Source organism: Hypanus sabinus, chromosome 5, assembly GCF_030144855.1.
Source record: "Hypanus sabinus isolate sHypSab1 chromosome 5, sHypSab1.hap1, whole genome shotgun sequence".
Taxonomy (NCBI): domain Eukaryota; kingdom Metazoa; phylum Chordata; class Chondrichthyes; order Myliobatiformes; family Dasyatidae; genus Hypanus; species Hypanus sabinus.
The window spans coordinates 76,342,269-76,630,626 of NC_082710.1; the positions used below are offsets into that span (position 1 = coordinate 76,342,269).

Sequence of the window (288,358 nt, forward strand, 5' to 3'; positions counted from 1 at the left end):
TTGTACCGATTTGTGCTTGCCCTCTTCTTTACGAATGAGCAGTTCCCGCATCTTCTTCCTAGAGATTACTGCCGTTGCCGCTTTCTCCTGTTCTTCAACGCCGGAGACAAAGTGTGACTCCTCGAAAGGAGATCCAACCTGAGCACGAGGTTCCATCGTAGTAATAGGCCCTTTTTTCTTTCCATCTTGCTGTTGCGTCAAAGCAGTAGTTTTCTTCTGTTTCTGCTTATAAGACATATCTTAAAATAATCGTGACTAGTTTATAAATAGTTTTCAAAAATATTTATTAACTTTTCTTCATTTAAATGACACTGTACTGATTTTTTACGGGAGAGCTGGATTTCCACGTCTCGATCCTACGTCATTACGTGACATCCCCCCACCTTTTCACGTCTTAGGATGTGCCAGACATGACTTTACACTAATTGGGGCGCCGGAAAAAATATTGTGTGTCTGTGGGCCTTGGCAATTATGATGGTGCTTTAGGGGGCGTTAATAAGTATGCCAGCGCTTTACGGGTGATTGGGTTGGTAAAAAAAAATGCGAAAACCTGACTTAGTTAAGACCATACAAACATGAATATTAGGAACAGATGTCGGACATATGGCCCATAGAGCCTGATCCGCTCTTTAGTAAGATTATGGCTGATCAGACAACGGACTCCTCTCCACCTACAATAATCCCAATAATCATGCAAATGCCTTTCTGAATTAATATATTAACCTTGGAAAGGGACAGGATATATGCTCCGCTTAGGTTTCAGTGATGCCCGGAAATATGGAAACACTACGATTTAACATGTTAACAAGGAATGGATTTTCACATAAATGATGGTGAATATATGAAACCAAATGCCAGTATAGGTAGAGATAAGCAAAATTTCAATGATTAACAAACATTTGGACAGTTACATAATGTTAGCTGGAAGTGGCTGACAAGCAGGCATGAGATGAGCACAGATAGGAGTCTTGGCGGAAAAGACCCGTTGGGCGAAAGTGTTTATGATAGTCTTGATAAACCCATGAATATTTGATTCAAGTGGCAGACCTGCCAAACGCACTAATATTTCACAACATTTGTTTCCAATTTCTGCCAACGTGCAATAGGAGTCGCGCGTTATCTGCAACCAGAAAACTGAGTGTAAACATATACTTCATTCCATTCTTCAGCTCTTCTCTGAACTTTCCCTACATTAGTCCAAAGATACAAATGTTGGTTGACATACTCATCATTTGCAACATACCAGCAGCTGTTTGGTAGATGCCAGATGAAAAAAATACTAACTACGGTTGTTGAAATTGGCTGATAGAGCGAAGGACATAATCGTTATAACCACAGTGGCTGTTCTCTTGGTGCAGTATCGTTCCCGCACGGGTTGTCAAAAATAACTGCGATAGAGCAATTGAAAGTGAAATCCGCTATTAGTCAAACGACACTGTCTCTATTTGGATGCTAAGCGTAAACATGAGTAATCAGCAATAAATTAGTATAACACCCTGGAAAGGGTTCACTGCTAATGTAATGGTCTTTCTGTAAAAACATTGTTAGCATTATGGTTAGAGATAACGGGTGACTTGGAATGTGAGACGCCCAAGGACGAGATGTTGTTTTCGTGCCGTATGCTCGGCAGGATATAAAGAGAGAAGACGCCGAAACGGAGCCATGATCCAATGAAACCCGTGGAGATCGAAGAAGGATCGGCGAAGGGGAAAACGTGAGCTCCAATTTGGGCACGTTAAACAGTTTCATTAAAATGGTCCTTTTCTTGTTTTTTTTTGTTTCTCCTCATTAACCGCGTAGTCAAATTAAGAATTATAAAAGTAAATAATTTAATTGCATGCGCTGTACTCTTTTCATGGTATTGATTTGTAACAAATCACGCAGCATCCTCACAATCAGGGGTTTTCGGGGTGGAGTCGCATCTCAATCTCACCCGCTTGGCAGGGACAGAGATCGTCTTCCCTTGACTTAGGAGACCAACATAACCTAATGGTTACCATTGTGGGGGGCTCGTCCGCGATTGAGTTCAGTGGATGCTGTCTGATGCTGCATTGAACCAATGGGTTTATTTCTGTGCTAAGCTATTGTCAAGTAAAATGATTACGATACTTGGGTATCGATGCAGCCGGGGTTGAGCGGTAGTATGAATCCACGGGGTTAATGACAATGAATGCGTGCGTAGTTAGTGGGAAAGATGAATGAGTGGGATAGAGTGGATTTTGATGAATTGTTAATTCGACCTTTAAGTACAGTTAAAGCTGTAGTGAAAGTTACGATTGTGGGGTGGAAATCTGATAAAATAATAGGTAAAGACTTAGTTTTAGTTCAGACCAGTGCTGACATAACGACAGTGGAAATGCCTGGTTATATTGGGCCCCAGGAGAGGAGGCGGGGGCCATGGACTGTCTACACTTTCTGCAGAAATTAGATTGTCGGGGAGCGGGACGAATTGCAAGTCCAGTCTCCAAAGACAGGGTTCTCTTGTGTCTGCATAGCGAAGCGAAGGGGTAGTATGAATTGAAAAGTCTTATTACCCCCGCCCCCCCCCCCCACCTCCAGCGAGGAGTGCGTTGGGTTAACTCGCCGGTAAATAAATGAAAAAATGCCCAGGTTCAAGATCCCAGTTCAGGTTGGCTCCGTCTGCTCTCAGGAACGAAGCCCACCGCTAAAGGGGAAGAGGAGTATAAGACTTGTGCGCGGCAGACCTCTCAGTTGTCAGATGAGTGGCAGTGCTATAATAACTTGAAACGACAGGGATTGGTTGACATTTTGAGCGAGCGGGCGGGCTGCCGACCAAGTGAGAGCTGTAAAACTCACAATCCCACTGCCACTTCTGCGTCCTAAATGCAAGCACTAGAAAAGGTGTTTGTTGCAACGGAAAGCCCAGTGGAGCCATGGCCAGGTTTTGGAGCCTGTGTCAGGAGCAGGTGGAGAAGCTTTCTGCCTACATTTTTTTCGGCTGGAGAGGTAGCTAAATTGCCTGCGGCGTAGAGCGGCCATTTAGTTGGCTGATTTGGATCAGCTGAGCATGGACCAAAGCACCAGGCTTCCAGTCCCAGAACGTGATCCCTTGTGGGTCTCCGATTGTCTCGGAAGACGCGCCATACTCCCTTGTTTGTTGAACTGATCAGAGAAGTTCGAGAGGAAGAGAATGCATGGAGGCGCCTCTGTCAGTAGGGTAAAGTAATCGCTAGTGGTGCCCTTCGTTAATTTGACCTGCGATAGTATGGCGACGGGCGTGATAGAGCAGATTGTTGCAGAGTTGTTGAGAACTAAGATGTGCCGGTTGTTATCAGTGGGTGTGCCTCTCCCTCCCCCCCCCCATGATGAAGATGATAGGGAGACGGATCCTCTAAGGGGACAGATTATGCAGAGGGCTGCTAGTAGCCAGAGTCCCGCAAAAAAGGGAGCGGCCAGTATCGTCTGTTGTAACTGTGGTGAAGAAAGATACTTCAGGTGGGAGTTTGAACGACGGGAAACGCCTCAGAGAGAGAGAGAGAGAGAGAGAGAGAGAGAGAGAGAGAGAGAGAGAGAGAGAGAGAGAGCAGCCGGGTCCCTAAGCAGAATAAGATATTGAGAAAACTCCGAAGAGACCCATTGAGGGGACGGCCTGGAATATCGGGTGGAGCACATTCCCAGCAATTTATTAAAAAAAAACATATTCCAGTGTATCGCTACAGATAGATGGTATTTTTGCCAGGGTCATACTTGACACGGTGTTGCAGGTCACTTCGCTGCACCGTTGATGTCTTGTTTTTGCCCTAATGAATTATCTCTTGCATTGCTGTACTTAACTGGATGGCAACTGCGCCTCTTCATTTTACTGTATCATCGCCTGAATATATTTCGATATCAAAGTACCTGATCTTGTAAGATTTTCCCTTTATGTTAACGGGAATATACAGATTTTCTACTCGTTGTTTTTCACTTTTGTAAACCTCCTACTGAACAAGCATCCCTTTGACAGGAAACCGCCTTCTCCAGTCCACACATAGCAGAACCCTTCTGAATCCAGGAAAGTTTGCCTTACGTCATAACCTTCGCATAATTATCTTTACGCTAATGGAGTTATGATCGCTTAATCCATCGTGTTTCCCTAAATACGCTTCAGTCACCTGCCCTGTCACTTTCGTTAAGAGCCGTGACGGTATTGTACTCTCTCTGGGTGGGACCTGGATATGTTGGCAAAAGAAATTATCTTGAACACACACGATAAACTATCTCATCAAATCCCTCTACATTATAGGACTTTCAGACAATACTTGGACAGTTAATAATCATATGTTATTTATTTATTGAAACCGCCTGCTGTCTGTCTACATTTTTTTTCTAAATTAGTTGTTTTTCAGAGCTTTGCTTGTAGCCTTGACATCTCTGTCCCTTAACGCCGCTCTAATCGCTAAATTGTTATTCTCATTCCTACCCACATGCATTACGTGTTTAAACTCCCAGTCAGAGCAGCATTGGTAAACGTCTCCCTACATAATTTTCGCCTCTAGTTCAGGTTCAAACATTTCTGTTTGTACAGATCCTAGCCCTTCCTGGAGGACAGACCAGTGCATCATCTATTTAGAGAGACATGTTAAACCGCACGTTCTCCTTTTTCCACTAGCACGAGACACCGGTAATATCCCTGAGATCACTAATCGGGGAGTCCTGTTGTTTAACTTTTGATCTAATTCCCTGATCTCGCTTTGCATGACTTCGTCACCCTTCCTCCCTTTGTCATTGATCAATGCAGACCACAACTTTTGACGTCACATGCTTTTCCTTAAGACGAAGTTTTGAGCTGGATGTAGGAAAACATGATGATATCTTGTAGAAACATTCCAAACAAGACCGTTCTTGTGGAAAACGGAACACCTCTCAGGAATCATGGGGGTAATTTATGCTTGGAGCCAAAAGATGCAGGTGAGTTACGGAAGAAACACTATTCTAAACTTATTTATTATTTATAATGAATGACATAGCGGATGCAGAGAACATCGTCAGGAATGTGAATATGTTGACATGAAGGAAGTGGTGTTAACACAGGGTAGAAATGTCAAATACCAGGGGATTTTACTTAAATGTCAGTTTTGTTTTACACAGAGTGGCAGGTATCGTCAAATACCTCCCACGTGTGGTGATGGAAGAACATATGACAGCGGCTTTTATTAGGCATTTAGACGGGTTTGTAAATCTGTCGAGAATGGATCATGTGCAAGCATTTCTGAGTAGTCCTATGTTTCATTGACATCATTGTGTTTCATCTAACACAATGTAGTTTACGGAGACCGGATCTGAGAAACTCCATTTTCCGGGATACTCAATGCCCATCAAAATAAAAGTAGGAAGACAAGGATGTCTGTATTTTTCATATGGTGGCGATGGGGCATATATTTGCACCCAGCAACACTATCTCAGTAGCTATCTCAATTTTTGTACGAGTTAATTGACATTTTGTTATCAAAACGAATCGTAATTTATAGCTTTTTTCACTATGTATTGCAATGTACTGTTGCCACAGAACAACAAATTTGACAACGTATGTCTCTGATATTAAACTTGATTTTGAAAGGTAGGCACAGTGATGGAAAATTATGCTGTGTGGAAATAATGTACAGCAGGGGAAAAGAAGAAATGGATCGGAGTGATTTCCAGTTCCCCCGGGATCTGTGTCACAGAACCTTTCCAAGAACAGGCCGTGTTTCTATGCAATGAAGTAGAATTATTAAAAGGCCTTGTGTTGAAAGACTCCTACGTAAGAAGTGATCATAAAATGGAGAGGACATGGAACAGTTTGGAGATGAACACCCAGTCTAGAATCAATTTCCTCAACATAAATAGGGGCAATTTCAAAGGAATGATTATGTAGTTATATGAGGTAGACGTGGTAAATAGGCTTAAGAGCGGTCTAAAATGCCCTGTTCTTAGATAGTATTATAGTATCTGCAAAATGTTATTCAGAGATGTATTATTTCCCAAATTACCTTTTTACCCGTAATATGCAAACAGGGTGTTCTGGGAATCGCCTCTACCTGATTTGTTAATATGACCGAATGTCATTTTTCCACTTTGCTACAACTCGTACTTTTCTCGTGGAATTCACTTGCTCCCAACTGCTTACAACTGACACATCATCTCCTTTTTCCTGACCAAAGCCTTAGTATATCTCATCAACCAGGATTCCCTAATTCTACCAGCGTTCCTTCACAGTAACAGGAGTATACTCTCCTCTGATCTCTCACATTCTTATTTTTCGAAGACTCCCATTTGTCAGACACCCCTTTACCTGCGGACACCCTCTCTAAGTCCTTTGGACCATGGAAGTGCCATTGAATGTGAGGGAAGTGAAATCACCTACAATCGCAAACCTAACATTTAAATCTATGTGCAGTCTCACTGAGTATTTGCTCCTCTAGTTCCCACTGTAATTAATTTCTATCAAAGTGATCATCACCATATTTGGCCTGCTTTCCATCCATACAGACTTACTGGACGAGCCTTCAAGAATATCCTCTCGGAGCACCACCATGATATTCTCCCTATTTAACACTCAACTATTCCTTCACTTTTACCTCCACCTCTATCCTGCCTGTAACTTCTTATGCTGGAACATTGAGCTGCCAGACCGGCTGCGTTCTCAAGCATATTTATGTTATGAATTTCTCAGACCCATCAATAAATCCATTCTCTGAGTTCATCTGTCTTACCTGTCCAGCTTGTTACATTATATTCGATATAGCTCCCACACTGTATACGTTCTTAAGTATGTTATTTCACCGTGTTGCGAGATTCTGTTTAACGCTGAGCTGTAATTAATAAAGAGCAACAAGGCGCATGTATTGCTGTCATTAATGGTCCAGTGAAGTTCGAAGGAATTGAATCTGTTTTATTTCGTAAAGAGAGGATTTGTTGAATGCCGACCAGATGGCTTTTAGACCAGCTTGTACTTGAGCCTACTGAGAATGTACGTTGTGCAATAGCCCAGATAGTATTCGGGAGCTTAAGGGAAAGGAATCCTCAAGAATCATTGATCATAATATGATTGAATCCAATCTGCAATTTGAGAGATGGAAGTATAATTATATGATCCAGTACCACAATGTGATTAATAGAAATAGAGAAGATTGAGAGGGGAGCTTGTCGAAGTGGATTGGAAGGGAATATTGCCGAGGATGATGATAGAGCTGAGATCGATGAAATTTATGGAACAGCTCACAAGACGCAGTATAGCTATGTCCCGTGAGGAGGAAGATCTCAAATGGCAACGGTAGGAAACCATGGCTGAAAAAAGAAGTGAATGACTTCATAGAGGCCAAGGAAAGAGCATACAGTGGCATACAAAAGATTGGACAACATTGGTCAAAATTTCTGTTACCGTGAGTACCTAAGCGTGTAAAAGATGACCTGATTACCACAAGGCTTAAAGTTAAAGAAGACAAATTACGTTAATATTTTAATCAAAATTACTTTTTTATTATTTCCATATTTTAAAGTTTTCAAATAACAAAAAAAGGAAAAAGGCCCGAAGCAAATGTTTGGGCACCCTGCATGGTCAGTACTTAGTAAAACCCCCTTTGGTAGGTATCGCAATTTGTAAACGCATTCTGTAGCCAGCTGAGCGTGCTTCAATTCTTGTTTGGGGGATGGATTTTCGCTCATTCTTCCATGCAAAAGTCTTCTAGTTTTGTGAAATTCTTGGACCGTCTTGCATGCACTGCTCTTTTGAGGTTGATCCACCGATTTTCGATGATGCTTACGTCGGGGGACTGTGAGGGCCATGGCAAAGACTTCAACTTGCGCCTCCTGAGGTAGTCCATTCTGGATTTTGAGGTGTGTTTAGGATCATTGTCCTGTTGTAGAAGCCATCCTCTTTTCATCTTCAGTTTTCTTTTTACAGACGGTGTGATGTTTACTTCCAGACATTTCTGGTATTTAATTGAATTAATTCTTCCTTCTACCAGTGAAATGTTTCACGTACCACTGGCTGCGAGACAAGCTGAAAGCACGATAGATCCATTCCGGTGCTTAGCAGTTGGAGTGGTATCCTTTTCATGAAATTCTGCGTTTTTTTTTCTCCATAAATGCCTTGAAGTATTGCGGCAAAAAGTCCTGTTCTAACTTCATCAGTACACAGGACTTGTTCCCAAAATGCAGCAGGGTTGTTTAGAAGTTCCTTTGCAAATTTCTGACGCTAGGTTTTGTGGTGTGGACCCAGGAAAAGGTTTCTTCTGTTAAGTCTTCCATGAAGGTCATATTTGCTAAAGTATCGCTGTATGGTAGAACATGCACCACCACTCTCGCGTCTGCTAAATCTTCCTGAAGGTCTTTTGCATTCAAACGGCGGTTTTGATATGCCTTTCTAGCAGTCCTACGAGAATGATTCTGGCAAAGATTTCTTGATCTTCCAGGCCTCAACTTGACCTATACCGTTGTATAGGCTACTGATATGCCCTTGGGCATCCTTTCCAACTGGAAAAATACAAGGGGTCATATAAATGCTGTCTTCTCTTTGACGGTCTCACTCACGCGGATCTGGTAATGTCCATTCCTCAAGACCAGCACACTGAACCACTTCGCACTAATCAGGTAGGCCAGCGCGTCTTTGACCCTCGGGTCCATATACTGGTCAGGGATGCTGCGCCTGTTCAGATTCCTATTGTCCACATAAATCCATATCTTCCCATTTTTCCTTCAGGTCACTACTATTGTGGGCACATAGGAGCTTCTAGACACGAAGCTGATTGTAGCTTTCTTCAACTTACATAAATATTTCTGAACGTCCTCCACCTCTGCAAGAGCCAGTCTCCGCGACCGATCTCTAAACAGAGTGTCCTCGGTCACCGGGATAGTGCAACGTGTGCTCTTGGAGCAACCCACATCAAACTCGTCAGTGGAAAAGACACCTTCCAGCTTGAACATCTTCTCTACCAACCACCTCTAGCAAACTGCAGGAACGGGGAGTCCACGAAGCTGATCGACTCAGCGTTCAACTTTCCCCCTGTTTCCTGTAGGTTCTCCTCGGCTTGTCTCACATGGACACTATACATTACTGCCACCGTGAGCAGATGCGCCAGGGACATCTGCCGCTTAAAGATAACCTCCCCTTAGTAGTATTCCTGACAATCACTACCACCGTGCTCCCCTGTACAGCCGAGAGCTTCTGCAATTCGGATCTCTCCAGTACCGCAGCAGGAAGCCCCAACTCCCCATCGTGGTCTTCCGAAGAGCCCACTAAAAAGGCTTCGCCCTCAGCCACTCCGGGGAATTTGGGAGTCCCCATCATTCTCGCAGCTTCCCCGGGCAGAACAACCACCGGCTTCGACTAGGTGAACTACAAAGTCCCTCGTCTAAATTCCGTATCCGGTCCAATGCAACTACGCACTTCTTCAAGAGCAGGCCAAACTACCGGGTGCATGGACAATATTCCCAGAAAGCTCTCCTTGAAAGCCCCCGTGAGCCTCCTCACAAGAGGGTTGAATCTCACACCAGAATTGAATCTCCGCCCTTCTCAACAGGGTCCGGACAAACCAATGCCAATGTATCAAGGACATCAGACACTCCCACATCTGGCTCCCGAGAACTGCAACAAATAACCGTCGTACGTATATTCTCTAGTACTAAGCCCCCAGATCTCCAGTGCCCTGAACGGGGTGAATGGTAAATGCTTCTGATACCGTGTGTGAAACGAACGGTACAACAACCTGACACAATTGTTAATCCCAGCGGAGGAATTGTTGTGGAATGAGCTTCCTGTAGTGTGGAATGAACTTCCTGTAGAAGTAGTAGAGGCCAGTTCAGTTGTGTCATTTAAGGTAAAATTGGATAGGTATATGGACAGGAAAGGAGTGGAGGGTTATGGGCTAAGTGCGGGTAGATGGGACTAGGTAAGATTAAGAGTTTGGCACGGACTAGGAGGGCCGAGATGGCCTGTTTCCGTGCTGTGATTGTTATATGGTTATATGGTATTTGAGGAAAGGGTTTGCAGTGCTTTAATGTCGCGAGTTCCGCTTCACAAGGTGAACTGCTGGTTCAGCACTGATGGTACTCCGACATTCATTCAATCATAAGGACAGGATTGGAAAGTTAATGGGACATCAGGATTGAATGTACTGAATCCCAGTTATGGGTGAAAACGTCGTTTATTTATTTAAATAAAAGCTTGACAACTGGGATGAATTTCTGTCTGAACAATTAAACACGTTCACTAGCGAAATTTCGGGAACCAGGTACAAGATGGGATAAAGCATTAGCAGCAGCGAGACAACAACTGGGAGGGTCAGAGAGAATGAAGGAAATAAATAAAGGTGGAGTAAACGAGAAAGATGAAAAACAGGGAATGAGCAAAAGATAATGAGGTAACTTGTTATGAATAAGGGAAATATGCAGAATGGAGCCACATACAGACACAGACGGACACAGACATGCACAGAGAGAGGCATATACAGAAATAGACATGTACAGACACAGACATGCACACACAGAACATTGTACAACATGTACAGCAGTACAATTCATAATACTCTCGGTAGAATAGCCCAGCAGAAGCATGCTAGGTCCTTAACCTGTGGTCCATCGATCGAAAACATCTTGTGCTACATTTTCTTTTGACGGCAGCGTTTATTCATCCTTGTGTTTTAGAACACATGTGCACTACATTATGCATCTATAAAAGGAAATCGCATTTCAATTCAAATCGATCATTTATTCATAATTCTTTATATTTTTTTGTCTCTGTGGCGCAATTAGTGCCACAGAGTGTTAACCGAAAGAGTTGGCGGTTCAGGCCCACACAGGGCTGCCATTATTCCAGCAGTTTTTTTCTTTATCAGCCTCATACAAGAAGAAATGTATATTAGCATCTATGGAATAAAGTATACGGCCGAAACCCTTCTGCATGATCATGATGCCGCCTGCCCTGCTGAATTTCTAACCATTTTGTGTGTGTTGCCTGGATTTCCAGCATCTGCATACTTTCTCGTTTGTGATTCGACTCCTGCACTGTGAAGTCTCTTCCATGGATGCCACTCTGAAGAAGTTTGAATCTTCCCTTTAACGGAAATTCAGATAAACCCTCTTTCACTGCCTCCCCTCTGTGATCTTAGCTTTTGTTACTGCTGGGTTTCAATGCCAGCTGGGAAACTCTGCGCTGTCCAGAGGCCGGCGCTCCCTACTCCTTCCGCAATAAGCTCAGTGGTTATTGAATCAGTTCGAAGTGTTTCAGTCACATATACCGAACAACATTAAAACGCTTCAATTTCTCACTATTCATAGAGATCGAATCATTACAAAATGATTTGGGAGAGAACAAGGTGCAGCAATAACAAAATGCAAAAATAAAGTGTAACAGTGGCTTAGAAAGCATGGCACAGGTAAATAATAAGGTGCAGCTTCATACCGAGGTAGCTTGTAAGGTCAAACATCCATCCTATCGTACCAGGAAACCTTTGAATAGACATAACAGCAGGATTAAAACTATCTATGATACTGTGATACGTGCTTTCAGGCTTTTGTACCTTCTGCCCGATGGAGAGGGGGAAGAGAGAATATGCGGAGTGTGTTGTGCATTTGGTCAGGAATTTGTATTTTCAATTTGACCAGAAAGTGTGTGTTTCCTCGAGCGGAGTCCTTGGAACGAACGGACCCAGGCTCTAATGCTGTGCTTTTCATTAAATATGGGATCCGCGATCATCCAGTTGGTTCCATCTTACATGAGGGACCATCACCATCTTACAAGATGGACCTATCTGATCATTTAAAGTGAATGATAATCAATAAAAACGCTGACACTAACAGCAAATTGTCGACAAATTAGCGTTAGTCGACGACTTGGCTCCACGTGTTCTGTGTTCATAGTATTCTGTAATATATGAGGTAATATGTGAAGTGTGAAGTTCTACCAAATAGAACATACAGGGTAAATGGTAGGGTATTGAGGAATGCAGTGGAACAAAGAGATCTAGGAATAACAGTGCATAGTGCCCTGAAGGTGGAGTCTCATGTAGATAGGGTGGTGAAGAAGGCTTTTGGAACGCTGGCCTTTATAAATCAGAGCGTTGAGTACAGAAGTTGGAATGTAATGTTAAAATTGTATAAGGCATTGGTAAGGTTAAATTTGGAATATTGTGTACAGTTCTGGTCACCGAACTATAGGAAAGATATCAATAAATTAGAGAGAGTGCAGAACGATTTACTAAGCTGTTACCTGGGTTTCAGCACTTAAGTTACAGAGAGAGGTTGAACAAGTTAGGTCTTTATTCATTGGAGCGTAAAAGGTTGAGGGGAGATTTGATCGAGGTATTTAAAATTTTGAGAGGGATAGATAGAATAGGCTGTTTCAATTGAGAGTAGGGGAGATTGAAACGAGAGGACATGATTTGAAAGTTAGGGGGCAAAAGTTTAAGGGAAACACGAGGGGGTATTTCTTTACTCAGAGAGTGATAACTGTGTGGAATGAGCTTCTTGTAGAAGTAGTAGAGGCCAGTTCAGTTGTGTCATTTAGGGTAAAATTGGATAGGTATATGGACAGGAAAGGAGTGGAGGGTTATGGGCTGAGTGCGGGTAGGTGGGACTAGGTGAGATTAAGAGTTCGGCACGGACTAGGAGGGCCGAGATGGCCTGTTTCCGTGCTGTGATTGTTATATGGTTATATGTTATCCTTTATAGTCTAAAAATGTATAGGCTATGATGACAGCGAATCGAACCTTGGTCAATTGCTTGGGAAGCAGCTATACTGACCACTATACAACCATCGCCCAACGACGTTAATGAGATTCGGTTACTGCTGCTCTAAGACTAAAAAACTAGATTATTGATTCCCGAGCTTCCTGACGTATGCCTCACTCCATTACAATAACTACATAATTATTCCGACCAGTGGATGGCGGAACGTTCCGTCTGACAGGAGAAACACAACACTCTGGGTTCGGACGTCAGGGAGAATCGACCCTAGAGAGTCGGAGCTGCACATGGTTTCCTGGCTCACGTATCAGCAAAAGAGAAAGTCAATCCTGATTATAAATGTTCCTTCAAACAACACGGTTAGAATTTAATGGGATCCCTTCCTTTGGCCAGTTCTTAAACACAGTAAGTGACTGAATTGCTAAAAAATCCTGAGACCTCTCCAGTCACACATTGAGAAGAAGATGAGTAAAGGGTTCCAGCCCTACACTCAACAATCTATATTAGAATGACTCTAGAGATCCGCTAGACCCTGACATCCGTGTGACAGATTCCATACTCCTGTTTATTCCTTGTTTGTATAGTGGTTAGTATCCCCACCTATCACGCGGACAATTGGGGTTTGATTCCCCGTTGGAGAAACCGTCTTCTGCTTCAAATCAGGACATCGAAGATAATTTTTGAAGAAAGCAAAATTGATTGAACTTGCCTATAGAATATGGGACAAACTAGTATGCAAATAGCCCGGGACTAGAGAGTTTCCCGAGAACAAGGACGTTGTGTTCGGCGTCTGCATCTGAACGTCGTTCAGTGTTACACTTGGTGACCGAACCCAATACTCAGAAAACACTAGACCCGGGCTGTTGCTGTGAAATATAAACTCCCCCGCACATTCCCAACACACATGCCGACTCTCTCAGTTTGCCTAGGTGACCGTGAGGGGGAAAACAGGCAAAGGAACAGCTGAAACACTTTGGAGAGAACCATACATAGGCACGTGCTTAACGCCGGGTTTGAAGCCACCCTGCCCCTCCGCAGCCCTGGACCCTCAGAAAGTTAACTTGGGGGAAAGTATGATAAAGATCTGTGACACCATTGCAGCAGGTGAGTATACGGCTCCGTCCTGGACCTGATTGACAGCAGAACACATGAAAGGGGTTCTAGTTGCTAACTGGCTCTGAAGCAGTAGCGGTTGGTGGCACCGGCTGTGAAAGTGCGAGGATGATGGGAAATAATGTAGGGACGGGGACGGGGGCGTGGTGTGGTGTCTGGAAAAGTAACTGGAAATGAAGGGTTCCGGTGAGTGCGATAGGAGATTGGAATTCAGTTGAACCTAGATCTGGAAAACGGATAAAGTTACATAATATGGAATGAATTCAAGTGCTGGAGAGGAAGGGCTAGATATTATGAAAAAAAAGAAATACTACTTCAAGATATTGTTTAAATTTGACCAGGAACAGCCTTCTACCATCAATCCCATTAAATTAACTACAGCAACACACAAAATACTGAAGGAACTCAACTGCCAGGCAGCATCTATGGAAAAGAGTTCAGTAGACATTTCGGGATGACAGCATTCATGAATACTGACTTCCTCCGGCAATTTATCTTGTTTAAATTAACTACAGAGTTGAAATCTGTTTTATGGAATATAGATTGTGCTCGAACCTTAAGAGGAGGTGATGTGCTAATCGTGAGTCAGGATAAGAAACTTTGAGAAGGCATGACATTTGAAGACTTTATTTCGTAAAAAGATTTATGTTTTATGATCTATGTTTCCCGATGAAAATAGAGGCATTTCTGGTGTTCGAACAGGTGTTCCGGTGGAGCTTTCGATAGCAGAGTTTAAATCTCATTTATTGGGAGGTAAGTTTAAGAATGCAAGATATTACAAGTAGTCAGAAATGGAGAAAAGATGGATATTTTATCTGTCGATATATTTTGATGAGGTGAAGCATCCTGATAAAGTTAGCTTGGAGGTATGTTAATTATAATGTACGTGCTTATATTCCTCATCTGCTTAGCTGTTACAAATGTCAGAGATTTGGGGATGATGTGGCAGAATGTCCTGGGAAATTAAGGTGTAGTTAGTGCGGTGGGAAACATAGCTATGAAGATTTTGAAGGTGTAAAGTTTAATTGTTGGAATTGCGAGGAGAATATAGTGAAGTCCATAAGGATGTGAAATGCTTAAGAAGAGAGCTGAAGTTCAACAGGTTAAAATACAGTTAGGTGTACCTTAAGCAGAGGCCTTGCAAAAAACCTAAACTGAATGTCGATCATGTATTACCAGTCAGAAAACAGCATGTTAAGTCAGTGGCAGGTCCATTAGTAAAGATACTTTACTGGTTGTTAAAATGAAGTTTGCGATGTTCCTGTGACCACGACAGCTTCAGACACATCCCAAGGACATGCCAGATGAATGGTTAATTACAATTAACCCTGTGAAGGTCTGGGAGGGTGTGTGAATCAAATGGGAGTTAATGGGTCAATAAGGGAGAACACGTTTCAGGTAAACGTGACGGAATGGGGTTGACGAGAATGTCTCAGAACTAACATGGACTTTAATGGACCGAATAGTCACGTTAATGTCATAAAGGAATACAACACAGCAATACAGTAAACTAATCTTCACCTTTCGTTCGACGGGAAGAGTCACACAGCGTTCAGAACCACATCACACTTCAGTTTGCTAAACTACATCAGGTTATCAATGAGAAAGAGCAGAACTTACTCAGGGATCTCAGGGAAGAAGAGAATTCTATACCATATGGAGAAAAATCTTCCAGAGATTCAAGCGAATATAGGGATTATTCAGGAAGGAATGACTAAGTTAAAGGAACGAATGGATCAAAAAGACAGTGCGATATTTCTCAAGGTGTGGGATTATACAGAATCTCAATTTGTTTCTGTGACAGGGCACTAAATGAACAGTGGTAAATTGGAAATATACACAGCACAACAGCCAATTCTAACAAATCAATTGTCGCTGCTGGCGACTTTGCACAGATTGTTATACTTGCATGACGCGCCATCCAATCTCTCGAATAATGACACTTCAATAATGACTTCCAAAAATGTCGAAGATATGTATTCGATCCTTTACCAGCAAGATACAATCTGGATCAAAGAAACTTAGGGGTAATTAATCATAATTAATAGCAATGAAGCGATTAACAAAGGTATTACATCTGCCTGTCCCCAGCTCAAGTCTGCCCAGAACAAAGAACAAATACGTAACATTTTCTCTTCGCCTTAACCACACCCCCACTCACGTGACTAGTTACCGTAATGAACACGCAACACAGAATACAATGCAGACAGAAATCAGATGCGTTGCTCCTACACACAACATTTACAAATGGCAGTAAACTATTTTCACCAGATAATTGATGCAACTATTCAGGGATTTTTTTTCCCAGAACTGGGCTTGCACAATTTCCTTACATCACAGGGCAGAATGCAATATTTTCTGAAATGATTTACTGAGATCATAACACAGAGCTGCTGGTTCTGTCCTTAACTACCACGTCAAATATCCTCTAACACTCACATTAACACCCAATTCTAGTCACAGGCCGTGAGCGTCTGGTGCGGTGGGTTTGAGTGACTCTCTGTCAATCACTGAGAGCAAAGAATGTGACACACACATCAAAACTACCCTCTCCATACGGTTTCCATCAGATTAGGGAAACTTTCACTGTTCCTTTATTTTTTCAGATAAGTTTCACACGGAATTATATCTCATTCTCCATCAGAACCAGACCATCCGGTCATGTTCACCCTGCAATTTCCCTACTTCACAAGCCTCCCCTTCACCTACTCACCACACCCAGCAGCATTGCCCCAAATTCCATAGCTCCTTGTGTTTATCCTGTTTCCCCATTACATTCAGCCTCTGCTGTTCCGCTTCAAACACTCCTGTGGCAGTGAATTCCACATCCTCTTCACTAAATTTCTTATGGAATTTATTAAAATCCAACTGGAATTTCATCTATCCATTAATAGAGATACTTTCTCTACTATCACACAATCAAATTCATCACCGATCTTAAATTCCTCAATCATATCACCCTGATGTCATATCCAGGTAAATATGCACAAGAGGTCCTGTCAATCCTGTAAGTTTCATCTTCTCAGGAATGGCCTAACTTTCAGAAACATTCCTTGTAAGTTTCCCAGTGGTTCTGCATTATTTGTGTGTGTTTGTGACTACGGGGGTGGGAATTTTCAAAAACTTTAAATGATTTGGATGAAATTCAGAATGTGAACAGTAAGTCCAAATCGAATCAGATTTGTGTTTTTATTTCAGGTGGAAGCACGTTCGAAGAGAAGGTAGGACATGCTCTTTACTGAAACTCTGTATGGATTTATAAAATAGGTTCAAAATTGCAGTTTATAACAGTATTTTAATACTTACAGGATTAAAAGCGATGTCTAGAAATTGACAATGACAGATGAGGCCCAACCGTTTGGAAAATTTGATCACCCCTATTTGCTGAACACAGTGCTGAGAGAAATGCTTGATGTCATTAATCGAGATAAAACGCACAAAAATCCATTTCTTCCTGTTCATGAGACTCAATTTAGCTTCAATTTAAGGCAAAGATTGGCTGTAATACTGGACTGAAGGGGAACTGAAGTTTACTCCACATCAACCCCACTGACTGGGAGGCATCAGTTTCACATGGTCAGCTGGAGATGTCAAACCCCTGAACACACCAGCACAGGGTCACAATACAACCAGTACACGGGACAGGCAGATGAACCACTGTGTTCTGATCCCAGCCACATTGCACTAACACACCAAGGCATGAATTTGAATCCTGCCAGAGAAGCTGGGAAATTAATATTGACTTGATGATATTGTAGGGAATAAAATCGGGTATCAGTATGGTTACCAGGATTGTCAGTAAAATACACAAGTCCTACGTGTGCATGTGAGTGCAGACTCTGATTGATGTACGCCTTCTCCCCTTCTCGATCAGAAACGATCGCTGTTGTTAGAGGCAGAAGAGGGTAGTGGTAGTGATGGGGGACTAAATCATCAAGGAAACAGGCAGGGGAGTCTGTGGACGTGAAGCGGAAACACGAATGGTATGTTGCCTCTCGGTGCCAGGCTCAGGAACACCAGGAGTCATGTCCACAGCATTTTGGAGAGGGAGAAAAAAAAGAGCCGGATATCTTGATATATTTATTAACCGATGACATTGGGCTTAAAAACAAAGAGGTCCTGAAAATAGATTTTGGAGAGCATGGAGCAGTACCTCCAGGGTTGTAACTTCTGGATTGCTGCCTGTGCCACGTGCTGGTGAGGGTAGAAAGCGGACAATTTGGCAGACTAAAGATGGTTGAAAAGATGGTGCAGGTGGCAGGGGTTTAGTTATTTAGATCATTGGGATCTCTTCTGGTGGAGTTATGACCTGCTCAAAATGGATGTGTTGCACTTCGACCTGAGGGAGAAAAATATTCTCACAGAGAGGTTTGATAGAGCTGTTGGGAAGGGTTTAAACTAATTTGATGGGGGAGGGTGTTGGGAACTGGTGTGAAGGGATAGGACTGATGGTAAAAATGCAAAGGCAGCGTGCAGTCAGATTGTCAAATAGGGCGGACAGATGAGAAGACAAAATTGCAGCCAACAGGATGAGTATAATTGCATTAGGGATGCCGAATAAAAATTTTGCAAAAGTATTAAATCTCAATGCATGGAGTATAAGAAACAAAGTGGATGATCTTCATACTCGATTGAAGATTGTCAGCTATGATGTTGTGGCCATCATTGAATCGTGGCTGAAGGATAGTTGTAGTTGGGAGCTGAATTTTCATGTTACAGTGTATCGGTGGTAGGCAGAGGGGTTGGCAGAGGGGTGACGTGGCTCTGTTGGTAAATCAGTAGAAAAATGTGATGTACGATTGGAAGATATTGAATCCTATGTGGGTTGAGTTAAGGAACTGCAAAAGTAAAAATGACACTGATGGCACTCATATACATGTATCTCAACATAGGTGCAAAGTGGACCACAGATTACAAGTGGAAATAGAAAAGGCCGACGAAAGGTCATAACAGTCCTGGGAAAGTTCAACAGGCTGGTAACCTGGGAAAATTATGTTGGTAATGGATCTCAAGAGAGTGAATTTGTTTAATGCTACGTGATGGCTTTATTGAGCAGTTTGTTGTTGAGCCTACTAGGAGAACAGCTCCGCCGGATTGGGTGTTATGTATTGAACCAGATGTGATTAGGGAACTTAATGTTAAATAATCCTTAGGAGGCAGTGCTCACATCATGACTGAGTTCCACTTGAAATTTGATAAGAAGACAGTAAAGTCTGACGTTGTAGTATTTCAGCAGAGTCAAGGAAAGTACAGTGGTCTAAGAAAGGAGTTGGCCAAAGGAAGTCAGAGGAAGATGCTGGCAAGGATGACAGCAGAACAGAAATTGTGACCGTTTTTGGGAAAACGAGGAAGGTGAAGGATAGACGTATTCCAAAAAAAACCCTCAAATGACAAAATAGTACAACCGTGGCTGACAAGCTAACTTAAAAGCAAAAGAGAGGGCAACAAAGCAGAAATTGGCAGGAAGACAGAGGATTGGGAAGCTTTTAATTACTTACAGAGAGCAAATAAAAGAATTGGGAGGGAAAAATATGATATTGAATTGAATTGACTTTCTTACTTCCATCCTTCATATACATAAGGAGTAAAAATCTTTACGTTACGTCTTCATCTAAATGTGCAATTTATAGACATTTATGATCAATAATATGTATAACATTCTAGTCAATATAACATAGAAATACAGTTGTCTCAGCACGAGCTAAGCAGTCTGATGGACTGGTTGAAGAAGCTGTCCCGGAGCCTGTTGGTCCTGGCTTTTATGCTGTGGTACCGTTTCCCAGATGGTAGCAACTGGTACAGTTTGTGGGTTGGGTGACTCGTGTCTCCCATAATCCTTCAGTTCATTTTTATACACCTGTCTTTGCAAAACAAGCTAGCAAACAGTATCAAATTGTTTTTCAAGTATTGTGAAAAAATGTAAAATAGAGATGAGAGTGGATATTGGACCGCTAGAAAATAAGGTCGGACATATAATAATGGGGGGGGGGGGGAAGAGATTGCAAATGAACTAATTGAGTAATTTTCATCAGTCTTCACTTTGGAAGACACTAGCATTATGTAAAATGTTTGAGGGTGTGGGGGAAGAGAACTGAGTGCAGTTACTTTTACAAGGGAGAAGGTGCTCAAAAAGCTGAAAGACCTAAAGGTACATGTCACCAGGACCAGATGTACTGCACTCTAGTGTTCTGAAAGAGGTAGCGTTAGACATTATGGGAGCATTAGTGATGATCTTTCAAAAATCACTGGACGTTGGCATGGTGCCAGAGGACTGGATAATTGCAAATGTCACTCTACCCTTTCAGTAATGAGGAAGGCAACAGAAAAGATACTATAGACCAGTTCACCTCACCTCTGTGGTTCGGAAGAAGTCAATGTCAATTGTTAAGTACGAGGTTCTGGAATACTTGGTGACGCTGGATAAGATAGGACCAGTCAGCATGACTTCCTTAAGTGAATATCTTGCCTGAAAAACCTGTTGGAATTCTTTGAGGAGATTACAAGTAGGACAGATAACGGGAATTTAGTCGATGTTGTATACTTGGACTTCCAGAAGGCCTTTGACAAGGGTCCACACATGAAGGTGGTTACCAAGGGAAGAACTCATGTTATTACAGAAAAGTTATTGGCATAGTTAGAACATTAGCTGATTGACAGGAAACAGTGAATGGAAGTAAAGGGATCAATTTCTGTTTGGCTGCCAGTGACGAGTGGTGTTTCTCAGGGGTCAGGGTTGGGACAGCATCTTTTTATGCTGTATATCAAGATTTAGCGGACAGAATAGATAGCTTTTTTGCTATGTTTGCAGATGATACAAAGATTGGTGGAGAGGCCGGTAGCGTTTAGGAAATAGGTAAGCTGCACTAGGAATTGGATGAGGAGAATGGGCAAGAAAATGGCAAATGATACGCAATGCTGGGAACTTCATGGTCATGCACTTTGGTAGTAGAAATAACGTGCAGATTTTTTTAAATGGGAATAAATTCAAAAGTCTGAGATGCAAATGGGCTTGGAAGTTGTTCTGCAGAACACCTGAAAAGTTAACCTTACAGTCGGTGACGAGGAAAGCAAATGCAATGTTAGCATTGAATTTAAGAGGGTTAGAATACAACAACAGTGATGTGATGCTGAGGCTTTATAAGGCACTGGTGATGTCTCACCTTGAGTGTTGTGGGCTCCTCATCTAAGAAATGGTGTGCTGGCATCGGAAAGTCTCCGACCTCCCCCCACCCCCCACCGCCCACCAGGGCCGCGCTGCGCGAGTCTCCCCCCGGTCTCGGTGCCGCGCTGCCCGAGATTCCACCCGATCCCCGGGACCGCGCTGCCCGTGTCTCCCCGCAATGCCGGGGCCGCGTTGCCCGAAGTGGAAAGCGACTTGGGTGTCCTTGTGCAAGATTCCCTAATGGTTAACTTGCAGTTTGAGTCAGTGGTAAGATCGGCAAACTCAATGTCTGCTTTTATTTCGAGAGGATTAGAATACAGGAGCAGGAATATAATTCTCAAGTTTTAAGGCATTTATCAGACCACACTTGGAGTATTTTGAGCAGTTATGGGTGCAGTATATCGGAAAAGATGTGCTGGCATCAGGGAGAGTCCAGGAGGTTCACAACAATGATTCTGGGTATGAAAGAGTTAACATATGAGGAGTGTTTGATGGTTCTGAGCCTGTCCTCACGGGGGTTCAGAAGAATAGCTGATTTATTATCCCTCTCAACCCTATTCTCCCCTATCCTCCCCATAACTTTTGACGCCCTGACATCAAGAAGTTTACCTATCAAATCCTGCTTTAAAAATCAAACACGAGAAAATCTGCTGATGCTGGTAAACCAAACAACACAGGTGCTGATGAAGGGTCTCCGCCTGATCTCTCTGAAATCTATCTGGAGAGAGTTGATGTTGGGAGGTTGTTTCCTATAGTTGGTGGGTCGAGAACAGAATGCACAGCCTCCGACTGGAGAATGTCCATTCAGAACAAAGTTGAGGAGGAATTCCTTTAGCCACAGGCAGTGAATCTCCCACAGGCAGCTGTGAAGGCCAAATAACTGATGATGTTTAAAGCAGAGGAAAACACACAAAATGCTGGTGGAATTCAGCAGGTCAGGAAACATCTATGGAAAAGAGTTGATAGTTCGGGCTGAGACCCTTCATCAGGAACTGTGTTACTTACGAGTCCCTGCAAATTCATCCCCTACCCTCATGAGGGGTTGCGGTTGATGGGGTTGTGGGAAATGGGACAAAGGGAGCCACATCTCCCATCTTTGCCCCCTCCAGCTTCTCATTACGTCTACGCACACAGTTCACCCACAGGCTTTCCACGCCTCCAACACCTGGTTCTGGTTCAATCCGCTATTCGTCTCTCCCCTACTGGTTCCTTTTATCAACTCCTTTAATATCCCAAATCTTCACACTTCACACTCACAAATGAATGTTAACATTGAATGAAGAGCCGTGCTGTACTGTTCTATGTTCTCTGTTCCCTGTTCAGAAGAATGAGAGAAGATCTCAGAGAAACACGAAATTCTTTCGGGGGTCAACAGGCAGGATGCAGGGAGGATGTTTCCCCTTTCTGAGGAGTCAAGGGTCAGGGGTCACTGTCTTTGGGATTCTCAGCACCCATGGGGAGGGGGCTCAGGGGTTTGGGGGCTCTTAGCCATTTAGTTCACAGAGCCATCGCGGTACAGCATAGGAATGTCCCCATCGACCCATCACCTGTGTGCTGACCTATTTACCCATCTACATTCATCCCATTGGCCGGCATCAGTCCAGTCTCCTTCTGTGTTTTGCCCAGTGAAGTGGCTGTCCAAGTGTCTCTTAAACACAGAGGACTAGAAGCCTGTGATCTGCAGAGGTCGGTGCTGGGGCCGCGTCTGTTTGACATTCAGATTAATGATTTGTATGAGAATGTAGGTGACAAAGTTAGAAGGTTTGTGGGTGACACTGAAATTCATGGAATGGTGGACAGTGAAGAGGGTTATCTAAGTTTACAAAGGGCCGTTAATCAACTGTATCGTTAGGTACAGTGATAATGTTTTAAAATACGTCTTGGCTGGTACGTGGATAAGAAAGGGGGAAAGGAATAATGGGCAAGTGGGACTAGCCCGTTAAAGCAAGTTGGTCGGCACAAACAAGTTGAGCCGAAGAAACTCTGTGACCTCCTGTTTAAATCCATTCACCCACCCCCTTCCCATCTTAATTTACCCCTTTCCTGCACTTGTTTCTGTTGTCTGTCTCCCCTATTTATTTGTGATCTTGTGGGAAGATGTTGACCTGAAACATATACTGTCCACCTCTCTCCACACATGCTGCCTGACCCACTCGGTTCCTCCAGCATTTTGTATCTGTTTGATCTGGATATCTCTGCTATCCGGAAAATATCTTGGGAATACATTAATTATCCATCCGCTTTCATTGGGTCAAAAAACGGGAAATGTTCGTGTCGGCCACCCGACTGCGCCTGAGGCCAAACGGCTTTTCCACCGGACCCGGAGCCATGCTATCCGAGTCTTTCCCCCACCCCCCCTCCGGTCCCTGGGGCCAAGCTGCCTGTGATCCCCCTGTTTCTAGGGGCTGCGCTGCCCGATTTACATCCATCCCCCACCAGGAGCTCCGGGGTTCACTAATTCTCTGCTCCTTCCTCCAGTCTCTGTCACCCTGGATGTGGAAATAGCGAATCCGTGGCTCGAGGTGTCTGAGGATCGGAAGAGTGAGAGATGGACCAGGACTCGAAAGGATCGCCCTGACACCGGAAAGAGATTCACAAATTGGGCTGGTGTGATGTGATCCGAGAGATTCACATAGGGGAGACCTTACTGGGAGGTGGAGGTGGCAGGTAATCGTTGCTGGTGTCTGGGAGTCGCCGCAGAGACTGTGCAGAGGAAGGGATAGATCAGACTGAGACCGGAAACCGGTATCTGGGTCAGAGGGCGGGATTATTACGTATTACATCGGAATTATGACGTGTTCAGTGTTCGCAGCTGATTCTGTCTCGCTGCCGTTCCCACCCCCGGGAGGGTGGGAGTTTATCTCAGTTACGAGTCTGGGACAGATACATTTTACAACGCAGAGACCAAGTCCCATCTCCACACCTTCACTGGAAACAAATTTACGGGGCAACTTCTGGATTTGGGATGAACACCTGTGGCTGAAAATCTGTTCCGAATCTGTAAACAGGTCGGGTCCCTGGTCCGCGTCAGGAGTAAAGTCCCTGTAAACATAAATGTACGGAGAATGATATAAACAGGAGATGGGAATTATCGATCCGTTAATTTTAGCTCGTTCAGCGCATCCGTCAACAGAACAGAAACACTGCGGATTCGTCAGCTGCCGAGGGCGGCGGGTCCTGAGTTCCCCCGGGTCCTAAAGGCCACGCACACGGAGACTGGTTAAATGGGACAAATGGGGAATTTGTTGACTGAAAGAGTGGGGTCAACGTGAATCTTGGTAAGACCATAACACATAGAATTAGAATTAGGCCATTCAGCCCATCGACTCTGCTCCGGCATGCCATCATAGCTGACTCACGATTCCACTGAACCCCATACACCTCCCTTCTGCCATATGCTTTGATGGCCTATCGATCAGGAAATGATTAACTTCCACCTTAAATATACCAACAGACTTGGCCTCCACCGCATTCTGTGGCAAAGTATTCCACAGGTTCACTACCCTCTGGATAAAAATATTCCTCCTTAACTCTGTTCAAAACGATCTCTCCTCAATTTTCAGGATACCCCACCAAATGAAACAACCTCTCAACATCCACCCTATAGAGTCCTTTCAACACTCGGTAAGTTTCAATGTTATATTCTTTTCTATTATATGGGACCGAAAACCTTTACAAAACTCCAATTACAGCCTGATTTGTGTCTTAGAAAGTCTCTGCATTATATCCTTGCTTAAATATTCTATTCCTCATCAAAGAAAAGCCAATGTTGCATTGCACTTCTTTACACAGACTCAACCTGTGAAATAACATTCTGGGACTCTTGCATGAGAACCCCGAAGTCCGCCTGCACCTCTGATGTTTGATTGTTCTCCCATATTAAATAATAGTCCGTACTATTATTCTTTTGACCAAAATGCATGATCATACATTTCCCAACTCTGCATTCAATCTGCCACTTTTTTAAAGCATTTTTTCCAATTTGTCTAAGTCCTGCTGCAATCACATTGCTTCGGCAGCACGACCTACCCCTCCACCTATCGTTGTATCATCCACAAACTTTGCCACAAAGCAATCAATTTCATTATCTAAATCGTTGGCAAACAACGTGAAAAATAGTCTTCCCAATACTGATCCCTCTGGAACACGACTAGTCACTGGCAGCCAAACAGAAAAGACCCTCCTTACTCCCACTCGCTGCCTCCTACCTGTCAACCATTCCTCTGTCCATGCCAGTACCCTACCTGTAATGCCATAGGATTTTATCTCGTTTGGCAGCTTCGTATGTGGTACCTTATCAAAGGCCTTCTGAAAATCCAAGTAAATAAAATCCACTGCCTCTCATTTGTCCACCCTCCTTTTCACTTCCTCAAAGACCTCCAACAGATTTGTCAGGCAAGATTTCCTTTTACAGAAACCATGCTGACATTGTTTTACTTTATCATTCCCATAACTTAATAAAGTTTTTTTTTTAATCTGAACACCATCTACCCCCAAAGATTGTACTGAAGCCTGCATTTGATTTCTTTCAGCTTTATATGCTTCACACTGAAATGGTATGTGTTTAACAGTTTCATAATGACAAAATGTACATGACACAGAATGAAGTTTACCAATTCGATCGTACAATTAAGCATCATGTGGGCAATTCTAAGTCGTGTTAATATCATTCCTTCTCTTTTTGTTTTAGCCCCTTCTTCTATAATCCCAACAGGTTTATGTATTCTGTAAAGGTGTCTGTCTTTACGTCCATTATCCTACAAGTCTTTCCCTAAACCCCTAATTCTGAACCCCTTAGCTTCGGATTTGCGAAGTGGAAGGTCTATATTCACAGTTGAACTTTTAACAGTTTTTGTTTGCTGAACAGTCCACCCCATTATTTTCCTCAATGGTGCGAAGTGCAGGGCCCAAAAGGTGCAGACATAAAAACCGAACATCCAAATGAAATACTGCTTGATGGATTTCCAACAGACAATCTGATCCACTACTCAATGACCTGTTTTAAGGCTCATCGAAACCAAGAAGGATTCTGAACAAATGTCAAATTTCCAAGGACGAATTTCCTCTACACACTGTAAGCCTAAAATGATGGCAGTGAATTCTGCTTCATATACTGATAAATGACTGACAAGTCATTTCTTCGTCACTACCTGTAATTCAGAAACAAAGAAAGAAAACAGCCAAACCAGCATTCCCAGTTAAATTATCTTTTGATTCTGTAAAAGTGGTTAACATATGATAATAACTTTGATTGATATACTGATGAGCCAACAGACTGTCAGGCAGAACAGAATCCTATTGTGTAACCTAAAATGAACTAATGTAATTGGAAAAAAAGCAAGGCGGGCTACCGAGAAAGCTACATTGGGACATATTGTATCATCAAATATACCCATGTTCACAGCGTGATATGGACCCAGTCAGCTAAAACAAAAAAAAAACAAAAAAATTCTTCTTGTGATGTTCCCAACTGTCCTCTAGCACAGGATAATCATTTATTTGTCCCCTCAAACTAACCAGTATGTTAACATCAACTTCAACCTCTGTCATTGTAAGGGCAATTGTCCCATTTCAACCTGTAAAGCTGAAAGAGGAGACGATCTTACTGCACCACTGCACAATTTGAAAACCTGTACTTGTTTCACGTCCAAGCATTTTCAAGTTGAAGATGAAGCTGATCCGTAAGCCACACAGCCAGATTCAAGAACAAATCGAATTAAATATATATAAACGATCAACAAAGATTTTCGCGTTGCACCCCAGAATACCAATAGATGCCTAGAGAGATTTAAAGCTCCATTACATTCATCAATTACTATACTGATGTGGTACTTCCATGTCAGCTTATTATCCATCCATGTGCCTGGAAATCTTACCACTGACACTTCCTCAAGAGTTGAATCATATCATTTCAAATCAAGTGCGGGTCTATTAATCTGGCTTGTAAAATACATAATGTGTATTAGTGACTGAGAGCTTGAAATCTTTATTTGTTTGCCCACTTTTTGATCTAGTAATTGTAAATTGCATACTATTTACAGTAAAATTGAAATACTACCTCTCATCTATAAACCTACATTATATCGGGATTACATCGGGATTAACCCACTAGAGTACCTATCTCAGACAAAATATCATTAATCATAATATTAAATAATAATGCAATAATATTAATATACATAATATTAAATAATAATACAAATACTGCCTCGTGGGGTCCTATTCTCCATCTTATAGAAATACAAACAGCATTCACACCCGTACCTGCACAGACCATCCAATTAAAAAACTCAGACAAATTATACAATCTCCCCATTCCTTATTTCCAAATTTAATCAAGTCCTTTCTTCCATCACATATCATATGCATTTGCAATATTAAAAAATACTGCTATTACAACATCGTTATTTAACTGAGCTTTCCTGTAATCATTTTCCAAGCCTAAAATTGAATCCAATGTCATTCTACCCTTCCGAAATCTACTGTAATAAAACACTATATCACCGCTCTTTACAAAGTATAACTCAAGCGCTCGATTACCAGATATTCCAGTAGTTTACATAAATGAAACATTAACGATATAAGCCCATAACTAGAAGGGTGAGACGGGGATCTGCTGGGGTTCAGAAAAGGCACTACTGCTGCCATTTTCCATGTGGAAAGTAGATGGCCTGACCTTCAAACATTCAAAAATTTAACATTATCTCGTGAGAATTACATACAATTACAAATACATATATCGCCCTTTCCTGGGGACGCCTGAATTGCATAAATAATAAGCTTCTTAAATTCCTACAAAAACAAACTTTACAGCAGTGATACTATCATTGCCACAGCTGATTTCCAACAGATCAGGGTATTCTCCAAGAAACCTATCCCTATATTGTTCAACTTCTTCACTTAAGTTAACTTGATTATGAATATCAGCAAATGACCCAGCCTGTAACACAACCTTCCCTGTTTCATTAACAATAATTTTGCCCTTTTTAATCAACGCTGGAATTTTATGATCCCTACAAATCCCCGTTTTCTAAATCATACCCCATACATTTCCAAGTTTAATATCCCTTCAAATATTATGTCAATATGAGCTCCAGTAAATCACCGCCTTCCACACCACGGCCTTTTATTTCTAATAATTTCACTCATGCACAGATGCACCAGCACATAAAAACTTACATTCCTCCCAATTTGCTTTACCAGATAGTCCGCTTCCTACATGCGGCCGACTGTCCCCGATATAAATCCAAACTCAAGCTCATAAAGACAGGAAGTTGACTGACATTAATATTAACTAATCACAAAGTGCACTGCAGATGCTGTGGTCAAAGCAAAACGTACAAAAAGCTGACAGAACTCAAGTCGGACAGCATCCGTGGAAACGAGTGATCAATGTTTCGGGCCGAGTCCCTTCGTCAGGACAGAAGAGGAAAGGGGCAGGGACCCTATAAAGAGGGTGGGGGAGGGTGGGAAGCTGAAGGCTGAAAGGTGCCAGGTGAAAAACTAATCAGAGGAAAGATCAAGGGGTGGAGTGGGGAAGCAGAGGGGGGATAGGCAGGAAATTTGAAGAAGGCGGGATTCGACGCAGGTTGAGGGACCGCTTCGTTGAACACCTCCGCTCCATCAGCCACAACAGACAGGATTTCCCGCTTGCCACCCACTTCAATTCTGCTTCACATTCCCATTCGGATATGTTTATACATGGCCTCCTCTACCGCCATGATGAGGCCAAACTCAGTTTGGAGGAGCAACACCTCATAAACCGTCTTAGTAGTGTTACAAATCAGCAAAAATGAATATATAATTGAGGCAGGTTTTTTATAACAAATAAAATATTTATTAAACACAGTAAAAACCCACAAGTAAACAAACGACTAACGCAACCAGAAGTCAGCTGCGATACGGCTGCTCGAACAGTTCTTAAAGCGGTAATGCGAAAACAGTTCTTAATGTAGTAATGCGAAAGTCCAAAATGATTTACTGTCCGTTAAAGGAGAAGTTTTCGTTGATAATAAATTCGCTTCCGTGGCGTTACGGCGTAGCCCAGTCGAAGTATGCTTCGATCAAAGAATTTACGTTGAAGAAAAATGAAACGGCTTAAAGGCACTGACCTTTCTTTGGCGAAACTTTACTCAACCCTCTATTCTTCTGGAAGAACAGGGGTTATCATGGGCATAGCTTCCGAATGGGGATCAAACAAGTTCGAACCTGCTTTACCGTCGAAATCAACTTTCCTCGATCTTTAACTTCCCGAATTTCAAATCTTCACTCTCCAATAACTGGACTGGCAGTAATATGACAAAACTGCCGGCAATAACCTTTAAGACTTAAAACAAAAAGTAAAACTCCACTCTAAAATGAAACTGCGTCATAACATCGGAATATGCAGCAGCGTGGAGTCAGTAGCGAATTCAGCCACGAACTGCCCATGTCGCAGGGTGGGGTTCTCCTTTTATACCCGGTTGGGGGAGAAACTATCACGTGTCCTCTCTCTGGCGGGAAAATGACTTCACTCCCCCATCACAAGACCATGACCTCATGTCCAGCATAACTTCAATTACATCGTGGTCACGTGACAAGTACAACAAACCCACGGGTACGTAACAGTAGTCTCCAGCCTTTGGTATGAACATCGAATTCAACTTCCGGTAATTCCCCCTCTCTCACTTCGCCTTTCTCACTTTCACTCTGCCTCCTCCTCCTCCAGCTACCTATAAACTTTCTCATGATTCTGCCTTCTTCTACTATACAGTGTTTTCCCCTTACATTCCTTCTTTACCTTTCCTGCTTATTCCCTCTCTGCTTCCCCCCTCCACCCCTTGATCGTTCCTCTGATTGGTTTTTCACCTGGCACCTTCCAGTTTTCTCCTTCCCACCCTCTCCCCAACTTTATAGGGTCCCTACCCCCTTGCTCTTCAGTCCTCATGAAGGGTCTCGGCCCGAAACGCTGACTGCTTGTTTCCATGGATGCTGTCCGACCTGCTGAGTTAGACAACAGACAATAGATTATAGGTGCAGAAGTAGACCATTCGGCCCCTCGAGTCTGCACCGCCATTCTGAGATCATGGCTGGTCATTCACTATCAATACCCAGTCCCTGCCTTGTACCCATATCCCTTGATTCCCCTATCCATCAGATATCTATCCAGCTCCTTCTTGAAAGCATAAAGAGAATTGGCCTCCACCGTCTTCCGAGGCAGTGCAGCTTGTAAACGTTAACTAATCACCGTCTGTGTTCTCATTTGACCGACAGGCACTGCAGCCAATCACAGCAGGGGAGATATGCGCGTCTGAGTAACGATAGTTTGGTGGAAATAAACCCCATGTTCAGCCCCTCTTCTTCCGCAATATCGCCATGGCGGAGTTCAGCCACTCGCTGCTGTCGGTGGTCGGCAGCCTCGGCGCCCATAAGGACGGGAGTGTTTCACCTTCGTGCCTCTGTGAGTCTGTTTCGGCGATGTTTGTGGTGGCTGAGAAAAACTGTTTTTACAGGGAGCGAGCAAGGTGGGAGGCCAAATGACTACAACTCCCAGAAGGCCCCGCTGATGACAAATTTAGGTGTGTTGTGGAGAGTCTGGAGAGTTTTTAGTGATTACTGCGGGAAATAGAATGCAGAACTAGGCTCTGAAGTTGTAGATGGAGTTCAACCCAGATACGTGTGAAGTGGTTCATTTCGACAGGTCAATTTTGAACACAGAATATAACATTAATGGTGAGACTCTTGGCAGCGTGGAGGGTCAGAGAGATCTTGGGGTCCGTGTCCATACGAACTCAAAGCTGCTGCGCAAGTTGGCAGTGTTGTTAAGAAGGAGTTTGGTGTGAAGGCATTCATCAACCGTGGGACTCAGTTCAAGAGCTGTGAGGTGATGTTACAGCTATATTAGGCCATAGTTAGTCCCCACTTGCAGTACCGTGTACAATTCTGGTCACCTCACTACAAGAAGAATGTGGATACGAAAGAAGGTGTGTAATGACGAACACGAGCAGATATAGTTTGAAAGTGCTTGGAAGTAGTTATAAGGGTGTGTCGGGGTAATTATTTTCAAACAGAGAGTGGATGGTGTGTGGGGATGCACTGTCAGTGACAGTAGTAGACGCAGATACAAAAGGATATTGTAAGAGACAGCTTGGTACATGGAGCTTAGAAACATAGAGGGCTATACGATAGAGAAATCCTAGGCAGTTTCTAGAGTAGGTTACATGGTCGGTGCAACATTGTGGGCTACAGGGCCTGTAATTTGCTGTAGATTTTAATGTTGTATGTCAAAGGCAGGCAGAGGGATTAGTTTAAATGGACACCAGGACAGCATGAAAAAGGTGGGCCGAAGAACCTGTGTCAGTGCCGTGAGGGAGGGTTTCTGTCCCAAACATCGACTCTGTTCCCCTCAATAGATGCTGGCTGACTTGCCAAAGTTCTTGAAAAGTGGCATTCAGTTCTGCTTAGCATTCTGGACAAAGGATGTTTTGTGCTGGAAGAATACAGAGGAAATTCAACATGATTGAGGGGGCTTGTGTCCATAAGACCATAAGTAATAGGAGCAGAATTGGGCCATTCAGCCCATTGAGTCTGCTGCCTTTCTGTCATGGCTGATCCCGGATCGCACTCAATTCCATACACCTGATCTCTTGCCAAATCCTTTGCTGTCCTGACTGATCAGGAAACGATCAACTTCCGTCTTAAATATACCCGCAGACTTGGCCTCTACTGCAGTCTGTGGCAGAGCATTCCACAGAACTAATACTCCGTGGCTAATAAAAAAATAAACACGGGGTACCGCGGGGGCTTAACATGGAAGGGACATGTGTACCGGGAGCTGCGCCTACCTTTACCTTTTACCTCACCCAAATAGCAGTTAATTCTATTTTTTAAGTGACCGAAGTGAGCTGTAATGTACTGAGCGAAATGCCGAGACCAGGTAAAGGGAAGAAACAAGAAAAGGGCGCAGGGGAAGAAGATTCTGGCGAGGGCTCCGCGAAGCTAGCGGGCCCAAAAGAAGCTAAAGACAAAGCTGCTAGGGCCCCGGTCTCAGCTACCATAGAAGGTCCTTGAGGCGGTAAACAAATTGTACAGTTTGGTAGACAGGAGTCATGAGGTCAGTAAGCGAGTTTCTGTAATGGAGGATGCCGCCGAATCGAAGAGTTGGAGAGGCGGCTTGAAAGTCTATATCCTAAAAAACGCAGCTACAGGCTAAGGTGGATGATATGGCTGATGCTTTGTCCTGACGGGCTCATGAGGGACTGGTCAGGGACGAGGAATGGGAGAACGTTCCTGTCCCGGGGGAGAATACAGCGTGTCAGTTTGCCATCACCGTGAAGGTACAGGAAAACTCGGAGCAGGAACGAGCGGTGGATCAATTGCGGGCTTTTGATGACGTTTATTGTAACCTGACTTCTGTGAAGACAGATCGGTTTCCGGAATTGAGTTCTGAGGAAGTGGCTGCGTCTCGACGAGATGATCCGGGCATTGACACTATTTGGGCGGCGGTCAAAAACGGAGACATGGCTCAGGCGGAGAGAACAAAACACGCGTCAGTGCCTCCATTACTTCGAAAATGGCCTCGGTTGGAGTTGAAGAACCAGATCTTATAGCAGGTCCCGTAACCACCTGACGGACCCTTGCGTTGCCAGCTGGCTCTGCCCTAGAAGTATCGGAGGATGGCGTTGAAATCACTTCCTAATGATTTTGGACATTTGGGGCTGGAAAAGATCTATGGATTGCTCAGGGACCGGTTTTACTGGCCCCGAATGAAGTAGGAGATCAAAGAAGACAGCAAGTCATGCATTTGATGGATACGGCATAAGAAACTGCCTATGGGGGCAACTCCCTTGACCCACCTTCAAAGTGCGGGGCCTCTGGACTTGGTGTGTATGGATTTCCTGTCAATAGAACCCGATGCCAGCTCTATATGCGCTGCTTGTGCTCCCTACCGAGCCGTCCTAACACCCCTTCAACATCAGGGAAATTGCCGGAGTCCCTGTAGGCATTGGTTGATCAGGGCTCGCACACGGCCTGTGCACGTGAGCATCATAGAGTACCACGGATCCGTCATTTTCCATCTGACCGGCTCACTCAACACCCTCTGATTGTGGGTTACCCCTTCCACTCCACACACGACCCTCACTTCGCTTGGTCATCGACTTTGCTGCTGACTTGTTGACTCACGTGACGGACCACCAGCCTGCAACCTCTGTTGTCTTCATCCAGTAAACCCCTGGAGACGAATGAAATCCTCGACGCCAGCGAGCTCCCACATGAATAGCGCGTCTTAGCTGCTGCCTTCAGTAAATGGAAATCCATCACCTTGTCTCCTTTCGAACAACTCGCAGCGCAATGGACCTCCTTGCGGGCATTGCCTCTCCCCGAGGTCGCTTGCTCGACCTCACTCCTCACCAGACCCAAACCATGAATGACTGCTCAGTCAACGGGCTGCAGTACTGTTGTATTCGTCAATTCCAGTCCCTAGCCGGCGCCGGAGCGGATGTAAAACAGTCAAATGCTCCGCCCTTCACTAGTCCGGATCTACAGCGTGCGTACAATGGATCTGCATCTACCAGGTGATGAGCAGAATACGGCGAATATAACGCCCACTGGTCAGTACATGCACCTGGATGTGCATTTCCGATTTTCCAACAGTCCAGCTGTATTCCAGGCTTTTATGAACGAGATGATTCTCACCTCAGTCAGATTCTCCTTTTGTTATAATCCATCGGTCAGTCAGTAGGAGCAAATCAGCAGGTGTACAAGCTTGTGCGCAGTCATGCGAACTCTAAATCTTCAACATTGACTATTAACTTTCTCTAGGCCTGGGTAGATCACTACTTAAATACCTCCTCTGCAACGGGTATGTCACCCTTTGCAATCTCCTTGGTTACCAATCCCCGGCATTCATTGCAGAAGAGTCTTCGGTGCAAGACACGTTGGTAAAGACCCTGGTGCTCCACTTCCGAAGAAGGACACGGAGGGCACTCCTGGCTGCCAGCGGCACCTACTGCCGCCGTGATAAAGGCCTTCGGCACCCAGCCAGACTACTCAAGACTGGAGAGTCTATCTGGATGTCCACGAGCTGAATATTGTACATTGATGAGCATTTCAAAATATCGATGCCTTAGGAATATATTTCAGCGAAAGGCGAGTTGATGCTGGAACATCGTCACTTTGATTAGGTTTTGCAGCAGAAGCAACAGCATTTTCAGTAGGGTGAAGGAAAGTCAGTAAGATTAGTAATGACGCTGTCAGACTGGCCAGCAGTGATGCTTTCATTTCAGCTCAGAGATGGTTCAAGGGAAACAGTAGTAACATCATCGTCGTCAGTGACCTGTTAGGAAAGCGCAGGCCATTCTGCTTATGTTAAATACCGCGTGGCTATCTTGTGACTGTCTTATGACCATGATGTAATTAAGTATCTTGTGAGCATGATGTAATTGTCTTGTGATGGTGGGTTGATGTAATTTTCTCGCAAGTGTGAGGTCACATGATGTAATTTTCCCGCTGGTGTGAGGTCACGTGATGGAATACTCACACTGTGTATAAAGGGCACCCCTATTGTGACGCAGCTAGATCGTTGGTTTTGCTGCGTATTCGTCTCATGACGCAGTTTCCTTTAAATTGGAGTTTTACTTTCTGTTTTAAAGTGCAAAGGTTATTGCTGGCAATTTCGCCAATCGCTGCCGGTTTTTGTTTGTTGCACCTTGGTTAACACTACAGTCTAGTATTGGAGAGTGAAGAGCTTACCGAAGTACGGGAACCCGAAGGATTGAGTCAAGTTGGTGTCGTTCGGCGGTTTTATAAAGGTAAGACCTTATTGAATCTTCGTTCAGTAATAGTAACCTGCAACCCCCGCAAGATCAAGAATCAGGAAGGTTCACCCTCCAGGAAAAAGGTCAGTTGCTTTAAGCCGTTTTATTTCCTTCATCGTGAATCCTTTGGACAAGGCATCTGTCCGCTGGGATAAGCAGAAATGTCGATACTTCGAAGAAATCAGTTGGCAGGGAAGCCTCTCTTTACTGACTGTATAAATTACCTGGACTTTCTAATTTACCACTTTAAGGCTGGGTTCGAATTTACCATTTCAGGAATTATTGCAGAGTATGGCTGTTTGTTAAATTGCCATATAGCAGTTAACTTCCGGTTAAGTTAGTCGTTTGTTTACTTTTCACTTTTGTTGAGTACAGTTTAATAAATGGTTATATTTGTTTAAAAGAACTGACTCAATTCTATCTTCGTTGTTGCCCACCACGTACCACTTACAGAACGGATGTTTCTCTATGAACTAGTAACCAGGCCCGTAATCATTCTGACTTTTCAGGGTTACAGTCAATGAGTCTGCTTCATATATGCTGTCATCCAATCCAAATCTAGGTATCGGCTCTCCAGTAACTCAAACAGATGGCCGTGAGTGTGCCTAGTGGTGAGATTCTGCACATTCATCCTGTTGTGATTCACATTACCGCAATCTGCAGACTGCTTTATTGTGTTCCCTGCGATGTTTTATCTCAATCGAGCAATATTTACAAATTATTTCAAAAGTATTTAATGAAAAAAGATGTCTTATTTTGTTTTACACAAACATATATCTGAGCGTATCCTGTAGTTCTGCAAGTGCCGAAATATAACGGGTTTACTGCATCTCATCTTGACAGTAATTAATCTGATTCGTGATGTGCAATAATACCCCCTTGTAGTTATCACACAGTCCGAATGAAAAAGAAAACACTCACATTTATTCGCAGCATTTAGCACAGTTTTCTTCAATAGTTAAGTATGTTAAACGTATGTTTACGTGTACACAGGGGATTTTAACAATTATATATACTGTTTTATTTCTGGTATCAAACATCAGAGTAAAACACATCGGTTGTGTGTGATGAAGGCTTGGCATTCATATGTTCCCCGGTGGTTTCCATTGTCTGAACCTACGGAGCACAAGCTGAATCTATTTTCCCCATTGAGGTTCTTTATTCGGAAACCCATGGAACAATGTCTGGATTTATTTTCGTGAGATTGGCTGAATAAAAGAGTGTAACAGGACATACAAATAAATATAATTTAGATCTACGAAAATAAAAATGTGCTGGAGCCTCAAAATATAAACACGGCCCAATATGGTAATAAAAATGTGTTAATATCCCTCCTTAAACACCGGGTCAGTATGAAATCAACAATAATAGCTGAAGTTGCATGCGTTTCTGTTTCGCTGTTTCGTTCACTCATTGATACATCGTCCGATAATCTACGACTTTCTCTCCTGCATGCTTTTCACCAACCACAGACCACCTCATATTTGCACGTGCTCAATTCCATCTACCATTTCTCAACCCGTTTCCCAGACAGTGAAGATCATGCTCAACCTTCCTGGCTCTGGAGAACGCTCTCAATTCAGGAGCCGTCCGCAATTTTCTAGTCCAGCTGTTGGATCCAAATCAGCAGCTTTGGATATTCAGCACACAATTTCACTCTGAATAAATGCTTGGCATTTTATAGTATTTAATTCGGTTTCCGTGGCAAATAATTGACCAGCCTAGAACTTGATAGACCACAGGTTTTAAATTCTACTTCTGTTCAAACCGAATATGGATGAGGAAATGGTGGTAGTACTGTTGCAGCTTTGGCTATTGTCTTTAAAATTAAATAGACTGCACCGCACGTCACGGGTATGGGATAAAGTGATCAACTCTTTCACTAGGAGAGGATTAGCTCCTTACACGGAACGGCCCATGTGTGCGTGCAAGAAAAGAACTTTAACAATCGGTCCACAAACCGCAGCAAATTATCGTTTGGGCTCGTAACTTTTTATTATGAAAGGTCCCTGGAATATTGCTTTCGGTCTCTTTTACATGTTCAGAAGTACATGCGCAAAACGTGTTTTATTGTGGTACATGTCATCAGCTTTTACAGTGACTTTCGTGATTCAAATGATTCGCAATAACCAGAACGAGCGAAAAAATATAATCATATTTCCCCCTTCAATAAAGTGTACTCCATTTCACCTGCCGAACTTATGTCTCACTCTCAATGTCGGAAGCGAAATGCCTGTCCTCATGTGACAAATAAGCCTGTCCATGTTGATTGTGCAGGATGATTGCCTATGTTAGAAACAACACTGATCAGAAAAAGTTCCACTTCAACATTTGAAGCCAGGTGTCTTGGAGATTAGATTAGGAATGTTCATATTATCATTTGTTTAAAATAAATCACTTGTACCATCCCTTGGGGAGACGAATTTCCTGACAAAGTGAGAAAAACACTTTAATGTCAGTGTTTGTGCAGCTGGTTGTCCTATGTGTGACTGTGTGATTGACGTGGTAACCACAACAATTGCCTCAGTGGAATTATTCTGAATTGCATATAACTCTGTAAAACCGATCACCGGTCCAAATGAGCAGTTGGAACTTTTCATACAACTGAACGCTGCTTCTGAAGGAATATGGGATATCCAGCGAATTACTGCATCGTGTCCATTTTTTACCCTGCAATTGTTGCGATCGGTTTTTCTGGTAAGATGCTGGAGCTGCTCACTCTGTGTATGGTGCTGACGTCTTGCTTGCTCTTGCATGCTGTTGTTCCGCTGCGCGGTTTGGAATTTTACTGAGCACAGATGCTACCTTCGTCTGAAATTTGTTTCCAGAATGGAAAATTCAAGCATCTGATAGCTTTGATATTCATTTTCCATTGTTTTATTTTCTATGTGATACTCAGGTCCGTTCTTTCATAAGCTACTAAATTATAACTTCTGCTTTAAATCTTTTGATTTCACTACACGTAATCCATTCAGGTATTTCATCTCTAGTAATGGAAATAGTGATATTCAATGGAGCGATCGATTGTTCACGGATACGTGAGTTGCAGAAATCAAATGCCTCGTACCAAACTGTCGGAAATTCGCCAACCCACTGCCTCTCCAGTCCATTGTTGTCCACCAGTTGGAGTGCACTGTCGGAGTCCGCACACAGTGGATTTCTGCTTTCCACTTCCAAAAAAATATATACCCTGCACAGCATTGGACAAATGGTGGGGATTCAGGCAGTTGCATCTAACAATGCTTCTGTTATTTCATCAATCCCCTCCCCATAAATTTCTTGCAGTTAATTTAACGGCGATTGTGATCCTATCTCGGGGAAAATGCGGACTCTCCAAATGCGTCAGCTGTTACCTGGTTGGCATGGCAAAAGCGGTGGTGTTATCGTTGTTGCTTTAGTGGAACAGGCCAGCAATATCTACATTTATTCCAGATCCCTGCTCATCACTCCTGTATGCGCTATGACACTTATATTTAGGGTCGTAACGATGGATTGTTCTGTTTGGTTTACGATCAGTTTTACCTTCGATCGTTTCATCTCAAGATGTTGTCGAAAGCTGCGGGAACAATACTGCACTGAGAAAAAAGCAACGGTGATCATAGTGACCGTCGTTATAGTGAGCTGCGGCAGAAGCGTCCCGTTTTACTTTGTTGATGAACCTTACGTCATCATTGGCAACATACCGTGGCATTCTACCGTCACATCTGAATACTCTACTTCACCCATGTGGAAAGGATTCGAATTACTGGATAGCATTTTATCACCGTTACTACCAGTCGGATTAATTCTACTGTTTAATGGGTTAACAGTAAGGCATATCATTGCCGCAAATAGAGTCCGCAGAGGGCTTCGCAACAGCAGTGATAATCAGAAAGAAACCAAATTGGAAAAAACCAGAAAAACTATGATTTTTTTTGTTTGCTATATCAGCTAATTTCATATTCTTGTGGATGCCCTGAGTAGCTCATTCCCTGAAATGGCAACCGCAGAACTATTTTTATCTGAACAGATATTTGAGTTTCCCGGTAAATATACTACAACAATTTGCGTACATGTTGCAGATTCAGTATATGTACCAATACTTGTATCTATACACTGACACAGAGGAAATTCAGAAAAGAGCTAAAGAATGGACTGAGATATGTGTTTACTTTAAATGGCCATCTCTGTATGTAACGCACATGTCCAAATTCAATTCAGCGGAATTTTCGATTAAAAGATGTTTACAAATGAGTAGATTCGGCAAATATGTAATAATTTCTAAATCTGCTCCGCCGGGCCATCCTTAAATTGGAAAATCCACAGATGATTGCCCATTTCATAGAGTTAAGGTAGAAAACTGGGCAAAGATTATAACATAGGTTGAATTACTCCGCACCATCACAGAGACTTGACAATCACAAGGGCAAATATGGCCTTTGGACACTTCCGGTTACAGATGTTTCAAACTTAGAAGAGGACATGAGAAGCCTTCGCAGAGTCGCGTTAAAGGTACGTGAAAAAAGAGGTGTGACGAGAGAAAAGGTGGGACAGATCAGAAATAAAATAATCTGTAGCGCAATGAGGCAGAGAAGGTCCTTAATGAATCTTTGCTTCACTAGTGAGCAGGACCTTGATGAATGTGGATGCAGGGTAAACAAGGCGAATATGCTGGGACATGCCAAGGATAACAATAATGCACTGGAAACTTGTAAGTCACCAAAATAAATTATCCTCCGTTGATGGAAGGGGTATACCTTGGTGAAAGCAGACGAAGATATTGTTGCGCTTTTGGACGTGATACTTGCGTCTACACTGGCCACAGTAGTAGCAGAGGATGAGAGGATAACAAATGTATTTGCCTTTTGTACAAAAAATGTCAAAGGAATACTCTTGAGACTGACAGAACAGTGAGACTTCCGTCAGTAATGGGCAAGCTATTGGAGATTATTCGTAGAGAAGGAATTTCTGAGTATTTGGAGAAACGTATTCTGGTTGGCGATAGTCAACATGGTTTTGTAAGGGACAGGTCGTCCCTTATGAGCCTGACTAAATGGTTTGATAAGTGAAATAGATATATATAGATGATGTAAGAATATTCGATGTGAGATGTTTTAATTTCGTTAAGTGTTTGACCGGGTTATTCACTATAGACAAATTCAGAAAGTTAGACAGCAGTGCGTCTTGGGAAACCTGACGATGTGGACTTATTAACAAAATGCAGATTAGGTAGTAGATAGAGGGAATTCAGTGCCCAGTGATGTTGCGCAAGCAAGATTTAAACCATAGTACACTTTACAGCTATATCTCCAATTTGCTGTTGCAGTGTTCTAAAAGGCAGACTTTAATTTGACCATCCTGTAGTACTTGGACAATTTATTGAATTAGGGCTGACGACGTATGCAAAATGCTGAATTTCAAAATGGAACTGCATGCTACATAATCTGATCTATTTCCACATTATGGGGCAGATTCTGCAATGATATCGAAATGATATATTTTTTAATGGTACACTCAAAATCAGCATTTCAAAGTCTTTTGCAGTATCTTCTGGTGCTTCCCCAATGAAACAACTTCCAAAAATTAAAATTTCAAATTCCAAATTAAAGTACACACGAATCTGTCCTAATGACAATTTATCTTTGCCTAGCCTGCTGTGTTCTACCAGCATTTTGTGTGTGTTGTTGTTTGAATTTCCAGCATCTGCAGATTTCCTCGTGTTTTATCTTTGAAAAGTAAGTTTTTGTTATCCGGACTAGGTGCACTCATAACTCTATCCGTTTAATGGTGATTCCACCTGGCTGGGGTGAAATCCGCATCTAGCTCTGAAACCAATACCATAGAAGACAAATAAGTCAACATCAGCTAAATACGCAGGTAAAATAAAACAAAATCCAAGCTTACACTTTTCTACGTTCAAAACCGTTGCAGACAACTGGCATAGAAAATAAACAATTAAATGCTCGAGTGAAAATCCTTATCAAATATTCGAAAGTGCAAAGGGGAAGATAGTGAGGGTGGGTGCGGCCCACATACACTAACAATTCATGTAATTTCGGAAAGAAACCGACATTCTGAAATCTACATCATTTCCTGGAAATTTAATTTGTTGAACTAAACAGACATTTCCAGAGAGTCATATCCTGTTATGAAACAGCAGATTCCATTCATTGAAGTATGAATTAACTCAAAAAGTGGTTTTTGAGTTGTACCAACATATACCTCAAAATATTCTAAAGCTAACACAAGACATAACAATTCCTTCTCTATTGTCGAATAGTTTCTTTGATGCTTATTAAAATTTCTTAGAAAAGTAAGCTGCTCGATGATCAACCTCATCACCCTCATTCCTTTGCATGAATACTGCTCCTGCAGCCTCATCACTAGCATCCACAGCTAATGAAAAAGGTTTTTCAAAGTCAGGTGCCTTGAGCACAGGTTGTTGACATATCATTGTTTTCAATTTCTCAAATGCTTCTTGACAAGGCACTGTCCACACAAACTTCACGTTCTTCTGCAAAAGGTTAGTTAATGGAAGGGCAACATTAGCAAAATTCTTACAAAATTTTCGATAATATCCTACCATTCCCAAGAATCTTTTGAAAGTTGTTTTTCCCCCTTGGAGTGGGAATCTCTAAAATTGCCCGAACTTTTGCCTGAACAGGAGCTACCTTACCTTGACCCACAACATAACCAAAGTAAGTCACAGTGGCATGTCCAAATTCACTCTTAGCTAAATTAATAGATAAGTTAGCTTTTGAAAGCCTTTCAAACAATTTCTCCACCGCAATAATGTGTGCCTCCCAAGTATCATTTCCTGAAACTAAATCATCAATATAAGCATCATTATCTTTCAATCCCTGAATCACAGATTTAATCATCCTCTGGAAAGTACCTGGGGCATTCTTCATCCCAAATGGAAGAACATTATATTCATATAGCCCAGATGGAGTTACAAATGCAGAAATCTCTCTACCTCTGTCCGTTAATGGAACACACCAATACACTTTCAATAAATCAATCTTTGTAAAGAACTTTGCTTTTCCAACATCATCTACACAATCATCTACTCTAGGAATTGGATATGCATCTGATTTCGTTACAGCATTCACCTTCCTATAGTCCGTACAAAATCTAATACTACCATCTGGTTTTGACACCATAACACAGGGTGAACTCGAATTCGAGTTAGAAGGTTTAATAATATTATTCTCTAACATATATTTAATTTCTTTCTCAGAAACTTTTCATTTTTCTATGTTCATCCTATATGGGTGTTGTTTAATAGGTTTGGCATCTCCAACATCTACATCATGTGAAGCTATAGTAGTCCTTCTCGGGACATCTGGAAACAAATCCTTATATTTAAAAATTAATTCCTTCATCTGCTGTTTCTGCTCTAGCTGTAAATGTGCTAATTTCTCATCAATATTTTCCAGAATGTTTGAATTTGGTAACCTAACAGAAACAATGTTGGATTTAGAATGAAATTCAGATGAATCATCTATCATGTTCCTAGATAAATCAAACTCATTATCATTAACCACAACAGTCAGAGTTTCAGATTGTTTCTCAAAATATGGTTTAATCATATTTATATGGCAAAGTTGTGTTGACCTTCTACGATCTGGAGTTCTTATCACGTAATCCAAATAATTGATTTTAGACACAATTTCATAAGGACCATGAAATCTAGCTTGTAAAGGATTCGTGTGCACTGGGAAAAAAACCAACACCTTATCTCCAGGCTTAAACATCCTCATTTTAGCTTCTTTATCATACCAAATTTTCATTTTCTCCTGAGCCAAATTTAAATTTCCCTTGGCTAAGCTACAAGCTTTATGTAACCTGTCCTTAAATTTCAAAACATAGTCCAACAAATTAGTGTGAATTTCCTTACTAATCCACTGTTCTTTTAATGAAGCTAAAGGTCCTCTAATTCTATGCCCAAATACAAGTTCAAATGGACTGAAACCTAAAGATCCTTGTACCAATTCCCTTACTGCAAATAAAAGTAAGTTTATACCCTCATCCCAATCACTTTCATTTTCCACACAATGTGCCCTAATCATATTCTTGAGTGTAGAATGAAACCTCTCCAAAGCACCTTGCGATTATGGATGGTATGCAGACGAAGTGATTTGCTTAGCTCCCAATTTATAAACTGTCTTTTGAAACAATCCAGACATAAACTTACTGCCTTGATCAGTTTGTATTTCCTTAGGTAATCCAAAATAAGTAAAGAATTTTATAAGTGCCTTTGTCACAGTTTTAGCTGTTATATTCCTATGTGGTACTGCCTCTGGAAGCCTAGACGAAGTACACATGATAGTCAACAAGTACTGATGACCAGTTTTTGTCTTTGGAAATGGACCAACACAATTTATAATAACTTTAGAAAACGGTTCAACAAATGCTGGAATAGATTGTAATGGAGCTACTGGTGTAACTTGATTTGGTTTACCTACAATTTGACAAGTATGGCACTGTGCTGTCTTTACGACAGTTATTTAGTTTATAATATTTTCACAGTAATTCATTCGATAGTGTTTTCTAGTTAGAATTAGAAGTGTTTAAAGTATATTCATTGCATGTCAAATATAGCAGCATGCGATGACGTCACATCCGGTTTCGCCGCGTCTTGTGGGAAAGTACCGGTTTGAAATTAACGCGAGGGTGGGGGCTCACCACGAGGCACACCTGAGCAGAAGTTGTTTTGCAGGCATTAGAAATCACAGTGAGAGCAACGCTGTAAGTTAATAGATAATCGATATATTGAACTAAGATGTTAATGCCGATCCTGTTAAAAGTAACGACGGTCGATAATGTTTATGCTTTCGTTAGTTAAAGAGTTGCGGATAGTTTGCATTGAAGTGTATTTAAAGTAGTCAATAGAGCAGGTAAACTCTGCCTGTATACTGCACCTTAGTGTAATGTAGTTATAGTCACCTTTGCAAGTATTTACAATTGAAATGTGATATTAAGGAAGGAACAAATACTGTATCAATCTTGTATTGTTTTATCAACAGTTTTCACCATATGTTAATGTGAAGAGTGAACAGTAAATGGTTATTCTTATTGCGATCTGGTCTCATTGACTGTGGTTTATCTCGACGTTGAATTCGGCGTTATTAGTACACGCGAAGGAGAACGTTACAGGCACGTTTTACAAAACGTCGCCACATCTTTTCTTAGACCAGGCCAGTAAAAATGTTTTAAAATCTTGTCCACAGTTTTCCTTACCCCTTGATGTCCATCTAAAGGCACATTATGAGCTAAAGTCAAAATCTCATTTCGATAAACTTTAGGGACAACTACCTGGTAAACAATATTCCATTCTTCACTTGCAGGAATTGTAGGTGATCTCCACTTCCTCATCAACACTCCTTTTTCCAAGTAATATCCTACTGACACCTTCTCAATTTCACTATCTAGTAGAGCTTGTTCTCTTAATTTTATAATCTCAGGGTTTCCATTCTGCTCTGCTATCATCTCCTTCCGAGACAGAGATAAATCTTCATAGTCAGACTTACTCCAAGAATCTTGTTCAAACAATGAAGGTCAGAAAGTCTCTGACAGATCCTCAAAACTCGAATCCTGAGTTGAACAGTCATGATTAACAACCTTATTCTGCTCATCAATCTTTTTAGCCATAGCTCCAGTCACAACACAGGAAAAATCTGTGTTAGAATTCATCTCTGGTTCCTCTGACTCCATTGTCAAATGCACTTCAGGAAAAACTTGTCCACCTGCCAAGTCATTACCTAACAATAAAGAAATATCCTTCACAGGTAAGCTAGGCTGTAATCCTACTTTAACCAATCCTGTAACTAACCCTGACTTTAAATTTACTTTGTGTAAATGTACAGGCATAAAATCACTTCCAACACCTCTTATATAATTTACCTCACCAGTATCAGACTCTTCATTAAACTTCAATACACTGTCTAACATCAGTGATTGAGAAGCTCCAGTATCCCTACGGATTTTTATTGGCACCAGAGTAGATCCTTCTTTCAAGGATACAAACCCTTCAGTTATAAAATGATCATATCCCATTTTAACTTGGTCAGACTCTAACAAAACCTCAGTTATGTTTATCGAACCCTGCAATTTTACAGGTGCTTCAGTATGTTGCACAAAAGCATCTGCAACTGCTTCCTTCGCTTTCTTTTTCAATCTGAAATAGTTAGCTATTACATGGCAAGGTTTCTTATAATAGTTACAAATAAGACCAAACTGTCTTTCCTTCACAGGTTTTCCTTCCTCCTTACCTTTCTCATTAACTTCTGATTTAATTTCTGATTTACCTTTATCACTATCCTTCTCATTTAAGTAGGTCTTTACTTCAACAGGGATGCTTATTTTAAATTCCTCCATTAAAATTAGCTCTTTCAATTTATCATAGTCCCCATTTACATTTTTAGAAGAAACCCATATCTCAAAAGACACAGCTTTATCATAGGCAAATTCCACATAAGTTTTTCCCACAGACTTCTTCAAACACCAGAATCTTTCTCTTTACACTTCTGGGACCAATTCATATGCTTTTAAAATATGCTTTTTCACAATATCATAATCAAGTGCTTGCACAGCAGTTAAACCTGTATAAACTTGTTGTGCTTTGCCTTTAATTACACCGACCATTTATCTTCCGGCCACTCTGAAATCTGAACAATCGTTTCAAAATGTTGGAAATATCTTTCCACTTCTGTTTCACTAAATTGTGGGACCAATTTAATTTCTTGACGAGCGACAAACGGTTTTCTATAACCAGAAGATTGATTCCCAGACCTTAATTCCGTCATCGCATATTCAACTTCCTTTTTTTTTCTGATCAGCTTCTAACCTACAACGCTCCAATTCTGCTTTACTTTGTTCCAACTTCATTTGTTCGATTTGCAACTGCATCTCTATATTACTTATTGGAAACGACTCTAAAATCGATTCATCAAAATCACCCGAACCCACATATTGTGACGCGACTTTTCTCTGTATTAGAGCCTTTGATGTAGTCTTCAAAATACCTTTAAGTTGCAATCTACTAGCTATCTCAGGCACACAGTTTTTTTCGCCTTCACTAACAACTCCGCGTCTGGCGAAGCCAGAAACTCATCAATATTCATTGTTGCCGAATACCACTCACAAGCCAATCAAACAAAAGAATCGAGTATTCCCCTTTTCCAAAACACCGACTCAAAATTTAACAAGCATTTAAACTCAAATAATTCAACTCGGACGCAGCCCCCATGTTTATGTTACGGACTCAGTAAAAATAAATATATGAGTGAGGCAGGGTTTTGATAACAAACAAAACGTTTATTGAACACTGAAAAACAAACCCCCCAAATGTAAACAAATCACTCACGTAACCGGAAATCAGCTGCTGTGCGGCAGCTTAAACAGTTCTTAAAGCAAGGAAGCTTAAACAGTTCTTAATGCGATGTTGCAAAAACAGTTCTTCAAAGTAGTATTGCAAAAGTACAAAGTGCTTACAATCCATTTAAGGGAGAGACTTTTTGAGACGACTTAAATTCTCTTTCACGTCGTGTTGTTGCAGTTCCCAGTCGAACTACTTTTCCCACGAAGAATTTTACGAAGATAGACAAATGAAACGGCTTAAAAAGGCATTGACCTTTCCTTTACAAAACTGTTCCCAATCCTTTCTGCTATTCACAGGTATTAACACGGGCACAGTCAACGAATTTCTTCCGAATGAGGATCAAACAAGGTCGAACCTGTTTCACCGTCGAAATCGACTTTCCTCCATCTTTTAACTCCCGAACTCCAATCTTCACTCTCCACTGAATCACAACTAGCAGTATTATAAATAAACTGTTGGCAATGACCTTTTAAACTTTAGGCATTAAGTAAAACTCCATTTTTCAACTAAAGTGTGTCATAACATTAAATCACGCAGTGGCATGAAGGCAACATGGCAAATCCAGCCACGAATTGCCCCTCCTCACAGGGAGGGGTCCTCCTTTTATACCTTGTAAAAAAAACCCTGTCACATGACCTCTACTGGTGGGAGAATAACGTCACTCCACCATCACAAGACCATTACCTCAAGTCCAGTACAGCTTCAACACCTCTCACGTGACAAGTACGTAACAATAGCGAAATTGCCTTTGGTATAATTTGTAATATTGAGCTTTGATTGGATCATTTTCCTCGCCATTTAAATTCTGTTATAAGATTTCCCTTTTTCGCAGCAACATCGATATTGTTTTCTTATTTGCTTGTTGATATCCCAAATGTCAATATGTTTCATATTTATCCAAGGGTTGTATTGTAGCCTAATGCTCTACTTTGAATACTATTAGCTCCATTGCAATTTTCTCGATGCTTAATGTTCTGTGCCTATGTAGTCAAAATGTCATGTCTTTTACTTTTTGAAAATAGTTCAATTTGAATTAAATTATTTACATTGGCTGATGAAGGAACGTATAATTACAAATCGTCCGTGTATAGCTGATGTATCACGATGTACTTTGTTGGTTTGTTTCTCCTTTGACAGTCTATAACTTGCAAAAACAACAATTCCACTGCATCCATAATCTGAAAGCAGCCGGCATATTGGAAGGAGCCAATGGTACCTTGATAAATTCGCTAAACTGACACAAGACACTGGATTGACCTGGTGAAGGTTTTACCCTTAACCCGATTCCAAATGAGAATCACACAATCAAGTAAGACAGTGCTATTGCCTGCAGAAATTATCTATGGGAGACCTATGAATACCCCATGGGGACCCGACCTTGTGCGCCGCTCCTCCCTGAAACCTTACCTGCTAACCTAGATATGTATACCTCCGGGGAGGAAATGGGAAGGTACTTACGTAATCTAACCAAAACTGTCCAAGCCTTGCATTCACAGGTACACAGACCTACCGAGAGGACGAAACTCAGTCTGCAGGTGACTACCCCATGATGGAGCTTGGAGATTTTTTCCTGATTAAATACTGGAATCGCAAGAAGTTGGAAACCGAGGTAGAAAGGATTATACCAAGTGCTACTGACAACACACACTGCGGTGGAAGTAGATGGGCAGCTCCGTTGGATACATTGAATGAACTGTAAACGTGTGGAGAAAGGAACCGATAAGAACTAAGCAGAGGAAGATGTATCGGTTTATATTGATTGTTGTTACGCTGAGGGCGGGGAGCTATTGCGGTATCACGAGGCCCCCAAGTAAATACCTTTTTATCCCTGTGCCATTACTATGGTAAGCAGGTCATACGAGGGGCGTGTTGGGCATGCGCTGAAGTCCCACCGCACGGTAAAACCATGATCCCTGTGTCAGTGGTCCTCCTCTCCTCGGATGAACGAACAACCCTTACCCGTCTCTACGAAAAGAGGAATGGGAATGCTGTGAATTGTACGGAAACCCATCAACGGAAGAACTGTTCTTCCTGCTGCTTTCATGGGTGTACCCTGATCCCCTCTCCGAGATCCATCCAAATTGTGGCCCGGGATTAGTATAGATCCTCCTCCTAGACCGATCAATACCCGATGTTATTGTAATGAAAATTCCAGTGCCCCATACCAGTTAGGAAACAGCTTCTGTACCCAGTACACAGATATCTACAATCCCCCGCGACCTGTCAATGGAACCCATTGGGTATGTGGAATTCGAAACTACCCATGTTTACCCCGGAGGAGCCGGATCCTAGAGGGATAGGAAGGACAGGAAATCGGAAGGAGAACAAAGGGTGGAGTGGGTGTTGTTATTTAGCATATCTGGTGCCCCATTTGGGAGTTATGGATCATCCTAAGCAACACCCACATTGGAATAGGCATCGAAGGGGTATAACGGAATCTGGGAGATTTTGGATGATCACCTTCCCCTCCTTTGGGACAGCTAGAACTTACAGGGAAGTAATTAACTTATCAGCAGCCCTAGAGGAGTTAGCCATTTATACGGCCGGGGCACTAACTGATACTCAAGCGCAGGTGATTGAAATATCCACCGAAATGATTGCAATCCGTTCAAGAGTCCTACAGAACCGGATGATCCTGGCACTTTAATACATTTGGGGACTTCTGGGGGGTGTGGGTGGTTTTGCAATTCGGAAGTCTGATTGTAATAATTTTCTTTATTATCTGTAGCCTACGGTGCCTTTGGCCATATTTTGTATCATGTTGTAGATGCGACAATCTGTTGTGAAAGGTAATGTAATGATAAAAAAAGAGGGAAGAATGAGGTTTAAGTGTGTTGTGCAGGTAGGGAATGCTTCTTAGAAATTTGCACTTTGTCTGCATGAATTGTATAATAACAGTCCCGCGTGACTGCCTGATTGATTTATACCCGCCCAGCGTGTCTACCGAATTGACAAAGACAGCTGACTTCTGCAAAACTCTCAAACCACAGAGAAGACCCTTCTGCTTGCACAGGTTCTGCAATGATTAACAAATCATTGTCTGGTATAAAAGCCAATACTGTACTAACTAAGTTAGAAGTTCGGCACGAACCAACAGTAGGGAGAGGAAATCTGTCCCGCTGGTACATAAGAACATAAGAACATAAGAGATACGAGCAGGACTAGGCCAATCGGCCCCTCAAGCCTGCTCCGCCATTCAACAAGATCATGGCAGATCCAATCTTAACTCTAGTTTTCACCGAATCCCACAAGGCAACAGTGCCAACCAACAGGACACCATGCCGCCCATCTTATTTTATTATTCATCCCGCCCAAACCCATGTGATTACCCCGGGAAAGAAAGAAAAAAACGATTTGACAATTGAGGAGAAAAAATCTGGAAAATTCCTCTCCGACCCATCCAGGCTATCGAAAACTGGTCCAGGAGATCACATGGCTGATCTAAACCTAGCCTCATGTCCACTTACCTGCTCGCTCACCGTATCCCCTAATGCCATTTTTATCCAGGAAAATGTCTATCTCCGTTTTGAATTTATTGAGTGTAGCAGCTTCCACAGCTCTCTGGGGCAGTAAATTCCATAGCCCCACTACCCTCTGAGTGAAGAAATTTCTCCTCATCTCAGTCCTGGAAAGGCATCCACTTATTTTAAGATTATGCCCCCCAGTACTAGTTTCACCCATCATTGCAAACATTCTCCCCGCATACACCCAATCAAGCCCCTTTACAATCTTATATGTTTCAATAAGATCGCCTCTCATTCTTCGGAACTCCAATGAGTAGAGTCCCAATCTACTCAACCTCTCATCATACATCAACCCACCCATCCCCGAAATTAACCTAGTGAACCTTCTCTGCACTGCCTCGAGAGCCAGTATGTCCTTTCTTAAATATGGACACCAGAACTGCACGCTTTACTCCAGGTATGGTCTCACCAATACCCGGTATAACTGCAGTAAGACCTCCCTGTTCTTATACTCCATCCCCCTAGCAATAAAAGTCAGCATTCCATTGGCCTTCTTGACCACCTGCTGCACTTGCATACTAACTTTTTGTGTTTCCTGCACCAAGACCCCCAGATCCCTTTGCACAGCACTTTCCAGTTTCTCCCCATTTAGATAATAACTTGCTCTATTATTTTTCGTGCCAAAGTGCAAGACCTCACACTTGTCAGTATTATATTTCATCTGCCAAATGTCTGCCCAATCACTCAGCCTATCTATGTCCCCCTGCAGGGTTTCAATGTCCTCCGCACTCATTACACTCCCTCCCATATTTGTGTCATCAGCAAACTTCGATACGTTGCACTTAGTCCCTTTCTCCAAATCATTAATATAGATTGTAAAGAGTTGGGGTCCCAACACCGACCCCCTGCGGAACACCACTAGTCAACAACTGCCAGTCTGAGAATAAACCATTTATCCCAACTCTCTGATTTCTGTTAGAAAGCCAATCCTCCACCCATGCCAGAATATTATCCCCAATCCCATGATTTTTTACTTTAAGTAATAATCTTTGGTGTGGCACCTTGTCAAATGCCTTTTGGAAGTCCAAATACACCACATCCACTGGTTCCCCTTTATCTACCCTATATGTTATGTCCTCAAAGAACTCCAACAAATTTGTCAAACATGACTCCTATTAAGCTATGTTAATCCAAATGCCCTGTTACTGTTTCCTTAATTATCGATTCCAACATTTTGCCAACCACAGATGTTAGGCTAACTGGCCTATAATTCCCAGCCTTCTGTCCATTGCCCTTTTTAAATAAAGGAGTTACATTAGAATTTTTCCAATCTGCCGGCTCCATTGCCGAGTCCAGCGAGTTTTGAAAAATTATCACTAATGCACCCACAATCCCGACCGCCACTTCCCTTCAGACCCTAGGGTGCAACTCATCCGGTCCAGGGGATTTATCCACCTTCAGTCCCATTAATTTATCAAGTACCATTTCCATTTGAATCATAGTTATTTTCTGTCCCCCTAGAGCCCCCTGTTTATCCAGTGTTGGGATATTTTGAGTGTCCTCTACTGTAATAACTGATACAAAATATTTGTTCAGCGTTTCCGCCATCTCCATGTCCCCTACCCTTAGTTTCCCGGTCTCATCTTCTAGGGGACCACCATTTACTTTAGCCACCCTTTTTCTTTTTATGTAACTATAAAAACTCTTACTATCTGCTTTTATGTTTTTCGCCAGTTTACTTTCATAATCTATCTTCCCCTTCTTAATCTATCTTTTTGTTATTTGCTGCTGATCTTTAAAAGCTTCTCGATCTTCAATCTTCCCACTGGATTTAGCTACCTTATATAACTTTCTTTTTAGTCGTATACTTTGCTTTATTTCTTTACTTAGCCGTGGATAACTATTTTTTCTTTTACACCCTTTTTTCTTCAGTGGAATATATTTTTCTTGATAGTTGTAAAATAACTCCTTAAATATACACCACTGATCAAGTACCGATCTACCCTTTAATCTATTTTCCCAATCCATCTTAAGCAATTCCGCTCTCATACCATCATAGTCTCCTTTATTTAAGCTCAGTACGCTTGTTTGAGATTCAACCCTCTCATCCTCTAATTAAATATGGAATTCGACCATGTTATGGTCACTCATTCCAAGGGGATCCTTTACTAGGACATTTTTTTATTAATCCTGTCTCATTACACAGGACCACATCTAAGACTGCTTGCCCCCTTGTCGGCTCAGTAACGTATTGTTCAAGGAACTCATCCCGAATACACTCAATAAACTCTTCTTCAAGGCTGCTGTGTCCGACTTGATTAGTCCAGTCAACATGAAAGTTTAAATCCCCCATAATTATAGCTGTTCCATTATTACAAGTCCCAACTATTTCCTGATTTATGCTCCGACCAACTGAGTTACAGCTGTTTGGAGGCCTATAGACTACTCCCACCACTGTTTTTTTCCCTTTTCTATTTCTTATTTCTACCCAAATTGTTTCGTTATCCTGATCCTTTGAGCCAATATCATTTCGCTTTATTGCAGTGATTTCTTTCTTTATTAACATAGCCACCCCACCTCCTTTTCCTTCTTGCCTCTCTCCTAATTGTCGAATACCCTTGTATGTTTAATTCCCAGTCCTGGTCACCCTGCAGCCATGTTTCCGTAATTGCCACGATATCATAACCATACGTAATTATTTGTACCATCAACTCATCAATTTTATTCCTAATACTACGTGCATTCAAATAAAGGACTTTCAAATATGTTTGACACTTATTTACTACCTTTTCCTTTTATACAACTTTACGCTTATCTCCGTACATTCTTTCCCCTCCTGACACACTCTGTCTTTTTATTCCTCCACTTTTACCTACATCCATTACCTTCTCCATTGTCTTTTTAATTATTTGCTCTCTAGAATCATCACCCCCCCCCCCCACTAGTTAGTTTAAAGACCTCTCTGCTGCCCTAGCTATATGATTCGCCAGGACACTAACCCCAGCCCGGTTCAGGTGAAGCCCGTCCCTCCGGAACAGTTCTCTCCTGCCCCAGTACTGGTCCAGTGTCCCAAGAAGCAAAACCCAGTTCTCCCACACCAGTCTTTGAGCCATGCGTTTAACTCCCTAATTTTATTTAACCTAGCCAAATTTGCTCGTGGCTCAGGTAATAATCCAGAGATTATTACCCTTGAGGTTCTGTTTTTTAATTTGACCTCTACCTGCTCATATTCCTGTAACAGAACTTTCTTCCTTGTCCTATCTATGTCATTAGTACCGACGTGTACTAAGACAACTGGATCCTTGCCCTCCCACTGCAAGTTTCTATCCAGCCCAGAAGAGATGTCCTTAACCCTGGCACCAGGCAGGCAACATAGCCTTCGGGACTCTGACTCTCGGTTGCAGAGAACCCTATCTATCCCCCTGACGATACTGTCCCCTATTACTACAACATTTCTATTGACTCCCCCCTCTGGAATGGCCCCCACTCCATGGTGCTATGGGCACGCTGCTCATCCTCCCCACAGTCCCCGCTCCTGCACTCACAGGGAATTAAAGCCTCGAATCAGTTGGACAAGAGCAAGGCCTGCATCTCCTCCAGCCCTCCCTCCTGGATTCCCCTAATTTCCTCACTCATAGCCACACCATCCTGTGCTTAACTGCAATCTACATTAGTTAATCTATTAGGTATTTGGCTCGGACCTTCTCGCCGGCTGAGTTAGAAAAAATAAACTGGTGAAAAAGATAAAGTAAAGAACTGTTGTGGTGTGGTTGTTGGACCGGCGAATTAGAGTTTACACTTACAGCTTCCCAATCACAGCTCGGCACTCACAACTACACTGTGGTGAGGATGATCAGATGCCTTGCAGTTTAGAACTGTGCCACCATCAGTTAAAGGGCTGTCGTCGCTGGAACCACAGCGTCACAGCTCGTCATTTCACCAAAGTCACAGACTGCCAACCTACCAGAAATTAATTAATCCTACTGCCTTTTCTGTGCTCATTCACCATGACTCAGCTTTTACCTCACCAAAATCTCCAGCTTGATGTATTGTCTGATACGGACCTTTGAGTGGGATGAAGACTGTTTCAGAGGGCTCTGACAGCGACGTGTATACCTATATTCAAAACAGATACGGGAGGATGTGTGTGAGAGATAGACAAAGAGAGAGAGAGAGAGAGAGAGAGAGAGAGAGAGAGAGAGAGAGAGAGAGAGAGAGAGAGAGAGAGAGAGAGAGAGAGAGAGAGAGAGAGAGAGAGGGAGAGAGAGAGAGAGAGAGAGAGAGAGAGAGAGAGAGAGAGAGAGAGAGGGAGAGAGAGAGAGAGAGAGAGAGAGAGAGAGAGAGAGAGAGGGAGAGAGAGAGAGAGAGAGAGAGAGAGAGAGAGAAGAGAGCATATATGATATGGTAAGAGGCTGGAGGAAGAGTGGCAAAGAGAAGAGAGGTAATTGAGAGGTAATATTAAGTGTGGAAGTGTGTGCATTAGACAGATAAAACAAAGCATGAAACCGAGAGAGAGAAGGGGAAATATCAATAACTGTAGTGGAATAATTTGACTCTGTTATCTTGAGAGTAATGTCTTACTGCAGAGACGCTGAGTGGTCCACGTTGCTTTTGTGTTGTCTGGCTGTTCTAAGTGTGTGCTTGTCCAGAGCCTGTACATACCGAAAAATTACACGGGATATTGACATCTGCAACAGCCAATGCTTGAGAAGAAAAGCAACTCATAATTTTAATGACACCAAACGCTAGTGTTGCATCATCTAATGTATCACCTTGTGCATAGAGATGTTCATTATTTCACCAGAAAACACGGGTTCAGCAACATCAACACGAGTGGATCCAGAAAGTAGCTGAAGCCACCTCCTACTTTGCCTACTGGGAGAACAGTTTCAGAAGCAGCTCGACATTCTGCAAAAAGTTTCCAAGTCAACATGAATCACATATGGAAATGCGAGAAGACATCTGCTAGCTCGGTGGTTTGGTCACCATCGTACTTATGAGGTTACTCAGAGTTGCACCTAGATTGCTCATAACAAAATGGCCCTCAGTATGTGTTTCCATGAGACCATAAGACCACAAGGCAGAGAAGCAGAAATAGTCCATCCAGCCCATCTAATCTACTCTAACAATCCATCACATCTGATCCCGGATCCTACCCAACCCTATGCAATTATCTTCTCTCCATTACCTTTGATGACCTGTCGAATCAGAAAATTATAATTTCTGTCTTTAAATATTTTCATGGTCAGCCTGCTCTTCTGTATTTGGCAGAGCATTCCACAGGTTCTCCACTCTATGGCGAAACAAAACCATCCTTACCTTTGTTTTAAAATGTTGCTTATCAAATTTGTGTCATGGTCCGGTCCGTGAAGTCCGCATTCCGTTCTCGGTCCGGTCAGTGGTCTCTGAACTCCTTGTCTTCCAGCTTTCCCTTGTTTCAGCTGGAGTTAATCTTAGGCACCTGATGCTCGTCTTGCGGTTGGGAATAGAAGTGGCCCTGGGTTCGAGTGTGGGTGCTGGTTCGTCTCTTCAGTATCCTGTCCTCGCCTCCAAGGGGTAAGTCTTTGCCGTTACTCTGAGGCTGGACTGATCCTTTCCCTTCCCGACCCCTTCATTCAGAAGCCTTTGCCTGAAGCTTTGCCTGTTTCGCCGTCAAGTTCTATCGCTGGAGCAAGACCAGAGCCTTGCTGTGTCAAGATAAGAAACCGTCTATCATTGTTTGGAACTGTTTGCTTGTGTCTACGCCTTCGCTAAGTTGATCCGGCCGTTTGATGCTATCTGTGTTAGCAACCGTTTTGTCGTGTTCAGCATTCTCTCTATGAGTCCCGGCCCTACGTCCTGTTCCCTAGGAGGGGTCCTAGCTCTGTGTTCCATGTTCCTGTCTCTCAAGTCCAATGTTCCGTTTTCCCATGCTCTACATCAAGGCTATGAGCGTCCAGATCTCGTCCAAAGTTCCGAGTGTCATGTCCTCGTCCAAGGCTCTGAGGTTCCTGTCTCCTAAGACCATGTCATGTCTTCGCCTAGTTCGGGAGTCCGAGTCCGAGTCAAGATTCAGGTTCTGGGTCCTTGCCCAGTGTCTGGCTCGGAGTCCAAGCCCAGGCTCCTAGCTCCCAGTTCCTTGTCTTGGTCCTGCTTTCCTAGCCAACGTCCAACCTCTAGTCTGTGTTCCTGTCCCAGCTCCTAGTCTGTGTCCTGTCCCGTCCCTAAACCCAGTCCAGTCCAGTTCCTAGTACTTCAGTGCCTGTGTCTTGCATCTGAGTCTGCTCCCAGCGCTCCCTTTATGACAAATTGATGTTGGGCCCTGTCGTTCTGGAGACTCTTATCATATGAAACATCGTCTGCACATCCTCCTAAGCTCGTCCTTTCACCGTTCGGCAAACTCCAATTTGATCTACCCGCTATCTTTTAAATTACAGTGAGTGTAGGCACAGAGCTGCCGAACGCTCTCACATGTTAACCATTCGACCTGGAATCATTCTCGTGTTCCTTCTCTGGACTCTCCCGAATGCAAACACGTCATTTCTGATATACGGGGCCTAAAACTGTTGACAATACCCCAAGTGCAGAGTGACCAGTGTCCTATAAATCCTTAGCAATATCTCCTGTTTTGTTGCTCTGTTCCCTTCGAGATGAATACCAACATTGCATTTACCTTCTTTACCACAAACTCAAACTGTAACTTAACTTTACAGTATTTTTGCAAGAGGATTCTTAAGACTCTGTGCACCAATAATGTTTGAATTTTCATCCCACTTTGATAACAGCCTGCACTTTTGTTCCTTTTACCAAAATGCATTTTCACACATTTCCCAACACTGTATTCCACCTGTCACTTTTCTTGCCCATTGTTCCATTCTGTAGAAGTCGTTGGAACATAAAACCATAAGGCACAGGGATGGAAATCCTCCATTCAACACATTGGGTCCACCTGCCTTTTTATCCTGGATGATCCCCGATCCGTTTCAAACCCATCCACCTGCCCTTACCATATTCCTTGATACCCCAATTTCCTTCTGCAATCTCATTGGTTCCTACCTCTCCACGTATCTTCATACCATCCGTAAATGTTACAAAATTGGCATCAATTCCATTATCCAAACAATTAACAAAAGTATGAGAAGTAGCATCCTAATAATGACCCCATATTTATTGGCAGCCAGTATCTTTTTCTGTAATGGCATGTGATTTTATCTTGTTAAACAGCTTCATGTATGGCACTATATCAAAACCCTTCTGAAAATCCATGTGAAGGACACCCACTGACTCGCCTATGGCCATCCTGCTTTTTACGTCCTTGAACAACCATAACAGATTTGACAGGCAATATTTCTATTGACCGAAATCATACTGACTTTGACATATTTTATCATACTTCTCCAAACACCAAAAGCACCATCGTTTATATTGGACAACAACATTTTCCCAACTATTGAGGTTACGCTAACTGTCCTATAATTTCCTTCTACTTTTCCCTTCCTCCCTTCTTAAAGAGTGAAGTGCTATCTGTAATTTTTCACTCCTTCTGACATTCCAGGATCAAGTGAATCTTGAAAGACCTTAGTCAATGCCACTACTTTCTCTTCGCCAACCTCTTTCAGAACTCTGGGTTGTAATCCATATAGTCCAAGTGACCTACCCATCTTAAGACCTTTCAGTTTGCCCGGGACCTTTTCCCTTCTCATAGCAAAGCAACTCGCTCAAGCTCCCTGAAACTCACGGAGCTCAGGCACACTGCGTGTGTTTTCCCAAACGAAATCTAATGTAAAGTGCTCGTTCGGTACTTCTACCATTTCTTTGTCACTCATTACTATTTCACCAGCATCATTTTCCAGTGGTCCAACACCAACTCTCATGTCAGTTATACACTGGCCAGCTGGTGGTGCAACGGCATCAGCGCCGGACTCCATAGCTAAGGTTCCCGAGTTCAAATCCAAGTTGGGCCAACCCCCGAGCACGCTTTCCATCCGTGCCGGGTTGAGCGTCGAGCTACCCACTTGGCCTCATAAAAAAAATCTACGCGCCAGACAACAATGGCTGACTGTCTCGTGCAACACGATAAAAAATAAAGTTATACACATAAAAGACTTTCAATTCACCACTTTATTTTATTAGCCACTTACTTATTCTTATTTAATCTTTTAACTTCTTTTGTTTTTTTTTCTTCGTTGCCTTATGTTGGATTTTAAAAACATCGCAATCAACCAATTCCCATCCAGAACACCTAACTTCCCTCTATATAAGTTATCCAAGCGGGATTAGTCTGGGATGGAACTCGTACATCAGCCCCTATTGCGGAACTGTGCGCTCGTTCAGAGTCACTGCGACAAAAGCTTCGGCGTCTATCTCACGCGAGATGGCATCTTGCGCTCAATATCCATTTCAAAAATTTTCAGGGCGACTCTCTAAGCAGAGTATGGTTTTGCCGAATTTTAAACCAGCCCCCTAAATTAATGAATCGGAAGTATACAGAGTGTCAAAGGAGGAACAAACCAACAAAATATATTGTGACACATCAGTTGTACACGGACGACTTGAAATTATACATCAGCCAATGTAAATAAGTTAATTCAAATTGTAGAACTATTTTTGAAAGATAAAAGACATGACATTTTGAACACTTAGGCTCAGAACATTAAAATCAAGAAAGTTGCAATAGAGGTAATAGAATTCAGAGTAGAGCATGAGGGTACAATGCAACACTTGGATAAATATGAAACATATGAGCATTTGGGAAATCAATAAGCAAATAAGAAAAAAATATATATATATCGTGCTGCGAGAAAGGGAAATCTTACTACAGAATTTACATGAAGGAGAGGAAAATAATCCATCAAAGCTCAAAATTACAAAATATACCAAACGCAATTTCGCTATCCCATATTAACGTATTACATTGGCATGGCATATAGGTTCAAAACCGAACTGGACAATGTGAAGAAAATAAGAACTGAAATGATAAATTTTAGACAACACTGTGTGCCTGCAAACGCAGATCGATTAACTTTACCTCAGACAGAAGGAGGAAGAGTTATAACCGATATATTAAAAAACTCAACAGTAATATAAAACTTCAGAGGAGATATTTTCATCAGGGAAAGCTGGATGCCGCAATCCATGCGAGGATATGCAAGCTTGATAAGCGCCACTAAACCTAAAAGAACAACCCAGAAATGTGCGGCAATCGCCACTGTAGAAGAAAATCCTTAGCAGTGGAAAAATAAGGGAAAGACAGGGAAGACATCACCGTGATCTGGGAAGATTAGCTGTCGACACAGAATCGAAGAACGCTTGGCTGAGAGTGGGAGCACTCTTCCCAGAGACCTTGTGGCAACAGAGTACCAGGTGGTTAACACAAACAATATAATAAAAAGACAAGCTGAAGATCATAAATCCAGAAATTGCCAAGAGAATCCAGAAATTCAACACATCACATTATCCGGCTGCAATTTAACTTAATCTGATAACATATAGCACAATTAAGTGGCAATCATCAATCGTTAAAATCATGTTTTAACATTCAAAGTCATAGCAATAAAACGCCCTGGTTAATATGTTAATATGGAACTTAACACAATATTCCAAGTATATTCTCACTCAGGTCAGGCAGAAACTAGTGGAAGTGTGAAACATTCTAGTTGAAGAGGTGCAGAAGCAGGTAAAATACCAAACTTTAAAATGCACTTCAAAATTTACATAGATAAGGACGGGCTAAAAGGCGATGGGCCGAATATGGAGGAATAGGCCTAATGAGCCAAACGGTGGACTCGTTATTCTGATCTATAAATGCTCCCTGAGCTGTTCAGTTCCCCCAGCACATTATCTGACAGTGAAATGGGTTACATCAGATAGAACGGTTGGGTTGCATGAGATCCGAGTCCAGGTTCCGACTCCGAGCCCACGAAGTCCAAGAAGTCCAGATTCCGTGTCCGAGTCCAGGATTTCCAAGAAGTCCAAACTCCGTGTCCAAGTCCAGGAGTTCCAAGAAGTAAAGACTCTGTCCGAGTCCAGGAGTTCCAAGAAGTCCAGACACCGTGTCCAAGTCCATGTCGAAGTGCAGGCTCCTGGACCAAGCTCCGTGTCCAGGCCCCTCCTGTTTGTTGTCCAATGTTCACGTCCCCTTAAGCATCCAACCCGGACTCCGTGTCGGTGTCTTGCACTTGGGTCCTTGATTCCAACAGAAAGGTCCTGTCAAACAGGACCCAGCGAACACAAACACTGTCTTACAAGCTTTCGGTACCCAGAGTCCTCTACTGGAATCCCGCTAAGAGATCAACTTGTAGGTTTGAAGAGCTTCCAGGTATCGAAAGAGAAAATTGTGCAATTACAACGACAATTAAAAATGTCAATATGTCGATACGAGCTGCATTATAATTCTGAGATAGGATGAAAGGACTGTCACCATTGACAAGAAAATTCTACAAATGGTCTGAAATAGTCTTGACGAAGAAAATTGTGTCTGTGTTGCCGAACATGAAGTCACCGCACTGGTTGGAACCAAATCAAAGTCAGGGTCTGGACTTCATACACATATTCCTTGTTGTTCCCTCCTGTCAAACCCCCTCCACCTGCCCATGTCGTTGACAATCCGGGCAGGAGTCGCCTGGAGGCTCCCACTGAGGTCGGGGAAGGGTGGTACTATCACGGTCCAGTCCGTTGTCTCCTCATTTCCCCTTTCCCCGCGTTCTGCCTGATTAAGGCACCCGATTAAGGCACCCGATTTTCATCCAAACAGGCAGCATAAAAGCTGGGCTTACATCTACTTGGGGCTGGACCGTCGCCTTAGCCAGTGCGGCAATGCACGTTCCGGGCTGCCGAGAACAGTCGACTCTAAGTTGCCTTGGAGCCTAGGGTTGCATTGGGAATTCTGTCGTTTTCTTGTCGCTGAGTTTTGCCGGCCGTTTGCCACTACTCCGAAGCAAGATACGAATTCTATTCTAAGTCTGAGCCCTGGTTCCATGTCCATGTCCAAGTCCTAGCCCAGGCTCCGTGTCTGTATCCAAGTCAAGTCCCGGCTCCGTGTCCAAGTCCAAATCACGGGTCCAGGCTTCGTGTAACGTTTTCTCCTGTTTGTGTTCAACGTTCACGTCCGTGAAAGCATCTAATCCAATCTCCGTGCCAGTGTCCTGCACCTTGGTCCGTTTCTCGTCGTCCATTGCAACAGCCCTGGATCTCCTTCCCAGTAATCACCCGGAGATGCCGCTCTGTTATTAAACTGAATTACTCATACCTGTCATATCGTGAAATCTACCAGTCCTGCATCTCAGTTCCAGCTAGAAGTGCGTCTTCATAGACCTGTCATTCCGTTCTTAAGTCAATTATTTTACCAAACTTCCAGATTGACTGACTCCACGTTTCCAGTGACAACAGTACATGGTTGCTACTTTGTAAACCATAACCATCGAGTAACATGTTGCAAACAACTTTGCATTATGTATTTAGTTGATTGTATAATTTGCGCAGGAGGAGGCACAGTCATTTTTATACAACATATAAATTGTCTAATTAGGTGTTAACAACGTGTTGCCCTTTCCAACCAAGGCACTGAAGTGGCCTTCCTCCGAGTACAACCCTCATCTATCGACACATCGCTCTGGTTCTCTCCCTGCTCTGGATGTTTTGATATCGAATTCCCAAAGCGACATGAAGCAGCATGCCTCATTCCTCCTCATATCTTACCTACTCTGAACTCCGTTCCCTCTCCGACAATCCAAGGTTTACCATCAAACTAGCAGACAAAAGATGTGCTGTTGTCAAGTTTTGGACTGAACTTCTGGAGTCCAACACCGCCTTATCCCTAACCTCGGAAAATTATCTCCGACACCATCAACTGCTTCAGCTTTAATGGTGAATGGCTTTTCATTTCAAAACGTCCAGAAAGATGTGTTAAGTTATATACCGTTTGATGGTTCCTAATCTGAAACCCGAGTTTCGTCGGATTCAGTAGATTACAGAGCGTGTTTGAAAACAGTCAAAGCCCTAGTAGTTTAAAGTGCCCCCCTGCAAAATGCTTTGGTTTAATTTGAAATGCATGGGGAACCTGCTTCACCATGCTCTGGTGTGGACGAACTTGTTGTGGTTATTCCTTATCGTGACCCTACATGAGAGCACAGTTCTGCAGTAGGGATTGCTGTACGGAGAGAGTTTACCTGAGGTCAGTCTCAGGATCTGATGCCACTGGCTTTGACCTGTGGGTTGACAGTTGTATCCCAGACTCACGCTACCCCGATAACACATAATGAGTTGGATAACGTGGACAACAGAAGAGATGCAGTTCCGGGTAACCGCAGGAATGCGATACGATATGATACAGATGTCTTCACTCATTTGCATGAGTGTTTCAGGTTGATTTGGAGAACAGTGAGTTGTCTCAGATACTGTCACCGCTGTAGGCAAAGTATGTGGCAGTGAAGCGCGGAAGAGTTAAAAGGTCAGAAATCCTGATTCGGGTTTAATTTGGAGAAGGAAGTCTGAGAATCAGAACCGGAGTGCTGCAGGACCCATTTTGATTTTTTCTTCTCATCAGGGTTCAGAGAAGCGGGACTGCGCAGGCGTGTGAAGTCGGGCAGTGAAGAGCTGAAGATAATTTTACTTTACTTTATTGTCACCAAACAATTGATACTACAGCATACAATCATCACAGTGATATTTGTTTCTGCGCTTCGCACTCCCTGAAGTACAAATCGAAGTAAATATAATAGAAATTCAAATTATAGATCATAATTAGAAAATAGTAAAGGGTATGTATGGTAGTACAAGTCAGGCCCAGATATTTGGAAGGTACAGCCCAGATCCGGGTCAGGATCTGATCAGCAGTCTTATCACAGTTGGAAAGAAGCTGTTCCCAAATCTGGCCTTACCAGCCTTCATGCTCCTGTACCTTCTCCCAGAGGGAAGTGGGATAAAAAGTCTGTTGGCTGGGTAAGACTTGTCCTTGATTATCCTGGCAGCACTGTTCCGACAGCGTGTGGTGAAAAGTGAGTCCCAGGATGGAAGATTGGTTTGTGTGATGTGCTGGGCTCTGTTCACTATCTTCTTCAGCTTCTTCCTGTCTTGGACAGGAGAACTTCCATACCAAGTTGTGATGCAGCCCAGAAGAATGCTTTAAACGGAACACAGCCTTGGAGAGCGGGCAGCATCGTTTGCGAGCAGAAGAGTGAGCAGGGAGCAGAGTGAAGGCTTAAGAGCTTTGGCTCAACGGGCTTAGGCGGAAACGGGCGAGGCAAGTTAGGTTTCGTTTTCAATTTTTCCTGTTATTTGAGGAAAGGGGGAATTTTGAGTGTGAGAGCAGTTTGTTGTTCTCAGCATCGGATGTGGGAGGTCCTAGAGTCTCCTGGCCTCCCGGATGTCCATATCTGCGCCAGGTACGCCGAGTTGCAGCTCTTAAGTGATCGTGTGTTATGGAACTGGAGCTGCAGCTCGATGACCTTCGTCTGGTCAGGGAGTTGATAGAGAGGAGACACAGACAGGCGGTCATGCCGGGGCCACGGGAGGCAGACAAGTGGTTCACGGTTAATAGTGGGAAAGGGAAAAGTCGGGTACTAGAAAGTATCCCAATGGCTGAACCACTTGAAAATAAGTACTCTTGTTTGAGTATTGCTGGGGTGCAGCCTGCCTAGGGGAAGCAACAGTGGCCGTGCTTCCGGCACAGATTCCGGCCCTGTAGTTCAGAAGGGTAGGGAAAGGAAGACAAAGGCAGTAATACTAGGGAACTCGACAGTTAGGGGGTCAGACAGAGGATTCTGTGGACACAGTCAGGAGACCCGGATGACAGTTTGCCTCCCTGGTGCCAGGGTCCGGGATGTTTCTGATCTTGTGCAAGATACCCTGAAGTGGGAGGGTGAGAAGCCAGAGGTCGTGGTACTTATCGGTACCAATGACATAGGTAGAAAAAGGGAAGAGATCCTGAAAGGAGAATATAGGGAGTTAGGAAGGGAGTTGAGAAGACGGACCGCAATGATAGTAATCTCGGGATTACTCCCGGTGCCACGTGACAGTGAGAGTAGGAATGGAATGAGGTGGAGGATAAATGCATGACTGAGGGTTTGGAGCAGGGGGCATGGATTCAAGATTCTGGATCACTGGGACCACTTTTGGGGCAGGTGTGACCTGTACACAAAGGACGTGTTGCACTTGAATCCTAGGGGGATCAATATCCTGACGGAGAGATTTTCCAAGGCTACTGGGGAGACTTTAAACTAGAATGCTTGGGGGGTGGGAATCAAATTGAAGAGACTAGGAGGGAGGAGGTTAGTTCACATATAGAGACAGCTTGTAGGCAGTTTCTGAGGGAGGATCGGCAGGTGATAGGGAAGGTGATAAAGAAGCTCATACCAAAGATGTAAGGGAGAAGGAAGAAAAAGAAGAAAGTAAAGTTGTTTGCACCATTAGGGATAAAGGAGAGTAAGAGTTGGAGAATTTCTTAAATGCATTTGTTTTGGTGCTGAGAACATTGGAAGAAAGGTGCATGAGCTCAGATCATGGATTGATACCTGGAAATATGATGTTGTAGCTATTTGTGAAACATAGTTGCAGGAGGGGTGTTATTGGCAACTAATTGTTCCTGGATTTTGTTGTTTCAGGTGTGACAGAATCGGATGGGCAAGAGGGGGAGGTGTTGCATTGCTTGTCAGTGAAAATATTACAGTTGTGCTCTGGCAGGATAGATTAGAAGGCTCTTCTAGGGAGACTATTTGGGTGGAATTGAGGAATGGGAAAGGTGTAACAAAACTTATAGGGGTGTATTATAGACCACCTAATGGGGAGCAAGAATTGGAGGAGCAAGGTTGTAAGGAGATAACAGATTGTGGGAGATTTTTATTTTAATTTTAATTTTCCACACATGGACTGGGAAGCCTATTCTATAAAAGAGCAGGATGGTTTGGAGTTTGTGAAATGCGTGCAGGATAGTTTTTGCAGCAATACATAGAGGTACCAACGAGAGAAGGGGCAATGTTGTATCTTCTGGTAGGGAATGAAATAGGTCAGGTGACTGAGGTATGTGTTGGGGAGCACTTTTGGTCCAGTGATCACAATGCCATTAGTTTCAATATTATTATGTAGAAGGATAAGTCTGGAAGCAGGGTTCAGATCTTTCATTGGAGAAAGTCTAACCTTGAGAAGATATGAAAGGATTTAGAAAGAGTGGATCAGCAAAATTTGTTTTATGAGAAGGATGTAAAAGAGAAATAGAGGTCATTTAAAGGTGAAATTTTGAGGGTACAGAATCTTTATGTTCCTGTTAGTTTGAAAAGGAAAAACAGTTTGAGAACGCGATTGTTTTAAGAATTTTGGAAACTTAGTTCAAAAAAGAGAGATATCTACAATAAATATAGGCAACATGGAGTAAATATAGGCATAATATAGGCAACATGGATATTCCTGGCAGGAAAGACAATGGATCAGCTTTGGCAGATATTCTTGGGGATAATACAAAAGATGCAAAAGCAGTTCATTCCAATGAGAAGGAAGGATTCAAAGAGGGGGAAGGGGCCACAATGGTTGACAAAGGAAGTTAGAGAATGTATAGCATTAAAGAAAAAGAAGTATGACAGGGCTAAGATGAGTGGGAATACAGATGATTGGGAAAGTTTTAAGGAACAGCAGATCTTAACTAAAAAAGCAATACGGAGAGAAAAAATCAGGTATGATCAGTTTAGCCAGGAATATAAAAGGGGATAGCAAAAGCTTTTTTAGCTTTGTGAAGAGAAGGAAGATAGTTAAGAACAATGTTGGACCCTTGGAGAATGAATTGGGAGAAATTGTTATGGGAAACAGGGAAATGGCAACAGAATTTAATGCTTACTTTAGATCTGTCTTCAGCAGGGAGGACACAAGCAATCTCCCAGATGTGTGGATGGGCCAGGATCATAAGATATCAGAGGAATTGAACCAGATTGACTTTAGGAAAGAAACTGTGATGAGTAGACTGATAGGACTGAAGGCTAATAAATCCCCGGGTCCAGATGGTCTGCATCCGAGGGTTCTAAAAGAGGTGGCTCAGGAAATTGCGGATGCATTGCTAATCATTTTCCAATGTTCCTTAGATTCAGGATCCGTTCCTGAAGATTGGAGAGTGGCTAATGTTATCCCACTTTTCAAGAAGGGAAGGAAGGAGAAAACGGAGAACTATCGCCCTGTTAGCCTAATGTCGGTCGTGGGGAAGATGCTTGAGTCCATTATTAAGGACGAAATAGTGGCATATCTTGATGGCAGTAATAGGATTAGGCCGAGCCAGCATGGATTTACCAAGGGCAAATCATGCTTGACTAATCTGTTGGAGTTTTTTGAGGGTGTAACAAGGTTGTTAGACAAGGGTAAGCCAGTGGATGTAGTGTACCTAAATTTTCAGAAGGCATTCGATAAGGTGCTACATAGGAGATTGGTGAGTAAAATCAGAGCTCATGGCATTGGGGGCAGGGTTTCAACATGGATAGAAAACTGGTTGGCAGATAGAAAGCAAAGGGTAGCAGTGTTTGGGTGTTTCTCGGACTGGATGGAGGTGACTAGTGGGGTACCACAGGGCTCTGTATTGGGACCACAGCTCTTTACGATTTATGTCAACGATTTAGTTGAGGGCATTGAAAACTATATCAGCAAGTTTGCTGACGATACTAAACTGGGTGGCAGTGTGACATGCAAAGAGGACGTTAGGAGAATACAGGGAGACTTGGATAGGCTGGGTGAGTGGGCAGATACTTGGCAGATGTCATTCAATGTGAATAAATGTAAAGTTATCCACTTTGGAAGCAGGAACAAGAGGACAGAGTATTGTCTGAACGGTGTAGAGTTAGGTAAGGGAGAAATGCAAAGAGACCTAGGAGTCCTAGTTCATCAGTCAATGAAGGTGAATGAGCAAGTGTAACAGGCAGTGAAGAGGGCAAATGGAATGTTGGCCTTTATTACAAGTGGAATTGAGTACAAGAGCAAGGATGTCCTTTTGCATTTGTACAGGGCCCTGGTGAGACCACACCTGGAATATTGTGTACAGTTTTGGTCTCCAGGTTTAAGGAAGGACATTCTGGCAATTGAGGAAGTGCAGCGTAGATTCACTAGGTTGATTCCTGGGATGGCCGGGCTGACTTACGCAGAGAGATTGGGCTTGTACACACTGGAATTGAGGAGATTGAGAGGGGATCTGATTGAAACGTTTAAGATAATTAAAGGATTTGTTAGGATTGAGGCAGGAAATATGTTCCAGATGTTGGGAGAGTCCAGTACCAGAGGGCATGGATTGAGAATAAGAGGTCAGTTATTTAAAACAGAGTTGAGGAAAAACTTCTTCTCCCAGAGAGTTGTGGAGGTGTGGAATGCACTGCCTCGGAAGACGGTGGAGGCCAATTCTCTGGATGCTTTCAAGAAGGAGCTAGATAGATATCTGATGGATATGGGAATCAAGGGATATGGGGACAAGGCAGGGACTGGGTATTGATAGTGAATGATCAGCCATGATCACAGAATGGCGGTGCAGACTCGAGGGGCCGAATGGTCTACTTCTGCACCTATTGTCTATTGTCTATTGTCTAAATGAGGTTCTTGAGGAATATAAAGAATTTAAGAAAAATCTTAAGAAAGAAATTAGAAAAGCTAAAAGAAGATATGAGGTTGCTTTGGCAAGTAAGATGAAAATAAATCCAAAGGGTTTCAACAGTTATATTAATAGCAAAATGATAGTGCAGGACAAAATTGGTCCCTTAGAGAATCAGAGTGGACAGCTATGTGTAGAGCCAAAAGAGATGGGGTGATTTTGAACAATTTCTTTTCTTCAGTATTCACTATGGAAAAGGATATTGAATTGTGTAAGGTAAAGAAAAAAGTTAGGGTAGTTATGGAAACTATGATAATTAAAGAAGAGCTTTTAAAGAATATAAAAGTGCACAAGTCTCCGGATCCTGACAGGATATTCCCTAGTATTTTGAGGGAAGTTAGTGCAGAAATAGCAGGGGCTCTGACAGAGATGCTTTGAACAAGTTAGGTCTTTATTCTTTAGAGCATAGGAGGTTGAGGGGGGACTTTATAGGGGTTTTTAAAATTGTGATGGGGATAGTTAGATTTGATGTGATAGGCTTTTTCCATTGAGAGTAGGGAAGATTCAAACAACAGGACATGAGTTAGGGCACTAAAGTTTAGGGGACAAGTTTACTGGAACAAGTTTCCAGTAGAATTGGTAGAGGCAGGTTCGATTTTGTTATTTAAAAAGGAAAGGATAGGTATATGGACAGGAAAGGAATGGAGTGTTATGGGCTGAGTTCAGGTCAGTGGGACGAGGTGAGAGTATGGATTTGGCAGTGACTAGAAGGGCTGAGATGACCTGTTTCTGTGCTGCAATTGTTATATGGTTAATTGGGTTCAGATGCTGTCTGGATCCACTCATGCCTGTGATATTGAATTGGTGTCCTAGTTAGTTAATGAACTTTGGTTTGCACAAGATGATGCAACCCTTGTGGTTGGTGAACTTAAAATAATGGGTTGTTTCTCTTCTCCTACTTTGGCTGTTTTGCATAGCAACAGCCTGTGAAATCTCTCCGTATATAGAGGTTGTGGTCAAGCGCAGATCCAGTACAGCAAGTCCACACACAGAGGAAAGCCTTAGCACTTAGCGTCTCAGCAGTGGACCTATAGTCACTGGATGATAGAGACAAGGAATTATGCTGTACCTCTCTCTCTCTCTTCCCCCCCACCCCCGCCACCCCGACTCACGCCGTTTCCCACCTCTCTAACTCTGTTACGGCTCCTTTCTCTCCCACTTCCTCCCAGCATCCATCTTACAATTTCATCTCTCTTTCTGTCTGTCAGTCTCTCTCGGCCATTCTTTCCTCCATCTCTGTCTGCAATAGGCAATATCCCGCCTCAGCCCATCATTTCTACTTGAATATATGTATACACCATGATCTGTACCTTCCCATATCGTCTTCATCCCATCCAAAGAAACATAGAAAGATAGAAAACCAATAATACAATATAGGTCTTTCGGCTAACAAAGCTGTGCCAAACATATCCCTACCTTGCAAATTACTAGGCTTACCTATAGCCCTCTGTTCTTCTCCATGTACCTATCCAAAAGTCTCTTAAAAGACCCTATCGTATCCGCGTCCACCACCATTTCTGGCAGCCCATTCCACGCACTCACCACTCTGTGAGTAAAAAACTTATCCCAACATCTCCTCTGTACCTACTCCACAGCACTTTAAACCTGTGTCCTCTTGTGGCGACCATTTCAGCCCTGGGAAAAAAACCTCTGACTATCCACATGATCAAAGCCTTTCATCTTACACAACTCAATCAGATCACCTCTCATCCTCCGTCGTTCCAGGGGGAAAAGGCCGGGTTCGCTCAAACTATTCTCATAAGGCATGCTCCCCAATCCAGGCAACATCCTTGTAAATCTGCTCTGCATCCTTTTTATGGCTCCACATCCTTCCTGTAGCGAGGCGACCAGAACTGAGCATAGTACTCCAAATGGAGTCTGACCAGGGTCCTATAGAGCTGCAACATTAGCTCTCGGCTACTAAGTTGAATTCCACGATTGATGAAGGCCAATACACCGTATACAGCCTGTTTAGATGAAAATCAGGTGCCTTAATCAAGGAGCCAGGTAGAATGCGGGAAGAAGGAAAATGAGGAGCCAACGGACTGGACCGTGATAGTACCACCCTTCCCCGACCTCAGTGGGAGCCTCCAGGCGACTCTTGCCCGGATTATCAATGACACGGGCGAGTGGAGGGGGTTTGGCAGGAGGGAACAACAAGGAATATGTGTATGAAGTCCAGACCCTGAACTTGATTTGGTTCCAACCAGTGCGGTGACTTCATGTTCAGCAACAGACACAATTTTCTTCGTCAAGACTATTTTTGGACCATTTGTAGAATTTTCTTATCAATGGCGACGGTCCTTTAATCCTAGCTCAGAATTATAATGCAGTTTGTAATGACATATTGACATTTTTAATTGTTGTTATAATTGCACAATTTTCTCATTTGATACCTGGAAGCTCTGAGTCACACTCTTCAAACCTACAAGTTGATCTCTTAGTGGGATTCCAGTAGAGGACTCTGGTTACTGAAAGTTTGTAATACAGTGTTTGTGTTCACTGGGTCCCTGTTTGACTGGACCTTTCTGTTGGAATCGATGGCTGGAAGTGGACCCAAGTGCAAGACACTGACACGGAGCCCAGGTTGGATGCTTAAGTGGACGTGAACGTTTGACAACAAACAAGAGGGGCCTGGACACAGAGATGGTCATGGAGCCTGCACTTTGACACGAGTGTCTGGACTTCTTGGAACTCCTGGACTCGGACACTGAGTCTCAACTCCTTGGACTTCGTGGGCTCAGAGTCAGATCCTGGACTCGGATCTCATGCAACCCAACCAAGTTCTATCTGATGCAACCCATTTCACTGTCAGATAATGTGCTGGGGGAACTGAGCAGCTCAGGAAGCATTTATAGATCAGAATAACGAGTCCACCCTTTGGCTCGTTAGGCCTATTCCTCCATATTCGGCCCATCACGTTTCAGCCCCTCCTTATCTATGTAAATTTCGAAGTGTATTTTAAAGTTAGGTATTTTACCTGCTTCTGTACATCTTCAACTAGATTGTTTCACACTTCCATTAGTTTCTGCCTGACCCGAGTGATATGATACTTAGCATAATGTGTTAAGTTCCATATTAACATATTAACCAGGGTGTTTTATTTCTCTGACTTTGAATGTTAAAATATGATTTTAACGATTGATGATTGCCACTTAATTGTGCTATATGTTATCAGATTAAGCTAAATTGCAGCCAGATCATGTGATGTGTTGAATTTCTGGATTCTCTTGGCAATTTTCTGTATTTATGATCTTCAACTTGTCTTTTTATTATATTGTTTGTGTTAACCACCTGGTACAAGGGAGAGCCAGTGGATGTAGTGTACCTGGACTTCCAGAAAGCTTTTGATAAAGTCCCACATAGGAGATTAGTGGGCAAAATTAGGGCACATGGAGGCAGAGTACTGACATGGATTGAAAATTGGCTGGCTGACAGGAAACAAAGATTAGTGATTAACGGGTCCCTTTCGGAATGGCAGGCTGTGACCAGTTGGGTACCGCAAGGTTCAGTGCTGGGACTGCAGCTGTTTACAATATACATTAATGATTTAGATGAAGAGATTAAAAGTAACATTAGCAAATTTGCAGATGACACAAAGCTGAGTGGCAGTGTGAAATGTCAGGAGGGTGTTATGAGAATGCAGAGTGACTTGGACAGGTTGGATGAGTGGACAAATGTATGGCAGATGCAGTTTAATGTGGATAAATGTGAGGTTATCCACTTTGTTGGCAAGAACAAGAAGGCAGATTACTACCTAAATGGAGTCAAGTTAGGAAAAGGGGAAGTACAACGAGATCTAGGTGTTTTTGTACATCAGTCAATGAAAGCAAGCATGCAGGTATAGCAGGCAGTGAAGAAAGCTAATGGCATGCTGGCCTTTATAACAAGGGGAATTGAGTATAGGAGGAAAGAGGTCCTTCTGCAGCTGTAAAGGGCCCTGGTGAGACCCCACCAGGAGTATTGTGTGCAGTTTTGGTCTCCAAATTTGAGGAAGGACATTCTTGCTACTGAGGGAGTGCAGCGTAGGTTCACAAGGTTAATTCCCAGAATGGCGGGACTGTCATATCTTGAAAGATTGGAGTGACTGGGCTTGTATACACTGGAATTTAGAAGGATGAGAGGGGATCTGATTGAAACATGTAAGATTATTAAGGGATTGGCGACGCTGGAGGCAGTAAGCATATTCCCGCTGATGGGTGAGTCCAGAACTAGAGGCCACAGTTTAAGAATAAGGGGTAGGCCATTTAGAACAGAGATGTGGAAAAACTTTTTCACCCAGAGAGTGGTGGATATGTGGAATGCTCTGCCCCAGAAGACAGTGGAGGCCAAGTCTCTGGATTCATTCAAGACAGAGTTAGATAGAGCTCTTATAGATAGATGGGTCAAGGGATATAGGGAGAGGGCAGGGACGGGGTACTGATTGTGTATGATCAGCCATGATCACAGTGAATGGCGGTGCTAAATAGGAGGGCCGAATGGCCTACTCCTGCACCTACTGTCTATTGTCTATTACTCTGGTGCCACAAGGTTTCTGGGAAGAGTGCTCCCATTCCCAGCCAAGCATTCCTCGATTCCATGTTGACAGCTAATCTTCACAGATCAAGCTGATGCTTTCGTTGTCTTTCCCTTATTTATCCACTGCTAAGCATTTTCTTCTACAGTGGTGATTGCTGCACATTTCTGGGTTGTTCTTTTAGGTTTAGTGGCGCTTATAAAGCTTGCATATCCTCGCATGGATTGCGGCATCCAGCTTTCCCTGATGGAAATATCTCCGAAGTTTTATATTACTGTTGAGTTTTTTTTTTAAATATATCGGTTATTCCTCTTCCTCCTTCCATCTGAGGTAAAGTTAAACAAACTGTGTTTGCAGGCACACAGTGTTGTCTAAAATTTATCATTTTAGTTCTTATTTTCTTCACATTGTGCAGTTAGGTTTTGGACCTATATACCATGCCAATGTAATACGTTAATATGGGATAGCGAAATTGCCTTTGGTATATTTTGTAATTTTGAGCTTTGATGGATTATTTTCCTCACCTTCATGTAAATTCTGTTGTAAGATTTCCCTTTCTCGCAGCACTATATATAGTTTTTTTCTTATTTGCTTGTTGATTTCCCAAATGCTAATATGTTTCATATTAATCCAAGGGTTGTATTGTAGCCTCATGTTCTACTTTGAATTCTATTACTTCTATTGCAACTTTCTTGATTTTAATGTTCTGCACCTAAGTAGTCGAAATGTCATGTCTTTTATCTTCCAAAAATAGTTCTACAATTTGAATTAACTTATTTACATTGGCTGATGTATAATTTCAAATCGTCTGTGTACAGCTGATGTGTCACGATATACTTTGTTGGTTTGTTTCTCCTTTGATACTCTGTATACTTCCGATTCATTAATTTAGAGGGATAAATTATTAATTAATTCATTAATTAAATCTGCTCAGATAACTTATATAGAGGGAAGTTAGGTGTTCTGGATGGGAATTGGTTGATTGGGATGTTTTTAAAATCCAACATAAGGCAAAGACAAAAACAAACAAAAGAAGCTAAAAGATTAAATAAGAATAAATAGGTGGCTAATAAAATAAAGTGGTGAATTGAAAGACTTTTATGTGTATAACTTTATTTTTATCGTGTCACATGAGAAGTCAGCCATTCTTGTCTGGTGCTTAGATTTTTTTTATCAGGCCAAGTGGCACGGATGAAAAGCATGCTCGGGGGTTGGCCCGACTTGGATTTGAACTCAGGAACCTTAGCTACGGAGTCCGGCACTGATCCTGTTGCACCACCAGCCGGCCAGTGTATAACTGAGATGAGAGTTGGTTTTGGATCACTGGAAAATGATACTGGTGAAATAGTAATGAGGAACAAAGAAATGGTAAAAGTACCAAAAGAGCACTTTCCATTAGATTTTGTTGGGAAAACACACGCATTGTGCCTGAGCTCTCTGGGTTTCAGCCTGAGCAAGTTGCTATGCTATGAGAAGGGAACAGGTCGCAGGCAAACTGAAAGGTCTTAAGCTGGATAAGTCACTTAGACTGTACAGATTACAACCCAGAGTTCTGAAAGAGGTTGGCGAAGAAAAAGTAGATGCATTGACTAAGGTCATTTTGGTAAAAGGAACAACAGTACAGGCTATTATCAAATTGGGATGAAAATTCAAACATTAGTGGTGCAAACAGTCTTAAGAATCCTCTTGCAAAAATACTGTAAAGTTAAGTTACAGTTTGAGTTTGTGGTAAAGAAGGCAAATGCAATGTTGGTATTCATTTCGAAGGGAACAGAGCAACAAAACAGGAGATATTGCTAAGGATTTATAGGACACTGGTCAGTCTGCACTTGGGATATTGTCAACAGTTTTAGGCCCTGTGTATCAGAAATGATGTGTTTGCATACGGGAGAGTCCAGAGAAGGATCACGAGAATGATTCCGGGTCGAATGGTTAACATGTGAGAGCGTTCGGCAGCTCTGTGCCTACACTCACTGTAATTTAAAAGATAGCGGGTAGATCAAATTGGAGTTTGCCGAACGGTGAAAGGACGAGCTTAGGAGGATGTGCAGACGATGTTTCATATGATAAGAGTCTCCAGAACGACAGGGCCCAACATCAATTTGTCATAAAGGGAGCGCTGGGAGCAGACTCAGATGCAAGACACAGGCACTGAAGTACTAGGAACTGGACTGGACTGGGTTTAGGGACGGGATAGGACACAGACTAGGAGCTGGGACAGGAACACAGACTAGAGCTTGGACATTGGCTAGGAAAGTGGGACTAGGACAAGGAACTGGGAGCTAGGAGCCTGGGCTTGGACTCCGAGCCAGACACTGGGCAAGGACCCATGACCTGAATCTTGACTCGGGCTCGGACTCCCGAACTAGGCAAAGACATGACATGGTCTTGGGAGTCAGGAACCTAGGAAGCTTGGACGAGAACTGGACACTCGTAGCCTTGGTGTAGAGCATGGGAACACGGAACCTTGGACTTGAGAGACAGGAACATGGAACACAGAGCCGGGACCCCTCCTAGGGAACAGGACATAGGGCTGGGAATCATACACAGAACACAGAGCCGGGAATTCTCCAAGGGAACAGGACATAGGGTCAGGACTCAAACACAGAACACAGAGCCAGGAACCCTGCTTGGGAACAGGAAGTAGAGCTGTGACTCAGATAGAGAATGCTGATCATGATGAAACGGTTGCTAACACAGATAGCATCAAACGGCCGGATCAACTTAGTGAAGGCATGGACACAAGCAAACAGTTCCAAACAATGATAGATGGTTTCTTATCTTGACACAGCAAGGCTCTGGTCTTGCTCCAGCAATAGAACTTGATGGCGAAACAGGCAAAGCTTCAGGCAAAGGCTTCTGAATGAAGGGGTAGGGAAGGGAAAGGATCAGTCCAGCCTCAGGGTAATGGCAAAGACTTACCCCTTGGAGGCGAGGACAGGATACTGACGAGACGAACCAGCACCCACACTCGAACCCAGGGCCACTTCTATTCCCAACCGCAAGACGAGCATCAGATGCCAAAGATTAAGTCCAGCTGAAACAAGGGAAAGCCAGAAGACAAGGACTCCGGAGACCACTGACCGGACCGAGAATAAAACGTGGACTTCACGGACTGGACCGTGACACAGGTTTGATAAGCAACACTTTAAAACAAAGGTAAGGATGGTTTTGTTTCGCCATAGAGTGGAGAACCTGTGGAATGCTCTGCCACATACAGAAGTGCAAGCTGACCGTGAATATAATTAAAGAAAGAAATGCTAATTTTCTGATTCGACAGGTCATCAAATGTAATGGAGAGAAGATAGTTGCATTCGTTTGGGTAGGATCCGGGATCAGATGTGATGGATTGGTGGAGTAGATTAGATGGGCTGAATGGACTAATTCTGCTTCTCTGCCTTGTGGTCTTATGGTCTCATGGCAACACATACTGAGGACCATTTTGTTATGAGCAATGTAGGTGCAACTCTGAGTAACCTCATAAGTACGATGGTGACCAAACCACCGAGCTAGCAGATGTCTTCTCACATTTCCATATGTGATTCATGTTGACTTGGAAGCTCTTTGCAGAACGTCGAGCTGCTTCTGAAACTGTTCTCCCAGTAGGCCAAGTAGGAGGTGGCTTCAGCTACTTTCCGGATCCACTCGTGTTGATGTTGCTGAACCCGTGTTTTCTGGTGAAATAATGAACATCTCTATGCACAAGGTGATACATTAGATGATGCAACACTTGCGGTTGGAGTCATTAAAATTATGAGATACTTTTCTTCTCAATCATTGGCTGCTGTGGATGTCAATATCCCGTGTAATTTATCGGTATGTACAGGGTCTGGACAAGCACACACTTAGTACAGCCAGTCAACACAGAGGCAACGCGGACCACTCATCATCTCTGCAGTAAGACATTACTCTCAAGATAACAGAGTCAAATTATTCCACTACATTTATTGTTATTTCCCCTTCTCTCTCTCTCTCTCTCTCTCTCTCTCTCTCTCTCTCTCTCTCTCTCTCTCTCTCTCTCTCTCTCTTTCTATCTATCTCTCACACACATCCGCCCATATCTGTCTTGAATGTCGGTATACACGTCACTGTCAGAGCCCTCCAAAATAGTCTTCATCCCACTCAAAGGTCCGTATCAGACAATACACCAAGCTGGAGATTTTGGTGAGGTAAAAGCTAAGACATGGTGAATGAGCACAGAAATGGCAGTGGGATTATTTAATTTCTGGTAGTTTGGCAGTCTGTGGCTTTGGTGAAATAACGAGCTGTGATGGTCTGTTTCCAGTGACGACAGCTCTTTAACTGATGGTGGCAAATTATAAACCACGGGGCATCTGACCATCCTCACCACAGTGTAGCTGTGAGTGCCTAGCAGTGCTTGGGAAGTTATAAGTGTAAACTCTAATTTGCTGGATCAACAACCACACCACAACAGTTCTTTACTTTATCTTTTTCACCAGTTTTATTTTTTTGAATTCAGCTGGTGAGAAGGTCAGAGCCAAATACCAGCGGGACAGATATCTAATCTGTTCAGGCATTTTAAATTTTGGAATGTTTCTATGAGATCTCCCCTCATTCTCCTGAACTCAAGGGAATACAGCCCAAGAGCTGCCAGATGTTCCTCATATGGTAAACATTTTATTCCTGGAATCATTCTCGTGAATCTTTTTTGAATCTTCTCCAATTAGATATGGCAAAGTTATTTCCCATGGTAGGGGATTCTAGGACAAGAGGGCACTTCAGAATTGAAGGACGTTCATTTAGAACTGAGATGTGGAGAAATTACTTTCATCAGTGGGTGGTAAATCTGTGAAATTTTTTGCCAGAAGCGGCTGTGGAGGCCAAGTCATTGGGTGTACTTAAGGCAGAGATAGATAAGTTCTTGATTAGCCAGCACTTCAAAGTGTATGGGGTGAAGGCAGGGCAGTTGGGCTGACTGAAAAAATTGGATCAGCCCATGATTGAATGGCAGAGCAACTCAATGGGCCGAATGGCCTACTTCTGCTTCAATATTTTATGGTCTTATGGTCTAATCCACTGTTTCAACCTGCCAAAGTGCAGCTAATATTTCTGGGTATATGACCCATTCATATGAGAATTTAGCATTATTTTATTTTTCTGAGCTTCTCATAAATGTGTACAGTTTAGCTAAGCTTTACTCCAGAATTTCCACACAATTAAAAGAGTTTATATATTTTTTAAAAAAATTATTTTTGCACTACTTAAATAATTTAACTATTTAATATGTATATTATTATAATTCATAGTTGCTAAACTCTATTGTTCGGAATTAGGTTAACCTGCTGCTGCAGAGACAATGAATTTCATGACATAAGCCGGAGCTATTAAACCTGATTCTGATATTGATATGGGAGACCCATCCCCGGTCCCCACATCCCAGTACCCGCAGATCGTAATGTGAGATGGAAGCCTTTTCCATTTATTTGCATTCCTCAGAAATGACAACAGTTGAGTTTCCTTCTGTGGTTCCAAAGCAGAAGCTCAGTCTGTCTAATATTGCCACACAATTAAAAGGGGGAATTTGTTTATTTTTATCACGTACTGAGCTACAGTGAATATCTTGCCTGATGTAATATCCACACAGATCACTACATTACAACAGTACTTTGAGCTGATATACAACAAAACAATAACTATGACAAAGAATTATGGCTGCAGAGAAAGTGCAGTGCAGATGGACATATGGTGCAGGGTCACGTCGAGTTACATTATGAGATCAAGTCCATTTTATTGGACTGGAGACCACCCAATTGGCTTATAACTGCAGACAGGAAGCCGTCCTTAAGCCTGGTGGTACACGCTTTAAGCTTTTTTTTTATCTCTCCCCCGATGGGAGCCGGGTTTGCAGCAAGAATATCCCAGGTTGTGAGGATCTTTGTGTACATGCCCTGCTTTTCCAAGGCAGGGGAAGTGTAGGAAGATTCCATAGAGGGGAGGCTTGTTTCTCTGATGTTCTCTGCTCTCCAAAGTTCTCTACAGTTCCCTGCAGTCATGGGCAGAACAGCAGACATACAAAGGTGTAAGTATCGACAAGAAGCTCAGAGACCTCGGCCTTCACCCTGCCTTGTGTAGCTGGATCCTGGACTTCCTGTCAGATTGCTGGCAGGTGGTAAGAGTGGGCTTGCTCACCTCTGTCTCTTTGACCCTCAGCACACATACCCCTCAGGGTTGTCTCCTTGGCCCCGCCTTTACTCTCTGTGCACAGATGACTTGTGTTGCCACCCACAGCTCCAATCTGCTAATTAAATTTGCTGACGACACTGCATTGATCGGCCTAATCTCAAATAAAAACGAGGCAGCCTACAGAGAAGTCATCACCCTGACACAGTGGTGTCAAGAAAAAAACCTCTTTCCTTATTGTGACAAAAACAAAGGAGCTGGTTGTGCATTACAGGAGGAATGGAGACAGAGACAAAATTCAACACTTCTAAGTCTGATATTGCACATTTTAATATTGATCATGACACAATGTATTTTATATATTGTTAATGACAGAAAACATATTTATAGATTGTTACTGACAGAGAATCGTATAATTTGTCTATGGTCTGACAGCAGACTAGCGAGTGAATCCTGGTTGGAGCAAAGTCAGAAAACAGAGTTGCCAGCATGAATCAGGGGTTTGGGGCTCCAGAAAGAGATGGGGCCGAGTTTATAAGGAGGAGGAAGAAGAGGAATCAGACTAGCAGGATGTGGCTACAAAGGAAAGATCAGAAACATTTTGAAACTGGTTGATCGAAAAAGAAGTGATTAATTTCTGCAAAATACTGGAGGAAATCAACAGATCAGGAAGCAAATGTGGAAAGGAATAAATAGACACCATTTAGACCAAGCCCCTTCAGCACGCCGAGACCGTGTACTCCTCTGCTTAGCTGCTGCCTGAACTGCAGAATTTCTCCAGCATTTTGTGCGTATGTATCTACATTTCCAGCAATAGCAGAATCTCTTGTGTTTTATATCTGCATTTGGCACTAAACACGCGGAAAGTTTGCTGATATTAATTGTATTGTTTATGAGAGCTGCTGAGTTTTCTACACAAAAAAAATTGTGGTGTGGACGCGGAACTGGTGCTTGCAGAAACTTTTAACAGCACCGTGATACCAAAAACCCCTAAGTTAAAAAAAAACCGCCGTCGCTGAAGCACCGATTGAATGCGCAGGCGTCAGGGATGTGGATGTTCCCGAATATTGCGCATGCGCATTTTACAATGTGCGTCGGAAACCCGGCTGCAGGTAAGAGTGATTCTTTGGGCAAGGGTTATAACACCGACTGCGGGACAGTTGCTGTGAGTCCGGTTACCATGGCCCTCAATCCCGGCCTAGTCCTGCTCTCGTCCCCCTCTCTCAGCACCACGATCCGTACACGGGTTCCGGCGAGCTTCCGGCTGATGAGGGAATGGGAACCGATCTATCTCTCAGACGGAGCTGAGCTCCAGCTATCTAAATGCAAGGATTAGGAACTCGGAGAAAGGGCACAGAATCTTTTACATCAGCTGTTAAGAAAATCACCTTTGTTCTACCTCCCATCACAAACAAAAGAATACCTGCAGATGTTGAAAATCCAAGCAACACACACAAATTGCTGGAGGAACTCAGCATTAGTACTCTTTTCCATAGATGCTGCCTGGCCTGCTGAGTTCCTCCAGCATTTTGTGTGTGTTGCTTGTTCCACCTCCTCTTGTTCTGGACTTTTCTGTCTGTGAGGGCATGTTTTGACCCATTCTGTCTGAGTACATAATGATAATAAATACATTTGCTCTGGGCAATAAGTAGCTTTCATATCACAAATTTGCCAGTCTCCAATGAGGCAGACTTCGCTTCATTTTCATTGGCGTTACCATCAATGAGTTTACCACTATCAGTCACCTGGGGGAGGGTTCAGGGGAAATATTTATGTACAATACAGAAACTGGGGTCACCTGTATCTATTGTGGTGATGCAAAAGTTGCTGGAGAATTTACAAGTGTGAAGAAGTGGAGTGATATTTGGAAATCTGACTTTTTAAAGCATAATTTAGCAAGCAAACCACATATGAACAAAGTACAAAAGCTCTGGTTAGAAAATCCTTCATTACCTGCTACAGGCCTACTACAGAGGTTGTGTGAGAGTGCAGATGAACTCGATCGAACCCAGAGGAGATCAAAGTTCTTATCAAAACTGATTTCCTAGCTGTTAAAATGAATACCTCTCTATATAAAATTCACTGTGCACATGTTGTCACTGGGTAAAAGAAATGCACAGTACAAGATCTATTTGCACACTAGTCATTACAAATCAGAGGGGATATTGGTGGGGAGACCTCCAGTGTCCCTGATTCCCTCACCTACAAGATGTGCATCCAGCTGCAGCTTGTAACCCTACACTTTAAGGAGCTGAAGCTGGAAATGAATGAATTCAGGATCATCCAAGAGTTGTACTGGGTGATAGATATGACATGAAGACAGGTGGGTTACACCCAAGGTGCAGGACATAGGAAATTGGATGATGAGAGTCAGGTAGGGGAATGAGGTTACTGTTGTGGGGGATTACCTGGCAGAGGTAATTCAAAGGGTTGACAGAGGATTCATTAGTTAGGGGAACAAAACAAGAGGGGACTAATATCCTGGTGGTAAGGCTTACTAGTGCTAGTGTAGAGGGACGATGATGTGTTTAAAATAAGTTGTAGGGGGAATGGGAGCCAGAATGACAGAACAGATAGTGGAGAGGGTGAATTGAATTGAATTGATTTTATTACATACATCCTTCATATACATGAGGAATAGAAATCTTTATGTTACATCTCCATCTATACTATCTATATATCCATTATAATTTATTGTCACCAAACAATTGATACTAGAGCATACAATCATATAACCATATAATAATTACTGCATGGAAACAGGCCATCTCGGCCCTTCTAGTCCGTGCCGAATGCTTACTCTCACCTAGTCCCACTGACCCGCACTCAGCCCATAACTCTCCATTCCTTTCCTGTCCATATACCTATAATTACAGCAATATTTAATTCTGCGCTTTGTGCTTCCTGGAGTACAAATTGAAGTAAATATAATAAAAAAATAAATTAAAAATCATAATTAGAAAATAGAAAATGGAAAGTAAGGTAGTGCAAAAAAACCCGAGAGACAAGTCTGTATATTTGGAAGGTACAACCCAGATCTGGGTCAGGATCCATTCAGCAGTCTTATCACAGTTGGAAAGAAGCAGTTCCCAAATCTGGCCGTACGAGTCGTCATGCTCCTGTACCTTCTCCCGGAGGGGAGAGGGACAAAAAGTGTGTTGGCTGGGTGGGTCGTGTCCTTGATTATCCTGGCAGCACTGCTCCAACAGCGTGCGGTGTAAAGTGAGTCCAAGGGTGGAGGATTGGTTTGAGTGATGTGCTGAGGTGTGTTCACAATCTTCTGCAGCTTCTTCCAGTCTTGGACAGGACAACTTCGAAATATGTGATGTGTAATTTATAATAAATAGTTTGTACTTAGGACAGTCAAAGTAACATAGAAGTCAATTAATCAGTCTGATGGCCTGGTGGAGGATGATGTCCCAGAGCCTGCTGGTCCTTTTGCTGTGGTACAGTTTCCTGGTTGGTAGCAGCAGGAACAGTTTGTGGTTGTGGTGAATTGGGTCCCAATATCCATTGGGCCTTTTTTCCTCGGTTCAGCTGTTCACCCTCTCAACAGCAGATCAAGTGATTTCAAAGGTGTTTACCCTATCTCCATTCCATCTGTAGTCTACAACCAGCTCCTTTGTTTTTGCGACATTGAGGGAGAGTTTGTTTTCTTGACATCAGACAGATGTTGTTCAGAACTCAGACAAAGTCAACAATCAAAAAGTTGAGCATGTTGCGCTCACTGACCTAAGCTGTGTATATCACAATGCAAGAATCATCGTAGGAGAGCCAGATGAGCCCAGGGCATGGAATTATGATATTGTAGCCATTACTAGGAGTTGGTTGCACCCAACAGTCTGAGCGATTTAGAGGAGGAATTTTGTAGAAAGATCGCAGACAATGCCAAGAAACAAAGGTTGAGATTGTAAGCAATTTTAAATTTCAATATATTGACTAGGACTCCTATACTGTATAAGGACTAGATGGGGTAGAGTTTGTCAAATGTGCCCTTAATCAGTATGTAGAATTTCCAATGTAGGAGTGTGCAATAAGCTATTAGGAAATGATCCAAGGCTAGTGAGAAATTCGTATATGGGGACGTTTTGTATCTAGTGATGATAATGCCATGAGATAACAAGTAAATATAGAATAAGAGAGGCCTGGACGATGGTTTGAGATTCTAAATTAAAGAAAGGTCAATTTTGATGTTATCAGAAAGGATAGACAATAGACAGTGGGTGAAGGAGTAGGCAATTCAGCCCTTTGAGCCAGCACCGCCATTCAATGTGATCATGGCTGATCATCCACAATCAGTACCCCATTCCTGCTTTTTCCCCATATCCCTTGACTCCTCTATCTTTAAGAGCTCTATCTAATTCTTTCTTGAAAGCATCCAGAGAATTGACCTCCACTGCTTTCTGAGGCAGAGCATTCCATACATCCACAACTCTCTGGGTGAAAAAGTTTTCCTGAACTCTGTTCTGAATGGCCTACCCCTTATTCTTAAACTGTGGCCTCTGGTTCTGGACTCCCCCAACATCCAGAACATATTTCCTGCCTCTAGCGTGTCCAATCCCTTAATAATCTTATCTGTTTCAATTAGATCCCCTCTCGTCTTTCTAAATTCCAGTGTATACAAGCCCAGTTGCTTCAATCTTTCAACACATGACAGTGCCGCCATCCCGGGAATTAACCTCGTGAACCTACGCTGTACTCCCTCAATAGCAAGAATGTCCTTCCTCAAATTTGGAGACCAAAACTGAACACAATACTCCAGGTGGGGTCTCACCAGGGCCCTGTACAACTGCAGAAGGACCTCTTTGCTCCTATACTCAACTCCCCTTGTTATGAAGGCCAACATGCCATTAGGTTTCTTCACTGCCTGCTGTACCTGCGTGCTTACTTTCAGTGACTGATGTACAAGAACACCTAGATCTCGTTGTACTTCCCCTTTTCCTAACTTGACACCATTCAGATAGTAATCTACCTTCCTGTTCTTGCCACCAAAGTGGATAACCTCATATTTATCCACATTAAACTGCATCTGCCATGCATCTGTCCACTCACGCAACCTGTCCAGGTCACCCTGCATTCTCCTAACATCGTCCTCATATTTCACATTGCCACCCAACTTTGTGTCATCTGCAAATTTGCTAATGTTACTTTTAATCTCTTCATCTAAATCATTAATGTATATTGTAAATAGCTGCGGTCCAGGCACCGAGCCTTGCGGTACCCCACTAGTCACTGCCTGCCATTCTGAAAAGGACTCGTTAATCCCTACTCTATGTTTCCTGTTTGCCAACCAATTTTCTATCCATGTTAGTACCCTTGTACCCATGTGCTCTAATTTTGCCCACTAATCTCCTATGTGGGACCTTACCAAAGGCTTTCTGAAAGTCCAGCTACACTACATCTACCGGCTCGCCCTTGTCCATTTTCATAGTTACATCCTCAAAAAATTCCAGAAGATTAGTCAAGCATGATTTCCCCTTCTTAAATACATGCTGACTCAGACCGATCCTGTTACTGCTATCCAAATGTGCCGCTGTTTCCTCTTTTATAATTGACTCCAGCACTGATGTCAGGTTAACTAGTCTATAATTCCCTGTTTTCTCTCTCCGTCCTTTCCTAAAAAGTGGGATAACATTAGCTACCTTCCAATCATCAGGAACTGATCCTGTACCTATAGAACATTGGAAAATGATTACCAATGTGTCCATGATTTCTAGAGCCACCTCCTTAAGCCACCTCCTGCATCCTGGGATGCAGACCATCAGGCCCTGGGGATTTATCAGCTTTCAGTCCCATCAGTCTACCCAACAACATTTTCTGCCTAATGTGAATTTCCTTCAGTTCCTCTGTTACCCTAGGTCCTCTGGCCACTATTACATCTGGGAGATTGTCTGTGTCTTCCCTAGTGAAGACAGATCCAAAGTACCTGTTCAATTCGTCTGCCATTTCCTTGTTCCCCATGATGAATTCACCTGTTTCTGCCTTCAAGGGCCCAACTAATTTTTTAACTAATTTTTTCCTCTTCATATACCTAAAGAAGCTTTTACTATCCTCTTTTATATTCTTGGCTAGCTTACCTTCATATCTCATCTCTTCTCCCCGTATTGCCTTTTTAGTTATTTTCTGTTGCTCTTTAAAAGTTTCCTAATCCTCAGGCTTCCTGCACATCTTTGCTATGTTATAGAGCAAACACGAGGAAATCTGCAGATGCTGGAAATTCAAACAACACACACAAAATGCTGGTGGAACACAGCAGGCCAGGCAGCATCTATAGGGAGTAGCACTGTCGACGTTTTGGGCCGAGACCCTTGGTCAGGACTAACTGAAAGGAAAGAAACTAAGAGATTTGAAAGTAGGAGCCAGTTATACAGAGCTGGAGAATGGAAAGGATCATGGGATGGGAGGCCTAGGGAGAAAGAAAGGGGGAGGGGAGCACCAGAGGGAGATGGAGAACAGGCAGAGTGATGGGCAGAGAGAGAATAAAAACAAACAACTAAATATGTCAGGGATGGGGTAAGAAGAGGAGGAGGGGCATTAACGGAAGTTAGAGAAGTCAATGTTTATGCCATCAGGTTGGAGGCTACCCAGCCGGTATATAAGGTGTTGTTCCTCCAACCTGAGTGTGGCTTCATCTTGACAGTAGAGGAGGCCATGGATAGACATATCAGAATGGGAATGGGATGTGGAATTAAAATGTGTGGCCACTGGGAGATCCTGCTTTCTCTGGCGGACAGAGCGTAGGTGTTCAGCGAAGCGGTCTCCCAGTCTGCGTCGGGTCTCACCAATATATAAAAGGCCACACCGGGAGCAGCGGACACAGTATACCACACCAGACGACTCACAGGTGAAGTGTTGCCTCACCTGGAAGGACTGTCTGGGGCCCTGAATGGTGGTGAGGGAGGAAGTGTAAGGGCAGGTGTAGCACTTGTTCCACTTACAAGGATAAGTGCCGGGAGGGAGATCGGTGGGAAGGGATGGGGGTGGACGAGTGGACAAAGGAGTTGCATAGGGAGCGATCCCTGTGGAAAGCAGAAAGAGTGGGGGAGGGAAAGATGTGCTTGGTAGTGTGATCCCGTTGAATGTGGCGGAATTTATGGAGAATTATATGGACCTGGAGGCTGGTGGGGTGGTAGGTGAGGACCAGGGGAACCCTATCCTGAGTGGGATAGCGGGTGGATGGGATGAGGGCAGATGTGCGGGAAATGGGAGAGATGCGTTTGAGAGCAGAGTTGATGGTGGAAGAAGGGAAGCCCTTTTGTTTTAAAAAAGGAAGTTATCTCCTTCGTCCTGGAATGAAAAGCCTCATTCTGAGAGCAGATGCGGCGGAGACAGAGGAATTGTGAGAAGGGGATAGCATTTTTGCAAGAGACAGGGTGGGAAGAGTGGCCACACATTTTAATTCCACATCCCATTCCCATTCTGATATGTCTATCCATGGCCTCCTCTACTGTCAAGAAGAAGCCACACTCGGGTTAGAGGAACAACGCCTTATATACCAGCTGGGTAGCCTCCAACCTGATGGCATGAACATTGACTTCTCTAACTTCCGTTAATGCCCCTCCTCCCCTTCTTACCCCATCCCTGACATATTTAGTTGTTTGTTTTTTCTCTCTCTCTCTCTGCCCATCATTCCGCCTGTTCTCCATCTCCCTCTAGTGCTCCCCTCCCCCTTTCTTTCTCCCTAGGTCTCCTGTCCCACGATCCTTTCCCTTCTCCAGCTCTGTATCACTTTTGCCAATCACCTACCCAGCTCTTAGCTTCATCCCACCTGCTCTGGTCTTCTCCTATCATTTTGCATTTCCCCCTCCCCCTCCTACTTTCAAATCTCTTAGTATCTTTCCTTTCAGTTAGTCCTGACGAAGCGTATCGGCCCGAAACATTGACAGTGCTTCTCCCTATAGATGCTACCTGGCCTGCAGTGTTCCACCAGCATTTTGTGTGTGTTGTTTGCTATGTTATACTGCTTTTTTATTTTTAAACTGTCCTTGACTGCCCTTGTCAGCCATGGTTGCCCCCTACTTCTCTTAGAATCTTTCTTCCACTTTGGAATGAACTGATCCTGCACCTTCTGTATTATTTCCAGAAATACTTGTCGGTGTTGTTCCACTGTCATCCGTGCTAGGGTATCCTTCCAGTCAACTTTGGCTAGTTCCTCCCTCATGGCTCCATAGTCCCCTTTGTTTAACTATAATACTGACTGACACTTCTGATTTTCCCTTCTCCCTCTCAAATTGTAGATTAAAACTTATCATATTATGGTCTCTACCACCTAATATCTCCTTTACCTGGAGTTCCCTTATCAAATCTGGTTCATTACACAGCACTAGATCCAAAATTGCCTTCTCCCTGGTAGGCTCCAGTACAAGCTGCTCTATGAATCCATTTCCGAGGCACTCCACAAATTCCCTTTCTTTGGGTCCAGTACCAACTTGATTTTCCCAGTCTACCTGCATGTTGAAATCCCCCATTACAACCGTAGCATTACCTTTGCGACATGCTAATTTTAGCTCTTGATTCAACTTGCACCCTATATCCAGTCTACCATTTGAGGGCCTGTAGATAACACCCATTAGGGTATTTTTGCCCTTACAATTTCTCAGTTCTATCCATACTGACTCTACATCTCCTGATTCTATGTTACCCCTCGCAAGGGACTGAATTTCATTCCTCACCAACAGAGCCACCCCACTGTCCACCTGTCTGTCCTTTTGATAGGATGTATACCCTTGAATATTCATTTCCTAACCCTGGTCCTCTTGCAGCCATATCTCTGTTATTCCTACAATATCATACTTGCCAATTTCCAACTGACCCTCAACCTCATCCACTTTATTTCTTAAGACTTTGTGCATTCATATATAATACTTTTAATCCATTACTCCCTGCGCTTCTCACATCGATCCCTATTGCACTTGGCCATACTCTCCGATCCTTTCCTGAGCTTTCTGCCCCTTTAATTCTGTTGTCTTTCTTAACTTTTCTTATTCTCTCTTTCCCTCTACCTCCATCCTTATATTTCCAGTTCGTCTCCTCCCCCCCACTTATTAGTTTAACCACACCCGTGTAGCAGTGGCAAACCTGCCTGCCAGAATGCTGGTCCCCTGCCTGTTAAGCTGCATCCCGTCTCCTTTGTACAATTCATCCTTGCCCCAAAACAGATCCCAGTGTGATCCCAGGATCTGACAGGTGTGGTTTGGGACAGGCTGTTTTCTGGCAAAGGAGTACTTGTAAGTGGGAGGCCTTCAGAGGTGAAATTTGAGGGTGTAGAGTTTGTATGTGCCTGCCAAAATAAAGGTGCAGGGTACCTGGGTGGGTTTTTAAGAGATATTGAGGCCCTGGATATGTTGTTCCTCTAAATGCCTCAGGCTGTTGGGTGCAATCAAGACTCATTAATGACTACAATATCATCATTCCATGTCGTGTCCTCACCCGACATTTTTTAGTCATCTTCTGTTAGTTTTTAAAAGCTTCACAATATTTTTTGCTCATTAATGTTGGTTTTGGCTTTTATGTTGGTTTTGGCTTCTCATTTCAGCCATGTTTGTGTCCTCCTGCCTTTCTAATGCTTCATTGGGATGTATCTATCATGCATCTCCCGAATTGCTCCCTGAAACTCCAGCCATTGCTGCTCCGTTGTCACTCCTACCAGTTTCCCCTTCCAAGCAAGTTAGTCCAGCTTCTTTGTCATAGAAACTTGGAGAAGTTCAGTGCAGAAACAGACCACATGTCCCATCTGGACAATGCTGAAAACATTTAAGCTGTCTAATGCAATGACCTGCACTGGGACCATAGCCCTCCATACCGCTACCATCCAGGTGCCTATCCAAACTTCTCTTAAATGGTGAACTCGAGCTCACGTGCACCACTATGCTGGCATCTCATTCCACACTTTCACAATCAGTTCAGTGGAGGTTTTGTTAAATGGAGAAGCCACTTACCCATGACCTCTGGTTGTCATCCCACCCAATCTCAGTGGAAAAGCTGTTTACATTTACCCTATCTGTACCCTCATAATTTTGCATACTTCCAACAAATCCTCAAAGCAATGTATAATTTCCTTGTTTATGCTTAGAGCCCTTTTTAGATGTATAAGATGATGAGGGTCATTGATTGTGTGGATAGCCAGAGGCTTTTCCCAGGGCTGAAATGGCTAATACGAGGGGCATAGTTTTAAGGTCCTTGGAAATAGGTATCGAGGGGATATCAGGGGCAAGTTTGTACACAGAGAGTAGTGGGTGCATGGAATGCACTGCAAGCAGCGGTGGTTGAGGCAGATACAACAGGGTCTTTTAAGAGCCTTTTAGATAGGTACATGCAGCTTAGAAAAACAGAGGGCTATGAGCTAGGGAAATTCTTGGCAGTTTCTAGAGTAAGTTGCATGGTTGGCACAATATTGTGGGCTGAATGGCCTGGGATGTGCTGTAGATTTCTGTGTTCTATGTTGAACAGCGAAATAACCTTAGCTATACAATCCTCTGATAAACCCCCCCCCCCCCTTCACTAAGGATGATTTAGTTGTTTTTGCTAGGGGCCCGACAATTTCTGCACTTGCCTCCTGTTGGGTCCCAGGGAGCACCATGTCATGCCCTTTTCCACACTCCTATAGACCCTGTGTCCATCTCTTGAGTCAATAGAGATGAAAAAAATATTTCAACTCTCCCCCATCTGCATTGTTTCCACACATGGATTGCCATTCCGGTCTTCCAGACGACCAGCTTTGTACTTTGCAATCCTTTTGCTCTTAATCTATCTCTAGAATCCCTGAGGATTATCCTTCATCTTTTCTGCGAGAACAACCTCATGCCTTCTTTTAGCCGTCCTGATTTATTTCTTATGTGTTCTGTTGCCTTTCTTATACTCCATAAGAACCTGCCTGCCTATCCCTGTTATGCAACTCCATCTTGTGCTTTGCCGGGGTCTCAATATCTCTTGAAATCCAAGGTTCGCTACAGTTTCTATCTGTACCTTTTGTTCTGAGAAGCATACACCCGCTTTGTACTTTAAAAATTTCTCTTTGGAGGCCTCCCACTTACCAAGCACACCTTTGCTATAAAGCAGCCTGTCCCAGTCCACAGCTGTCAGATCCTAGTGTCATAATTCCAGGTGTTGTTCCATGCCCTGAACACATCTGACTTTACTCCAATTCTCCTTGTATTGAAATATACAGGGCTCAGCATATTCACTGCATCAATGTTTTTCATTCCTGACTTTGTCTATGGTCTGAACAACATCTGTCTCCATAATCACTCCACTGTCTGTTCTGTTTTTCTGGCTCCCATTCCCCCTGAAACTTTAGTTTAACCCCCCTACCCCCACCTCCCACCATGCAGCTCTATCATTCCTTTGGCTTTCATCTCCCAGGTCAATAAAAAGATGGTATATAGCAGGTACAGGCAGATAGGAACGAATGGGGTACTTATGAAGTGCAGGAAATTCAAGTGAATACTTATGAAAGAAATAAAAGAAGGCATGAGGTTGCCCCAGCAGACAAGGTGAAGGAGAATCCTCAGGGATTCTGCAGATATGTTCAGAGCAAAAAGATTGCAAGGGAAAAAATTAATCCTCTGGAAGATCAGAATGGTAATCCATATGAGGAGACAAAGTAGATGGAAGAGATTTTTTTTTGCATCCATATTTACTCAGGCGATGGACAGAGAGTCTATAGAAGTGAGGCAAAGCAACATCAACATCATGTACAGGTTGCAGAGGTGGAGGTGTTTGCTGTCTTAAGGCAAATTACCATGGATAAATCCTCAGGGCATGACAAGCTGTTCCCTAGGACCCTGCGGAAGACAAGTGCAGAAATTGTTGGGGGCCAAGCACAGATATTTACATCATCTTTAGTGACAGGTGAGGTACTGGAGGATTGAGGACAGCCAATGTTGTTCCGCTGCTCAAGAAAGGCTCTAAAAATTAACTAGGAAATTGTACGTTGGTGAGCTTGACATCAGTAGTGGGAAAGTTATTGGAACATGTGTGCAGGAACCAGATATATAAGTATTTGGATAGATGTGGATTGATTAAGTGTAGACAGCATGGCTTGTGTATGGTAGGTCATGCCTAACCAATCTTATAGAGTCTCTTAAGAAAGTTATCAGGAAAGGTGATGAAGGCAAGACAGTGGATGTTGTCTACATGGACATTAGCAAGGCACTTGATAAAGTCTCATATGGGAGGTTGGTCAAGAAGGTTCAGTCACTCACCATTCAGGAGGAAATAGTAAATTGGATTAGACACTGGCTTTGGGAGAAGCCAGAGTGTGGTAGCAGATGGTTGCCTTTCTGACTGGAGGCCTGTGACTAGTGTTGTGCCGCAGGGATCAGTGCTAGATCTGTTGTTGTTTGTCATCTATATCAGTAATCTGAATGTTAACATGGTTAGCTGGATCAGCAGATTTGTGGATGACACCAAGATTGGTGGTGTATTGGATTGCGAGGAAGACTATCATGGCTTGCTGTGCAATCTGGACCAGCTGGGAAAATGGTTTGAGAAACGGAAAATGGAATTTAATGCAGACAAGTGTGAGGTGTTGCAAGGTAGGTCTTTCACCTTGACTGGTAGGGCACTGAGGAGTGTTGTAGAAGAAAAGGATCTACAAATGCAAATCCTTAATTCACTGAACGTTGTGTCACTGTTAGATAGGGATGGAAAGGATGATTTTGACCCTTTGGCCTTCATGAACCAAAGACAGATGGATGTTATGGTGACTTGTGCAAGACATTGGTGAGGCCTAATTTGGAGTATTGTGTGCAGTTTTGGTCACCTACCTACAGGAAAAATGTAAAAGAGGTTGAAAGAGTTCAGAGAAAATTCACAAGGATGTTACCAGGTATGGAGGTCTTGGGTTATAAGGAGACATTGAACAGGTCTGGGCTTTATTCCTTGGAATGTAGGAGATTGAGGGGAGATTTGATTGTGATAGAGGGGCATAGATAGGCTAAATGCAAGCTGACTTTCTCCACTGTGATTAGGTGAGACTACAACCAGAGACCATGGGTTAAATGTGAAATGTTAAGGGGAACATGAGGGGTATCTTCTTCACACAGGTGGTCATCAGCGCTAGTGGTGCATGCAAGCTCGTTTTCAACATTGAAGAGGTTTGTGTAGGTACCTGGATGGTAGGGGTTGTATCCAGAGATACCGGCCGTGTTATAGACACACTGCCACCTGGCTAGTCGGAGGACACACCACATGCCAATCAACATTTGGTCCCTCCCAACTAATCAATGCACACCTAAATTATTGGTCACCTTAACTGAATTATCACGCCCAGCCCCATGCTATAAAAGGTGAGACTTGTGCCTGGCTCAGTCTCTCTTCCAGACCACCTCATTGAAGGTAAGTGCATTGATTTATGTCTGGGAAGGTCTATCGTTTGTCCTGGTAAGGGAGCCGCAGCTATCCAAGGTCAAGGGGGACAGCTGTCATAGTGCTTTTCCCTTGTTCTTTGTTTGTGTAACCGTACCGTCCCCACACAGCTTCCTGTGTATTGTAGTTGCTTGTGTTGACCCGACTTCCCCTTGTAAATAAATTCCTTATTATAAAAACTGTGTGTGTCCAGGCCTCTCCTGTTGAGACTCAAAGAACCAGTTATTTTCCATCACAACAGGGGTACATGAGTAGACAGTTTAAATGGTTCAACACAAACTAGATGGCCCCAAAGGGTATGTTTATGTGTTGTAATTTTCTATGACTGTGATGAGAACCTGAAATAATACAAAGATTCACTTTAAGTCCTTTTAACAGCTGTGCTGACCAACCATTCATCTCAGCAGGAATTTTCTACATGGCATTAAAACTGTGGCACTTTAAGTTAATAATGCATAAAAGAAAATCCCAGCTGCACGTCAAGAAAGACTATTTCCGTGAGACTGTTTCATTTACGGTGGGGTCAGGTGGGAACTGCAGCTCAGTGGGAACAGGGAATAATACCAACGCAGAGAGTCAAACTGAGCCAGGTCACAGGTTGGAGAGGGCAGAAATGCAGACAGGAAAAGCATCAGAGAATTTGATGGTCATTCCAGATACAAGCACTGTGCCCAGTTAGAAGATGATTTCTCACTCCAACTTGGGTTGAACTTAATTGCAACAGTGTGATGCCAGATCACACCTTGACAACTCAAGTGATCTCATCTGAAATGTTGTCCTGCACCCACTGATGGATTTTTAAATCTTTTTACAGGTTAAAAATGACAAAGAATTTGTCTACGCGAATTCAAACACAAAACACCAGTTTTGCTGTCTCTGTCCAGATATTATAAGAAGTGGAGCAAGGGATTCACTCGATCATCCTTCCTGCTCAGACTGTGGGCAGAGATTCACTTGGTCTTCTGACCGTCTGGCACGCCTGTCATTTTACACAGAGGAAAGGCCATTCACTTTCTCAGACTGTGGGAATGGATTCACTCGGTCATCTCAACTGAAGGTACATCAGCAAGTCCATTCATCTGTTCTGTGTGTGAAAAGGGATTCAGTCGGACATCCCAGCTGTGGACACACTGTTCACACTGGACAGAGGCTGGTGATCTGATGAATTTGTGGGGAAGGATTCACTCGGTCATCTGAACTAATGGCAAATCAGCAAGTTCACACTGGGGAGCAGCCAGTCACCTGCTCAATCTGTGGGAAGAGATTCACTGAACTATCCAACCTACAGAGACACCAGCGAGTTCACACCGGGGAGCAGCCGTTCACCTGCTCAGTCTGTGGGAAGAGATTCACTGAGCTATCCAACCTACAGAGACACCAGCGAATTCACACTGGGGAGAAGCCGTTTACTTGCTCAGAATGTGGGAAGGGATTCACTGAGTCATCCAACCTACAGAGACACCAGTCAGTTCACACTGGAGAGAAGCCATTCACCTGCTCAGTCTGTGGGAAGAGATTCACTGAGTCATCCAACCTACAGAGACACCAATCAGTTCACACTGGAGAGAAGCCATTCACCTGCTCAGTCTGTGGGAAGAGATTCACTCAGTTATCCAACCTACAGAGACACCAGTCAGTTCACACTGGAGAGAAGCCGTTCACCTGCTCAGACTGTGGGAAGGGATTCACTCAGTCATCCAACCTACAGAGTCATCAGCGAGTTCACACTGGCGAGAAGCCGTTCACCTGCTCAGAATGTGGGAAGGGATTCACTCAGTCATCCACCCTACAGGGTCACCAGCGAGTTCACACTGGGGAGAGGCCATTCACCTGCTCAGAATGTGGGAAGGGATTCACTCGATCATCCCAACTACTGGCACACCAGTCAGTTCACACCGGGGAGAGGCCATTCACCTGCTCAGAATGTGGGAAGGGATTCACTCGGTCATCCCATCTACTGGCACACCAGTCAGTTCACACTGGGGAGAGGCCATTCACCTGCTCATTCTGTGAGAAGAGATTCACTCATTCATCCCACCTACAGAGTCATCAGCGAGTTCACACTGGGGAGAAGCCATTCACCTGCTCAGACTGTGGAAAGGGATTCACTGAGTCATCCAACCTGCAGAGACACCAGCGAATTCACACTGGGGAGAAGCCGTTCACCTGCTCAGAATGTGGGAAGGGATTCACTCAGTTATCCACCCTACAGGATCACCAGCGTGTTCACACTGGAGAGAGGCCATTCACCTGCTCAGAATGTGGGAAGGGATTCACTCGGTCATCCCATCTACTGGTACACCAATCAGTCCACACTGGAGAGAAGCCGTTCATCTGCTCAGTGTGTGGGAAAGGATTCACTCGGTCATCCCACCTACGGGTACACCAGTCAGTCCACACTGAGGAGAAACCGTTCAGCTGCTCAGAATGTGATAAAGGATTCAATCAGTCATCCCACCTACTGGCACGCCAGTCAGTTCACACAGGGGAGAGGCCGTTCACCTGCTCAGTCTGTGAGAAGAGATTCACTCACTCTTTCACCCTACAGAAACACCAGCGAGTCCACACTGGGGAGAAGCTGTTCACCTGCTCAGAATGTGGGAAAGGATTCATTCAGTCATCCCAACTACTGGCACACCAGTCAGTTCACAACGGGGAGTGGTCGTTGTTATGAATCCCCAGGTTTTGTTTGCTGTGGACTGTCATTTTAAGGGAGAGAGTGTGATTAAGAAGGCGAATCAGTCTGACTTGCATCTTGTATACATCGCTCACAGCCTGTTTAGTTTTAACTGAGGACACAGAGAGTCAGACGGAGACAAAGGAGGAAAAATGGAAGGATCAAAACCGGGGAACTTGTGGCTGAGGGTCACTGTTTAGAACTTTCCTATGCCCACAAGGGTGGGTTAATTATCGATTCAGCGTACATCGAATGTGTGGTTGTCACCTCGTTTCATCCACAGGAGTGGATCGGATTTGGGGTATCCTGTGGAGACCACTTATGTGTTAACCCTTGCCTGCGTGTGGTATGGTAATTCACTTGAAGACGATACCCCTTGTGACAAGTCACTTTCGGTGATAATTCGTATGTGGATTTGGAACGATGATGGATAAAATCTATAGCAACTGTTCTCTCGTTTTACCACTGTGGAACCTGTGGAATTCGACATAATTGCCTTCTCTCGACATTTACCCTGGATTACAAATATCTTTCTCTCATCACCTATTCCATGGATAAACTGAATTTCATACTTACCATCTCAAGACTCTGAGCCTTGTTTCCCCCGAGCTCGATAGTTTGGGAGTTATATTTACACACATATATACACATAACACTGTTAACTTTTGTTTATCTTGCTTAAGTTACTATGTTATAAGTAGATAGTAATGAAGATAATGGTTTTGACATGAAAACCAGACTCCAGGAGTAGTCTTTTGCTGCTGGTTTGTTTCTAAAGCATTACGGCTTGTAACAAAATTGAGGCCTGCGTCCGGAATATGAACAAATTTGGGGTCATATTGATTGATTAATTATCGATTTCATTGGGGAAATCCCTTTTCATTTATTTGTGTGTGGAAAATCAGCAGCAATGGATGTTGATAGATTTCTGGAAGCACCAACCTCTGAGGCATTAGAGGATGCCAGAAGGATTGAGTTGTTGTGTATTGCTAAAAGGTTACAACTAGCTAAGGTAAAATCAACAATGAGGAGGGCACAGATGCAGAGGATAATAGCTGTGCATTACGTATCTGAGGGTGGGTTTAAAGAGGAGTTGGAGGTGTTTCCTGAAAGTAAACCTTGTGAGCTTGTTCCCATACAAGTTAGAAAAATTAAAGATGGAGGCTGCAGAAAGGCAGAGGTAGTTTGAGGCTAGAGAGGCAGAAAAACAGAGGGAGGAAGCAGAAAGATGGAGGCTGTTCGAGCTGGAAAAGATAGAGAGATTGCAGCAAAGGGGTCTAGCATTAGACTCTGGTGATAAGTTTGAGGCCAGTCGGGAAGTTAAATTGGTACCTCCATTTGACGAGGCAGAGGTTGATAAATACTTTCAGCATTTTGAGAAGATTGCTCAGAGTTTAAAGTGGCCAAAAGAGGGCTGGCCTATTCTCTTATAAAGTGTAATTAAGGGGAAGGCTCAGCAAGCCTATTCTACTTTGACAGTTGATGAAGCAGCTGATTATGACATAGTGAAGCAGGCAGTGCTCAAAGCTTACGAGCTGGTCTTACTTGTTACTATTGTAATAAAGCTGGTCATATGATGGCTAACTGTTCCGTCCTGAAGAAGAAAAAGGAAAAAGAGGCAGTCCTAAATGTCTGTGTTCAGTATGTTGAAGTATCTATAAACCCACAGTGTTCTGAACATTCTCTTGAGGCTCAGTTAAGGACAGAGAAATTTGACTGAGTTAAGAAGGGATTTGATCATTTTATGTCAGATGTATTAGTATTGTATTAGTATTATTGTATTAGTATTGTATTGTATTAGTAAAGGAAGGGTCAACCCCAGTACCAGAGAAAATTCTTTGAGATACTGGGGCTTCTCAGTCACTTATATTAGACAGTGTTCTAAAGTTTGGTGATGAGACTAACACTGGTGAGGTAAATCTTATTAAAGGTATTGGGGGTGGCATGGTTTTTGTGCTGTTGCACAAGGTAACTTTACAGTCAGGGTTGGTTTTGAGATCTGTTAAGATCAGATTATGCTCCAGTTTACCAGTGGAAGTTGCTACTTTGCTGTTAAGGAATGACGTGGCAGATGGTGAAGTTGTTCCTGCAATGCAGCTGACAACTAAGCCAACCGCTGACGACCCACAGATGGATTTTAACACTTATCGTTCCTGTGCAGTAAGTCAAAGTATGGCTAAAAAGTCTGCCGGTGCAGACGGTTCTGTGCAGCATGATTCTGATACACTTGATAGCCAAAATCGGTATTCAGGCTATGATGGCTCGTCAGGGACTGCCTTCATTGTTTCAACAGGATTCAGGTAGTAAGTCTGATGAGAAAGATTTATCCCTGTCTAGGAAGGATTTTATAGCAGAACAGAACCGAGACCCTGAGATTGAAGCTTCAGAAGAAACAGCTCTCTCTGATGATGATAGTAGGGTATTATCTCAAGGATGGAGTGTTAATGAGGAAGTGGAGACTACCTGCTATACCTATGAGTGAGGAATAGGCAATTGTTCACCAGGTTGTAGTTTCTAAAGTTTATAGGACTGAAGTTTTAACTTTGGCCCACAGTATGCCCTTAGGTGGCCATTTTGGAGTGAATAAAACTGTAAACAGGATTATGAAAGAATTTTAATGGCCTAATTTGAGGAAAGATTTTGTGACCTTTTGCAGACCCTGTCACACTTGTCAAGTTGTGGGTAAACCTAATCAGGTCACCCCAGTGGACCCACTCTGGTCTATACCTGCATTCCGTGAACCTTTTTCCAAAGTTACAGTGGATTGTGTTGGTCCATTGCCAAAGACTAAAGCTGCCCATCAGTATCTGCTAATTATTATGTGTACTGCATCCAGATTCCCACAGGCAATACCTCTCAGGAATATTAAAGTTAAAACTGTGGCAAAGGCTTTTACCAAATTTTTTACTTTATTTGGTTTGCCTACAGAAATCCAGTCTGAGCAAGGAAGTAATTTTACATCTGGATATTCCAGCAGGTAGTTTATGAACTGGAAGCTAAACAAATTGCATCGTCTGCATACCATCCGGAATCACAAAGGACTTTAGAAAGATTTCATTCTACCTTCAAAACAATGATTAAGACATACTGTGTTGAAAGTGGAAAAGACTGGGATGAAGGAATATATTTGCTTTTGTTCGCAGTAAGAGAGTCGGTACAGGGATCACTGGGCTTTAGTCCATTTGAACGTGTGTGGTCACTGAGTGAGGGGACCTCTGACCTTGTTAAAGGAACAGTGGATTGATGGGGATGTACATTTTAACTTGTTAGACAATGTTTTGAAGTTCAGAAATAAACTACACCAAGCTTATAGTCTAGCGAGACAAAACTTAAAGATTTCACAAAACGAAATGAAGTGTTGGTTTGATAAGCGGGCTTACAAAAGTAAATACCAGGTGGGTTATAAGGTGATTGCCTTATCTCCAATGTTGATGAATCCACTTCAGGTGAAATTCAATGGACCGTATGAAATAGTCTCTCAAGTTAACGATGTGAATTATGCTATTAAAACACCCGACCAACTTAAACTAACACAGGTGGTACACATCAATATGATAAAGCCTGATGTTGACAAGCAGGAACCATCTGTGAGAGTTATTGTCAAAACATATGAATCTAACAACCCTGAGAATGAATCAATTGACTCGACTGAGACTTTTCACAAGCCAAACATGGTCCCAGCTAGGCTAATGAACTTGGTTGCTCTAGAAAACATTGATAACAAGTTGGCTCATCTGCAGCCAAAGCAACAACAATAGCTGAAGGAATTAATTCTGAAGTTTAAAGATTTATTTCCCGATATTCCTAAGCAAACCACGGTCGCAGTACATGACGTAGATATTGGTCTAGCCAAACCGATTAAACAACACCCATATCACATGAACATAGAAAAGTGTAAATTGGCTGAGCAAAAAATTGAATATCTCCTGAAAATGGTATTATTAGGCTTTCAACATAAGATTGGAGCTCACCCTGCATTATTGTGCCCAAACCTGTTGGTAGTGTCAGATTATAGGAAGGTAAATGTAGTAACAAAAACAGATGCCTATCCTATTCCTAGGGTGGATGATTGCATCAATAAGGTTGGAAAAGCTATATTTCTTACAAAGATTGATCTGCTCAAAGGGTATTGGTGTGTTCCATTGATGGACAGTGGTAGAGAAATTTCTGCATTTGTGACACCATTTGGGTTGTATGTATACAATGTTCTGCTGTTTGGAATGAAAAACGCTCCAGGAACGTCCCAGAGAATAATTGATTCTGTAATTCAAGGATTGGAACATACAGTTGCCTATACCGATGACTTAGTCACAGGGAGTGACACTTGGTAAGAGTGTATCTCTGCAGTGGAAAAGCTTTTTGACAGGCTTTCCCAGGCCAACCTTACAGTTAACGTAGCTAAGAGTGAATCTGGCCATGCCACTGTGACCTGTGTTGGCTAAGTTGTAGGTCAAGGCAAGTTGGCTCCTGTTCAGGCAAAAGTCCAGGCAATTACTGGTTCCTATTCCGGCTGGTTAAAAAGGCTCTCAGAAGGTTTCTGGAAATGATTGGATATTATCGTAAGTTCTGTAAGAACTTTGCTGGTATTGCTCTTCCTCTGACTAATCTTCTGAAAAAGGGTGAAAAGTTTGTTTGGACCGAGCCTTGTCAGGAAGCATTTGATCAATTGAAAGTAATTATTTGAGATTAGGCCAGTCAATGTCAGCAAATTTAATTAGCAGATTGGAGCTGTGGGTGGCAACACAAGTCATGGATGCACAGTGAAAAGGAGGGGCCAAGGAGACAACCCTGAGGGGTATGTGCGCTGAGGGTCAGAGTGACAGAGGTGAGGGAGCCCACTCTTACCACCTGCTGGCGATCTGACAGGAAGTCCAGGATCCAGCTACACAAGGCAGGGTGAAGGCCGAGGTCTCTGAGCTTCTTGTCGATACTTCACGCCTTTGTATGGCTACTACTCTGCCCATGACTGCAGGGAACTTTAGAGAACTTTGGAGAGCAGAGAACATCAGAGAAACAAGCCTCCCCTCCATGGACTCTTCCTACACTTTACCTGGCTTGGAAAAGCAGGCCATGTACTCAAAGATCTTCACAACCTGGACATTCTTGCTGCAAACCTGCTTCCCCATCGGGAAAGAGATACAAAAGCCTTAACTCGTGCACCACCAGGCTCAAGGACGGCTTCCTGTCTGCGGTTATGAGCCAAATGAATGATAAAATGGACTCAACAATGTAACTCAACGTGATCCTGCACCATATGTCTATCTGCACTGCACTCTCTCTGCAGCCGTAATGCTTATTTACATTAGACAGACTGAGCTGCTTTGGAAGCACAGAAGGAAATTTAACTCTTGTCATTTCTGAGGAATGCAAATAAATGGAAAAGGCTTCAGTCTCGCATTACAATCTGCGGTAACTGGGATCAGGTGACTGGTGGTGGGTCTCCCATATCTATATCAGAATCAGGTTTAATAGCACCGATATGAAATTCGTTGTCTCTGTGGCAGCAGTCGAACCTAATTCATAACAACAGATTTTAACAGTTGTGATTTAAAATAAAAATACACATATTAAATAGTTAAATTATATAAGTAGTACAAAATAAAAAAAGTAATAAACTATTTTAATTGTTTGGAATTATTTGGGTTGTTGCTTAACTAAACCGTACACATTTATGAGAAGCTCAGATAAATACAAATGGCTTAAATTTTTACAGAAATGGGTCATACATGCAGAAACATTGGCTGCACCAGCCAGTAAAAACAGTGGAATGAAATGTGCTGAAAATATTGCAGAAAAAAACATTGTCCACCCACAATGAGAGGATGTGAAAGATCTGGATCTTACTGCCATATCTGAACGGGCAGAAGATGAAGCTACACGTACATATAGAGCAGTGACCTGCAGATCTGCAAGAAAACATGAACAGAAAACAGGATCAGGTGACGGGTGGAGGGTCTCCCACCTGAACCTGTGACTCTGCTCCTCACCCCTCACACGCTGCCTGACCCATCCGCCACATTTCCCCATATTCCATATTTACACTAGCTACGTTTTTCCCTCCATATCTTCTCTGTCCCTTTCCCTCCACCCGCAGGTCAGAGAGTCATGGGCTCGATTCCCATCCTGGTCCAACACACAATTCAGACCCAAACAGGAAATGTGCAGGATTCATTATATCAGTCTATGCTTATAAACAGTAATTTTTATTCACATTCCTCCGGCCTCACTGGACAGGAGCACTGAAACAGCAGGAGGTGGCCATTCAGCCCCTCTAACCATCAACAAGATGGCGGCTGCTCTCCCATCTCAGCCACGTTTCTGCCTGACCCTCACTTCCTCGATCCCTTCCATCTCCACACATCTGCTGACCTCTGTTTTATGTGAGGATGATCCCTGAGTATCCACTGCCCTTTGGTGGGGATTTACAGACATTCACCACCCTCGGAGTGGAGATATTTCCCCTCATCTCAGTCCCGGACAGTCCACCCCCTTTTTCAGAGACTGGGATCCCTGGTTCAACTGGTAATGATGTTGTGCATTTCAGTGTGTTCACCTCTCAGTCTTCAATTCTCTAAGTGAAAGGGTTATCACATTTGATCTTTCTTCATATGATGACCCCACCACTCCAGGGATCAGTCTGGTGAATCTTCATTGCTCTCTGTATAACAAATACTCTCTAACCTCTCTGTTAATCCTCTATGGAATTAATTTCCATCTTCCACAGCCCTGTGTTGCCCCAACCACTCACCTCCCACTCTGTCACTATTTCCACCTTCCCACCTCCACTTCACCTGGATCCACCTCACATTCCCCAGCTCTTGCCCCATCTTCACCCCTCACCTCTTTTCTCTGACTATTTCCCGTCTACTGTCAGTCCGGAGGGAGGGTCTCGCCCGAAATGTTGACAGTCCATTTCCCTCCACAGATGCTGCCCAACCCTCTGTGTTCTTCCGGCATTTTGTTCTTTGATCTGTATAACCTGTGTTAGTATGGGGAGTGAGATTTTACACCATATTCCAGTTACAATCTCAACAAAGCCAAATAATTGTCACTTTGCCGGGACCATTGGCCCCGCTTGCAGGTCAACAGTCGGCTGGTGTTTGCCCCCCAATGTGGTGAATCCCTCTGCTCACCACCACAGTGGGCTCAGACATTTCCACAGATGAGCCCCTCCAGTCCCCACCTGGACAAACATCCTGTCCGCCCCCTCTCACACCATCTTCATCCTTTCAATAAAATACCCCCTTCCCTCCCACCCCGGGGAACCGGCATCAAACCTACGAGCTGAGCGGTCTCCTCCTACCTCAGCGATACATCAGACACCGGCCGCAGGTGAAGCTTCACAAACGCCCCAAACTTCCCTCGGAGGGAAATGGAAATAAATCAAAAAGCGGAATATTTACTCCGCTTTGACAGGGAGAGCGGGTGGCAGCGGGTGTAACACCCTTTCGGCTTGTTCGCTTCCGTCATTGGGCGTAACCAGTGATTGACATCGTTTCGCACCAATGGGAACAGCTCAGCTCCTGACTCCTCTGTTGTCAGTGGGGGAGGGGGTGGTCACGCGATTTGTAGCTCGGCCGTTAAACCGATAAAGCTTGAGCACAGCAGCACGTGGGTGATGTAAGACACTGCGCACATGAGGGCAAATCCCGGTGTGGGGAGCCCATGTGTGACGTCAGGCACGTGGGGGGGGGGTGGCTGTGTGATGTCACATGTGGGAGAGCGCTCATATTTAAAAGAACCTTTATGAATGTTTCTGATGATTTCGGTGGGACAACAATATTAATCACGGATTTCATCACTGAATCCAGTGTTGTGTGATGTAAAGTCTCCTGTTATGTGTCCGGCTGAGCTGTGTTGTTGGTGGAATGGGCAGCATGGTGTTTGTCTCGATTCGAGTGACAACACCAGAATTGCCAGCGGGGTTCACACAGTGTATTAGTCAACAGAAAACCTCTCGTCCTTGCAGTCTTTGTCTCCTGGTAAACTCAACACCCTGACAATGTGGATTGTAAATACCCCCTCAAATTCAAGGGATTATTCAGACAGCTGATCGCTGAGAGGAATTATATTTATTGGTCATTAAAGTCTGGCCAGATTTGTTTGGACAAATTTGATGTGGAGTTTGGGGTGTCATAGTGAAAGGGCCAGTCGGCCGAACTCTCTCCGTTGTCCAAACATCCTTCCAGGCGAGGCGACACTTCACCTGTCAATCTTCCAGGGTCGTCCGTTGTGTCCGCTGCTCCCGATGTGGCCGCCTCTACACTGGTGACACCAACTCCTCCGCAGTTGTGCGGGGTAAGGTTGGTATTTTTATCAGGGGTCGATGTCATTGTGCCCTTTTGTGCGGGAGGGGCGGATTTTAGGGGTTAATGATTGGATGCCGTTATTTTTTATGCGGGGGATGAGGTGGGAGTTTGATTTTTCTCTCCGAACAACTCTCATACTCTTTCTTTGTTTTGTGGTTCTCTGGAGAAGAAGCAAAAAAACTCGAGTTGTTTATGGATACCTGCTTTGATTATAAATTAACCTTTGAACTATCCGCTCCAAGCGTGACTTCCCAGTGTCCAATCATTTTCATTCTGATTCCCATGACTGTTCTGACGTGTCAACCCATTGCCTCCTCTTGTGCCAAGATGAGGCCACCCTCAGGTCCAGGATCAGTACCTTATATCCCTCCCAACCTGATAGTATGAATATCCATTTCCCCTTCCAGTGAAAAATTTTCCCCTCAGCCCTCCCTCCCACTCCCTCCCTCTCTTCCTCTCTGAATTTTCACATTCCCCTCATCTGCTTATCACTCCTCTCTGGGTCCACTGCTCCATCCCTTTCTCCTATTCTTCACTCTGCTCTATTAGTTTCTATTTCCTTCTGCTCTTGAGCTTTCCCACCTACCTGGCTTCGCCTATCACCTTCCAGCTGGACTTTTATTCACCCGCCCCGATTTTATTCAGATATTTCTCCCATTCCTTCTCAGTCCTGAAGGAGGGTTCAACTGGAAACGTCGACTGTTGACTTGATAGATGCTGCCCGGCCTGCTAAGTTCCGCCAGCATTTTATTTGTGTTGCTCAAGATTGCCAGTATCTGCAGTCGCATTTGCAACTTACCTCTCCGTTGTCCCTCCGGCCTCCGGCTACTGGTGGCGATGTGCAGACCTCCGGCCACTTGTATCACTGTACGGACCTCCAGCCACTTGTGTCACTGTTCGGACCTCCGGCCACAGGTGGCGCTGCCTAAAACCTCCTGCTAAACGCATGCGCGGTGCAGACCGCAGCTGTCGCTGGTGTTCAGGTGGGGGTAATTAGGGGGCTGATCCCCGGGTTTTGTAAAGCTGGGCCGGTTGCATTGGGAAAGGGCCAGGCCTGAGCTCTGCCAGGCGACTGGACCGGGGGTGCAGCGCCAGTTTTTTAAGTGCCGGAGCTGTACAAGGGTTAATTGATAAGTTCATGGCCTAAGTTAGAAGGCCTAAAGTTATACAGCTCTCAGTACCTGTACGTGCAGTTCAACTCTTTTAGTGATTATGCAGAAAATTTTAAGTTAATATCTTTTGTGGTATTTCTGTTTCAGCTAATTGAAAATTGCTAGGTTTTGTAAAATTGACTCCTTCCACCTTTGACCACGAACTTAACAATCACCACTCGTATATGACACCCAATTTGTGTACTTGCTCATTTTATGTACTGGGCAACTTCCTTGCCCCATTCATGTAATGAACAGGTACACAAATTGGGTGTGACATATATAGGGTTTCCTATAATGTCAAACACTAAACCAAGATGAAAGAAATATATGAATTCCAGAGCGCCACAGAAATATAGTGACAGTTAAGACATTAACAAGATTATAGCCTATCACTACATTTCCGCTTATAATTGGTACAATAAAACATCTAATACTTAATAATATGACAAATTATTGCACGGTTGCACTCACTAATTATAAAATATAACTACCAAGCAAGTAAAATAACATTGTTTGCTTAGAAGTCAAAGGGTTGTTAGTGAGAAAAATTTACTTTTGTATTAGCGAGTAATCCACAGACCACCACAGATGTAGCCTTACTAATACAACTGAGTCACAGCAGGCAGCAGGGCCCGCAGTGCTTTGCAGTGTTCCTAAACAGGTATAAAAATAACAGAAATAAAGCAAATAAGTTTTTTACACTTTTAGCCACCTAAATTGAAACTAAGTATTCAAGTATGAAAAAAGAACATCTAATGAACTGTTGCGAAAGCCACAGATATTGCTGAGTATTAGTCTCAAAAGTGGTAGGTTGGCAACTCTGCCTCATGCCGTTTCTCTCGCAGAAATGGTTGGACAGCAAGTGTACCTGTGAGTGTCAATACTCACAATATCCTCACACGTCAGGTGTTACATGGTTAGACCTATACAGATTCTATTTAGTCTTTAAATATATAAAAAGTTAAAAAAGCTTGAATCTTTACATAAATTATTATCACATCTATACGAATAGAAAATATTGTGGTTTGGAAGTGACAAATGTTAACGGGAGGAGAGCAACCATTTGGGAAGTTTGGAAATGTGTTTCATCTTGTTCATTGCCTCACTAAACTACTCTTTTTTTCCGATCAACACAAAGAGAAAAAGAGCCTCTTTCCAATCAACTACAGTTGGTGGAGCGAGGCCAAGGTGTTGATCTGCTATTAATGATAGTTGAAGTAACGTAAAACTAGCTTAAAGCCTAGAAATATTTTTTTTCCATTTGGCTTGGAAAACAATACTAAATTTATCCAGGTGCAGAAGAGGATTTTGGATGATTACCTTGTGTATTTGATCAAAATCGGGCTGAAGATAAGCAAGCAGTGAATTTTTCTTTCATTATTTTCGACTTTTAAACTTAGATTTCGATGTTCATTCCTTGCTTAATATAGCTCCTTGGAATCCAATGGTACCCACTGGAAAGAGCGGAAAAATGCTCTCACATGTATACAGGTATTTCCCAGCTTCCTAGGACAACGGATCGAGTGAGGAGGAATTTCACAAATACCTAAATAAAAAACAGTCACAGCTCCAGGATTTCACCAAAAACGATCAAATATCCTTATTAGTGGTATTTTCCCCAGCAGCCAACACCCCCCTCCCCAACCCCTGCTTCTGTAAAATTCCCTCTATTTAATATATGGCCGCTGTTAATTCTACACTTGTTTATTTTGAAGTTTTTTTACAGAGGTGCCAGAGTGGCGCTCCGGTGAGCTCTGGCAGCACTGCACCCCTGAATGTATGAGACAGTACATTGTTAAATGCAAAACCCTGAACAGTATCGATGAGCAGAGCGATCTTAGACTCCGAGATCATCGCTCCCCGAAAGAGACTGCACAGATTGACCAGGTTGTTAATAAGACAAGTGGTGTGGTTGTCTTTATTAGTTGAAGCGCTGAGTTCAAAAGTTGGGAAGTTGTGTTGCAGCTTTATAAAACTAGTTAGGTCACATCTGGAGTGTTTCATACAGTTCTGGTCGCCCCATTCTCGGAAGGATATCGGGGCTTTGGAGAGGATGCAGAAGAGGTTTACCAGGATACTGCATGGATTAGAGGGAATGAGCTATAACAAGGGGTTGCACAAACTTGTGTTGTTTTCTCCAGATTGGTGAAAGCTGGGGTGAGACTGGATGGACGTTTATAAGATTATGAGAGGAATAGATAGAGTAGGCAGACGTTATGTTTTTCCTGGAGGTTGAAATGTTTAAAACATTTAAGGTGAGAGGAGATGTAAGGGGCAAGTTTGTTTATTTCCACAGAGTGCTGGGAAGCTGGAGTCTCTGCCTGGGGTGTTAGACCCCCACCAGTCACGTGATCCCATTTGCCCCTTCTATTTAACCGCAGAGGTAACGATCTCTTCGCGCATGATCACAGTCCCTGGATGGGTGGTGATGCTTCCTTCATATTGTGTTGGGAAATCTGATGTTGGGCACTGAGTCCTGTTAATTTCCGCCAACTCGCCTCGCTTCCTGAGGCTCCTCGCATTTGTTCTTGAGCTTTATGGCTGGTGTGTCTTCTCCTGGAGCGGGATGAGTGACAAAGGAGAACATCCCAGGTTTTGAGGATCTTTGATTTCACTGCCTGCTTTACCGAGGGACTGGGAAGTCTAGGGGGGGAGAATGGTTTCTGTGATGTGCTGATCTGTATCCAAAGGTCTCTGCAGTTCCTCACAGTCACGGGCAGAGTAGTTACCATGCAAAGTGTGAAGTGTCCGGATGGGAAACTTTCTATGATGTGTTTATAAAAATTTGGTGATGGTCAAAGTATATATGGCAAAGTTCTTGTTGTTTGTTCTAACTTCGTCATTTTAGAATCTTTTATACAGTAGTATGTACTGTTCATTCAGTACCTGTGTATTGCTGGAGGACCATCAGTGATTGTCCTTGATCCCTTCTCCCACCTGGTTTCATCTGCTCATTCCCTGTCCATCTTGTTCAACCTCTGTCCAGTCTCCTCACCCCACCTCCTCCCCCCCCCCCCCCACACCACCACCTCCCTGCTTCAGTAATATACGTCAACCATCTGGGTCAACCTCGGTCCACACTGTACCCCACCACCTCAATGTTATATATCAGCAATCTTTCTTCTAACCTTTGTCTTCATTGTGAAGTGTTATTTTGCCCCTTTGGCCTTGCTGAGTTATTTCCAGAATTGTTTATTTTTCAGCTGGAATTCCAGAGGGTCATCAGGTACCAGTTCTGTTGTGCATTGGTTTGGAGTTGCTAGTATTTGAACAGTGACTGACTGACACACTTCATTATATTACTGTCAGCAAAGAGTACAGGGAGAGTTGGTTCTTGGGTTCTAATTCTGTGATCTACATTCTAGGCAAATGGAACTGTCGGTGTTTTGCCTTTGACTTTGGTTAGTGCTGCTTCTACAGATGGGGCCTGATGTTCGTCCTTCTGCAGTGAAGCAGACATTTCAAGCAGCTGGACATTGCTTGTGGGGAAATTCCAGATTGCACTACCCATTGTGAGATGCAGGGACAATGTGTGAGACTCTCAGGATCGGTGAGTGGCAGATTCAGCTGTGTGACTCTGTGAGGTTGGGTCCTGGGAGATCACAGTTTTTGATCCAGGTAAAATGGACCAGGGATCGAGCTGCTTGACTTATGAAGTGTTGAGCGAGTATTTCTGGTCTGGGATCAGATATTTGTTTCTGGAGTTCCTTTGGAAGCAATGACTGCTAAACTGAGGAGAGGATAAGTTCCCATTCCATCCTCACATGGAGAGGCTATGAGTAAATGGGCTGTTCCATGTTTACAACAGTAGAAACAGACCCGTGAGTTTGGTGTTCAAACTGTGTTTGGAAATCCACCCCCCACCCCCCACTCACTGTTACCTGTCTGTCACTCGGTGGAAATCAGGCAGACTCTCAGTTGCTGGAGATCTGCACTGAAAACTGAAAATGTTTGAAGTCATTTTGATGAAACATTATTGACCATAAGTGTAAAGTTTGTTACTCTCCCCACAGCTGTTCCTGACCTGCTGAGTGTTTCTGGTAATTCCAGTTTCTTTTTATTACATTCACCCTGGAATTTTTTATATTTCCTGAAGCTAACCTTTAACCTGGGAATGGAAATGACTCGTTTTGTGATAGTAGAACAGTAAAGAAAGCATAACTTTTCCCTGTAAATTATCCTGGTACCAATTTGTCTGTCATTCCTGGAAATGTGTTCAGTACAGTTGTTGCTAACAAGGTTCACAAGAATAATCTCAGGAATGATCAGCTTTATGAATGAGGAGCATTTGATGGTTCCGGACCTGTGCTCAATGGAGTTTAGAGGGACGGTGGAGTGGTGGAGTGATGTCTGGTTAAGTAAGCTTACTGAATGCTGAAAAGCCTGGATGCGGTGGACATGGAGAGGATGTTTCCATTAGACGGAGAGTCTGTGATCTGACAGCACATTCTCAGAATAAAGATGCTTCCCTTTAAAACTGAGATGAGAAAAAAATTTTGGCCAAAAGATATCTGATCTGTGGAATTTGTTGCCGCAGAGGTTGGTTCAGGCTGCCATTTGGGTATATTTATGACAAAGATTAATATATTCATGATCACTGAGTAGCTTCAGGGTTACAGGAGGAAGGCAGTAATATGGTGTTGGAATACAACTCAGCCATGATTGAGTGGTGGGGCAGACTCGATGGATCAAATCACCTAATTCTGTTCCTGTGTCTTATGTCTTACCATGACTGAATGTTGGCTCCTTCTTATCCCATATCGTTCTGTGAAGTGTGAGGGACAATAAAAGTTTGTTCACTGAGATCATTATATTTGCCTTCAATGTTTAAATTTCAGTGAGTTTTGTTCTTAGTAACATTAAGCAGAAATGTTTGGTTCTCCTTTTTATTGTTACTGTGCTTCATTATCTTTCATGTTAATGTTAGACCTGAAATCAGAGATTTATTGGAAGAAAAAACCACAACTGAAGACAAGGGACCAACAACAAGTGAACCAGCCCGAAGATTGAGAGCAACAACTGGAGAGCACCCATCTGACTCGGAGAATCCAGTGAATCAGTCAGGAGAAAGTTTGGTGAGTCACATTTACTCAAACACTGGTCCTTTAGATATTACATATCTGCTCAAAGGAAGGTAGGAAATAGCTGGAGTGAGACTGAATGTGCTCAGAAGAACCAGTTATGCCTCTGTCAGACCCAGTTGCAGTCACTCCAGGTCTGGTAATGTGCTTCCAGCAGCCCAGCCCTTTGAAACCACTCCCATTCTGTGGAAGTCGAATCCGGAGATGTACAACTATTAGGCCATAATTCAATATCATGCTCCAGATAATATGGAACAGGTCTTGAAAAACACTATTTTGACTCTTCGGTGAACCCGTGTAAATCCTGTCCTACTTTCTTGATGCTGTCAGTGTCCTTGGCTGTGTCCTTGGCTCGGAGGGGGTGTAATGTTAGTCGACTCATCAGTGATATAGGTGCAGCATTCTGTGTCAATAATAGCATAGGTTCCCCTTTTCTCAGCTGAGATAAAATCTAAAGCCATAAGATTTTCTAGGACTGTTTGCTGGATTGCAATCATTTCAGTGGATATTTCTGTTACTTGGGCTTGTGTTTCTGTCAGGGCCCCTGCAGTGTTGTGGCCAGCTCCTCAAGTGCTGTAGCCAAATTGATTATCTCTCGTGAATTCCTGGCTACTCTATAGGAGAGAAAAGTGATCATCCAAAATCAGTCAGTCTCAGTTATTCCACTCTGCAGCTGGGCACTTCCAAGTATGGCCAGGATGCATGTTTCCCAGTAAAGGAAGTTCCGTTTGGTGGGAGCCTGAGATACCAACCCTCAAAACACTGACAGCCACAGTCATCTCAGAGTGGACCACAGTTCCTCATCTCTCTTCACTGGCTGTCATTTGAGAAAGCCCAGGCTGAGAGTTCCTCACTCTGGTTAAGCGGGATTACTGACTTTGGAACCATAGTTTTATCATGCTGCGGAATTTTGGCAAAAAACCCAGCAGGCCCCTAGTTCTGCCTGTTTGGCATAGGTGTGACAGAGAGACAGAAAGGTGTTAACATGGGGGCCCCGGATGCTGGGGTGAGCCCTCTCAAACACATAAGCACGAACGCCACTATCAAACAATACGTTTTCCTTTAGTCCGAGGGAGTCCTTCTACTCGGTTCCTTCAGTAACATGTTTGCATTCTGTTCAATGTAACCACCGAGATTGCCCCTTCAGTTTCACAGCAGTGAGAGTGGTCAGTGTCACATACCCCATGACGGGTATAAACTAATGGTGTTTATTAGTAACTACGCAATACCTATAAATGGAAATATCTTAAACAGGTTAGCAATGATATATATGTACACAAGTGTGGCAATAGGAACAAAACTAGGCACTTTCAAACCTCGGGGTGAATGGATATAGTCTTACGATGATGAAGAGAATTCAGTTCAGTTTGAGGTAATTATTTGGATAGCATTGGAGAGAGAGGGAGAGAGGCGAGCTGATGTTGTTCATCTTCCTGTTGTCTTCTGAAGTCCTGTAGAAGTCACCGTCTGTGACTATAATAACATGCAACTGTTCTTCAGTGATGGAATTATCACCCAGGTGAGAGTGGACACACAGAGAATTCCCCACTGGTCACAACTTTTCATACTGTGAGCCACTGATATATTTCCCCGAATCGATCCTCCAAAAACCCACCTTCATGTGGGTGCAATAAAGCTCGAGCAGTGTCCAAAACTGTGTCTGTCTGTGTAACAGTGGACCTGGTTTTTATCTCCATATATTGGACACTAGCTGTCCATCAACCTGCTCTGCCCTCTGCTTTCTGCAGGGACTTTTACAAGTAGGCAAGTGTCCTTGTGGAAAGGTAAACAAGCTGGTAGAGAAACCATTACATCAATCTTTCGAGCAGTTTCTGGCTCTCTCTCCCTCTCAATAGCATCATAGTTCATAGGGTCAATTCTGGACCCCATTACAAACTGGGGTTACCTGTGACATCAGTAACAGCTGATATGGTCCTCTCCACCGAGGTCCGAGTTTCCCACAATCCCGGTTCTTGAACAGGACAAAATTCCCAGGTTCTCTGGTGGGATAGTCACTTCTGTCTGCTGGGTAGTTCTCTTTCTTGTAAGCCCGTTGTACCTGTGAATGTTATGTTTGGAAAATTTTGGTTAGTTGGCATATATATTTACCCATCTCTTCCCCTAGGGTATGCATATCCAGTTTTGATGGTAGACCTTCTGGGAGCGATCGTACACAAGGTCTTGTTCCCCAGGGTGTCCTCACGGGCTGTCCATAAATGACTTCAGCTGGTGACAACCCTATTTTCCCCGTGGGGTAACTGTCATGTACAATAGGGCTAACGGTAGGACCTTTAACCAAGTGAGTCCAGTCTCCACTGTTAGCTTGTCCAGTTTACTCTTCAGAGTGCCATTGGCTGATTCCACTATGCCAGCGGCCTGTGGGTGGTGTACACAGTGGAATTGTTGCTTGATAGCTAATTTGTTACATACTCCTTTGTTTACTTTTGCCACAAAGGTTGGGCCATTGTCAGAGCTCAGTATCTCTGGCAGGCCGTACCTGGGAACTAGTTCCCGTAATAATACCTTCACAACAGTCACAGCAGTATTATTGGTAGCTGGAATAGCTTCAATCCATCTACTAAACACATCTATAATAACTGTTGTTGGCCTCTGTTAGTCTCGATAGACCATGGATTTGTGCCTTGGAAAATTTCCAGGGCACAAGCCTGGGCAGGTTTTTTTATGGAAGACTGGCAGTTGCCCAAGCTGCAAGTCTCTCCTTTCCACGCCACTGATATTGTCCAAGGGAAGGGCATTAGAACCCATACAGCTTGGCACTCTTGTCGTCACAGAGCAATGTGTGGTTAAGTGCCTTGTTCAAGGACACACACGTAGCCTCAGTCAAGGCTCGAACTAGCAGCCTTCAGATCACTAGATGAACACAACCACTTGGCCACATGCCAACACATAATAACTAAGCAGCATCTATAACAATGTACTCGAGGCAATTCAATAAAATCAACTTGTAGACATGAGAAGGGTCCACCTGTTAAGGGAGTCGTACCCGGTGGGCAGGGTACAGATTACCAACCATTGCATCCTTTCCCAGGAGTGTATAATTATGTATATAATTGACCAATATTGGTAAAAACTGTGTAGGAACACAAACCTGTCCTGCTGGGGTGATCCAAAAACCTAGCTTGGGGTCTTTCTGGCACCCCATCTGGGACCACAGTTTGCGCTCCTCCTCAGTGGCGCCCCCTGAAAAGTACGTACCTCCCGCATGTCTGGCAAACTTGTTCTGCTTGAGTCATGGAGGATTGCTTGACAAGAACCCGAGGGGACTACAAGTACCGAGGATTGTGCCACACTTTTCGCTGTCTTATCTGCTAAAGCACTGCGTTTAGTAGCCCGGTCGGACATGCAAGTATGGGCCACACATTTAATAATAGCCAAACCTCGAGGTAGCTGTAGAGCAGTGAGTAAGTTGTTTACAAAGGTGGCAGTACTAATGGGGTGGCCAGAGGAAGTCAGGAATCCCCATGTTCCCAGAGAGCCCTATAGTCATGTGTAACTCCAAATGCATAACGGGAGTGTGTGTAAAAGTCCGCACTTTAGTCTGTTGCTAGGATACAGGCATGAGTCAGAGCAAAACCGTCTGGGCGGAGACAGCTGCTTCAAAAGAGGCCTGCTGAATTTCTTCACTGACCGTCACTATCGCATAGCCAGAACATCGTTTCCCTGTTAGATCCACAAAAGAGCTTCCGTCCTCACAAAACATTGCCTCGGGCTTGAGGGGGTATTGCAAAATGAGTGGGAGAGTCTGTCCTTCTTTCACGGTAATCCGGACAGGGGGCAGTTGGTGTGGCCGACTTCATGGCCTGAAATTGCCTAGAGGTGGGATACAATGTATTGGGTTCGGTTAATATAAAAAGAATGTCTCACCAGATGTCCAGCCTTCACCTCAGACTCCTTCCAGTATTGGAGTTCGCCCGCGGCCAAGTCTTGCCAGTCTCCATCGGTGCTGGAGGCTTGTTTCATCAGGGTGTAGGCAAGGAACCCTAGGCTCTTTGGCTTGAACCCAGAGCAAACCTTAACTGTGGTACGGGGAACTACCAGTCCTATCTGTCGCCAAAGGAAATCCGGAACTTCGGCCAGAAATGCGCTGCCCACTCTTCCTTTAACTTCTTCAATCACAGTGACTGGGAACTTCTGTCCCTCGAAAGGTCAGTAATATTGGCTTTTGACCTCAAGCAGAAGGGGTTCAAACACGGTGGAGTTCAGATTAAGTGCCCACCACTGGGGGGTCAGAAACTGGGGGAGCTGTCAGTTGTTCGCTCGTTCCAGCATGATATCCTTGTCTGTGCATAGAATTTCGACTTCCAATGGACAGAGCACGTCTCTCCCTGCTAGATTACACCTCTGAATGGTGGTGACTGTAAATGAAACCTCACACTTGGTCCCACTGGAAATCCACCTGCAGTGGCTGGGTACGTGAATACATACGTTCTGTGCCTTCGAACCCATGTTCCGATTCTACTTCCTGATGGAGAGTGGTTGTGGTTGCCCCCATATCAATCATAAACTGAATTGGAATTCCAGCAACTTTCAATATTACAGAGGGCTCTTCCTGAGGGGTGGTACTCATGGTGGGAAGCATCCTTGCTTGTCAATTTCTAAACAGGTTGTTGTCCCCACCTGTTCCTTGGTAGGATTTTGTTCCCATTTCTGATCCCCAGATATAGCCCACTCACGTTCTTCTTCCCGCTGAACATATTCACCTTTAATATTAGTTCCCCTCGGGGTTGATCGGGATTCGAAAGCCGGGCCCCAATAATATGTCAAAGCTTGTTGCATTCGATTTCGGTCAATGTCAGGCCAATCCATATTATTTGTATTAATAATGTTGGCTAACTTAGTTGGTAAGCATTGGAGCAGTTAGGCATTAAACTGGGGGGACAGATTCCCATCATTAAAGGCTTGGTCTCCTGCGAAAGTGTCATAGCAGGCCACAAATCACTCCCAATAGTCTGGTCCCGATTCCCCAGGCTCAGGCTCAGTGATATTTACAGGTTGCTGGAGAGCCCTTTCCAAAGCTTGAATAATCTGGTCTGTCTGTTCATTCTGATTATTGTTTCCCACCTATAACACCTGATAGGTTTGGTATCTCAATTCAGCCTTCCATTTCCAGCCCTCATCAACTGAGTGAATTATGCAGCAGAGACCGAATGAATCTCGCGGGGTCACATTAAACACTTGTATAGTACTGCGGACATACTGAGCAAACTGTGCTGGTTTTTCTTTTCTATCTGGGGCCTGATTCATGATCATTATCATTTCTTGAGGCTTCCAGGGTGCATACACAGGAATCACTGAGGGATGTCACTCATCTTGCTCGTGGATTGGGCAGCACTCGGGTGGGTAATTGTCTGTGTGGAGCCGTTAACTCTGGGGTTTTATTGGATTCTTCCCTCCCTGTCTCAGAATAATCCTTGGTATTCCCTTTTTGGATGTTGGGGTACAGGGGCATTCCCTTCTCTGCCGCCGCTGTTTTACCCGAGCGGCAAACGTATCTGAGTATAGGGACAATTGGGAGCACTGGGTGCACTTGGCCCCTGGTAAGGTGGGGGGGGGGGGTACGGTGGGTGCCCATCACTCCTCATCACGGTCACTGTCCTCAAACACAGTCGGTATGCCAGACATGTTTTCGGGATCCCTTGTTTCCCTATCAATTCGAACTTTAGACAGATGTTCCTGCCCTTCTGTCCTATCCAGGTCAGCCTTGGTTTGCTTACATCGTTTTCCTGCTCTCGTTTTCAGTGCCCATCCACCCATTCACTCTCTGTTTTTAGCGTCTTCCCAACCTTTGGCATTCTTTCTGCAGTACATACCTCTATCCCTTTGTCACATGCATTATTCCTCCAGCTTGCTAATAATATACTGTTCCACTTTACATCTGCCTTATCTTTCCATTCCCTTTTCAACAATTTCCACTTCTTTCCACAGTTTTTTTTTCCATATCAAATTTACTGCTTGCTCTCATGAGGTAATATCCCAGTTTCCCACCCTCCCCCCCCACACCCATTGGCCACATTTTGTTCCCCAATTTCTTATTCAGCGCTGCACTCAACATTCGCAAATCTTTTTCCTTGTCTGGAAAACTCTCACACATATTGTGTAGGGCTGCTTCGGGCTCACTCGTATCAATCGACTGCAATTGACCCATGTTCTCTAAGTAATTTACCCAGCACAAAGCTAAATTAATATCAGATAAATTTACCCGGCTGGCACCTCCTGCTCAGTTGAAAAATTTACTCAGCACGTCTGCCTCCTGCCCACTTAGTAAAATTTTGCCTACCTTATATGAGTCTCCTGACAGATTCTTTCCCGATCCCGTCAAGGTATGTGATCAGACTTGGGCGAGAGACCGTACCTCCAAAGGAACTAATGGAGAGTAACAAAATGTAAAATATCTATTGGGCGCCCGGTCAGTCTCTACAATCCCCAAAGTGGTCCAGCCGCTTACTCAGCCTGTCTGCTTGGCACTCCCTATATTGGGATCCTGTTCCTGATGCCAGATTTTAAATTTTAATCTGAATAAAACTCGGGAGACTAGCTTCTTATCATCACCACAGTTTATTGTGCATTCTCCTGCAGGAGTTTGAGACCCAGTTGTCAAAGGGAAGGCACGTAATCACTGCCACCATCTGACATATGGACTGACTTACTCAGGTTACAGCCATATATTTATATATAGTAAGCCCTGTACATTGCTACTGCAAGATGTTATTTGAACTGGTACACCCACCAAGTCTGTTGGTGCAAAACTTAATTACTTAGATAAGAAAGTTTGCTAAATCGTTTTAATTACAGATGGATGTACTGTCCAGTTCTTATCTGTGATTCATTGTGCAAGGCCCTGACTTAATTACAGACATATATTCATTCCTGTCCTTATCGGCAAGTCCTCCTCCCTTTAGTCAAATGAGGGTACAATGTATAATGTTATCAGCTCTCAGTGTGTCTCTGCAAGCTGCAGAGAACTGGTAATGAGCCTGTCCTAGCTAACTGTTTAAGACAGAGTTTACTTCAGTTCAAAAATTACCATTTAGTCCTAATTATTCTTTTAGCCAGAAGTTCCATGGGTTCAAAATGATTTTTTTTTAATATATCTGCTCAATTTCTCAGGAGGGTTCAGGGGAAATATTTATGTTCAATATAGAAACTGGTGTTACCTGTGTGTATTGTGGCAATGCAAAAGTTGCTGGAGAATTTGCAAGTGGGAAGAAGTGGAGTGATATTTGTAATTTATTTTCATTTTAAAATTTTCTTTATTAATTATTATTGAAGATCAAAAAAGATACATTAAGTCAATATGTCATTATGTACAATAAAGAATTAAGTTCACAAATAACTGATTAACAAAGCTAAGCAATATATCAATAATAATAAGAAAAAATTAAGTGTTAAGAATATTTTTTGAAAGAAAAAAGAATGGGGGGAAAGAACCCCTACTAACTAAAAAAAAACGTACTAACTGAAAAAAGACAAAAAAAAGCCATTGGGAGCACAACCCCAGAGCTATACATCATACAAGCTTCCATTAAAAAAAATCATCAATCGGCCATCTCAAATCTATTTAAAGATGTTATGAAATTCCCATAACTGGATCACTTACCAGCAAAGATCAAGAGGTCCGTTGAAGTCTGATGGTACTATTTTTAAAAGTCTTTATTTATAAAGGGGCACAAAAATAAGTTTAATACAGACATTCAGATAAAATACATCGTCAATACTCAATCTAAAAACGCGGGTAGAATAATAATCATCAATAAGTAATAGCTCTATCGTTTGTCTAGGGGATATTGTATTGTCTGATGGAAAGATAAAAGTCACTGTCCGTTCAAGCTGCAGCTCTTTGGGTTTAAGAGAGAGACGGTTTGAAACTTGCCCGGGTCTTTTATGAGGCCAATCTGTTGAGTTGGGGGGAGTTGGTTCCCCATTGTTAGTTCCAAGTCGTTTTCCGTTGTACCAGCCACCAGCCCCCAGGCAAGGGAACTGAACGCACGTGGCTTCCTTCAAATGGCTTCCCGCTATTACGGGATCGCTAGTGTTTCTTCTGGTGCGTCTGAAGGGGTTGTTACCCCAGACCCTCTTTTATACTTCCTCACGGGGTCTCAGATGTCAATCAGGTTGGGATGATGCAATCTCTCTCTCAACCAGCCCACTTTGCCTGAGGGCTTGCACGTAGCACAGTCCCCAATCCACAAACGTTGTCTCCAGGAGACAATGGCCATGTCTATCTCTCTCATTTCCTGGGTCCTCTGACCCAACCCAATAATGCTCTTACGATTCTCACAAAGGAGGGGGCTACCCCGCACCCTTCAGCCCCTCAGAGCTGTGGTACATTCATAACACCCCCTTTCTTCAAAGCATTTTCATCAGCAGTGAAACGAAGTAGTACAGAGTCTTACAGGGTTTTAGAATCTAACACAATACAAAAGTTTTTTTTTCTACAGAGTAATACAGCGATACATTCAATTCAGCATCTAGACAGTTAACGATTACAGCGTCACTTCCTTTAATATCTTAACATCTTGTACCTTACTAAAGTCCTGTGGCATCAGACTTCAATTTAATAACCACCTATTTTTTTTTCTTCAGCAACAAAAACTAAGGAGTTGTGATCTTAGCTTACGTGCATCCACAAAAGTTTATGTGAATACTAATCTTTTCAGTCGTTTTCAACTTAACAGGCAGGCTTCCAAGGGGGTTGTCTTTATTATTCACAAGCTTTGTCGAAATCCCGTACAACCGGCTTTGCTATTTAAAAATGGCGTCCCCATTAACCGTCGCCTCTGTTTCGGGGAATTTGAGTAAGGGGACGAGATAAACCCTCGCCCACCTGTTCCATAGGAATTATTTTATCAACACCGTGTCCCAAACTTAGCCCATCTTCTGAATTTCCACCCACCTCTGTAATTTTACACAGGTGGCTAACCCTTTCGTCAGGCCCCTTCAGACTATTGGTTTTTAATTTGAACTCTTTGTTCAAGCAGCATTTTGAATTCGGCCTCTTCACACCCCATCCTGGCATAACAATAGCGTGGGGGGCCCCGCTATCTCCCGGCTTACTCTGTAAGCGATCTGCCGGGTTTAAAATTTCTTCATTCCATTTGGGAACTACAGATTTCCCGTTTCCTTCAATGATAATTCTTTTCTCCCCATTCTTAAATTCTGCATCAACTTTGAACACACCTTCGAGCACAAACACCTAGGAACTCTCACGTCCCACTGTTACCAAGGTTAACCCTTTTATCACTGAACCAAGTCTATCTGATCCACAAGGACGGCTGCCCTGCTCCACTGAATCAAATACCTCAGACTTTTTCTGAGCTCCGTTACTAGGTTCAGTACCACGTGCATCCCCATTTTGGACACACTCAAATGGGACATTGGCCTCTTCCAGGCTTTCAATACCCGTACCCTTTTCAAATTCTAAGTTCCCCCATTTCTCCCAGGTACTCTCTGGGCAACTCCCTTCCGGAGTAAACTCAACCCCGCGGGCTGAAACAACCTCATCTGCCAACCCAGCAGACTTCTTCGAGGTAATGGCATCCTTTTCCTTTAGGACTGCCCTCATTTCATTATCGGGAACACCTTTAGAATTTTCAACTTCTTCAAACAGTTCTGCCAAACCAACAGAACATCCTTCTTTTTTTTATAAACTTTTTTTTATTGAGTTTTCAAATAATTACAGCAATAAAAGAAAATATATGAGAGAAAAATATATATATATACCCTACCCCCCTCCCCCCTAACATCCCTATATAAAAAAGAAAGAAAGAAAGGAAAACAAAGAAAGAAAGAAAGAAAGAGTGCCTGGATATCGGAAGATCCCCACATGCTCCATGGAGTTCGTAATAACTTTAGTATATATATTTATTTATTTCCCCAAATAACCAATTATTTCATCTTCGGAGCACCTATATATTTAATCCTGTCTTTTGTAAATAAGGGCGCCAAATTTTCAAAAATGTTTCATATTTATCTCTTAAATTGTAAGTAATTTTTTCAAGTGGAATACAGCCATTAATTTCCTTCTTCCAACGATCTATACTTAAGTATGTATCCGATTTCCAAGTAACTACAATAGACTTTTTGGCTACTGCCAATGCAATTTTTATAAATTCTTTCTGATATTTATTCAATTTGGGTTTCGGTTTTATCCCTTCAATATCGCCTAGTAAAAATAGTATTGGATTATGTGGAAGTTGTGTTCCAATAATTTGTTCCAATAAAACTCTTAAATTTGTCCAAAAGGGTTGAATTTTAGAACACGACCAAGTAGAATGTAAAAAAGTACCGATGTCTCGTTTACATCGGAAACACTGATCGGATAAATTTGGGTTTAATTTATTTATTTTTTGTGGTGTAATATATAATTGATGTAAAAAATTATATTGCACTAATCTTAACCAGACATTTATTGTATTTGTCATACTATCAAGACCTAGTCTTGACCAATTTGTTTCTTCAATTTTAATATTCAAGTCACTTTCCCATTTTTGTCTTGACTTATGGACTCCTTGTTTAATTGCCTGTTTTTGAATCAAGTTATACATATAAGAAATAATTTTGTTAATTTTTCCTTTTTGAATTAAAGTTTCTATTTCATTAGATTTCAGCAATAACATTGTTTGACCTAATTTTTCTCTTAAATAAGCTCTTAGTTGGAAGTAACAAAAAAGAGTATTGTTTGATACTTTATATTTATTCTTTAATTGATCAAATGACATTAACATACCTCCTTCAAAACAATCTCCTATATATCTAATCCCTTTTTGAAACCAATTATATAAAAGTTGATTACCCATTGTAAAAGGAATAAGTCTATTTTGAATTAAAGATCTCTTTGCTAATAAAGATTTCTTTGTCTCATCATCAACATTTCTCTATTCCATAAGTCAATCAAATGTTTTAATATAGGAGATTCTTTCTTTTCCCGTATCCATTTAGATTCCCATTTATATATAAAATCTTCCGGTGTATTTTCTCCTATTTTATCTAGTTCTATTCTAATCCATGCCGGTTTATCTTTCTCAAAAAAAGATGCAATAAATCTAAGTTGGTTTGCTTTATAATAATTCTTAAAATTTGGAAATTGTAACCCTCCTAGATCAAATTTCCATGTCAACTTTTCCAACAATATTCTTGACATCTTACCTTTCCAAAGAAACTTCCTCACATACTTGTTTAACTCTTGAAAAAACTTCTGAGGTAGTTGTATTGGTAATGATTGAAATAGGTATTGTAGTCTAGGGAATATATTCATTTTTATGGTATTTACTCTACCTACTAATGTTATTGGTAATACCATCCATTTATCAAGATTTTTTTTCAGTAATGGTAAGTAATTTAATTTATACAAGTTCTTTATATCATTATCAACTCTTATACCTAAATATTTTATACCATTTGTCGGCCATCTAAATTGAGTTATTAATCGACATTGACTATAATCTCCTTTAGTAAGAGGTAAAATTTCACTTTTCTCTCAATTTATTTTATAACCTGATATTTTCCCATATTCTTCTAATCTATAGGATAATTTATGCAACGAGTGCAATGGGTTTGTTAAGTAAAGCAGAACATCATCAGCAAATAAGTTAATCTTATATTCTTACTGATTAACTCTTAAAACCCTTAATATCTGGGTCCCTTCTAATTAATTCAGCTAATGGTTCTATCGCCAACACGAATAAAGCAGGTGATAATGGACAACCTTGCCTAGTTGACCTTGTTAGCTGAAATGGTTTTGAAATTTGACCATTTGTCACTAATTTAGCTTTGGGATTAATATTTAAGGTTTTAATCCATTTTATTAAAGATATTCCTAATCCATATTTTTCCAATACTTTAAAAAAAATCCCATTCCAATCTATCAAATGCTTTTTCTGCATCCAAAGCAACTGCCACACTCATTTCCTCCCTCTTTTGTGCCAAATGAATTATACTAAGTAATCGAGTTACATTATCTGCTGATTGTCTGTTTTTAATAAATCCTGTTTGATCCATATGTACTAATTTTGGTAAGTATTTGGATAATCTGTTAGATAAGCCTTTTGCTATTATTTTGTAATCAGTGTTTAATAAATAAATAGGTCTATATGATGCTGGCTTTAAAAGATCTCTATCTTTTTTTGGCAATACTATTAAAATAGCTGTGGAAAAAGATTCTCGATGTTTATGCATTCTTTCCGCTTGATGTATTAACTCCATAAAAGGAGGAATTAATAAATCTTTAAACTTTTTATAAAATTCAGGTGGAAAACCATCTTCTCCTGGAGATTTATTACTTTGAAGTGATCCTAGGGCTTCTTCGACCTCTTTCAATGTAAAAGGCATATCTAATCCCTTCTGTTCTTCCGTATTTAATTTTGGAAGAGTTATTTGTGATAAAAATCTTTCTATCTTGACATTATCATTTTGTGATTCTGATTTATACAACTCAGAATAAAAATTCTTATAAGTTTCATTAATTTCTACAGGTTTATAAGTAATTTTATTTACTCCTGTTTGAATTGCATTTATTGTTTTAGAAGTCTGGTCTGTTTTTAACTGCCATGCAAGGACCTTATGTGATCTTTCACCTAGTTCATAATATCTCTGTTTAGTTCTCATAATTGCTTTTTCTGTTCGATATGTCTGGAGTGTATTATATTGTAACTTCTTATTAATAAGTTGTCTTCATTTTTCTTCTGTCATATTTCTTTGAGATTCTTTTTCTAATTTTGTAATCTCTTTTTCCAATTGAACTATTTCTATCATATATTCCTTCTTTATTTTAGAAGTATTACTTATTACCTGACCTCTCAAGTACACCTTCATTGCTTCCCACAATATGAATTTATCATCAACTGACTGTGAATTTGTATCTAAAAAGAACTGAATCTGCTTTTTCATGAAATCACACAAATCTTGACATTTTAGTAACATTGAATTAAATCTCCATCTATAAATTGATTCCTCTTTATCTGTCATTATCATTGTCATTATCAAAGGAGAATGATCTGACAATATTCTTGCTTTATATTCCACATTTTTCACTCTATCTTGAATATTTGTTGATAATAGGAAAAAATCTATCCTTGAATATGTTTTATGTCTATTTGAATAAAATGAGTAATCTCTTTCTTTTGGATTAATTCTTCTCCATATATCAATCAAGTTTAAATCTTTCATCAATGATAGAGTTAATTTTACTACTTTTGATTTTGTGACCACCTTTGTTGATCTATCTAAAACTGGATCGAGACAAAAGTTAAAATCTCCACCTATTAATATTTTGTCATGTGCGTTAGCCAAATTCAAAAAGACCTCTTGTATAAATTTTACATCATTTTCATTTGGTGCATAAATATTCATAAGAGTCCATAGTTCTCTAAAAATTTGACAATGTATAATTACATATCTCCCTGCCGAATCAATTAATACGTTTTGTATTTTAATTGGTAAATTTTTATTAACCAAAATTGCAACTCCTCTCACCTTTGAATTAAATGAAGCTGCAATAACATTTCCAACCCAGTCTCTTTTTAATTTCTGATGTTCTTTGTCTGTTAAATGTGTTTCTTGTAAAAATGCTATATCTATTTTCATTTTTTAAATGTATGTTAGAATTCTTTTTCTTTTTACCGGTCCATTAAGCCCATTAACATTAAAACCTTAAAAATTCAGTAAATTAGTCATTATTTTTAATTATGTTACTCCAAGCTATAATAATACCTAATCTTTCAACTTTTGTGGTACCTTGGGAAATCTTTTTAAAATTCTCCATGTTGCTATGTGTGTCCCCACCAATCATCCAGGCAGAAAGATAGAAGAAAAATAGAGTATAAAGAAAAAAAACAAAATACCCCCCTACTAATGTTGTGAAAAAAAAGGAACACAACAATACCCCCCCTCTGTTGTACGGGTCATGGCAATCGCCATGATTACACACGTGTATCCTGCAGTAACCGATCCAAAGCTCCCCAGACATTGAAAAGTATATATATAAGAAGAAAAAAAACTATTCTCAATTATTATTTCTGAAATTTAGCTTTTCTCCCCTGTATCATCCTTAAATGTCCATCACTTCCATTCACTGTCTCTCTTCATCTTTAATCCATCACGCTTGGAAGTCTCTATGTATAATTAGCGAATGGGTGGAAGTTTTTTTGCGAACTCCTCCGCTTCTCGATAATCGTTAAAAAATCTTCTTTTTCCCTCCTCCAAAAAAATAATCAGCTTTGCTGGGTGATGTATTATGAATTTATAACCCTTTCCCCATAAGACATTTTTTGCTGGGTTAAATTCCTTTTTTCTCTTCAAAAGGTTATAACTTATATCAGGATAATATAAAACTGCCTTCCCTGCTATCATCAACAGCCCGTTTCTCTTTTTGGCACGTTGGGCATTCGCCTTCAGGATCTTTTCTTTATCGTGGTATCTTAAGCATCTTATCAAAATTGATCATGGATTTTGATCAGCTTGAGATCTTGGCCTTAAGGCTCTGTGAGCCCTTTCGATCTCAATTAGAGTATCTTCTTCCATTTCCAATTTTTTCGGGATCCATTTTTGAAAAAAAATTATTGGATCTTTTCCTTCTACATCTTCTTTAAGTCCAACAATTTTAATATTGTTTTGTCTACTAAAATTTTCAAGCTTATCAATTTTTTCCATAAATTGTTTTCTTTCTAATGTCCAGGCAGTAGTATCATCTTCCATTTTATTCATTCTTTCAACTATGTCTTCCGTTGTAGTTTCCAAATCTATAATTCTCTTTTCCATTTTATCCTGTCTTTTTGTCATTTGATCAAACATCATCTCCATATTTGTCATTTTTCTTTTGATTACTTTTAATGCATTTAATTTTTCTAATTTACGCATTATTTGCCTCAACGTCTTTTCCATATTTCCAGAAAGACTTTTGCCTCAATCTTCATCTGATTTTTCCAGAGAATCTGACTCTCTCTCAGATTCACTTTCACTTTTGGTTTCAGTCGTAACTGGGATTTGTAGTTCTGGTTGCTCTGGTTTGCGCATGCTCCTTCCTTCATGCTTGTGCAGTACTCGTTGATCTTTTCCTTTAGAAATGGTCGATGTTGCCGCAGTTTCCTGTTCTGTATCACCGGCAGTATCATGTACCTGAGCCCGCTGTTCTTTGGCAGAAGTGGGCCTTGATTCTGTTCCAACTTGCGTTGCTTTCACGGTAGTAGTTTTCTTCATCTTCTGTTTGTGAGGCATAGCTTGAAACAATCTGGAGTAGTTTATGAATAACTTTTAGAAAGTATTGACTAACTTTTCTTCATTTAGACATTAATTTATTGATTTTTTATGGGAGAGCTGGGTTCCAGCATCTCAATCCTACGTCATCACGTGACGACCCCTCCAGACAGATCATCCTTGTCCAACTCTGGACCTCTTAACTGCTCTATCGGTTCCTCATCTTTATTTCCTGCCTCTAGGACCTTTTTCCTCGCTAAGGGCAGATCTCCCTCCACTCCCTTACCCTCTTTCACTTTACTACTCTTTGTTTTTACACCTTCTAAACCCTTGTGGTACAGGGTTGGTAGAAACGTCTCGGCCAAATCAAAACCGGCCAGATTTAAACTGCTCTTGTTCTCAGCTGCCTTTCTCGACGTGCTGCGAGTGTCCGCGCATGCGGGATAGATCTGGGACTCTAGGGGTGGAGCCTCAACACTCACCAGCCGGCCAGTCCTCATCATGGCTGCCCAAACCTTACCACCTGCTAAATCGTTACCGAGAAGGACGTCCGCGTCAGTTCTCGGGAATTCTGATGGCACCCCTATTTCAACGGGTCCAGACACCAGCTCACAATCCATAATGACCTCATGTAAGGGCACCATTTCTATCTTTTTACTTATTCCCTTTACAGCTACCATTCTCGTCTTTCAACCAAACTCTAGTACCTTGCTGCTGATCAATGACAGCTCAGCCCCCGTGTCTCTCCAGATCCGTCCAGGAACTGGTGTGTCTCCCTCCCTCACAGACACGGTTCCGTGTGACAGACAAGTCTCCAACCCTTCTCGTACTCTGTCTACCCGTGGCTCTCTTGTCGATCTACTGATTACCACGGCACATCCGATAGGGACTGCTGCTTTCCCCTTTCCTGTTTCTTTCCTCGGAGCAAAGCACCGCGATGCAATATGCCCCACTTTTCCATAATTAAAACAGGTCAAGCCCGGAACTCTCTGGCCGACTGGCCTTTCCCCCTCGACCTTACCACTAGCTCCCGGCGGGACCTCTGCCTCAGCCGGCGGACTTTCTCGATCGTTCCCACAGTCTCTCTGGGTACTTTTATTCGAGGAAAACTTTGTCTTGTGGGTTAGGGCATATTCATCTGCGAACCTAGCAAATTCTGAGATGGACTTATCCGGCTTCTCATTGAGATATGTCCGGATATCCTCCGAAACACACCCTTTAAATTCCTCAATCAGAATTAACTCCCTGAGACGCTCAATCTTCTCCCACTCTCTCTGCGGTGCACCACCGGTCCAAGAGCACACCCTTCTCATAGGCAAACTTGGTATGGTTCTGATTCCACCCTTCCTTAAAACTTCTAAACTTTTGTCTATAAGCCTCAGGTACTAGCTCATAACCCCGGAGAATGGCCGCCTTTACTTTGTCATAACTCTCCTCCTTTCCCTCCTCCATGGCCAATGCCGTATATGCCCGCTGTGCCTTCCCCTTTAACACACTTTGTAACAGCGCCACCCACTGACCTTCGGGCCACTTCTGATTCACTGCCACCTTTTCAAAAAGCAAGAAGTAACTATCGACGTCCGTATCCTCAAACGGAGGTACTAGCTTCAATTCTTGACTAACATTGAAACGCTCCTCTCGGTCTGACCCGACCACGTTGCTCTTGCTTTAACTTCTCCATCTCCAAGTCATGTTTCCTCTGTCTCTCTGCCTCTCCTTCTCAGCTGCTTCCAGCTTTTTTAACTGAAGTTCATGCTCTCTTTGCTTCTCAACTCTTTCCTGCTCCCTTTTCACCCCTAATGCCCTTAGCTGGAGCTCCTGATCCCGTTTCACCTCTAACTCCTTTAGCTGGAGCGCTTGCTCCCTTTGTTTGTCGGCCCTTTCTCTCTCTCTCTCTCCTTCTCGGCCCTTTCTCTCTCTCTCTCTCCTTCTCGGCTCTTTCTCTCTCTCTCTCTCTCCTTCTCGGCTGCTTCCAGCTGCTTTAACTTAATTTCATGTTCCAACCTTAATTTCTCCAACTCTAACTGAGCCGTCCCACTAGCTGGTACCTTTTCAGGGATATTTTCCAATACCTCAGCTGCAAACACATTCTTCTCAATGTAATACTGAGTTATGGCCCTTCGCACCTCCCGCTTTTTCATTGCTGACCTCACCTCTGCGAGGTTTAACCCCTTCGCCAAATTTACCAAGTCTGCTTTGGTGGCCGCCTCTAGCGCCTCCAGAGTCAGGTTTTCTATAAATTCATCCACATCCATCTTTGCTGGTTTCCCGTCTGGCTACGCGCATACCAGATCCAAGTTTGGACTTACAAGCTTGATTTACTGGCTCCCCAATTTGGTTTCAAATCTCGCGATGAGAACCCCAATTTTGTTACGAAATTCCCGTAACTGGATCACTTACCAACAAAGATAGAGAGATCCGTTGAAGTCTGATGGTACTATTTTTAAAAGTCTTTATTTATAAAGGGGCACAAAAATAAGTTTAATACAGACATTCAGATAATATACGTCGTCAATACTCAATCTAAAAACGCGGGTAGAATAATAATCATCAATAAGCAATAGCTCTATCGTTTGTCTAGGGGATATTGTATTGTCTGATGGAAAGATAAAAGTCACTGTCCGTTCAAGCTGCAGCTCTTTGGGTTTAAGAGAGAGATGGTTTGAAACTTGCCCAGGTCTTTTATGAGGCCAATCCGTTGAGTCGGGGGAGTTGCTTCCCCGTTGTTAGTTCCTAGTCATTTTCTGTGGTACCAGCCACCAGCCCCCAGGCAAGTGAACCAAATGCACGTGGCTTCCTTCAAATGGCTTCCCGCTATTACAGGATCGCTAGCATTTCTTCTGGTGCGTCTGAAGGGGTTGTTCCCTCAGACCCTCTTTTATACTTCCTCACGGGGTCTCAGATGTCAATCAGGTTGGGATGATGCAATCTGTCTCAAAACCAGCCCACTTTGCCCGAGGGCTTGCATGTAGCATAGTCCCCAATCCACAAACTTTGTCTCCAGGAGACAATGGCCATGTCTGTCTCTCTCATTTCCTGGGTCCTCTGACCCAACCCAATAATGCTCTTGCGATTCTCACAAAGGAGGAGGCTACCCCGCACCCTACGGCCCCTCAGAGCTGTGGTACATTCATAACAAAGAAAAATCAGAAGGAAACCATATTAATTAACTCAAATCAGATGATAGTAGCGGGCAAATGAACCCTACTTTTTCTCAAAATCAAATCGAGGATCAAAAGTTCGACTTCTGATTTTCTCCAAAGTAAGACATAACATCACCTGAGAAAACCATTGTATCAAAGTACGAGCAGAAGCACCTTTCCATTTCAACAAAATAGCCCTTCTGGCCAATAATATAACAATAATGCAACATGTTGGTCTGATGGAGAAATACCATGAATATATTGAGGGATTATACCAAATAAAACTGTCAGTTTATTAGGTTGTAAATTAATTTTTAAAACTTTAGAAAGTGTACAGAAAATAGATTTCCAAAATTGTTTCAATACAGTACACGACTAAAACACACGTGTCAATGTGGCTGCCTTGATTTTATATCTGTCACACTGACTCTCAACATTAGGAAACATTTTAGACAGTCTCTCCTTTGTCAAATAGTAATGATGTACAATTTTAAATTGAAATAAAGAGTGACTGGCATAAACTGAAGAAGAGTTAACCAACTTCAAAATCCACAACCAATCTTTTGTTATCAAGCTCTCTCCTAATCTTGCTTAATCTTAAGTGAAGGGCAGTTGTGCTGTTGTAACAATAAATTATAAATTTTCCCAATAAAACCCTTCACTAAAGGATTCATTTTAAAAATAATATCTAACAGGTCATAATCCTGTACATATGGAAAATTACTTAAGTATTTTTGTAAGAAGTGTCTGACCTGAAGATATTGCAGGAAATGTGAATATGAGAGAGCGTATTTAGTTACTAATTTCTCAAAAGACACCAATCGGCCAACTTGGAACAGATCCGTGGAGGAATAAACTCCTCCAAACAAGAAAAGTAGGATCACTTAATGAAGGTTTAAATTAATAATTTTTATAAATTATATTAGATGTTTACATTTTTTGAAACTGGAACCAAATTCGTTATGACTGCTTAATCACAGGGTATAAATTTAAATTAGAGAGGGCATGAAGCAAAAATTACTTTGAAGTTAGAGGATTGGGAAGCTTTTAAAAACCAACAGAATGCAACTAAAATAATTAAGAAGGAAAAGAAGGAATACTTCGGTGAGCTAGCCAGTAATATTAAAGATGATACCAATGTTTCTTCAGGTACATATAGTGTAAAAGAGAGTGGATATCAAACCACTGGAAAATGATACTGGAGAGTTAGTAATGGGGTGGGGGTGCAAGGTGATGGCAGATGAACTGAATAAGTATTGTACATCACTCTTATCTGTCAAAGACACTGGCAGGAATATGGAAGTCAGTGGTCAGAATGTGTAAAGTGATGTTACTTGGGAGAAGGTACTTGGGAAACAGAGATGGTCTGAAGGTACATAGGTCACCTGGACCAGATGGTGTACACCCCAGACATCTGAAAGAGGTGGCTGAAGGAGGCATGGAGGCAGCAGCAATGATCTTTTGAGAATAATTAAGGAAATTATATCCTATGTAGTTTTTTCCTTCACTACTCCCCCTCTCCCAGTTTCACCTATAAACTATCACTTCTTCCATCCCTTTCACCCCCACACTTCTTCCTCTGACGTCTCATCTTCTTTTCCCAGTCCTGATGAAGGGTCTCGGCCTAAAACATCAACTGTTTACTATTTCCTATATATGCTGCTTGGCCTCCTAGGTTCATCCAGTATCTTGTGTATGTGCTGCTAGGATTTACAGCATCCACAGATTTATTTTCCTGTTTTTGATAAAAACAAAAGCAGGGTCATATAATATAGCAAGAAAATAGTGGGAAGTTAGAGGATTGGAAAGCTCTTACATAACCAACAGGAGACAACTAAAAAAACACACAGGAGAGACAAGATGCAAAATTAAGGTAAGTGAGCCAATAATATCGAGTATCAAAAGTTGTTCAAATATACAAAGAGTAAAAGAGAGGCAAGAGTTGATATTGTACCACTGGAAAATTATGCTGGTGAGTTAGTAACAGAGCAAAGAAATAGCGGCCGAACGTAACAAGTATTTGTGTCAATCTTCACTGTGTAAGACACCAACAGTATAAGACCATAAGACATAGGAGCAGAATTAGGCCATTTGGCGCCATCAATTCTTCTCCGCCGTTCTATCATGGCTGATCCTGGTTCTCACTCAACCCCATGCACCTGCCTCCTCGGCCTATCCTGTAATACCCTGACTGATCAGCAAACTGTTAGCTTCTGCCTTAACTACCCGCAGACTTGGCCCCCACCGCCATCTGTGTGAGAGAATTCCACAGATTCATTGCTCTCTGACTAAATAAAATCCTCCTTAACTACTCTAAAAGGTCACTTCTCAGTTTTGAGGGTGTGCCCTCTGTTATGGCTACACCCATACAAGAAGTCCTTTCCTCATCCACACTATCTAGACCTTTCCACATTCGGTGGGTTTCAGTGAGATTTAACACCCCCACCCCACCTGACCCGCATTTATTAAACATAGGTCTGTTGCACTGACGTGGCAGTGGAACGAACCCAAGTGCTGAACAATGGCGCGAAGGCCAAGTCGGGAGGCGTTGGCGTGAGAGTGGGGAAGGTTCCAAGGGAGTCTTTGCCCGGAGTTTTGGTTCGAGTAGATAATTCAGGAATGAGGTTAGATTTAGAACTGATAGTACTAAATCCCCTGGAATGAGATTACTCATGTACTGCGTATGTTAATCAAAATGGCTTCTTTGTTATGCTAACTGGAGAGAGAGTGTTGTCTTGCAGAGCATTCTTGAAGCTTCTCGCAGCCTGTTTAGGTTTAGAATTGCTGATTACGGGGATTGTATTCATTTGTTAACCAATGGGGTGGGATGTCATTTTTTTCCTGTGGGTCTGGGAGCTGGGATTTCGCGATCTTTTCGGGGGTCGGGGAAGAAGATGCCGAAGAAGGTGGATGTGTGCCACACTGCTCGGTTGATCACTTCGGGTGGTCCCAGGTGCGAGGTTGTGGAGGTCAGAGGAGAGCGAAAGGTGATCAAATGGTTCGATGGTTCAGCTCCAACCATGTGCACTAAATTGACTGAACTCTGATAAGTTTTGGTGCCTTTTACTTTATTTTCTTTTCCTTCATGTATATTGTACGTTAGTAATCACCTAGTTCTAGTAAAATCCTTAAAGTATATTCTATAACTGTATCTGGTGTGATATTGTGTGTGCGATGCTGCATTAACTTGTTTTCCACAGCACCTGCGTGTACAGGAGGCGGGGTTGGCGAGTGGCTAGAATTTTCCCCCTAACATATACCAGCCTGTCGTGTAAGCATTACACTCGTACACGAGTCGACCAAAGAACTGGCAACTTCTAGTTGTGGTCACAGGGTTCTTATCCTGCCTTGGTTGATGGAATGCAGGTGTTGGTGGTTGTTGGAACCGGGGAATGATTGGGAACTAAATGAGGTGGTTAAGGCCCAATTCCTGAGGAAGATAGCCAGGTGCCAGAAGGGTCCATGACAAGGTCAGTGCAGGAGTACAGGCCCAAGGCTGGCAAATGCTCTTCATATCTTAACCCCTTCATTCCCGGAATCATCTTCTTGAACATCCTCGGGACTCACTCCAATGACAACACACCTTTTCTGAAATATGTGTCCCAAATACTCTAAGTGCGCCTAAGTAGTGTCTTATAAAGTACCAGCATTATCTCCTTGCTTATATATTTTACTTCACTTAAAATAAATGCCAGCATTGCATTTGCCTTCTTTACAACTGACTCAACCTGTAAATTAACCTTCTGGCAGTCCTGCCTGAGGACTCATATTTCCTGCTGTACTTCTGTTGTTTGAACCTTCTCCCTAATCAGATAATAGTTCACTATTGTTCCTTTTGCCAAAATATATTATTGTACATTCGCTAATATTGTATTCCATCTACCACTTTTTTGCCCGTTCTTCAAATTTGTCTGTGTCCTGCTGCAATCGCATTTCTTCCTCAGCACCACCAATTCCTCCACCTATGTTTGTATCATCCGCAAACCTTGCCACAAAGTCATCATCTCCATTATCCAAATCATTGACAAATAATGTGAAAAGTAGCGGAGCGAATACTGACCCCTGAAGACCTAACTGATCACTGTTAGCCAACCAGAAAAGGCCCCTTTTATTCCCACTCGCTGCCTGTTGGCTGTCAGACATTCCTTTATCTATGCCAGTATTCTTTCTGATTTCTATCCTGTTAAACAGTCTCACATGTGACACTTTATCAGAAGCCTTCTGAAAATCCAAGTAAATGATATCCCTGCCTCTCGTTTGTCCATCCTGCTTATGACTTCCTCGAAGAACTCTTAACAGATTTGTCAGGCAAGACTTCCCTGCACAGAAGCTATGCTGGCTTTGACTTATTTTATCATTAGTCTCCTAGTACCCCAAAACCTCATCTGTTATAATAGATTCCAACACTTTCCCAGCCACTGTGGTTAGGCTAACTGGACTGTAATTTGCTTTCTTTTGCCTTCCTCATGTCTCAAATAGTGGATTGACATTTGCAGTCTTCCTGTCCTCTGGGACCATGCTAGAATCAAGTGATTCTTGAAAGGTCATGACCAATACATCTGTTATCTCTTCAGCAACCTCTCTCAGGACTCTTGGATGCAGGCCATCTGGTCCAGATGACTTATCCTCTTTAAGAGCCTGAGTTTGACTAACACGTTTTCCTTTGTAATAGCAATGGCACTCACTCCTGCTCCCTGACACTCATGGATCTCTGGCACACTGCTGGTGTCTTCCACAGAGAAGACGGATGCAAAATACCTATCAAGTTCATTTACCATCTCTTCCCCATTTATACCCCGTGAGCATCATTTTCCAGTGGTCCAATATCAACTCTCACCTTATGTTCGCACTTTCATAATAGTTTATATTACTGTCTAGTGTGTTCTCATATTTCACCTTTCCCCTTCATATAGCTTTTTCTTCAGTTGTCTATTGTTGGATTTTAAAAGCTACCCAATTATCTAACTTCCTACTCACTTTTGCTACCTTATATGCACTTACCTTATCTTTTATACAGTCCTTAACTTACATTGTCAGCCATGGTAGCATTGCCCAGCTATTTGAAAACTGTTTCTGCAGGACATATCTATCTTGCACATTATGAACGTTTCTCAGAAACGTCAGCCGTTTCTGCTCTGGCGTCATCCCCAACAGTACCCTTCTCCAATCCACTTGGGCAAATCACCGCTCTCATGCCTCTGTAATTCCCTTTACTCCATTGAGATACTGTGCATGCAACCGATGCTCCTTTCTTACAAATTGCAGTCGGAATTCAATTATATTATGATCACTGCCTTCTAATGGTTCCTTTACATTAACCTCCCTAATAAGATCTGGGTTATTACACAACACTCAATATAAGATAGCAGTTCCCCAGGTAGGCTCAATCATCAGCTACTCTAAAAAGCCATTTCGTAAGCATTCAATACATCTCCTCTCTTGTGATCGGGCACAAAGCTGACTTTCCCAATTCTCTTGCAGATTGAAGTCACCCACTACAATTGTGTCATTAAATGTATTACATAAATGCTAAACATTCAGGAGTATGTGGAGCAGAAGTGAGGATACATGCTTTTACCAAGGAGAGAAAGTGTTTTGGAAGCTGAAAGGCCTGAAGGTAGATAGGACTCCTGGACCAGTAGGTGAAAGCCGCAGGGTTCAGAAAGAGGTAGCTGAAGAGATTGTGAAGGCATTAAAGTCATAGAACACTACAACACAGGAAAATTCCATTTGGCCAATCTACTCTATGCCAAAGCATTAATTTGCTGAGTTCCAACAACTTCCACCTGGACATAGCCCTTCATATCCTTCTCATCCGTGGACCAAAGCAAACTTCTCTTAAGGGTTGAAATCGTCCCTGCCTCTTGCTCTGGCAGCTTGTTGCACACACTCCCTGCCTCTGAATGAAGAAGTTCTCCCTTAGCTTTCTCTTAAAGTAATGAGTAATGATCTATCAGGAATCACTTGATTTTGGAACAGTTCTGGCGGACTGGAAAGTTACAAATGTCACTTCACACTTTAAGAAGAGAGAGAGGCAGAAGAAAGGAAATTAAAAGGCAGTTAGTCTGACATCAGTGATCAGGATTATGTTGGAGTGCATTAAGGGTGAGTTTTTGGGTTCTGTAATTAGGGACGGATGACAAAGTCAGCAGGATTCCTTTAGAGGGAATCATGTCAGACAAATCTCTTAGAATACTTTAAGGAAATAACAGGCAAGATAGATAAAGCAGAGGCAGTGGATGTTGTTTGCTTGGAATTTCAGATCATCTTTAACAAGGTACCCGATTCAAGGCTTATTGAGAAAGTAAGGAGGCATGGGATCCAAGGGGACATTGCTTTGTGGATCCAAAACCAACTTGCCCAAGAAGGGAAAGAGTGGCTGTAGATGGGTCATATTCTACATGGAGGTCTGTGACCTGTGGTGTGCTTCGGGGATCTGTTCTGGGACCCATACACTTTGTGATTTTTATAAATGACCTGGATGAGGAAGTGGAGGGATGGGTTAGTAATCTTGATGATGACACAAGGTTGGGGGTGTTGTGGATAGTGTGGAGGGCTGTCAGAGGTTACAGTGGGATTTTGAGAGGATGCAAAACTGGGCTGAGAAGTGGCAGATGGAGTTCAACCCAGATAAGTGTGAGGTGGTTCATTTTGTTATGTCAAATATGATGGCAGAATATAGCATTAATGTTGAGATTTATGGCAGTGTGGAGGATCAGAGGGATCTTGGGGTCCGAGTCTTTAGGACACTCAAAGCTGCTACGCAGGTTGACTCTGTGGTTAAGAAGGCATGCAGTGCATTGACCTTCTGTGGGATTGAGTTTAAGAGCCGAGAGGTAATGTATATATATAGGATTCTGGTCAGACCACAGTTGGAGTAATTTGCTAAATTCTGTTCGCATCACTACAGGAAGGATGTGGAAACCATAGAACGGGTACAGAGGGGATCTACAAGAATGTTGCCTGGATTGAGGAGCATGCCTTATGAGAATAGGTTGAGTGGACTCAGCCTTTTCTACTTGGAATGATGGAGGATGAAAGGTCACTAGATAGAGGTGTATAAGATGATGACAGACATTGATCGTGTGGACAGACAGCGGGTTTGTCCCAGGGCTGAATTGGCTAACACGAGAGGGCACAGTTTTAAGGTGCTTGGAAGTAGGTACAGAGATGTCAGGGGTAAGTTTTTATGCAGAGGTTAGTGAGTGAGTGGAATGGGCTGCCAGTGGCGATGGTCAAGGCAGAAACAATAGGTTCTTTTAAGAGTCTCCTGAATAGGTAGATGAAGCTAAGGAAAATAGATGACTATAGGTAAGCCTGGGTAGTTCTAGGGTAAGGATATGTTCGGCACAGTTTTGTGGGCCGAAGTGCCTGTATTGTGTTGCAGATTTTCTATGTTTCTAAGGTGTTGCACGTGAGGCTGCTTAACAAGATCACAGCTCATGTAATTACGGGAAAGATACTTGTACAGATGGATGACTGGATGACTGACTGACTGAGTGAGAGGGGAGAAAGAGTCAGAATAATGTGGAGAATTCTGTTTTGCTGCCGGTAACTAATTGTGTTCCGTAGGGGTCAGTATTGAGACAGCATATTTTCACGTTAAATCTGAATGATACGTATGATGGAAAAGATACCTTGCTGACAAACTTTGCAGTTGATACAAATATAGGTACTGGACAGGTAGTTTAGAGCAAAGCAGGAATCTGCTGAAGGACTTGGGTAGGTTTGGAGAACAGGCAACGAAGGTGCAGATGAAATACAGTGTATGCAAGTGTACGGTCATGTACATTTGGTATAAGGAATAAAGTTGTAGAAAAAATATATAAAAGGGAGAAAATTCAAATATCAGAGGTTCATAAGTACTTCAGAGTCCTTGAGCAGGAGTTCCTAAAGGTTTGCTTGCAGATTGAGTTGATTAAGGATGACAACTGTAATGTTAGCATATAAGAGCAAGGATGTGATACTGTAGCTTTATAAGGCATTGGTCAGATCGCTGTTGGTGTATGGTGAGCGGATCCCGAACTCCTATCTGAGAAAAAGATGAGCTCGTATTGGAGCGGGTCCGGAGAAAGTACACGAGAATTATTCCAGGAATGAAAGGGTTAATGTATGATGAAAGTTCAGTGGCTTTGACCCTGTACTTGCTGGTCTAGAATAGAGGAGATCTCATTGAAACCTATTAAATACTGAAAGACCTTGACAAAGTGGCTATGCATACCCCACACTGTCTGAGTCTGAGACCAGAGGCCATGGTCTCAATATATAGGGCACCCATTGAGAGCAGAGATAAGGAGTAATTTCTGTAGTTAGGGAGCGGTAAATCTTTGTAATTCATTGCCACGGACAGAGTAGAGACCAAGTCTGAGTGTATTTTAAATGGATGTTCAAAGATTATGGGGAGAATGTAGTTGAGAGGGATAATCAATTGGACATGAAGGAATGGCGAAGCAGACTCGATTGGCTGAGCAGCCTCTGTCTGATATCTCATGGCTCATGGTCTGAAGAAGAGGCTAGTGAGGTTGCATTAGGGTTAGGGTATTGTTAGGATATCTGTTCCTCGATTATTGCATTCGGTTTTGATCATTCTGCTATAGGAAAGAGGATGTCAAGCTGGAATGAGTGCAAAGGAGATTTATGAGAATGGTGCCAGTACTCGAGGGACAGGGTTCTGGAGAGAATTTGGGCAGTTTGGGACTTAATTCGTTAAAGTGCAGGAGATTGAGGCTGACCTTGTTCCAAACTTTGAGTGTACAGAAATGGGGAATGTGTGCAGTCCTTTTCCTCACTTTTGCATCCGGGTAGTTTACAACCCGATGACATGAACATCGATATCTTTAACTTCTACCTCTATCTTTTCTTATCATCAACCCACACACCCGTTTCCTCCATTCTGTCTCCCCACCTCTCTTCTCTGCTGCGGATTGTCTCCCTCTGGTTCCTCTTTTACTTCCTTTTTCCCCATAGTTTGCTCTCCTATCCTATCAGATTCCTTCTTTTCAGTCCTTTGCACTTTCCACCTACCACCTAACAGCGTCTCACTTCATCTCCCACCTACTCAGCTTCAGTCATATCTGGCTTCACCTATCGTCTACCAGCTTGGACTCCTTCCACTCCCCGCACCATCTTATTCCGGCTTCTCCCCAATTCCAGTCCTGATTAAGGATCTCAGCAGGAAATATCTATTTTTCTTTATCCCCCTCTATAGAAGCTACCTGACCACCTGACTTTCTCCAACATTTTGTGTATGATTGCAGAATCTCATTGGGACAGGGTGCAGAATGCAGCGACTACATCAGCTCTCAGTCGATAACCTCAACAGGCACAATGTTGAAAAGTTGCTTCATACAGAAGGACTGTTTGCTCCCCTGACTAGTGATGAAGAGAGTAGTTTGGGGCAGATCTACCACTTCATCCACTTGCAGAGTTGGCTTCCAGCCCCCTACACCCCTCCTTAACGCTGCAAACCTCTCCCTTTTGTGGACAACACCTCCACTTGGTGGTGATTTGCCACAATAACAGGACCCCCTGATTTGTGGACTCCATTGTCACCAGGTGGCGCTCTGCCGCAATAACGCTGAGAGACAGATATGTGACGCTGCAGCCTGCTGAAATGTTTATTCAAGATTTAGGTTGTTTAATTCCATTTTTAGCAGACAAGTGTAAATGAGGTCGAAATAATTATTACACAGGCAACACAGAAACACACTAGTAAAAACGTATATCCACAGCTTATATACTGTGTACGGATTGATTGTATGTCCATTGAGTGACGCTCTGCATAGCATGCCTGCAAATAAGATGGCAGACAGGAAATTATAAAGTAGAGGTGTTTGGTGGTGTGGAAGGGTGGGTTAGTGGATGGAGATATTTATCAGCCTAACTGCTTGGGGAAAGTAGTTGTCCCAGAGGCAGGTAGTCCTGGTGAGGTTGCTGCGTAGTCTATCCCCCGATGGGAGAGGGACAAACAGTCCATGAACGAGATGGGTGGAGGTAGATAATGAAAATCAGGTTGGTGCTTGAACTCAAGAGAGGGAATTTGGAAAATACCAATGAGATACCTTTTAGAACAGCTTGTAATTGTGCCCACTAGGGAAAAGTTAATTCTGGATTGGGTGTTGTGCAATGAACCAAACTTGATTAGGGAGTTTACGGTAAAGGAACCATGTGGACGCAATGATCATAACATGTTATAATTCACCCTGCACTTTCAGAGGGGAAAAGTGCAACAAGATGCATCAATATTAGCAGAGTGAGGGGAACTATGGATGCATGAGAAAAGTGCTCACCAAAGTTGATTGGAATGGGACACCAGCAGGGATGATGGCAGAATAGCAAAGGCTGGAGTTGCTCAACTCGACAGCCTCAGCGTTGAAGAGAAACATGTCGTATTCCACCTGCATAGCTCCAACTTGAAGGCATGAATATCAATTTCTCCTTCCAGTAGAATTAGTCACTTCCCATCACCTCTCCTTCTACTATCCACTCTGGCCATGCACCTTTAAAGGTATGTAAATATGATGTTACCATTCTTTATGAGGACTAATTGACATTCTATGTCATTGGGTAAAACACGGGGACTATTTTGAGCAGTATTGGGACTCATCTCAGGAAAAATGTGCTGTAATTGGACAGAGTCCAGAGGAGGTTAATAACATAACTCCAAGGCTGAGAGGTTAATGCATGAGGAGCATTTGATGTCTCTGGGTCTGTATCTGATAGCATTTAGGAAAAAAAGATGAGAGAGACTCTTGAATACTGAAAAGCTGAGAAAGAGTGCATGTGGAGAGGATTTTTCCTGCAGTCGGGTACGAGGGGAACATGCCCTCAGAATAGAGGGACCTCCATTTAGAGCAGAGATGAGGAGAAATTCTCCTGCTGTGTCTTATGATCTTATGATTATTCAACACGATCTAAGCTCTAAGTATGATCTAAGCTCTTGTGTCCACTCCCCTCGCTCCCCTTAATTATTATCTATCTCCACCTCAAAAATACACAGCCAACTGGCCTTCACACCCTCAGGGCAGTGAATCCCAAAGATTGTACTCTCAGATAGATGATACTTCATTGATCACAAAGGAAGTTATATAGAAGATACAGAATTCCAGGAATTTTCATACCTCCATTTGAAATGAGCATTGCTCATTGACCCTCTCTGTCACTCTCTGACTGATGAAAAGAGATACGCTATCAAGATGCTCCACAAATTCCCTATCGTTTGTGAATATGTTCTAAATTTAGGGCCAAATCATTTCACCTCTCCTGGTAAATCATCCCATGTATTACACCAGTAAAACTGCTCTGGCTGGCTCCATAGCTACTCTTTAGGTTTCTTTCTGCTTGGGGATTAAAACCGTGCATAGAATTCCAGTTGTGGCCACACTAACACCCTGTATAATGGTAGCTACACTGGCCCATTGCATAATCTCTACTCCCTGTGCTGTGAGTACAGGGAGGTGAGTAAATGGCAGGATACTTGGTAGTGTGGAGAAGCAGAGAGATCTGGGGGTACATGTCCACAGATCCCTGAAAGTTGCCTCACAGGTAGATAGGGTAATTAAGAAAGCTTTAAGTTAGCTTTCATAAGTCGAGGGTTAGAGTTTAAGAGACGCGATGTAATGATGCAGCTCTATAAAACTCTAGTTAGGCCACACTTGGAGTACTGTGTCCAGTTCTGGTCGCCTCACTATAGGAAGGATGTGGAAGCATTGGAAAGGGTACAGAGGGGATGTACCAGAATGCTGCCTGGTTTAGAGAGTATGGATTATGATCAGAGATTTAAGGAGCTAGGGCTTTACTCTTTGGAGAGAAGGAGGATGAGAGGAGACATGATAGAGGTGTACAAGATATTAAGAGGAATAGACAGAGTGGCCAGCCAGTGCCTCTTCCCCAGGGCACCACTGCTCAGTACAAGAGGCTTTAAGGTACAGGGAGGGAAGTTCAAGGAGGATATTAGAGGAAGGTTTTTTACTCAGAGAGTGGTTGGTGCGTGGAATGCACTGCCTGAGTCAGTGGTGGAGGCAGATACACTAGTGAAATTTAAGAGACTACTAGACAGGTATATGGAGGAATTTAAGGTGGGGCGTTATATGGGAGACAGTGTTTGACGATCGGCACAACATTGTGGGCCGAAGGGCCTGTAATGTGCTGTACTGTTCTATGTTCTATGTGACGGCCAAAATACAATCTGCCTTTTGAACTACTTGATGCAGAATCACAACGTCGTCATTAGATTTCTTTCCTCTGTTTCTGTGTTATCAACAGATTTGGACATCTCACATCTCATTCCCTCCTCCAGGCGATTAAGCAGTGAACACGTTTACTGAGAATATAAACATGTACCATAGCACATCTGCAGGGTTAGTACTTTGCTCTGGGTGTAAGATGTGGGAATCTCGGGAATCTTCCAGTCTCCTAGATGACCACATCTGCGCCAGGTGCACCGAGATGCATCCTCTGAGAGAACGTGTTAGGGATCTGGAGCTGTTGCTTGATGACCTATAGCTTATAATGGAACATGAGCAGGAGATAGATAGGAGCTACAAGGAGTTTGTCATCCCGAGGCTACAGGAGTTAGATAAGTGGGTGACTGTCAGGGAAGGGATGGGAAGAGCTCAGATAGTAGAGAACACCCCTGTGGCCATCCCCCTCAATAATCATTATCTCATTTTGGATGCTGTTGAGGGGATGACCTGACAGAGGATGACAACGGCGACTGGACTCGGGCAATGAATCTACTTCCGTGGAACCGAAGGGAAAGAGGAAGATGAGGAATGTGGTAGTCATAGGAGATCCCATAGTGAGGGAAACAAACAGAACATTCTGTCAGCCTGATAGAGATACGCACGTAGTGTGTTGCCTCCCAGGTGCCAGGGTACGGGATGTCTCAGATCGGTTGCAGAGTATTTTGAAAGGAGAGGGTGAACAACCAGAAGTCTTTGTACACATCAGTACTAATGACATAGGTAGAAAAAGGAGGAGGTCCTGAAGAGAGAACTCAGGAGTTAAATAAGAAGCTGAAAAGCAGGAACTCCAGGGTAGTAATCTCAGGATTGCTGCCTGTGCCACATACTAACAAGCCCAAGTATAGCATGATCAGGGGTATTATTACGTGCCTGAGAGACTGGTGTAGGAGGCAGGGTTTCGGGTTCCTGGATCCTTGCGGCATCTTCAGGGGAGATATGGCCTGTACTAAAAGAATGGATTACAGATGACCCCAAAGTGGACCAAAATCCTAGCAGGGAGCTTTAATAGAGCTGTTAGGGAGGGTTTAAACTAATTTGATGGGGGGATGGGATCCGGAGTAATAGGACTGAGGAAGGGGAAAGCAGAAATACATCAGAGATAGCGTGCAACAGAGATAATAGAAAGGAAAGGCAGGAGATGAGGCATAATCACAGCCAGTGGGATGAGTTACGGGGTAATAGAGGTGTGGTGCAGTTAAAACGGTAAATACTGGACTGAGTGTTGCATTTGAATGCACGCAGCATAAGAAATAAAATGGACAATCTTAAAATTCAGCTACAGATTGGCAAGTATGATGTTGTGGTCATCTTTGAAACTTGGCTAAAGGATGGCTGCCGTTGAGAGCTAAACGCCCAAGGATATATGGTGTATCAGAAAGATAGGTTAGTAGGGAGGGAGGTGGTGTAGCCCTGTTTAAAAGAAATGATATTAAATCATTAAAGAGAGATGACATAGGATCAGAAGGTGTAGAGTTTCTGAGGCTTGATTTAATTAATGGCAAGGGGAGAAGTACCTAATGGCAGTTGTATTCAGGCCTCCAAACAGCAGCCGAGATGTGGATTACAAATTACAGCAGGAGATAGAAAAGGTGTATCAGAAGGGCAATGTCATGATAATCATTGCAGATTTTAACATGATAATGGATTTGGGAAAACAAGCCACCGCTGGACCTCAAAAGAGAGAAATTGTAGAATGTCTAAGGGATGGCTTTTTAGAACTGCTTGTTGTTGAGCCCACGAGGGTATTAGGTCTGCTGGATTGGGTGTTGTGCAATGATCTGGTGGTGATAAAAGAGTTTCAGGTTAAGGAGGGAACAGTGAACACAATATGATCCGAGTTTACTTTGGAATTGTAGAAGGAGAAACTAAATTCCAACATATCATTATTTCAGTGGAATAAAGGAAATTACAATGAAATGAGAGGGGAACTGACCAAAGTTGACTGGAAAGGGACATTTGCAGATAGGTCAGCAGAGCAGCAATGGCTGGAGTTTCTGCAAAAAATGAGGGAAGTGCAAGACAGATATATTCCAAATAAGAAGAAATTTTCAAAGGGAAGAAGGGCACTACCGTGGCTGACAAGTGAAGTCAGAGCCGGATTAAAAGCAAAAGAGAGGACATACAAGGAAGCCAGAGCTAGTGGGAAGATAGAGGATTGGGGAGCTTTTAGAAACTTGCAGAAGAAAACTAAGAAGGTAATTTGGAAGGGAAAGATGAATTATAAGATGGAGCTGGCGACTAATATCAAAGAAGATACTATAAGTTTTTTAAAGTGCATAAAGCATAAAAGAGGGTTGAGGGTAAATATTGGACGATACGAAATGATGCTGGAGATATTATAATGAGAGATGCAGAGATGGCAGAGGAACTGAATACGTATTTTGCATCAGTCTTCATAGTGGAAGACATCTGCAATATATCAGACATTCAAGAGTGTCAAGGAAGTGAAGTTTGTGCAGTGAAAATTATGACTGAGAAGGTGCTCAGGAAACTTAATGGTCTCCTGGACCTGATAGACTGAAGGATGTAGCTGGAGAGACTGTGGAGGCATTAACGATGATCTTTCAAGAATTGGTACATTCAGGGATTGTACCGGATGACTGAAAAGTTGGAAATGTTACCCCGCTACTTAAGAAGGGTGGACAGCAGCAAACAGTAAACTATAGACCAGTTAGCCTGACATCAGTGGTTGGGAAGTTGTTGGAATCGATTGTTAAGGATTAGATTATGTATTACCTGGAGGCACATGACAAGATAGGCCAAAGCCAGCATGGTTTCCTGAAAGGAAAATTCTGCCTGACAAACCATCTGCAATTCTTTGAGGAAATTACAAGTAGGGTAGACAAAGGAGATGCAATAAACATGGTGCACTTGGATTTTCAGAAGGCCTTTGTGAATGTGCCGTACATGAGGCTGCTTAGCAAGATAAGAGCCCATGGAATTACAGGGAAGTTACCAGTGTGGGTGGAGCATTGGCTAGTTGGCAGAAAACAGACAGTGGAAATTAGGGGATCCTATTCTGGCTGGCTGCCGGTTACCAGTGGAGTTCCACAAGAGTCGATGTTGGGTAGATGCTGGAGTCAATTATAAAAGATGAAACAGTGGCACATTTGGATAGCAGTAACAGGATCGGTCCAAGTCAGTATTGATTTACGAAGGGAAAATCATACTTGACTAATCTTCTGGAATTTTTTTGAGGATGTAACTATGAAAATGGACAAGGGAGAGTCAGTGGATGTAGTGTACCTGGACTTTCAGAAAGCCTTTGATAAGGTCCCACATAGGAGTTTAGCGGGCAAAATTAGAGCACATAGTATTGGGGGTAGGGTACTGACATGGATAGAAAATTGGTTGGCAGACAGGAAACAAAGAGCAGTGATTAACGGGTCCTTTTCAGAATGGCAGGCAGTGACTAGTGGGGTACTGGATGTCTCGGTGCTGGGACTGCAGCTATTTACAATATACATTAATGATTTAGATGAAGGGATTAAAAGTAGCATTAGCACATTTGCAGATGACACAAAGCTGGGTGGCAGTGTGAAATATGAGGACGATGTTATGAGAATGCAGGGTGACCTGGACAGGTTGGGTGAGTGGACAGATGCATGGCAGATGCAGTTTAATGTGGATAAATATGAGGTTATCCACTTTGGTGGCAAGAACAGGAAGGTAGATTATTATCTGAATGGTGTCAAGTTAGGAAAAGGGGAAGTACAACGAGATCTAGGTGTTCTTGTACATCAGTCACTGAAAGTAAGCATGCAGGTACGGCAGGCAGTGAAGAACGCTAATGGCATGTTGGCCTTCACAGCAAGGGGAGTTGAGTAAAGGAGCAAAGAGGTCCTTCTGCAGTTGTACAGGGCCCTGGTGAGACCACACCTGGTGTATTGTGTTCAGTTTTGGTCTCCAAATTAGAGGAAGGTCATTCTTGCTACTGAGGGGATGCAGAATTGGTTCATGAGGTTAATTCCCAGGATGGCGGGACTGTCATATGTTGAAAGATTAGAGCGACTGGGCTTGCATACACTGGAATTTAGAAGGATGAGAGGGGATCTGATTGAAACATATAAGATTATTAAGGGTTTGGACATGCTAGAGGCAGGAAACATGTTCCTGATGTTGGGGGAATCCAGACCAGAGGCCACAGTTTAAGAATGTGTAAGCCATTTAGAACGGAGTTGAGGAAAAACTTTTCACCCAGAGTGTTGTGGATCTGTGGAATATTCTGCTTCAGAAGGCAGTGGAGGCCAATTCTCTGGATGCTTTCAAGAATGAGTTAGATAGAGCTCTTAAAGATAGCAGAGTCAAGGGACATGGGGAGAAGGCAGGAACGGGGTACTGATTATGGATGATCAGCCATGATCACATTGAATGGTGGTGCTGGCTCGAAGGGCCGAATGGCCTACTCTGGCACTTATTGTCTATTGTCTATAACTTTTTACGATGTATGTCTGTGATTCGGACTATGGTATTAATGGATTTATGGCTAAATTTGCCGATGATACAAAGATAGGTGGAGGTGTGTGTAGTGTTGAGGACACAGAGAACCTCCAGAGAGACTTGCATAGTTCAGGGTAATGGGCAAAGAAGTGGCAAGTAAAATATAATGTTGGAAAGTGTATGGTCATGCACTTTGGTGGAAGAAATAAATGGGCAGACTATTATTTAGATGGGGAGAAAATTCAGAATGCAGAGATACAAAGAGACTTGGGAGTCTTTGTGCAAGATACCCCAAAAGGTTAACCTCCAGGTTGATCCAATTGTGAAGAAGGTGAATGCAATTTTGGCATTCATTTCTAGAGGTATAGAATATAAGAGCAGGGATGTGATGTTGAGGCTCTATAAGGCACTCGTGAGACCACACTTGGAATATTTGTGCAGTTTTGGACTTATTTTAGAAAGGATATACTGACATGGGAGAGGGCTCAGAGAAGATTCACAAGAATGATTCCAAGAATGAGAGGGTTACTGCATGAGGATGTCTGGCAGCTGTATTCCCTGTTCAGTAGAATAAGGGGGGATCTCATACAAATATTCCAAATCTTATAAGGCCTGAACAGATTAGATATGGCAAAGTTATTTCCCATGGTCAAGGATTGTCAGACAAGAGGGTGTGACTTCAGGATTGAAGGACATCCTTTTGGGATTGAGATGCTCAGAAATTACTTTAGTTAGAGGGTGTAAAAAGTGTGGAATTTGTTGCCATGAGCAGCTGTGGAGGCCAAGTCACTGGGTGTATTTAAGGCAGATATTGATAGGTTCTTGATTAGCCAGCACATCAAAGGGTACAGGATGAAAGCAGTGGAGTGGGGATGACTGGAAGAATTGGATCAGCCCACGATTGAATGGTGGAGCAGACTCGATGGGCCAAATGGCCTACTTTTGCTCCTCTATCTTATGGTCATATGGTGTAACAGCCCGTGTCATCCCCAAAAGAATCTCACTGTCCCTGTCTCTCCCCGTAGCTCTCTGTCAGACCCAAAGCCATTAAGTGTGGGAAGTGAAATTAAAATGTTCCCAGGCTGGAACCTCGGAGCATAAATCGGGAATGGATGCGCTCTGGGAAATGCACAACAGAAATATGGAAGCATTGTAGGCAGCACTTGCATAGGGTCCTGGATAGGTTTGTCCCATTGAGGCAGGGAAAGGATGGTAGGGTGAAGGATCCATGGTTGCCAAGAGATGTGGAACATCTGGTCAAGAGGTTGATTTAAGGTTTCGGAAGCAAGGCTCAGACAGGGCTGTAGAGAGTTACATGGTATTCAAGGACGAACAGAAGAATCGAATTAGGAGAGCTAGAAAGGATTTAGCAACTAAGATTAAGGAAACGCCCAAGACGTTGTTAATTTATGTGAAGATAGGAACAGGTCTGGGATAGAAAATGAAAGGTGCTGGGGTTAAGGAAGGTACGGCAAGTCCTGAATGAAGGCTTTACTTCAGTATTTAGCAGTGAGCGGGATCGTGGCATTTGTGAGGGCAGCGTTAAATGGGCTGATTTGAGAAAACGTGTGAAGGTTAAGTCTGAGGATGTGCTGGAACTTTTGAAAATCATCAGGATAGATAAGTGCTCTGGTGTAGTCACAATATACCCCATGTCACTGCGAGAAGCATGGGTTAGAGATTGCTGCACCCTTGGCTTTATCACTGGCCAGAAAGGTAGTGTCAAAGCTTTGGAATGTAATATTATTCTTTTGTTTCAAAAAAGATGTGGAGATAACTCTAAAAATTATAGTCTAGTGAGTTTTACCTCTGTGTGCAAACTATTGAAAAGATTTTTAGAGACATTATGTATGAGAATTTGGAGACCTGATCTGAAATAGTCATTATGGCTTTCAGAGGGGCAGGTCATGTCTCAGAAGTCCTGTTGTATTTTGTGAGGATACAACAAAGCACATTGAGAAAGGTAGAGATGTTGATTTGGTAAAAATTAATTTTAATAAGGCATTTAATAGGTTTCACCATGATAGGCTATTTTAGTATCGAGGGGAAGTTGTCTGATGTATTCAAAATAGTTATTCTATCCAGAGAAGGCAGAAGATTATTATGCAGAGAGTGTTTTCTCCCTGGAGCTTGGTATCCAGTGGTGATGTGCAGGGATCTGTTCTGTGATCCCCTGTTTTTATATGTTTTTTTTTAATATAAATGATTTGTTTGAGGAAGTGGAAGGGCAGAACTCGTAAGTTCGCAGATGAAATGGAGATTGCTAGAGTTGTGGGTAGTGTAGAAGATTGTCAGAGGTTATGACAGGACATTGACAGGATGCAGAACAGGGATGAGAAGTGCAAGAAGAAGTTCAACACAGCAAAGTGTGAAGTGATTTAATTTGGAAGGTTGAATCTGAAGGCAGAGTACACGGTTAACAACAGGATTGTTAGCAGTGTGGTGGGAAAAGGGGATGTTAGGGTCCACATCCACAGGTCCCGCAATGTTTCTTCACTTGTTGATAGGAAAAGGGCAAATTACGAGAGACTAGGCAGGAAGGACGGAGAGTTAACAGGGAACAGCTGTTTTGGGGCGTCCACATCCAGCATGTGGAGGGTGTTTGATATCTAACGACACACAGTACAGAACAGGTATGTTCCAGTCAGAAGGAAGGACAAGGATGGCCAGGGATGTTGAGGGATTTCATGAATGTAGTCCAGAATAAAATGGAAAGTTGGCAAAGCTTAGGAAACTAGAATCAAACAAATACTCAGGATTAATATGAAGCCAGAAAAGAACTCCAAGAAATAAAAAAAAAACTCCAGGAGAATTAGGAAAGCCATGACAGCCCATAAAATCTCATTGGGAAGTATGATTAAAGAGAATCTCAGAGCGTTCTATACACACATCAGGAGCAAGATGATAACATGGGTGAGGGTGGGACCACTCAAGGACAAAGTGGGAGGAGAACATTTGGTTGGATACAATGGATGTGGCTGAGGTTTATGAGGAGTACTTTACATCAATATTTACCAAAGACAAGGATGTGGAGCATGTAGAGATCAAGGCAAAGAGTATTAATGTTGTCCAGTATTTTGAAGTAATTGAGGAGGTAGCTTTGGACTTTTAAATAGTAGTAAGGTGGATAAACCCCAGGGCCTGATGGGATATGCCACGGTTTATTAACAGATACACGTGAAGAGATTGCTGGGACCTTGGCCAATATCTTTGTGCCTTCCCTAGCCAACTGGCGAGGTCCTGGAGGACTGGTGAGCAGCCAATGTTGATCTGTTATTCAGGAAGGGAACCAGGGATAATCCAGAAAGTTATAGACCGTCAGTGGTTGGGACAAGATTTATGAGTATTTGTAAAACCATAGCTTTATTATGGAACCAACATGGCTTTGTTTGGAGCTAATTGTGCCTTACTAACTTGATTGATTTTATTCATGTAGTGATGACGATGATTGATGAAGGTCGAGCTTAGGAAGTTGTTTTCACACATTTTTGTGAGGGCTTCGACAATTTCCCACATGGCAAGATCATCCAAGAGATTAATATGTATGAGATCCATGGTGAATTGAATTCAGAACAGGGTCACCCATTGAAGTTAAAGGCTGGTGGTTGAAGGGAGCTATTCTAACTGGAGTTCTGGGTTAGTGGTGCTCCACAGGGATCTGTACAGTGAACTCTGCCGTCTGTGGTGTATGTAAACAACACGAATGAAAATGTCCATGGGTGTGGATAGAATAGATAACAGTCAAAGAATACAGTGGGATATCCTGTAAATTAGCTGCAGATATGGACAGAGAAATGGCAGGTGAAGCTTAACCTTGCCAAATGTGAAGTGTTGCACGTCGGCAGGTCAAATGTAAACAGACGGTACATTGTTAAATGCAACAGTGTCGATCAGCAGGGGAATCTTGGAATCCAAGGTCATCACTCCCTGAAAGTGACTACACAGAACTTAGAACAATACAGCACAGTACAGGCCCTTTGGCCCACAGTGCTGTGCCGACCCTTAAACCCGGCCTGCATATAACCCTCCACCTTAAAATCCTCATATACCTGTCTAGTAGACTCTTAAATTTAACTAGTGTATCTGCCTCTGCCACTGACTCAGGCAGTGCATTCCATGCACCAACCGCTCTCTGAGTAAAAAACCTTCCTCTAATACCCCCCTTGAACTTTCCACCACTTACATTAAAGCCATGTCCTTCAGTATTAAGCAGTGGTGCCCTGGGGAAGAGGCATTGGCTGTCCACTTTATATATTCCACTTAATATCTTGTATACCTCTATCAAGTCTCCTATCATCCTCCTTCTCTCCAGACAGTAAAGTCCTAGCTCCCGTGATTTCTGATCATAATGCACACTTCTAAATTAGGCAATATCCTGGTAAATCTCCTCTGTACCCTTTCCAATGCTTCCACATCCTTCCTATAGTGAGGCGACCAGAACTGGACACAGTACCCCAAGTGTGGCCTAACCAGAGATTTATAGAGCTGCATCATTACCCCACAGCTCTTAAACTCTATCCCTCGACTTATGAAAGCTAACACTCCATAAGCTTTCTTAACTACCCTGTCTACTTGTGAGGCAACTTTCAGGGATCTGTGGACATGTACCCCCAGATCCCTCTGCTCCATACTGATCCATACAGGATCCTCCATACTTCCAAGTATCCTGCCATTTACTTTGTACTCTGCCTTGCAGCTTGTCCTTGCAAACTGTACCACCTCACACTTTTCTGGGTTGAACTCCATCTGCCACTTCTCAGCCCACTTCTGCATCCTACCAATGTCTCTCTGCAATCTTCAACAATCCTCTACACTATCCACAACACCACCAACCTTTGTGTCATCTGCAAACTTGCTAACCCACCCTTCCACCCCCACATCCAGGTCATTAATAAAAATCATGAAAAGTAGAGGTTCCAGAACCGATCCTTGTGGGACACCACTAGTCACATCCCTCCAATCCGAAATGATAGGGAGGTTAAGAAGGCAAATGGCATGCTTGCCTTTATTAGTCGAGGCATTATGTTCAAAAGTCAGGAAGTGATGTTGCAACTTATAAAACTCTAGTAAGACGACATCTGGAGAATTTCATACAGTTCCAGTCGCCCGGTTCTAGGAAGAATGTCAAGGAGTTGGAGAGAGTGCAAAAGGGTTTACGCGGATGCTGCCTGGATTAGAGGGCTTGTGTTTGGACAAATGGGTTGTTTTCTCTGGAGCGGTGTAGACTGAGAGGAAATCTGATGGAGGTTTATAAGATTATGAGGGTATAGATAGAGTAGGCAGACAGTATCTCTTTTGAGGGGTTGAAATAACTAATACCAGAGGGCATGCATTCACTGTTGGAGGGGGAAGTTCAAAAGGAGAAAGGCAGCCTCTGTTTGAAAAGCAAGTTGGTGCCTGGAATGAGTACCTGGAGTTTGGTACAGGCAGATATGAACCCTAGACATTCTCAACCAGACTATTGATACAGATGAGAAGCAGCAACATGCCTACATAGGCCATGATCCTGGGTCAGAGGCGTCAAACGTCAGAGAGCGGAGATTTAAGCAGAAGACAAAGAGGTTTAGAGGGATCTGAGGAAGAGATTTGTCACTCAGAGTGTAGCTGAAATTTGTAACACATTGCCCGAGGTGGTGGTGGAAGCAGGTCCCTTCACAATATTTACGAAGAGGATGAGCATTGAAATTGCCGAGATACAGTCGGCTATGAACCGAGTGCTGATAAATGGTGCCAGTGTACACACTGAGTGGATGGTCAGAACAGGTATGGCCAGCCAAAGGCCTGTTTCCGTGCTGTGTGATCCACCACTCCGGACATGCTAAATTAACAATCGTGGCACTGCAACGCATTGATTTCAAAACTCCACACCCTTCTCCAACCTGACATATACCAGACTGCGCCCCTTTGACACTGCTGCAAATATCTATTTCTGTCAAGGTAACATACAGATAGGCCACTTCTGCTAAACAACTGGCAATTAATGAAGTCCCTGTGTCTTTTCCCATTAATGTTGTTTCTTTACAGCAAAACTAACCTTCTCACTGTGTCAGAATCAGAGATTAAATCCGGCCCCAAACACTGTCCTTTCATCCCTGCACATTGTAAATTGAACAACCTCACTGAGGGTCTGATGGGGACACAACCCCTGTCCTCTGCACATGCGATCATAGCTCCACTGCTTCTGACATTTCAAATACACTCAGAAAGTTTTTCTGATTTAGTCTGAAGGTTATAGTAGTTTCAAAAGGTTATAGCCGTCAGCCCTGACAAACCATGTCTTCCCACACTGGTTCCAACTGTTGGTGTGTCCTCTTTCCTCCACCTCTAGGGAAGCTGCAACTCCACGCAGAACTCCACACTTGAGTCTGTACCCGTTACACAGGAAATTACATCACTGTCACTTTCCTGTTTTTGGTAAAGTATGAAATAGATAACTGAAGATATAATACAATTGTTGCAAAAAAACAGACCATCAAACCAAGTGACAGCAAAGAATACAAACAACTTGATAAGACAATAAAAAGAAAATGCAGAGAAGCTGAAGACAGATGGCTAAATGAGAAAGACTCTGGGATAGAAATGCTACAAACCCATAACTCTGGAACAAAGATGATGCACAGTAAGATTAAAGAACTATTGGTAAAATTACCTTGCTCTGCAAGTGGATGCATCAAGGCAAAAGGTGGCAACTTAATTATGAACAAAGAGGAAATCCTAAACAGATGGGCAGAATATATCAAAGAACTTTTTGAAGACCAAAGAGGAGAAAAACCAAACATGAAGAATCTTGAAAAACCTAACATTCTAAAATCAGAGATTCGAGCAGCGATAAATAAAGCAAAACATGACAGAGCAGCTGGTCCAGACAACAATGCTGTTGAAACGACACTGGCCTTAGAAGATTTTGGAATAGAGAAAATAACAGAAATAGCCAACTAAATCTATGATCATGGGGAGATGCCTGATGATTTAAGTAAATCAGTGTTTCTCACACATCCTAAGAGAGAGGAAGCAACAGAATGCGAGTTACATTGTACAATAAACCTGATCAGCCACGTGGCAAAAATTATTCTCAAAGTAATCATGATGAGAGCAAGACACTGTATAAAACCAGAAATCGGTAAAGAACATTTTGGCAGGAATAATCCAAATAGAACATACAGAGTAAATGGTAGGGCATTGAGGAATGCAGAGGAACAGAGAGATCTAGGAATAACTGTGCATAGTTCCCTGAAAGTGGAGTCTCATGTAGATAGGGTGGTGAAGAGGGCTTTTGGAACGCTGGCCTTTATAAATCAAAGCATTGAGTACAGAAGTTGGGATGTAATGCTAAAGTTGTACAAGGCATTGGTAAGGCCAAATTTGGAATATTGTGTGCAGTTCTGGTCACCGAATTATAGGAAAGATATCAATAAATTAGAGAGAGTGCAGAGACGATTTACTAGGAATTAGCAATTTACTAGCAATTAAGTTACAGAGAAAGGTTGAACAAGTTAGGTCTCTATTCATTGGAGCGTAGAAGGTTGAGGGGGGATTTGATCGAGGTATTGAAAATTTTGAGAGGGATAGATAGAGTTGACGTGAACAGGCTGTTTCCATTGAGAGTAGGGGAGATTCAAACTAGAGGACATGATTTGAGAGTTAGGGGGCAGAAGTTTAAGGGAAACACGAGGGGGTATTTCTTTACTCAGAGAGTGATAGCTGTGTGGAATGAGCTTCCTGTAGAAGTAGTAGAGGCCAGTTCAGTTGTGTCATTTAAGGTAAAATTGGATAGGTATATGGACAGGAAAGGAGTGGAGGGTTATGGGCTGAGTGCGGGTAGGTGGGACTAGGTGAGATTAAGGGTTCGGCATGGACTAGGAGGGCCAAGATGGCCTGTTTCTGTGCTGTGATTGTTATATGGTTATATGGTTAACAATGCAGCTTTGTGGAAGACACTGGAACCAGAAATGCAATTTTCATTCCATGGATAATCTGTGAACAAGCCATCCAGGTACGAAAAGACATCTATGTTTCATTGATTATACAAAAGCTTTTGATACTGTCGGAAACCAAGATCTCCTGGAAATGCTTCAAGATCTTGACATAGATGGGAAAGATATACGTTTCTTAAGAAACGTATACTGGGACCAGACAGCAGCCATCAGAATAGGAGAAGACAGTGAGTATGTGAATATCATGAGAGGCAAGGTTGTGAATTTTCAACTGACATTCAACCTGTATAGTGAAAATATCTTGAGAAGAATCAAAGACATCAAAGGACTCACAACTGGAGGTCATAATATAAATAATATCAGATATGCTGATGACATTGTACTAATAGCTGACTCAGAAACAAAACTTCAAGAGCTACTCACTATAGTGGCAGCAGAAAGTAATTACAGAGGCCTCTCAATCAACACCAAGAAGACGGAAAGCATGGTCATCTCCAGAAAGACAAAAATCCCACAATGTGTGATCAAGATGGGAAATACAAATATCAAACAAGTCAACAAATTCAGATATCTTGGCAGCCAAGTAACAAGTGATGGCAGGTGCGACACAGATATCAAGTACAGAGTAGCAATGGTGAAAGAAGCATTTCTGAAAATAGTGACCATATTAACAGACAGAAAGATGAGCATGTACACTAAAAACAGAATTCTGCAGTGCTACATTTATTCTATCCTGACTTATGGAAGTGAATGCTGGACCATTTCCCTAGAAATGGAAGAGACTACAAGCAGCTGAATTATGGTTCTACAGGAGAGCCCAAGCAGTTAGATCACTCATACAAACAATAAGAGAAAGACAACTCCATTCTGAGGACACATTATGCAGAAAGATAAACTAGTAAAACTCATACTCTCTGGAAAGATCGAGGGGAGAAAACCGAGAGGAAGACCTTGGCTTATGTACATGAAAAATCTAGCCAGGTTGTACCTACACAGACAGCTCACCTCTGTATATTCCATCTTTTCCTTAATTATTTTAGTTGCACCCTGTTGGTTTTTAAAAGCTTCCCAATCCTCTTACTTCCTAGTAATTTTTGCTCTATGCCCTCTCTTCGGTTTTTAAGCTGTCTTTGGTTTCTCTTATCAGCCACAGTTTTGTCATCTTACCTTTAGAATACTACTTCCTCTTTGTATATATCCCGTGCCTTCCGAATTGCTTCCAGAAATTCCAGCCATTGCTGCTCTGTTTTCATCCCTGCCCGTGTTCCTTTCAAATCAATTTTGACCAATTTTTCTCTCATACCTCTCCAATTCTCTTTATTCCCCATCTGACTATAGCTTCTCCTTCTCAGGGTGAATTTGATCATATTAAAATCACTTGTCTCTAAGATTTCTTTGAACTTAAATGACCTAATTAATTCCAGTTCATTACAACACCCAATCCAGAATAGCTGATCCACAAGTGGGCTCAACCACGAGCTGCTCTGAAAAAGCATCTTGTTGGCATTCTAGGAATTCCTCCCCTTGAGACCAACACCATCCTAATTTTCCTAATCACCTGCATGACAATCCCCCATGACTATTGTAACATTGCCCTTCTGGTGCGCATTTTTATCTCCCATTGCAATTTTTGACATATACTTACAGTTTGGAGGTCTTTATACAATTCTTATTAGTGATTTTATTGAAACATTTGCTGTTCCTTAATTCTACCCACAGATTCTACACCTTCCAACCATATGTCACCTCTTTCTAATGATTTTATTTGATATATTACCAACAGAGCCACACAACCCCACTACCAGCTTGTTCATTGCAGAAATGTACAAGTATCTGAGAAACAAGAGGACCTACAGATGCTGGAAATCTACAGAACTACACACAAAGTGCTGGAGGAGCTCAGTATGTCAGGCAGTGTCTGTGGATGTGAATCAACATTTCGGGCCCTTCATCGGGACTCCTGATACCCACGTATCTGGAATATCAACAAGCAAAGCAAATAGAAAGTAGTGCGAAATCAGGAAAACTTTTGACAAAATATAGTTCAATGCTTAAAAAACCTGCCAAACAGAGCTCAGCAGTTAACAGAAACACAGGCAATAAACAAATAGTTAACAATAATACATAGGCAATAAACACTTTATCAATACCAACATTTAGTTTCTTTTATAAAAATTTGTTGGTCCCATTTCAATCAGTAAAATTTACAAAGATAAATAAGAACTGAAATGACAACTTTAGAAAAGACTATTTACACTCAAACCCACTTAGATTAACACTACCTTGGATAGAAGGAGAAAGAGAATTAACACACATGAAAAAAAATCACACAACAGTCAGAAACTCCTAAGTATATATTTTCATGAAAAATAAACAGGATTCAGCACTGCATGTGCGTATATGCAATCGTGATAAGAAATACAGACTGGAAAACAAATGAACGGCCAACTCTGAAAAATGAATCATCAATATGGAAGAAAACATTAATCAGTGGAATGAGTATGACCCTCCATGGGAGACATCCCAATGATCTGAGCAGGTGAGATGGTGACAACGGAGCATCGAGCACCTGATTAAGAGTTGGACTCTTCCCAGAAACAGAGGGGTTTCTTGCAGAAATACAGGACAAGGTGGTTAACAAAAGGAAAAACAAATCAAAAATACATGAAATACAAACAAACAAGGCAATAAGTGCAGAAAATGCCAAGAGAAACCAAACACAATCCAACAGATATTAGGATCCTGCAGCAGTTTAACTCAATGTGATTATTAACAAAGGTACAATCAAGTGGCAAATATCATTCACCAAAATCTTGCTTGAAAATACAAATGCAGGAATGCCCTCCATCACTTCATAAAGGCACCATAAATTCAAGCATGATCCAGTTTTAGAGTCAAAATCTTACAAATTATATGAGAATCAATACATTATTTCAGATAGGACAATCCATAATAACCATCTGGATACAAAATTACAGGATTAGCAAGCAGGAACAACTCCCTCAATATATAAAAGCATTCCCGACACACATGTTCCTCAACCAGTGGAGCACCTCACCACAGGTATTGTTTGTGTCATCAGTCAGACAATCAAAATATTTTCTCTGTCAATCAGCTTCCAAGTGTTGCTACTTTGTCATTTGTTGCCACGCCCCGCTGCTGATTCCCTTCTCCTTATCATACATTCTTACCCCGACCATCATCCAGAGCTTCAAACTCTGCCCTGTGCGGACCCGCCTCTGTTTTCTGAACCTGCTTCGTTGAACATCCAACAATGGTTTCCCATTCTGCTTTCAGTCTTTAGAGGACAGTGGTGTTTCAACAACCCTTTAGAATCCGGGAAAATGGCCCATAATGTGGAAATGAGTTGTGATTAAGGAGGTAAAAATACCAATGTCATTCTTCCTCAGCCCACAGATTAGAGGCGTGAAGAACATTTCAGACAGAACTTCAGTCAGCTCGACTTCTTCACTAGATACTAGAAAACTACAGCGCAATACAGACCTTTCAGCCCTCAATTTTGTGCCGACCCAAAGTACTAAACCCATACTACCCTGTAACCAGCTATTTTTCTTTCATCCGTGTGCCTGTCCAAGGGACTCTTAAATACCCTGATGTTTTAGATTCCACCACCATCCCTGCAAGTCATTCCAAGCACCCACAACCCTCTGTGTAAAAATATTACCCCTGATGTCTCCTCTAAACTTCCCACCCTTAACTTCATACATATGCCCTCTGGTGTTTTCTATTCATGCCCTGGTAAACAGGTACTGGCTATCTATGCCTCTCATAATCTTGTAGACCTCTGTCAAGTCCCCTCTCATCCTTCTACGCTCCAATGAAAAAAGCCCCAGCTCTTGCTTCATAAGACTTGTTTTCCAATCCAGGAAACATTGTGGTAAATCTCCTCTGTACCCTCTCCATAGCTTCCACATCCTTCCTATAATGAGGTGACCAGAACTGAACACACTACTCTAAGTGTGGTCTCACCAGAGATTTGTAGAGTTGCCTCGCATCCCATAGGCCTTCTTAAGTATCCTATCAACCTGTGCAGCAACCTTGAGGGATGTATGGATTTGAAACACAAGGTCCCTCTGTTCATCCACACTCTTAAGTAAAGATTAACCCTATACTCAGCATTCTGGTTTGTCCTTCCAAAATGCATCACCTCACCCTTGTCCGGATTGAACACCATCTGCCACTTTTCTACCTGACTCTGCATACTGTCTATATCCTCTTGTAACCTTCGACAACCTACACCTCCATCCACAACTCCTCCAATCTTCGTGTCATTCACAAACTTACCCATCCTTCCGCCTCTTTATCCAGGTCATTTATAAAAATCACAAAGAGCAGGGGTCCCAGGACAGATCCCTGCAGCACTCCACTAGTCACCAACCTCTAGGCAGAGTACTTTCCTTCCACTGCTTTCTTCCTGTAAGCCAATTCTTTATCCAAACAGCCAAGGTTTCACTGATCCCATGCCTTATGACTTTCTGGATGAGTCTCTTGTGGGGGACCTTGTCAAATGCCTTGCTAAAATCTACCACCCTACCCTCATCAATTTCTTTTGTTACTTCTCAAACAACTCAATTAGGCTCAAGAGGCACGACCTTCCCTTCACAAAGCAATGTTGACTATCCTTGAGTAGACTGTTCCTTCTCCAAATGTTCATAGATCCTATCTTTATAATCCTTTCCAATAGTTTGCAAACCACCGATGGAAGACTCTACTGTTCTGTAGTTCCCGGGATTCTCCCTATTAACTTTTTAAAACAAGAGAACTACATTTGCTATTCTCCAATCCTCCAGCACCTCCCCTGCAGCCAAAGAGGATTCAAAGATCATAGCTACTGCTCCAGCGATCTCTTCTCTCACTTCCCACAGCAACCTGGGGCATATCACATCCGGCCCTGGGGACTTATCAATCTTGATGTTTTTAAAAAGATCCAACACTTCTTCTGCCTTAATCTCCACATTCTCCAGCAGACAGGCCTGTTCTATTTAAACCTCATGCTGGTCAAGGTCCTTTTCACTTGTGAATGCTGAGGCAAGGTTCATTTAGGACCTCCCCAACCTCCTGGTACATGTTGCCTTCGTTATCCTTTAGCGGCCCCACCTTCGTGCTTGTCATGCTTCTGTTCTTCACATACGCATACAACACCTTGGGGTTCTCCTTAATCCTACATGCCAAGGCCTGCTCATGCCCCCTTCGAGCTCTCCTGTCCTTTCTTAAGCTCCTTCCTGGCTACCCTATATTTCTCATGAGCCCCTCCAGCTTCCTGCTTCTTATACCTAACAGATGCTTCCTTCTTCCTCGTCAGTCTGCAGAAAATTCAAGGGAAACCTCTTCACCCACAGAGTGGAGACTGCTTGGAACCCATCACCACAGGGAGAGAGAGAGAGAGAGAGGAGTACAACAGGGGAGGATTTAAAAGGACTGTTGTGGAACAGAATCACTGGCAGGGTCCAGCTAGCCTGAGTTGACACTCCAGTGTACACTAGGTGTGTTATAAATTCACTAAATACTGGAGACGGGGTTTAAATTAGAACTGATTTATTTGTCTCAGATCCAGAATATTAAACTCCAGTCCCATTAAAGGTGAATGTGCAACAGAAGAAATTCGCCCCATAGCCAGTAATCAGGGTGCAGAACTGGGTGTGGTGAGCAGCAGCAATAATTGCAGAGTTCAGCACCGACTGTCACTCTCAAAATTACATTCAGCAACGGTGATGGACAAATATCCAGCATGCAGCTTATTGAAACTTTCTCCCCATTGTGAACCCGGTAGTTTGTCACAAATGTAACATGCTGTAAGGTTTCACTGCTAATGTAATGGCCTCTCTACAATGTTTCACTGCTGAGGTAATGGTTTCTCTGTAGCAGCAATTTAGATTACAATTAGAGGTAACAGGGTCTTGGAGTGCGGGGCTACACAATGAGAGAAATTTCTTTCTTGTGAGTCTGCAAGAGAGATGTAACCCCCTGGGTCACCTCAGGCTCGCTTAGCTCGTTCTCGTCTAGGGGGAGCAGCCTTCGGCCCCACCAAACTGGGTAATCAGCTGGTGTGGATGCTGTGTGATGCACCGCCTCGCCCAAAAACAGACAGTACACCATAAGCGATTAAATGAGTACAATTTATAAAGGTTACTATAACTAAGTGATTAATAACGATACAGTATATATGAAGAGAAAAAATAAAGAAAAGGCGCCAAACTTATCAAAGTCTCAACTTCGTGCACAACCGTTGGAGCTCAATTACTGAAGTCTTCTGGCCACCATACGCTCCCCTCCGAACTCCTCGACTCGCAGCTCAGGACCCTCCGAAGTGGTCAACCAAGCACATCTAACTTCATCCCCCTTCCTTGGAGTACCTCCTGGCCTCGGACCCCCGCTTGGGATCCATTCCTCGCCCAGCTTACAGCATTGCGTCCTCTCTCTCAACCCCCTCGCGTCGATCTGCCCAAAAGCCCGTCAACAAAAGCTTACAGTCTCAGAAGAAAGAACATTAATTAATCTCCATTTGGTTTACAAAGGAATACAATTCTCGTTATCAGTAAATTAGCATTCCTGCTAGTTAACAAAACAAAGAAGCCCTTTTGATTACATACACAGTAACAAAGAAAAAAGAAGGAACCCCCTTTACAGAGATTTTTGTGCTCTTTTGCTGGGAAGAAATGAGAAGACACAGACTGAGAGAATTGGCATTTTTTTATGTTTATTTCACTAACCCTATAGTGAAAGGAAGAATTATAAATTCAATTATTTAATCACAAATTGTGTACTGTTTGTTCTTTTGGGGTACTGATTTATAACAGTGGACACATCTCGCAGCATCCACCCATATGAGATTTCTTAAGTTTGGCCAAGCTGTGGGGCTATCACCCTCTATATTAAGCTGCTAGCCAAAGCGAGTTACATTAGGTTAGATGATTGAGTGAATCCTTTCCCACAGTCAGAGCAAGTGAACGGCCTCTCCCGCGTGTGAACTCGCTGATGTACCTTCAGATTAGATGACTTAATGAATCCCTTCCCACAGACGGAGCAAATGAACGGTCTCTCCCCTGTGTGAACTCGCTGATGTACCTTCAGTTGAGATGACAAAGCGAATCCCTTCCCACAGACTGAGCAGGTGAATGGCCACTCCCTGGTGTGAACTGACTGGTGTGTCAGTAGGTGAGATGAGCAAATGAATCCCTTCCCACAGTCTGAGCAGGTGAATGGCCTCTCTCCGGTGTGAACTGACTCGTGTCTCAATAGGTTATATGATGAAGTGAATCCCTTCCCACAGTCTGAGCAGGTGAACGGCCTTTCCCCGGTGTGAACTGACTTGTGTCTCAGTAGGTTATATGATGAAGTGAATCCCTTCCCACAGTCTGAGCAGGTGAATGGCCTCTCCCCGGTGTGAACTGACTTGTGTACCAGTAGGTCGGATGACTGAGTGAATCCCTTCCCGCAGTCTGAGCAAGTGAATGGCCTCTCCCCAGTGTGAACTCGCTGATGTACCTTCAGTGTAGATGACCGAGTGAATCCTTTCCCACAGTCTGAGCAGGTGAACGGTCTCTCCCCGGTGTGAACTCGCTGATGTACCTTCAGTTTAGATGACTGAGTGAATCCTTTCCCACAGTCTGAGCAGGTGAATGGTCTCTCCCCGGTGTGAACTGACTGGTGCCTCAGTAGGTGAGATGATAAAGTGAATCCCTTCCCACAGTCTGAGCAAGTGAATGGCCTCTTTCCAGTGTGAACTCTCTGGTGAGCCATTAGGTTAGTTGACCAAGTAAATCCTTCCCCCCAAATTCAGCACATGACCAACCTCTGGCCAGTTGATGTATCTTCATGAGATGAATTCCCACAGTCCGAAAAGGTGAATGGCCTCTCTCCTGTGTTACTGACAGGCATGCCAGTCATTCAGATAATCGAGTGCATCCTTCCCCACAGTCTGAGTAGGAAGGATGATTGAGTGAATCCCTTGCTCCAATTTTAATATACGTGGACAGAGACAGCAAAACTGATGTGCTGTGTTCGAGATTCCCATAGATAGATTCCTTGTTGTTTTAACCTGAAAAAAAAGATTAATAAAATCCATCAATGAGTGAAAGACAACATTTCAGATGAGATCACTTGAGTTGTCAAGGTGTGAACTGACATCACACTGTTACAGTTAGGTTCAACACAAGTTGGAGAGAGAAATCATCTAACTGGGCACAGTGCTGGTATCTGGAATGATCATCAGAATCTCTGATGCTCTTCCTGTCTCCATAAAATGGGCATTTCTACCGTTGCCAACCTGTGATCTGGCTCAGCTTGACTCTCTCCATTGATATTATTCCCTGTTCCCACTGAGCTGCATTGGTGCCTGGCCCCACAGTAACTGAAACACTCTCACACAAATAGCCTTTGTTAACGTGCAGAAAAGATATTCTTTTATCTTCTGTCAATGTAAAGTGCCACAGTTTTAAAGCCATGTAAACATATCCTGCCCAGATGCATGATTGGTCTGCACAGCTGTAAAAAGGTATTACATGAATATTAGTATTATTTCATGTTCTTGTCACAGAGTCAAAGAAAAGTACAAAATAGAAACTGGCCCTTTGGCCCATCTAGTTTGTGTTGAACTATTTAAACTGTCTACTACCGTACCCCTGCCATTGGGCTGTCTGCTCATTCCACACCTGGTTGACCGTCTCTGTGCAGAAGTTTCCCCTCGTGTTCCCCTTAATGTTTCACCTTTCACACTTAATCCATGGCCTCTAGTTGTAGTTCCACCCAATCTCAGTGGAAAAACCCAGCTTGCATTTACCCCATCTATAACCCTCATAATTTTGGTATACCTCCATCGAATCTCCCATTAATCTTCTACATTCCAAGGAATAAAGCCCAGACCTGTTCAATGTCTCCTTATAACCCAAGACCTCCAGACCTGGTAACATTCTTGTGAATTTTCTCTGAAATCTTTCAACCTCTTTTACATCTTTCCTGTAGGTTGGTGACCAAAGCTGCACACAATACTCCAAATTAGGCCTCACCAATGTCTTGTACAAAGTCAACATAACATCTATCTCCTGTACTCAGTACTTTGGTTTATGAAGGCCAATGTGCCAAAATCCTTCTTTCTGTCCCTATTGAACTGTGACTCCACTTTCAGTGAAATATAGACCTGTATTCACATATCTCTTTCTTCTACAACACTCCTCAGTTCCCTACCAGTTACTGTGTAGGACCTACCTCCTACCAAAGCACAATACCTCACACTTATCTGCATTAAACTGCATTTCCCATTTCTCAACCCATTTTTTCCAGCTGGTCCAGATCACACTGCAAGCCATGATAGTCTTCCTCACTGTCCACTACATCACCAGTCTTGGTGTCAGCCACAAATTTGCTGATCCAGTTAACCACACTATCATCCAGATTACTGATATAGATGGTAAACAACAACAGATCCAGCACTGATCCCTGTGGTGCTCCACTAGTCATTGGCTTCCAGTCAGAAAGGCAACTATCTGGTACCACAAGTTTTAAGGGTATTGGAGGATGTAAGAAATTATCCTTGGACTCTTGTAAATAATGGGTTAAAACTAAGTGCAAACTTATGTGTGCTGTGTTCCAGACAGTGTGCAGATTTCTGTTTTGTCCGTCACTAAGGAATCTGCTTGCAGCTTGTTTAGATTAACGACTCACAGATGTCCCTTGGGAATGTTATGTCGAGTTAAGTTCTCATGAGTAAGTTCCCTTCTTTGACTAATGAAAGAGAATAACTGATCAGGATTAGACAGAACATTAATTTGTAATTAAAACCCTGACTTAGTGGACTCTCTTATCTAAGAAATTAAGTTTTGCTCCAACAGACTTGGTGGGAAGACCATTTGAACTGAAGTGTTCTTTGTGTCGCTAGTTCTATAATAGTAACATTTTTGCATGTTAGACAGAGGTTTGTCACGAGCCACCAGAGGGAGAGGAATTCTGTCTCTCTGATGCTTGGCTCTGAGCTTCTCACCAGTTGAGTTCAAACAAATAAACTGGTTAAAAGGAAAGTAAAGAACTGTTTGTGGTGTGGTTGTTTGTCCGGCGAATTTAAGTTTACACCATTAAAAAGTATCCCTTCCAGATACTTCACACCTTTGTATGGCTACTCTCTTCTTTTGACTTCAAGAAATAGCAGAGATCGTTGGACACAGATCCGCACATCACAGAAATGAGCCTCCCCTCCATGGAATCACTCTATACTTCCTGCTGCCTCAGTAAATCGGGCAACGTAATTAAAGCTTCCCAGGCCTTGGGATATTATCCATTCTGCTGCTATAAACAAACTGAATATTCCTCAGCATTTTAAAATGGATGCTTGACTTCATGATGTTACGGATTCAAGCAACAATAAATATATGAGTGAGGCAGGGGTTTTATAACAAATAGAACATTTATTAAACACTGAAAAACAAACCCCCAAAAGTAAACAAACCACTCACGTAACCGGAAATCAGCTGCTGTGCGGCAGCTTAAACAGTTCTTAAAGCAGTGAAGCTTAAATAGTTCTTAAAGCGATGTTGCAAAAACAGTTCTTCAAAGTAGTATTGCAAAAGTTCAAAATGCTTACAGTCCATTTAAGGGAAAGACTTTTTAAGACGATTTAAATTCTCTTTCACGTCGTATTGCTTCGGTTCCCAAATCAAACTTTTTCCACGAAGAATTTACGGAGATGGACAAATGAAATGCCTTAAAGGCACTGACCTTTCCTTTACAAAACTGTTCCCAATCCTTTCTGCTATTCACAGGGATTAACACAGGGACAGTCAATGAATTCCTTCCGAATGAGGATCAAACAAGGTCGAACCTGTTTCATCGTCAAAATCAATTTCCCTCGATCTTTTAACTCCCGAACTCCAATCTTCACTCTGCACTGATTCTCAACTAGCAGTATTATAAAGAAACTGCTGGCAATTACCTTTTAAACTTTAGGCATTAGATAAAACTTCATTTTTCAACTAAACTGCGTCATAACATTAAATCACGCAGTGGCATGAAGTCAACATGGCAAATCCAGCCACAAACTGCCCCTCCTCACGGAGGGGTCCTCCTTTTATACCCTGTAAAAAGAAGCTGTCACATGACCTCTACTGGTGGGAAAATGACGTCACTCCACCATCACAAGACCATTACCTCAAGTCCAGTATAGCTCCAACACCTGTCACGTGACAAGTACACCACTGTCACGTGTCACGGGTGCGTAACAATAATGTAACTCAATGTAACCTTGCACCATATGTCTACCTGCAGTGGATTTTCCCTGTAACCATAATGCTTTGTTACACTCTGTTAATGCTTTACCATAATCTACTGTTGTAATGTGTTGATCTGAGAGGATGATATGCATGACAAGATTTTCATTGAACCTGGGTACGTGTCAATAATAAATGATTCCCCACTTTATTATGTGGAAATATTAGATATACTGAGCTTCTCCTCTGGAACTTCTGGAGGGAGATTTCACTGAAGTGTACAAATGTTTGAGAAGCCCAGAAAAATGAAAAAGGGCTTCCTTCTTGCGTTAATAGTGTTATATATCTCGAAACATTGGCTGCACTTCGGCAATTTGTAACAGTGGAATGGAGTCCAAGGACATGTCAGATCTGGATCTCACTCCCTTGTCTGAATGGAAGAAAGATTAAACTGCACAACCATGAGAAACAAACCTGCAGACGTAAGGAACTGCAAACATGATGTCAGACCCTGGTGTAGCAAACCCATGCATGACATGAGGCATGTGGAGCGGGGAGGGGATAAGATTTTTGGTTCCATGGCTCTCTTCCAGGGAAGGTTGGACCTGTACAGAAGGGACCACAACAAGAGAGAAGATTCTTTGGAAACTGAAGATCTGAAGGCAGATAAGTCACCTGGACCAGATGGTTTACACCCTCAATTCTGAAAGAGGTGGCCAGAGAGATTGTGGAGGCATTAGTAATGATCCTTCAAGAATCACTAAATTCAGGAATGGATCTGGAAGACTGGAAAATTGCAAATATCACTCCACTCTTCAAAAAGGGAGAGAGGGGTGCTCCGAAGATGAAATAATTGGTTATTTGGGGAAATAAATAAATATATATACTTAAGTTATTACGAACTCCATGGAGCATGTGGGGATCTTCCGATATCCAGGCATTCTTTTTTTTTCCCTTTCTTTCTTTTTTTATATATAGGGATGTTGGGGGGGGAGGGGTTAAGGGGAGTGGGGAAGGGTATATATTTTTTTTCATATAGTTTCTTTTATTTCTGTAATTATTTGAAAATAAAAAAAAGTTTATAAAAAGGGAGAGAGGCAGAAGAAAGGAAACTATAGGCCACTTAGTCTGACAGTGTTTGGGAAGACGTTGGAGTCGATTGTTAAGGATGTGAGTTCGGGTTACTTGGAGGCACAAGATAAAATAGGCTGGAGTCAGCATTGTTTCCTCAAGGGAAAATCTTTCCTAATAAATTTGTTGGAATGCTTTGAGAAATAATAAGCAGGAGAGACAAAGGTTGATGTGGTGTACTTTGGTTTTCAGACCTTTGACAAGGTGCAACACATGAGGTTTCTTAATCCGTTCTGAGCCTAAGTTATTACAGCAAAACGGTAGTGGCTGACTGGCAGGAGGAAACGAGTGGGAATACAGACAGCCTTTTCTGGCTGGCTACCGGTTTCTACTGGAGTTCCACAGAGGTCTATGTTGGGAATGATTCTTTTCATGTTATATGCCACTGACTTGGATGATGAAATTGATGGCTTTGTTGCAAAGTTTTCAGGGATGTAAGGACTGGTGGAAGGGCAGGTTGTTTTGGGGAAGTAGGGTGGCTACAGAAAGATCAGGAAAATGGGCAAGGAAATGACAGTTAGAATACTGTGTTGGGAGGTGCATGATTATACACTTTCTAGAAGAAATGAAAGGGTTGACTATTCTCTAAATGGAGAAGATGTACAAAAAAATCTGAGGTGCAGATGGACTTGGGAATCCTTTTGCAGGATTCCCTAAAGGTTAATTTGTGGGTTGAGTCGAGTCTGTGGTGAGGAAGGCAAATATGATGTTCACATTCAGTTCAAGAAGACAAAAATATCAAACTGAGTGTGTAATGTTGAGACTTTATAAAGTTCCTGGATTGTTCTCAGCAGTTTTGAGCCTAGTACCTCAGAAAGGATGTGCTGACACTGGAGAGAGTTCAAACGAGGCTTACAAAAATGAGTACAGAATTGAATGGCCTGTCGTATGAAGAGCATTTCATGGCTTTGGATCTATATTCAGAGGACTGAAGGATGATTTCACTGAATCCTATCGAATGGTGAATGGACTTGATCGAGTGGATGTTGAGAGGATACTTCCTGTACTAGGAGAGTCCAGGACCAAACGACGCAGCCTCAGATTAATGGGGATAGTGGGCGTCCTTTTAGAAAGGAGATGAGGGGAAATTTCTTTAGCCAGAGAGTGGTGAACCTGCGGAATCCTTTGCCATGAGCAGCTGTGAAGACAAGTATTTATGGATATCAAAGGCAGAGGTTGCTAGATTCTTGATTGATGACTGTTTACGGGGAGAAGGAAGGAGACTGAGACTGAGGAAAATTGGAAAAGGCATGATTAAATGGCAGAGCACGTGCGATGGGCCAAATGGCCTAAATTTACTCCTACAGTATATTTAATGGTTTTATGTGCGGTCACCAGAATGACATCACATGTGGATGGGAGATTGTATTCAAAAGCTGTTTAATGGATTTTTTAATGATTTCAGGGGGTGAACAAAGGAAACTGAACCGGGTTTCATCAATGAACCCAACGTTGTGGGATTTAAAGTCCCTGCGAGATACCCTGCTCTGCCATGTCATCTGTAGAATCGGCGGTGTGGTGCTTGTCTCGAGCTGGGCCACAAACCCCAATATTTCTGAGGAGGACTTTCCAGGGTGATCTGGTCTGGGTGGTTCAGTCAATGCAGTGTCTCGTTGTTTAGTATTTTCAGAAAAAACAGTTTTACTAATATAATCCGGAATTGCCAGCAGGGTAAAGACTGGTTTGTATCAGTTATATATTCTGTCTATAGTTAACAGAAGACCTCTCGTCCCTGCAGTCCTTGTCTCCCGGCAATTTAAACACCCCAACTGTTTAGGTACCCCTGCCTCTAAAAGTGATTGGATCATTCAGATAGCTGATTGCTGAAAGGAATTATATTTGTTGGTTGTTAAAGTTCGTCCAGACTTGGCTGGATGGAGTTAATGCAGAGTCACAGTGAAAGAACCGAATAGCCAAATCCCCTACCTTGTCCCTCTGATCTCCGGCCACTGGGTCCTCCTGCAAATCACAGCACAGTGCCAACCGGAGCTGTTGCCTGTGGTTCTCCTGGTTGGGGGGTGGGCAATGAGTAAGGGGCTGATCTCAGGTTTGTGTAAATTGAAGGTCATTTGCAGTGGGAAAGGGCCGGGACCAAGCCAGACGGCTGGACGGGAAGGTAGGATCAGTTAGTTGTGGTTCCCCAAGCTGTGAGAGTGGATGTCGGTGACGTCGATCTGTTCGCGTATATGGGTGTGGGGTAAACGGTGGGAAAGTTGTGAAGTGGACAGAGGTTGGGGATGAGGGTTATTGGACACATTGTGACCCAGGAGGATGGGTCCAAGGGCAGATTAAGTTGTAAGCAAGGGAGGATCTGGTCCATAGCACCAGACAGCTTTCAGGAAGCAACAAATGTCTCTTTATATTAATTACTGTCTAATCTTGCTGCTAACATTGTGCTTGTCACAGAGCCCAGAGTCTGGGAACAGCTAGATGGTAAGAAGCAGATGGTGATGATGGGAGGCTGTTTATTGGAGTCATGCATGGCCTGTGCCTCGTGCAGTTTCCCAGGATTAGACACATTACTACTTGTCATGAATGCCAATAATCCGGTTGAAAATGTACAGGGTATGGGTAGTGAGTTTGCAGCAAGTAATTTCAAACAATTACTTCTTTTTGCAAGATAGTAAATATAAATATCCCTCTTTCCCTCTCCACACTCAGAATCGACCAAAAGCTACCTCAGAAGATGCAATTCCTTCAAATATGCAAACACTGAGGTAATGTGTGTGAGTTTAAAGAGCTGTGCTGTTGACAGCATACTAGCAGATCTGGAGTGATTGCAAATGGGTCTGACAGAGGCATAACTACTACTTCTGGTCACATTCAGCTCACTCCAACTATTTCCTACCTACCTTTGTACAGGTATGTAATGTCTAAATGACCAGTGTTTGAGTAAATGAGACTCACCAAACTTTCTCCTGACTGAATCACTGGATTCTCCAAGTCAGATGGGATCTCTCCAGTTGATGGTCTCAGTCCTCAGGTTGGTTCACTGGTTGCTGTTCCCTCATCTTCAGTCGTGGTTTGCTTCCAGTTGTGGGTTTTTCTTCCAATTAAATCTCTGATGTCAGGTCTAACATTAACATGAAAGATAGTGAAACACGTTTACAGTACAAAGGAGATCAAAATATTTCTGCTCACTGAAATCTAAAGACTAAAGACAAATATAATGATCTCAGTGAACAAATCTGTAATTGACCCTCACACGTCACAAAACCTGATATGGGATAGGAAGGAGTCATTGTTCAGTCATGGTACGATATAAGATGTAGGGACAGAATTAGCTGATTTGATCCATCTGGTCTGCCCCACCACTCAACCATGGCTGAGATTTATTCCAACACCATATTACTGCCTTCCTCCTGTAACCCTGAAGCTACTTAGCAATCATTAATATTTTAATCTCTGTCATAAATGTACCCAATTGGCAGCCTCAATCAACCTCTGCGGCAATAAATTCCACAGATCAGACAACTTTTGGCCAAAAATTTTTCTCATCTCAGTTTAAAAGGGAATCATCTTTATTCTGAGACTGTGCTGTCATATCACAGACTCTCCATCTAATGGAAACATCCTCTGCATGTCCACTGTATCCAGGCTTTTCAGCATTCAGTAGGTTTACTTAACTATACATCACTCCACCACCCCACCGTCCCTCTGAACTCCATTTAGCACAGGTCCAGAACCATCAAATGCTCCTCATACATAAAGTCAATCATTCCTGAGGTTCTTCACATGAACCCTGTTAGCAACAACTGTACTGAACATATTTCTGGGAATAACAGACAATCAGGGAAGTAAATCCATTCCTGAGTGAATGTAATGAAAGGAAACTGGAATCACCAGAATCGCTCAATAGGTTCAGAATCTTTTGTCAGAATGGATTCATAATTTTCTAGTTTTAGTGCAGATCTCCAGCAATTTGAGTTTCTGTTTGACTTCCACTGTCTGACAGATATGTGACAGTGAGGAGGAATTTCCAAACACAGTTTGAACACTGAACCCCAAGGTCTATTTCTACTGGTACAAACACAGAATAGCCCAGTTAACCACAGCCGCTCCTTGTGAGGATGGAATGGGAACTCATTCTCTCCTCAGATTGACAGCCATTGCTTCCAAAGGAACCCCAGAAACAAACATTTGATCCCAGACCAGGAATATTCACTGAACAACTCATAAACCTGGGCAGCTTGATCCCCAAGTCCATTTTTACCTGGATCTAAAACTGTGATAGACCAGAACCCAACCTCACAGGGTCACCAACCCTGAGCCGTTCACACATCGTCCCCACATCTCAAACTGGGTGGTGCAGTCATGGATTTTCCCACAACCAATGTCCAGCTGCTCGAAAGTTCTGCTTCAATGCAGAAGGATGACAATCCACCCCATCTGTAAAAGCACTAACCAAAATCAAAACCGTAACACCGACAGGTCCAAATGCTTGGAATACAGATCACAGAATTATAGCCCAAGCTCCAACTCTCCCAGTACTCTCTGCTGTCAGTAAAATGTCGTAGTGTGCCAGCCAATCAAAGCTCATGCACTAGCACTTCCACACCAATGCACAACAGAACTGACACCTGATGACCATCTGGCATTCCAGCTAACAAAAAACGATTCCGGAAATAACTCAGCGAGGCAAAAGGTGCAAAAGAACACTTCACAACAAAGATAGCGGTTAGAAGAAAGATTGCTGATATGTAACATTGAGGTGGTGGGAAACAGGGTGGACTGAGGTTGACCCAGATGGTTGATGTTCATAACTGAAGTGGGGGTTAGGAGACTGGACAGAGGTTGAACAAGATGGGCAGCGAATGAGCAGATGAAACCAGGTGGGAGAAGGGATCAAGGACAATCACTGATAGTCCTCCTGCAATACGCAGATACTGAATGAATAGTTCATACTACTGTATAAAAGATTCTAAAATGACAAAGTCAGAACAAACAACAAGAACTGTGCCAGATATACTTTGATCCTCACCAAATTTTTATCAACACACCATCGAAAGTTTCCCATCCGTACACCTCACTGCTCTACCCGTGACTGTGAGAAACTGCAGAGACCTTTGTATACAGATCAGCACATCACAGAAACCATTCTCCGCCCTAGACTGCCCAGTCCCTTGGTAAAGCAGGCAGTGCAGTCAAAGATCCCCACAACCTGGGAGGTTCTCCTTTCTCACCCACCCCAATCCGGGAGAACAGACACAACAGCCATAAAGCTCCAAGACAAATGCGAGGAGCCTCAGGAACCGAGGCGAGTTGGGGGAAGTTAACAGTCTCAGTGGCCAACATCAGACTCCGCAACGCAACATGGAGGCAGCATCACCACCCTCACTTCGGGGCTTAAGCCAACATCAGATCTCCCCGCTCGCCATCAGTCTCAATACTCACCGATGGGAAAGTGATACTTTCGGCCCGCAGGCTCCCGACCCGACGCCGGCTACCCGACCCAAGAGAGGAAAAGGTTTTCCCGATCCCGCAAAAAATACACTGAGCGGAAATGAAACCACCACCGAACTGGAGACTGTGAGCATGCGTTAAATGATTGTTGCGTCAACCGGAGGGCGGGGCCTCGGAAATGCTACCCATCTGCGGGCTAAATGGGAGGGACAAAAGGGATCACGTGACCGGCGGAGGCTCCCACCCGAGGTAGAGGCTACAGCTACCCATTACTTTGTGGAAAGAAACTTGCTGCTTACATCTCCTCTCACATTAAATGTATTAGACATTTCAACCCCCAGGAAAATATATGTCGTCTGTCCACTCTATCTATTCCTCTCGTAATCTTATAAACGTTTATCCAGTCTCACCACAGCCTGCGCCGCTCTGGAGAAAACAACGCAATTTTGTACAACCTTTCGTTATAGCTCATGCCCACTAATCCTGGCAATATATCCTGGTAAACCTCTTCCGCACCCTCTCCAAAGCCCCGACATCCTTCCTAGAATGGGGCGACCAGAACTGTATGAAACACTCCAGATGTGGTAAGCCTGTGACTAACGTCATAGTCCCGCCTCCTCACGCCGGCGCTCTTACAGAAACAGTCTCAGTACGACCGCAGGCTCGGGACGGATGCAACATAACTTCCCGACGTTTGAACTCAACGCTTCAACGAATAAAGACAACCATGCCATTTGCCTTAACCACCCGATCAATCTCTGCAGTCTCTTTCAGGGGGCGATGAACTTGGAGTCTAAGATCCCTCTGATCATTAACACTGTTCAGGGTTTTGCATTTAACAGTCTCATACATTCGACGTACCGAGCTGCCAAGATGATCATCACTAATCAAATCTCACTGAGATTTCTCAGGTCTCGTTGAATTTGTTGCCAAGTGCACAAGCACGGGAAGGTACAGGTACAGAGGAACACTGACTTGTGGCAGCATCACAGGCAGGTACATTCAGATAACACACGGAACACAAATTATACTATTCTCTGTCAGTAACAATCTATAAATATGTTTTCTGTCATTAACAATATATAAAATACATTATGTCATGATCAATATTAAAATGTGCAATAACAGACTTGGAGATGTTGAATTTTGTCTCAGTCTCCATTCCTCCTGTATTGCACAACCAGCTCCATTGTTTTTGTCACAATAAGGAAATAGGTTGTTTTCTTGACACCAGTGTCGGGATGATGACTTCTCTGTATGCTGCCTCGTTATTATTTGAGATTAGGCCGATCAATGCAGTGTCGTCGGCAAATTTAATTAGCAGATTGGAGCTGTGGGTGGCAACACAAGTCATCTGTGCACAGAGAGTAAAGGCGGGGCCAAGGAGACAACCCTGAGGGGTATGTGTGCTGAGGGTCAGAGAGACAGAGGTGAGCGAGCCCACTCTTACCACCTGCCGGCGATCTGACAGGAAGTCCAGGATCCAGCTACACAAGGCAGGGTGAAGGCCGAGGTCTCTGAGCTTCTTGTCGATACTTACGCCTTCGTATGTCTACTGTTCTGCTCATGACTGCAGGGAACTGTAGAGAACTTTGGAGAGCAGAGAACATCAGAGAAACAAGCCTCCCCTCCATGGACTCTTCCTACACTTCCCCTGCCTCGGAAGAGCAGGCCATGTACTCAAAGATCCTCACAACCTGGGACATTCTTGCTGCAAACCCGACCCCTATCGGGGAAGAGATTAAAAAAAAGGCTTAAAGCGCGGACCACCAGGCTTAAGGACGGCTTTCTGTCTGCGGTTATAAGCCAAACGAATGATAAAATGTACTCGACCTCACAATGTAACTCGAATTGACCCTGCACCATATGCCCATCTGCACTGCACTTTCTCTGCAGCCATAATTCTTTGTCACAGTTATTGTTTTGCCGTATATCAGCTCAAAGTACTGTTGTAATGGAGTGATCTGTGTGGATATTACATCAGGCAAGATTTTCACTGTAGCTCAGGACGTGATAAGAATAAACAAATTCCCCATTTTAATTGTGTGGAAATATTAGACAGACTGAGCTTCTGATCTGGAACCACAGAAGGAAACTCAACAGTTGTCATTTCTGAGGAATGCAAATAAATAGAAAAGGCTTCCATCTTACATTACGATCTGCCGTAACTGGGATGTGGGGACCGGGGATGGGTCTCCCATATCAATATCAGAATCAGGTTTAATAGCTCCGGCTTATGTCATGAAATTCATTGTTTCTGCGGCAGCAGTAGAACCTAGTTCAGAACAACAGATTTTAACAACCATGAATTACAAAAATATGCACATTAAATGGTTAGATTATATAAGCAAAAATAAAAACATGTAATAAACTATTTTAATTGTGTGGAAATTCTGGAACAAAGCTTAACTAAACTGTACACATTTATGAGAAGCTCAGAAAAATAAAATAATGCTAAATTCTCATATGACTGGGTCATATACCCAGGAATATTAGCTGCACTTTGGCAGGTCGAAACTGTGGATTAGACCATAAAACCATACAATATTGGAGCAGAAGTAGGCTATTCGGTCCATCGTGTCTGCACTGCCATTCAATCATGGGCTGATCCAATTCTTCCAGTCATCCCCACTCCCCTGCCTTCACCCCATACACTTTGATGCGCTGGGTAATCAATAGCCCATCTATCTCTGCTGTAAATACACCCAATGGCTTGGCCTCCACAGCCACTCATGGCAACAAATTCCACAGATTTACCAGCCACTGACTAAAGTAATTTCTCCGCATCTCTGTTCTATATGGACGTCCTTCAGATCTGAAGTCATGTCCTCTTGTCCTAGAATCCCCTACCATGGGAAATTAACGTTGTCATATCTAATCTGTTCAGGCCTTTTAACATTCAAAATATTTCTAGGAGATTGCCCCTCATTCTCCTGAACTCCAGGGAATACAGCCCAAGAGCTGGCAGACGTTCCTCACACGGTAACCCTTTCCTAGATTCCTGGAATCATTCTCGTGATTTTTCTCTGAACCTTCTCCAATGTCAGTATACCATTTCTAAAATAAGGATCCCAAAACTGCACACACTAGTCTGTGTGATCTTATGAGTGTCTTATAGAGGCTCACCATCGCATCCCTGCTCTTATCTTCTATACCTCTAGAGATGAATACCAACATTACATTTGCCTTCTTCTCCACCGACCAAACTTGGAAGTTAAAATTTAGGGTATCCTGCACAAGCACTCCCAAGTTCATTTGCATCTCTAAATTTTGAATTCGCTCTCCATCTAAGTAATAGTCTGCCCATTTATTTGTTCAACCAAAGTGCATGACCATGCACTTTCCAACTTTGTATTTCATTTGTCACTTCTCTGCCCATTTCCTTAAACTATCTAACTCTCTCTGTAGGTTCTATGTTTCCTCAACACTACCTGTTCTGCCAGCTATCTTTGTATTATTGGCAAATTTACCCACAAATCCATTTATACCATAGTCCAAATCATTGACATACATCGTAAAAAATAACAGTCCCTACACCAATCCATGTGGAACTCCACTGGTAACCAGCAGCCAGATAGAATAGTATCCCTTTGTTCCCACTCTTTGTTTTCTGCAGACTAGCAATGCTCCATCCATGCTAACTTCCCTGCAATTCCATGGCCTATTATCCTGCTAAGCAGCTTCATGTGTGGCACCTTGTCAAAGAATCTCTGAAAATTCAAGTACACTATATCTACTGTCTCTCCTTTGTCTACCCAGCTTGTAATTTCCTCGATAAATTGCAGTAGGTTTCTCAGGCAGGATTTTCCTTTCAGGAATCCATGCTGGCTTTGGCCTATCTTGTCATATGTCTCAGGTACTCCATAATCTCATCTCTAACAATCGATTCTAACAACGTCCCAAACACTGATGCCAGGCTGACAGGTCTATAGTTTCCGTTCTTCTGCCTCCCTCCCTTCTTAAATTGCAGATAACATTTGCAATTTACCACTCATCTGGCACAATGCCAGAATCTGTCAATACTTGAAAGGCGGTCGTTAATGCCTCTGCAAATTCATGAGCTACTTCTTCAGATCCCAAGGGTGCATTCAATCAGGTCCAGGAGATTTATCCACACTCAGACCATTAAGCTTCCTGAGCACCTTCTTAGTCGTAAATTTCACTGCAAAAACTTCACTTCCCTGCCACACTTGAATGTCTGATATACTGCAGACGTCTTCCACTGTGAAGACTGATGCAAACTACTCATTCAGTTCCACTGCCATCTCTGCATCTCTCATTGCAATATCTCCAGCATCAGTTGTATTGGTCCTATATCTACCCTTGACTCTCTTTTACACTTTATATACTTAAAAAAGCTTTTCATATCTTCCTTGATAAAACATTAGTCGCCTGCTTCCTCTCATAATTCATCTTTTCCTTCCGAATGACCTTCCGAGACTTCTTCTGCAAGTCTTCAAAAGCTCCCCAATCCTCTATCTTCCCACTAGCTCTAGCGTCCTTGTATGCCCTCGCTTTCACTGTTACTCCAGCTCTGACTTCACTTGTCATCCACGCTAGTGTCCTCCTTCCCTTTGAAAATTTCTTCTTATTTGGAAAAAAATCTGTCTTGCACTGCCCTCATTTTTTCACTGAAACTCTAGCCATTGTTGCACTGTTGTCCTTCCTGCAAATGTCCTTTTCCAGTCACCTTTGGTCAGTTCCCCTTTCAGTCATTCAAATTTCCTTTATTGCACTGAAATACCAACACGTTGGATTTTATTTTCCCTCTCAAATTTCAAAGTGAAGTCAATCATATTGCGATCACTGTTCCCTATAGTTTCCTGAACCTTAAGCTCGCTTATAAACTCTGGATCATTGCACAACACCCAAATCAGAACAGCCGATCTTCTAGTGGGCTTAACCACGAGCTGTTCAAAAATGCCATCCTTTAGACATTCTACAAATCCTCTCTTTTGAGGTCCAGTACTAACCTTGTTTTCCCAATTCAGTTTCTTGTTAAAATCCACGACAACACCTTTTCAATCTCTTGCTAAATTTGCAATCCACACCCCAGCTGCTGTTTGTAGGTCGTAATACAACTGTCATTAGTATCCTTTTACCCTTGCCATTTCTTAATTCAACCCATAGAGACTATACACCTTCCAGCCCTGTCATCTCTTTCCAATGATTTAATATTGCTCCTTGTACAAAGGGCCACATCACTTCCTTTGCCTACTAGACTATCTTTCTTATACACCGTATATCCTTGTATGTTCGGCTCCCAATGGCAGCCATTCTTTAGCCAAGTTTCTGTCATGGTCTGGTCCGTGAAATCTGCAGTCCGGTTCATGGTCCGGTCCATGTTTTTATTCCAAGTTTTCCGGTTTTCCCCAGTTTCTGTTGAGGCAGCTGATTCTCATTTGGGCTGGCTACATAAATAGTTTCAGGATTCAGACTCTGGCTGCTGGATTCTTCCTGTCCAAACTCTCTGTCTGTATCCCTTCCCTTCACCTTCCTCCTGGAGCTTGGCCTCACCAGGAGCTTTAGCTCACCTAGAGCGCTGCCTCGCCTGTAACATTTGCCTTCACTGCTGTCAGGTTCAACCACCAGAGCAAGATTAGGAACTGTCTTTTGTTGTTTTCAACTGTGTCTGGATTCTCCATCTTTGTAGCATATGGAGTAGGTCATGTTTCTAGCGGCTCTCTCTCTTTTAATATATTTTATATCCCACTAACAGATCCCTTTTAGTTCTAATGACTTACTACTTCTACTGAAGGATTTATTATTTCTACTGAAGGATTTTACAACTTAATTACAAAGGCTGAAAAAAGTCGTTCTGGTATTGAATTAAGAAGCGGCAAGACTTTCCCTGAAATGGTGCAAACAGAACAAACCAAGAAAACAGAGGAACCTGTTACACTAGCGGGAATATTTTCTTCAATACAAGACATGAAGTCAGAATTCAGATCAGTTAATATTAAAATTGATAAACTGACCGGTTCAAACGGGAAGCTCGAAAAAGCTATTTCTACGATTCAAAACTTGCTGAAAAACTTGGATTCTCAACTTCAAACACTTCAGCGGACTACAACCTGCATCGAGAGTGAGCATGATTTATTCAAGCAAACTATTAAAGAGCAAGGAATGAAGATATCCTTATTGGAAAAGAAAATCAATGAAATTACCTTGGAACTATCTAAAACAATGGTTGATTTAGATAGTAATGGTTGATTTGGAGGAATCTGCGTATTCTGGGACTGCCTGAAAATACTGAAGCTGGTGATCTGTTAAAATTCTTTTCAGATATGCTGTATTCACTTTTCAATGGGACCCTAGAAGCTAGCCCCTTAATTGACAGAGCGCACGGAATTCCATTCTCTCGGCATTCAGCTGAATTACATCCTTAAGCAGTTGTACTTTCTTTGCATTATTATACGACTAAAGAAGCTATTCTTTGAGAAGCCCGAAAGAAATGGAAATTACTCTTTAATTCAACACGCATTCGTATAGTTGGAGATTATCCCCCTGAAATCTTTGCCGAAAGAAAGAAATATCGAGAAGTTATGAGTGAAATGTATAAATTAGATTTAAATCCCTCCCACACAAAACGCTGGTGGAATACAGCAGGCCAGGCAGCATCTATAGGGAGAAGTGCTGTCGACGTTTCGGGCCTAGACCCTTCGTCAGGAAGATTAAATCCCTCCCTTCACTTTCCAGCAAAGCTGATAATTTTTCCTGAAAAATCTCAACCATTGAGAATCTACTCTCCTCAGGAGGGATGGGAGTGTATTAAAAACTTCAAAGATAAGCCTACTGAATAAAATATTAAAGTTGTATTGATTATTCAATACCCAATTTTGAAGTATCTGCTGTATGAGTTGTTTATGGAGCTTTTGAGTTAAGTACATGTTATACCTTTTCACTCTCTGGTTTGGGACGTGGTCGATTTAATTTTTTTTTACCTTATTAATAATTAATACATATATAACTGTTTTGTAGGGAACCTTTATAGTATTGTACTTTAGTGGTCTGTGTAGGACTTGTTGTGTATTAATCTTTTTTTTTATTTGTTTCAATACTTATAGTTTTAGGTCTGTTATATACATATATTCATTTATTTTTCTTGTTCGAGAGAAAGAATATTCTTTGTAACATTATTTGCTCAGATTTTTTCTTTCTTTTGAATATGTGTTTAAGCTACTTTAGCTGATTCTAAGATGGCTGTTGTTGATTATGTTTTTATTAATGTTAGACACAACATTATAGTAGTTGAATTCTGCTTGTGCCTTTTATTACGGCTATTTTCCGTGGGTTTTTGCTTTTTTTTAAATATATGGAGCTGCAAGTTGGCGAACAGGGTCAAAGGTGATTAGTTAGCATGGGCCCAGCCTATTGGTTCCTTCCTTTCTACTATTCGGCGGGGGAGGGGAGGGATCTATTAGAGTAGATTTTTTTCTTGATTGGGCAGTTCTTTTGATGGATTTCTCTTTCGTAAAGGCGACACTCCTTCTGGTTGTACCCGCGCCTTTTGGTTTAATTGGTACTTGCGTAACATTTCTTTTATATAATATTAAACTCGATTTTAAATATGGATGTTAATAAAATTAATATAATATCTTGGAATTGGAATGGTGTCAATCATCCCATTAAGCGTAAAAAGATTTTTAAGAAATTAAGAACACTTAATGCTGATATTTTTGTGCAAGAAAATCATATACGAAAACAGGATGGGGATAGATTTTTTCGCTTTTGGAAAGGCCTCTTTTTCACTCACTGCCAGATAGTAAAACAAGAGGCGTTTCTATATTTCTTAGTCCCAAAACCTCTTTATACTAAAAACCCCTCAATACTACTACAGATTTGATTGGAAGATATTTAATTGTTACTGGTTTATTATGCGACCAAAATGTAGCTCTGGTGTGTGTATATGCACCTAATGTACATAATTCTGATTTTTTTAAAGAAACTTTTTTCAGATTTACCAAATTTCAATGAATATAAGATGATCATGGGTGGTGACTTTGACTGTCGCTTAAATCCGGCGATTGACAAGTCATCAACCAATCCGTCGCTTCCTAATAAAGCGGCAGCTTATATTAACTCTTTTTATTAGAATATGGCCTTGTCGATATTTGGAGATATGATAAAGATAAAGATAATGATAAAGATTTCTCCTTTTTTTCACACGTCCATTACAAATATTCCTGAATTGATCACTTTTTTTTAGATACACGTCTGTTAAACTCCGTTGTTGAATGTACGTATGACATCATTGTGCTTTCAGATCACGGGCCTTTAAAGTTAACCTTTAAGCTCCCGGATAAATTTTTGAAAATCTCAGTGGAGATTAAACCCCATTTTGTTACAGGATCCAGCTTTTGCTAATTTTATTAAGGAGCAAATTTCTATATTTTTTGAATTTAATACAACTGAAGGAATGTCAAATCTGGTTATATAGGACACCTTGAAATCTTTTCTTGGGGAAAGATAATCTCATATTCAGCAGCTTTGAGAAAGAAAACTAAAGCGGAATTGTCAGTGCTTATTAATAAAATTAAACAGATAGATAAAGCGTATTCAGTTAAACCTACTGAAGACCTATATAAAGCAAGGGTCGAACTTCAATCACAGTATCATTTACTTCTGACCTTTCCCATTGAACAGCAAATTTTTAAATCTAAAAGTTTATTTTATATACAGGGGGAAAAATCTGCTAAACTTTTAGCGGATCAGTTAAAGGCTGAGATGGTCAGAAGACAGATTTTAAAAATTCGCCGACCAGATAGAACAGAAACTTTAGATCCTTATGAAATTAATAATATATTTATGGACTTTTACTCTAATCTTGATAAATCTGAATTCTCTGATAGTAATATCACTATGAATAGATTTTTGCAAAGGTTAAACATAACTCAAATTTCGATTCAAGATGTTGATATGTTAGATGCACCTATTAAACAAGAGGAGATAGCCAAGGCTATATCCTCTATGCAATTAGGTAAAGCTCTGGGACCTGATGGTTATACTGTAGAATTTTATAAGACCTTTCACGAAATGCTTATACCACATCTTCATCAAACGTTCATCTACATCTTGTGGGAACCTTCCTAAAACTTTTTATGAAGCACTAATTTCATTGATTCCAAAAAAAGGGAAAAACTCACTGGAATGTGTATCCTATAGACCTATGTCTTTACTGAATGTAGATTTTAAAATCCTCTCTAAGATTCTAGCAAATAGGCTTGAGAGTATCTTGCCTAATATTATCTCAAACGATCTAACAGGATTTATTAAAAATAGGTACTCACATTTTAATATTTGAAGATTATTAAATATCATTTATTCCCCCTCAACCAAAGAATCTGAATGTATTATATCTTTGGATGCAGAGAAAGCCTTTGATAGGGTGGCATGGCCTTATCTATTTTAGGTTTAGAAGAGGTTCAATTTTGGTCTAGGATTTATTTCCTGGATTAAATTGATTTATCATGCCCCGGTAGCTGCGTTCTCAGTAATAACCAAAAGTCTCCTTACTTTAGATTATATAGAGGTACCCATCAGGGCTGTCCCCTTAGCCCTTTATTATTTAATTTGGCTTTAGAACCACTTGCTATTGCTCTTGGGGATTTTAATTCTGTGCAGGGTATTAGGAGAGGGGATAAATTACATAAAGTTTCGCTATACGCCAACTATTTATTAGTTTACATTTCAAATCCTAGGAAGTCTATTCCTTCTATGTTATCTATATTTATGGAATTTGGTACTTTTTCTGGATATAAACTTAATTTACATAAAAGTGAATTATTATCTATTAATAATTATTTTGATTATTATGATCAAATACTTTTTAATATTGCCAGAAACCATTTTACTTACCTTGGTATCAAAATTACAAAAAAATTTAAAGACCTATATAGGTATAATTTCTTCCCTTTAGTTGAATATACTCATCAGGCACTTTCCAAATGGTCACCTATATCGATGTCATTGATAGGTCGAATAAATGCTATAAAAATGGTTATTCTACTGAAATTTTTATATATATTTCAAGCAGTTCCCTCTTTTGTTCCAAAAACATTTTTGATAAAATAGACTCTCTGATTTTGTCTTATGTTTGGAATAATAAAAGCTCTAGAGTGAATAAACTTTTATTGCAAAAATCAAAAAAAGATGGAGGACTGGCTTTACCAAACTTTAGATTTTATTATTGGGCAATTAATATTCACTATATTACTTTTTGGATTTATGATATAGACGATTAAGATCGCCTTTCATTGTTACAGCTGGAGGAAAATTCAGTAGTGGGGTTTTTGTTAGCTTCTTTATTAGGAGTTCCTCTTCCTTTTTCATTCTCCAGAATAGAATAACAAGCTCTTAAAGTTAAAAATATTTTAAAAATTTGGTTTCAATTTCGTAGATTTTTTGAATTAAATGATTTTTTAATTTCTGGTAATATTTATTCTAATTTCTTTTTTAAACCATCAACTTTGGATAAGGCTTTTCTAACATGGAAAATTAAGGGAATAAAAACTTCTTGAGATTTGTTTTTACAAGACTGTTTAATGTCTTTTTCACAGTTAATGAATAAATATGATATCTTGAATACACATTTTTTCAGGTATTTACCGGTTAGGAATTTCTTACGTGATTTTTTACTAAGTTACCCCCGATCTGCTCTTCAAATTTGGCTTATGTTATTTTTCAGTTTAAACCTTTTCAAAAACGATTAATAACTATCATTTATAAACAGTTAATGAATGCTCGCACATTGCCTAATGATAGGGTTCAAAGCTCCTGGGATGTAGAACTTCAACATTCGCTCTCAGATAAGCAAAGGAGTAAAATTTATTATTTAGTTAATAATTCATCTATCTGCGCATGCCATATTTTAATTCAGTTTAAGATAGTACATATATCCAAAGATAAATTGGCACATAATTTTCCTAATATATGCCCTATTTGTGATAGATGTAATGCAGAAGTGGCTACTCTAACCCATATGTTTTGCTCATGTGTAAGTTTAAATAATTTTTGGAGGGATGTGATTGAAATATTATCTAAAGTTATAGATATGGATCTTCAACCTAATCCCCTTACAGCAATTTTTGGGATTTTCCCAGAGGAAGCAAGCAAAGTGTCTGCCTTCGCCCAACATGTGATAGCTTTTTCAACTTTACTGGCTAGGAGAGCTATTTTGCTACACTGGAAAGAATCTAACTCACCCACTGTTTTCTATTGGCTCTCCTCCATCATGTCATGTTTAAGCTTGGAGAAAATTAGAAGCTGGACATTTGATACATCTTTTCATTTTGAACAAGTCTGGCGACCCTTTATTCAATATTTTCACATGATTTAATTTATCTTTATTTATTTATTTTTCTTTATTCTCTTTGGAGAATATCCTTGTCCATGAAGGTTCGGAGATGACTGGAAGGATGTGTTTTTTTTCTCTCTCTCTTTTTTAAGTTTATCCTCATTTGGACTGCCCAATCTTTCTTTTTCTTTCTTTATTTTTCTTTCTCTCTTTTTTGTTTTAGTTTAGTTAGTGGGGTTTTTCTTTCTCTATCAATAAAATTTCCAATTTTTTTTTATGATTGTTATGAGGAGTTGTAATTTCTCTCTGACCATTGTATATATAACAGCATAATATATTACCTATTTGAGTTTGATATTATGTGCTTTTTGTCTTTAAAATTACTATTTATATGTCTTTTATATTATGTACTTGTTAACCTCCTCTTTCAATTTGTATTTGTATATTCTTTATTTGAAAATCAATAAGAAAGATTGAAAAATGAAATGAAAACAAACTGTGTCTGTGCCCATGCCTTTGCTAGGTAAATCCGGCCGTCTGTCGCTCCCTAGTATTGGGAACCGTCTTTGTGTCGTCACCTTTGCTAGGTAGTTCCGGCCATTTGCTGCTACCTGGTGTTGGGAACTGTCTGTGTCCATGCCTTCGCTAGGTAGGTTTGGCCGTCTGCCATTCCCTTGTGTTCAGAATCGTCTCAATGTATCCTGCATTCTATGTAATGAGTCCTGGCCCTACGACTTCTACACAAGGAGGGGTCCTGGCTCTGTGTTGCATGCTCCTGTCTCTCCCTCGTCCTAGGCTCTGCATTCCTGTCTCTTCTTCGCTGAGTTTTGGAGTCCAAGCACGAGTCAAGACCCAGGTTCTGGGTCCTTGTCCAGTCTCTGGCTCGGAGTCCAAGCCCAGGCCCCAAATCCTTGTTTCATTTAGGGCCTGTGTCATGTCCAGCATCCTTCCTTCCCCACTTCCCTTGCTTCCTTCTCATGCCTAGTCCTGTTCCTGGTAGTTCAGTGTCTGCGTCTTGCTTTTGGGTCTGCTCCCAATGCCTCCACCTTATAACAGATTCACAGATGGCCACAACATCATATTTGCCAATATGCAGCTGAATTTCAAGATAGACCATTTTATTCCTTCTGCTGCATGCATTCAAATACAGCACTCTCAGTCCAGTATTTGCTGCTTTCTGTTTTAATTGCACCACGGCTTAATTGCCCTGTGACTCATGCCACTGGCTTTAATTAAGCTCTATCTCCTGCCTGTTCTTTCTGTAATCTCTGTTGCACGCTATAATTGATTTATTTCTGTTCTCCCCTTCCTCAGCCCAATCACTCTGGTTCCCATCCCCCAGCCAAATATGTTTAAACCCTCACTACCAGAATTATTAAATGTGCCTGCAGACATATTGTACCCCTTTGGGTTCAGATGTAACCCATCCTTTTTGTACCAGTCTCATCTCCCCCAGAAGAGTCCCCAATGATCCAGGAATCTGAAACCCTGTCCCCTACACAAGTCTCTCAGCCACACTTTAATATGCCTGATCATGCTATTCTTTCATTGCTAGCACATGGCACAGGCAGCAAACCTAAGGTTACTACCCCAGAGGTCCACAGGGGTCTGTGTTGGCAACGTTTCTTTTTACATTCTATGTCAATGCATCGGATGACAGTATTGATGGTCCTGTGGCCAAATTATGAATGAAGTCGAATATTGAATGGACTGGATAGAGAGGTTGTGGAGGGCTATCGTATCTGGTTATCACAATTTCATACATAGAACTGAAATATACAAATGATAGGCTTGCTCCACGGCTTGAGATTCTTAATTGGGAAATGGGTCTTTATTCACAAAATCCTCATTGCCCACAGTGACTGTGCATTGATCCCAGCAATGGAACCCGCCACTGCAGCCCCACAGTGCAAATATGTACTGATTTCAAAGCTATGAAATTGCATGCAAATAGCCTCCCCTCCCCCAACTCCACTCTTTCTGCGTCACCAGCAGACTGGGACATCTCATATCTCGCTGCCTCCGCCAGGACATTAAACTGTGAACAACTGTGGTCAGGGACTGATCTCTGGGGTACTCCAAATGCTACCTCCTTCCATTCTGAAAACAACCCACTCATCCAGCCACACACGTCTGGCAGTTCATCGATCTCCAACGAGAAAGCCTAATCACTTACACCTGAGGTTCAATAACATTGCTGACTCTGAGTTTACCACCGTCAGATGCCAGAGGGACATAATAATCAGAAAGTCTCTAGTCGCAGCCTTGTAAATACAACGTGATCTTAGTGGGTGTGTGGTGCATACTCAGAATGCAAAGGAGACAGACAAACTGAGCCAAGTCACAGACTGATGAAGGGGAGGAATGATCCATTCAGATACAGAAAGGGAAGCTGAGAGTTTGATATTGTCCCTGATGCCGGAACTGTAGCCAGTTATAAGATGAAGTCTTGTTCCACCAAATTGTTTTGACGTCTGACAGTGTTTTTATCAGAAGGCACCATGGAGAGTAAAATCATCTGAGTTGAGTTGTTGTCTTTCACCCACTGACATGCTTTTGTAAACTTTTAGCAGTGTAGAAAAGTCAAAGGATTTGTGTATGGGAATCACAAACACAACAGCACGTTAGTTCCGCTGTATCTGTCAGTTCACCAGCGCTTGAATGCCACCGATCCTTGAATGTGGAGGCAGAAATGCCAGAGAAGACAGCGCTGTTGCTACAAGGAGAGCCCAAACATGTGTCCATGTCTGTGCTCTGATCGGATACATTGCCATGACATTGATAGCAGTGAGATGCCATTCACTGACTCTCATTTTGGAAGTCGGCCATCGCAGATACACCAACAGATTCGCACTGGGAAGCCGTTCCCCTGCTCCGTGTGTGCAAAGAGACTCATTCAGTTAACCCACCTTGTGATGCTCCGATGAGTTCATGGTAAATAGAGGCCACATTTCTGTCCAGAGTGAGCAAAGAGTTTTACTCAATCATCCCAGCTGCTGCAACACCAGCAATTTCATATCAGGAAGGAAGTTCAAATCAGCTCTGTGTTAAATGTTTAACCATCATGGTGACTGAAGGCAGCTTCATGAGGGACTGTTACTGTCAGATTCTGTAGTTCCTGTGGCTGCTCATCGTACTCAGGACTGAACCCTGGCCACTGAGCATTGGAGGAGTCTGTTTTGCTGATGTTAGTCTTGAATTAGACTGGCGTTTAATATTGTGGATCTGTGAAAGATAAATAATTTCTCTATCAAATCACGTGTCTCAGGTACTTAATGTCTCTGCCACACACAGAGAGGCCACTTGACCCATCTGGTCCCTGCCCATATTTCTGTTCCATGTCAGTGTATCAAAATCTAACCCTGCCGTTCACCTCTCACTCTCCCTGTGATGACAGGTTGCAACTCGTCACCACTCCATGGGATAGGAGATTTCCCAGGAATTTCATAGAATCATAGAAATCTACAGCACATTACAGGCACTTCAGCCGACAGTGTTGTTCTGACCATGTAACCTACTCTAGAAACTGCCTAGAATTACCCTACCACATGGCCCCCTGTTTTCCTAAGCTCCATGTACCTATCTATGAGTCTCTTAAAAGACCCTGTTGTATCTGCCTCTGCCAGCATTGCTGGCAGTGCATTCCACACACAAACCAATCTTTGTTTAATAAACTAGCTCTGACATCTCCTCTGTACCTACTTCCAAACAGCTTAAAACCATGCCCCCTTGTGTTAGCCGCTTCAACCCTTCGAAAAAGTCTCTGGCTATCCACACGACCAATGCCTCCAATCATTCCATACAGCTGCATGTATTTCCTGCATGATTTTCTCCAGGCTGAATAAGACCATGATCTCACTGTGGTTTTGATGTTCCCCAGGACTCAGGCCTAAGGTGGATAAACCCCTTCCTCCCCGCTCTTTTCAACGTTTTGGGTGATTTTCACTAATTTCATAGGGCTGTGCCTCAGACAGCTGGGTTGTTGCAATGCACCTCTAAAGTCAGACTGTAGACTAGCGAGTGAATCTTTAATGGAGCAGATTCAGAAACCAGAGTTTCCAGCATAAGTCAGGGCTTTGGGGCTCCAGAAAGAGTTGGGATCTAAAGTTTACAAGGAGTAGGAGGAAGAGGAGTCAGACCAGTGGAATGTGGCTACAGATAAAAATTCAGAAGTATTTTGAAACTGTTTGATTGAGAAAAAAAAGTGGTTAATTTCTGCAAAATAGTGGATGAAATCAACAGATCAGACAGCAAATGTGAAGAGGGATAAATAGACAACGTTTAGGCCAAGCACCTTCAGCATGCCTAGACTGTGTGCTCCTCTGCTTAGTTGCTGCCTGAACTGCAGAGTTCCTCCAGCATTTTGTGTGTATGTGTCTACATTTCCAGTAACTGCAGAATGTTTTTATCTACAATTTGAGAGGGATAAGGGCAGATCAGAGGTGTCAGTGTTGCAATTAAAGAAAGAAGACTATGGAGCCATGAGGGACGAGCTGGCCAAAGTTAAATGGGCGGATGCCCTGGCAGGAAAGACAGTGGATCAGCAGTGGCAGATATTCTTGGGGATAATACAAAAGATGCAAAAGCAGTTCATTCCAATGAGAAGGAAGGATTCAAAGAGGGGAAAGGGGCCACAGTGGTTGACAAAAGAAGTCAGAGATTGTATAGCATTAAAGAAAAAGAAGTATGACAGGGCTAAGATGAGTGGGAATACAGATGATTGGGAAAGTTTTAAGGAACAGCAGATCTTAACTAAAAAAGCAATACGGAGAGAAAAAATCAGGTATGAGCTCAGTCTAGCCAGGAATATAAAAGGGGATAGCAAAAGCTTTTTTAGCTATGTGAAGAGAAAGAAGATAGTTAAGAACAATGTTGGCCCCTTGAAGAATGAATTGGGAGAAATTGTTATGGGAAACAGGGAAATGGCAACAGAATTTAATGCGTACTTTAGATCTGTCTTCACCAGGGAGGACACAAACAATCTCCCAGATGTATGGATGGGCCAGGGTCATAAGATATCAGAGGAATTGAGACAGATTGACATTAGGAAAGAAACTGTGATGAGTAGACTGGTAGGACTGAAGGCTAATAAATCCCTGGGTCCAGATGGTCTGCATCCGAGGGTTCTAAAAGAGGTGGCTCAGGAAATTGCGGATGCATCGGTAATCATTTTCCAATGTTCCTTAGATTCAGGATCAGTTCCTGAAGATTGGAGAGTGATTAATGTTATCCCACTTTTCAAGAAGGGAGGGAAGGAGAAAACTGAGAACTATCTAACGTTAGCCTAACGTCAGTCGTGGGTAAGATGCTTGAGTCCATTATTAAGGACGAAATAGTGGCACATCTTGATGGCAGTAATAGGATTAGGCCGAGCCAGCATGGATTTACCAAGGGCAAATCATGCTTAACTAATCTGTTGGAGTTTTTTGAGGGTGTAACAAGGATGTTAGACAGTAAGGATGTAAGCCAGTGGATGTTGTGTACCTAGATTTTCAGAAGGCATTCGATAAGGTGCCACATAGGAGATTGGTGAGTAAAATCAGAGCTCATGGCATTGGGGGCAGGGTTTCAACATGGATAGAAAACTGGTTGGCAGATAGAAAGCAAAGGGTAGCAGTGAATGGGTGTTTCTCGGACTGGCTGGACGTGACTAGTGGGGTACCACAGGGCTCTGTATTGGGACCACAGCTCTTTACGATTTATGTCAACGATTTAGATGAGGGCATTGAAAACTATATCAGCAAGTTTGCTGATGATACTAAACTGGGTGGCAGTGTGACATGCGAGGAGGATGTTAGGAGAATACAGGGAGACTTGGATAGGCTGGGTGAGTGGGCAGATACTTGGCAGATGTCATTCAATGTGAATAAATGTGAAGTTATCCACTTTGGAAGCAGGAACAAGAGGGCAGAGTATTGTCTGAACGGTGTAGGTAAGGGAGAAATGCAAAGAGACCTAGGAGTCCTAGTTCATCAGTCAATGAAGGTGAATGCGCAAGTGCAACAGGCAGTGAAGAGGGCAAATGGAATGTTGGCCTTTATTACAAGTGGAATTGAGTACAAGAGCAAGGATGTCCTTTTGCATTTGTACAGGGCCCTGGTGAGACCACACCTGGAATATTGTGTACAGTTTTGGTCTCCACGTTTAAGGAAGGACATTCTGGCAATTGAGGAAGTGCAACGTAGATTCACTAGGTTGATTCCTGGGATGGCAGGGCTGTCTTACGCAGAGAGATTGGAGAGATTGGGCTTGTACACACTGGAATTGAGGAGATTGAGAGGGGATCTGATTGAAACGTTTAAGATAATTAAAGGATTTGATAGGATTGAGGCAGGAAATATGTTCCAGATGTTGGGAGAGTCCAGTACCAGAGGGCATGGATTGAGAATTAGAGGTCAGTTATTTAAAACAGAGTTGAAGAAGAACTTCTTCTCCCAGAGAGTTGTGGAGGCGTGGAATGCACTGCCTCGGAAGACTGTGGCCAATTCTCTGGATGCTTTCAAGAAGGAGCTAGATAGATATCTGATGGATAGGGGAATCAAGGGATATGGGGACAAGGCAGGGACTGGGTATTGCTAGTGAATGATCAGCCATGATCTCAGAATGGCGGTGCAGACTTGAGGGGCCGAATGGTCTACTTCTGCACCTATTGTCTATTGTTTCATATCTGCATTTGTAAGAACATTGTACTTTGGCATTAGAAACACGTTGATATTGAGTATATTGTTTATGGGAGCCGCTTTCTGCGTTAAAATAGCTGCTGAATTTTCTATGCACACAAAATAAACTGAGGTATGGACATGGGACCAGTGCTTGAAGACACTTTTAATGGGAACCTGATTACCCATAAGTCCCTCCGTTAAAAATTTTGCCGTCGTCGAAGCATCGATCAAATGCGCAGGCGTCAGGGTTGCGATGTTAACGAATATCACGCATGCGTGCAGTACACAAAAGGCCTCTGAAGTTCAGCAGCAGGTAAGAGCTAATCTCCAAGCCTAGAGATTTTCAACGCCGACTGAGGGACAATTGCTGTGAACTGTGGATACCGTTACCTGCAATCCTTCTATCTCAGCCCCACGATCCGTACACGGGCCCCGGGGAGCTTCCGGCTGATGAGGGAATGGGAACAGATGGATCTCTCAGACAGAGCTGAGCTCCAGCTATCTAAATGCAAGGATCAGGAACTCTGTGAAAGGGCACAGAATCTTTTACATCAGCTGTTGAGAAAATCACCTTTGTTCTACCTCCCATCACAAACCAGATAAAAACTGTCGAGAGGGCACAGTTTTAAGGTGCTTGGAAGTGGGTAGGAAGGAGAAGTCAGGGGTGTTGTGTTCTTTATACGTACCGTGGGTTACTAATAACATACCATATTCTGGAAGAATTGAACTTTCATTTAACAGCAACCACGTTTTACGTTGCCATGCACCTCGATCATTCTCTGATTTCTGCACATGCTCGGAACTCTCCATCAGGCTCTGACACGTGATATCACCACGAGGAGCAAATTTCTTTAGGCAGAGTGGTGAGTGCATGCAATGGGCTGCCGGCAACTGTGATGAAGGCGGATACAATAGGGTCTTTTCGGAGGCTCTTGGATAGGTACATGGCACGCAGAAAAATAGGCCATGGGGCACTCTAGGTAATTTCTAAAGTAATTAATGTATGACACAGCATTGTGGGCCAAAGGGCCTGTATTGTGCTGTTGGTTTTCTGTGTTGTTTTTTGTATTGGAAATCCAAGAAACTCACACAAAATGCTGAAGGAACTCAACATTAATATTCTTTTCTATGGATGCTGCCTGGCATGCTGAGTTCCTCCAGCATTTTGTCTGTGCTCGTTGTTCTACCTCCTCTTGTTTGGGACTTTTCTACCCGTGAGAACAGCTTTAGACCCATTCTCTCTGGTTACATAATGATATCAAACATGGTTGCCCTGGGCCACTAGATTTCACATCACAAATGTGCCAGACTCCAATGAGACAGACTACTGCCCTTCCCTTCATATTCATTGGCATTGCCATCAATGAGTTCACCACTGTCAGTCACTTGTGGGAGGGTTCAGGGGAAATATTTATGTACAATACAGAAACTGGTGTCACCTGTTTGTATTCTGTTGATACAAAAGTTGCTGAAGAATTTGCAAGTGAGAAGAGCTGGAGTGATATTTGGAAATTTGGCATTTTAAAGTGTCAATTAGCAAGCAAATCACATATGGACAAAGTGCAAACGCTCTGGCGAGAAAATCCTTCATTATCCGCTACCGGCCTGCTACATAGGTTGTGTGATAGTGTAGATGAACTCAATCAAACCCAGAGGAGATCAAAGTTCTTATCGACAGTGATTTGCCAACTGTTAAAATGAATACCTCCCTTTATAAAATTCAGTGTGCACATGTTGTTGTCACTGGGTAAAAACTGCACAGTAGAAGACTTTTGTGCACAGTGGTCATTACAAATTAGAGGACATTGGTGTTAAGGTGGGGAGACCTCCAGTGTCCCTGATGCCCTCACCTACAAGATGTGCATCCAGCTGCAGCTTGTAACCTTGCAATTTAAGGAGCTGGAAATGGATGAATTCCGGATCACCCTGGAGTCAGAGGAGTGATAGATATGACATGAAGAGAGGTGAGTTACACCCAAGGTGCAGGACACAGGAAATTGAATGAGAGTCAGGAAGGGGAATGAGATTGAACACCCATTGCAGAGTACTCTTGTGGCCATCCCACACAACAACAGGTAGACCACTTTGTAAAGTATTGGGGGGGGGGTAATTACCTTACTGAGGAAAGTCAAGGGGGTGATAGGCGATTCACTAGTTTGGGAATTAAAACTAGCAACTAGCAAAGATCCCAATATTCTAGTGGTAACTCTTACTATTGCAAGTGTGTGGCAGGAGAGGGTGTGTGGTTAAACTTAAAGTTGTTGTGGGTGTTGGAGTCAGAATGTCAGAACAGATAGTGGAGAGGTTGAATTGAATTGACTTTATTACTTATATCCTTCATATACATGAGTAGAAATCTTTGCATTACATCTCTGTCTAAATCTGTAATGTGCAATTCATAGTAACATAATAAATTGTATGTACAACAGGACAGTCAATATCACATACAAATTTATCTGTATCAGCTTGAATTAATCAGTCTGATGGCCTGGTGGAAGACGCTGTCCTGGAGACTGTTGATCCTGGCTTTAATACTGAGGTACCATTTCCCGGGTTGTAGCAGCTGGAAAACTTTGTGGTTGGGGTAACTTCAGGCCATTTTTACACACCTGTCTATGTAAATGTCCTGAATAGAGGGAAGTTTGCACCTACGGATGTGCTGGGCTATCCACACCACTCTCTGCAGAGTCCTGCGATTGAGGGAAATACAGTTCCCTTACCAGGCAGTGATGCAGCCAGTCAGAATGCTCTCAATTGTGTCCCTGTAGAAAGTTCTTAGGATTTGGGGCCCCAACCCCAACTTCTTCAACCGTCTGAGGTGAAAGAGGTACGATTGTGCCTTTTTCACCACACAGCTGGTATGTACAGACCATGCGAGGTCCTCGGTGATGTTTATGCTGAGAAACGTAAAGCTGTTCACCCTATCAGCCCCAGATCCTTTGCTGTCAATAGGGGTTAGCCTGTCTCCATTCCTCCTGTAGTCCACAATCAGCTCCTTTGTTTTTGTGACATTAAGGGCGAGGTTGTTTTCTTGACACCAGATAGATGTTGTTCAGGCCTCAGACTATGTCAGTAATCCAAAGGTTGAGTATAGTGTGATGAATGTGCTGAGCTGTGTGTATCACAATGCATGAAGCATTGTAGGAAAGCCAGATGAGATCAGTGCTGGGAGTTATTATAATATTGTTCCCATTAATGGGACTTGGTTGCACCCAACAGTCTGAGGGATTCAGAGGAATATATTTGTAGAGATCGCAGATTATGCTAAGAAACAAAGATTGATTTAATGAGGGATTTTAACTTTCCATATATTGACTGGGACTCACATCCTGTAAAATGACAATATGGGGTAGAATGTGTCAAATGTGCCCTAAATCAGTATGTAGAATTCCCGACGTAGAAGTGTGCAATAAGCTGTTAGGAAATGATACAGGGCTAGTGTCAGAAATTAATGAGGGGGAATACTTTTCTCCTACTGATCATAATGACATGAGATTCCAAACAAATATGGAAAAGGAGAGGTCTGGACCATGGATTGAGATTCTAAATTAGAGAACGGTCAATTTTGATGGTAGAAACATAGAAGCATAGAAAATAGGTGCAGTAGTAGGCCATTCGGCCCTTTGAGCCTACACTGCCATTCAGTATGATCATGGCTGACAATCCAACTCAGAACCCTGTACCTGCTTTCTCTCCATGCCCACTGATCCCTTTAGCCACAAGGGGCATATCTAACTCCCTCTTAAATTTAGCCAATGAACTGGCCTCAACTGTTTCCTGTGGCAGAGAATTCCACAGATTCACCACTCTCTGTGTGAAGAAATTTTTCCTCATCTTGGTCCTAAAAGGCTTCCCCTTTATCCTTAAACTGTGACCCCTTGTTCTGGACTCCCCCAACATCAGAAACAATCTTCCTGCATCTAGCCTGTCCAATCCCTTTAGAATTTTATACGTTTCAATAAGATCCCCCCTCAATCTTCTAAATTCCAGCGAGTATAAGCCTAGTCGATCCAGTCTTTCTTCATATGAAAGTCCTGCCATTCCAGGAATCAATCTGGTGAACCTTCTTTGTACTCCCTCTGTGGCAAGAATGTCTTTCCTCAGATTAGGGGACCAATGCTCCAGCTGAGGTGTCACCAAGGCCTTGTACAACTACAATAGAACCTTCCTGCTCCTATACTCAAATCCTCTTTCTATGAATGCCAACATGAATGCCTTTTTCACCGCCTGCTGTACCTGCATGCCCACTTTCAATGACTGGTGTACAATGACACCCAGGTCTCATTGCACCTCCCCTTTTCCTAATTGGCCATCATTCAGATAATAATCTGTTTTCCTGTTCTTGCAACCAAAGTGGATAACCTCACATTTATCCACATTAAATTGCATCTGCCATGAATTTGCCCACTCACCTAACCTATCCAAGTCACTCTGCATCCCCTTAGCATCCTCCTTGCAGCTAACACCGCCACCCAGCTTCGTGTCATCCGCAAACTTGGAGATGCTGCATTTAACTTCCTCGTCTAAATCATTAATATACATTGTAAACAACTGAGGTCTCAGCACTGAGCCTTGGGGTGCCTCACAAGTCACCGCCTGCCAATCTGAAATGGTCCCGTTTATTCCTGCTCTTTGCTTCCTGTTTGCCAACCAATTCTCTATCCACATCAATACCATACCCCCAATACCATGTGCTTTAAGTTTGCACACTAATCTCCTGTGTGGGACCTTGTCAAAAGCCTTTTTGAAAATCCAAATATACCACATCCACTGGTTCTCCCCTATCCACTCTTCAAGTTACATCCTCAAAAAATTCTATAAGATTCATCAGACATTATTTTTGGACTTTGTCCGATGATTTCAACTCTTTCCAAATGTGCTGTTATCACATCTTTGATAACCGACTCTAGCATCTTCCCCACCACCGATGTCAGACCAGTCTATAATTCCCCGGTTTCTCTCTCCCTCTTTTTTTTTAAAAGTGGGGTTACATTAGCCACCCTCCAATCCTCAGAAACTAATCCAGTATCAGAAAGGATCTGACAAGTGTGGTTTGAGACTGGTTGTTTTCTGGCAAAGGAGTACTTGGTAATTGGGAGGCTTTCAGAAGTGAAATTTTGAGGATGTAGAGTTTGTTTGTGCCTGTCCAAATAAAAGTTGAAAGGTAACTGGTGCAGGGAATCTTGTTTTTCAAGAGATATTGAGGCCCCTGAAATTTTGATCCTTTCAATCCCTCAGGCTGTTGGCTGCTACCAAGACTCATTAATAACTACAATATCACCATTCCATGCCCTGAGCTCATCTGATATTTTTTTTAGATGTCATCTGTTGGTTATTAAGAGCTTACCAATAATTTTCGCTCTTTTGTTTGCCCTCTGTTTGGAGTTTATGTTGACTTTGGCTTCTCATTTCAGCCATGCCTTTCCAATGCTTCCACCTCTTTGGGATGTTTCAATGACTTAGCTGTCGAATTGCTCCCAGAAATTTCAGCCATTGCTACTCCATTGTCCCTCCTACTTTGTCCCTTAGAAACAAGTTTGGCCAGCTTCTCTGTCATGGGAACATGGAGAAGTTCAGTACAGAAACCGGCTATTTGGCCCATCTAGTCAATGCTGAAAAGATATTTAAGCTGTCTAATGCACCTACCTGCACCGGGACAATTGCCCTCCATACCCCTACCATCCAGGCTCCCATCCAAACTTCTGTTAAATGGTGAAATCGAGCTCATATTCACCACTTGTGCTGGCATCTCATTCCACACTCTCACAACCACTTCAGTGAAGAGGTTTTCCACATGTTCCCCATAAATGTTCACCTTCCCCACTTACACATGACCTCTGGTTGTTGTTCCACTTAACATCAGTTGAAAAAGCCTGCTTGGATTAACCCTTAGGATTATCCTTCATCTTTTCTGCGAGGACAACCTCATGCCTTCTTTTAGCCATTCTGATTTATTTCTTATGTGTTCTCTTGCCTTTCTTATACTCCGTAAGAACCTGCCTGCCTATCCCTGTTATGCAACTCCATCTTGTGCTTCGCCAGGGTCTCAATATCTCTTGAAATCCAAGGTTTCCTGCAGTTTCTATCTTTTTACCTTTTATTCTGAGAAGCATATTCCCGCTTTGTACTTTAAAAAATTCACTTTGAATGCCTTCCACTTACTAAGCACACCTTTGCCATAAAGCAGCCTGTCCCAGTTCACAGCTGCCAGATCCTAATATCTTAATTCCAGGTTTTGATCCATGAACTGAACACATTCACCGTTCCTACAATGCTCCTTTCATTGAAGTATACAGGGCTCAGCATATTCACTGCACCATGCTCAAGATTTTCATTGGGGACTGTAACGTTCTCCTTCGCGTGTACTAATAACGCCGAATTCAACGTCGAGATAAACCAGTCAATGAAACCAGATCGCAGTAAGATTAACTATTTACTGTTCACTCTTCACATTAACATATGGTGAAAAAGCGTTGCTCTCACTGTGATTTCTCATGCCTGCAAAACAGCTTCTGCTCAGGTGTGCCTCGTGGTGAGCCCCCACCCTCGCGTTAATTTCAAACCGGTACTTTCCCACAAGACGCGGCAAAACCGGATGTGACGTCATCGCATGCCGATATATTTTACATGCAATGAATATACTTTAAACACTTCTAATTCTAACTAGAAAATACTATAAAATGAATTACTAAGTGAAAATATTATAAACTAAATAACTGTCGTAAAGACAGCACACTCCCCGCTTGACCTTCATAAGGTCATAATGAACAGAGTACAAACTTAGTCTCTTAATCAGTCATTAGGTAGAAGTAGAATAACTTCTGTAACTGGCCTTTGGTAAATTTTCACATTGCCTTGGTCGGTAGTCTTCAATTCGATCTTCCTGACATGTCCATCCCCGCTAGGGAATGTAGCAGTGATTCTGGCCATTGGCCAGCTGTTGCGGGCGATTTGCTTGTCCCTGAGCAGGACTAAGTCTCCAACTTGAAGATTCCTGCGGGGTTCTGTCCACTTTTGTCTCTGTTGCAACAAAGGTAGATATTTTTGTCTCCAGCGAGACCAGAGCTGATTTGCCAGAGCCTGGACTTGTCTCCATTGCTTTGTGTACAAATCCTTGTTTGAGAAGTCTCCTGGTGGAGGAGATGTTCCTGCCTTCTGTGTAAGGAGCATTGATGGCGAAAGTATGAAGGGGTTTTCTGGGTCAGAAGACACAGGTAGGAGTGGTTGTGCGTTTATAATGGCTGTGACCTCTGCCATTAGGGTGCACAGTACCTCGTGGGTCAATCGGGTGCGTTGCTGCATCTCAGGTTTCCTTTTCCGGGTTTTCCGTAAGGACGTGAACCGTTTGACTGCCTGCTCTTTGTTATCTGGTGAGCGCTGGAGTGGTTCTCTGAAAGGCAATGGGGCAACCCCATTATTTGCTTCATCCCTGAAGACCTTGGTGTCTTTGGTTTTTAAAGAAATGGTATCTTGAGCTGATTGTGCAAGTTTGTTTCCGTGCTCGGTTTGAACGAAAACTGACTGACCTAGCGTCTCGTCAGTTACTTTACGCTTGTTAACATCTTGTTGTGCTTCCTTAATGCACAGGACATTCGGGCAGGGTTGAAAGATTGAATGGCGGCCACTCTCTAGCACATTGGTCTTGAGTGTGTTAACCATCGGTTTGTGTACGTCTTCAGGGCACACCCCTCCTATCACCACCCAGCCTAGATCCAAGCGTTGCGCAAAGGGGGCGTCGTGTGGTCCATTGACCTGCTGCCTAACCTTGTGTACCCGGATTACATCTCTTCCTAATAGCAGGAGTATTTCCGCTTTTGGATCCAGTTCTGGGATGTGTTTGGCGATGTGGTGGAGATGTGGCTGGTGTAGCACTGCACTTGGTGTCGGGATCTCAGTGCGGTTATTCATGATTTCATTGCACTCTAAGAGCGGAGGGAGACAGATGACGACTTTACCATCCAGGGACTTGATCTGGATGCCTTCTGCCTTCCTTCGTTGGGTTTCCATGTTGCCTGAGCAAGTTTTGAGGTAGTATGGGAACTGCTCACTCTCAATGTTGAACAATTTAAAGAACTCTGGACTGACTAGTGAGCGATTGCTCTGATCGTCCAGAATCACATAGGCTTTGATGGCCTTGTCTTTGGCTCCTTTAGGGTACACCTTAGTGAGGCAGATCTTGGAACAAGAACGGCTTGACTGAGCTTGACCGCAAACTTCTGTACAGTTCGAGCTGACAACTGTTGTCCTGGGGTGAGCCTCTCCCTCCCCGCCATCCTGTTGTGGGGGTGAAGGAGCATCGTCGGTTTGCGGTGACAGGTCGGGATGCATGGCCCCGACGTGATCTGGGCTATCACATTCCGGACACTTCACAGCGATCGTACACTCTCTGGCGAGGTGAGAGGTTGAGGAACAGCATCTAAAACATATTATTTTCTCCTTGAGAAGAGCCGTCCTCTCTGGAAGGGGTTTTTCCCTAAACATTCTGCATCCTTTGAGGGGGTGAGGTTTGTTATGCAACGGACAATACTTGCGAGGGTCATTGTTAGTTGTAAGGGCTTCAGTCTTGAGCACTGAGACGGGTTCATCAATGTTGAAAACATTCGAAGAGGATCTACCTGGCTTGGTGTAAATCGTACTGCTTCCTGGACCCGCGAGGCTAGGGTCGTTTCGCTTCTTGACCTCCCTGCACACAAACCTAGTGAGGAGCTCAAAGGGAGGAGATCGATCATCGTGCTCTTCTTTGTAATCTAAAGCAAAGGACAGCCACCTGTCCTGCAGCCCAAAAGGAAGTTTGTCCACGACTTGTCTAATCCTGGATGGAGTATCTAGGTATACTAGATCAGCTGAGTAGCCATCTTCTTTGGCGTCTTGGATCTCCATGAGTAAGTCTCTGAATTCTCTTAACTTAATGTGATCTTTGGCTGACACCTTAGGAAAGTTTTCCAGACGTCGACATAGCGCCGCTTCAATAACTTCGGGGGACCCATAGCCCTCCCGAAGTCTCTCCCACGCTTTGCTTAAGGCTAGTTCGGGTTTCTTGATGTACACTGAATGCATGCGTCTCACCTGTTCGCGTGATTCTTTTCCCAGCCATTTCGCCAGGAGGTCCAACTTTTGGGTTGCACTGTGCTGGACTCCGTTGATCATGTTGGTGAATGTGGAGTACTATGCACAGTAATTTTCAGGTTTATCGTCAAACTGGTACAGTCCCAAAGTGACGAGATCCCGTCGTGCTAAATACTGCATCATGGGATCGGCTGTAAGCGGCATGCGGGCTGGAGAAGTACGTTGGCGTCTATATGACTGAGAGCGTACGTTTCTCATGGAATTTGCCGTCCTGGATTCGACCTCCGCGTCTCTTCGCATCAAACTTTGTAAGTTTGGTGTCGAGAAGTATCGGTTGTCAGCTCTTTCATTCTTGACTCCATCACGGAGTCGTGAGGGTAAATTTTCTTCCTCGTATGGATGTGATGCAATCGTGACTCTCTGAGGTTCCTCGTAGCTGGGGAAGTTATCGAATACGTATGGAGAGGGGAGACGAGCCTGCCTGTCTATTTGAGATTGTACATAGTCGCTTGTGCGTTCCAGTCTGGTCCTTTCTAAAGTAGATCTTACTTCGGTCAGATCACGCGACCCTTCAGCTTCTTCTATGTACTCTGCTTCCGCCATGGCAGATTCTTCTTCTCTTACTAGCTGCAGCACTTGCAACTCTGTCGATATTTTTGCCATTTCCAAATGGGTTTCGGCTTCTCGGGTGTTCCATTCCTTCTGGGTTTCGGCTTCTCTGGCGGCCCATTTCTTCTGGGTTTCGGCTTCTCTGGCAGCCTCTTCTCTTTGTCTGGCGGCCCTTTCGGCTTCTCTGGCAGCCTTTTCTTTCTGGATTTCGGCTTCTCTGGCAGCCTTTTCTTTCTGGATTTTGGCTTTTCTGGCAGCCTTTTCTTTCTGGATTTCGGCTTCTCTGGTGGCCTGTTTCATTTTCAAAACTGCTTCTTGTCTGGCATGACGCAGTCGCACCTTGGCGGCTTCTGCCTTGGCTCTTGCCTGGGTGGACTTACTTGATGTCGCTCTACTGCCCTTGTCGCTGGGCGCCATCGACTTGATCCCGGATCGAGCTGACATTGCAGCACTTGGAACACCTGATAATGCCGCTTTTTCACTGTAACATTCTCCTTCGCGTGTACTAATAACGCCGAATTCAACGTCGAGATAAACCAGTCAATGAAACCAGATCGCAGTAAGATTAACCATTTACTGTTCACTCTTCACATTAACATATGGTGAAAAAGCGTTGCTCTCACTGTGATTTCTCATGCCTGCAAAACAACTTCTGCTCAGGTGTGCCTCGTGGTGAGCCCCCACCCTCGCGTTAATTTCAAACCGGTACTTTCCCACAAGACGCGGCAAAACCGGATGTGACGTCATCGCATGCCGATATATTTTACATGCAATGAATATACTTTAAACACTTCTAATTCTAACTAGAAAATACTATAAAATGAATTACTAAGCGAAAATATTATAAACTAAATAACTGTCGTAAAGACAGCACAGGGACTTTGTATCAGGTCTGAACAATATCTGCTCCACATCCTCCCCACTATCTGTTCTGTTATTCCGGCTCCCATTCCCCTGCAACTTTTGTTTCACAGACCCCACCCACCGTGCAGCACTAGCAAGCCTTGCCACTGGGATATCAGACATATTCTTGTAGTTCTGACGAAGGGTCTTGGCCCAAAATGTCGACAGCACTTCTACCTATAGATGCTGCCTGGTCTGCAGTGTTCCACCAGCACTTTGTGTGTGTTGTTGTTTGAATTTCCAGCATTTGCAGATTTCCTCGTGTATATTCTTGTTTTGTTCCCCAAACTCATGAATCCTCTATCACCCCTTTGGCTTTCCTCTTGTGGATCAAGAAACAAGGAGGTGCATCCCAGGTGCAGGCAGATAGGAACACATGGGGTTCTTATTAATTATAAGAAATTCAAATGAACTCTTATGAAAGAAGGCATGAGGTTGCCTGAGCAGACAAGGTGAAGGAGACTCCTCAGGGAATGTGCAGTTACGTTAAGAGCAAAAAGATTTCAAGGCAGGAGATAGTCACAGAGTCTATAGAAGTGAGGCAAAGCAGCATTAATTTCATGGATCCTGTACAGATTACGGAGGCGGAGGTGTTTGCTGTCTTAAGGCAAATTACCATGGATAAATCCCCAGGGCCTGACAGGTTGTTCCCTAGGACTCTGCGGAAGACAAGTGCAGAAATTGTCGGGGCCCAAGCACAGATATTTACATCATCCTTAGTGACAGGTGAGGGACTGGAGGATTGGAGATTAGCCAATATTGTTTAGCTGTTCAAGAAAATAAACTAGGAAATTATACGTTGGTGACCTTGACATCAGTAGTGGGGAAGTTATTGGAACATATGTGCAGGAAGTGGATAATTGGTTGGAAGTGGAGGGATTATGGAAAGGTAGCACGGCTTTGTGCATGATGAGTCATGTCTAACCAATCATACAGAGTTTCTCGAGGAAGTTATAGGGAAAGAGGATGAAGGCAAGGCAGTGGATGTTGTCTACATGGACTTTAGCGAGGCACTTGACAAAGTCTCATACGAGAGGTTGGTCAATAAGGTACACACATTCAGCATTCAAGATGAGGTAGTAAATTGGATGAGACACTATTTGGGAGAAGCCAGAGTGTTGTAGCTTTTGGTTGCCTCTCTGACCGGAGGCCTGTCACTAATGGTGACACTGCCATAGGGATCAGTGCTGGATCTGTTGTTGTTTGTCATCTATATCAGTAATCTGGATGATAACATGGTTAGGTGAATCAGCAAATTTGTGGATGAAACCAAGACTGTGGGTTTAGCAGACTGCAAAAAGACTATTTTGGCTTGCAGTGCGATCTGGACCCACTGGAAAAATGGTCTGAGAAATGCAAAATGGAATTTAATGCAGTCAAGTGTGAGGTGTTGCACTTTGGTAGGAACTACCAGGGTGGGTCTTACACAGTGACTGGTTGGGCACGGAGGAGTGTTGTTGAAGAAAGGGATCTGGGAATACAGGTCTATATTTCACTGAAAGTGATGTCACAGTTCGATAGGGATGGAAAGAAAGATTTTGGCACACTGGCCTTCATAAACCAAAGTACTGAGTACAGGAGTTGGATGTTATGTTGACTTTATACGAGACATTGGTGAGGCCTAATTTGGAGTATTGTGTGCAGTTTTGGTCACCAACCTACAGGAAAGATGTAAAAGAGGTTGAAAGAGTTCAGAGAAAATTCGCAAGGATGTTGCCAGGTCTGGAGGACTTGGGTTATCAGGAGAGATTGAACTGGACTGGACTTCATTCCTTGGAACGTAGAAGAGTGACAGGAGATTTGATGGAGGTATACCAAAATTATGAGGCTTATAGATAGGGTAAATGCATGCTGGCTTTTTCCACTGAGATTTGTTGGGACTACAACCAGAGGCCATGGGGTAAGGGTGAAAGGTGAAATGTTAAGGGGAACATTAGGGGAAACTTCTTCACACAGACAGTCATCCTGGTGTAGAATGAACAGGTGGTCCAACTGTGAATGCGAGTTCATACAAGCACATCAACAAAGGCTATTTGTGTGAGTGTGTTTCAGTTAGTGTGGGGCCAGGTACCCATGCAGCTCAGTGGGAACAGGGAATAATACCTATGGATAGAGTTAAACCGAGCCAAGTCACAGATTGGAGATGACAGAAACATAGAAAAAAAGCCTACAGCACAGTGCAGGTTCTTTGGCACACAAAGCTGTGCTGCACATGTCCTTACCTGAGAAATTACCTAAGGTTACGCATTGCCCTCTAATTTTCTGAGCTCCATATACCTGTCCAGGGGTCTCTTAAAAGTCCCTATTGTATCCTCCTCCACCACTGTCACAACAGTCCATTCCACACACTCACCAATCTCTGCATAACAAACTTACCCCTAACATCCCCTCTCTACCTATTCTTATAGAGACAGAACGTCAGAGAATTTGATGGTCATTCCAGATACCATCACTGTGCCCAGTTAGAAAATGATTTCTCTCTCCAAGTTGGGTTGAACTTCACTGTGGCAGTGTGATGCCAGATCACACCTTGGTAACTCAAGTGTTCTCATCTAAAATGTTGTCCTACACCCATTGATGGATTTTGTATATCTTTTTACAGGTTAAAAAATGCCAAGGAATTTGTCTACAGGAATCTCGAACACAACATGCCAGTTTTGCTGTCACTGTCCAGATATTTAAGAAGTGGAGCAAGGGATTCACTTGATCATCCTTCCTGCTCAGACTGTAGGGCAGAATTCATTCAATCATCTCAACTGAAGATATATCAGCAAGTTTACACTGGGCAAGGCCATTCATCTGTTCTGTGGGTGAGAAGGGATTCAGTCGGTCATCCCACCTGTGGACACACCAGTCAGTTCACACTGGGAAGTGGCTGGTCATCTGCTGAATTTCTGGGGAAGGATTCTCTCAGCCATCTGAACTAATGGCTCACCAGTGAGTTCACACTGGTGAGAGGCCATTCACTTGCTGGGACTGTGGGAAGGGATTCACTTGCTCAACTGTCCTACTGAGACACCAGTCAGAGACACTGCTGAGAGGGATTTTACCTGCTCAGATTGTGGGATGAGATTTCCTCACTCTTCCACCTTACAGAGACACCAATCAGTTCACACTGGAGAGAGGCCATTCACTTGCTCAGACTGTGGGAAGGGATTCACTCGATCATCCACCCTATTGGCACACCAGTCAGTTCACACTACAGAGTCGCGGTACACCTGCTCAGAATGTGGGAAAGGATTCACTCGGTCATCCGAACTACTAGCACACCAGTCAGTTCACACTGCAGAGTGGCCATTCACCTGCTCAGAACATGGGAAGGGATTCACTCTGTCATCGGATCTACTGGCACACCAGCGAGTTCACACTGGGGGGAGGCTGTTCACCTGCTGTGAATGTGGGAAGGGATTCACGCGATCAACTCATCTACTGACACACCAGTGAGTTCATACTAGGTAGAGGCCGATCACCTGCTCAGACATTGGAAAGATATTCTCTTGTCCATCTCCACCAAATATGCATCATTGAGTTCACATTGGGGAGAGGCCGTTCACCTGCTGTGAATGTGAGAAGGGATTCACTCAGTAATCTAATCTTGTGACACACTACCGGGTTCACACTGGGGAGAAAGTTTCAATAAGCTCCATGCTGGATATTTGTCCATCACCATTGCTGAATGCAATTTCGAGTGACTGTCGGTGCTGAACTCTGCAATTATTGCTGCTGCTCACTACACCCAGTTTTGCACCCTGGTCACTGGGCATGGGAGGAGTTTCTTCTGCTCCACATTCACATTTAATGGGACTGGAGTTTAATATTCTGGATCTGAGACAAATAAATCAGTTCTATTTTAAACTCTGTCTCTGGTACTTAGTAAATTTATAACACATCTAATGTACAGTACAGATTCAACTCAGGCCAGCTGGACCCTGCCAGTGATTCAGTTCCATAACAGTCCATTTACATCCCCCCTGTTCATCTTTCGCTCTCCCTGTGGTGATGAGTTCCAAACAGTCACCACTCTGTGGGTGAAGAGGTTTCCCTTGAATTTTCTGCAGACTGAAGAAGTTGAGCTGACTGCAGTTCTGTCTAAGATGTTCTTTGCCCCCTCAAATCTCTGGGCTGAGGAAGAATGACGTTAGGAGTTAACCTTCTTATTCAGGGTACATTTCCACATTAATGGTCATTTTCCCTGCTTCTAAGGGTTGTTGAAAACACCCCTGTCCTCCAAAGACTGAAAGCAGAATGGGAAACCATCAGTTGGATGTTCAACGGAGCAGGGTCAGACACCAGAGGCAGGTCTGCCCAGGGCAGAGTTTGGGGCTCTGGACGATGGGCAGGGTAAGAATGTATGATGCGGAGAAGGGAATCAGCAGTTGGGAGTGGCAACAAATGACAGAGTAGCAACATTTGGAAGCTGATTGACAGAGAAAATATTTCGATTGTCTGACTGATGACACAAACAATACCTGTTGTGAGGTGCAGCACTGGTCGAGGAACATGTGTGTGTTGGGAATGGTTTTATCTATTGAGAGAGTTGTGCCTGCTCGTTTATCCATTAATACTATATTTGTATGGTTATGGATTGTCCTATCTCTAATAATCTATTGATTATCATATAATTTGTAGGATTTTGATTCTAACACTTGATCAGGCTTGAATTTATGGCACCTGTATGAAGTTATAGTGGTCATGAGTGTAAAGCAAGATGTTGGTGAAGGGTATTTGCCACTTGATTGTAACTTTGTAAGTAATCAGATTGAGTTAAATTGCTGCAGGATCCCAGAATGTGTTGGATTGTGTCTGGTTTCTCTCAGCACTTTCTACATTTATCACCTTGGTTGATAGTCTTTTATGTATTTTTCATAATTTTTGTGTCAATCACCCTGTCCTGTATTTCCACAAGGGATCTCTTTTTCTGTGAAGGCATCTCCCACTTTGAGTCGGACATTTGATGCTTCATTGACAAACATCACGTCTGATCAGATCATTGGGATGTCTCCCATGGAGGGTCATACTCATTCCACTGGTTAACATTTTCATGAAGTGAGGATTCACTTTCCTGAGTTGGCCTCTCATTTAAGTTTTTTTGGTGTGTACTTCATACCACAATTGCATATGCTGACATGGAGTGCTGAATCCTGCTTAATTTTGAAGAAAATATACATTTAGGAGTTTTATCTGACTGTTATGTCAGTTTTTATTGTATGTAATACCTCATCCTCCTTCTGTCCTAGGTAATGTTGATCTAAGTTCGCTTTAGTATAAATATTGTTCTCTAAATTTGTCATTTCAGTTGTTTTTATTCTTTGGAAGTTTTCCAGATCAGAATGGAACCAAGGTATTTTTCTTGAAGAAGACATTAACATGGTTATAGTGAAAGTGTTTATTCCTGTTGTTGTGTTTGTTATATTATTGAGCTCTGCTTGGCAGATTTTCTTAAAGCATGTAGTAAATTTTGTCAAAAGATTTCACTATTTGAAACTATTTTCAAATTTCTTGTTTGATGATATTCCAGATACCTGGGTATCAAGTGTCCTGATGACTGGTCTTGGCCTGAAACATTTATTCCCAACCAAGCCTGACTTGCTGAGCTCCTCCAGCACATTCTGTGTATTCCTTAAGATTTCCAGCATCTGCATTGTGTCCCATATACTTGTATGTTTCTCAAAAGGATAGAGTTTGATAGATTCTTCAGTGGTCAGGGCATGAAAGGATACAGGGAGAACGGAGGAGATTGGGGCTGAGAGGAAAATTAGATTAGCCATGGTGAAATGGTGGAACAGACTCGATGGGCCAAATAACCAAATCCTGCTCCTACATCTTATGTTCTTGTGTTTCATATTCATCTCTCTTCTTCTGCTCTTACTCTGACATCACCTTCCCCCCCCCAAAAAAAAATGCCAATAATTGAAGAGAATTGGAAAAAATGAGTATAACTTGTATTACTAAGGAAATAATGTGCTTTGGAAGCTGATAGGCCTGAAGGTAGATAAGATTCCTGGACCAGCTGCGAGCACCCCAGTGTTCAGAAAGGGGTGGTTGAAGAGGTTGTGAAGGCACACAGAACACTCTGCAGCCTTATCCTTCTATACCCTTTGCATCCATGAACCCACCCAAACTTCTCTTAAATGTTGAAATCGATCCTGCCACTTGCTGTAGCATCTCAATCCATATTCTCTCTACCTTTGTGTGCAGAATTCCTCCCCACCCCATGTTTCTCTTAAAGAATGGGTAATGAGCTTTCAAGAATCAGTAGATTTGGGAATGGTTCTGGCAGACTAAAAATTTGTAAATGTCACTCCATTCTTCAAGCAGGGAAAGAGGCAAAAGAAAGGAAACGATAGGCCAGTTAGTCTCATCTCAGTGGTTGGAGTCCATTCAGGGTGATTTTTCGGGGTACATCGCGTTGCATGATAAAATAAGTCTTAGTCAGCATGGTTTCCTTCAGGGGAAATCCTGTTTGAGAAATCCATTGTAATTCTTTGATGAAATAACAGGATAGACAAAGGAGAGACAGTGGATGTCGTTTGCTTGGATTTTCAGATGGTTTTTAACAAGATCTTGCATATGAAGCTGCTGAACAAGATCACACCTCGTGTATTACAGGAAAGACACTACCATCGATCAAAGATTGGTTTACTGGCAGGAGACAAAGAGCCAGAACAATGCAAGCCTATTCTGTTTGCTCTACACGTACAAACAAGCTGGATGAACTCAGCAGGTCGGGCAGCATCCGTGGAAAAAAGCCGTCAACGTTTCCGGCCGAGACCCTTCGTCAGGACGGAAGAAGGAAGGGGCAGGGGCCCTATAAAGAAGGTGGGGGGGAGGGTGGAAGGTGCCAGATGAAAACCAATCAGAGGAGAGATCAAGGGGTGGGGAAGGGGATAGGCAGGAGAGGTGAAGGAGGAATGGAAGGGGAAGGCACTATGGGTAGTAGAAGAAGGCAGAATCATGAGAGAAGTGATAGGCAGCTAGAAGAGGAGGCAGGGTGACAGTAGGATGGGGGAAGGGAGAGGGAGGGAATTACTGGAAGTTGGAGAATTTGATGTTCATACCAAGGGGCTGGAGACTACTCAGATGGTATATGAGGCGTTGTTCCTCCAACCAAAGTTTGGCCTCATCATGGCAGTAGAGGAGGCCATGTATGGACATAAACAAATGGGAATGTGAAGCAGAGTTGAAGTGGGTGGCAACCAGGAGATCCTGTCTGTTGTTGCGGACGGAGCGGAGGTGCTCAACGAAGCAGTCCCCCAATCTGTGTCGGGTCTCGCCGATGTAGAGGAGGCTGCACCTGGAGCACTGTCTGCAATAGATGACCCCAACAGACTCACAAGTGAAGTGTTGCCTCACCTGGAAGGACTGTTTGGGGTCCTGAATGGTGCTAAGAGAGGAGGTGTAGGGATAGGTGTAGCACTTATGCTTGCAGGGATAAGTACCAGGTGGGAAATCTGTGGGGAGGGATGTGTGGACCAGGCAGTCGCGGAGGGAATGATCCCTGCGAAAAGCAGAGGGGGGTAAATGGGAAAGATGTGCTTAGTATTGATTAGTTTTTCACCTGGCACCTTCCACCCTGCCCCCATCTTCTTTATAGGGCCCCTGCCCCCTCCTTTTTCAGTCCTGACGAAGGGTCCTGGGATGAAGCGTTGACTGCTCATTTCAATGGATGCTGCCCGACCTTCTGAGTTCATCCAGCTTGTTTGTACGTGTTGATTTGACCACAGCATCTGCAGTGTACTTTGTGTTTGCTATTCTGTTTGCTGCCAGTATCTGACGGTGTCCCGCTGAGGTCAGTATTGAGAGCGCTTCTTTTCATGTTAGATAGCGATGATTGGTTGAGAGAATTGATGGCCTGGTGACCAACTTTGCAATGAAGGCAGGTGTTGGGCAGATAGCTTAGAGTAAAGGACTCGGACAGGTTTTGAAAACAGGCAGTGAAGAGGGGACTATGGTCTACAGTCAGGGCCTCAGGTTCACTCAGTGTAATGTTGCATGAACACTATTAGCAAAGCATTCTAATACCATAAGGGTTTCATTTTGTTACAGACATTACTATGTTGATACTATAAGTAAATTACATTTCCACAGTGGTGGTGAAGTGTCACAACACCTCTCGTTATCTCGAAATCCCTTTCAATCCCCTACACCACTCCCCATTTCTGTAAAACCCGCCAACCCCTACAGCACTCGCTATCTCTGCAAAACCCTCCACCATCCGCCCTGGTGCACTCAGCCAACAGCTGACCCGAGAAATTCACTGCCGGTGGCAGATGGCAGGGCTCATCAAAACACCTTCACACTTTCTGTTTGTAAACTTACCGATCTGCGTGGTTATCTTGACTAAACCTCTTCCCACATTGTCTCCTGTAAAAAAAAAGCTATTTCCTTTTCTCTGTTCCTTTGTTCCCACCATATCTGATCACCTGATATCATCTGATCTCCGGGACACCAGAGATGGTCTCCTCCTTCACAGAATGGTTTTCCCTTCCTCCGCCATTGATGCTGATCTCAGACCAATCAGTTCTATTTCCTGAAAATCCACCCTCACTCCATCTTACAATCACCTAAACATTGACAGAGTTCCTCTTGTTCTCACCTGCACCCCCATGATCCTCCACATCCAAGGCATCATCCTCCTCAACTTCTCTCAAATCCAACAACCAAACACACCTTTATCCCACACCACCCCTCCCCCCACCAACACTGCTTTCCAGAGGTTTCTCTGTCCATTCGTCTCTCCCCATTAATCCCTTTCTTGGAACATATCCTTGCAAGCGAGGAAAGTGCTACATCTTCCTATTTACTTCCTCCCTCAGCTCCATTCAGGATCACAAACAGCCCATCGAGGTCAGGCAACACTTCACCTGCGGGTCAGTCGGTTCACCTACTGCATCCGGCGTTCCCAGTGCAGCCTCCCATACATTAATGAGACCCGATGTAGACTGGGAGACTGCTTTATCAAGCACATTAATTCCCTCCGCAATGAACTGTATTTCCCTATGATCAACCATTTAAAATCCACTCTTCATCCCAATTTTGACATGCCGGTCCGTTGTTCTACTGACAAGATGAGACCATCCTCTGGTTGGAAGATCAACACCTTATATTGCATTTGAGTCACCCCGCTTGACATCATGAGCATTGATCTCTTTAACTTCCACCTTAACCTTCCCTTTTCCCTCTCTCATTCTGTCCTCCCACCCCGCTTCTCCTCCACTGCCTCATATTTCTCTCTGGTGCCTGCTCTCCTGTCCTTTCTTCCATGCTGTCAGATTCCTACTATTCATCCCATTGCCTTTTCCAAGCAATTGGGAAAGGAGTGACAACACACACAAAATGCTGGTGGAACACAGCAGGCCAGGCAGCATCTATAGGGAGAAGCGCTGTTGACGTTTCAGGCAGAGAGCCTTCGTCAGGACTAACCTTAAGGAAAGATAGTAAGAGATCTGAAAGTAGTGGGATGCCCCTCCTCCCCTTTTTAACCCATCCCTGACATATTTAGTTGTTTGCCTGTTCTCCATCTCCCTCTGGTGTTCCCCCACCCCCCCTTTCTTTCTCCTGAGGCCTCCTGTCCCATGATCCTTTCCCTTCTCCAGCTCTGTATTATTTTCGCCAATCACCTTTCCAGCTCTTAGCTTCATCCCACCCCCTCCGCTCTTCTCCTATCATTTCGCATTTCCCCTTCCCCCCACTACTTTCGAATCTCTTACTATCTTTCCTTTCGGTTAGTCCTGACGAAGGGTCTCGGCCCGAAACGTCGACAGCGCTTCTCCCTATAGATGCTGCCTGACCTGCTGTGTTCCACCAGCATTTTGTGTGTGTTGTTGTTTGAATTTCCAGCATCTGCAGATTGCCTCGTGTGAGAACGAGTGAGCTTGTCGGCGTATTTGCCGATTTGGTATTGAATGTTCCCAGAACCTGTCTAGTTTTCTCAGATCGAAAAGTATCTGGCGGTGACGAGGGCGGGAATATGGTGGAAAACTGAAAATAATAGGTAGGATGAGCTTAAGGATTGGCAGGAGTGGAGGTGGCGGGCTGCGGGTGTCGGAGAGTCAGGTCCTGTGCTGTGTTTCTCTCGGGCTCAAAACCAGTTTTACTCTTCCCGCTGCCACGTTCTCTGATGATCATTGGTTCTGTAGAGTCAAGATCGAAAACATTGCGGCCGCCTCCGAGAAGAGCTTAGATATGTATTTTGTTAATTAGTTGAATAATTGACATGAACGGATATTTCGGTGCGCGGATGAGCTGCTCTCTGAACTTGGACTGAGCTACCCCATAAATAAACGTGTTTGTGCAGCAACTTAATATCATCAACATGTATCCGTTGCGTTGAAAATTGTATACAGGATCGCTGTAATTATTCGGATCCAGTCCGGCGATGGTGTTATGAAGGAATTCGGCAACACTCACCGACCACAGGGTGATGAAGCTGCCGGAGATGGTGAGGAGTAAGATCACAGACCTCCTCCTGCTGTCCATCTCCGGGTCACTGCGATTCTCCGCCTTGCTCTGACCCTTCAGCCCCTTACGGACACGACTAGTCACTAAAATGTGTCTGACTGTCAGAGCGTTGAACAACGGTATTAACACGAACGGGAGTAACGGCGTTAGAAAGGTAGAATGCCAGATATATCCCAGCCACACGGGATCCGTATAGTAGCCTGATATTTCAATGCAGTCCCAGGGTATATTGTCAATGACTTTCACAGACTATATATAAAGAAGACGGGCACATTATTAAAGCAGAGCAGAACGCCGATTGTTGTCAGAAACAGAGGTGCAGTTTTCCCGGTGCAATATTTCATATTCCGCTTCTGGCAACAAATGGTGACAAACCGATCAAATGTAAAAGTGACAGTGAACCAGACAGAACTGTTAGTGGCTGCCTCTACCAGGGCAGAGATCACACTGTGCTCGGGGCTGATGTCCAGGAAAGTCCCGGGGATGTAATAATAACTGAGCCACCAGAATATCATCGCAAACACGATGGTCAGTAGATCCGTCGCTCCAGATTACTGCGGCCTTATCCTAAATGCTCCGGCGCTCATTGATCCTGAGCGGAGTGTCGCCTGTAACTTACCCCGTCTGACCTGTATCGGACCCCGCTGTGTCGACTCTGAATTCCCTCTTCAGATATCAGGGCGTGGAAGCAAAAACGCACCGACCCTTATTTAATTTTTCCAAACTCCCGAAACTCTCCAGATCTCATTTTCAGGATATAAATGCACATTTTTTGTCAATAAAAGACTTGGGAATGTTGAATTTGGTCCCTCAGCCAAAGAGTTGACACAGTTTGGGAACAACATGGCCCCGAGCACCGGTTTCTACAACACCGACTGGGACATCCTGCAGGCCCGGGAATGGTCTGCTTAATTTAAACACACAGACATTAGGAACAGGATCAGGCATCTCGGCCCCTCTAGCATGTCCCGTCATTCAATAAGACACGGGCCCTCAACACCACTCACCTCCCACTTGCAGCTCAACAGTCTGCCGGTGTTTTCCCCCAATGTGGTGAATCCCTGTGCTCGCCACCACCGTGGGCACAGAGAGAAATCGAAATAAATCAAAAAGTGGGACATTCACTTTGAGCTTGTTTCACTTTGACGGGGTGATCGGACCCAAGCGGGATATGTCAGCGGGGCAACGCCCTCTCAGCTGGTCCGCCTCCGCTATTGGACGTAAACAGTGATTGACATCACCTCGGGCCAATGACTATAGCGCAGCGGAGGTGGGAGTTGGAGGGGTCTCGTGGTCGGTAGCTCTGTTTCAGAGCGAGCATAGCAGCGCGTGTGTGACCTCAGGTATGCACAAGGGGAAACCATGTGCGATGTCAGGCGTGTAGGGGTGCGCTTGAATTTCAAAATCACCTTAATGGGCGTGTTACGGATTCAGCAACAATAAATATATAAGTGAGGCAGGGTTTTGTATAATAAATAAGACATTTATTAAACACTGAAAAACAAACCCCCAAAAGTAAACAAATCACTAACGTAACCAGAAATCAGCTGCTGTGCGGCAGCTTAAACAGTTCTTAAAGGTATAAAGCAAAAACAGTTCTTAAAGCAATGTTGCAAAAACAGTTCTTCAAAGCAGTACTGCAAAAGTTCAAAATGCTTACAGACCATTAAAGGAGAGACTTTTTAAGACGATTTAAATTCTCTTTCACGTCGTGTTGTTGCGGTTCCCAGTCGAACTATACTTTTCCCGGAGAATTTACGAAGATGAAAATGAAATGGCTTAAAGGCACTGACCTTTCCTTTACAAAACTATACCCAACCCTTTCTGCTATTATTGCAGGGGTTAACACGGCCACAGCCAACGAATTCCTTCCGAATGAGGATCGAACAAGGTTGAACCTGTTTCACCATCGAAATCGACTTTCCTCGATCTTTTAGCTCCCGAACTCCGATCTTCACTCTCCACTGATTTTTAACTGGCAGTATTATAAAGAAACTGCCAGAAATGACCTTTTAAACTTTAGGCATTAAATATAACTCCACCTTTCAACCAAATTGCGTCATAATATTGGACCACGCAGTGGCATGGAATCAAAATGGCAAATCCAGCCACGAACTGCCCCTCCTCACAGGGAGGGTTCCTCCTTTTATACCCTGTAAAAAAACCTGTCACATGACCTCTACTGGTGGGAAAATGACGTCACTCCACCATCACAAGACTATTACCTTATGTCTAGTAAAGCTTCAACACCACTGTCACGTGACAAGTACAAGCTACCCACGGGTACATAGCAGGGCGTTTCTTATGATTTCAATGGGACAACAATATTAATCATGAGTTTCATCACTGAATCCAGTGTTGTGTGATGTAAAGTCCCCTGTTATGTGTCCAACTGTGCCGTGTTGTTGGTGGAGTGGGCAGCGAGGTGTTTGTCTCGATTCGGGTCACAACACCAGAATTGCCAGCAGGGTCCACACACAGTGTATTAGTCACTTCTCGTCCTTGCAGTCTTTGTCTCCTGATAAACTCAACCCTCTGACAACGTGGACCATCCATACCCCTTCCACTTTAAAGTCAGTTATTCCTTCGGACAGCTGATTACAGTGCGGTATTATCTCTGCTGGTCATTAACATTCGCCTAGATTAGTTTGGATGGCTTTGATGTGGAGTTTGGGGGTATCACAGTGACAGGGCCATGAGGCTGAACTCTCTTCCTTGTCCAAACAGTCTTTCCAGCTGAAGGAGCAATTCACCATTTACTTCCTCTGACCTTTCACTTCCTCTCTCACCTGCTTTTCACTTCTCCCGGGGACCACTCCTCCATCCCTTTCTTCTGTTGTCTAATCTCACAGAAACATAGAAAACCTACAGCACAACACAGGCCCTTCGGTCCTCAAAGTTGTGCTGAACATGTTCCTACCTTAGAAATTACTAGGCTTACCCATAGCCCTCTATATTAGTAATTTCCATGTACCTATCTAAAAGTCTCTTAAAAGACCCTGGCATATCCTCCTCCACCACCTTTGCCAGAAGGCCATACCATGCACTCACCACTCTGAGTAAACAAACTTACCTCGCCATCTCCTCTGTACCTACTCCCCAGCACCTTAAACCTGTGCCCTCTTGTGGCAACCATTTCAGCCCTGGGAAAAAAGCCTCTGACTCTCTACAGGATCAATGCCTCTCATAATCTTATACACCTCCATCAGGTCACCTCTCATCCTTTGTCACTCCAAGGAGAAAACGCCGAGTTCACTCAACCTATTCTCATAGGGCATGCTCCCCAATCCAGGCAACATCTTTGTAAATCTCCTCTGCACCCTTTCTATGGTTTCCACATCCTTCCTATAGTGAGGCGACCAGAAGGGAGTAGAGTCCTCCAAGTGGGATCTGACCAGGGTCTTATATAGCTGCAACATTACCTCTCGGCTCCTAAGTTCAATTCCACGACTGAAGAAGGCCAATACACCATATGCCTTCTTAACCACAGTCAACCTGCACAGCTGCTTTGAGTGTCCTATAGGCTCAGAACCCAAGATCCCTCTGACCCCCACACTGGCAAGAGTCTTAACATTAATTCTATATTCTGCCATCATCTCCTCTCCTATTCGATTTTTTTTCCTCCTGCTCTTGAGATTTCCCACCTATCTGGCTTCAGCAATCATCTTCGAGCAAGCCTTTTCCTCAGCACCCTGATGTTTTTCAGATATTTTCCCCCCTTCTTTCTCAGTCCCGAAAAAGGATCTCAACTGGAAACATTGACTCTTTTCGGCAGATGCTACCTGACCTGCTGGGTTCCTTCAGCATTTTGTGAGTGTTGCTTTGGAGTTCCAGCATCTGCAAACTTCCTCAGGTTTGTGATTTATTCTCCGTCGTTACTCCAGCCACTGGAGGTGCTGCAGAGGCCTCCGACAATCGGTGGCGATGTGCAGACCTCCAGCCATCGGAGGCACTGTGGAGACATCTGAAACCAGTAGCGATGTGCAGGCCTCCGACCGCTCGTAGCGCTGTGGCAACCTCCGAGCTTCCTGCTAGACACAGGCGCAGTGCTGATGCCAGGTGTCGCCATGATTCTCGGGTGAGAAAGGGGTTGATGTCGGGTCTGTGTAAATCGGTGGCCGGTTGTGGTGGGAAAGGTTCGGGCTGTGCCCTCTCCGGTATTGTAGCCATGATTTTTGCTTTCCACCCTAGCCCGGGCCGTGGGATAAATTAGTTGTGGCTCCCAAAGCGGGAAAGGGGTTTGGGTTTGTGGATCTGTCTGTGTGTGTGGGTGCGGGGTGATTGATTGGAAAGGTGTGGGACAGTAGACGATTGGAGGGGGGAGGGTAGGGTGTTGATGTGAGAAAGTGGGATAATCGGACGTTCTGTGACACGGGTCAAATGATGTAGGAGATAAGGGTGGTTCTGGTCCATTGTATCGACACTCGCGTGTCCTTTCAGGAAGCAACAACTCTTTCTTTCCATTAATCACTGACTGGTCTTGCAGTTACTGTTGAGTTTGTTACAGAGCCCCAGAGTTGGAAACAGTTGTCACTGTCATGGGCTGCGAGTGCAGATTAGGAAACTGGTGGGGAGTGGGGTCTGGTCTGTGATTTCTGCGTCAAAGGAGGACACGAGTTTGTATGCAAACATGAGGAAATCTGCAGATGCTGGAAGTTCAAGCACTGAACATTAAATGCTGATGGAACGCAGCTGACCAGGCAGCATCTATAAGAAGCACTGTCAATTTTTGGGCAGAGACCCTTTGTCAGGTTTGTGCAGCAGATTCGCATCAGTTGGAATATCTGCAGTTACAATGGGAAACAGTGTAAGGAAGGGGCTGAGAAGGGAGAAATTTAACTATGGTCGGAGGTGGAGGGCTACAGGAGCTGTCTGATAGATCATTTTAATAGTTTTTGTTTTATAGAATCTCACAGATGGTGACTGAGGAAGAGGCTTGTTGAGGGAGGATACCTGGAGGTAAGCACCTCAGAGACGGTATCAGGAGAGTGACAGTGATGTGATTTCCTGTGTCATCTCATGTGAGCGGTTTGTGAAGGTGCAATTGACAGTTGTTTAGCAGAAATGTTTTGCTGTATTTATTGTCCAGGTGATTTAAGGCCATGTGAAGAGCCACTGCAATCACATCTGCCATAGACCTATTGTGGTGATGGGCAAATTGCAGTGGGTTGTCAGGCTGGGTCGGGTTACGGTAGGACTCAAGTGCAGACCAATGAATGTCCTTTTACCAGGATTTAATAGGGAGCACAAGGGCAACAGTCTTTCAAAAAGAGGAGGCAGGCACGAATCCAGAATGGCAGGCCTAGGTCTTACCCAGGAAGGTCAGATGATCCAGAGCACACAGGCAAAAATCAGGTTCCAAAACAGGCAGAATCCAGAAACACAGAGTCCGGCAAAATCAGTTAGCAGCAGTCGCAATGGCAGGTCAGAACTGGGACAAACTGGCAGAGAACGTGAGTCAAGGCAGGGTTTAAATGGACCGGGTAATGAATGAAAACAGAAACAGATGGGTACTAGTGAGGAGATAAGTGGGTAATTGGTAAAATTCCAATAAGGAAGGGGGCTGGCTCAAAACCCACATGGCCAGGTGAAAGAAGGCAGAAATTAAGGGCTGTCATGGTTCAGAGCTATCAACAGATGGCCTTCGTCCCAGTGTTCAAGCCAGATCCTTAACATGGGTCCATGTCCTTGATGAGGCAGGAGTTCATTCTCATCATGACCAACACCTCAACACCAGAGATGTGAGAGTCACTGGATGATAGACATGGGTGGTGATGCTTCCCCTTCTGTTTCAGTGATATTCATCAACCATCTGGGTCAACCTTGGTCCACCCTGTATCCCACCACCTCAATGTTATGTATCAGCAATCTTTCTTCTAACCCTTGTCTTCATTGTGAAGTGTTCTTTTGCACCTTCGGCCTTGCTGAGTTAATTCCAGAATCAGTTTTTGTTAGCTGGAATGCCAGAGGGTCATCAGGTACCATTCTGTTGTGCATTGGTGATGAAATTTTAAGGGACTGGGGAACATAAGAAGTGATCCTCTGATTCTGGTAAACAGTGGGTTAAAATTAAGTGCCAGTCTGTTCTGTGAAAAGTTGCAGAGACTGTCCTTGAATGGAAAAATAACTGCCTTCAGTCTGTCAAATTAATAACTCACAGCTGTCCTTTGAGAATGACCCATGTGCTGTACTCACATAGGTTGTATACTTCATGGCTTACGATGTCACATCACTGATCTATGTTCCCACCTTTGTCTATTCAAGTTTTACTGATAAGGCAAAAAGTTGTCTGTAATTAAAATCCATCATTAATTTTACTCTGTTGTCTAAGTAATTAAGTTTTGGTGTAACTGACCATAGAACCATAGAACATTACAGCACAGAAACAGGTCCTTTGGCCCTTCTTGGCTGTGCCAAATCATTTTTCTGCCTAGTACCACTGACCTGCACCCGGACCATATCCCTCCAAACCCCTCTCATCCATGTACCTGTCCAAGTTTTTGTTTAATGTTAAAAGTGAGCCCACATTTACAACTTCATCTGGCAGCTCATTCCACACTCCCACCACTCTCTGTTTGAAAAAGCCCCCCCCCCCATGTTCCCTTTAAACATTTCCCCCTTCACCCTTAACCCATGTCCTCTTTTTTTCTCCCCTAGCCTCAGAAGAAAAACTAGGCGGGAATCTCTATCTGTTTCTAAGTGTTCTTTGTTTCACCAGTTCTATAAATTGTCATGTTTCTGAGTGTTATTCAGAAGCTCATTAGAACTGTCAGAGAAAGAGAGAGAGAGTTTCTACCTTTAATGTTTAGCCTCAGAGTTTCTCACTGGCTGAGCTCAAACAAATAAACTGGTGAAAAAGATAAAGTAAAGATTTCTGTGGTGTGATTATTTGGTCCAGCAAATTTAAGTTTACATTGGTGTGGAGGTGCTAGTATTTGAACAATGACTGGCTGACACACTGCAGCATTTTACTGTCAGCAAAGAGTACTGGGAGAGTTGCTGCTTAGGCTATAATCCTGTGATCATCATTCCAGGCATATGGAACTGTTGGTGTTTTGGCTTTGACTTTGGTTAGTGCTTCTACAGATGGGGTTGGATGTTCGTCCTTCTGCAATGAAGCAGAAATTTCGAGCAGCTGGACATTGGTTGTGGAGAAATCCTGGATTGCACTACCCAGTGTGAGATGCAGGGAAGATGTTTGAGACTCTCAGGGTCGGTGGATGCAGGGAAGATGTGTGAGACTCTCAGGGTCAGTGAGTGCAGATTCCGCTGTGTGACTCTGTGAGGTTGGGTCCTGGGATATCACAGCTTTTTATCCAGGTAAAATGGACCCGGCAGTTGAACTTCTTGGGCTTATGAGGTGTTGAGCGAGTATTTCTGGTCTGGGATCAGATGTTTGTTTCTGGAGTTCCTTTGGAAGCAATGACTGCTAACCTGAGGAGAGGATGAGTTCCCATTCCATCCTCACACGGAGAGGCTATGAGTAAATGAGCTGTTCCATGTTTACAACAGTAGAAATAGACCCATGAGTTTGGTGTTCAAACTCTGTTTGGAAATTCCCCCCCCACCTCACTGTCTCCTGTCTGTCACTCGGTGGAAATCAAGCACAATCTCAGTTGCTGGAGATCTGCACTAAAAACGGAAAATGTTTGAAGTCATTCTGACAAAACGTTATTAACCTGAATTGTAAAGTTTGTTCCTCTCCCCACAGCTGTTCCTTACCTGCTGAGCATTTCTGGTAATTCCAGTTTCTTTTTATTACATTCCCTTTGAATGGTTTATATTTCCTGAAATGGACCTGTTTTAACCTGGAAATGGAAATGGCTCGTTCTCTGATAGTAGAACAGTAAAGAAACCACAGTGTTTCCCTGTAAATTATCCTGGTACTAATTTGTCTGTTATTCCTGGAAATGTGTTCAGTACAGTTGTTGCTAACAAGGTTTACAAGAATTATCTCAGGAATGATTGACTTTATGTATGAGGAGCATTTGATGGTTCTGGACCTGTGCTAAATGGAGTTCAGAGGGACAGTGGGGTGGTGGAGTGATGTATGGTTAAGTAAACCTACTGAATGCTGAAAAGCCTGGATACAGTGCACATGGGGACGGAGAGTCTGTGATCTGACAGCACAGTCTCAGAATAAAGATGCTTCCCTTTGAAACAGAGATGAGAAAAAAAATTTGGCCAAAAGATGTCTGATCTGTGGAATTTGTTGCTGCAGAGGTTGGTTGAGGCTGCCATTTGGGTATATTTATGACAGAGTATTGATTGCTAAGTAGCTTCAGGGTTATAGGAGGAAGTTAGGAATATGGTGTTGGAATAAAAATCGGCCGTGGTTGAATGGTGGGGCAGACCAGATGGATCAAATCACCTAATTCTGTTCCAGTGTCTTATGTCTTACGGTGACTGAATGATGGCTCCTTCTTATCCCATTTCATTTTGTCACGTGTGAGGGACAATAAAAGATTCTTCAGTCATTATATTTGCCTTCAATGTTTAAATGTCAGTGAGTTTTGTTGTTAGTAACATTAAGCAGAAATGTTTTATTCTCCTTTTTTACTGTTAACTTGCTTCATTATCTTTCATGTTAAAGTTAGACCTAAGGTCAGAGATTTATTGGAAGAAAAACCACAACTGGAAGCAAACCACGTCTGAAGATGAGGGAACAGCAACAAGTGAACCAGCCCCAGGACTGAGAGCATCAACTGGAGAGGACCTCTGACTCAGAGAATCCAGTGATTCAGTCAGGAGAAAGTTTGGTGAGTCTCATTTACTCAAACACTGGCCATTTAGACATTACATACCTGTATAAAGGAAGGTAGGACATAGTTGGAGTGAGACTGAATGTGCCCAGAAGTACCAATTATTCCTCTGTCAGACCCAGTTGCAATCACCCCAGGGCAGCCCAACCCTTTAAAACCACTCCCATTCCCTCAGTGTTTACTCAGTTCAAGATCTTGCATCTTCTGAAGTAGCTCTTGGTCAGTTCTGAGTGAGGAGTGGGAAAGAGAGGGCAGTGTTTATACTTCTTGTCTTAAAAAAAAATTGTTTGAACTTGCTGCAAACTCTCTCCCCATACCCTTTAGTTTCTCAACCGAATTATTGATATAGATGACAAGTAGCAATGGGCGTAACCCCAGGAAACGTCACTAAGCATGGGACTCGAGTACAAGAAACAGGCTCTCACATAACCCTCTGCTTCCTACCAATCATCTGCAGACTGTGAAGCTCTGTAACAAACTCAATGTTAACAGGAAGATTAGTCAGTAATGAAGATGAAGAGAGAATTGTTGGCTTCTGAAAGGACACTTGAGCTGAGCTGTCTGATCCAGTGGACCAGATCCTCCCTTGTTGACAACATAATTTACCCCATGCCCATCCACCCAGGTCGTGTTACATCCGATAACCCACAGTACCCCAACCACCCTCCATCCCGCCCATGGCCCCTCACCCTTCTGTCCATTCACCCCACACCGACACATAGAGAGGTCCACGTCCATCCTCCCAGTTTGGGGAACCACAACAATCTGATCCTGCAATCCCAACTCTGGCACAAAACTAAAACCAGCTGTCCAGCTCAGTCCTGGTCTTTTCCCAATGCAACTGGCCCTTGATTTACACAAACCCAAGATCAGCCCCTTCCTCACCGCCACCTGAACTGGAGTAACACCAGCATCAGCTGGGGTTGATATTATATGGCGATCTGTAGTAGGTCCCCGTATACCGTAAAACTCCCCACTGTGGGATATGGAGACCAGAATCTGACGAGGTAAAACTCCCAGCATGGAACTATAATCCTACGGTGGATTTCTTCAGTGACTTGTGAGCATACATGATTAAAGACCATCAAATTGGGACTGAAAAAATAATTAGTCTAACAATTCTAATCCCTCTTCATCATAGGGCCTTCTACTCCAGCCCTCCCTTGCTCCCTCTCTCACTCACCGTCTTGCCTCTCCCTCACCCCTTCCTTTTCATCGCCCCCTCAATCATCCTTGCTTCTTACTGCCTCTCTCCCTCCCCCTTCCCTCTTATCTATCCCTCTTAGTTACACCCCTACTCAGCCAGTCTCCCACTTTCTTTCAACCCTTTCCTCATCTCTTCTTCTCTTTCACCCCTCTGTCTACTACTTATCAACAAATCGTACTCCTCTCTCCTGTCTCTCTTCATCTCCTCACTCTCTCATGCGTCTCTCTTCATTTCTCTCAGATTCTTTCTCCCCTTCAATCCCCTCTGTTTCTCTTACTCTTCCATTCTCTCTACCATCCCACAATCCCTGTCCCTACCCCTATCACCCGCCATCTCACTGTCAATCTCAGTCACCCTCTGTTTTCCCCCTCCCTCTCTCCCTCTCTCAGGCACCTTCACTCCTCCCTCTATTCTCTCTCACTCCATCATCTCCGCCTCTCTGTAACCTCCGTCTCCAACTCTCTCCCTCACTATCTCTCTCCCTATGTCCCACCCTCTTCCCCTCGCTCTCCCACTCTTCCTGCTAGCTCCCATATCCTACACTGTCTTCCCCTCTGAATGCACTGCTCACACCACGTATTCTCCCTCTTTGCTCTGTTTCACTCTCTCTCAACCCCCTCCCCTCTCCCGTCATACCCCACACTCTCCACATCATCCCATACAGCAGCATGCAAAAGTTTGGGCACCCCTGGTTAAAATTTCTGTTACTGTGAATAGTTAAGTGAGTAGGAGATGAACTGATCTCCAAAAGTCATAAAGTTAAATATGAAACATTCTTTTCAACATTTTAAGCAAGATTAGTGTATTGTACTTCTTTCATACAATTTTAGAGTGGAGAAAAAGGAAAGGTGCACTATGCGAAAGTTTGGGCACCCCAAGTGATTTGAGCTCTCAGATAACTTTTACCAAGGTCGCAGGCCTTAATTAGCTTGTTAGGGCTATGGCTTGTTTACAGTCATTGCTAGGAAAGACCAGGTGATGCAAATTTCAAAGCTTTATAAATACCCTGACTCCTCAAACCTTGTCCCAACAATCAGCAGCCATGGGCTCCTCTAAGCAGACACCAAGCACTCTGAAAATTTTAATACCCAATGCTTAGGAGAAGGCGATAAGAAGATAGCAGAGCATTTTCAGGTAGCCGTTTCCTCAGTTCATAATGTAATTAAGAAATGGCAGTTAACAGGAACAGTGGAGGGTAAGTTGAGGTCTGAAAGACCAAGAAAACTTTCCAAGAGAACTGCTTGTAGGATTGCGAGAAAGGCAAATCAAAACCCCCGTTTGACTGCAAAAGACCTTCCAGAAGATTTAGCAGACTCTGGAGTGGTGGTGCACTGTTCTACTATGCAGTGACACCTGCACAAGTATGATCTTCATGGAAGAGTCATCAGAAGAAAATCTTTCCTGCATCCTCACCACAAAATTCAGCATCAGAAGTTTGCAAAGTAACAGCTAAACAAGCCTGATGCATTGTGGAAAGTAGTCCTGTGGACAATGAAGTTAAAATAGAACTTTTTGGCCGCCATGAGGAAAGGTATGTTTGGAGAAAAAAGGGTGCAGAATTTCATGAAAAGAACACCTTTCCAACTGTTAAGCATGAGGGTGGATAGATCAAGCTAGCTTCATGATCGATCATGATAGGTTTGGGCTCTTGTGGCAGCCAGTGGCAAGGGGAACATTTCACTGGTAGAGGGAAGAATGAATTCCATTAAATACCAGCAAATTCTGGAGGTAAACATCACACCATCTGTAAAAAAAAAGCTGAAGATGAAAAGAGGATGGCTTGTACAACAGGATAATGATCCGAAACGCACCTCAGAATCCATAATGGACTACCTTAAGAGGCACAAGCTGAAGGTTTTGCCATGGCCCTCACAGTCCCCCAACCTAAAATTCATCGAAAATCTGTGGATAGACCTCAGAAGAGCAGTGCATGCAAGAGGGCCCAAAAATCTCACAGAACTAAAAGACTTTTGCAAGGAAGAATGTGCAAATATTCCCCAAACAAGAATTGAAAGACTCTTAACTGATTACAGAAAGCGTTTACAAGCTGTGATACTTGCCAAAGAGGGTGTTACTAAGTACTGCCATGCAGGGTGCCCAAACTTCTGTTTCAGGCCCTTTTCCCTTTTTGTTATTTTGAAACTGTAAAAGATCAAAATAAAAAAGTAAACTTGCCTAAAATATTAAAGAAATGTGTCATCTTTAACTTCATGCTTTTTGGAAATCTAGTCATCTTTTACTCACTTAGCTATTCACAGTAACAGAAATTTTGACCAGGGGTGGCCAAACTTTTGCATGTCACTGTACATACATCAACAATATTTAAATGCCAAGTGGCATTTGTAACTAGGATCTTTGTTGGTTCCATATCCTCCATAATGGTCTTTATATATGAGGATCAGAGGGTTCTTGAGGTCTGAGTCCATAGAACACTCAAAGCTGCTATGTAGGTTGGCTGTGTGGTTAAAGAGTCATACAGTGCATTGGCCTTCATTAATCATGGGATTGAGTTTAAGAGCCAAGAGGTAATGTTGCAGCTATATAGGACCCAGGTCAGACCCCACTTGGAGTATTGTTTTCAATTCTGGTTGCATCACTACACGAAGGACGTGGAAACCATAGAAATGGTGCACAGGAGATTGACAAGGATGTTGCCTGGATTGGGGAGCAAGCCTTCTGAGAATAGGTTGAGTGAACTCGGCCTTTTCTCCTTGGAGCGACCAAGGATGAGAGGTGACCTGATAGAGGGGTACAAGATAATGAGAGGCATTGATCACGTGGGTAGTCAGAGGCTTTTCCCCAGAGCTGAAATGGTTAGCATGAGAGGGCATAGTTTTAAGTGCTTTGAAGTAGGTACAGAGGAGATGTCAGGGGTAAGTTTTTTTATGCAGAGTGGTGAGTGTGGAATGGGCTGCCGGCGCCGGTGGTGGAGGCGGACACGATAGGGTCTTTAAAGAGGTGGCTCTTGTATGGCTACATGGAGCTTAGAAAAATAGAGGGCTATGAGTAAAGCCTATGTAGTTCTAAGGTAGGGACGTGTTTGGCACAGCTTTGTGGGCTGAAGGGTCTGCATTGTTCTCTAAGTTTTCTATGTTTCTTTGTTTCTATATTAAGGAATGCAACAGTTGGGAATGACATTGAGTCATTTATTTAAATGAATTGTGAAAAAAATATTTTTAAAACAACTGCAGAAAATTGTAATCTGAGTTAAAAATGAAAAGGAAAATTTGGATAGATATAGATTCTATCACTTTTTCTTGCTGCAGAAAGGGTTAAATACAATAATAAAGCAACTTTGCACACACCTGGATGAGAGTGTTTTGCAGAACCGGTTTGATTTGATTTCAGCCCTGTGGTGAGGAATGTGCGCGGGCAGGCAGCTGCTTACGCACAGATCCTGGCCTTGGAGTTTCAACTTCCAAGCACCTTAAAACCATGTCATTTCTGTCCTGGGAAAAAGCCAGTGACTATTCACATGATCAATGACTCTCATCATCTTATCCACCTGCATGATTTTCTCCAGACTGAATAATACGATGAGCTCACTGTGGTTTTGACGTTCCCCATGGCTCCAGACTAAGGTGGTTAAACTCTTTCTTCCCTGCTCTTTTGAACGTTTTGGGTGATTTTCACTAATTTCAAAGGACTGTGCCTCAGACAGTTGGGTTGTTGCAATATGTCTCTAAAATCTGACAGCAGAGCAGTGAGTGAATCTTGGATGGAGCAAAGTCAGAAAAGAAAGAGTTGCCAGCATGAGTCAGGGCTTTGGGGCTCCAGAAAGAGATGGGGCCTAGAGTTTATAAGGAGGAGAAAGAAGAGGAATCAGACTAGCAGGATGTGGATGAAAGATCAGAAACATTTTGAAACAATTTGATTGAAAACAAAAGGTGGTTAATTTCTACAAAATACTGGAGGAAATCAGCAGATCAGGCAGCAAAATGTGGAGATGAATAAACAGACAACATTTAGGCTGAACCCCTTCAGCACGCCTAGACTGTGTGCTCCTCTGCTTAGTTGCTGCCTGAACTGCAGAGTTCCTCCAGCATTTTGTGTGTGTGTGCGTCTCCGTATTTCCAGCGAATGCAGAAACTTTAGTGTTTTACAAACACAAAATACTGTGCAGATGCTGAGGTCAAAGCAACACGCACAAAACACTGGTGGAACTCAGCAGGTCAGGCACATGCATGGAATCGAACAGTCAACGTTTCGGGCTGAGACCCTTCGTCAGGACGTTTTTTTTGAAGGGGTCATCAGTAGAGGGAGGGGAATCCTTGCCAAAGAAGTAGGCTCGGAGACATAGGCGATGGAAAAATAGTTCAGCGTCATGGCGGGCACGGAATTCACTGAGGTGTGGACGGAGGGGGACAAAAGTGAGGCCCTTGCTCAGGGCAGAACGTTCTGCCTCAGAGAGGGGAGGGTCAGAGGGGATAGTGAAGACACGACAAGGGTTGGGGCTGGGGTCAGAGGAGGGTAAAAAGACTGGGAGGTCTCAGGAGGGAGGGGGGGATTTGGGATATTCAGGGAGAGCGGGGTTAGGGTAGGATGAGGGATCAGACGAATGGAGGGGGTGAGGGGTAGAGGGAAGGTTGGGAGTTGCGGGGAGGATAGAGGGTATTGGAGGAATAAGACGATAGGTAGGAACCAGCAGAAGTAAGAGCCATCCCGGTCTGGAGAGGGTCAGGACCTCGGTCTGAGCTGGATCTGGAGCTGGCAGTGGCAGAGCCTGTGGCCTGCAGGGTGCCAGAATTGAGGTCTGAGTCGGAAGCAACGAAGGGTCTCGGCACGAAACGTTGACTGTTTGTTTCCATGGATGCTGCCCGACATGCTGTGTTCCTCCAGTGTTTTGTGAGTGTTCTCTTGTGTTTTATATATTTGTAAAAGGATTGTACACTGGCATTAGATACATGTTGATATTGAGTATATTCTTTATGGGAGTCGCTTTCTGCGTTAAAACAGCTGCTGAATTTTCTATACACACAATAAAAACTGAAGTATGGACATGGGACCGATGCTTGCAGACACTTTTAATGGCAACCTGATTACCCATAAATCCCTCTGTTAAAAATTTTGCCGTCGCTGAAGTACTGATCAAATGAGCAGGCATCAGGGTTGTGGCGTTGCCGAATATCACGCATACGCACAGTACACAAAAGGCCTCACGACCTTCGACTGTAGGTAAGAGTGGATCTCCGGGACTAGAAAGTAGGATATGAGAGGTAATGAATTTCAACATCGACTGAGGGACAATTGCTGTGAAATCCTGAGTCAGGGCTTTGGGGCTCCAGATAGAGATGGGGCCAAGAGAATCAGACCAGCATGATGTGGCTACAAATGAAAGATTAGAAACATTTGGAAACTGTTTGATTAAAAAAAAGGTGGTTAATTTCTGCAAAATACTGGTGGTAATCAACAGATCAGGCAACAAATGTGGAGAGGAATAAATAGACAACATTTAGGACGAGGCTCTTCAGCATTTGTGTACCGTGTACTGTGTACTCCTCTGCTTAGTTGCTGCCTGAACTGCAGAGTTCCTCCAGCATTTTGTGTGCATGTGTCTACATTTCCAGCAACAGCAGAAACTCTTGTGTTTTATATCTGCACTTGTAAGAAGGTTCTACTTCGGCATTAGACATGCGGAAAGTTTGCTGATATCAATTGTATTGTTTATGGGAGCTGCTGAGTTTTCTAGACAAAAAAAAACTGAGGTATGGGCATGGAACCAGTACTTGCAGAAACTTTTAATGGCACCTTGGTTACCCAGAAAGCCCTGCGTAACAATTTTTGCTGTAAGATGAAGCACCGAAAGAATGCACAGGTGTCAGTGATGTGGCTATTCCTGAATATCACACATGCACACAGTACACAAAAGGCCTCGAGGATGCAGCATTCCTTAATATAGAAATAAAGAAACATAGAAAGATGCTTCTTTGTTACATAGAGTTAAGAGAGGGTTTGCGAGTGGGGGTTTTCAACACCGACTGAGGAACAATTGCTGTGAACTACGGACACCATTGCCTGCAATCCCAGGACAGTCTTGCACTCTTCCCTCTCTCTCAGCCCTACGATCTGTACATGGGCCCGGGGGAGCTTCCGGCTGTTGAGGAAATGGGAACTGATGGATCTCTCAGACAGAGCTGAGTTCCAGTTAAATGGAAGGATTAAAAACTTGGAGAATGGGAACAAAATCTTTTATATCACCAGTTGAAAAAAATCACCTTTGTTCTACCTCCAATCACAAACAAGAGGAAAACTGCAGATGCTGGAAGTCCAAGCACCACACACAAATTGCTGGAGGAACTCAGCATTAGTACTCTTTTCCATAGATGCTACCTGGCCTGCTGAGTTCCTTCAGCATTTTGTGTGTGTTGCTTGTTCTACCTCCTCTTGTTTTGGACTTTTCTGCTGTGAAGACAAGTTTTGGCCCATTCTCTCTGGGTACACAATGATATCAAACACCTTTGCCCTGGGCAACAAGCGGCTTTCACATCACAAATGTGCCAGACTCCAATGAGACAGGCTACTGCTGTTCCCTTCATATTCATTGGCATTGCCATCAATGAGTTCACCACCGTCAATCACATGGGGGAGGGTCTAGGGGAAATATTAATGTACAATACAGAAATGTTTTTGCACATTGTCCATATGTGATTTGCTTGCTAAATTACTGTTTAAAAAGTCAGATTTCCAAATATCACTGCACTTCTTCCCACTTGTAAATTCTCCAGCAACTTTTGAATCGTGACAATACAGTGATGCAGCCAGTCAGGATGCTCTAAATTGTGTTCCTGTAGAAAGTTTTTAGGATTTGGGACCCCATCCCATACTTCTTCAGCCAACTGAAGTGAAAAAGGTGCTCCTGTGCTCTTTTCACAACACAGCCCTAATGTACAGACCACGTGAGATCCTTAGTGATGTTTATGCGAAGGAACTTAAAGCTGTTCACCCTCTCAATCCCAGATTGATTGATGTCAAAAGGAGATAGCCTGTCTCCATTCCTCCTGTAGTCCACAATAAGCTCCTTTGTTTTTGTGACAATGAGGGAGAGTTTGTTTTCTTGACACCAGTCAGATGTTCAGACCTCAGATTGTGTCAGCAATCAAATGGTTGAGCATTGTGCGATGAATGTGCTGAGCTGTGTATATCACAATGCAAGAAGCATCGTAGGAAAGCCAGATGAGCTCAGGACAGAGAATTATGATATTGTAGCCATTATTGGGACTTGGTTGCACCCAACAGTCTGCAGTATTTAGAGGATCAAATCTGTAGAAAGATCACAGACCTGCCAAGAAACAAAGGTTGATTTAGTGCATTATTTTAACTTTCCATATATTGTCCGGGATTCCCATACTGTAAAAGGACTAGATGGGGTAGAGTTTGTCAAATGTGCCCTTAATCAGTATATAGAATTTCCGACATAGAAGTGTGCAATAAGCTGTTAGGAAATGATCAGGGCTGGTGACAGAAATTAATGATCATAATGCCATGAGATGCAAAGAAAATATGGGAAAAAACAGGTCTGGACCACGGGATGAGATTCTTAATTGGAGAAAGGTCAATTTTGATGGCATCAGAAAGGATCTAACAAGTGTGGTTTGGGACAGGCTGTTTTCTGGCAAAGGAGTACTTGTAAGTGGGAGGCCTTCAGAAGTGAAATTTTGAGGGTCTAGAGTTTGTCTGTGCCTGCCAAAATAAAAGCTGAAAGGTAACTGGTGCAGGGAACCTTGGTTTTCAAGAGATATTGAGGCCCCGTATATTTTGTTCCTCTAATTGCCTCAGACTGTTGGGTGCTACCATGACTCATTAATGACGACAATATCATAATCCCATGCCCTCTCATCTGACTTTTTTCTAGTCATCTTCTTTTGGTTTCTGAAAGCTTCCCAGTCGTTTTTGCTCTTTTGTTTGCCCTTTCTTTGGCTTCTTATTTCAGCCACGGTTGTATCCTCCTGCCTTTCCGATGCTTCTACTTCTTTGGGATGTATCGATCACTCAGCTCCAGAATTGCTCCCAGAAACTCCAGCCATTGCTGTTCCATTGTCACTCCTACTTTCTCCCTTACAAACAAGTTTGGTCAGCTTCTTTGTCATGGAATCATGGAGAAGTTCAGTGCAGAAACAGGCTACTTGGCCCATCTAGTCAATGCTGAAAAATCACTTAAGCTGTCTAATGCAACTACCTGCACTGAAACCTTCACCCTCCATACACATACCATCCAGTCTCCTATCCAAACTTCTTTTAAATGGTAAAAACTGAACTCATATTCACCACTTGTGTTGGCATCTCGATCTGCTCTCTCACAACATTTCAGTAAAGAGCTTTTCTAAATGTTCTCATAAAATTTACACCTTCTCCACTTGCCCATGAGCTCTGGTTGTCATCACACCCAACCTCAGTGGAAAAAGCTGCTTGCATTTACCCTATCTGTACTCTCATAATTTTGTAGAATTCTGTATACACACACTTTTGTATACACACACACACGTGTGTGTTGGGAATAGTTTTATCTATTGAGGGAGTTGTTCCTGCCTGTTTATCCTGTAATATTATATATCTGGATTGTTATTATTGATTGTCCTGTCTGAAATGATGTATTGATTATCATATAATTTGTAAGATATTAACTGTAAAATTAGATCAGTCTTGAATTTTTTGTGCCTTTATGAAGTGATGGAGGACATTCATGAGTTTGTATTTTAAAGCAGGATTTTGGTGAATGATATCTGCCACTCGATTGTACCTTGGTAAATAATCACATTGAGTTAAACTGCTGCTGGATCCCAGAATGTGTTGGATTGAGTCTGGTTTCTCTTGGCATTTTCTGCATTTACTGCCTTATTAGTTTGTATTTCAAGTATTTTCAGTATTTTTTTTTCCTTTTGTTAACCACCTTGTCCTGTATTCCTGCAAGGAACCCCACTGTTTCTGGTGTTACGTACCCCGTAACTGGGTTAACAGTTGGTGGTACTGTAACTAAAGGTGTTTATTAGTAAACTAAACAATACAGTATCAAAAATGCAAATATGCATATAAAACAGGTTAGCAATGAAAAATATATATACAGAAGTGTAGAAATAAGAATCAAAACCAAGCTCTATCAAAGTCTAGGGGTAAATGAATTGTCATAAGAGAATATAGAGTTCAGTTCAGTTCGTGTTGAGGTAGTTGCTGTTGTGTTGCAATGTTGGGGGGGGGAAGGAGGAAGAGGAGGAGGAGGAGGAGGAGGGGGAGGGGGAGGGGGGGAGGGGGAGGGAGAGGGAGAGGGAGAGGGAGAGGGAGAGAGAGAGATGGATGCAGCAGGCAAACCTTCCATTGTCTTCTTGTTCCGTTGCTCCGTTGGGGTCAATGATTATGACCCTTCTGTTCCAGGCTAGACTGTTCTTCAGTGTTGGACTCATCACCCAGGCAAGGGCAGACACACACAAGTCTCCACTGGTCTGCCTTCATCCACCATGCTCCAGACTGATTGTCCTGAACCAATCCTCCAAGCCCCTACCTTCCTGTGGGTGCACAACACTCTTTCAGTGTCCACTGGTGTGTCTGAGGGTGTCTCCCCAGACCCGTATTTTATCCCCACTGACAGGGTATCAGCCATCCATCAACTCAATATATCCATGCCCATCAAACTAGTCCACTCCCTGCTGTCTCAGCAAGAATGTTAATGAGCAAAGAAGTGTCCTTGTAGCAAAAGTCAGTGAAGAAGCCATAATACATAAATCAGTCATCTCTCTCTCTCTCTCTCTCTCTCTCTCTCTCTTATCTGTAGCAGATGCCTTTACCTCTGTTCTTCATCTCTCTCCCTCATTAGCAGCATAGTTCCCGGGGGGGGGGGGGTGGGGGGTAGCTCTGGACTCCATTTCCATCTGGTTTGTTCAGCACACATAACACTGGGAAGGGGTCTCCAACTGTCAGTCAGGTGCTCGATGCTTCCTTGTCACCATCTTGTCTGCTTAGATCATTGGGATGTCTCCCAAGGAGGATCATACTCATCCCACTGGTTAATGTTTTCTTCCATAGTGTTGATTCATCTTTCTGAGTTGGCTTTCACTGAAGTATTCTGGTCTGTATTTCTTATCACGATTCCATATGCACACATGGAGTGCTGAATCCTGTTCATTTTTGTTGAAAGTATATACTAATTCTAAAAGGGTCTGAGTGTAAATTTATCCTTTCTAAAGCTTTCTAAAGTTCTTATTTATCTTTGTAAATTTTACTGATTGAAATGGGACCAAGATATTTTTATATTAAAAAAGTCATTGTCGGTACTGATGAAAGTGTTTATTGCCTTTCTTGTATTCCCTCTAAAGATGTAAATGGGGACTATAATAAATTGAAAGAGCTGATTTTAATGGAGGAATTTAAAAGGAGCATCCCTGTTTAAGTAAGGACATACTTAAATGAGAGAGACACTGCTACGTTGCAGGAGTGTTCTAAATTAGCTGATGAGTATGCTTTAATCCACAATAATAAATTTCCTCAGGACAGAACTTGTAAAAGGAAAAATAACACAGAGAATCAAGGTAAATCAGAAATTAAATAAGAAGTTAGTGAGAAAGGTAAGGAGGAAGGAAAACCTATGAAGGAAAGACAGTTTGGTCCCATTTGTAATTATTGTAAGAAACCTGATCACGTAATAGCTGTTTCCGATTGAAAAAGAAAGAGAAGGAGGCAGTCCCAGATGCTTGTGTACAACATACTGAAACACCTGTAAGTTTACAGGGTTTGATAAACACAAATGAAGCTTTGTTAGAGTCTGACCAAGTTAAGAAGGGGTATGATCATTTTATAACTGAAAGATTTGTATCCTTGAAATAGGGATCCCCTCCACTGCAAATAAAAAGGGATACTTGAGCTTCTCAATCACTGATGTTAGACAGTGTGTTAAAGTTTAATGATGAGTCTGACACTGGTGAGGTAAAGTATATACGAGGTGTTGGGAGTGCCGTTATGCCTGTACATCTGCATAGAGTAAATTTCAAGTAGGACTACATTCTAGTTTACCCATGAATGATATTTCTTTATTGTTAGGCAATGACTTGGCAGGTGGACAAGTTTTTCCTGAGATGCATTTGACAATAAAGACAGAGGAACCATGGATGGATTCAAACACAGATTCCTCCTGTGGTGTAACTCAAGCAATGGCTAAAAAGATTGATGTGCAGAATGAGGTTGTTACCCATGACTGTTCAACTCAGGATTCAAGTTTTGAAGATGTGTCAGAAAATTTCTTACCTTCATTGTTTGAACAAGATTCTTGGAGTAAGTCTGACCATGAAGATTTGTCTCTGTCTCGGAAGGAGATGATAGCGGAGTAGAGACCCTGAGATTATCAAATTAAAAGACCAAGCTTTTCCAGACAGTGAAATTGATAAGGTGCCAGTAAGATATTATTTTGAGAAAGGAGTATTGATGACGAAGTGGAGATCACCTACAAATCCTGCAAGTGATGAATGGAATATTGTTCACCAGGTTGTAGTTCCTAAAGTTTATCGAAATGAGATTTTAACTTTAGCCTATAGTGTGCTCTTGGGTGGACACAAGGGGTAAGGAAAACTGTGGACAAGATTTTTAAACATTTTTACTGGCCTGGTTTGAGGAGAGATGTGGCAACGTTTTGCAGAACGTGTCATACTTGTCAAATTGTGGTTAACCCTAATCGAGTTACTCCAGTGGCTCCACTACAACCTATTCCAGCATTCGGTGAACCGTTTTCCAAAATTATTATAGATTGTGTAGGACCATTACCAAAAACAAAAACTGGTTATCAGTACTTGCTGACTATCATGTGCACAGTCTCTAGGTTTCCAGAGACAGTACCACCTAGGAATATAACAATAAAATGGTAATAAAGGTTCTTATAAAATTCTTTACTTATTTTGGGTTGCCTAAGGAAATACAATCTGATCAAGGCAGTAATTTTATGTCTGGATTGTTTCAACAGATAGTTTATAAATTGGGAGCTAAGCAGATTACCTCCTCTGCATATCATCCAGAATCTCAAGGTGTCTTGGAGAGGTATCATTCTACCCTCAAGACTATGATTAGAACGTATTGTGTGGACAATGGAAATGATTGGGATGAGGGTATATATTTACTTATACTTGCAGTAATGGAGTCGGTACAGGAGTCATTAGGTTTCAGTCCATTTGAACTTGTATTTGGGTATAGAGTCAAAGGACTTTTGCCTTTATTAAAAGAATAATGGATTAATAAAGAGGTACATACTGATTTGTTGGACTATGTTTTAAAATTTAAAGACAAATTACATAAAGCTTGTAGCTGAGCCAGGGAAAATTTAAAATTGGCTCAGGAGAAAATGAAAACCTCATATGATAAAGAAGGTAGGATGAGGACATTTAAGCCTGGAGATAAGGTGCTGGTTCTTTTCCCAGTACAAACAAATCCTTTACGAGCTAAATTTCATGGTCCTTATGAAATTGTGTATAAAATTAATGATGTGGATTACGTGATAAAATCTCCAGAAGACCAACTCAACTTTGCCATGCAAATATGATAAAACCATATTATGAGAAACAGTCTGCTACCATGACTGTTGTGGTTAATAATAATGAGTCTGATCTCACTAGGAACATAATGGATGATTCATCTGAAACTCATTATAAACCAACATTGTTTCAGTCAGGTTACCAAACTCAACCATTCTGGAAAATGTTCATGATAAATTAGCTCATTTACAGCCAGAGCAGAAGCAGCAAATGAAGCCATTTTTTTTTAAATATAAAGATTTATTTCCAGACATTCCTTCAAGAACCACAATAGCTTCAGATGATGTAGATGTTGGAGATGCCAAACCCATAAAGCAACATCCATAAAGGATGAAAATGGAAAAATGTGAACTTGCTGAGAAAGAAATTAAATATATGCTAGAGAATAATATTATTAGACCTTCTAACTCAAATTGGAGTTCACCGTGTGTTATATTGCCTAAGTCAGACGGCAGTATTCGGTTTTGTACAGACTACAGGAAGGTGAATGCAGTAACAAAAACAGATGCATATCCAATTCCTCGAGTAGATGATTGTATAGATAAAGTGGGAAAAGCAAAGTTCCTTACAAAGATTGATTTATTGAGAGGGTATTGGTGTGTTCCATTAACGGATAAAGGTAGAGAGATTTCTGCATTTGTAACTCCATCTGACTTATATGAATATAAAGTTCTTTCAGTTGGGATGAAGAATGCCCCAGGTATTTTCCAGCAGATGGTTAACTCTGTAATTCAGGGATTGAAAGATACAGATGCTTATATTGATGATTTAGTGACAGCAAATGATACTTGGGAAGCACACATTACTGCGGTGGAGAAATTATTTGAAAGACTTTCAAAAGCTAACTTAACTATTAACTTAGCTAAAAGTGAATTTGGTAATGCCACTGTAACTTACCTTAGTTACGTTGTAGGTCTGGGCTTGGTTAACGAAAATGGTTAAGGAAATACATCAAACTCCAATTTAGCAACAGAAGGTTTAATGTTACAAGAGTACAATATTTTGATGACTCATATTAAAGGCAAAGATGATGTGATTGCTGACTGTCTATCTTGATGTTGAATGTACAATGTAATTCTTTTATGGAGTGATATTTTAACATTTGGAACACTCCGATTGTATAGTAAGTTGTAAGATGCTGTATGATAATACTATGTATACTGTGTATGTTGTAAATTTTATACATTTGTATTTTTTCTTTTGTAAATAATTAATTGTTAAAAGTTTGTTCAGGACAGACCAATTTTTTTGGAAGGTGTTATGTACCCATGGGTATCTTCTGCCTGTCACATGACCATGGTGTAACTGAGGCTCTGCTGGGCATGATGTAATGGTCTTGTGATGGAGTGACATAATTTTCCCGCCAGTGAGAGGTCATGTGATAGTTTTTTTTCAACAGGGTATAAAAGGAGAACCCCTCCCTGTGACGCAGGTCAGTTCATGGTTGAATTTGTAAGTGACTCCGTTCTGCTGTGTATTTGATGTTATGATGCGTTTTCACTTTAAAAATGGAGTTTTAATTTCTACTGTAAGAATCGTCATGCCGGCAGTTCTGAAAATCACTGCCAGTTAAAGTCCGGTTGGAGAGGGAAGAGTTTATTGATGTATAGAATACCCGAAGGATTGGAAAAAGTAGGTGTTGACAGTGATAAATAGGTTTGACCTTAATTAATCTTCATTCAGAAGGGAGTTGGTAACCTGCGGTCCAAGGTAGCCCCTGCAAAAGAGCAGAAAGGGTTGGAGCAACGTTTCGCCAAGGAAAGGTCAGTGCCTTTAAGCTATTTTATTTTCTTCTCCGTGATCCTTCAGGCATGGCATATTTTGACTGGGATCAGCAGTAAAGTCGTGACGTCAGTGAGGAGTTCGTTACTTCCAGAAAAAACTCTCCTAAGTGACTGTGTAAATCATTTGGACTTTTGCATTATTACTTCTATTTACTGTTTTCGCATTATCACTTTATGAACTGTTCAAGCTGCTGTATAGCAGTTGACTTCTGGTTAAGTTAGTCGTTGGTTTACTTTTGGGGTTTTTTTGAGCAGTGTTTGATGAGTGTTTTATTTGTTGTAGAAAAACATGTCTCAATTCTATATTCATTGTTGCCGAGCCATAAACTTCTAACAAATCCTCAAAGCAATGTATAATTTCCTTGTTTATGTTTAGAGCCTTTTTTAGGTGTATAAGATGGTGAAGGGCATTTATCATGTGGATAGCTAGAGGTTTTTTTCCCAGGGTGGAAATGGCTAAAATGAGGAGGCATTGTTTTAAGGTGCTTGGAAAAAGATACTGAGGGGATGTCAGGGGTAAGTTTTTTACACAGAGAGTGGTGGGTGCATGGAATGCACTGCCGGCTATTTGTGTGAGAGTGTTTCAGTTACTGTGGGGCCAGGCACCCATGCAGCTCAGTGGGAACAGGGAATATATACCAATGGAGAGAGTCAAACTGAACCAGGTCACAGATTGGAGATGGCAGAAATGCCGTATTCTTATAGAGACAGGAAGAGCATCAGAGAGTTTGATGTTCATTCCAGATACCAGCACTGTGCCCAGTTTGAAGATGATTTCTCTATCTACCTTGGGTTGAACTTCACTGTAACAGTGTGATGCCAGGTCACACCTTGACAGATCAAGTGGTCTCATCTGAAATGTTGTCCGACACTCACCGATGGATTTTGTAAATCTTTTTACAGGTTAAAAATGGTAAGGAATTTGTCCACGGGAATCTCAAACACAACACACCAGTTTTGCTGTCTCTGTCCAGATAGCTAAGAAGTGGAGCAAGGGATTTGCTTGATCAGCCTTCCTGCTCAGACTGTGGGGTGGGACTCACTCGATCATCTGACTGACTGGCAGCCTGGTCATTTTACACAGGGGGGAGCCCATTCATCTGCTCAGACAGTGGGAATGGATTCAGTCGGTCATCCCAACTGAGTTCACACTGGGACAAGGCCATTCACCTGTTCTGTGTGTGAGGAGGGATTCAGTCGGTCTTCCCACCTGTGGACACATCAGTCAGTGCACACTGGGCAGAGGCTGGTCATCTGCTGAATTTGTGAGGAAGGATCCACTCGGTCATCTGACCTAATGGCTCACTAGCAAGTTCACACCAGGGAGTGGCCATTCACCTGCTCGACTGTGGGAAGGGATTCACTTGGTCATCTCATCTACTGAGACACCAGACAGTTCACACTAGAGAGAGGCTATTCACATGTTCAGACTGTGGGAAGGGACTCACTCAGTCATCCCCTCTAATGGCACACTAGTCAATTCACACTGGGGACAGGCCGTTCACCTGCTCGGACTGTCGGAAGGGATTCACTCGCTCATCTAAACTGATAGCACACCAGCCAGTTCACACCAGGGAACAGCCATTCACTTGCTGGGACTGTGGGAAGAGATTCACTTGCTCATCCTAACTGAAGGTACATCGGCAAGTTTATACTGGGAAAGGCCGATCAACCTCTCAGTCTTTGGGAAGAGATTGTCTCAGCCATATCAACTAAATGTGCATAATTGAGTTCACACTGGGGAGAGGCCATTCACCCACTGTGAATGTGGGAAGCGATTCACTCAGTCATCTAGCCTTATGTAACTCTCGCCCCGGCTAGCAGCTTAATATAGGGGGTGATAGCCCCCTAGCCCAGCCAACCTTAAGAAATCTTGTTTGGGTGGATGCTGTGTGATGTGTCCCCTGTTACAAGTCAGTACCCCGAAATAACAAACAGTACACAGCATGCAATTAAATGATTGATCTTTGACTATAGGGTTAATGAAGTTAGTAAAAAATATAGAAAAAGGACCCACTCTCTCTATTCGCATCTTCTCATCTTTCCCCAGCAAAAGACCACGAAAATCTCTCTTCCAGAATCAAAAGAAAGAGCACTTCTCTCATTGTATAGCCCCTTATTCCAAAACCTAAACATTGCTGCTACAGAGAAATCATTACCTGAGCAGTGAAACATTGCAGAGAGGGCATTACATTAGCGGTGAAACCTTACAGCATGTTACACTTGTGACACACTACTGGGTTCACACTGGGGAGAAAGTTTCAATAAGCTGAATGTTGGATATTTGTCCATAACGGTTGCTGAATGCAATTTTGAGAGTGACAATGCGTGCTGAACTCTGCAATTATTGGTGCTGCTCAGCACACCCAGTTCTGCACCCTGGTCACTGGGCATGGGAGGAGTTTCTTCTGCTGCACATTCACCTTTAATGGGACCGGACTTTAATATTCTGGATTTGAGACAAATAAATCAGTTTTATTTTAAACATTGTCTCTGGTACTTAGGGAATTTATAACACACCTAGTGTACAGTAGAGAGTCAACTCAGGCCGGCTGGACCCTGGCAGTGATTCTGTTCCACGGCAGTCCTTTTAAATCCTCCTCTGTTGTTCCCCTCTCGCTCTCTCTGTGGTGATGGGTTTCAAACAGTGTGGGTGAAGAGGTTTCCATTGAATTTTCCTCAGAAGTCGAGCTGACTGCAGTTCTGTCTGAGCTGTTCTTCGCCTCTCAAATCTCTGGGCTGAGGAAGAATGACATTGGTAGTTAACCCCCTTATTCACAGCTCATTTCCACATTATGGGTTATTTTCTCTGCTTCTAAAGGTTTCTTGAAAACACCACTGTCCTCTAAAGACTGAGCGCAGAATGGGAAACCATCAGTTGGATTTTCAATGAAGCAGGGTCAGAAACCAGAGGCAGGTCTACACAGGGCTGCGTTTGGGGCACTGAACGATGGTCGGGGTAATAAAGTATGATCAGAAGGAGGGAATCAGCCAGCGGGTTGTGGCAACGAATGACAGAGTATCAACATTTGGAAGCTGATTGACAGAGAAAATCTTTCAATTGTCTGACTGACAACACAAACAATACCTGTGGTGAGATGCTCCACTGATCGAGGAACCCGTGTGTGTTGGGAATGGTTTTATCTATTGAGGGAGTTGTTCCTGCCTGTTTATCCTGTAATATTATAACCGGATTGTTATTATGGATTGTCCTATCTGAAATAAGGTATTGATTATCATATAATTCGTAAGATTTTGACTCTAAAACTGGATCAGTGTCGAATGTTTTTTGTGCCTTTATGAAGTGATGGAGGGCATTCATGAGTTTCTATTTTAAAGCAAGATTTTGGTGAATGATATCTGCCACTTGATTGTACCTTGGGAAATAATCACATTGAGTTAAACTGCTGCAGGATCCTAGAATGTTTTGGATTGTCTCTGGTTTTTCTTGGCATTATTTGCATTTACTGCCTTATTAATTTGTATTTCATGTATTTTCAATCTTCTTTTTTCGTTTTGTTAACCACCATGTCCTGTATTTCTGCAAGGAACCCCATTGTTTCTGGGAAGAGGTCTCCAACTCTCAGTCAGGTGCTCGATTTTTCCTTGTCACCATCTCGTCTGCTCAGATCATTGGGATGTCTCCCATGGAGGGTCATACTCATCCCACTGGTTAATGTTTTCTTCCATAGTGTTGATTCATCTTTGAGTTGGCTTTCACTGAAGTATTCTGGTCTGTATTTCTTATCACGATTCCATATACACACATGGAGTGTTGAATCCTGTTCATTTTTGTTGAAAATATATACTAAATCTAAGAGGGTCTGAGTGTAAATTTCTCCTTTATAAAGATTTCTAAAGTTCTTATTTATCTTTGTAAATTTTACTGATTGAAATGGGACCATCAAGATATTTTTATATCAATAAAATCATTGTTGGTATTGATGAAAGTATTTTCTTGTATTTGTTAACTATTGAGCTCTGTTTGGCAGGCTTTTTTAAGCTTTGAACTAAATTTTGTAAAAGGTTTTCTCTATTTCGCACTACTTTCTATTTTCTTTCCTTGCTGATAGTCTAGACACTTGTGTATCAAGGCTCCCCATAAATGTTACGTGGATGATATTTTGACCTATTTAGAGCAACCACCATACTCTTTACCTAAATTGATGAAATCCTTTGAACAATATCAGGATACAAGATCAACATAGATAAAAGCCAATTACTCTCATATAGCTATAGCCCAACAAGAGAAATTAAAAGTAGATATCCCTGGGCATGGCAAACAGAGTCTTTCAAATATTTGGGCATTATAATGCCAAAAGATTTGGTAAGATTATCAGAATGCAATTATCCGCCTATGTATATAAAACAAATGAAGGAAGATATAACAAAGTGGAACAATTCATTTTTTGAGTCTCATTTCAAGGATTGAATCCATTAAAATGAATTTTTTATGCAGACTACTATATCTCTTTCAGACCCTACCAATAGATTAATCAAAATCAATTTAATGTCTGGAACAAAATTATATCAAGATATATAGAAGAAGAAAGCCCATAACTCCAAATGGAGTAATCAGGACACCTTCTTGATGGTGTTTTTGTAGCAGGCTTTCTTATTTTTACGAGGCTGAGTTGCTAGCTGGACGCTCAACCCAGCATAGATGGAAAGGGTGCATGGGAAGGGGCCGGCTGGATTCGAAGTCAGGAACCTTCACTCTGAAGTCCAGTGCTGATGCCACTGTGCCACCACCAGCTGGCTATATTAGGATATATATGGTGAGGTAAAAGGCCTACAGTTCATCTCAAAACTTTGCAATTAGCCAAGGGAAAGGGGGAATGGGGCCTTCCTTCTCTTAGAAATTATTATTTTGCTGTACAGTTGAGAGCTGTGATATGCTGGTGCAATCCATCATATGACACTCAATGGAAAAATATTAAAGAGAGAATACTATCCATCTCCATAAAGGCAATTTTGGCTGATAACAACATACAGAGTTACATAAATACTATTGATAACCCGTGGGTGAAATGGACTCTTAAAATATGGAAAACTATTATAAAAGAATAGAAACTAGAGGGCAATATTGTGATTTTTAATGGTTTGCATATGACTCGGATTTTATGCCGAATAAATTGGATGCTAGATTTAAGGATTGGACAGCTAAAGAAATAACAGTTCTTTACAATATAATGAAAGAAAGAACACTGTTCAGTTTTGAAATGCTTAAAGAGAAACACTTATTAGAAAAACAAGACTTTTATTGGTATTTGCAGATGTGACAGTATGCTAATAGGAGGGTTAAAATGAAACCAAGGCAAGTTCATGTTTGATAGAGCTATTTAGATAATGACAGTAGAATAATTTCAAGTGTGTATGAGGGGTTTGTCAATTCTTAAAACATATTCGACTTTATACATTAAAACAAAATGGGAGAAGGAATGAGGGATAATTATTTCTGGGGAAGAACGGACAATTATATGGAGGTATCAATGGAAGTGTACCAGTTCACAGAAATGGAGGGAGTTTGGATAGAAAAAAACTTGATAAGGTATTCTACTATTCCCTCTCAGAAATCCCATTATGATAGTTAACTCCCTGTTTTTAGGACTGGGATACACAATACCCTACAAGACATTTTAAAATGTGAAATACCCTTAGAAATTAAGCCCATATATTTTGGGTATATACTTCAAGAATGGTTGAAAAAAGATAAATAATTAATAAATATACTGCTGGTGGCTGTTAAAAAGACTCTTACCAGGAAATGGTTATCACAGGAGAGCCCAACCTTAAACACATTGATGGAAATTACAATGGACATTTACAAAATGGAGAAGATAACAGCATCTATTAATCATAAGTTGGAACAATTTGATTCATACTGGGAAAAAATAATTTAACTACATAATACCCCGTAGGCCTGATCTTATTCTCACAAATCAATGAATATGTTGTAAAAAAAGATCAATCCCTAATTATACACAGTTTTCTCCTTTTGCTTGTTCTCCCTTTCCTCTCTTTTCTATAAGTGTATCCCTCAGATAAATATCATGTGGAGATTGTGGCAAATATGAATATATGATATATATGTACAGTATCTGAAATACATCTTATGGAAATATTTGTTTGATGATGAACTTGAATAAAAAAATAAATTACAAAGCAAAGAGTCACGATGAAGGGTTTTGGCCCGAAATGTTGATTCCCATCCATAGATGCTGCCTGGCATGCTCAGCTCCTCCAGCACTTTGTGTGTAGTTCTCTAGATTTCTAGCATCTTCAGGTCCACTTATTTCCCTCATATGTTTCGTGAAAGAACAATCTGGTAGTGGGTCAAAACACAAAAATACAACTGCAGATGCTGTGGATCAAAGAATATGTACACAACGCTGGAAGAACTCAGCAGGTCAGGCAGCATCCCTGAGGAAAGAGTAGCCAAATTTTCAGGCCGAGACCCTTCATCAGGAATGGGGGGGGGGGGAGAGAGAGGGTTGAAGCCCAATAATACAGATAGGGGAGGGGGTTGGATAATCAACTTTTATATAATTGGTTTCAAAAAGGGATTAGATATATCGGTCATTGTTTTGAAGGAGGTATATTAATGTCATTTGATCAATTAAAGAATAAATATAAAGTATCAAACAACACTCTTTTATGTTACTTTCAACTAAGGGCTTATTGAAGAGAAAAATTAGGCCAAATAATGTTATTGCCGAAATCTAATGAAATAGAAACTTTAATTCAAGAAGGAAAGATTAAAAAAATCATTTCTTGTATGTATAATTTGATTCAAAAACAGGCAATTAAACAAGGAGTCCATAAGTCAAGACAAAAATGGGAAAGTGACTTGAATATTAAAATTGAAGAAAAAAAATGGTCAAGACTATGTCTTGAGAGTATGACAAATACAATAAATGTCCGGTTAAGATTAGTGCAATATAACTTTTTACATCAATTATATATTACACCACAAAAAATAAATAAATTAAACCCAAATTTATCCGATCAATGTTTCTGATGTAACCAAGAAATTGGTACTTTTTTACATTCTACTTGGTCTTGTTCTAAAATTCAACCTTTTTGGACAAATTTAAGAGTTTTATTGGAACAAATTATTGGAATACAACTTCCACATAATCCAATATTATTTTTACTAGGTGATATTGAAGGGATAAAACCGATACCCAAATTGAATAAATATCAGAAAGAATTTATAAAAATTGCATTGTCAGTAGCCAAAAAGGCTATTGCAGTTACTTGGAAATCGGATACATATTTAAGTATAGATCATTGGAAGAAAGAAATTTATAGCTGTATTCCACTTGAAAAAATTACTTATAATTTAAGAGATAAATATGAAACATTTTTGAAAATTTGGCGCCCTTATTTACAAAAGACAGGATTAAATATATAGGTGCTCCGAAGATGAAATAATTGGTTATTTGGGGAAAGAAATAAATATATATCCTAAAGTTATTACGAACTCCATGGAGCATGTGGGGATCTCCCGATATCCAGGCACTCTTTCTTGCTTTTTTTTTTCTTTCTTTCTTTCTCTTTTTTTTCTATAGGGATGCTAGGGGGGAGGGGTTAAGGGGAGCTGGGATGGGTAATACACATTTTTCTCCATACTTTTATTTTGTAACTACTTGAAATACAATAAAAAAGTAAAAAAAAAATAGTGTGACCCGTGTCAAATTTGCAGCCGTTTATCCATTCTCGCACTCCTGATCTTTAACCTAAACCTGATCCCACGTTAATTCCCGGAGAATTTGTTCAGTAATGCCCAGTGTCTGTTTTCTCTCCCTCTCCCTCTCTTCCCCTCTCCCTCTCCCTCTCTTCCCCTCTCCCTCTCTTCCCCTCTCCCTCTCCCTCTCTCCCAGTCGGGTCCGTAAGGGGCTGAAGGGTCAGAGCAAGGGGGAGAAACGCAGTGACCCGCAGATGGAGAGCAAGACGAGGTCTGTGGTTTTACTCTTCACCTTCTCCGGCAGCTTCATCCTCCTCTGGATGACACTGGTCGTGAATTTGATATATTATCAGGTCAAAGGAAATGGTTTCAATTTCAATGATTCTGAATGGATATTTCATCCGTCTGGCGTTTTGATAAGGAATTTAAGCTTGTGCACGAACGCATTTATTTACGCGGTGACTCTGTCGAAATTCAGGGAGCAGGTGATCAGCGCAGTGAAATACCCGATCACCCCGGTGCTCCAGTAAAGATGTGTCCTGAGCGCAAACCAGATGCAGATTCAATATATTCAGTCCGGTCTCCAGATCTTCTAATTCACCGTCCAGTCTCCAATCTATTATTCCCGGGTTGTCGTCTTATTGACCGAAACATTGGAAGCAACAGTGCTGTGGATCGCAAGAAAATGGAGGGTGATAGGAAAGTGTTTGCAAGGGAGAGACGTCTGGGATTGGGGGGGTGTGTTTGTGTTTGTGTTTGTGTGTTTGAGTTTGAGTTTGAGTTTGAGAGAGTGCAGAAAAGGTTTAGGAAGATATTGCCAGGACAAGATGACCTGTGTTAGAGGGAGTGGTTGGCCAGGCATCAAACTTAACATGCTTGTCACTAAACCTAATCGCTTCTTAACTCCTTCACAAACCTGGCCCTATATATAACCTGACTTCTAACACCGCAAACCCCTATCACCAAACCTAAATCTGTCCTCCCGGAAATCTGATCCCAACCCCTGAATCGTAATCTGCACTGAAACTTCCTACATCACTGCCCGTTATCCTAATATGAAAACTAACTTCCAAACATCCCATTCCCTATATCCTAAAATTAATTCAAAATCCCTGTATCTCTGCCCCTAAACCTTAATCTTACCTCTAACACCCCACACCTCTGAACCTAAACTCTAATCTAATCTGACCTTCAGCACCACTCTTCCCTTTCCATTATCCCTAACCAGACATCGAGCCCATCACAACCATGACCCCAATTGCCTATTCGACCGCTACCTCCCCACATTTCTGACTTGAAACATAATATGACCCCTAACCCAGCCACATCCCCGACCCGAAACGCAGATCAGATTTGAAATACCCCACATGCCTGACCATAAATCATAAATTGAATTCTAAATCCGCTGATCCCTGTACCTTACGTCTCCCTAAAGAACATAGTTAGTTTAGGGGAATGGGCAAAAAACTGATAAACGAAACACAATGTGGAAAGTGTATGGTCATGCACGTTGGTGGAAGAAATAAACGGGCAGACTATTATTTAGATGGGGAGGGAATTCAAAATGCAGAGATGCAAAAGGACTTGGGAGTCCTTGTGCAGGATACCCTGAAGGTTAACCTCCAGGTTCAGTCGGTGCTAATGAAGGCAAATGCAATGTTGACATTCATTTCTGGAGGTACAGAATATAAGATCAGGGATGCTATGTTGACGTTGTACAAGGCATTCCTCGGACCACACTTGGAGTATTGTGTGCAGTTTTGGGATCCTTATTTTAGAAGTGATATACTGACTTTGGAGATGGTTTAGTGAAGATCCCCGAGAATGATTTCAGGTATGAGGAACGTCTGGCAGCTCTTGGCCTATATTTGCTGGAGTTCGGAATAAAGAGGATGTATCTCATAGAAACATTCCAAATTTTAAAATGCTTGAACAGATTAGATACGGCAAAGTTATTTCCCATTGTAAGGTAGTCCAGGACAAGAGGGCACGACTTCAGGATTGCAGGATGTCCATTTAGAATAGAGATGTGGAGAAGTTACTTAAGTCAGGGTTGTTAAATCTATGGAATTTGTTGCCACGAGCGGCAACTCATTGGGTGCATTTAAGGCAGAGGTAGATTAGTTTTTATTAGCCAGGATATCAAAGGGTATAGGGAGAAAGCAGTGGAGTCGGGATAACTGGAAGAATTGCATTAGCCCATAATTTAAAGGGGGAGCCGACTCGATGGGATGAATGCCCTACTTTGTTTCCTTTATCTTATGGTCTTATGGTCTCTAAATCCTAATATGAATTAACTCTAATGCATGGGCCAGAGCAACGTGGCAGGATTGCCTGATTTTGAATCTCGAGTGAAGAGATCAAGAAGCACAAGAGGGATGATTTTCCCACTGCCTGCATAACGACAACCGAGCCAAACAATTACATGTTCTTCATTATCCCGGTCTACGAAATGCCCGTGAAAAAGCCGAAAAGGCAACAAGGCGAGGGGGATCCAGTTAGTTAAGCTGAGTCAAAGAAAACAAGTCGCCACTAAACTCGAATTGACAGGCTGCAGTAAATCTGAATCTCCAGTAAATCCTGTTAATTTAAAACTGGCGATCCCACACTTCCTGATGCAAAATAAAAATTACTGTAAATTTAAAATAAGGGAATTACATCTCACTGCGATGAAGCATAACTATACCTCAAAGCATTTTGATACCCAAATTGTTAAAATAAAGTCAAATTAATTGTTCTGAAACACCTTAAACGCAAGATGGCATGGTTTTCAATATCTTTGTCCATGGGAATATCACAAGCCTGGCCAGATCAAACCTGCTGGGTCGCCCTGGTGAGGAAGTCGAGTGATGAAAGACCTGAATTACCCTAAGACCCCAGTTTACATTACTGATGACGTGTTCCAATGCACACCCGGTTAATTAAGACAAACGTTGTTAGACTAGTTCAATGAGAGGCGCGGGCCAGATTAACTTGTTTTACAACCCTATCTGCCGGAGCTCCTCATTCCACCCGAACAGATACTCTACAAATCTGTCTCCCACAAACTTGTCTCCCTCAGCCTCACATGTGCACCCGCAACCTTACCGTTAATTCTAACCCTAATGTCCAAGGGCGCACAACCCAAATATCCCGGACTACAGCCCGACTAACCCTCACTTAACACGAGGTCTCATCCACCTCACTCTCTCCCTATGTGGAAGACTGCATCCCCATCTCCCAACCCTACCCATAAACTAACACCTACTCCCCTCCAACACTCCCGCATAAAGCCTAAGCCATACCTCGGCACTCATTCCCGACAAACCAACATCAGCCCCCACCCACTTCAATCACAAGTAGTAATTCTATCACCTTAGCATATTCATAAACATAAGCTTGAACACTTGTGTAAGAGCGAGGAAGATCCCCATAAGGCAGTGGTTAACCTAGGGCCAGGGCAAAGTGGCAGGGTTGAGTGACACTGAATACCAAGAGACGAAATCGAGAAACACAAGAGCGATGATTTTCCCTCTGTCCACATAAGCACAACAAAACAATGACATTTTGGTGAGGAGATGTGAACAAACAAATGGAACCTGGAAAAGTACAGCACTCTACAGGCCATTCGGCCCACCACGCTGTGCCGAAACAGATCAAAAGCAAATCAAAAACACCCCTGCTAACTACACCTTGTTCAATATCCCTCAGCTTCCTGATATCCATCTGCCTATCCAATGCGTCTCTTCAGAAACTCTCATATATTTACTTCTACCACCATACCAGGCATACACGAGACTCTAAATAAAATTATATGCTTGCACATAGAAGACAGAGTGTAGTGATTGAAAGGACTTATTGGAGCCGGAAGTCTGTAATGAGAGGTGTTTAGTAAGGATCTCTGCCGGGAGCTCTGCTGCTAGTGGTGCAGATAAATGACCCGGATGAAGATGCAAATAGGTGGCTTTGGTAAATTTGCCGATGATACCAAGATATGTGGAGCTCGAGTAGAAGACTGGCAAAGCATGACATATATCATTTGTAGATAAGGGCTGAAAAATGACAGGTGGAGTTTAACTACGATAAATGCAAGGAGATTGTACATTGCTAAAGGGAAGATCCTTAACAGTGTTGCTATGCAGAGAGATCTTAGGCTCGTAAGCAATATCTCCTTGAAAGAGCCTATACAGGTCGATGTGGTGGTTAAGAAGGCTTATGGAATTCTTTCTTTTTTACTTTTTACAATTAAAAAAAAGAGTTACAGAGTGCAACACATTGATACATCTCAATATAACTTGTGTACATTCATATATCGTAATAAAATTGATCAAAATGTTATAGCATAACACATCAAGGTATACCACTTTGTAATAAAAAATTTAAAGATACGTCATACATCATTAAAGAAATTTTTATATATATATATATAAAAAGTCAACCCTCTACCAACTACCAAAGAAAAAAGCTGATGGATGACAATGGATAATTAGAAAAAAATATTCACTTAAGAAGAGAAGATAAAAATATGCATAAAAGTCTGTGCACTGTTAAACTTTATACATTGGAAAAGTAATTTAGGAAAGGTCCCCAAATATCGTAAAAAGATTGTTTCGAATTTAACACTGAGCAGCAGATCTTTTCTAAATTTAAATATGACATAATATCAGGTAGCCATTGAAGATGTGTAGGAGGGGTAGACTCCTTCCTTTTAAGCAAGATTGCTCTTCTTGCTAAAAGAGAAGTAAAAACTAAAATCTGTAGGTTAGGGTATTTAAAGTTATATCTTCATTTGCAATAATACCAAACAAGGCAGTAAGGGGATTTGGGTCAAATTGGACCCTAAAAAGTTGAGAGAAGGTATGAAATACTTCCCTCCAAAACTTTTCAATTGTAGGGCAAAACCAAAACATATGAATTAAAGAGGCATCAGCAGAATTGCATTTATTACAAAGTGGAGAAACATTCGGGTAAAAACTGGAGAGCTTCAGTTTAGAAATGTAAGCTCTATGAACCACTTCATATTGTAGAAGAGAATGACGAGCACAGAAAGATGATTTATTAACCCGTTTAAGAATTTTATTCCATCCATTATCAGAAATCTGACAATTTTGCTCATCTTCCCAAGCTTTTTTTATTTTATCGAAAAAGGCTCGTCAAGAATCAATCGACAAGTTATAGATACCGGTAATAGAACCATTAACAAAAGGTTTTAAATTTAAAAGATCGTCCAGTAATTTTTTATCAAGACCTATAGGAAAAGTAGTTAATTGGAAACGTAGAAAATCTCTAATTTGAAGGTATCTGTAAAAATGTGATTTTGGGAGTGCAAATTTATTTGACTATTGGTCAAATGAAGCAGGAGATCCTGAGATAAACAGGTCCCAAAAACACATAATACCTAGTTCATCCCAATCTTTAAAGACTGTATCAATCATGGAAGGGATAAAAAATAATTAAGGGGAATGGGAGATGATAATGAAAAACTCAGTAAACCAAAAAAATTTCTAAATTGAGACCAGATCCTTAAAGTTTGCTTAACAATTATATTATCAGTTGTTTTCTGGTATACTAAGGGAAGGTGTGTCTCATACCTTGCTGAAAAAGAAGTGTATGATCCAAGAAGAGAGACAATAGAGGAATCTTTTATAGAATTAACTTCTAAGGAGAACCATGATGGGCAATCTTTACGATAAATATAATAGGACCAGAAAGTAATATTCCTTATATCTGCAGTCCAATAGTAAAACCTAAAATTGGGTAGGGCTAGTCCAGCCATCTCTTTATTACTTTGTAAGTAAACTTTACTTAAATGGGCTTGTTTATTATTCCAAATATAAGAGGTTACAATTGAATCTAAAGAATCAAAGTACGTCTTAGGAATAAAAATAGGTAAGGCCTGATGAAGATATAAAAATTTAGGAAGAATCTTCATTTTAATCGAATTAATTCAGCCAATTAGGGATAAAGAAAGAGGGGACCATTTAGAAAGCGTCTTTTTCACATAATTCAATAAGGGGTTTAAGTTTTCTTTAAATAACTTCTTGAAGTTTTTAGTAATTGTTACACCTAGATATGTAAATAGACGTAACAACTTTGAACGGAAATTTGGCATTTGATGACATTAGGTCATTTCAAGGAAATAGCTCACTTTTATGTAGGTTCAGCTTATATCCTGAAAAAGAACTAAACTGGGAGATTAAAGAAGCTTCAGTGTTAGAGATAAAAAGTAAAATATCATCAGTGTATAATGAAATTTTATGAGACATACCTTTCCTTAGTATACCAGAAATGTCCCTAGATTCTCGAAGTGCTATTGCTAAGGGTTCTATAGTTAAAGAAAACTGTAAAGGACTAAGAGGACATCTTTGTCTAGTTCCCGCTGTAATTTAAAGGGCTTAAAAAATTGGGAGTTAGTAATAACCTGAGTGGTAGGAGACAAGTAGATTAATTTAACCCAATGAATAAAATTAGGCTGAAAATTAAACTTTTATAAGGTCTTAAAATATAATTCCACTCAATCCTATCAAAGACTTTTTCTGCATCTAAGGATAATATACACCCTGATATTTTTTTGGATGGTGAATATGTCACATTCAAAAACTGACGTATATTAAAATGTGAGTAACGATTTTTAATAACACCTGTCTGGTCATGTAATATAATAGATGATAGAATATTTTCAAGTCTTCGAGCTAAGATTTTGGATAACATGTTTGCATCAACATTTAATAAAGAAATCGGTCTGTATGAAGAACATTCAGCTGGATTTTTATTTTTTTTAAGAATAAGAGAAATAAAAGCTTCATAAAAAGATTGAGGGAGTTTACCTGATTTAAAGGACTCTGACAAAACAGAGGATAAATAAGGTGCAAGTAACGTAGTGAATGTTTTATAAAACTCCCCAGGAAAGCCGTCAGGTCCTGGGGTCTTACCAGTATGTAAAGCACGTATAATCTCAGCCACTTCTTCATTGGAAATAGGCTGATCTAACTGTGTTAGACTATCAGCAGACAATGTAGGAATGTTGATATTACTGAAAAAAGCATTCATATAGGTATCATCTGAAGAAGAGTCAGACTGATACAACTTAAGGTAAAAGTCTTTAAATACGTTGTTGATTTCAGAATGGTCGGATGTCTTAGTTCCATTATCTTTAAAAAAATTCTGTGATTTGACGATTAACTGTAAAAGATTTTAAGCGATTGCCTAATAAACTACCAGTTCTATCCCCGTGAATGTAAAATTGAGTTTTATCTCTTCAACAGCTGTCGTTCAATTGGGTAAGTCAGCAGAAGATTATACTTGGATTGGATTTCAATACACTTATTATATATAGATGGATCTGGAGACAGGACATACTTTCGATCAAGATCTTTTAATATCGCTGCTAGGTCAGACCTTCCTTTGTCAGCTTTTTTCTTTATATAGGTAGAGTAAGAGATAATTTCTCCACGAATATTGCTTTAAAAGTATCCCAGACTATATTACCAGCAGTATCTCCTTTAAAAAATTCTTTAAAGAAAAAAGTAATATGGTTTTCCAAAAACTTTAGAATATTTTTTTTATCAAATAACAATAATAAGTTAAAACGCCAACTTCTATTTGGTACAGGGTAAACAGGTAATTTTAAAGCCAGAAGCACAAATGCATGATCAGACAAAGCAATCTCCTTATAATCACAGGATCGTGCCAGTGGAAGCAAGTTTCTATCCATAAGAAAAAATCAATCCGAGAGTATATATGATGAACCTGAGAGAAAGATGAATATTCCTTTTCTTGGGGGTGTAAAAACCCCACACGTCAAGAATACCACATTGAGATAAAAAAGATTTAAAAAGTAGGATTGATTTATTAGTGACAGGGGTTTCACTTGAAGAGCGGTCAAGGCAAAAATTAAAATCTCCACCCATCACTAAGGAATACCAATTCAAATCAGGCAGAAAAGAGAAAAGAACAAGGAGTCATCTGTATTTGGAGCGTATACATTCGCAAATATGATTAATTTATTCCCAAGACTACCCGAAACAATAACAAAGCGCCCATTTGTATCAGAAATTACATTATGTTGAATAAAGGATACATTCTGATTAAACAGGATAGAGACGCCTCTCGATTTAGATTGAAAGGATGAGTGAAAATTTATAACCTTCCATCCTTTGAAAGAACGTGAAATATCATCTTCACGAATATAGGTTTCTTGGAGAAAGATTATATGAGTTTTAATTTTCCGGATATAACAGAAAATCTTATTTTGTTTAACGGGGTTATTTAGACCTTTCACATTAAAACTGAGTATATTAATAAAATAATCCATCAAGTATCCTTAGTAATGTATAAAAGGTAATCACCGACATGTAGATAGTGAATAAGTAAAACAGTAAAAACATCCAATCAGCTTTATAGAAGAACCCATTTCCCCCTTCCCTCCCCCCAAAGAGAGAAATCAGCCAAGGGAGGCTGAAGACTAATTCTAACGTTCCCAACCCAAAACTCTGGTAGCTCCAGAAAATATATATGTATAGCTGTGCTGAATAAACGTCTGTAAATATATATATATATATTGTTACGTATTCAGGCAACAATAAATATATGAGTTCGGCAAGGGTTTCTTATAACAAACAACACGTTTATTAAACACAGAAAACAAACCCCCCAAAAGTAAACAAACACTACCGTAACCGGAAACAGCTGCTGAGCGGCTGTTCAAACAGTTCGTAAAGTGATATTCCAAAACAGTTCTTTAAAGTGGTATTGCCAAAAGTTCAATATGCTCACAGTCCATTTAAAAGGAGAGACTTTATAGGACGATTTAGGTTCTCTCTCACGTCGCTTGTTTCGATCCCCGACGTCGAACTTCCCACGAAGAATTTACGAGACAGAACGGCTTAAAGGCACTGACCTTTCCTTCTCCACTTCAATCCTTTCTAGGTAAACCTAGGGATTAACACGAAGATAGTCAACGAAATCCTTCCAAATAAGGATCAAACAAAGGTCGCCCCCGTTTCACTGTAGAAAGCGATTCTCCTCGATCTTTAACTTCCAACTTTGAATCTTCACTCTCCTCTAATTGCGAAATAACAGAATCATAAAGAACCTGCTGGCAATGACCTTTTAAACTTTAGACATTAAATAAAAACTTCATCCTTCAGCTAAACTGCGTCATCACTTCAAACAGGCAGTGGCATGAAGTCAACTTGGCAAATCCAGCCACGAACTGCCCCTCCTCACAGGGTGGGGTCTACCTTTTATAACCTGTAAAAAAAACCCGTCACATGATCTCTACTGGCGGGAAAATGACGTCATTCCACCATCACAAGACCATCACCTCAAGTCCAGTACAGCTTCAACCCCAGTCACATGACAAGGGCTCCACTGTCATGTATCACGAGTACGTAACAATATATATATATATATATACACAAAAAAAATCAAAGTAAATAAGTTTGCTAATTACGATAAAAAAAAACCATGGGAAAATATAAGTATTAGTCCTGGTAAAAAAGGAAAGACAGATAAGGAAAATCAAATATGGAAAATCAATAAGTAAAACAATATATACTCGCGGGTGCAAAAACAGAATAAAGAAACAAATAGATAATTAAAAAGGGAAGCGTTTAGATAGCTTCCTACATAACACTGAGAGAATATAACGTATTGTTTAAAAAGAGCTGCGAAAAACAGCAAAAGAGAAAATGGATGCAGTCTGTCTGCATGTTTTGCATAGTTTGAAAGATAACAAGGCGCCAGCTACTTAATCAAACAAATGATTAAGACTTCGTAAAACCAAGAAACCGTGTTATCAACAAATCGCCAATTACTTCATTGAACACCTGAAATTAAAACATTTAACATAAAACAACTCAAAGTTGAATTTAAGGATGGAGACTTTGTAAAAATTGCTTAGCTTCTTCAAGCTTCGTAAACCAAGAAACCTTATTATCGGAAGTAGTAACCTTGAGCTTACACAGATCTCTGAGAGAAAGGCGACAGCCAAGCTTAAAAAGATCAGACATGACCTCTTTAAAAGCCTGTCTAGCTCTTAGAACTTCCGGTGGAAAATTTTGAACGATCCGAAACTGTTGATCACGAAATTGTAACATTCCTTGATTCACGAAGGATCTGTTCTTTCATCTGATAGTCATAAAAGCGAATGATAATAGAGCGAGGTTTGGCAGGATCCCAATTAGTCCGGGTAACTCAGTGAACGCGCTCAAATTTTGGTATTTCCAATAATATATCAGGGAATAAATCTTTCAGCGTTTGAGCACAAAAATCGATAGGTTGATTACCCTCCAGTTTTTCAGGAAGCCCAAGAATTCTGATATTGCACCTTCAGTTCCTGGTCTCCAAATTTGTCAGTTTCTTCAGTAACGCGTCGTCTTTTTAAAGTTGTTCCTTAGAAATTTTCTTGAAACCTTCGATATCCTTCTGCAACACCAGCAGAGATTCGTCGTTTAGCTTAATACGAATTTCATGGTCATTCACAGTCTGCTGTATACTTCCAAGCTTCCGATTAAGCATTTTCAGTTCAGATTTAACCAGGTCGAAGGAATTCTGTAACAAGTCAATCTTGGATTCCAAGTCATCCAGTTTATCCAATTTTTCGAGTTTCTCTGACATTTGTTGAAACATTTCAGTCAAAGTCTCTAAAGTAGTCTCTTTTTTTTGACTACTTTCTACTCATGGTCCTCTCACCGAGATAGGTTTAAACAGAAAAGTAAGCAAATAATTTCGGGGCACGTAGCTAGTGCAACCTACTCCATTACAGCCACCGGAAGTCACCTTGCTTTTTTATTAGTCAAGGTACTGCGTTTCAAAGTCAGGCGATTATGCTGCATCTGTATAAAGCTCTGGTTATGCCAGTTCTGGAGTATTGCATGCAGTTCTGATCATCCCACTAGAGGAAGGATGCTGAGGTTTTGAAGAGGGGAGGAAGAGATTTTCCAGGATGCTGCTTGATTCAGAGGTCATGTGCTATCAGGGGAGTCCGGATAAACTTGGTTGTTTCTTCTGGAGCGTTGGAAGCTGGGGGTATATTTCATGGAGATTTATAAGGTTACGAGAGGCATAGACAGAGTGGACAAAGTGTATCTCTTTCCAAGGGTAGAAGTAACTAATACCAGAGGGCATGCATTGAAGGCGAGAGGGGGTAGGTAACAAGGAGAATGTATCTGGAGATACGCACAGATTCTGGGGTGTCAGCAGATCCAGGGGTGTAATGAGCATCAAAATTGTCCAATTTATACATGCAGTGGCATTAAATATACTTTAAACTTTGAACTTTGTTTTTGCCATGTGCTTGAAGATAGAGGAGGCCATTTTGAAAGACTGTTCTTGCAGCCTTCCACTTTAAGATCACTTTCAACTGATTTTTGTTCTGGGATAATCTGATGTGGATTTGGGGATACAACCGGATAAGGGTGTGCACGCTCTTGCGGATCTCGTGGAATCGGTGTGTGGGCAGATATGTCGGCAGATGTATTGTTGTCGGCCTGTTTGGGGTGTCGGAGGATAAGAGGTTTAGGACACTAATGAAGGTACTCCGACTCTCCCGGTTCTTGGCTGAAACCAGTTTCAATGTGGGTCCTGGCGCTGGTCACAACTTCCATCATCGTGTCCACTCGATTTCATTGGTGAGCTATGCAAGTCCCTGGTGGAGACAGAGGAATACTTTCACCCACTGACGTTGGAGCATTCTTCATTGCTGTTTCTGCGACAAGTATCTTTGGCCAGTTTGGGTGGCTGGCCCTGAGCGAAACCCTTAACAAATATTTAGTTGGAAAGCTATTGGAAGGAATTCTAAGGGAGCGGATATATATGTATTTAGAGAGTCAGGCATGGACTAGGGATAGTCAATATGTCTTTATGCGTGTTTCGTCTATGCCTAATCAATTTTAAAGTGTTTTAGGGGTGCTTACTGAGAAATCTGATGGAAGAAAGACAGTAGATGTAATCTACAGGTAATTTTTCAAGGCGACTTTCAACGCCTGTGACCAGTGGAGTGGCACAGGGATGTTGTTGTTTGTCACCCCTATCAACAACCTGAATGTTAATGTGATAAACTGGATCAAATTTGTGGATATCATCCAGATTGTATTGTATTGTATTGTAAACAAACAGAAGGGCTATCAAAGTTTGCAAGGGGATCTGGACCAGTTGGAAAAATGGACTGAAACATTGCAGATGGACTTTAATGCAGACGAGTGTGAGATGCCATACTTTGAGTGGACAAATCAGGGTAAGATGTACACGGTAATCAGTTGGGCTACGAAGAATGCGGTAGAATGGATGGATTCGTAATTACTTGAAAGCGGCGTCACAGGTAGATAGGGCCGTACAGAGAGCTTTTGGCACATCGGTCTGCATAAGTCAAAGATCTGAGTACAGAAGCTGGTATTGGATGTTGAAAGCGTATAAAACTTTGACGAGGAATCACTTGTGCAGCTTTTATTTGCCTTAAGGGAAGATATTAATATGAATCAAAGAATGCAGAAACGTTGCTGGGAATTGCGTACCAGAGTTGTAGCGAAAGGTTAAATTGGTTAAGAATTTATTCGCTGGAGGTAACGAAAATGATGGGAGATTTCAGAAAAATATGCAAATATATAGGTGATCTGGATGGGGTAAAGACAGTCAGGCTTTTTCCACTGAAGTTGTGTGAGACTGGAAGCAGAGCCATCAGCTAAAGCTGAAAGATGAAATATTTAATGGGAACCTCAGTGGGAATTCCTTCACTCAGACGGTGGTGTGAGTGTGGGACGAGCTGTCAGTGGAAACGTTCGATATAGACTTGATTCCATTGAAAAGAGATTTCGATAAGTACATGGATGGAAGGTGTGTTGAGGGCTGTGGTCCAGGTGCGGTTATGGGACTCGGCAGAATAACAATTCGGTACACTAAATGGGCAAAATGGCCTCATTCCTTGTCATAGTGCCCTCTGACTCCAAATAAAGTCTAGATGAAAGGGAATTGGTAGGGTTTCTTGTCGAGAAGGAAGAGGAGGTCTTTAACGCCTTCTTGATTGGTGAGGTGTATAGGTACTGCATATCCATGGTCAAAATTAGGTGACCGAGGGCAGGGAAGTTGCTGAAGAGATCGAGAGTATATGTGGTTTTGTGGATGTAGATGTGTAGTGACTGAATGAAGGGGGATATAATGACTTCGAGGTATACAGACACGATATTAGTCTGACAATAGCAGACAGAGACAATGCGCCTACCCACACACAGACTCGGAGACACAGTCATACACACTAGTATGGATAAACAGACAAGCACAGACATAAAAGCACACGCAGAGACACAAACAGAAACACACACACGCGCGCGCGCGCACACACAAACACACACACACACACACACACACACACACACACACACACACACACCTGCCTCCCGAGATCTCGCTATGTTCTTTGTGCCTTCAATATTCGATAGATTTCAATCTGATTTCGTCTTCCTTCATCTAAACTCGACAAGTACTGTACAGTTCCCACTTCAAATGTCCCTTATTAGTTCACGCGTTCCTTCCCTTTTAACCTCTTCATATGTACTTAGCAGAGACTCTCCGAGTTCTCCCCGCTTCACAATTTAGTCCATGATATTTGTTTTATCCCTTACAAAACTTACACACAATCTCATAACAAATAGTTCCCCGAACCAGGAATTTCACACTCCCGAGGTGTCCTGAATGGTTCCTTCCGGATCAGTTAAGTGTTCTCAGTAGCCGCACATTCTCAACAAACACCCAGCGCTGTCTGCTTGCTGGTCTCTGACACAAACGTACTGTACATAGACACATAAGAAGGCAGGTGGACAGACCAAGCACATACCGACACAGGTACAGACACGGAACACGTTAACAAATACACAAGGATGCGAATAATCCAATACATACACACGCGCACACACACACACACACACACACACACACACACACACAGAGGCTCGCACACACACAAACGAACACAGACAGAAACAGGCAAACACATTCTGATCCAGTCACACACAGACACGCATAGGGAAATACACGCAGACACACACTTGCACACATAGACAGTCACAAACACATAGAGACTCAGACATACATAGACATAGAGTGATTCGTCAATTCAATCTCATCTCGGAACGGTATTCCTGAATACAGGCTGCTGCTTATAATTTATTATTTAAATATGTAAATATATTATATTAAAATTTATAATATTTGTTACTTAAATATTTAAATAATAATAATCTTTGCGTTCATGTTTATTTAGAAGCTGCAACATCCCACTTGCATGATATCAAAATGAAATGAGCTACTGTTTCGCTATTTATCATGCGTCCTTTCTGCTATTTCAATTGATATAGCTGTGCCTTTGGAAGAACAACTTTCCAAATTCATCCATTAATAGCTTGTTTTTTTTTCCCAAGGCCAGCTCCGTGTCGGCACAGCCGTCTATCCCATTGATAATAACCAGGAATGGACGATATCAGTATCCATTTCATTTCATTTGGTCTTTTGTTCTAGGTTTTTTTTCTTTTCTCTCTTCCTCTCCCCTCTCCCCCTCTCCCCCTCTCCCCCTCACCCCTCTCCCTCTCTCCCCCCTCATATAAACCCTTCTCTCTCCCCCCCATATAAACTGCTCCCCATTTCAGCTCCATCGGTGGACCAGCGACAAAACTCTCTTCGCCTTGCAGCAAAGAATGTGCTTCTTTTTATCATCTTTAAGTCCCCCTACATCGTACATTTCCATCTTGGTGGTATCTGCTGCACACACCCGGTCACTTATGTCTTAAACCCAGGCAAACATGTTTTCCCTACTTTACCTATTATGCTACAAGCTTGTACTTGCTCGACTTTGTCAAAGTGTTTTTGTAGACTGGTTCTCTTGTTCTTTCTGCAAACAATCATGGTACAAACAACGACTGTTTTGTCTTACAGTCTTCCATTTTATTTGAGCATAAGCAAAGGAGGAATCATATTTAACGCTTTCCTTTCATCATCACCCTAGCAGGACGTATCAAACACTCAACGCTCTCTGTGTGTCAAAAAAATAAAAATAAAAATTGCCTCTCTGACCCTCTCTCCTATAATTCCCTCGAGCTACGTTAAATGTATATCTTCTCGTGTTAGCAATTTCCAACCTGGACAAAAGGTACTGGGTATCCATGCAATGTATCGTATTTTTTAAAAATTATGTACACTTCTATCAAGGTTCCTGTCATCCTCCTTTACTTCAAAAAGAAAGACCTTGTTTTCCCAACTTTTCCTCATTATACATGTTCTCTAATTTAGGCAGAATCTTGGTAAATACCCCCTGCACTCTCGGTAAAGCTTTCTCGAATTTCCTACAAGGAGGAGACCAGAACAGAACACAATACTCCAGCTGTAGCCTAATCAGAGTTTTATAGATTTGTAACATTTGCTTACGGCTATTGTACTCAGTCCCCCATCTATTGAAGGCCAACACATCATAAACCATCCTGAACAACTAATAAACTTGCGTGGAGACTTTAAGGCATCTGTGCACTTGCATAGCACGACCCCACCCCCCACCTTTCCTCCATCTGTGATCAAATGTGAATTTTTCAGCATGCAAAACAATTCGATTTTTCATTGTGTATGACCTCATACCGTTTCTGATGGCATTTCATCTACCATTTCTTATTCCAAATATGCATCGTGTCGATGTCCCTCTGCCACGTATAAGCATACTCTACACTATCCACAACACCACCACCTTCCGTGCCATTTATTTATTTATTTATTTATTTATTTATTTATTTATAGTTACAACGACGAATTGGCGCTTCTTGTCCAACAAGCCACAACGCCTAACTGGAGGATAATTTCCAATGACTAATTAATCTACTGCTTTCTGGTCTTGGGAGGAAACCAGACAACCGGCAGAAAACCCGCACGTACCACGAAGAAGCCGTACATATTCCTTGCAGATGAAGCCGAAATTGAACTCCAAATTCTAACACCCTAAGCTGGAATACTGTCAATTTAACCGCTATACGGTGTGGTGCCCCATCATTCAACTTACCAAACCATCTTTCCTCTTATTCGACGTTTACAGAAATCACACGTAAGGGGGCTCCTGAACAGTACTGTTGGAAGAGCTCCATCTTCCGCCAGTCCCTTGTTGTCTGGGCAGGATAATTCCAAATGTAGGCATTCCAGTTTTCATCGATACCATGCCTGCTGACGTTCTAGATGAGTCTACTGTAGGGGCTGTTGTTCTACTCATCACTCAGCTCCATGTGTACAGCAACCACCGCTCTACGCTCACGAACTTGCTTTATTTCCTCCTCAAAAAGGTCATTTAGTTGCGTAAGGAATGATGTGCACTTCACAAAGACATGATTCTCCCCAATTATACTTCTCCAACCACTCATCAATCCTGTCTCAAAGATTCAAGGAGCCTAAGATTGGAATTATGAAAGCGGGAAGGGGACAAGGGAAGTCCTTGGTCAGCAGGATGAAGGAAAAAAAAGTAATTCTTCAATTATGTGAGGAGCAAGAGGATGAGCCATATGAAAATAAGACCAATCAGGTGCTATAGTGAAAACGTGTATATGGAGTCGGAGCGGAGGTACATTATTTATACATTGCTTCAGTATTCATCAGGGAAAAGAGACCTTGGGAATAGTCCAGATGACCTACAGAGGACTGAAACTCTTGAGCATGAAGACATTAAGAAAGAGGATGTGCTGGAACTTCTGAAAAACATTAAGTTGGTTACATCACCGGGACCAAATGAGATGCACCCCAGACAAGGGAGGAGATTGTTAAGGCTCTTGCGATTATCATCGTGTCATCAATAAGGGACAGGGGGAACACTAGGGGATTGGAGAGTTGCAAATCTTGTTGTCTTGTACAAGAAACGGAGTAGAGATAACCCAGGAAATTATAAACCAGTGAGTCTGATCAGCAAGTTGTTGGAGACGATCCTCAGAGGCAGGAGTTTTGAACATTTGGAGAGACATATTCTGTTTAGGGATAGTCAGCATGGCTTTGTCAAGGACAGGTTGTGCCTTACAAGCCTGATTCAATTATTTGTGTGTAATAAAACACACTGATGTAGGTGGAGCTATGGATGCAGTGCATATGGATTTCAGTAAGGACCCATGCTTGGCTCCTTCAGAACTTAAGGAGGACTGGGATTCTATGAGATCTTGCCTTGTGGATGCAGTAATGACTTGCCCGCGGAAGGCAAAGTGTAGTTGTAGATAGTTCATATTCGGTGACTAGTGGTGTTCTGCAGGGATCTGTTCTGGGACCCTTCTCTTTGTGATTTTCATATACACTCACAGTGGATTCACAACAAGAACAAGCAAGTATTTTAGTTCTTGAAGATGCCGATCGCCAGAGCGATCGCCTAACTGAAACTTTGCAACAACAGCAAGCTTCGACTTCTCTACTGCTGGATCGTTATAAATCTAAAATCACTGATCTTGAAAACCACTCTCGAAGACAAAATCTCCGGATAATTGGGCTTCCGGAAATTTTTGAGAACGGTGATCTCACTGTATTTTTCTCCATTATTTTAATGGACGTCTTTGGGTCAGAAGTACTGGATACCCCTCCAATAATCGACCGTGCACATCGCATTTCTCGTTTTCAATCAGCTTTAGGTTTGAAACCACGACAAGTAATTCACCGGATCCATTATCCTCATACCAAAGAACGTTTGATTCGGGCTGCCCGGAAAAAGGGTATGATCAGCTTTCAAAATTTTAAATTCCGTATTCTGGAAGACTATAGTCCCGAAGTTTTAAGGGCAAGAATGGCTTTTAAATCGGTTATGTCGGAAATTCATCATGAAGGCTACGAGCAAGCTCTATTATTTCCAGCACAATTGACAATTACTCTCAAAGTTGGGACTTATCGGCTGTTCAAATCTCCAGCGGATGCTCAAAGATTCCTTGAAGAATAATACTTTTTTAAATACGGGTTGACTATTGTAATAATTAGTTTATAGATTTGGATCTTTCATAAAATGCTGATTTTTTTACGTGATGGCTTACACATTTTTCTTACACAGGGTAAAAGACCGTTTTTGGTTTATCCTAAGTTCGTTCTTTTTATATTATTATTCTGTTAGTTCTGAAAGTAACTCATTAGGGTTTTCTTTTAAGTTCATATACACTTTTTTATATTTTTAACGTTTAAATATTAATTTTTTTAAATAAAAAAACTTTTCTAAGATGTCGTTTCTTTTCCCCCAAAGACCTTAGTGCTTGGATACGTCACATCCGTTTTGATGTGTCTGAATAAGTTTAAGGACTTTCTTTTAAAACACTAATACAATATTATCCATTTATGGGTTCTATCGATTTAATTTTTTTAAAATCCTTTTGTTTTATATATATAATACTAATCTTATACTTTAATCTTTATTATACTAACCCTTTCTTATAATATGGGTGGTTTGTATCTTTTATTTAACTTTTTTGTTTGAATTGCCATCTTGAGACATGGGGGTAAATTTAGTATTAGATCGCTTGCTTGCCTCTTTTTGGCTTTTTTCTTGGGGTTTTGAGGGTGGAGGAAGGGGGATTTTTCTTTTTGCTTTCTTCACGCTTAGTTTTATTTAATGGGCTGAATCGAAACTACAAAAATGGTTGCAGGGTCATGACTTCCGGTTACTCATTGAACTTACTTCCCTCTTCCGGAGTCATGTTCATCTTTTTTTTAACCTTATGTGTTAATTGTAATAAATATTGGCAATATGGATAAGATTATTAATTTTGTTTCTTGGAATACTGATGGTTTAAATAATCCGATCAAACGGAAAAAGATATTCAAAGTATTCCACAGAAAGAATGCTAATATTGTCTTTGTACAAGAGACTCATGTGAGGAAGATGGATAGTCAACGTTTTTTTTTAGGTTTTGGAAAACCAACAGTATCACTCGAATTCCCAAGCCAAAGTAAGAGGCGTTTCCATATTTATAGATTCTTCCACCTCCTTTATACACTGTGAAACAATTTCAGACCCACAAGGTAGATTTTTGCTTATTACTGGTTTACTTTTTAATCAAAAAGTTGTTTTAGTTAATGTTTATGCTCCAAACACTGATTGTCCTGAATTTTTTAAATGTCTATTTACATCCTTTCCTAATTTGAATCAGTACATGCTGATAATGGGTGGAAATTTTAACTGTTGCTTAAACCCTTCGATGGATAGACCTAAGCCCACCCAAGCTCTTCCGAATAAATCGGCCTCTCTAATGAGTGATTCTGGAATTTCCGGAATTTGGTATTTTTTACACCCCAATGACAAAGAGTTTTCATACTTTTCTCATGTTTATCATAATTATTCAAGAATAGATTACTTTTTTATTGATCACCGTTTACTTACAGAAGTTATTGATTGTAAATATGACTCCATTACCATTTCTGAACATGCACCTTTGAAGCTATCTGTTAAGACAATGGACTCATCTACTAATGCTAAATCTTGGAGGTTCAACTCTATTTTATTGCAGGACTTAGACTTTCTTAATTTTATTAAACAACAAATTGATTTGTTTTTCTCAACAAATTCTACAGCAGAGATCTCTAGTGGAATTTTATGGGACACTTTTAAAGCATTTATTCGTGGACAGATTATTTCATACTCTGCTGGAGTTAGGAAACGAACTAATTCTAAAATATTAACATTGGTTGATAAAATCAAAGCAATTGATAAGATTTATTCAGTGACCCTCAGCAAATGACTTTATAAAGAAAGAGTTGAACTTCAAATGGAGCATAGTTTGTTATTATCCTTTTCGACTGAAAATCAGTTAATTAAATCTAGAACCAAGTTTTATGTACATGTAGTTAAGTCTGGCAAGTTATTGGCTGAGCAATTGAAAACTGCTTCGGTTAAACAACAAATTACTAGGATTCGTAAACGAGATGGCACTCTGACGATCGACCACAAAGAGATAAATAAAGCCTTTCAAGATTTTTATAATTCTTTATATCAATCAGAATTTGTTGAGGATTCTTCTATAATAGATGAATTTTTAAGAAAATTGAATATCCCAAAATTAACAACAGAAGATAGTGTATTCCTGGATGCACCTATACGGAAACTGAAATAAACGAGGCTACTTTTTCAATCAGTTCCGGGAAAGCTCCTGGTCTGGATGGTTATACTGTAGAATTTTTAAAATCATTTTCCTCTATACTCTCTCCTTCGCTTTGTAAAATTTTTAAAGATGCATTAACTATAGGTAAATTGCCGCAATCTTTTTATGAAGCCTCTGTTTCTTTAATTCTTAAAAACGATAAAGACCCCACTAAATGTGCATCCTATCGGCCTATATCCTTGCTGAATACGGATTTTAAGATTGTTAGTAAAATTTTGGCCACTAGATTAATAAATATATTACCTCGAATTATTTCTGAAGATCAGACTGGATTTATTAAAAACCTCCACTCATCTTTTAACATTAGAAAATTAATTAATATTATTTACACTCCTTCATCCAAAATGCCAGAATGTGTCATTTTCTTCGATGCTGAAAAAGCATTTGATAGAGTTGAATGGCCATATTTATTTAATACGTTGCAGCATTTTAATTTTAGTTCGAAATTTATATCATGGCTTAAATTAATACACTATAAACCCTTGGCTTCGCTTTTTACCAATAATCAAAGATCTCCTTTTTTTTTCAGTTATTCCACGGTACAAGGCAAGACTGTCTTTAAGTCCTTTACTATTTGACATTGTTTTGAAACCTTTAGCTACAGCCATTCGCGAATCACCTAATATTTTGGGTATTACTCGTGGGGAAGGGACGTATAAGTTATCATTATATGCTGATGATTTGTTACTATACATATATATATATCGCCTGCCCTGTGTAGCTCCATCACTGTGTGGTTTGGAGCCGCCACCAAGCAGGGTAGAACTGCCGAGCGCATCATTGGAGCCCCCCTGCCCTCTATTGTGGACCTGTACTCTTCCAGGTTGAAGAAGAGGGCGGGGAACATCATAAAGGACTCCTTCCATCCTGCGCACGGACTGTTTGAACTGCTTCCGTCTGGTAGGCGCTTCAGATCTTCAGAATAATAGGCACTGGAGAAGTTTTTTCCCTACTGCGGTCACTTTGCTGAACAGTTAACTGCCGGTTAACTGTCGGCTAACTATTACTTGGATTGCACTACCTGTATGTATAATCTATATTTTCACTTATATTTATCATTATTATTGTTATGAGCAGAGAGACAACATCTGCCGGAAGTAAATTCCTTGTAAGTGCACAGGTACTTGGCGATTAAAGTCTGATTCTGATTCTGATTCTGATTCTATTCCTGCTATTTCGTCCTTGCTTGCTCAGTTTAGTAACTTTTCTGGTTACAAATTGAATTTTAATAAGAGCGAATTATTTCCATTAAATATGCAAGTTTCAATTTATGAACATTTACTATTTAAAGTTGGCACAGATTATTTTACTTATTTGGGTATTAAAATAACCAAAAAAAACATAAAGATTTATTTAAAGTTAATTTTTTCCTTTAATTGACCAAATTAAGCAATTTGTTACCAGGTGATCTCCATTATCTTTGACATTGGTTGGTCGAATTAATGCTATTAAGATGATGGTATTACCCAAATTTTTATATTTATTTCAAGCATTGCCAATTTTTATTCCTAAATCTTTTTTTGACATTATTGTCTCCAAAATATCTTCCTTTGTATGGCAGAATAAAAATCCTAGACTAAGCAAAACATATTTATAGAAGCCTAAGAAGGAGGGTGGTTTGGCTTTGCCAAACCTGAGATTTTATTATTGGGCTGTTAATATACGATATTTTGGACACAAGAATCGACTATAGCATTTTGCCCACAATGGGTAAATTTGGAATGTAAACCTGTACAAGACTTTTCATTGTTTGCAATTTTAGGATTTTCACTTCCTTTTTCTTTATCTGAATTGAATAAACAAATAACTAATTCTATAGTTAAACATACATTGCGAGTATGGTTTCAATTTCGTAATTTTTCTGGCTTGAATAAGTTTATCTTATCTAGCCATATAATATCTAACTTTCTTTTTCGGCCCTCTTTTATGGATCAAGCCTTTGTTTTCTGGAAAACAAAAGGTATAACATGTTTTCGTGATCTATTTTTAGATAATAGTTTTATGTCCTTCGAACAGCTATCTAATAAATATAATTTACCTAAAACTCATTTTTAAGATATTTGCAAGTTAGAAATTTCTTGAATAATAAGTTACAGTCTTTTCCGAAATTATGTCCATCGGACATTATGGAATTTTTTTTTTTAGCTCTGAATCCTTGTCAGACGGGTTTAGTAGCCACCATTTATAATATGATCATGAAAATACAGCCAGAAGTATCAGAAAAAAATTAAGAAGGAATGGGAAAAAGAATTTCATTATTTTAGACCCACTGAGCAGTGGGAGAACATTTTAAAATTAGTCAATTCTTCTTCTACTTGTGCCAAACATGCCCTAATACAATTAAGGTTGTACATAGAGCTCATAAGTCTAAGGATAAGCTTGCTCGATTTTATTCTTATGTTAATCCAACTTGTGACAGATGTCATTCTGAAGTTGCTTCATTGACCCACATTTTTTGGTCTTGCCCTTGTTTGCAAAATTATTGCAAAGAAAATTTCGGTATCATTTCAACAGTTCTGAATATCAATCTCCAACCGCATTCTAATACTGCAATTTTTGGTTTACCAATGGCGGATAATAGCCGTTTATTCCCCTCAGCTCGACGGATGATTGCATTTTTTACATTAATGGCGAGAAGATCTATTTTATTGAATTGGAAAGAAATTAACCCTCCAACTATATTTCAGTAGTTTTCTCAAACTATCTCTTGTGTGAGCTTAGTGAGCTTAGAAAAAAATTAGAAGTGTTGTCTTTGATCCTTCAGTTAAATTTGAAGAAACTTGGAGACCATTTATTCAACATTTTCATATGAGTTAACCTGTCTTTTCCTAAACCTCTCTATTATCCTTAATTATTTTGATGGAGGTACGGAGTTATTGGCTCTACTGTATATATTTGACATAATGCAATGGCCCATGTTGGTTAGATTTTTTCTCTCTGTTTTTGTGTTTTTTTACTTCTTTTGTTCGTAATTACTATGAGTTTGGGAGGTTATTTTATAAGGATTATCATCTATTTGGATGTTTATTTTAACAATTAACTATGTTCTCTCAAACTCTCTGTATTCATGTTTCCTTTATGTTTGTTTAAAAATTAGTAACAAGATTTAAAAAGAAAGAAAGAAAATTAGGAGATTGAAAGGCAAACAAATGGAAAGTAACAAATGGACCCAGAGAAAAGAATCGCTCAACCTACTGCAGGAACTCAGCAGGTCAGGATCATCTGTGGAAAGTGATCAAACGTCGATATTTCAGGCCAAGGCACGTCTTCTATCCCCAAACCCTAATCTGACCTTCAACAGTTTTAGAAGGCAAAGTGTGGCTGTAGATGGGTCATATACTGCATGGGTATCGGTGACCAATGGTGTGCCTCGGGGATCTGTTCTGGGACCCCTTCTCTTCTTTGCTTTTATACACGATCTGGATCCAGATCAAGATCTGGACACAGCTGGATCTGCATCCAGCTGCAGCTCCTGACAAACCGTGTTAGGGACCTGGAACTGGAGCTGGAACTTCGGATCATTCGGGAGGCAGAGGCAGAAATAGACAGGTTTCAGGGAGATAGTCACCCCTAGGAGTCAGGAGATAGGTAGTTGGGTGACTGTCAGGAGAGGGAAGGCGAGTAGACAGGAAGAGCAGAGCAACTCTGTGGCCGTTCCCATCAACAATAAGTATACCGTTTTGGATTACTGCTGGTGGGGACGACCTACCAGGGACAAGTTGTAGTGGTTGCATCTCTGGCACAGAGACTGGACCCTCAGCTCAGAAGGGAAGGTGGGAAAAGAGGATAGGGGATTCGATAGTTAGGGGGACTGATAGGAGGTTCTGTGGAAGAGATCGAGAATCACAGATGGTCTGTTGCCTCCTTGGTGCCAGGGTCCGCGATATCTCGGATCGAGTTCTCAGTATTCTCAAGAGGGAGGGTGAGCAGCCGGATGTCGTGGTCCATGTAGGGAACAATGACGTGTGTAGGAAGAGTGAGGAGGTCCTGAAAGGTGAGTTTAGGGAGCTAGGTGAGGATTGCTACCAGTGCCACGTGCAGGTGGGTTTAGAAATAGTAAGATAGTGCAGATGGACACGTGTCTGAAGACATGGTGCAGGAGGGAGGGCTTCAGAGTTATAGAAAATGGGGCAGTTTTACAGGGAAGGAGGGATCTGTTCCGGCGGGACAGTTTACATCTGAACTGGAGGGGGACAAATATTCTTGCAGGTAGGCTTGCTAGAGAGGCTCCAGTGGATTTGTACTAGATACGAGGGGGATGGGAACCAGAGCGTAGGAACAGATGTATGGGAGAAGGAAGAAAACGAAGACAGTAAAATCTTTTGTACTGTTAGAGATAAACAGAGAGGAAGAGGTGGAGAATTTCTTAAATGCATTTATTTTTATTCTAGGAGCATTGTAAGAAAGGTGAATGAGCATAGAGCATGGATTGATACCTGGAAATATGATGTTGTAGCTATTAGTGAAACATGGTTTGCAGGAAGGGTATGATTGGCAACGAAGTATTCCTGGATTTCGTTGCTTCATGTGTGATAGAATCGGAGGGACAAGAGGGGGAGGTGTTGCGTTTCATATCAGAGAAAATATTACAGCGGTGCTCTGGCAGGATAGACTAGAGGGCTCGTCTAGGGAAGCTATTTGGGCGGAATTGAGGAATGGGAAATGTGTAGTAGCACTTATAGGGGTATATTATAGACCACCTAATGGGATGCGAGAATTAGAAGAGCAAATTTGCAAGGAGAGAGCAGATATTTGTAGTAAGCACAGGGTTGTGATTGTGGGAGATTTTTATTTTCCACACATAGCCTGGGAAGCCCATACTGTAAAAGGGATGGATGGTTTGGATTTGTAAAATGTGTGCAAGATAGTTTTTTGCAGCAATACATAGAGGTACCGACTAGAGAAGGGGTAGTGTTGGATCTTCCGTTAGGGAATGAAATAGATCAGTTGACGGGGGTATATTCTGGGGAGCCCTTCGGGTCCAGTGATCACAATACCATTAGTTTCAATATAATTATGGAGAAGGATAAGACTGCACCCAGGGTTGAGATTTTTGATTGGTGAAAGGCTAATTTTGAGGAGATGCGAAAGGATTTAGAAGGAGTATATTGGGACAATTTGTTTTATGGGAAGGATGTAATAGGGAAATGGCGGTCATTATAGGTGAAATGTTGAGGGTACAGAATCTTTATTCACCTGTTAGGTTGAATGGAATGGTTAAAAGTTTGAGCGAGCCATGGTTTTTAAGGGATATTGGAAACCTGGTTCAGAAAAAGAGAGAGATCTACAACAAGTATGGAGTAAATGAGGTGCTCGAGGAATATAAAGAATGTAAGGAGAATCTTAAGAAAGAAATTAGAAAAGCTAAAAGAAGATACGAGGTTGCTTTGGCAAGTAAGGTGAAAATAAATCCGAAGGGTTTCTAGAGTTATATTAATAGCAAAAGGATAGTGAGGGATAAAATTGGTCCCTTAGAGAATCAGAGTGGACAGCCATGTGTGGAGCCGAATGAAATGGATGAGATTTTGAACAATTTCTTTTCTTCGGTATTCACTGAGGAGAAGGATACTGAATTGTGTAAGGTTAGAGAACCAAGTAGGGAAGTTATTGAAAGTATGATGATTAAAGAGGAGGAAGTACTAGCTCGTTTAAGGAATATAAAAGTGGATATATCACTGGATCCTGACAGGATATTCCCTGGGACCTTGAGGGAGGTTAGTGTAGAAATAGCAGGGGTGCTGACAGAAATATTACAAATGTCATGAGAAACGGGGATGGTGCCAGAGGATTGACATATTGCTCATGTGGTTCCATTGTTTAATAAGGGTCCTTTGAGTAAACCTAGCAATTATAGACCTGTCAGTGTGACATCAGTGGTGGGTAAATTAATGGAAAGCATTCTTAGAGATGGTATATATAATTATCTGGATAGACCGGGTCTGATTAGGAACAGACAACATGGAAGGTCATGTTTGACAAATATTACTGAATTTTCTGAAGAGGTTACAAAGAAAGTTGACGAGGGTAAAGCACTTGATGTTGTCTATATGGACTTCAGTAAGGCCTTTGACAAGGTTCCGCATGGACAGTTAGTTAGGAAGGTTCAGTCGTTAGGGATTAATATTGAAGTAGTAAAATGGATTCAACAGTGGCTGGATGGGAGGTGTCAGAGAGTAGTGGTGGATAACAGTTTGTCAGGTTGGAGGCCGGTGACTAGTGGTGAGCCTCAAGGATCTGTACTGGGTCCAATGTTGTTTGTCATATACTTAATGATCTGGATGATGGGGTGTTAAATTATATTAGTAAGTAATTAGTAATTGGATTAAATGATACTAGGGTAGTTGGCGTTGTGGATAATGAGTTTGGCTTTCAAAGTTTGCAGAGATTTAAGCCAATTAGAAGTGTGGGCTGAACGATGACAGATGGAGTCTAATGCTGATAAGTGTGAGGTGCTACATTTTGGTAGTGTTACGTACCCCATAACAGGATTAACAGACCAGCAGAAATGGAATGATACGTTGGAGTCTGGTGGTACTATAACTACAGTTATTTATTAGTAAACTAAGCAATACAGTATCGAAAATGCCAATATACATATAAAATAGGTTAGCCGTGATAAATGCAGAAGTGCAGGAATAAGAATCAAAACCAAGCTCTATCAAAGTCTAGGGGTAAATGAATTGTCATAAGAGAATATAGAGTTCAGTTCAGTTCGTGCTGAGGTAGTTGTTGTTGTGTTGCAATGTTGGGGAGAGAGAGAGAGAGAGAGAGAGCATGCAAGAGATGAGCAGCTGCAGCAGGTAAACCTTCTGTCGTCTTCTTGTTCCGTTGTACCTTTGGGTTCACCGGTTATGACCCTTCCGTTCCAGGCTAGACTGTTCTTCAGTGATGGACTCGTCACCCAGTCTAGGGTGGACACACACAAGTCCCCACCGGTCTGCCTACATCCATTGTGCTCCGGACCGATTCCCTGAACCGATCCTCCAGGCCCCCACTTTTCTGTGTGTGCACAACACTCTTTCATTGTCCACTGGTATGTCTGAGGGTGTCTCCCCAGACCCGTCTTTTATCCCCACTGACGAGGTATCAGCCATCCATCAACTCAACATGTCCATGTCTATCAAACTAGGCCACTCCCTGCTGTCTCAGCAAGTATGTTAACGAGCATCCTTGCAGCAAAACATTGTTTACCTTTCCATCAGTGAAGAAGCCATAATACTAAATCAGCCGTCTCTCTCTCTCTCTCTCTCTCTCTCTCTCTCTCTCTCTCTCTCTCTCTCTCTCTCTCTCTCTCTCTCTCTCTCTCTCACTCTTGTCTGTAGCAGATGCCTCTACCTCTGTTCTTCATCTGTCTCTCTCATTAGCAGCAGAGCTCGCGGGATGGGAGGGGGGCAGTGTCAGCTCTGCACCCCATTTCCATCTGGTTTGTTCAGCACACATAGCAGTAGGAATAATCCAAATAGGACATACATGGTAAATGGTAGGGCATTGAATAATGCAATAGAACAGAGTGATCTAGGTGCATAGTTCCCTGAAGGTGGAATCTCATGTGGATAGGGTGGTGAAGAAAGCTTTTGGAGTGTTAGCCTTTATAAATCAGCGGATTGAGTATAGGAGTTGGGATGTATTTTTTAAATTGTACAAGGCATTGGTATGGCCGAATTTGGAGTATTGTGTACAGTTCTGGTCAGTAAATTATAGGAAAGATGTCAACAAAATATGGAGAGTACAGAGAAGATTTATTAGAATGTTACCTGGGTTTCAGCACCTAAGTTACAGGGAATGGTTGAGCAAGTTAGATTTTTATTCTTTGGAATGTAGAAGGTTGAGTGGGAACTTAATAGAGGTATTTAAAATTATGAGGGGGATAGATAGATTTGACGTGGATAGGCTTTTTACATTGAGGGTAGGGGAGATTCAAACAAGAGGACATCAGTTGAGAGTTAGGGGGGAAAAGTTTAAGGGTAACACGGAATTTCTTTACTCAGAGAGTGGTAGTTGTGTGGAACAAGCTTCCAGTAGAAATGGTTGTGGCAGGTACGGTATTGTCATTTAAAGTAAAATTGGATAGGTACATGGACAGGAAAGGAATGGAGGGTTATGGACTGAGTGCGGGTCACTGGGACTAGGTGTGAGTAAGCATTCGGCAAGGACTGGAGGGGCCGAGATGGCCTGTTTCCGTGTTGTAATTATTATATGTTATATGGATGAGGAAGTGGATGGATGTGTTAGTAAATTTGATTATGACACAGAGTTGGGGGTGTTGTGGATGTCTGTCCACAGCAGGAAATTGATAGGATACAAATCTGGGCTGAGAAATGGAAGATGGAGTTCATAAATGTGAGCTGATTCATTTTGGCAGGTCATATATGATGACAGAATATAGTATTAACGATAAGGTTCTTGGCAGTGTGGAGGATCAAAGGGTTCTTGGGGTCCGTGTCCACAGGAGACTCAAAACTGCTGTGCAGGTTGACTCTGTGGTTAAGAAGACGGCCTTCATCAACTGTGGGTTTGAGTAAAGAGCAGAGAGGTAACATTACAGCTATATAGGACCCTGGTCAGGCCCCAGCTGGCGTACTGTGCTCAGTTCTAGTCACCTCACTACAGGAAAGATGTGAAAACTACAGAAAGGTTGCGGAGGAGATTTACAAGCATTGGGACGCATGCTTTATGAGAACAGGTTGAGTGAGCTCGGCCTTTTCTCCTTGTAGCGGCGGAGGATGAAAGGTGAGCTGATAGAGGTGTATAAGATGAATGAAAGGCATTGATCGTGTAGATAGTCGAAGGCTTTTTCCCAGGGCTGAAAGGTCTAACATGAGAGGGCATACTTTTATGATGCTTGGAAGTAGCTACAGAGGATTTGTCAGGAGTAAGTTTTTTTTCTGCAGAGTGGTAAGTGCGTGGGATGAGTTGCTGGCGACAGTGGTGAGGGCGGATACGATTAACAGACTTCTGGACAGGTAAGTGTAGCTTAGAAAATAATGGGCTCTTGGTAACCTTTGGTATTTTCTAAGTAAGTACATGTTTGGCACAGCATGTACCAAAGTGCCTGTATTCGGTTGTAGGTTTTCTATGTTTTTCTACATCATTGTCTCTAAATCCTAGTCTGAACTCCATTACCCCGTACTGCTCAGCATAAATCATAATCTGAATTTCTCATATCCTAGTCCTTTTCCTTAAACATTAATCTGAAACAACCTCCAGCACCCAACATTTCTGAACCTAAACATTATTGTAATCTTCCTGCACCCCACAACTCAGAACCTGAACTTTAATCTAATCTAACCTAATATGAAAATAATTTCCAAACATCCCATTTCTTAAATCCTAAACTGAACTAAATCCCCTCATCATTGTCCCTAAACCTTAATCTGACCTCCAGCACAGCACATGTCTGAACCTAACTACTAATCTAATCTGACCTCCAGCACCCAATTCCCCTTTCCATCAAAGCTAACCAGACCTCTAGCCCACCACAACCATGTCTCCTAACGCCAATCTGACCTCTAGCTCTCCACATCCCTCGCCTGAAATCCTAATATGACCTCTAAATCACTGTTCCCTAAACGCCAATCTGACCTCTAGATCTTCACACCACTCTCCCGAAAATCCCGAAAGTCTACTCTGAACTCTATTTCTCTACAGCCATCCCGAAATTCTAATCTGACCTCCAGTTCCTCATATCCATGTTACCAAACATAATCTGACCACTGTCCCTCCAAGTCCCGAACTCAAAACTGTAATCCGACCTCTAAACCTCCACGTTACTGTCCCTAAACCTCAATCTGACTTCTCACACCCCACATCGCTAAAGTTAAAGTCTAAGCTAGTCTGAACTCTAATACCCCACATGGCTGTCCCTAAACCCTACACTGACCTCTATCCCTCTGATGCATCATCAATAACTCTCGGAGACGGGAGGCAAAAGATAGGCTTTTATTAGCAGCAAGAGACCACGACACAACATCCTGGAGACTGAGAGAGGAGCAGTGCCTCCAATCGCCTTTATACAGGGGTCTGTGGGAGGAGGCACAGGAGCAGTCAGCAGAGGGGCGTGTCCAGACAGGTATACGTAGTTTACCACACCCTCCAAAACTATGTCGCAAAAAGCTCACCTGACCTCTACCTCCCCGCCTTCCTGACCTTAAACATAATACGACCTTTAACCAAGCCACATCCCCGTACCTAAACGGTAACCAGACATGAAAGACGTCACATGTCTGACCATAAAACATAATCTGAAATCTAAATCCGCAGATCCCTGTGTCTTAGGTACTGGTACGAAACTTGGATTGTTTAGGCAAATGGGCAAAAAAAGTGGTAAATTAAATATAATTCTGTAAAATGCATGATCATTCACCTTTTTTTGGAAGAAATAAACGGGAAGACTATTATTTAGATGGGGAGGGAACTCAAAATGCAGAGATGCAAAGGGTCTTGGGAATATTTTTGCAGGATACCCTAAAGGTTAACCTCCAGGTTGATTCAGCGGTGAAGAAGGCAATTGCAATATTTGCATTCATTTCTAGAAGTATAGATTATGAAAGCAGGTATGTTATGTTGAGGCTTTATAAGACACTCCCGAGACCACACTTACAGTATTATCTGAAATGCAGTTTTGGGCTCCTTAATTTAGAAAGGATATACTGACATTAGAGAGGGATTTATGACAATTCACGAGAATGATTCCAGCAATGAACGGGTCACCCGATGGGGAACATCTGAAACTCTTGGTCTTTATTTCCTGGAGTTCAGGAGAATAAGGGAAGGATCTCATAAAAACATTCCGAATGTTAAAAGACTCGAACAGATTAAATATGGGAAAGTTATTTCCCATGGCAGGAGCGTGGAGGACAAGAGGGCATGACTTCAGGATTGAATGACGTTCATTTGGAACAGAGATGCCGGGAAATTACTTTAGTCAGAGGGTGATAAATCTGTGGAATTTGTTGCCATGAGCGGCTATTGAAGCCAAGTCACTGGCGCATTTAAGGCAGAGATAGATAGGTTCTTGAATAGCCAGGGCATCAAAGGGTATGGGGAGAAGGCAGGGGGAGTGGGGATGACTGGAAGAATTGAAGCAACCAATTGAAAGGCGGGGCAGACTCGATGAACCGAATGGCCTACATCTGCTCCTATATCTTATGGCCTTATTGTCTCTGAATCCTAATTGAATTCTAATGCATGAGCCAGAATAATGTGGCAGGGTTGCGAGATACTGCATCTCGAGTGAAGAGATCACGAAGCACGAGAGAGATAATTTTCTCACTGACAGCATCATAAGAACATCACCACAATTACCTGAAAAAGCCGAGATACCAAGAAGGAGATACAATTAGTTAAGCTCGAACCAGAGAAAACAAGTCGCCACTTGTCATGGTTCCGGTTGGTGTTCCCCTTTAACGCTCCTTTCTCCCTGATTATGCCGTAATTTCAGACATTAGATCTCCATTTGCAGCGAGTTTACTCAATTACATTACACCTGGTTTTCATCAGAGACGGTGAAATAAGTACGATGGCGTCACTATACCAGGTTGCCAGTTTGTTGGTCCATTCCCATGTGATAACTTCGTTTCCCGACTGCATGGAAGCGTTTGTTCCAAGTTCAGCTCCAGTTTCAAGATATTCCATGAAAACCCCAACTCCATGTCAAGACTTCATATCAGAGGTCCGTGTCAAGATTCCTCCGGTTTATTGTTCAACGTTCACGTCTGCGCCAACGTCCCCAACTCAATCTCCATGCCTGTGTCCGGCAGTTGGGTTCTCCTCATTCACTCCGTGCGACACGATTAAACTCTCAGTTACAGGGTGGAGTGACTTTCAATCTCTTGTAAACCTTGTTGATCCCGATGCAAAATAAAGATTACTGGAAATTTAAAGTAGGCAGTTTACATCTTACTTTGAGATAAAGATTCATAACTAGGTCTCGAAGCATTTCACGACCCAAATTGTTAAAATTAAGTCAAATTACGAGGTCTGAAACACCTTACACTGGAGAAGCCATGGCTTTCATTATCTGAGTACATGCAAATATCACAAGTCTGGCCTGATCAGCCCTGGCTGGGTCGCCGTGTCGAAAATGACTGGTGATTAATGACTAGAATCACACAAAGACCCTACGGATCACGTGTTCAAGTGCACACTTTGGTAATTAAGCCAACTGTTGTTGGACTTGGTAAATCAAAGGCGTGAGCCAGATTTAAGTTGTTCCTCAGCCCTACCTGCCAGTGCCAAACATTCAGCCCGACCCTGAACTTCAAAACCCTGTCTCCCCCGACCCCACACGTACATCCCCAACCTTACTGTTAAACATAATGCTAATTTACAAGGGCGCACAACACAACTATTAAGGATTGCTCCCCGACTAACCCTGGCCAGAGCCCCACGACCAAGCTCACGTAACACCAGGACTCATCGATTCCGCGCTCTCTCCATGTGTAGCGCTGCATCTCCGTCTCCCAACCCTACACCGAAAAAATAACACTTAACCCCCCAACACCCCCCCCCACACACACTTCGACACTCATTCCCTACAATCCAACATGACCCCACTTCAATCATAAATAGTAATCCCATTCCCTTCGCATATTCATAACCATAAACCTGAAAATTTGTGTAACGGGGACGAAGATCCCATTAAGCCAGTGGTTTAATGAAGACGTGGTCCAGAGCAAACTGGCAGGATTTAGTGACACTGAATTACGAGGTACGAAATCAAAAAGCTCGAGAGCGATAAATTTCTCTCTGCTCGCATAATCACGCATAATTAATTCTGTCTAGTGAGCAGGTGGGAGCGGACAAATTGTTTATGCTTTACTCGATTCATGGAAGATAGAGTATAGCACAGGAACAATCCATTCGGCACAGCTAAAAAGAAAATCAAAAGGTGTAAATACTAAACCCTCCAACCTACATCATGTTCATATTCCTCCAAATTCCTGACATCCATGCGTCTATCCAAAACATCCCTGCAGAACCTCTCATAGAATTGCTTCTTTCACCACACCAGGCAGCGCATTCCAGGCATCCACGGCTCTCTGAGTAAAATTACAAGTTTGCACACAGAATACAGAGGGTAGTGATTGAAGGGACTATTTCCAAGTGGAGGTCTGTAATCAGAAGAGCTCCACAGGGATCTGTGATGGGTACTATGCTGTCTCTGATGTATATACAGTAGCATGCAAAAGACTGGGCAGCCCGGGTCAAAATTTCTGTTACTATGAATAGTTAAGTGAGTAGAAGATGAAATGATCTCAAAAGTCATAAGATTAAAGATGAAACATTCTTTTCAACATTTTAAGCAATATTAGTGTATTATTTTTGTTTTGTACAATTTTAGAGTGAAAAAAATGGAAAGGAGAATCATTCAAAAGTGTGGGCAACCCAAAAGATTTGAGGTCTCAGATAACTTAACCAAGGTCTCAGACATTAGTTAGCTTGTTCGGACTATGGCTTTCTCACAGTCCTCGTTAGGAAAGGCCAGGTGATGCAAATTTCAAAGCTTTAAAAGTACCCTGACTCCTAAAACCGTGTCGAACAATCAGCAGCCATCGGCTCCTGTAAGCAGCTGCCTGGCACTCTGAAAATTAAAAGAAAATGATGCCCACAATACAGGAGAGGGCTAGAAGAAAATGCCAAAGCGTTTTCAGGTAGCCGTCTCCTCAGTTTGTAATGCAATTGAGAAATGGCAGTTAACAGGAACGGTGGAGGTCAAGTTGAGGTCTGGAAGACCAAGAAATCTTTCCAAGAGAACTGCTTGTAGAATTGCAAGAAAAGGCAAATCAAAGCCTCCGTTTGACTGCAGAAGGACCTTCAGGAAGATTTAGCAGACTCTGGAAATGTAGTGGTGCACTGCCCTACTGTGCAGCGACACCTGCACAAATATAACCTTCATGGAAGAGTTATCAGAAGAAAACATTTCCTGCGTCCTCACTGCAACATTCAGCGTCAGAAGTTTGCAAAGGGACATCGAAACAAACCTGATGCATGTTGAAAACAAGTTCAGTGGTCTGATGAAGTTAAAACTGAACTTTTTGGACGTAATGAACAAAGGTATGTTTGAAGAAAAAAAGGTGCACAACTTAATGAAAAGAAAATCTGTCCAACTATAGGCACAGGGGTGGATTGATCATGCTTTGTACTTGTGTTGCAGCCAGTGGCACAGGGAACTTTTCACTGCTAGAGGGAAGAATGAAATCAAATAAATACTAGCAAATTCTGGAAGCAAACATCACACCATCTGTGAAAATAGCTGAAGATGAAAAGAGGATGGCTTCTACAACACGATAATTATCCTAATCCCACCTCAAAATCCACAGTGGACTACCTCAAGAGGGGCAAGATGAAGGTTTTGCCATGGCCCTCATAGCTCCCCGACCTAAACATCATCGGAAATCTGTGGATAGACCTCAAAAGTGCAGTGCATGCAAGACGGCCCAAGAATCTCCCTGAACTAGAAGCCTTTTGCAAAGAAGAATTGGCGAAAATCGCCCAAACAAGAATTGAAAGACTCTTTGCTGGCTACAGAAAGCTTTTACAAGCCGTAATAATTGCCAAAGGGGGTGTTGCTAAATACTGACCATGCAAGGTGCCCAAGCTTTTGCTTTGGGCCCTTTTCCTTTCTTATTATTTTGTAAAAGATGTAAATATAAAAAAACAATCTTGCTTAAAATATTAAAGAAATGTGTCATCTTTAACTTTATGCTTTTTGGAAATGAGGTCATCTTTTACTCACGTAGCTATTCACAGTAACAGAAATTTTGACCAGGGGTCCCCAAACTGTTGCATGCCACTGTAAGTGACGTGGATGAAGATGGGTTTGTAAGTTTGCCGATGATACCAAGATTTGTGGTGTTTTTTGGATACAGTAGAAGACTGGCAAAGAATACAGCACAACGTAGATTTGTTGCAAATAAGGGCTGAGAAATGGCAGATGGAGTTTAATACAAGGAGAGAGAGAGAGAGATTTTGGGATCGAAAGGAATTTCTGGTTAAAAGTGGCTGTACAGGTTGTTGAGGGGGTAAGAAGGCTTATGGATTTCTTGCTTTTATTAGTCGAGATATTTTCAAAAGTCAGGAGAGTATGCTGCACCTGTATAAAACTCTGCTTAGGCCACATCTGGAGTATTGCATACAGTTCCGGTTACCTCACTATGGGAAGGTCGTTGAGAGTTTTGAAGAGGGGGCAGAAGAGATTTTCCAGGATGCTCCCTGTTTTAGAGGAGATGTGCTATCACGACAGTCTGTACAAACTTGGGTTGTATTATCTGGAGCGTTAGAAGGTGAGGAGGGATTTGATGGAGGTTTATAAGGTTATGAGAGGCATAGGTTGAGTGAACAAGATGTATCTGTGTCCCAGGGCTGAAATGACTAATACTAGATGGCATGCTTTGAAGGTGAGAGAGGGTAGGCTCAGAGAGCTTTTTAGGGCCATGTTTGTTCAGAGTCAACGTTAAGAAAGGTCAGGTGATGCAAATTTCAAAGCATCATAAATACCCTGACTCCTCAAACCCTGTCCCAACAATCAGCAGCCACTATAAGTCCCAATTACTGATTTTTTGGCGGACGGCTGTGAGGAGCTGCGTGGCCTAATTTGCAGCGAGGACTAGATCTCAAGACACAATCTCCCTGCAGAGAGGAGTCAGAGTCGGAGTTGTATCACCCCTTCCCGACCCACCAATGTTGATTCGACAGAAGACAGGTTGTACTGTATTGGATTGCATACTGTTGTAAAGTTCACAGACTCGGCCCTGGACTATATTTTGTTCTGTGACTGTATCTTACAGATATCTCTTATGTTATTGCTATCTTGTATCTACCATCTGTGTGTTGTACTGTTGGTGACTGTACTGTGGTTTTGTGCCTTGGTCCCGGAAAAACGCTGCTTCGTTCAGCTGTATCTGTGGGTATTCATGTCTGGTTGAATGACAAATAAACTTGAACTTCTCCTTGAACGTAAGACAGTGATGTCCTCTTAACTGGTCTGTACCAACCTAGGCAATTCAGGAACCAGGTATTCAGGAAAGGTGCCAGCCCAGACTAGAATTATCACTTAGCATGCAAACATGGACACAAGTAAAACTGATCTATCGGTCATTGGAATATTTGTGTATTTAGAGAGTCAGCCCCCTTCAGCAGTAATCCTAGGCATCTGCGTTTTCTATTCTCAGAAGATTTTTGACCTTTTTTTGTGAATTGGTTTGTTCCAACAACGGAGTCGGAAGCTTCAGAGATGACTTATCAATTAAAAGCATGCTTCCACTGTAAATATGGATCCATCTGTCAGACACAAAACATTGAAGTATATTGCATCACCTTTCGGGTGTGAAATTGTTTTGAATCATCGACTGTTATGATTATCCCCACGATAATAAGCTTCTAGCATAGTTTGAACTTGAGTGTCTCCACCAAGCAGATGTAATAGAAATGTCTCTTTTTGGTGACGAATAAGAACTTCCATATCCGTCAACCTCTTCAAGTTCTCTGGTGACTAAGTCACAGGAACAGAATCTGAGTGCTCGTCCAGGATGTCCATGACCCATCCCTAATCCTAACATATGGTCTTCAGTCTCAGCAGTCCTGAGCCTGTGTGCTTGTGAGTCTCTCTCTCTCTCTCTCTCTCTCTCTCTCTCTTTCTTCCCCCTCTCCCTCTCCCTCCCTTCCCCCATTCAAAAGGTTCAAAGGAACATCTAAACAAGGCTAATGCACTTTGGAAACAAATCCTGCTGACTGATGAAGTTAAAATTTAAATTTTTGGCCGCAATGAGAAAAAGTATGTTTGGAGAAAAAAGGGTGCAGAAATTCATGAGAAGATCCCTTCTCCAACTGTTAAGCACGGGGGTGGATTGATCATACTTTGGGCTTGTGTTGCAGCCAGTGGCATGGGAAAAATTTACTGGTAGAGGGAAGAATGAATTCAATTAAATACCAGCAAATTCTGGAAGCAAACATCTGTAAAAATGCCGAAGATGAAAAGAGGATGGCTTCTACAACAGGTTAATAATGCTCAACTCACCTCAAAATCCACAATGGACTACCTCAAGAGGAGCAAGCTGAAGGTTTTGCAATGGACCTAACAGTCCCATGAACTAAACATCATCCAAAATCTGTGGATAGCCCTCAAAAGAGCAGTGCATGCAAGATGGCCCAGGAATCTCACCGAACTAGAAGCCTTTTGCAAGGAAGAATGGGAGAAAATCCCTAAAGAAGAATTGAAAGCCTCTTAGCTGACTACAAGAAGCTTTTACAAGCTGTGATACTTGCCAAAGGGGGTGTTACTAGGTACTGCCATGCAGGGTGCCCAAACTTTTGTTTCAGGCCCTTATCCTTTTTTTGCTATTTTGAAACTGTAAAAGATGGAAATAGAAATAAAAGAGATTTCTTGCTTAAAACATTAAAGAAATGTGTCATCTTTAACTTTATGTCTTTTGGAAATCAGTTCATCTTTTACTCGCTTAGCCATTCACAGTAATAGAAATTTTGACCGGGGTGCCCAAACTTTTGCATGCCACTCTACTTATATCTATGTGCAAGTGGGTCTATGTGTTTTTTCGTTTTTGTATCAAGGACTCTATCCCATTGTGTCTGTGTATGTGTCTTGCATGTGTGCGTACGTTCACGTGTGTGCGTGATTACGTGTGCATGTGTGTGCGCGAATGTGTTTCTGTGTCCATGTTTTTCAGTATGACTATGAATTAGAATGCGTGCCTGTATGGATCTGTGTGTGATATGTGAGTTTGTTTGTGTGTTTATGCTTTTATGTATCTGCTTGTGACTGAGTGTGTGTGTTTATGTCTGTGTCTGGGTAGGTCTGTGTCAGTGTGTGTGTGTGTGTGTGTGTGTGTGTGTGTGTGTGTGAGTCTGTGTGTTTATCTGTGTGTGTGTGTGTGTGTGTGTGTGTGTGTGTGTGTGTCTATGGATGTGCCGTGTATATCTGCATCTGATTGTTTTTTTCCTGCTTGTACCTGCATTCGCTTACGTGTGTTAGAGTCTTTGGGTTTCTATGTGAATGTGCCTCTGTCTCTGTCTGTTTTTGTGTGAATGTATAAATATTGTGTGCATGACTCCATTATGTATGTCTCCTAGGTGCTAGTGTCTCTCTGTGGAGTCCGTATCTTTCTGTGTGTGACTGTGTCTGTATGTGTTTGTGCGCGTCTGAGCTTGTCTTATTTCTGTGTCTGTATGTGTTTTTTCTAAGAGACTAGCTAGCAGAGAGCGCTCGGTCTTTGTCGAGACCGCGTGGCTTCTGAGAACACTTGACTACTGTGGAAGAAATCATTTAGGACACCAAAGGAATATCTGTATACTTGTTCGAGGAACTACAATACATTCCATTGTTTGTAAGGGTTACAAAAATATCATGGGTAAATTCTGAAGGGGAAAGGGCTTGAAAGTTCCCACTCAATATAATTGAGACGGTCGAATAGAGAATGAATTAGTTAATGTATGAGGAACTTCCGATGCTCTGGGTCTGCACACCCTGTATTTAAATGAATGAAGGAGACATCACACTGAAACCTATCGAATATTGAAATGAAACAGAACACATAGTGCAGGTCTGGAGAGGGAGATGCAGAAGTGTCTTCGTGTTTATGTCTGTATATTTGTCAGTGCTCTTCTATGAGTGTGTGTGTGTGTGGATTTCTCCGTCTCTGTGTTCTGCATGTGGTCTATCTGTGTGCTTGTGTCACTGCTTGTCCTTCTGTTTGTGTTGTATGTCTTTAAATGTGCGGATTTGTTCTGTGTCAATGTCTGTCTCTGTGTGTCCGTGTCTGTCTGTAGATGTTAATGGATGAGTCTCTATATACGTGTGTGTGTATGGGTATTTGTATTTCTGTGTCTGTGTATGTGTGTGTTAGTGTGTACATATGTCTGTGTGCACACGAGTATACGTGTGTGTATCTCGATCTGTGTGTGTCATGCTTTTGTGTGCGTACACACGCAAAATGTGATTCCGTGCGCTGTGTGTGTGTGTGTATGTGTGTGTGTGTGTGTGTGTGTGTGTGTGTGTATTTATAAAAGTATGCCGATTTGCATATTTATGTCTATGTGTGTGTGCCCGCGCGCCTGTGTTTCTATTTCCGTGCCTGAATGCGTGAGTGCGAGCACGTATTTGTATCGGTGTCTTCATATGTGAGTGCGCGAGTGTGTATTTGTGTCTATCTCTGCGTGAGCATGTGTTTGTGCCTGCGTCTGTACGTTACTATGTGCGTGCGTGTCAATATGCGTGTCTCTGCATCTGTAAAAATGTGTCCGTATGTGTATGTGGTATGTGAGTGTATATCTGTGAGGTCTGTATGTTTGTGTGTATGCATATGTGTTTATGTCTGTGTGCATCTGCATGTGCGTATGTGTATGGGTGTCTGTCAATGTCTGTCAGTGTTTGAGTGTGCGTATGTGTTGAATGTGTCTCCTGTGGGTCCGTGCGTGTGTGTACTTATGTGTGTGCGCATATGTTTGTGTGTGTGTGTCTGTGTGTTACTCTATATATGTGAGCACGTCTATGTCCGTGTCTATGTGAGTCTGCGAGTTTGTGCCATTATAGAATTTGAAAAGGAGTTATTCTGAAAGTAAGTATCTGTCTGCATATACTACCTTGAATTTCGTTTTCATCCGCACATCCAGTAGAACAGAAACAACCAACATGATGGACGAAAAGCTACAGTCAGACTGCAAACAAATAATACTGAGAGTATGAGTTTTAAGGTAATTGAAAGTAATTTAAGGTAATTCATAAGTTATGTAATCCTGTCAGTGCTGAGGTGAAGTTATCCATATTGATTCAGGTGAAGGGTAATTACTGTCCCTGAACTGGTGATTGGCCGCAAAACTCCCGTTCCTCTTTCCCGATGACATAGAGGGCTACTTAGAAAACTAGAGGGGTATCGGTAAGCCTAGGTAGTATTAAGTTAAGGACATGATCGGCACAGCTTTGTGGTCCAAAGGGCCTGCATTGTGCGATAGATTTTCTATGTTTCGACATCGGCGAGAAGAGGTTGATGATGGGTGTGGGAACAACCTGATATTCCCAAACCCCTTGCATGTTGAAATCCCTCATTGCAATTGTGTCATCACATTTACCACATGCCTTTTGCTGTCCTGATGTCACCTCTTTCTAAAAATGTAATTCCAACTGTCCTCAACAGAGACACACTACCGCCTATGACTCCCTGCCTGTCCCTTCGATGGGAAGTATATCCTTTGATGTTAAGTTGCCAACTATGGTCTTCTTTCAGCCACGACTCAGTGATGTCCACAATGTCATAACAACCAATGTATAATTCCCACACGAGTTCGACCATGTTATTCTGAATGCTGCGCACATTTAAATAGGTCCCTTTCAGTCCTGAATTCTTATCTATTTTGAATTTCTTTCGCCCTGCACAATTCGCTACCTTTGCCCATAACATTCATCGGCCGATCTACTGCCAATTGTCTTTGAGGTCACTTTCTTTCTAATGAAAACATATTACTTCATGTCCAGTTATCTGAGCATTACCCTATGTGCACCGTTGTCGAATTGCTGAGCTTCACAGCCACAGACTGTTCTGGCTGTTTCACCGTCACTTTCACCTTTGATCAGTTTGTCGCCATTTGTTGACAGGCCAGAAGCTGAAAACAAGCTATTGAACTGGGAAAATGTGGCTGCAGTTCTAACAATAACCGGCTTACTCTTCACTATGAAAAATATTCTCCGCTACTTCCTTTGGGAACCCAAAGTGGTCATCGACAATGTACCGTGGTTCTGTAAACTCATGGACAATCTTAACACTCACCGCGGGTGGGTAGGACCTACTTGGCTAGAGACTGTTTTCACTCTATTTCGTCCTTTCGCTGGGATCCTGCTACTCAACGCTCTGAAAGCCAGGCACATTTTAGTGGCCAGTCGGGTCGGTAAGGGGCTGAAGGGTCAGAGCAAGGAGAAGAACCGCAGTGACCCGGAGATGGCGAGCAGAAGGAGATCTGTGGTTTTACTCTGCACCCTCTCCTGCAACTTCATCTTTCCGTGGATTACAAGCGTTGTAAATGTCATAAGTTATCGAGTCTCAGAAAAAGGATTCGAGTTCTATGATTCGGAATGGAACCTTCACAAGGTCGAGTTTTTCCTGAGAAATGACAGATGCTAGACAAATACATTTATTTACAGCAGGGATTTAATAAGAATTCAGGGAGCAGGTGATCAGCATGGTGAAATGTCGGGTTACCTCGGTGCTTCAGTTCATTACTAAAGCCACGATCGGAGCACAAGCCAGAGGCGGTCGCATAGTTTTCACTCCGGGCTGAAGCTCGACACATTCACTGCCTTGTCTCCCAGGTGTTATTGTCATGTCGACCGGCTGCTCCCCGATATTAGGGTTGAATATTTGTGTATGTGTTAGGTGTGGGATGGGTGGCGGGGTGGGGCGAGCGGGTTGTTGGGAAAAACTCCGTCATAATCGGCTAAAGTGACGAAATAGGACGGGGTTGGCAGCTCAACATTAAGGTATACATACACAACGCTGGAAGAACTCAGCAGGTCAGGCAGCATCCGTGAGAAAAGTGTAGCCAACGTTTCGGGCCGAGACCCTTCATCAGGAAAGGTCTTACCCCTTATGTCTATTATACCGCAAGTCTTACCATAAGCCTCTCATACCTTAGCTTCGAATGTGTTCAGTGGAAGGTCTATATCCACAATTGCAGTTTTAACACGTTTGGACCCAGTTGCAAAAATAGCCACACCAGCATTCCCAGTTTAATCGTCTCTTGATCCATCTGAACAAATGGTTAACATCTCATAATAATTTGGCTTATTATACCGATGAATCAACAGACTCTGTGACATAACAAAATTCTTAGAATTTATTAAATCGTGCAAACTAAATTATAAACTAACGCTGAGGGAAAATAAAACACAATGTAGGGTTAACGGTTGCAGTGGCATACATTGCATAATCCAACATGTTTCCATCAATCTGCCTGCAGTCCTTCAACAGGATGATAATGCATTTGCCGGCTTAAGTTACAGACAGGTAGACAGACAGACAGACAGCTTTATGGATCCCAAAAGAAATTGGGTTTCATTACAGTTGCACCAACCAAGAACAATGTAGAAATATAGCAATATAAAACCATAAATAATTAAATAATAATAATTAAATTATGCCAGGTGGAAACCAGTCCAGGAGTAGCCTATTGGATCAGGGTGTCTGACACTCCAAGGGAGGAGTTGTAAAGTTTGGTGGCCACAGGCAGAAATGACTTCCAATGACGCTCAGTGTTGCATTTCGGTGGAATCAGTCTCTGGCTGAATGTACTCCTGTGCCCAACCAATACATCATGAAGTGGATGGGAGACATTGTCCAAGGTGGCATACAACTTGGACAGCATCCTCTTTTCAGACACCACCGTTAGAGAGTTCAGTTCCACCCCCACAACATCACTGTCCTTACGAATGAGTTTGATGATGCTGTTGGTGTCTGCTACCCTCAGCCTGCTACCCCAGCACACAACAGCAAACATGATAGCACTGGCCACCACAGACTCGTAGAACATCCTCAGCACCATCCATCAGATGTTAAAGGGTCTCAGTCTCCTCAGGAAGTAGAGATGGCTCTAACCCTTCTTGTAGACAGCCTCAGTGTTCTTTGACCAGTCCAGTTTATTGCCAATTTTTATCCCCAGGTATTTGTAATCCTCAACCATGTCCACTCTGACCACTTGGATGGAAACAAGGGTCACCGGTGCCTTAGCCCTCCTCAGGTCCACCACCAGCTCCTTAGTCTTTTTCACATTAAACTGCAGATGATTCTGCTCACACCATGTGACAAAGTTTCCCTCTGTAGCCCTGTACTCATCCTCATCTCCCTTGCTAATGCATCCAACTATGGCAGAGTCATCAGAAAACTTCTGAAGATCGCAAGACTCTGTGCAGCAGTTGAAGTCCGAGGTGTAGATGGTGAAGAGAAAGGGAGACAGGACAGTCCCCTGTGGAGCCCCAGTGCTGCTGACCACTCTGTCTTACACACAGTGTTGCAAGCACACATACTGTGGTCTGCCAGTCAGGTAGTCAATAATCCATGGCCCCAGGGAAGCATCCACCTGCATCACTGTCAGCTCCTCACCCAGCAGAGCAGGGTGGATGGTGTTGAACGCATTGGAGAAGTCAAAAAACGTGACCCTCATTGTGCTCGCCAGCTTGTCCAGGTGGGTGTAGACACGGTTCAGCAGGTAGACGATGGTATCCTCAACTCCTAGACAGGGCTGGTAGGCAAACTGGAGGGGGTCTCAGTGTGGCCTAACGATAGGCTGGAGCTGCTCTCGAACAAGTCTTTCCAGAGTCTTCATGATGTGGGAGGTCAATGCGACCGGTCTGTAGTAATTGGAGCCTCTGGGGTGCGGCGTCTTCGGTACAGGAACAGAGCAGGACGTCTTCCACAGCACAGGAACCTTCTGTAGACTCAGGCTCAGTTTGAAGACATGCTGAAGTACTCCACATAGCTGGGGGGCACAGGCTTTGAGCACCCTGGGGCTGACACCATCCGGGCCTGCAGCCTTGCTTGGGTGAAGACATTTCGGCTGTCTTCTCACCTGTTCAGCTGTGAAGCTCACCATGGTGGTTTCAGGTGGGGGAGGGGTGTACTCAGGAGAGCAGGGTGGGGGGCTGTGAGGAGGGGTAGGAGGGGAGAGTGGAATATGTGTTGGTTGGGGGCCAACAACAGATGAATCATGTGGGGGATGGGCAGGGGCCACAGTGTCAAATCTGTTGAAGAACAGGTTAATTTTGTTGGCCCTGTCCACACTGCCTTCAGGTCCTCTGTTGCTAGTTTGCTGGAACCCAGTGATGATCCTCATCTCACTCCAGACATCTCAAGCTTCCTCCTATACCTGTCTTTAGCCTCCTGATCTCGGCTTTCAGGTCCCTCTGTATTGTCCTCAGCTCCTCCCTATTTCTATCTCTAAACGCCCTCTTTTTAGCGTTCAGGATGTCCTTAATATCCTTTGTTACCCATGGATTGTTATTTGAATAACAAAGGACAGTTCTTCCTGGAACATTCCAGTCCACGCAGAAGTTGATGTAACCAGTGATGCACTCTGTGAGCCCATCAATGTCCTCTCCATGTGGCTCATAGAGTGCCTGCCAGTCTGTCACCTCAAAACAACCCTGTAGTGCCTCATAAGGCTCCCCCGACCATTTCCTCACTGTCCTCGAGGTTTTCGAGTTTACTCTTCTCCAGAGGCACGTAGCAGGGTTTGAGCTGCTCCAGGTTCTGATCTGACCTTTCCAGTGGGGGGAGGGGAGAGGAGCTGTATGCATCCTTAACATTAGCATACATCAAGTCCAGGGTCCTCTCCCCTCTGGTTGTACAGTTCACATACTGTGTGAAGTTATTCAGGTATGTTAACAACAAATTCACCCTTCACAATTGTAAGGGATCTTGACCTATTTCAAACAGTAAAGCCGAAACAGAGATGACCTTATTGCACCACAACACGGTATCAAAAACTGTGCTTGTATTGCATCCAAAGATTTTAAAGTCGTAAACAAGCTGATCCATATGCCACACAGCCACAATCAATGAAACACTAGAAATAGCATCCCACACACATTGAAGCCTGTGAATAATTAATGCCGCTTACATTTATTGATTATTATACTGATATGGTGCTTCCAAGTCAACTTATTATCCATCTATATGGCCAGAAATCTTGCCACAGAGGCATCTTCAAGAGTTTGACTACATTATTTCAAATCAAGTGCAGGTCTATTCATCCGATTTGAAAAACACACAAGATGTGCATTAGCTACTGAAAGCGTAAATCCTCATCGACTTGCCTAATTAGTAACTGCTAATTGCATCCTACATACAGTAAAATTTTGTTTTTTTACCGCTAATCCATATTTGTGTCATTTGCACATTGTGATTTACCCAGCCCAGTACTTAACTCTGATAAAATATCATTATCATAATATTAAATAGTAAAGGTATTCAATACTGCTTTAAAGGGTCCTATTCTCTATCTCATACAAACACGAATATAACTTTCCCACCCTTACTTGGATTGACTGTCCAATGAAATAACTCATAAAAAATATACGATCTTCCCCTCATTCCTAGTTTGCATAAGTTAATCAAAAGTCTTTCCTTCCATAGCATATCATATGCCTTTTCAAAATTAAAAAATACGGATATTACAACATTTTATTTAACAGTACTTTCCTGATATGGTATTGCAAACATAAAACTGAATCCCATGTTTTCTACACTTCCGAATTCCACGCTGATAAAATGCTGTGTCACCTCTTTTTCTTTTCAAAATATAATTCAAATGCTCTATTACCGTAAGTTCCATAAATTTACATAAATGATACATTGAAGATGTAGGCCCATAACCAGAAGAATCAGAAGTGGAGCTCCCAGGTTTTAAAATAGGCACCTCAACTGCCATATTCCATGAGAAAGGAAGATGGCCTAATCTCCAAATATGTTTAAAACATTTTAATATTATCACAAGAGAGTTGTCAAGAATCTGCCTAATTATACAATAATATACATCATCCTTTCCTGCAGACCTGCATTAAGAATAACTTCCTTAAATTCTCACAGGGAAAACTTTACATCAGTACTACCATTGCTGCAGGTGACTACACGTTTAGAATGTGCACATCTGCCAACACCTCAAAATCCATGCACACCCTCAAATCCATGTGCACTCTCAAATCTATGTGCATCCTTTTAATCCACGTGTACCCCAAATTGGCATACACTCCAACCCGAGTGCACCATCGAATCAGTCAGCACCCCTATATCGAACTTCACCACCAAATCGGGCAGCCCGCAAATCCAATGCTACTCCCTAATCCACGTGCATTCCCAAATTTGCGTACAGACAAATACATCTTTTGTAGCAGAACCATCAGCGCATTGATAACTGACAACCCGTCAATATGCAGGGACCCAACAGAAACCAATATGGTAATCCAATACATTGTATATGAAATTATGTGGCTGAATTTCCAACAGTAAACTTACCAACTGCTCAAATGACCTTCTTAAAAACTCATCAGAACTGAAAGAGGAATCTGATCAAATTACACTTTGCAAGGACAAGTTTCACCCACTCACTATAAGACTAAAATGACTGCAACTAATTCTGTTGTAAATACTGGAAATGGTTGATAAGACGTTACTTTATCGTTCTTCGTAATTCAGGCAGAAAAACAGCAACACCAATGTTTGTAGTACAATTATCTTTGTTTCCATTTGTGAAAATGCCTAACATTTCTTAATAATTTTCTTTAACAAACTGATGAACCTAGAGACTCTCAGGCCATTACAGAATCCATTCGGGCAAGAGACCCAACCAGTTTCCTTACAACTATTCTTTATTTAGAGTCATAGAGCACTCCAAGATCATTTTGCCCATTTAGTCCTTATCGAATTGTTATTCAGCAGAGTCCCATAACCGCACCTGAATCATAGCCCTCAAAACACCTTCCAACCATATCCAAACCTCTCTTCAATGGAATCAAATCCACATCGGATGCCTCCTCTTGCAGCTCTTCCCACACTAACACCACCCTCTGAGTGAAGAAATTCCCACTCAGGTTCACATTAAATATTTAATCTTTCACCCTTAACTCATGGCCTCTAATTCCAGTCTCACACAACTTCAGTGGAAGAAAGCCTTCCAGTATTTACCCCATCTATATCACCAATAAATGTACATCTCTGTCTGAAATCTTCCATCATGTTCCTCAGCTTCAGGGAATGATTTCTTAACTTGTTCAACATTTCCCTACAACTCAGTTGCTCAATTCTCTCTGCACTCTTTCAAATGAAATTAATATTTGCCTTTTTGGCAGGTAACAAAAATTGCACAAATGAGGCCTCACTAACTTTTTCACAGGTTCAACATCCCATACTATCTTCTGTACTCAGTATTTTGACTCATGAAGGTAAATGTGCCAAAAGCTCTCTATACGACCCTATCTACCTGTGATGTCACTTACAAGTAATTATGAATTTGTATTCCCAGATCCATCTCTTCTATTGCATTCGCCATGACTCAACTGATCACCGTGTAGGTCCTACCCTGGTTTGTCCACCTAAACTGTTACATCTCATACGTGTCTGCATTAATTTACATCTGCAATGTTTCAGTCCATATTTTCATTTGGTCCACATCCCCTGGCAAAATTTGATAGCCTTCCTGTCTGTCTACTACACACCACAATCTGGATGTCATCCATAAATTTGCTGATACAGCTTATAACATTAATATTCAGATTGTTGATATGAATGAAAACACCAGTGGACCCAGCACTGATCTCTGCATTACTCCACTATTCACAAGCTTCTAATCAGAAAGGCAACCAACTATTTCCACTCTCTGGCTCTTCTAATTTACCACCTAATCCTGAACGCCAAGCGACTAAACCTTCAGAAACTAACTCCCATGCATGTTCTTGGCAATGGCCTTGCTAAATTATCTGTAGAACACATCCACTGCCTACCTTCCATCCCAATACTCTCCTCTAAAAACTCTGTGAGTTTGATTAGACACAACATACCATGCACAAACCCATTTTGACAAACCCTAATCGGTCCGTGGCTGTCTAAATATGCATATATTAGCTCCTTAGAATACCTTCCCAGAGCTTTACAACTAAATATTGGTTGTGATTTTTGCTCAGGACTAACAACTCATAACTGGACAAACAGAACTTTCACAGAAATAGCTATGAAGAACATTTCAATATCCATGTGCTCTGGTATTCCTTTGTCTACACCAGTGACCTGCATGTATCACCAGTGAAACTGAGTGAAAGTTACTGACACGAAGATGGAAGTTATGACCACCGCTAATACCCACACTAAAATAGGTTTCAGCAAAGAACCGAGAAAGTTGGAGGACCTTCATTACTGACTTAAACCTCTTATCCTCCGACACACCCAAACAGGCTGACACCTATATATTCATGTGCACCCCATACCTACCCAGACCCCGATTCTAGTAGATCTGCAAGAGCGCGCATGCCCTTATCCGGTGCTACCCCCAAATCTACATCAGGTTATCCCAGAGCAAGAATCAGTTCAAAGTGATCTCAAAATAGAAGGCGGCAAGTACAGTCTTTCAAAATAGCCTCCTCCATCTTCAAGCACAAGGCAAGAGCAAAGTTCAAAGTTTAAAGTATATCTGTTATCAA

At 42.3% G+C, this 288,358-nt stretch overlaps 3 protein-coding genes and 3 long non-coding RNA genes across 11 annotated transcripts; 3 read left to right on the forward strand and 3 right to left on the reverse strand.

The window, feature by feature from the left end:
• The first annotated feature begins 78,786 nt into the window (after positions 1 to 78,786).
• Positions 78,787 to 93,861, forward strand: LOC132394251 (gastrula zinc finger protein XlCGF26.1-like). The gene is made up of 2 exons (XM_059970140.1): positions 78,787 to 78,916; positions 91,987 to 93,861. The coding sequence occupies exon 2, from the start codon at positions 92,374 to 92,376 to the stop codon at positions 93,844 to 93,846; it is 1,473 nt and encodes a 490-aa protein (XP_059826123.1). The 5' UTR covers positions 78,787 to 78,916; positions 91,987 to 92,373; the 3' UTR covers positions 93,847 to 93,861.
• A 5,757-nt stretch (positions 93,862 to 99,618) lies between these two features.
• On the reverse strand, positions 99,619 to 101,506 carry LOC132394253 (uncharacterized). Its single transcript, XR_009512237.1, has 3 exons — positions 101,153 to 101,506; positions 100,690 to 100,828; positions 99,619 to 99,755 (listed from the first exon to the last, which is right to left on the reverse strand). It is a non-coding gene; the product is annotated as an uncharacterized LOC132394253 (long non-coding RNA).
• Positions 101,507 to 101,902: 396 nt separating this feature from the next.
• Positions 101,903 to 103,048, reverse strand: LOC132394252 (uncharacterized). The gene is made up of 2 exons (XR_009512236.1): positions 102,958 to 103,048; positions 101,903 to 102,318 (listed from the first exon to the last, which is right to left on the reverse strand). It is a non-coding gene; the product is annotated as an uncharacterized LOC132394252 (long non-coding RNA).
• Positions 103,049 to 103,092: 44 nt separating this feature from the next.
• LOC132394255 (zinc finger protein 239-like) lies at positions 103,093 to 201,547 on the forward strand. 3 transcript variants are annotated; one of them, XM_059970143.1, is made up of 5 exons: positions 103,093 to 103,141; positions 106,678 to 106,862; positions 108,240 to 108,387; positions 180,935 to 181,060; positions 200,254 to 201,547. In XM_059970143.1, exon 5 carries the CDS (start codon positions 200,718 to 200,720, stop codon positions 201,093 to 201,095), a length of 378 nt encoding a protein of 125 aa, XP_059826126.1. In that variant the 5' UTR covers positions 103,093 to 103,141; positions 106,678 to 106,862; positions 108,240 to 108,387; positions 180,935 to 181,060; positions 200,254 to 200,717; the 3' UTR covers positions 201,096 to 201,547. The 3 variants fall into 3 exon arrangements, 2 of the variants coding, with proteins under 2 accessions (XP_059826126.1, XP_059826127.1); XM_059970144.1 differs by lacking the exon at positions 180,935 to 181,060; XR_009512238.1 differs by lacking the exons at positions 103,093 to 103,141; positions 180,935 to 181,060; positions 200,254 to 201,547 and adding an exon at positions 153,149 to 157,347 and having other exon boundaries at positions 106,682 to 106,862.
• On the reverse strand, positions 157,485 to 169,672 carry LOC132394254 (zinc finger protein 239-like). 2 transcript variants are annotated; one of them, XM_059970142.1, is made up of 3 exons: positions 169,526 to 169,672; positions 166,620 to 166,785; positions 157,485 to 159,424 (listed from the first exon to the last, which is right to left on the reverse strand). In XM_059970142.1, the coding sequence occupies exon 3, from the start codon at positions 159,124 to 159,126 to the stop codon at positions 158,281 to 158,283; it is 846 nt and encodes a 281-aa protein (XP_059826125.1). In that variant the 5' UTR covers positions 159,127 to 159,424; positions 166,620 to 166,785; positions 169,526 to 169,672; the 3' UTR covers positions 157,485 to 158,280. The 2 variants fall into 2 exon arrangements, with proteins under 2 accessions (XP_059826125.1, XP_059826124.1); XM_059970141.1 differs by lacking the exon at positions 169,526 to 169,672 and adding an exon at positions 169,107 to 169,266.
• A 10,613-nt stretch (positions 201,548 to 212,160) lies between the features above and the next one.
• On the forward strand, positions 212,161 to 236,327 carry LOC132394257 (uncharacterized). 3 transcript variants are annotated; one of them, XR_009512239.1, is made up of 5 exons: positions 212,161 to 212,190; positions 213,019 to 213,071; positions 216,706 to 216,871; positions 229,107 to 232,347; positions 233,272 to 236,327. It is a non-coding gene; the product is annotated as an uncharacterized LOC132394257 (long non-coding RNA). The 3 variants fall into 3 exon arrangements; XR_009512240.1 differs by lacking the exon at positions 212,161 to 212,190 and adding an exon at positions 212,208 to 212,269; XR_009512241.1 differs by lacking the exon at positions 213,019 to 213,071 and having other exon boundaries at positions 233,272 to 236,326.
• The last annotated feature ends 52,031 nt before the right edge of the window (positions 236,328 to 288,358 follow it).

Coding starts and splice junctions, on each gene's coding strand:
- LOC132394251 (XM_059970140.1), top strand. CDS start 92,374: ATGGCAAATCAGCAAGTTCACACTGGGGAGCAGCCAGTCACCTGCTCA.
- LOC132394254 (XM_059970142.1), bottom strand. CDS start 159,126: ATGGCTCACCAGAGAGTTCACACTGGAAAGAGGCCATTCACTTGCTCA.
- LOC132394255 (XM_059970143.1), top strand. CDS start 200,718: ATGAGATTTCCTCACTCTTCCACCTTACAGAGACACCAATCAGTTCAC.